This window comes from Oncorhynchus mykiss, chromosome 1, assembly GCF_013265735.2.
Source record: "Oncorhynchus mykiss isolate Arlee chromosome 1, USDA_OmykA_1.1, whole genome shotgun sequence".
Taxonomy (NCBI): domain Eukaryota; kingdom Metazoa; phylum Chordata; class Actinopteri; order Salmoniformes; family Salmonidae; genus Oncorhynchus; species Oncorhynchus mykiss.
Window position 1 is genome coordinate 36,322,884 of NC_048565.1, and position 283,492 is coordinate 36,606,375.

Sequence of the window (283,492 nt, forward strand, 5' to 3'; positions counted from 1 at the left end):
GTGTGGTGTGTTTACCTCATGAAGTGTGTCAATCTGGCACACCCTGAATGTCACCAAACTGACCTAGTACGGGTTCACAACTTTTAAACAACCTTCATACGCCCTGCTAACAACAAACATTCCCTTAAGGGTCTCATTAGGTCATTTACTAACATTTTCAAAGGAATGTTCCTGTGAAGTGCAAGGAATATTTCCATGAGACCATTACCTTAATGTCAAACAGAACTTACCCACAAAGTGGATGCCATGTAATCAGAACGTACGATATTAATGTTCTAGACAAGTTCCATAAGAAATTTGCAAGAACACTTGTGTCTAGTTTTCTGTGGAATAGGAGAATGTTCTATGAATGTCCCACCAAACATACACAGACCATGGCTGACATGTTCTTAGAACATAATGTATTGATGTTCAAAACACGTTTTATGAGAACGTAGCAAGAACATTCCAGTTTTCTGAGGGTTAGCATGCTAGCAGATACCCATAGACTTCCAGTCATTGCGCTAACGCTAGTTAGCATTGGCTCGTAAAACTACCTCTAACTTCCTTCATACAGGACACAGAGACTTAAAAATGATACCCACGAGCTCTTCTGACTCTGGGGAAGTAGATAAAACCTCAAAGTATCCCCTTAACCACTGATCCATTCATAGCTATTTGTCTGCTGGCAATGTTAGGGACACGCACACACACAGTACATTTAACATAGTGTTTTCAACTTACATATTTGACATACACGATTACATTGTGCATGCTTAGGAAAGTATTATTATTTTGCATGTACTCACTTGGGATTTAAACTCTCAACCTTTTTGGTTGACGGTACTCTGATCTTCCTGTTACGCCACCATGTCCGGTATCAGATCATCTGATTACTCTCATCATTGATTTTATTTACTTATTTCAACAATATAAGGGCTTTCTGTTTTAATGATACTCCAGAATCAATACGATCAATAACATTTATTTTTTTGTGTACTATTAACAAACTCAATTCACCTTATTGCTTACACCTATCAAGTTCTTTGAGATCTACACAAGTGCATATGGAAGAAGGTTTACGGTTTCTTCTGGACAGGGCCTAACCATACTGGCCCAATAAGAACATGCTCTAGGTATATCCCTTATTGGGACAGTGGTTAGGGCGTTCGTCGTTGATGCTGGTGGCCTGGGTTAGAGACCTGCTAGAGGAGTCACCCTACTCTCACATTCTTAGCAATATACTGGATGTTGAATGAAATAAAATCGTATTTGTCACATCCCACGAATACAACAAGCAAGAAAAAAGTAAGAAAATTGTGATAAATAAAACAAGGAAATAGTACTAAAATAACAAGGAGTACCGGTACCAAGTCCATGTGCAAGGGTGCAAGGTGTAATTAAGGTAATATGTACATGTTTGTAGGGGTAAAACTGACTAGTCAATCAGGATAGATAATAAACGGAGTAGCAGCAGCGTATGTGAAAGTGTGTGTTGTTGTGTCACTGTACATGCAGTATGTGTGGGTAGAGTCCAGTGAGTGTGCATAGAGTCAGTGTTTAAGAAAGGGGGTCAATGAAAATAGTCCGGGTAGCCATTTGATTAACTGTTCAGCTGCCTTTTGGTTCCAGACTTGGCGTTCCGGTACCGCTTGCCATGCGGAAGCATAGAGAACAGTCTATGACTAGGGTAGCTGGAGTCTTTGACAATTTTTAGGGTCTTCCTCTGACACCGCCTGGTTTAGAGGTCCTGGGTGGCAGGGAGCTTAGCTCCAGTGATGTGCTGGGCTGTAGCCTCTTTACGGTCGAATGCCAAACAGTTGCCATACCAAGCGGTGATGCAGCCATATCAATGGTGCAGCTGTAGGACCTTTTGAGGATCTGAGGGTCGATGCTAAATCTTTTCAGTCTCCTGAGGGGGCAGAGGCATTGTTGTGCCTTCTTCATGACTGTGTTGGTGTGTTTGGACCATGATAGGTCCTTAGTGATGTGGACACCAAAGAAAATGAAGCTCTCGATCCGCCCCGTCGGTGTGGATGGGGGCGTGCTCGGCCTCCGTTTCTGGTAGTCCAGGACCAGCTCCTTTGTCTTGACGACGTTGAGGGAGAGGTTGTTGTCCTTGCACCACACTGTCATTTCTCTAACCTCATCCCAATAGGCTCTCATCGTCGTTGGTGATCAGGCCTACGACTGTCATGTCATCAGCAAACTTAATGGTGGTGTTGAAGTCGTGTGCTGCTACGCAGTCGTGGGTGAACTGGGAGTACAGGACTGGACTAAGTACTCCCCCCTGAGGGACCCCCTTGTTTCTTGTAGGCTAGGCTATAGGTCATACAGGCCTATCCGATGCATTTCTTGTTGTCCTTTTATAAACACATTTCATGCCATTCTACTACACTTTATATGAATGGAGACATTAGCATAATATTTTTTAATACTACCAAAATTACAGGGTAGCCTACTCTGCTGACACTGACAAACAAGTCAATAAAAACTATGTTGTCAGATCCATGTAATTGGCCTACGAAAAGGGGAGACAAAAATACAATATCTAACCTGGAGGAGGAAATTATTGTCCAAAAACAAACAAAAGTGTCACTGACCCAATGATAAAGTTAAAGTTCTCAGCTCGTGCCAATAAGATAGGCCACTGTTTGCTAAATAAAGTTGATATTTTGGATAACTAAAAGAGGGATTGGAGTCTTTTCATTGTCGTCTCTTTACAGCAATAGCCATTTGCTTTCCAAACGTTTTTTCCGCAACTGTATTTTTAAATATTGCGAAATGTCTGACTGGGTCTATCTGCAATCACAACTAAACAATCATCTATTTGATATTTGCAGAGCATGCTGCCCAAATTGCGGGCCCTTCCGACTGTAGGCTATGTGATTTAAAACAATCCAGTTGTTTTTTAAAGAAAAAGCTAATGATCCTCTGTTGGCCAAATTATGCTTTCTGGTGTAGGAGCCTACTTTGAATGGTTTTATTTATTTCTGTATAGATATGAGTAATCTAATTAAGCTATATAATTGTGGAAATTCAAATAAATTTACTTTAGGGAAATCTTAACTTCCTCTAGCCTGATGGACACGCCACCTATGCCTTTTTAACGTGGCATAAACACAAACAGTCGTGACGTTTTCATCTGAATGTCAAACAATCACTTAACAAAGGTGGTCCTGTAGGTCATCAACACACATTCGTACACTCACAAAATAATTCCAACATCCAAACCCCAACAGTGGTCCCGCATCTATTACAAACACCCATTGACTGGAAATGTACTGACATAAGCGTCAACCTTGTCTCTTCTCTTTTTCCCATTGAATGGGAAAATGTGTTGACATAAGCATCAATTGGTTGGCACTCATATTTTCCCATTGACGCGATGTATTGACAAACGCGCCATCAACCTTGGGAAACTCATGTTTTACCATTGAATGCAATGTCTTAACATTAGCATCAATTGGTTTACACTTATCTTTTCCCATTGACTGCGATGTATTGACATAAGCGTCAAATGGTTGCAGCCCATCTTTTCCCACTGGCACCACAAAGCCTGTTGGGAGCATGGCCAATTGACATAAGCTTCAATTTGTTGATGCAACACTTGCAAAATGTGACAGAATGACCTTTTCCTGTGATATCATGTTGCAGCCCAGCCAGCCTCCAGCATATGATCCTTTTCAACATCAGGGTTGCAATGTCGGCATTATAAATATATAATAAATTCAGATTTATTGTAAATCCTAAGGAAAAGTCTCTAAGATTTCCCATTAATTTCACATGGGGTCATTGGTTGGACAGGGTAAAACAGATTTATATAGACTTTTTGCCTGCAGTGCCTCCATGCCATTGTGTTGTCCGTGATAACACAGGACCACATTACACACAGTGGCATTTGTTTACAGTAAACCCTTATGGCAATGATGGTCACAGAAAGCGGCAGATCACATTAAGTATTTAGGCCCACAACCAACATTTTATTTTGCAAACTTTAATTGAAATTCCATTGAAACTTCCATTGAACAACCCCCAGAAATGGAAATGGTTCACTGAACTGCCATCTATTAAAAACAAAGAAGGTTGCAACACAGACAATGATGAAGAAAGAGCCAGTAGTCTTTACTTTCAGGGTGAGGGTTCAGGAAGTCTTTGCTCCAACCTTAATGAGATGACTCAGGTGCTCCAGGGTCGTTTCCGTGGTAACTGGATGCAGAGGGTGTGTCTACTCTGCGGAGCATGAGGAAGGGCGGTAGAGGGAGGGTCGTCCCTAGTTACCACAGCCACAAAGTCAGAAGGCCCGCCTACTTGACCAATCAGATGAGAGTGAGGATGATGCGTGTGCCGGCTTACGTTTGGTGGTAAACGACCAATCAGATGAGGGAGTGTGATGATGCGTATGCCGACTGGCATGCAGGGGCAGACGAGACATGCATTTATTTTATCTAGTGATCCATCAATGATTTGAGTATTTATTAAATATAGTTAAATCAACTGTTCTAAATGCAAAGTGGTAATCGGATGTCTTATTCAAACTCAACTTATAAGCTTATCATGATGTTTGCCCTTACTCATGGTTACTTGCCTTAACCCAAAATAGGTTTACTCCAATATCTGCATTGTTTTTAAAATAGCATGAAGACAAACAAATTGACAGTGTATAAAAGTACAATGTATTTATATAAAAGTGTATAAATAATGTATTCACAATAAATATTTATATAGATTTTATTTAATCGACTCTTTCTGTATGCCCCTGGTGGCATAACATGATATAATGTGTAATTATTAATGTTTTCTCATAGAAAAACATAGTAGAAGCTTAGAAGTCTGGGTCAGGGACAAGGGCAAAATCGTGTAATTGAGGTATAAAATGCCTCTGAAAAGTAGCTAAAATACTTGACAGAGGTGTTTAAAAAGTATGGGGTGATTCCAGTGTGAACTTAACATACATGTCATGACTTCCGCCGAGGTCGGTCCCTCTCCTTGTTCGGGTGGCGTTCGGCGGTCGACGTCACCGGTCTTCTAGCCATCGCCAATCCACATTTCATTTTCCATTTGTTTTGTCTTGTTTTCCCGCACACCTGGTTTCATTCCCTCATTACTCGTGTTGCATATAACCCTCTGTTTCCCCCCATGTCTGTGTGTGGAATTGTGATATGTTAATGAATGTGTACTCCAGGCTGGTTTGCATTCCCTCATTACTCGTGTTGCATATAACCCTCTGTTTCCCCCCATGTCTGTGTGTGGAATTGTGATATGTAAATGTATGTGTACTCCAGGCTGGTTTGCGCCGGGTTATTGTAACCTGTGTGTGTTTAGTTTTCTGAGTGCCGTGTTTTGTTCGCCTCAATAAAGGGCTCCATTTGCTACCTATTTCTGCTCTCCTGCGCCTGACTTCCCTGCAGTCAGTTACACACTACTTTACAATACAAATATTTTTATTTTTGTTGTTTTTTTATAAAATCCCCAAAATTGACCCGAGGACACGAAAGTGCCCGTAGTTGCAGAATCATTATTTATACACTTTGATATATATATATATATACATTGTACTTTTATACACAGTTACATGATATGATTACAGTTTGATTTACACATAAAAATGGTACTCATCATTAAATACTCTTGCAATAAGTGCCATGGGATCTTTAGTGACCACAGAGTAAGGACACGCATTTAAAGCCCCTTCTTCAATTTTATTGAGGAAAATCCCAGTGTATGGTATACATTACAGTGACTTGTCTTTGAACTTACTGCCTTCATGTTCATTTCAGCAACACATTTCTCTTTAGATTTTGTTTGTGTCTTTCCCCTGGTGGCATTCATACGTCTTTGTGCCCACAACTTGAAACAGAACATTGGATGGGAGACTTTTACTCTCCCAACTGAGTTTTTTTTTTTTGCATCTGTTGAAGGTCAAGAATATGATACATTACTATTAGAATTAAAGGCTTGGGAAACTAACAACGTTGCTCTATCAAATAGAATAACTCCTCTGTGCTTGGAATGGAATCCCATATGTTGGCTAGCTAGCAAGCTCATTTTAGATAATAGTATCATAAGTTAGCTAGCAGTTTTCTAAAAAGGAAATGACAACTTACCCTTTTGCCCAAAACCTTTTGTCTTTTCAAACTAACCACGTTTCCATCCACAGTTTTTATGTGAGTAAATCATACCGTATAAAACAGCTGCGTTGGAAACAGGAAGATCCGGTACAATTTAATACATGCTGACAGATACAGTTGAAGTCGGACTATAGTTGGGGTGGCAGGGTTGCCTAGTGGTTAGAGCATTGGACTAGTAATTGAAAGATTGCAAGTTCAAATCCACGAGCTGACAATGTACAAATCTGTCATTCTGCCCCTGAACAGGCAGTTAAACCATTGTTCCTAGGCCGTCATTGTTAAGATTAAGATTTTGTTCTTAACAGGCCGTCATTGTTAAGATTAAGATTAAGATTTTGTTCTTAACTGACTTGCCCAGTTAAATAAAGGTAAAATAAAAAAATACAAGTTTACATACACCTAGGTTGGAGTCATTAAAATTTGTTTTTCAACCACTCCATAAATTTCTTGTTAACAAACTATAGTTTTGGCAAGTCGGTTAGGACATCTAATTCTTCCAACAATTGTTTACAGACAGATTATTTAACTTATAATTCACTGTATCACAATTCCAGTGGGTCAGAAGTTTATATACACTAAGTTGACTGTGTCTTTAAACAGCATGGAAAATTCCAGAAAATAACGTCATGGCTTCAGAAGCTTCTGATAGGCTAATTGACATAATTTGAGTCAATTGGAGATGTACCTGTAGATGTATTTCAAGGCCTACCTTCAAACTCAGTGCCTCCTTGCTTGACATGATGGGAAAATCTAAATAAATCAGCCAAGACCTCAGAAAAAAATGTAGACCTAGCTATTTCCAGCTATTTCCAAACGCCTGAAGGTACCACGTTCATCTGTACAAACAATAGTACGCAAGTATAAACACCATGGGACCACGCAGCCGTCATACCACTCAGGAAGGAGACGCGTTCTGTTTCCTAGAAATGAACTTATTTTGGTGCGAAAAGTGCAAATCAATCCCAGAACAACAGCAAAGGACCTTGTGAAGATGCTGGAGGAAACAGATACAAAAGTATCTATATCAACAAAACCTGAAAGGCCGCTCAGCAAGGAAGAAGCCACTGCTCCAAAACCGCCATAAAAAAGCCAGACTGCGGTTTGCAACTGCACATGCGGGCAAAGATAGTACTTTTTGGAGAAATGTCCTCTGGTCTTATGAAACAAAAATAGAACTGTTTGGCCATAATGACCATCATTATGTTTGGAGGAAAAAGGGGGAGGCTTGCAAGCTGAAGAACACCATCCCAACCGTGAAGCACGAGGGTGGCAGCATCATGTTGTGGGGGTGCTTTGCTGCAGGGGGGACTGGTACACTTCACAAAATAGATGGCATCATGAGGCAGAACAATTATGTGGATATATTGAAGCAACATCTCAAGACATCAGTCACGAAGTTAAAGCGTGGTCGCAAATGGGTCTTCCAAATGGACAATGACCCCAAGCATACTTCCAAAGTTGTGGAAAATGGCTTTAAGACAATTAAGTCAAGGTATTGGAGTGGCCATCACAAATCATTGACCTCATCCTATAGAAAGTTTGTGGGCAGAACTGAAAAAGTGTGTGCGAGCAAGGAGGCCTACCAACCTGACTCAGTTACACCAGCTCTGTCAGGAGGAATGGGCCAAAATTCATCCAACTTATTGTGGGAAGCTTGTGGAAGGCTGCCCAAAATGTTTGACCCAAGTTAAACAATTTAAGGGCAATGCTACCAAATACTAATTGAGTGTATGTAAACTTCTGACCCACTGGGAATGTGATGAAAGAAATAAAAGCTGAAATAAATAATTCTCTCTACTATTATTCTGACATTTCACGTTCTAAAAATAGTGGTGATCGTAACTGACCTAAGACAGGGAACTTTTACTGGGATTAAATGTCAGGAATTGTGAAAAACTGAGTTTAAATGCATTTGACTAAGGTTTATGTAAACTTCCGACTTCAACTGTAATTCCTTCATTCGACATGGTGGGATCTTTTTTTGTCTGTAAAATTAATCCAAATTGGAGTCACGCGATGATAAGGTGTGTGGTCCTCCCACTACGACAACCATGCAGTTTATTAGGCTACAGATGAAATAACTTATGATGAACTTCACAGCTTGGTGAAAATGCACAGTGATCTTGATGCTCTTTTCCAATAATGAGGGTCTGATTGTGGTGACTTGACTGAAATTTGACAAATAAAAGTATTCTCGCTCTTATCCATAATAATCTCATCATGTTAACTACCTATATCTGCCAGTTGTTTGCTAGAGCGTACGTGCCAAGACCAGAGTACGCAAATTTGCTCTTTAACGCAACAGTTGTTGTGAGAAAACTATCGATGGATTTGAAAATGCAATGGAAACACATTGAACTTGAAGATTTTTATTCGGTACATGAAAAAAGTACATTTTGTGTGCACACACTGATTTATATCCACAAAAAGTCAGTTGGTGGAAACACCACTGGTTGGAAAATGCAATATGCAGAATTTAGAATATTCACATGAAAATCTATCGCTGTGTCACGACTTCTGCCGATGTCGGTCCCTCTCCTTGTTCGGGCGGCATTCAGCGGTCGACTTCGCCGGCTTTCTAGCCACCGCCGATCCACTTTTCATTTTCCATTTGTTCTGTCTGCATTTTCACACCTGGTTTCACTCAACTAATTACTTGTTTATTATTTAACCCTCTGTTCCCCATGTGGTATTTTGTGAGTGATTGTTTATTTGTATTTTCGGTCTGTCATGGAGTGCATGTATTTGTTACTTTGTATTTTTGACATTTTGAGTAAAAGTACGTTGATTACTCATATCTGCTGACTGGCACCTGACTGTCTACACCAGCTACAGTGCCTTGCGAAAGTATTCGGCCCCCTTGAACTTTGCGACCTTTTGCCACATTTCAGGCTTCAAACATAAAGATATAAAACTGTATTTTTTTGTGAAGAATCAACAACAAGTGGGACACAATCATGAAGTGGAACGACATTTATTGGATATTTCAAACTTTTTTAACAAATCAAAAACTGAAAAATTGGGCGTGCAAAATTATTCAGCCCCTTTACTTTCAGTGCAGCAAACTCTCTCCAGAAGTTCAGTGAGGATCTCTGAATGATCCAATGTTGACCTAAATGACTATTGATGATAAATACAATCCACCTGTGTGTAATCAAGTCTCCGTATAAATGCACCTGCACTGTGATAGTCTCAGAGGTCCGTTAAAAGCGCAGAGAGGGGGCCTCCCGGGTGGCGCAGTGGCTAAGGGCGCTGTACAGCAGAGTCCCTGGGTTCGCGCCCAGGCTCTGTCGTAACCGGCCGTGACCGGGAGGTCCGTGGGGCGACGCACAATTGGCCTAGCGTCGCCCGGGTTAGGGAGGGCTTGGTCGGTAGGGGTGTCCTTGTCTCATCGCGCACCAGCGACTCCTGTGGCGGGCTGGGCGCAGTGTGCGCTAGCCAAGGTGGCCAGGTGCACGGTATTTCCTCCGGCGCATTGGTGCGGCTGGCTTCCGGGTTGGATGCGTGCTGTGTTAAGAAGCAGTGCGGCTTGGTTGGGTTGTGTATCGGACGAGGCATGACTTTCAACCTTCGTCTCTCCCGAGCCCGTACGGGAGTTGTAGCGATGAGACAAGATAGTAGCTACTACAAACAATTGGATACCACGAAAAAGGGGTAAAAAATGTTTTAAATTTTTTACAAAAAAAGCGCAGAGAGCATCATGAAGAACAAGGAACACACCAGGCAGGTCCGAGATACTGTTGTGAAGAAGTTTAAAGCCGGATTTGGATACAAAAAGATTTCCCAAGCTTTAAACATCCCAAAGAGCACTGTGCAAGCGATAATATTGAAATGGAAGGAGTATCAGACCACTGTAAATCTACCAAGACCTGGCCGTCCCTCTAAACTTTCAGCTCATACGAGGAGAAGACTGATGCAGCCAAGAGGCCCATGATCACTCTGGATGAACTGCAGAGATCTACAGCTGAGGTGGGAGACTCTGTCCATAGGACAACAATCAGTCGTATATTGCACAAATCTGGCCTTTATAGAAGAGTGGCAAGAAGAAAGCCATTTCTTAAAGATATCCATAAAAAGTGTTGTTTAAAGTTTGCCACAAGCCACCTGGGAGACATGTGGAAGAAGGTGCTCTGGTCAGATGAAACCAAAATTGAACTTTTTGGCAACAATGCAAAACGTTATGTTTGGCGTAAAAGCAACACAGCTGAACACACCATCCCCACTGTCAAACATGGTGGTGGCAGCATCATGGTTTGGGCCTGCTTTTCTTCAGCAGGGACAGGGAAGATGGTTAAAATTGATGGGAAGATGGATGGAGCCAAATACAGGAACATTCTGGAAGAAAACCTGATGGAGTCTGCAAAAGACCTGAGACTGGGACGGAGATTTGTCTTCCAACAAGACAATGATCCAAAACATAAAGCAAAATCTACAATGGAATGGTTCAAAAATAAACATATCCAGGTGTTAGAATGGCCAAGTCAAAGTCCAGACCTGAATCCAATCGAGAATCTGTGGAAAGAACTGAAAACTGCTGTTCACAAATGCTCTCCATCCAACCTCACTGAGCTCGAGCTGTTTTGCAAGGAGGAATGGGAAAAAATGTCAGTCTCTCGATGTGCAAAACTGATAGAGACATACCCCAAGCGACTTACAGCTGTAATCGCAGCAAAAGGTGGCGCTACAAAGTATTAACTTAAGGGGGCTGAATAATTTTGCACGCCCAATTTTTCAGTTTTTGATTTGTTAAAAAAGTTTGAAATATCCAATAAATGTCGTTCCACTTCATGATTGTGTCCCACTTGTTGTTGATTCTTCACAAAAAAATACAGTTTTATATCTTTATGTTTGAAGCCTGAAATGTGGCAAAAGGTCGCAAAGTTCAAAGGGGCCGAATACTTTCGCAAGGCACTGTATACAGTAACTTTGATTGGACTGATCATGTCAACATCATACTTTCAAAATCTTAGCTAGCAGTCATCATCATGAACAAGTCGACAATCTACTGGCAAATCCTTTTTAATATTTTTCATATGAAGTGAAATGAAGAAGTGAAAATATAGATAAAATGTATGGATGCTCATTGGCCATTGGACATAAACAACACACAATGAGTTGGAAATCGCAAATTCACAATGAGTGGCTTGGAAGGAATCAGTGACAGTAGCTGTGTGGTCCCAAATCTGGGATTAAGGGGCTCATGTCCAAGTTTAAAATGATAAACATTCAACATTGGCCATGCTGTCAATGAAGCATGATTTGTGCTGCCCTCAAAACAACTGTTAACTCGAAACTGCGAAAACTTGACATCAGTGAGTTTACAACTGGGAATTCCGAAAAAAACGAGCTCTGACTGGGGAATATGTTTTGAGATGTCATCCAACTCCGAATTGTAAATCGGGAAGTGAGGCATCTTTCTAGAGCTACGATCTGAAGAACAGAGAAATGTAATCATAAAATGTTGTAAGAGCTTTCATTGTCTGCTTATGTGCCCCCTTTATTTATTCTACGGTTCTGACTTGGTGTACAGGGAGAACTCTGTAAGAACAGACCACGTACTGAATTCTGTTGCTGTACATTTCAAAAGTGCTAAACAAATAGTTATTAACTGTGTCCGCCCTAGCTCGCTCGTTAATGTCTTCATCCAAATTAGTGTGAATGACTTTTGCTTCCCTCCAGGCCTGAGAGCACACGATTTCTAGTAGGTTTAATTGAAGATGTGGTAAATAGGAGTGGCAAGTGCTAAACAAATAGTTATTAACTGTGTCCGTCCTAGCTCGCTCGTTAATGTCTTCATCCAAATTAGTGTGAATGACTTTTGCTTCCCTCCAGGCCTGAGAGCACACGATTTCTAGTAGGTTTAATTGAAGATGTGGTAAATAGGAGTGGCAAGTGCTAAACAAATAGTTATTAACTGTGTCCGTCCTAGCTCGCTCGTTAATGTCTTCATCCAAATTACGGATTGCCTCTTATCCACTTGTCATCGCCTTCTACCATAGTTTGTACATCTCAATTGTCATCAATTGTCATTAGAAACACCTTTGTTTAAGCAAGTAAGCCATATCAGCTATGTTTTTTTAAGTCAGTAAATGAGGCTGAATGAACTGTTTCGCTGCCAGACAAGGCTCTGCTGATTGCCAGGTGTAGCAGTGTTAGGATGTTGGGACAGATTTATGTAGGCCCTAACAGTTTGGGGGCACAGTTTGTCACCGTTATAGTGCAATTAATTACTGTAGTGACTTTTCTGGCATGCATCCCACTTTTTTGTTTTGCCCCATCAAGATTTACATGCTAAAATCGCCACTGTGCTCAGTATCTGCATGTGCAAACTACAAGCAAGCACAGGCTGCTGGGGTAACAGTTCATCGGTTACCTTACTATGAAGTCGAGCAGAGATAAATAAATGTAGTTTGCCAGCTAGTTATCTAAACCAAACTCTGTCTAGCTAGCTTTCATAATAAGCTGGCTAGACATTCCAAAGCAAATCAATGTAATTAGCTAGCTGCTAAATGGCAATGTGATTTGTAGCTTTGCACGCTAAAGTTAGCTTCATTACAATAGCAACAGCCTACCAAATGTGATCAATATAATGCCAAATGTATTCACAAATGTAAATCACCTTTCCAAAAATGTAAATCACTTTCCACAAATGTAAATCAGCAATCCACAAATGTAAATCACTTTCCACTAATGTAAAACGCTATCCACAAATGCAATTCACTATCCACAAACAAACACCTTTTGATTTGTATTTGTAAATCAATATATTGCATTAGAATTTTGTTATAACTGCAGATATGCAGGGGGCCTTAAAATGACTCCTATAAAGACAAAGTTCTCCAGCGTAGAAAAAAAGTTCCCATAAACATTGATCCCATTGATGCTTTTGACCCGGATCAGGACGCAGTGAAAGCGGGTGAGTGCAACCGGTGTGAAATGGCTAGCTAGTTATGATTGTGATTGTTGTGTGCAGAGGGTTCCAGGTTCAAGCCCAGGATGAGGCGAGGAGAAGGACGGAAGCAATACTGTTACAAAGTCCCTGTGGGGGAATTATTTCTTCCAAACAATCAAACTTTATTATTTAATTAGTGCAGTAACGGAGCTGGTCAGTAATCACCCCTGGAGGTGATCACTGAGAACTCAACCAGCTGGTTTGAGCCACAGCATTTTATAGCAAAGTCCATCCTCCTTCATTCTACATGACACACAACAGATGTATGGAATGGGTCACAAGGTTAAGATTTGTATGAAAGATACTTATAATTCACAGCAGACAGTATCTGCTGTAAAAACGTGAGAACTCATTGTGTAAAGACCAGTGTCTGGCCACGCAACTCCATACTGGAGCAGTAACAGCATTATAAAATAATCTTGTAATTTCCACCATATCCCATATCCTACACCTTCCCTCTATCTTTTGCATGCATCTCCTGGGAAAATGGTTAGAGGCCTCAGGAATATTTATGTCTCGTCTGTGCATCATGAGGCAGCGGATGGATTATAATAATTGACAATGTATGACGTATCCTTCAGATTGAGTGATGCTGTCACACTGGCCAGCTAATTCAACTATTTGGGTGATGAACGGGGTGTACACCGCAATAGTGTTGCAAATATAGAGTAATCTAGGGCTAGGGTTTCGATGTACTTACGTTGGACATACTATGGTTACACACATGGTTAACATATTATGGTTACTATTCTATAATTTCTGCAGCCTTGAAAGGCAGGCATCAACATGGCTGAACGAGAGGCTTCCAGCGATTTATAGAAATCCCTTTCTATGGGTACAAACCTTTTTTTCTATTAATATAAATCACTTTATACATGTGAGAACTTTTTTCTACTCATGAGAACTTAATATTTTTCTTGTCGTCAAATCCCTGCCAAAAGTCAGGTGACCTAAGCACAGGTTTGCCATTTGCCATGTGTGCGCATATCCCTCCTATGTGCAAATCTTTATGGCAGTCATTTCTCTTAAGGCCCTTGGAAATTACCTGCATACTGTATCTGCAGTTTTAAAACAATTCTAATTCAATATATCGATTTACAAATCTAAATCAAAAGGTGTTTGTTTGTGTATAGTGAATTGCATTTGTAGATAGCGATTTACATTTGGGGAAAGCAATTGGTGATTTACATTTGTGAACACATTTTGCATGATATTGATCCCATACTACCGGTCTGTATTTAACCGTTAGCTAGTAAAGTCTAACATGACTGGCCTAAGTGTTTTATTGATAGAGTCTGATTCTATTAACATCTGCAGCGGCATCTACATCAAGCTCAGCACCAGGAACTAGTGTCAACTTTGTTAAATCTTCTGTTAAATCTTCCCATGACAAGTAAATAAACATACTGGAGCTAGGCATAAACACGATCTGTGTCTTGAGGTCATAGTTGGTGTAAGTAGGTCACAACTTTTACTGCAATTTCCTTTGTATTATGGAGGCTTGAAGTCTAAATTGGAGAAAAGCAGAGTTAGTAAGGAGGGGATGGTGTGGGTGACCGACTGCTGTCTATTGGGGGTAGGTACTGTGTGTATGAAGGTTATTATGCATGATCAATTTACACAAAAGGGAGGGGTGGATATAGTGCCTTGTTTGAGTGTGTATTGATCTGGACAAAGTAGTAATATGTTGGCTAATCCCTGACTAGTGTATGTCCTACAGACTAATTCTGCTGCTGCTGCTGATGATGATTCGTCACACCTTTAGTAGTACAGATCCTGTAGACCCATAGGAGGAAAACTTTCAGCCAGGAACAAGCTCAAGCACAACATCATCTGACTCGGAAGAGGAAAAGACTGCACAGGGCCGGCAAGAGCCAAAGTATAAAGTCTATTAGCCCAAGGTCATGGAGCTCATGAAGTTCTGACAGACCAGCTGACATTTTCCAACGCAAGATGAAGTTCACCAGCTGAAGAACATTCAGGTCCCTGCCAGGAGCATTCAGCCAACATATCATCCATATTTATACTGATGTTGTAATATAGAGTGCCTAGTATGCTCACAACTGCATTGTGGTATAAACACAACTGTGTTGGTGTGTGTGGACCATGATCATTCTTTAGTGATGTGTGGATGGGGGCATGCTCGGCCCTCTGTTTCCTGTAGTCCACGATCATCTCCTTTGTCTTGCTAACGTTGTTGTCCTGGCACCACACTGCCAGGTCTCTGACACCATGGTGTCATCTGCAATCTTAATGATGATATTTGAAGTTGAGCGTGGCCACAAAGTCGTGGGTGAACAGGGAGTACAGGAGGGAACTAAGCACGCACCCCCGAGGGGAACTGTGTTGAGGGTCAGCGTGTTGGATGTGTTGTTGCCTACCCTAATCACCTGGGGACGGACTGTCCGGAAGTCCAGGATCCAGTTACAGAGGTTTTTAATCACAGGGTCATTAGCATAGTGATGAGCTTGGTGGGCACTATGAGCTTGGTGGGCACTGACCATGACAGTTTACGATCCAGGGTTACTCCAAGCAGTTTAGTCTCCTCAACTTGCTACATTTCCAGATTATTCATTACAAGATTTAGTTGAGGTTTAGTGAGTGATTTGACCCAAATACAATGCTTTAAGTTTTTTAAATATTTAGGACTAACTTATTCCTTGCCACCCATTCTGAAACTAAATTCAGCTCTTTGTTAAGTGTCATTTCAGTTGCCGTAAGTAGCAAACGTGTATAGTGTTGAGTCTTCTGCTTACATAGACACACTGGCGTTACTCAAAGCCAGTGGCATGTCGTTAGTAATGCTTGAAAAAGTAAGGGGCCTAGACAGCTGCCCTGGGGAATTCTTGATTCTACCTGGATTTTGTTGGAGAGACTTCCATTAAAGAACACCTTCTGTGTTCTATTAGACAGGTAACTCTTTATCCATAATATAGCAGGGGGTGTAAAGCCAAAACACATACATTTTTCCAGCAACAGACTACAGATACTGTCAAAAGACACAATGAAGTCTAACAAAACAGCCCCCACAATCTTTTTATCATCAATTACTCTCAGCCAATCATCAGTCATTTGTGTAAGTACTGTGCTTGTTGAATGTCCTTCCCTAGCGTGTTGAAAGTATGTTGTCAATTTGTTTACTGTAAAATAGCATTTTATCTGGTCAAACATAATTTTTTCTCAATGTTTGAAACAAGTTGGTCAGCTATTTGAGCCAGTTGAGCGGGCTTTACTATTCTTAGATAGTGGAATGACTTTTGCTTCCCTCCAGGCCTGAGAGCACACGATTTCTAGTAGGTTTAATTGAAGATGTGGTAAATAGGAGTGGCAATATTGTCCACTATTATCCTCAGTAATTTTCCTTCCATGTTGTCAGACCCCGGCGGATTGTCATTGTTGATCAACAATAATAATTTTTTCACCTCTTCCACACATACTTTCTGGAATTCAAAATCACAATGCTTGTCTTTCATTATTTGGTCAGATATACTTGGATGTGTAATGTCAGCGTTTGTTGCTGGCATGTAATGCCTAAGTTTGCTAATCTTGCCACTGAAAAAATTATTAAAGTAGTTGGCAATGTCAGTTGGTTTTGTGATGAATGAGCCATCTGATTCAATGAGTGATGGAGCAGAGTTGTCTTATTTGCCCAAAATTTCATTTAATGTGATCCAAAGACAATAACATTTTTCAATTCCTCACGGACCAACAAATATTCTTCACATCAACAACATATGAATCACTACAAAACTTATTGTATGACCTCTTATACACTATATTAGGCCCAGCATTTGGAACTTTGGTTTTCCTAGATATGGCTACTATATTGTGATCACTACATCCGATAGATTTGGATACTGCTTTCAAACAAATTTCTGCAGCATTAATAATGATATGAACAATACATGTTGATGATGTCATTCCTGTACAGTTTGTAACTACCCTGGTAGGTTGATTGATAACCTGAACCAGGTTGCAGGCACTGGCTACAGTTTTGAAGCTTTCTCTTGAGTTGGCAGCCTGATGAAAGCCAGTCAATATTTAAATCACCCAGAAAGAATCACTCTGTTGATATGATATACATTATCAAGCATGTTATCCAGATACTGACTGTTAGCACTTGGTGGTCTATAGCAGCTTCACACCAGAATGGGCTTTAGGTGAGGCATGTGAACCTGTAGCCATATTACTTCAACAGTATTTAACATCAGATCCTCTCTAAGCTTTATAGGAATGTGGTTCTGAATATAGACCGCAACACCTCCACCACTGGCATTTCTGTCGTTTCTGTAAATGTTATAACCTTGTATCTACCACTGTATCATCAAAGGTTTTATCTAAGTGAGTTTGAGATAGTTTTAAAATATGAATGTCATCTGTTGCTAGCAAATGATTGATTTCATGAACCTTGTTTCTTAAGCTAAATATGTTAATGTAGGCTATTTTTAAAACTTTTCTGGAATGCTTGATTATTTTTCTTGCTTTACTGGGAAGCTTAGCAGAGGTAGACTTACTCAGGTTATTTTTATTCGTGCAGGGTGAGCTGCATAAAGTAGACTTCCTACTAGGGCACACCACCTCAGTGCTAACAGTATTACTCTGGTTCATAGTCATACGATTACTGCATACAATAGCTGTAGGACCAGCAGAGGCATTCCGGGCAGTAAGAGGGACATAAATTTGGTTATTTACATTGAAGACACTTGCCAGGTTGTCAGCGCATGCACTGAGTACACATCAAATTGTATTAGTCACATGCTCCGAATACAACAGTTACAGTGAAATGCTTACTTACAAGTTCCTAATCAACAATGCAGTTTAAAAAATACGAATAAGAATAAGAAACTCTCTACTCTCTGTAGTGCCTTGAGGTTGAGCAGTTTCCATACCAGGCAGTGATGCAACCAGTGAGACCATGCTCTCTATTTGTGCAGCTGTAGAACCTTTTGAGGATCTGAGGACCCATGCCAAATCTTTTCAGTCTCCTGAGGGGGAATATATTTTGTTGTGCCATCTTCACAACTGTCTTGGTGTGCTTGGACCATGTTAGTTTGTTGGTGATGTGAACACCAAGGAACTTGAAGCTCTCAACCTGCTCCACTACAGTTCTGTTGATGAGAATGGGGGCATGCTCGGTCCCCCTTTTCCTGTAGTCCATAATCATCTCCTTTGTCTTGATCACGTTGAGGAAGTGATTGTTGTCCTGGCACCACACTGCCAGGTCTCTGACCTCCTCTCTATAGGCTGCTTCATCGTTGTCTGTGATCAGGCTTATCCCTGTTGTGTCAACGGCAAACTTAATGATGGTGTTGGAGTCGTACCTGACCGTGCAGTCATAAGTGAACAGGGGACTGTGTTGAGGTTCAGCGTGGTGGATGGGTTGTTACCTACCCTTACCACGTGGGGGACAGCCCATCAGGAAGTCCAGGATCCAGTTGCAGAGGGAGGTGTTTAGTCCCAGGGTCCTTAGCTTAGTGATGAGCTTTCGGGGCGGAGTGTGGAGTGCAATAGAGATTGCATCATCTGTGGATATGTTAGGGTGGTATGCAAATTGGAGTGGGATAATGGTGTTGATATGAGCCAGGACCAGCATTTCAAAGCACTTAATGGCTACAGATGTGAGTGCTACGGGTCGGTAGTCATTTAGGCAGGTTACCTTAGTGTTCTTGGGCACAGGGACTATGGTGGTCTTCTTAAAACATGTTGGTATTACAGACTCGGACAGGGAGAGGTTGAAAATGTCAATGAAGACATTTGCCAGTTGGTCAGCGCATGCTCGCAGTACACATCCTGATAATCCGTCTGACCCTGCAGTCTTGTGAATGTTGACCTGTTAATTAAAGGTCTTACTCACATCGGCTGCAGAGAGTGTGATCACACAGTCATCCGGAACAACTGGTGCTCTCATGCATGTTCAGTGTTATTTGCCTCAAAGCAAGCGTAGAAGTAGGTTAGCTCATCTGGCAGGCTCGTGTCACTGGGCAGCTCTCGGCTGTGCTTCCCTTTGTAGCCTAATGATTTGCAAGCCCTGCCACATTTTACGAGCGTCGGAGCCGGATCTGGTACGATTCGATCTTAGTCCTGTATTGACACTTTGCATGTTTAATGGTTCGGAGGGCATAGCGGGATTTCTTATATGCTTCCAGGTTAGAGTCCCACTCCTTGAAATCAGCAGCTCTAGCCTTTAGCTCAGTGCGGATGTTGCCTGTAATGGCTTCTGGTTGGGGTATGTACGTACAGTCACTGTGGGGACAACATCATAGATGCACTTATTGATGAAGCCAATGATTGATGTGGTGTACTCAATGTCATAGGAAGAATCACGGAACATATTCAAGTTTGTGCTAGCAAAAGAGTCCTGTAGCTTAGCATCTGCTTCATCTGACCACTTTTTTATTGACCGAGTCACTGGTGCTTTCATACATGAAGGGAACATTTTGACATTTGCCATATGGTCGGTGAGAAAGTCCATATTGCAATTGTACGGTCCCTTACTAGACGTATGGTCCCTTACGTTTCTAAAATTTGCGTACGGCGGCGGGCCGTGCACGGGGCCGGATCTTCCGGGAAGTCATCGAACGAAGTCTCTCGGACATTCGGTTTCCGTTTTATAAAATTAACACATTTTGGTCATTTTTCCGCTGTCCCGGTAAATCCCACCAGAGGGCGAATGGAATCATATTCCAAATGTACAAAACATCACCAATCACGACGTGGCCTTTTCTCCTAAACGGAAAAGACTTTGAAGACAAAACTTGGTGAGCATAGGTTTGGCATAATGGGCAGTTGGCCCCGAACAAGATGGTGTCGAGGCCTCAACGCTTTTTGAGTTATGGACATTTTTCTGGGATTAAAGGTCAAAAACGAAAATAGAGCACTAATTTGACCGCTTCACGTCAAAGTAAATGAACCTACGGCGTCAGGAAAAAAAGAAGAAGCCATTTATCTATCATAATTTAAGAGAAATCGTACAATGTACAATTGGTGATGTTCAAAAAAAGGTGTTTTTTCCCCAAAAAAGTTACAGATCCAGTTGCAGTGTGTTCAGACAAATATTTTTTTAAGTGGGTTTCGGAGCTCTGCGAGATTTCTGTGATTTTCTGAAATAACACACACTTATTCAACCCTCCGTAAATAGTCAGTTCTTAACATAAAGATTTAAAAACTCAAAATTCTATAAGTGCCTACACCAATGAGGATATGTGTTCACGTTCAGCTTCCTGTGTCAACCGGAAGTGCCTAAAAATGATGTCATAGGTGCTGTTTCGAAGGGTTAAAAAGGTCTGATCTTTTCAAAACTTCATATGTGTGATTAGGAAACCCTCGAACTGTAAATCAGTCATTTCTCCCAACAGATGTCAAAGCTCTCTCTCTCTCTCTCACACACACACACACACACACACACACACACACACACACACACACACACACACACACACACACACACACACACACACACACACAGCAAGGATGGAGTGACAAAGTGCGGTGCTTAAAGACACTCAGAGCCTGCAATGGCATTATCATATCATCATCATCTCTAGGCTGTTCCGAGTTCAACGAGATGCCTCGCTAGACCGTAGCTTGCTCGGTCTGAGCTCAGCGACCATGAAAAAAGTAGGCCCATAATGAAGCCTGCCCTAAATTGCAGGTGCTTTGGGTGACCTCGGGAGAACAGTTAGGGTTAGAAGCACAATTCGACCTCAGGAACATTCCTGAGGTCCTCCCGATCTATGCAAGCCTAACCTGACCATGTGGCATTAACCCTTTAACAGTTAAAAGAAGGTGTTTACACCCTAAAAGTGTTTTTCCATACCCAACAAGCAGTTTATGATAAATAGTGCATTCAACCCTGTGTAAATCAGTCAGTTCTTAACATAAAGACTTAAAACTCAGGATTTTGTAAAAGCATACCCCAATCAGGATATGTGTTTACTTATAGCTTCCTGTGCAAACCGGAAGTGCCTAAAAAGGGTGTCATAGGGGCTGTTTCGAAGGGTTAAAAACTTCATATGTGTGATTAGGCAACCCCCACAACTGTAAATCAGTCATGTCTCCCATAAAATTTCCAAGAAAAACTCACACACACACAGCTAGGACGGAGGGACACAGACAGAGCATGCAATAGTTACCTTTGTTTGAACTAAAAAAGAACCGTCAGACCTAGAGTTCTGAAACTTTAGATGCCTGTTCTAGAGCTCAGGTCGATAGCGCGTGGTGAGTTATGTGGCTCTAGAAGGTTCTCGGACCGAGAAACAGCCTTGTACATTTGCAATAACTTCAATTCATTTGGACCATTATGAAAATGACGACATTTAGAAAAGTCCCAGAGTCGCAAGACTAGGTGCATTGAAACCATCTCGGCCCATAGAGACGGACCCCAATGTTTCTGTCCGATAGCTCATTCAAGGACCCCGTAGCAAGGCATGGAAAAAGTGGATTTTCAGCACCAATTAAGGTCATTGCTCGGGCACCGAATTACCTATCGAGCTGAAACTAGGGATTCGGGGTCGCCTCACATAGGTCTACACATAATGTCAGAACTGGACCCGCAGCTAGAACGTAACTATGTGTTTTATGTTTTTATTATGTTTTAAACTGAAGACGCTGTGAATTATGGGCCTGCTCTGAAATATGTGATAGTTGGCTTCGAGTTGGAAAAAGTGGGTTTGGTGTCAGATGGTATCAGTTTGGTGTCAGAATGACATCTAATTGACTGATGGACACTGACTTGCTAGTTGACTTTTGTACATTTGCAATATGTTTAAACAGTGAGGGACCATCACCAAAATGACATTCTGAAATCAACACTAAAAATGGCTTCACCATAGTCTCCAGACCGTGCCAAGTTCAACGAGACGCCCCGCTTGACCGTAGCTGGCTCTGAGTGCAGCAACCGCGAAAAAAAGCAGGCCCAAAATGAAGCCTGGCCATAAATTTCAGGTGCTTTTGGGGGACAGCGGCAGAACCGTTAGGTTCAGAAGGAAAATTCAACCACGGGAATGTTCCTAAGGTCCTCCCGATCTGTGCAAGCCTAACCTTGACCGTGTAGCATTAACCCTTAATAGTTAAAAGAAGGTGTTTACATCAAACAGGTTTCACTGACTTCTCTCCCCATATGAATACATTGCCTGCAACCCTAAATTCAACCTGAAGCCTATGTGGGTTATGAATGCCTTATGAACCTGTCTTCGATAACAATCCATCAGGGCACTATGAGATCTACCTGTGTTGATTCTAAGCTTCCTAGAGCAACCGGAATTGTTTAAATTCACCCAAAAGGTGTTTGATGTACATAACCTGCAATTGTGAAAATCACTGCATTCAACCCTGTGTAGATCAGTCAATTCTTAACATAAAAACTTAAAACTCAGGATTCTGTAAGAGCCTACCCCAAGGAGGATATGTGTTCACGTTCCTGTGCCAACCGGAAGTGCCTTAAAATGGTGTCATAGGTGCTGTTTCGGAGGGTTAAAAAGGTCATATCTTTTCAGAACTTCATACGTATGGTTAGGCAATCATCATGAACTGTAAATCAGTCATTTCTCCCAACAGACGTCAAAGAAAAGCTCTCACACACACATACATACACACAGCAAGGATGGAGTGACAAAGTGCAGTGCTTAAAGACACACAGAGCCTGCAATGGCATTACCATAATCTCTAGGCTGTGCCGAGTTCAACGAGATACCCCGCTTGACCGTAGCTCGCTCGGTCTGAGTGCAGCGACCTTTAAAAAAAGAAGACCCAAAATTAAGCCTGGACCTAAATTTCAAGTGCTTTTGGGAGACAGAGAGTGAACCGTTAAGGTTAGAAGCACAATTTGACCTCAGGAACATTCCTGAGGTCCTCCCGATCTGTGCAAGCCCAACCTTGACCGTGTGGCATTAAGGGGGTGATAAGTTTTTGAAAATTTTTTCAACATTTTACTCTTGGGTCTTGACTTGTGTTACATTTGCAATATGTAAAATTACAGTGGAGTGCACTCGCATTCTAGCGCACTCGCCATCTATTGGATTTTTGCAGTGTTACACTTGGCATTTGCCATATGGCATTTGCAATCAACTTTGAATGAAACATCAACATTGTACATCGTGTATATGTTTCGTACGGTGCCAATATGTTCCCATTCATTGTTGTCCATTTCAGGGGGGTGTTCCCTTACTGCTTTAATATTTGCTTGTAAGCAGGAATCAGGAGGATAGAATTATGGTCAGATTTGCAAAATGGAGGGCGAGGGAGAGCTTTGTACGCATCTTTGTGTGTGGAGTAAAGGTGGTCCAGAGTTTCCCTGCATTTAAGTCCATGGCTTTAATGCAGGAGCGCCACGTCTGGATGAGCGTTTTCCTGTTTGCTTCTGGCAGAAGACAGCTCATTGAGTGCGGTCTTAGTGCCTACCACATTGGTTTGTGGTGGTAAATAGACAGCTACCAAAATTATAGATGAAAACTCTCTTGGTAAATGCTGTGGTCTACAGCTTATCATGAGGTATTCTAACTCAGGTGAGCAGAACCTTGAGACTTCCTTCATATTAGAGATCACACGCCAGCTGTTGAGCTGCCCTGATTCCGCTGTTCTGTCCTGCTGATTGTATAGAAAACCAGCTTGATTTAAATTTACCATGTCCTTGTTCAGCAATGACTTGGAGAAACAGGATATTACAGTTCTTTAGATCACGTTGATCGGATAGTTTCGAACGGAACTCATAGAGTTTATTCTCCAGTGATTGCACATTCACCAATAGAATGGAGGGTAGAGGCAATTTATCCACTCTGACATAGTCTCGCCAGACATCCTTCAAGCTGTCTCCTCCTTCTTCGATTGTGAAGTGACTATGACCACAAATATCCTATTTAATTTGTAGTCAATTTTGACACTATAATAAATGTTTCCGACTGATATCAATACCACATTGGCCACTTTCTAGCATTTTAAGAGCAGTCACTCTTTAAAACCGTACTGGATTTAGTGTCAAATAGCGCCAACGTGACCAAACAGCCATCATAAACAAGGCCAAAGAGAACTCATTCTAACTTGCATTTGATTTTCTTCTCTAAACTCAACCATGCATTACAAAACCCTCTCACACACACACACACACACACACACACACACACACACACACACACACACACACACACACACACACACACACACACACACACACACACACACACACACACACACACACACACACACACACACACACACACACCATCCAACTCCTCTCCCAATGCAGGCTCCCTAGCAACCGGTTGCTATTAGATACTGCTGGGCCTGTCACCATGGCAGCAGATTCTCCCTCATTCTCTCTGCAGTGTTACAACACACACACCACACCATTTAGCTGTGTTGTGCTGTGGAGGGTGTGTCATAAGTCCTTGAGGACTTCCCCAGTCCAGCACACCTGTTGTGGACAGAATTCCAATGCAAAGAAAGAGCGAGAGGAACAGGGAGGTAAAGAGGGAGAAAGAGCCATAAGGATTCAAAAGTATCACATGGTATCATACTCATTGTATTGTATTGTATTGTATCATATTCATTCACATGAGATGCACTTTCTTGAGGCTGCTGCTGATGTACAGTTTGCTTACACTGAAATTAATTACTAGAGAGGCAGAAGTGTTTGTCTGTCTGTGTGTGTTTGCTTTAGTGCTTTACTCTGATATATGAATCATTCCCTGGATTTGACACTGCAACATGCTTCACCTCAGCCCTAACTAAGGGTCATCGTAATGGAGCATATGATTTACAACCATGACTCAGTGCGAGTAGACCACACACACACAGAGAGAGGAAATGAGAAGAGAATAAAGGAAAGATGGAGGAGAGGAGAGGTGAATAGAGGGAAGACACTGGAGAAAAATTCAAGAGAGAACAGAGGAAGCAGTGCTTGTTTTCTCTCAAATAAAAGCAATGCTCTCTGATTGTTGCTATGACGACCTCTCCTCTTGATTCCTTTTCATGCTGCTCCCTCTCATCCCTCATCCCCACTGCTTTTCAGCCTGCAGGGTGAATACGTGTGTGTGTGTGTGTGTGTGTGTGTGTGTCTCGGTGACATACTTTTCTGAATCTCTGTCACTCAGCTCCCATTATCCCCTTCTCTCTGCACAACAGGAATCCTTCCATCCCTCCATTCTTCCATCCGTCATCCATCCATCCATCCATCCATATATCCTCTCTCACTGATGTTCATATTCTGTGTTGTTATGTGATTAGGAAAGGTAAAAAAAGGTCAACACTAAACATGACATTCCATCATGACTTCCATTACGGTTAGATGGGTTAGGTTAATAATGAAGATATATTTATATATCTTTATTTATAGATTTGCTGATCGATCACACAATAAACACACACACATTCAAGCCTGAGATTGAGCAGAAAAGCCTTGTGTTGAGCTGTGTAGGTTAGGTGACTTGTCAGTGTTTGTTGGGAGAGAACGGAAACTTTTGTGCAATCCTTTTGTTTCTTCCCCTCAATTGTCACTAATGGCACAGGAATGTCTGAGGGCATAAACACACAAACACAAAGATATATAGTCATTCTCTTTTACACACAGAGAGAAGGAACAGGAGGGGGGAGAGGTGCAACTGCTGGAGAGAGAGAAAGAGAAGATAGAATCTTCTGCTTTACTGCACACACACACGCGGGAAAACTCAGTGCACTGAAGCTCATATAGTTCATTCTCTATGTGGCCAGCAGCTACGCTCCAATACACCACTTTTTAAAAGCAAACCAGTGCGCTATTCCAAAAGCTAGGAGTACCTCTTAAAATAGTATCACCCCCCCCCCCCCCCCCCCCCACCACAACTGTATCTATTTATTTAGGCTGATAGCTACTTTATTGAGGAAAAATGTCGCTTAGCAATTTTAAGATTAACGCACTAACTGTAATTTCCTCTGGATAAGAGCATCTACTAAATGACTCAAATGTAAAGCTCACTGAGCCTGCAATTATGAGGCATTGGAGAGTAGAGAGGGACAGAATCTCCTATTAATTCATATTTAGAGAGAGAGAGAGAGAGAGAGAGAGAGAGAGAGAGAGAGAGAGAGAGAGAGCACATACACACACACACTGTTAAAGATACAGAGGGGTTGGGGAGAGCAGAGGTAGTAGGCAGATTCATCCTGTAGAGATCTCTCCACAGCCTCAAAGAGAAAAGCAGGGATATTTTAAAAAGAGAGAAATACAGAGAAGGAGATACAGATGTTTTAAGGAGAGAGAGAGATCGAAATAATGACTATTTATGGTAGAGCTTGCCCTGAACACATAGAAAAAAAGCTGACAGAACATTCCCAGATAAAAACAACACAGTAAAAAGATCGAGGAGAGGTAAAGAGGCACAGAAGGAGAGAGAGGAAAGATCGAGAGATGCATGCAGTCAATGATACTCCTCTGATGGTAAGGACTATTTCTCTGTGAGCTGCAAATGTTTGGACATAATTGCTTGAGTTTGTTTGCTAGGACATGTCTGGGTTAGACACAGACAGACACACAGAGCAGTAGAGTGAGAAGAGTGGCATCTGTGGTGTGTCACAGTGTTGTCAGCTCATACGTGTGCTGAGACTCTGGCGTGTGTGTGTTTGCTTGTGTTTTTATGTTTGTGGTGTGTGTGTGTTTGCTTGTGTGTTTGCTTGTTTGTTTGTGTGTGTGTGTGTGTGTGTGTGTGTGTTTGTGTGTGTGTGTGCGTGCATGCGTGTTTGCTTGGCAGCAGGGGGATACATCTCTATTTGTATTGATCAGCACCCTCGCTTTTCCTCACTGCCTTCCTTTCCCTCACTGCCTTCCTTTCCCTCACTGCCTTCCTTTCCCAGACTCCCTTCCTTTCCCAGACTCCCTTCCTTTCCCTCACTGCCTTCCTTTCCCTCACTGCCTTCCTTTCCCTCACTGCCTTCCTTTCCCTCACTGCCTTCCTTTCCCTCTATCCCCCGTCATTCCCTTTTCTTCGCTCTCACTCTTTTCTCTCCCATTCCTCCATGTCTTTCAATCTCTGTCAGTACGTATAGCTAGTTCAGCTACATCCCTCCTTCTGCAGTCTCAGCTACAGCAAGACAACCTCCTCTCCTTTCTATTCCCTTTTCCCCTTCTGATATTCCCCCCTCCTTTCCTCTTCTCCCCTTTTATCTCCAGTGTGTGCGTGTGTTATTTCAAACTTCCTCTGTTGTCATTACTGGTGACCACTGCCACTAGGTGATACTGGTGGTCATCAGTACACACACACACACACACACACACACACACACACACACACACACACATACACACACTTTAATTAATTGAATACACGATGAGAGTAAAGAAGAGGGAGATCAAAACTACATCAAATTAAATTGAATCCATTACTTAGCAGGGATGCAGATGAAAAGAGGAAGTAAATTGTTGATGGAGAGTTGAAAACACAGGAGGTATTCTCGCAGCCTAAACCTGACCTTGACCCATTATCTCCCCTGTCTCTCTCTCTCACAGGTAATCTCCTGAGTGTGTACAGAGCCATGCCCAATTCACATGTCGCCACAATGTGACAGCAACTGTCTGACCACAGAGACCGCCACCTAGACAATCCACAACACTATACATTCCTACAGCACTGTAACCTGACAACAGTAGATTCCTACAGCGCTGTAACGTTGTAACAACACTGAGTCAATCACCATTGAATTGCCGCTGCTGAATCAACGTCTCTGAATCAACTCCTATAGATCGACTCCTCTGAATCAACTCATCTCTGCTGTGAGGATGCTGAGGGTGTCAATGGTCCTACTGAAGAGGCAGCTGATCCTGTGGGTGTGGGTTTCCAGTGCTCTAGTAGTCTATTCCCTGCCATGGCGGGTCTCCTGTCCGACAGGGTGTGTGTGTCAGATGAAGCCCTGGTTCTCCCCCCAGTCAGTGTCCTGCGAGGCTTCTACTGTGGACTGTAACAACCTGTTCCTAACCCAACTCCCCTCTCCTCTGCCCCCAGACACACACACCCTCCGTCTGCAGAGTAACCTGCTGTCTGCCCTGGAGATACCACTCTTACACACACTCCCCAACCTCACCGAGTTGGACCTGTCTCAGAACCGCTTCAGCTGTGTTAGAACCCTAACCTTAACCCAGCCCCAGGCTGCCTCCCTGCCCTCCCTACTCTCCTTGCACCTGGAGGAGAACCAGCTCTGGTTCCTGCCCCCTGCCTCCTTTTCCTCCCTGCCCGCCCTACAGGAGCTTTTCCTCAGCCACAACCGGCTGTTCTACCTGGCTCCTGGAGCATTCTCCGGCCTGGGCTTACTGCTGCGCCTGCACCTCAACAACAACCACCTGACCTCAATTGAGCCCCGCTGGTTCACTGCCCTGCCCCGCCTCCAGGTGCTGATGCTGGGGGGAAACCCAGTGGAGGTCCTCCCTGACCGGGGCTTCCAGGACCTGGGGTCTCTACACAGCCTGGTGCTGGGGGGCATGGGGCTGAAGGGGCTGACTGAGAGGGCCCTAGAGGGGCTGGACAGTCTGGAGAGCCTGTCCTTCTATGACAACCTCCTCACCACCGTCCCCACACAGGCTCTGAGGAGGATCCCGGGCCTCAAGTTCCTGGACCTGAACAAGAACCCTCTGAGTGTGGTTCAGACAGGGGACTTCAGGGACCTGGTCCACCTGACAGAGCTGGGTCTGAACAACATGGAGGAGCTGGTGGCCATCGAGAGGGCAGCCATGGAGAACCTGCCTGAGCTCACCAAGCTGGAGATCACCAACAACCCCCGGCTGTCCTACATCCACCCCCAGGCCTTCCTTCGGCTGGGCCGGCTAGAAAGTCTGATGCTCAACTCCAACGCTCTGAGCGCTCTGCACCAACACACTGTCCTGTCTCTGCCCAGCCTGAGGGAGGTCAGCCTGTACTCCAACCCCCTCCGCTGTGACTGCCTGTTCCGTTGGGTGGCTAAGGAGCAACCTCACACAGATACACAGATGCCGCAGGCTGTGAGGTTTATCCAGCCTCAGGCCACGTTGTGTTCTGAGCCTCCAGAGCTGAGGGCTCGTAGTGTGAGGGAAGTGTCAATCACCGAGATGTCAGCCTCCTGCCTACCCCTCATCCCCCCTGGTATCCTTCCTCACTACATGGGGGTGAGAGAGGGGGAGAGGCTGACTCTGCACTGTCGCGCACTGGCAGAGCCTCAGCCCACAATCTATTGGGTCACACCTTCTGGAATGAGACTAGGACCATCCGACCACACCCACAGCACCAAGCTTGCATCCAGCCAGACGTCCTCTTACCATTCCCCCTCACCCAGCCGAGCATCTGGAAATGCCTCAGTCCTCACCCCTTCCTCTCCCTCCTCCACTGCCTACCGCTTACTGCCAGAGGGGACATTGGAGATTGTCATGGTGACGGCCCGGGAGGCGGGTCTGTACACCTGTGTGGCTGAGAATACACTGGGGGCCGACACTCACAGTGTGACTGTTGGGGTGCAGGGGCAAGGGAGGGGGGGTTTGAGGCGCCGGATGTTGGAGGGGAGAGGATAGGAGTTGAAGGAGAGGGTTTTGAGGGAGGTCAGGGCAAGGGTTAAGACAGCAAGCATGATCAGAAGTACACACACAAATAAAGCCTAGCTATATAAATAATGGATGATATAACAACACACACACTTACTTGCAGTCCAACGTTTCCAAAGATAACGGCTACCGCTCTTGGCGGCGGTACCATTGTAGGTGGTTGTGAAGCCCGATCCGGGAACCACATGTCCTGCCGCAGTTGGGACATGTTGGTTCTGAATCTGGAGCTGCTTGCGGGAATGGTTTGGGAGCAATGGGGCCTGTAAATAGAACATATGACAGGGCAGTGGTGTACAATCAGATATGTATTTATATTACAGTATATATGCATACACATTGACATTGTTTGTGTTTGTATAAAGAGGACAATCAAACTGCAGTACTGTTTCCTATCCCCAGAACCTATCCACCTAACCCTAACCCAGCGATTGAACTTCAGGAGAGGACTCTCACCCTCTTTACTTACACTAGGGCGCAGGCATTTTCTAAACAGTGTCATTTTATGGTAGCCTATCCTTGCTTTCTTTTAGGTTTTGTAAATCAAAGTGCTTAATGTGAGTAGCCCTTTCTCACTCGGTCCTTTCCCTTGGCTTTCTATCACATTACTTTATTCTTCTATCCAACTGCCTGCACATACCTGCCTGTACATACCTGCCTGTACATACCTGCCTGTACATACCATGAACTAGTTTTCCTACCCGGTATACCACTTCTCTTTCAAAGATGATTTAGATGTATTAAATTCTATTTTGAGCTATTATTAAAACATTTTGGACTGATATGCTGATGGTTTGTTTTCCTGACTATTAGCCAATTCCCTTATCGCTGGAGGCATGTGCGGAGGCAGACGAGTGCAATACATGATTCACTCTCCAAAACGGTAAGTGGACTACATTGAATTGACAACAATCTTTCTATCCATCTTCCTACGACAACTTAAATTCATATTCAATTACATGTATAACCTATACATTTCTACTGGCCATGGTTTGTATTAGCAATATGTTCGGGGTAATTAAATACAATCTCAGATCATAACACCCTACATAATTAGTATGCTGTGCAGAAGAGCCATAGTGTATTTGCTGAAAAAGAGCACAAATACAACTGAAAGGCTCAGAAGTGTATTACTTCTCATTGAACACAGACACAACTTAACAGAGTCGATTGAAGGAAGTCGGGTGTTAGCATCTCAACTGGTCTTCACAGACGAGTCTCAGGAACAGCTTGCCTTTATCTCTTTATTCCTCACAAACAGAGCGCCTTTTACAGAAACGAGGAACTTTGCTCTTACTCAAGGCATTGATTAATTATTTTCTGAACAGTCTCGGCCCTCTGGCGGAGTAGCGGTGAGCTTGCTGGGCAAAACTACAAAGTAAATGCTATGGCTGTGACGGCTAGTGGGTCAAGCCACACGCGGGTTGAAGTTCTGTCGGGAGATATCCTCGACTGCTCTGAGGTTCCATGGAACAGGTGTCTCTGCAGGACTGTGCCAGGGTCCACCTGCATGTGTTGCTTCTGCCAAGGGAACACACACAACACACTGTCAGAGATTTACTCACACACAGAAAATATGTGCATTTTGAATGTATTTGAAGTGCTCAATGTTAGTGGGGGCAAGTCTTAAGAGACCACCAAAATGGCATAGCAGTCAGACGTCTTTTGTCCTCGTCTTGTCGTGTCCCGTATATATACAGCGGGGCAAAAAAGTATTTAGTCAGCCACCAATTGTGCGAGTTCTCCCACTTAAAAAGATGAGAGAGGCCTGTAATTTTCATCATAGGTACACTTCAACTATGACAGACAAAATGAGAAAAAAAATCCAGAAAATCACATTGTAGGATTTTTTATGAATTTATTTGCAAATTATGGTGGAAAATAAGTATTTGGTCAATAACAAAAGTTTATCTCAATACTTTAATACATACCCTTTGTTGGCAATGACAGAGGTCAAACGTTTTCTGTAAGTCTTCACAAGGTTTTCACACACTGTTGCTGGTATTTTGGCCCATTCCTGCATGCAGATCTCCTCTATAGCAGTGATGTTTTGGGAATGTTGATGGGCAACACGGACTTTCAACTCCCTCCAAAGATTTTCTATGGGGTTGAGATCTGGAGACTGGCTAGGCCACTCCAGGACCTTAAAATGCTTCTTACGAAGCCACTCCACTCCTTCTGGAGCAAACATCAATTATTCCGGAGCTAGCCAGCTGAAGAGTTCCATCAGTCACTCCTGGGCTACAATCACCTATCCGGACCCGTTTTACTGCCAACGCGGAGCCCCACCGGGCCTTCACAACTGGACTACCGACGTTATCTACCCGAGAGAGTTATCCGGCTGGCTCCTCCGTCGCGACGTTACCTGAACGCCCATCTGCGGCCCGCTAATCGTTAGCTGTCTTATCAGCTGCTATCTGACTGATAGCAGCTTTTATATATATATATAAAATTATATATATATAAAATTATATATATATATATATATATATATATATATATATATATATATATATATATATATATATATATATATATATATATATATATATATATATATATATATATATATATATATATGATTTTTTTTTCTTTCTTGGGCCTCTATAACTATATCTATTATTTTTTTGCGAATTGGATTGTTCACCTCTACCACACGGAACCCCACTAATTCTACCGACGGAAACGCACAAGGTGGCTAAAAACAGACCTCCATCCTATGCTAGCTTGCTACCGATGGCCCGGCTAGCTGTCTGAATCGCCGTGACCCCAACCAATCTCACCACTCACTGGACCCTTTTGATCACTCGACTAAGCATGCCTCTCCTTATTCTGGTTAGTGTTTATTGGCTTATTTCACTGTAGAGACTCTAGTCCTGCCACTATACCTTATCCAACCTATTAGTTCCACCACCCACACATGCGATGACATCTCCTGGTTTCAATTATGTTTCTAGAGACAATATCTCTCTTATCATCACTCAATACCTAGGTTTACCTCCACTGTATTCACATACTACCTTACCTTTGTCTGTACATTATACCTTGACGCTATTTTATCGCCTCCAGAAACCTCCTTTTACTCTCTGTTCCAGACGTTCTAGACGACCAATTCTCATTGCTTTTAGCCGTACCCTTATCCTACTCCTCCTCTTTTCCTCTGGTGATGTAGAGGCGAATCCAGGCCCTGCAGTGCCTAGCTCCACTCCTATTCCCCAGGCGCTCTCTTTTGATGACTTCTGTAACTGTAATAGCCTTGGTTTCATGCATGTTAACATTAGAAGCCTCCTCCCTAAGTTTGTTTTATTCACTTCTTTAGCACACTCTGCCAACCCGGATGTTATAGCTGTGTCTGAATCCTGGTTTAGGAAGACCACCAAAAATTCTGACATTTTCATCCCAAACTACAATATTTTCAGACAAGATAGAACTGCCTAAGGGGGCGGTGTTGCAATCTACTGCAAAGATCCAAAGCCTCCAGAGTTCTGTCTTACTATCCAGGTCTGTACCCAAACAATTTGAACTTCTACTTTTAAAAATCCACCTCTCTAAAAACAAGTCTCTCTCTGTTGCCGCCTGCTATAGACCACCCTCTGCCCCCAGCTGTGCTCTGGACACCATATGTGAACTGATTGCCCCCCATCTATCTTCAGAGCTCGTGCTGCTAGGCGACCTAAACTGGAACATGCTTAACACCCCAGCCATCCTACAATCTAAGCTTGATGCCCTCAATCTCACACAAATTATCAATGAACCTACCAGGTACCTCCACAAAGCCGTAAACATGGGCACCCTCATAGATATCATCCTAACCAACTTGCCCTCTAAATACACCTCTGCTGTCGTCAACCAAGATCTCAGCGATCACTGCCTCATTGTCTGCATCCGTAATGGGTCAGCGGTCAAATGACCTCCACTCATCACTGTCAAACGCTCCCGAAAACACTTCAGCGAGCAGGCCTTTCTATTCGACCTGGCTGGGGTATCCTGGAAGGATATTGATCTCATCCCGTCAGTAGAGGATGCCTGGTTATTTTTCTTAAATGCCTTCCTAACCATCTTAAATAAGCATGCCCCATTCAAGAAATTTAGAACCAGGAACAGATATAGCCCTTGGTTCTCCCCAGACCTGACTGCCCTTAACCAACACAAAAACATCTTATGGCGTTCTGCATTAGCATCGAATAGCCCCCATGATATGCAGCTTTTCAGGGAAGCTAGAAACCATTATACACAGGCAGTTAGAAAAGCCAAGGCTAGCTTTTTCAAGCAGAAATTTGCTTCCTGCAACACTAACTCAAAAAAGTTCTGGGACACTGTAAAGTCCATGGAGAATAAGAACACCTCCACCCATCTGCCCACTGCACTGAAGATAGGAAACACTGTCACCACTGATAAATCCACTATAATTGAGAATTTCAATAAGCATTTTTCTACGGCTGGCCATGCTTTCCACCTGGCTACGCCTACCCCGGTCAACAGCACTGCACCCTCCACAGCAAATCGCCCAAGCCTTCCCCATTTCTCCTTCTCCCAAATTCAGTCAGCTGATGTTCTGAAAGAGCTGCGAAATCTGGAACCCTACAAATCAGCAGGGCTAGGCAATCTGGACCCTTTCTTTCTAAAATTATCTGCCGAAATTGTTGCCACCCCTATTACTAGCCTGTTCAACCTCTCTTTCGTGTCGTCTGAGATTCCCAAAGATTGGAAAGCAGCTGCGGTCATCCCCCTCTTCAAAGGGGGGGGGGGACACTCTTGACCCAAACTGCTACAGACCTATATCTATCCTACCCTGCCTTTCTAAGGTCTTCGAAAGCCAAGTCAACAAACAGATGACCAACCATTTCGAATCTCACCATACCCTCTCTGCTATGCAATCTGGTTTCAGAGCTGGTCATGGGTGCACCTCAGCCACGCTCAATGTCCTAAACGATATCTTAACCGCCATCGATAAGAAACATTACTGTGAAGCCGTATTAATTGATCTGGCCAAGGCTTTCGACTCTGTCAATCATCCCATCCTCATCGGCAGACTCGACAGCCTTTGTTTCTCAAATGATTGCCTCATCTGGTTCACCAACAACTTTACTGTGTTAACAACCCTCCAGGCAAGCTTCAATGCCATACAGCTCTCCTTCCGTGGCCTCCAATTGCTCTTAAATACAAATAAAACTAAATGCAACCGATCGCTGCCTGCATCTGCACGCCTGTCCAACATCACTACTCTGGACGGCTCTGACTTAGAATACGTGGACAACTACAAATACCTAGGTGTCTGGTTAGACTGTAAACTCTCCTTCCAGACCCATATCAAACATCTCCAATCCAAAGTTAAATCTAGAATTGGCTTCCTGTTTCACAACAAAGCATCCTTCACTCATGCTGCCAAACATACCCTTGTAAAACTGACCATCCTACCAATCCTCGACTTTGGCGATGTCATTTACAAAATAGCCTCCAATACCATACTCAACAAATTGGATGCAGTCTATCACAGTGCCATCCGTTTTGTCACCAAAGCCCCATATACAGTACTACCCACCATTGCGACCTGTACGCTCTCGTTGGCTGGCCCTCGCTTCATACTCGTCGCCAAACCCACTGGCTCCATGTCATCTACAAGACCCTGCTAGTTAAAGTCCCCCCTTATCTCAGCTCGCTGGTCACCATAGCATCTCCCACCTGTAGCACACGCTCCAGCAGGTATATCTCTCTGGTCACCCCCAAAACCAATTCTTTCTTTGTCCTCTCCTTCCAGTTCTCTGCTGCCAATGACTGGAACAAAAATCTCTGAAACTGGAAACACTTATCTCCCTCACTAGCTTTAAGCACCAGCTGTCAGAGCAGCTCACAGATTACTGCACCTGTACATAGCCCACCTATAATTTAGCCCAAACAACTACGTCTTTCCCTACTGTATTTATTTCATTTTATTTATTTATTTTGCTCCTTTGCACCTCATTATTTTTATTTCTACTTTGCACATTCTTCCACTGCAAATCTACCATTCCAGTGTTTTACTTGCTATATTGTATTTACTTTGCCACCATGGCCTTTTTTTTGCCTTTACCTCCCTTATCTCACCTCATTTGCTCACATCGTATATAGACTTGTTTCTACTGTATTATTGACTGTATGTTTGTTTTACTCCATGTGTAACTCTGTGTCGTTGTATCTGTCGAACTGCTTTGCTTTATCTTGGCCAGGTCGCAATTGTAAATGAGAACTTGTTCTCAACTTGCCTACCTGGTTAAATAAAGGTGAAATAAAAATAAATAAATAAAATGACATTCTATTCTTGTCCCACTGGAAGGTGTTCTCGACCTGCTGCAGGCTGATGAACAGGGCATGGCTCTCTGGCATGGTTCTGTAGAACTGGTCATGGATCGTCCTGTAAACCAGTGTCCCAGGGGGAACCTTCAGCATGCAGAATGTATTCCCTTGGCTCAGGCTCCACTGGGGGGTAGTGGAGGCTGAACACACCCACATCTGGGGGTGTCCTAGGAGATCACCTTCATCATTAATTATTGTCCTTATTAGTAATACTGGATATAATACATTTTCACATTGTGAGGTCATTAAAGTAAAAGACAGTATGAACAACATCCACAGTGAAATGTGATATTAACTAATGTAAACATTACATCAACAATGTTTTTTAACAGAACAATTCCATATCACAAACGTAGTAGTGTATTTTGAATTGGTTTGATTTGGTGAATGCCCTTGTGTATAACCATATCCACGATTCTGTGGAAGATAACCTGTGACTGTGTGCATGCTGCCTGAGGTGTGGTCTTGGGGTGTGTTGTAAGTAGGTAGCGGGTCTGTGCCTGACCCTGTGCGTGGAGCCTGTGGTGTAGTTCCACGGGGTCATGATGAAGAAGTACATCAACAGCCAGTTTCTGCAGCCAGAAGCTGTCCACACCCCATCTATAGTTGGCCTCAATCTGATCAGTGCCCTCCTGGATGGTACAAGGAAGTGTGATGAAGTGTTAAGCGATTTTTGTAATCAATATTGACTAATTATGTATACATTTCAATCAGGACTGACTAATCAGAATACTATTATGTTACTGTAGAGATGTATGAATTTTATTTTAATCCTAGTACTGAATATAATGTGTGTAAATATAATCAATAATTAGAACAATGACTGTCTGTTCCTTGGTAGAAATGAATGAACTTATCGTCAGACTGGCTAGAATGCTTATCTACACAGGAAGACCTTGGCTCATACGGGCAACTTCTACCTACTTCAAAGGAAGACATGTCCCAGCAATCCTGGAACAGCCACCTCTCCAACTCTCATTTGCATCATCTCTGATTTTAAAGTACTCAGCAGGTCAAAGCGGCATGGTGGAGATCTGTCTAGCACTATCACTCATCTGGGGCCATCAGGGGAAGGAGGACAGGTAAGCTATCTGCGGACTGAGGACTCACTCAGAAAACATTCTCTAGTCAAACAAATAAAACATTTGAGATGGCCAGTAACCTTCTATACACCAGCCTAGTTCATTTGTGTCAGAAGTGAAAACTGAATGAGGTGCGATAACTTTCAAATCAAATTTGTCACATGCGTGGCCCTTGTGGGATTCCCAGTAGAAACGACAGTGGGTTGCGATGTAGTTGAGCCTGCTGACTGCTGTCCACAGTGGAATTATCCATCTTCATTGTTTTAAAGTTCAATAAGATTTTTTCCTCAAGGATCCTAGAAAAAAAGAGAACATGCACACAGTGCCTCAGCCAAATAATGGTCTATCTACATTCAGATTCAATCATTGCCATTTGCCACACAACCACAGGGTGGTGCTGTGTGCTTTAGGTCCTTATTTTTGTTTTAGAAAAGTCAGATCAGGACAAGACTAATCATTTACCCTGACTTCTTGGACAGAACAGAGCCTCAGATATTCATTTTAGAAACTGTTATTTGTCCTGTAAGATTTACATGGTAAAACAATGTTGATAGCGCACAGGGCTCCGGGCCAGAAGGTTGTGGGTTCGCAGACCACGGTGAACAACAGTAGGGGTGGCAAGATCTCCTTTATAGTGAAAGCATTATATCAGTGATCGTATTTGTAGGTCCGAGAAAACATGGCCTTTTCTTAACATTTTTACATAATTGCACATATTAGCAGAATATTTTTTAATACAACACAAATTACCGAAATTACAAGCAAAGAATGGACAGAAATATAAACGTATATGTATTCATCATGTCATATTTCTCCAATGCCAAATCAGTGTGTCTTGTTGATTGCAACAAAACGGTTCTTGTTTGCAAATAATTCAATAAGAGATGTCATTAGGAATCTGAGCGCGGTACTTTCAAAAGTTAAACCAACCATTCCACCCCAGACAGAGTATGATGCAGAAAAATGTAAGCTACTTTTCTAACCCAATGACAGGTCACACGTGTTTCCCTAAAAGCTGTCTGGGTTTAAACATATTCTATTGTACAGAAAGTCAACAGCTTAATCAATTGATAGTGACAGAATTAGATTACTTCCCAAGCTAAGTCAATTGTTTGTCTCCTAGGCTATATAAGGTTTTAGCTCAGCCTCTGAATGTCAAAGAAACAAAACAATGCTATTCCCATATGCATCCGAGTCATGTTTTTCCTGGGTATGTTGGCTTGATTCTAGCATAAAGCATCGCTGACCATATGCTGTTCACTTATTAAAATCGGATCTCTTTATTTTCTTAAAAATCTTAAGCAACCAAGGTGTATGTATGCCTGTGCTTTTTTTGTTTGTTGCCATTTTCTTTAATAAAAAGTAGGCCTGTTGCATTCCCTTAACTCAAGTCTTGGTTTTAACTTAACAGCCTTTCACTGACACGGAGGTAGACTAATTAAAGTGTATGGTGGGTGGAGGAACTGACCTACAAATCTATGGATATAGCAGCCCATAGCCTAATTTCGCCTGTCAAACAGGTAGGCCTACTTCTTATTTCTTAAATAGGGAGAAATAGGCTCCAACACAAAGCCTTCTTGTTGTTAGTAAAGCCTAATTAAAATGATGAAGTTAAAATTAATTATGCCTACTCGAATTTGCCTACTTTCAGCACCATGAGCTGTCCATTTCCAATTCATTGTGCTGCAGCTGCTTTCAAGTTTCAGCACCAATGTAGTCCCAATACCCATAAAACCTAGCGGTCAAACAGGGAAATGGTTCCAATTGTTTTTCCACCATATATATTTTTTTCCATAGGGGATTGTAGAAACGCTTAAAATAAGGGCTGTGTTTTGTGTAGGCTTACCCTGGCATGACATTTTGATAACCATGTAAATCTCTCTCGGACACAGTGACTTTTATCAATATATTCGGTCCTATTTACTCTCCGATTCGAAAATGCTAATTAGCATTAAAGTAGATATCATGCACAACTACAAATCCCTGCAAGCTTCTTTATGCACATTATCTCTAGCTGACACCTTTGCTAACAGGTATTGTGTCAATTTAAAAATTGCACAAGACAGTTCACAGAATTATTAACTTAAAGATATTTTGCCAATTCCTTCATTACTACATTTAGCTAACATTAGTTAATTCAGAGATTCTTACAACTCGCTCAAGCCTCTCCCATTTCTCCTTCACCCAAATCCAGATAGCTGATGTTCTGAAAGAGCTGCAAAATCTGGACCCATACAAATCAGCCGGGCTAGACAATCTGGACCCTCTCTTTCTAAAAATTATCTGCCGAAATTGTTGCAACCCCTATCACTAGCCTGTTTCTGTGTATTTGTAAACAACTGCTGGTGCACGAAATCTAAGGAAGTCTCTAGATTTTTCTCGCCTGAAGTAGAGTATATTGTGATAAATTGCAGGCCACACTACTTGCCTAGAGAGTTCTCAGCTATACTTTTCGTGGCTGTTTATTTACCACCACAAACAGATATTGGCACTAAGACCGCACTCAGTCAGCTGTATAAGGAAATAAACAAACAGGAAACCACTCACCCAGAGGCGGCGCTCCTAGTGGCCAGAGACTTTAATGCAGGAAACTTTTCTCAGCCCACTGGTCACCATAGCAGCACCCACCCGTAGCACGCGCTCCAGCAGGTATATCTCACTGGTCAGCCCCAAAGCCATTTCTTCCTTTGGCTGCCTTTCCTTCCAGTTCTCTGCTGCCAATGACTGGAACAAACTGCAAAAATCACTGAAGCTGGAGACTCATGTATTCCTCACTAGCTTTAAGCACCAGCTGTCAGAGCAGCTCACAGATCACTGCACCTGTACATAGCTCATCTGTAAATAGCCCATTCAACCACCTCATCCCCATACTGTATTTATTTATTTATCTTGCTCCTTTGCACCCCGGTATCTGTACTTGCACATTCATATCTATCTATATATATATATATATATATATATCTGTATAAATATATAGCTTTAATTAGGGAGGTAGGCAATAAATAGGCCATGGTGGCGAAGTAATTACAATATAGCAATTAAACACTGGAATGGTAGATGTGCAGAATATATATACAGTGCCTTGCGAAAGTATTTGGCCCCCTTGAACTTTGCGACCTTTTGCCACATTTCAGGCTTCAAACATAAAGATATAAAACTGTATTTTTTTGTGAAGAATCAACAACAAGTGGGACACAATCATGAAGTGGAACGACATTTATTGGATATTTCAACAAAAAAAAAAAAAAAAAAAACTGAAAAATTGGGCGTGCAAAATTATTCAGCCCCCTTAAGTTAATACTTTGTAGCGCCACCTTTTGGTGCGATTACAGCTGTAAGTCGCTTTGGGTGTCTCTATCAGTTTTGCACATCGAGAACCTGAATTTTTTTCCCATTCCTCCTTGCAAAACAGCTCGAGCTCAGTGAGGTTGGATGGAGAGCATTTGTGAACAGCAGTTTTCAGTTCTTTCCACAGATTCTCGATTGGATTCAGGTCTGGACTTTGACTTGGCCATTCTAACACCTGGATATGTTTATTTTTGAACCATTCCATTGTAGATTTTGCTTTATGTTTTGGATGATTGTCTTGTTGGAAGACAAATCTCCGTCCCAGTCTCAGGTCTTTTGCAGACTCCATCAGGTTCTTCCAGAATGGTCCTGTATTTGGCTCCATCCATCTTCCCATCAATTTTAACCATCTTCCCTGTCCCTGCTGAAGAAAAGCAGGCCCAAACCATGATGCTGCCACCACCATGTTTGACAGTGGGGATGGTGTGTTCAGGGTGATGAGATGTGTTGCTTTTACGCCAAACATAACGTTTTGCATTGTTGCCAAAAAGTTCAATTTTGGTTTCATCTGACCAGAGCACCTTCTTCCACATGTTTGGTGTGTCTCCCAGGTGGCTTGTGGCAAACTTTAAACAACACTTTTTATGGATATCTTTAAGAAATGGCTTTCTTCTTGCCACTCTTCCATAAAGGCCAGATTTGTGCAATATAAGACTGATTGTTGTCCTATGGACAGAGTCTCCCACCTCAGCTGTAGATCTCTGCAGTTCATCCAGAGTGATCATGGGCCTCTTGGCTGCATCTCTGATCAGTCTTCTCCTTGTATGAGCTGAAAGTTTAGAGGGACGGCCAGGTCTTGGTAGATTTGCAGTGGTCTGATACTCCTTCCATTTCAATATTATCGCTTGCACAGTGCTCCTTGGGATGTTTAAAGCTTGGGAAATCTTTTTGTATCCAAATCCGGCTTTAAACTTCTTCACAACAGTATCTCGGACCTGCCTGGTGTGTTCCTTGTTCTTCATGATGCTCTCTGCACTTTTAACGGACCTCTGAGACTATCAAAGTGCAGGTGCATTTATACGGAGACTTGATTACACACAGGTGGATTGTATTTATCATCATTAGTCATTTAGGTCAACATTGGATCATTCAGAGATCCTCACTGAACTTCTGGAGAGAGTTTGCTGCACTGAAAGTAAAGGGGCTGAATAATTTTGCACGTCCAATTTTTCAGTTTTTGATTTGTTAAAAAAGTTTGAAATATCCAATAAATGTCGTTCCACTTCATGATTTTGTCCCACTTGTTGTTGATTCTTCCCAAAAAAAATACAGTTTTATATCTTTATGTTTGAAGCCTGAAATGTGGCAAAAGGTCACAAAGTTCAAGGGGGCCGAATACTTTCGCAAGGCACTGTACATTTCTAAAATCATGTTTTCACTTTGTCATTATGAGGTTTTGTGTGTAGATGGATAAGAATGTGTGTAGATGGAGAAAAATAACATTTCATCCATTTTGAATTCAGGCTGTAACAACAAAGTGGAATATGTCAAGGGATATTAATATTTTCTTAAAGACACTGTATTTGAGATGGAGCACTGTTAACTTCAATTGCTTACCTTTCACTCAAAATTGGAGAACCAGTTATTTGCAAAACTGGAATATACTATAATAATGTTCAATAAAACATGGTGGCACATTTCACTTTTAGGTCAAGAGTTCAAGACTATCTTGTGGAATTATGTTTACTTTGTTGTCTTTTAATTTTGGTCAGAATGAACATTTAATAAAGTCTTTATTTGTAAAACTATGCTGAACAAAATAGAAATATACATTTTCTTTGTGAGTCTTGGTAAAAAGGCCCTCTGTGTGTGAGGAAGAAAGAGAAAGTGAAACTGTTTCTGAGCTTTGTCGATAAAGACCAGTTGAGATGCGAACAGCTCAGTTCCTGCCATCAACTCGTGTCTGGGCTCCTAATATAAGTAATAAACTTTGCCTGAGTTTACACAGGCAGCCCAATTCAAATCTTTTGTCAATTATTTGCATATCCGATACCCATCTGCTCTTTTACCTAATGGGTAAACAGAAAAAAACACATGGAACCTGATCTTTGACTTCCGATTTATAAACACCTCCATATGTGGATCTGAATCTGGTAGCAAACCTGATCCTCCATTTGACCTTAACGTGGATGCTCAGATCAGATAGATTTGCTCTGAAGTGTTTTTTTTCCCTTCTTTTCCACGAGCATTACATATGTGTACTACTTTAAATCCTATCGGCATAGGCAAGGTGAGATGGTATAAAATACAGTATATACAGTTGAAGTCGGAAGTTTACATACACCTTAGCCAAATAACTCAGTTTTTCACAATTCCTGACATTTAATCCAAGTACAAATTCCCTGTCTTAGGTCAGTTAGGATCACCCCTTTATTTTAAGAATGTGAAATATCAGAATAATATTAGAGAGAATGATTTATTTCAGCTTTTATTTCTTTCATCACATACTCAGTGGGTCAGAAGTTGACACACACTCAATTAGTATTTGATAGTATTGCCTTTAAATTGTTTAACTTGGGTAAAACGTTTCGGGTAGCTTTCCACAAGCTTCCAACAATAAGTTGGGTGAATTTTGGTCCATTCCTCCTGACACAGCTGGTGTAACTGAGTCAGGTTTGTAGGCCTCCTTGCTTGCACACGCTTTTTCAGTTCTGCCCACATATCTTCTGTAGGATTGAGGTCAGGGTTTTGTGATGGCCACTCCAATACCTTGACTCTTTGGTCCTTAAGCCATTTTGCCACAACTTTGGAAGTATGCTTGGGGTCATTGTCCATTTGGAAGACCCATTTGCGACCAAGCTTTAACTTCCTGACTGATGTCTTGAGATGTTGCTTCAATATATCCACATAGTTGTTCTGCCTCATGATGCCATCTATTTTGTGAAATGCACCAGTCCCTCCTGTAGCAAAGCACTACCACAACATGATGCTGCCACCCCCGTACTTCACGGTTGGGATGGTGTTCTTCGGCTTGCAAGCGTCCCCCTTTTTCCTCCAAACCTAACAATGGTCATTATGGTAAAAGGTTCTATTTTTGTTTCATCATTCCAGAGGACATTTCTCTAAAAAGTACAATCTTTGTCCCCATGTACAGTTGAAAACCGTAGTCTGGCTTCTTTATGGGGATTTGGAGCAGTGGCATCTTCCTTGCTGAGCGGCCTTTCCGGTTATGTCGATATAGGACTTGTTTTACTGTGGATATAGATACTTTTGTACCCGTTTCCTCCAGCATCTTCACAAGGTCCTTTGCTGATGTTCTGGGATTGATTTGCCTATCAGAAGCTTCTAAAGCCATGACATCATTTTCTCAATTTTTCCAAGCTGTTTAAAGGCACTGTCAACTTTGTGTATGTAAACTTCTGACCCACTGAAATTGTGATACAGTGAAGTATAATTTAAATAACATGTCTGTGAACAATTGCTGGAAACATTACACATAGTAGATTCTTAACCGACTTGCCAAAACTATAGTTAACAAGAAATTTGTGGAGTGGTTGAAAAACTAGTTATAATGACTCCAACCGAAGTGTATGTAAACTTCAGAGGGCTTCCGAGGGCAGTTGAGAGCCTTGCAGTAGCCATACCAGGCTGTGATACAGTCCAACAGAATGCTCTCGATTATGCATCTGTAAAAGTTTCAGGGTTTTGGGTGACAAGCAACATTTCTACAGCCTCCTGAGGTTGAAGAGGGGCTGTTGCGCCTTCTTCACCACACCGTCTGTGGATGGACCATTTCAGTTTGTCTGTGATGTGTATGCCGAGGAACTTAAAACATTCCACCTTCTCCACTGCTGTCCCTTTGATAGGGGGGTGCTCCCTCTGCTGTTTCCTGAAGTCCACCATCATCTCCTTCGTTTTGTTGATGTTGAGTGAGAGGTTGTTTTCCTGACACCACACTCCGAGTGCACTCACCTCCTCTCTGTAGGCTGTCTTGTCATTGTTGGTGATCACGCACACTACTGAGCACACACCCTTGTTGGGCCCCCATGTTGAGGGTCAACGAAGTGGAGATGTTGTTTCATTCCTTCACCACCTGGGGGCAGCCCGTCAGAAAGTCCAGGACCCAATTGCACAGGGAAGGGTTGAGACCCAGGGCCTCCAGCTTGATGATGAGCTTGGAGGGTACTATGGTGTTGAATGCTGAGCTGTAGTCAATGAACAGCATTCTTACATAGGTAATCCTCTTGTCCAGATGGGATAGGGCAGTGTGCAGTGTGATGGTTATTGCATCGTCTGTGGACCTGTTGGGAGGTATGCAAACTGAAGTGGATCTAGGGTGGCCGGTAAGGTGGAGGTGATATGATTCTTGACTAGTCTCTCAAAGCAATTCATGATGACAGAAGTGAGTGCTATGGTGCGATAGTCATTTAGTACAGTTATCTTTGTCTTCTTTAGTACAGGAACAATGGCGGCCATCTTGAAGCATGTGAGGACAGCAGAATGAGATAGGGAGGGATTGAATATGTTCGTAAACACACCAGCCAGCTGGTCTGCGCATTCTCTGAGGACGCAGAAGGCGTTTAAATGTTTTACTCACGTCGGCCACGGAGGAGGAGAGGGAGGGGCGCAGTTCTTGTTAGTGGGCCGTGACGGTGGCACTGTATTATCCTCAAAGCGGGCAAAGAAGGTGTTTAGTTTGTCTGGAAGTGTGACGTTGGTGTGCGTGACGTGCCTGGTTTTCTTTTTGTAGTCCGTGATTTCCTGTGGATCCTACCATAAACGTCTCATGTCTAAGCCATTGAATTGACTCCACTTTGTCCCTGTACCGGGATTTCACTTGTTTGATTGCCTTGCGGAGGGAATAACTACACTGTTTATATTCAGCCACATTCCCAGACCTCTTTCCATGGTTAAATGCGGTAGTTCAAGCTTTTAGTTTTGTGTGACCGGAACATATCCGACCGGATCATATCCCAGTCCACGTGATCAAAAGCGTGGATTCCGATTGGTCAGACCAGCGTTGAATGGTTCTAGTCACTGGTACATCCTGTTTAAGTTTCTGCCTATAAGACGGTAGGAGCAAGATGGTGTCGTGGTTGGATTTGCCGAAGGGAGGTTGGGGGAGGGCTTTGTATGCATCGCGGAAGTTAGTTGCAGTGATTGAGTGTATTACCAACACAAGTACTGCAATCAATAAGCTGATAGAATTTTGGTAGCCTTATTCTCATATTTGCTTTGTTAAAATTCAATAAATTCAATAAATGCAGCCTCAGGATATATGGTTTCCAGTTTACATAGAAATTTGTTGAGGGCCGTCGTGGTGTCTGCGTGAGGGGGAATGTACACAGCTGTAGCGATAACTGACGAGAATTCTCCTGGGAGGTAATAAGACAGGCATTTGTTTGTAAGGCATTCTAAGTCGGGTGAGCAGAAGGACTTGAGTTCCTGTATGCTGTTATGATTACACCTTGAGTCATTAATCATGAAGCATACACCCCACCCTTCCTCTTCCCAGAGAGGTGTTTATCTCTGTTGACGTGATGCATGGAGAAGCCTGATGGCTGAACCGATTCAGACAACATATCCCGAGAAAGCCATGTTTCCATGAAACAGAGAACATTACAATCTCTGATGTCTCTCTGAAAGGCAACCCTTTCTCGAATTTCATCTACCTTGTTGTCAAGACTGGATATTGGCGAGTAGTATACTCGGGAGCGGTGGGAGATGTGCACGTCTACGGAGCCTGACCAGGAGGCCGCTCCGTCTGCCCCTTCTGTGGCGCCGTTGTTTTGGGTCGGCTTCTGGGATAAGATCCATTGTCCTGGGTGGTGGTCCAACAGAGGATCCACTTCTGGAAAGTCGTATTCCTGGTCGTAATGTTGGTAAGTTGACTTTGCTCTTATATCCAATAACTCTTCCCGGCTGTAAGTAATGAGACAAGATTTCCTGGGGGTAACAATGTAAGAAATAATACATAAAATACTGCATAGTTTCCTAAGGACTCAGAGGCTGCATCAGTGTGGTCATGTTCCCCTGCTCATCGACTGTGTCATCGACTGACAGATTTCTAGCACATATTTATTTATCCTTTATTTAATAGGCAAGTCAGTTAAGAACAAATTCTTATTTACAATGACGGCCTACCCCGGCCAAACCCTAACCCGGACAACGCTGGGCCAATTGTGCGCCGTCTTATGGGACTCCCAATCACAGCCGGTTGTGATACAGCCTGGTTTCAAACCAGGGTCTGTAGTGACACCTCTAGCACTGAGGTGCAGTGCATTAGACCGCTGTGCAACTCCGGAGCCCTATATAGTTAGCTAATACATAAAATACCTATCCAGGCGTTGTAAGATCTGTCAGGAGTCAGCAATGCCTGGAACACGCCCTGTGACAGACTAAAATATAAATTTAAATATGGGTCACATGTAAAATTTTGTGTGGACAACCAGAGGGGGAAAAAAATCTGATTTGGGTCCTTAGGGTAGCAGTGTAAACACAGCCTTGGTTATTATTTTAACTGAAAAACACAATTATGATCATCACATTCCATCTGAAAGAGCTTTTGTGCCCTCTTGTGGAGAAATAAAAGCCACAATTTCACTCACTGGAAAGGGTGTAGGCTAGACTAGAATTTGGGTCACCGGGGATAAATTACATCACCTTTATCCAGATTAGGAGAGATTTTGTGACAGTGTATTGCATTTTACTTATTCTTAACTCTGTAACCTGTGCTATCAATTCAGTTTGTTACTGTGATTTGCACACTTAAATCACGTGGATAAATAGTTCCTTGTTTTTGCACTAAAAACAAATGTGGTGTTCATAGTATTTACATGAATATTTTATCCTGGAGAGAGGGAAGGGCTGAGGGGGAGATGAGAGATGGTAGCTAAAATAACTACGGTCAGTCAGGTGAGTGAGTTTATCTTGACATCTTTATTCCTGCCCTGCTGTACATTTGCTATTTTATTAGAGTAAATACATCTTAAATAGTTCAAACAGTTGATATTTTCACAATCAAACTTCCAAACCCACGTCCTCTCTCGCTTGTTCAAACTACAGTTTTACAGGGAGAAGCAAGCCCTTTCTGCGATTTCAGTACTTGGGCAAACCCCCCCAATGTCCATGTTTTTGTCCCCAAAACTCTCCCCTCCTTTCAGACATGATTACCAGTGGCCTGCTGGTCTTGTATTCCTCTTGACGACAACTGATGTCCAGTTTGTAAGAATTTACCTTTAGATGTGTGTCCATCACTGCCTGTCAGTCAGTGTACAATATGGTACAGACAGACAAGGGAAGGGAAATGGTAGAAAATAATTAACTGGCATATTACTTACTGGTAACTATAGTTCAGACAACTGTACAGTACATGTCTTCTATCACCAGAGGTCCACCTGATACACAAGTTACATAGCATGTCTGATTTGTTTAACGTTACCCAGTAGATCACTATGTGGACAAAGATTTAAGATTGGTTATTTCTTTTTCAAAGTACAGAACAGATTTACTTTATACGGTTATGGAGTGCCATATATTAATAGAACAATATTTTCTGTTAAAAATGCATCTTTTTTCACAGTTTGATCAGTTTGACCCCCCCCCCCCCCCCCCACACACACATTTTTGGGGGGGAGAATCAACCTATACAAAGGTCAACATCATCCCCGTCTTGGAATCCCTCAGAGCTCCAGAATATAATATGTGGTCCACACAATGCAGTGGAGAGGTTATATCCAGACAGAGCCAGAATAAGTGTAGTGGCTGTCGTCTGAGGTTACGGTACCAAGCCTGTGCGCAGTATCTTCATCCTTCGACCACAGCCCACCTCCATGACAGTTTGTCCATTCCCTGGATCCAAGGGGTCATATGAAGGGTAGCAAACCAGGAAAGGTGACAGGATCTGGGGGAGTCTTGCCTGACTGCAGGGCCCTCTCATGGTAGAGGGTGCAGGTTAAAAAGCCCTTATATGCCAACAGGTGTTATTGTGTTCAAGCAAGATAGGGGGTAACTCAGCAGTGTTTGTTGGAGGGGGGGAGCTCCTGGAAAACCACATACAAGAGCACGTACTGTACGTATACTAAGGAACACCACTCACATGTATGATAGCAGCAAAATGTCAGAGTGAAATTAAGCATTTCTAGAAACAAAATAAAATGATTATTTTCCAACATTTAGGTCTGTCTTCTATACAAGAGGTCAAGGGGTGTTGACTTGGCTTTGACAGAAGTCTAATGAGGCATCACAATGTTCTACTGGGTCACTGTGGCTGAACTGTGGGGATAAGTACCTTCAAAAACAAGAGGAAATCGAAATAAAGTGGCCCTTTTACAGTAAAAAAACCCCAGAACACTTAATGAATTAAGATTGGAGTCATTTAACATACTTAGTTTGGACTAAAACACAAACAATCTAACTATTCAGACAGGGCATGCAGTACAAAACCACATCTGGTTGGAGTGTTTCAGAGTTTGTTTGTGCTCCTTCTTTCCCTCCAGACATGAGGAAAACATTCTCCAATCGCCAGAAGTCATTCACAACAACAGTTATCCACAGAGGAAAGAAGACACAGACCACCACAGAAACACTTGCATCTGACAAACTTACTGCTCTAACATGTACAAGGCATGAAGTACTAGCTAACAAATAAGGCAAGTTAAACAGGACCAAGCAGTGTTCATTTGTATTGTCAGCCCTATGCTGATGTTAGTGTTGTAGAGAGCACAAAAGCTAGTAGTCCTACCTACGCCTTTCAATATTGAGAAATATTACGAGAACCCCTGAAATGAAGAATGTTTTCCGCTGACTTTTCTTTCAATAGAAGTTGGCTCAGACATGACTATCTTAAATCAAATGATCTTCTCGGGGAACCAAATATCTTTCTGAGGCGGTAATAGTGTGAGAATGAGAGAGAAGGTTACTGTGGCCAAGCAACCAGTTTTATCCCGCATATAGCAGTAATTTAAGGCAGGTCTTGTGCATTACAATCTGTGAAATTGAAATTCTGTCATTCTATCTTATGTTCCAGGATCAAAAGGTGAGTAATTCCTATTTCCTGAGCCTTAATAAAAACACAGGGAAGACTGATACCTGCTATCTACAACTGGCAAACTATACTAAACACCATGAAGTCATTTAAGCAAAGGAACTTGAAAGAAATTAATGCCACCGGTAATCAAGCTCAAAGCATATTTTGTTCAACTTCCTTGAAAAGCTGTGCAAGAATCTTTCACTGCATAACCATTCCATGATAAATAAATGGCACTGCATGGACCAAGCATCGACTTTAGTCTCCCCAGCCTCCAACCACAATTCAGCCCAACCTTGAAGGCAACAGAAAGTAAAACATCACTCATGTATCACTCACTTCTCCACCCAAGACAGGTCTTAAAATGGCAACCTCCCATCACACAAAATAAACATCCCGACTTACTTTACAGCGCTGAGCATGACCACCTTCAATCACAACAAAAATCACATAGCAAAAACAATGTGTTTAAGAAGAAAAGAAAGCTAGGTTCGACGGCTGGACTAACCGTAAAAAAAGGCATCATTCCTATGTGGTGTGTCTTGTATCATGCTCTGTCCCCTACTTGTATCCATAATAATAAGGTTTCTGCAGAGCCCCTCTAGAGTGGAACAGGAAGGCTGGGGGAGGTTAATTAGGCATGGGGATATAGGCAACTACTGTCCACTCTTTTCACGGGGTCAAATGTAAAATCTGTGTTTTGAGGTGTGAGGAGGTGTTGGGGGGACTCACCAGGGGTTGGTGACCACCCCCCCCCCCCCCCTTTAAGACCAGTGTTGAGACTGTTAAACAATAACTTTGCAGGAACTCATTGGAGATGCTCGGCATGATCACACTGGAGAAAAATAGTCATTAGTGGTGTTGCTCTGGCAGACATGGACTCAAAAAGAGGGGACAGAAAGCCTAGTCTAGACGAGACTAGCATGGCACAGCCTGGCAGGGGCAAGGTACTCCTCTCCCAAACGTCTATGGTACACAGATAGCTTGGTGATACATCTGCTTGCTCTGCCTTTCTTTGACCGTCCTCTTTAGTTTAAAAGTTTGTTGTTGTTTCAGCTTCCACCGTCAGTCTTCAAGTCCATGTTGCCACTATGCGCCATAGGTCCACTCCTCACCGCGAATTGGTGAGCTGTGGGAGAGAAGGATAAATTATTAAGACATTGTGTAAGGACTCAGTGTCTCTGCTGTGAATAAATGAATCAAATGTATTTTAAGTAATTTTAACAAATTGGCAGTTGTCACAAAGTACCATAGAGACACCCAGCCTAAAACCCCAATGAGCAAGCAATGCAGAAGCATAATGGTTGTGAAAAACCTAGAAAGGCAGGAACCTAGAAAGAAACCTAGAGAGGAACCAGGCTCTGAGAGGGGCCAGTCCTCTTCTGGCTGTGCCAGATAAACTGTTGTTGATTATTCTTGAGATCAGATATGGGCAGTATTTAAATTACTTTTGAGTATTTTGTATTACACTGGGCTGAACTACACTACAATGATTTTGTAACCAGATGCATTCGAGAGCTATAATTTATACATATATTTTATTATTACAGTGGTTCACAATTTTGTGTGCCCCCATTCACCCTTCATTCGTATAATAAGTCTGATTGCACTATGGTGTGATCAAAGTGTCTGCTAAATTAATTAAATATAAATGTAAAAACAAACAACTGAAAAGCATGCTGAGTATTATTCTAATGAGCTCCGCCCCAAAACAAGGCCAAATAATAATACAGTGTGCTTTGCAGTTAATTTTGGTATGTTCATTTTCACATACACATTTAGGTTATTTACCAGAAATTCTTAACCACAGTGATAAACAATAACAACTGACCTAGAATATGTGGACAGCTACAAATACCTAGGTGTCTGGTTAGACTGTAAACTCTCCTTCCAGACTCACATCTCCAATCCTAAATTAAATCTAGAATCGGCTTCCTATTTCGCAACTAAGCCTCCTTCACTCATGCCGCTAAACATACCCTCGTAAAACTGACTATCATACCAATCCTTGACTTCAGAGATGTCATTTACAAAATAGACCCCAACACTCTACTCAGCAAATTGGATGCAGTCTATCATAGTGCCATCCGTTTTTTCACCAAAACCCCATTTACCACCCACCACTGCGACCTGTATGTTCTCGTTGGCTGGCCCTCACTACATATCCATCGCCAAACCCACTGGCTCCAGGTCATCTATAAATCTTTGCTAGGTAAAGCTCAGCCACATCTCAGCTCACTGGTCACCATAGCAACATCCGCCCGTAGCACGCGCTCCAGCAGGTACATTGCACTGGTCATCCCCAAAGCAAACACTTCCTTTGGTCGCCTTTCCTTCCAGTTCTCTAATGCTAATGACTGAAACAAATTGCAAAAATCTCTGAAGCTGGAGTCTTATATCTCCCTCTCTAACTTTAAGCATCAGCTGTCTGAGCAGTTTACAGATCACTGTACTTGTACACAGCCAATCTGTAAATAGCACACCCGGCTACCTCATCGCCATATTATTACTTACCCTCTTGCTCCTTTGCACCCCAGTATCACTACTTGCACACCCCAGTATCACTACTTGCACACCATCATCTACACATCGATCACTCCAGTATTAATGCTAAATTGTAATTATTTTTTGCCTCTATGGCCTATTTATTGCCTACCTCCCTACTCTTCTACATTTGCACACACAGTACATAGATCTTCTCTGTTATTGACTGTACGTTTGTTTATGTGTAACTCTGTTGTTTTTGTCGCACTGCTTTACTTTTATCTTGGCCAGGTCGCAGTTGTAAATGAGAACTTGTTCTCAACTGGCCTACGTGGTTAAATAAAGGTGAAATAAAAATAAATATCAGTCATAGCAAGTAAAACATTTCTGTAACCGTTACTGAGAATGTTGTAGCTGTACGGGCCGGCTACTTGCAAATGTATTTTAGTATTTTAAAATGCATGCATTTTAAATCAGATACAGAATCAAATTATAATACTTGTATTTTGTAATGTAACTGTATTTTGTCATTTGTGCCCATCCCTGCTTGCGATAAAGTTGTTAATGGGCTGAGTCTATGACCGACCTCCATCAAGACACCACACAGCGGCAGCTCATGCAGTCCTGCCCGCTCTCGTCAGGAGGGTTGAGCTTCCTCAGCTTGTGTTGCCTGATCTCTCTGACTAGTGTGTAGAAGGCATCCTCTACCCCCTGCAAACACACATACACCTTCAAAACTACAATCTGCAAAGTGGGCATTACACATTACCAATCTTGTAAACATGGCCATCTACAACATTACTTTTCTCTATATTTGTTTGAGCTGTTATTTAACACTGAAAACAAAAATTAATGAAAACAAATTAAATCTCAAAAACTTGAGCTTTTCAAAGTCGGATCGGTATCACCATGGAAACGGCAATCACATCGGATGCAACCAATAGAAAATTTGCAATGGTCGAAACGAGACAATGTGTGTGGAAGTGTACCTGTCGTGTCTTGGCCGAGGTCTCAATGTAGGGAATTCCATAGCTGCGGGCCAGTTCCTGGGCTTGCCGCGTGTCCACGGTACACGCCGGGAGGTCACATTTATTACCCACCAGCACCATCGGTACGTCGTCAGAGTCCTTCACACGCTTGATCTGTTCCCTACAGGAGGACAGAAAGACACTGGTCAGTTCCTTACTAATTGGTTTCTCTTTTAACCTTCGTTTACAGGAATTAGGACAGTACTCCACATTACATAAACCATATACCAGAAGAACTACCAGTAGAATTACTGGTGTAATGTCAATACCTTGTAGTAGAGTGGTATGCACTTGCAGCCATGGAGAACCTCATCACAGTGACTGTAAACATTTTACGTACATTTTTTTTTGTCATTTAGCAGACGCTCTTATACAGAGCGACTTACAGGAGGAATTAGGGTGCCTTTCTCAAGGGCACGTTGATAGATTTTTTACCTAGGATTCGAACGAGTGACCGTTCGGTTACTGGCTTAACGCTCAATCGCTAGGCTACCTGCCGCCCTCTAGGCAAACACTATGCGACTGGCAAAGTATTTCCACAACTAATGCATGATGTAAAGTTGCCATAATCAATTCCCAATGAAGGAGCTCAGTGTTCGTGGGTCATTTCACCCTTCTGTATAGGATCCTACCTCCCTCTCCTTCCCTCCATAAACATCACCAGTCAGACAAACAAGGGGCTCTATGACCCAGAGGAGCAGGCCTTGCTGTGCAGCACTGGAGGGAGGTGGACAGCAGGCAGGTGGGCAGCAAACAGCATGACCTCATCTCTCCAGCAGCCATCTAGCTAGCAGGCCAGGGGAGTGTGAGCGTATGAGGGGAGTGGGTCAGATCTATCCACCTCTCTGTGTCCGTAACTCAGCACAGTCACAGGCAGGACAGCTAACACCAGGTGGAGGAGTTGTGGTGGCATTCCAGGCTGTCTTTATCCACGGTCGTGCTGTGAAAATAAAGACAACCTGGGATGCGCATGCTCAATGTCTATGGAGATGGACGGGAAAGGCAGGGAACATGAGCTCACCACTAAAACAGCCAGTCAGATGATTGTGTGACCGTGTGAGGAGACCGAGGGTAATGGGTCAGATCTATATAATTACCCCTTGATTTACCTTCATCACCTAGCAGTACACACAATAGCCAATGCAAACCCACCAACACCGATCTATGGTCCGTTTGGTGTGATTTGTAGATCAGTGACTGCATAGCGCTTTGGCCTTGTCGATTCCCTATATAGTGCAGGCCAAATGGTGGGCAACAGGCACGCTTTACCAATCCCATAGCTGGCAGCCTGGCATTAGAGCTGGAGTTAACACAGAGACACTGAACGAACTGCACCCTCCCTCTGTCTATCACATGAACAATACATCTTTAAATAACTTGACCAGTGTAACTCCGTAGTCATCCTCCATTCTGGCCTGGGATCTGGGATGGGGAGTATTATTACAGCATTGAGTGTCCGTCCATCTTTAGACAGTGATGTGGTGTTAACTGACAGCTTTGGCACCTGGCACACCAGGTTGTCAGGAGTAAAACAGGGGGAGACAAATGTGCTGTTAGCAGCGGCGACCCGTCATTCAGGGCAGGTGGGGTTTTGGGTTGCCTGTTTTGCATGTTATTTTGGCGTTAATACATGTCACATATCAGATTACAAATAATGTGTGTAAAAAAAAAAGTTAAAGCCACATACACAAGAAAGCAAAAAATAAAACATGTTTGTAAGGCAGCTCTAAAATGCAGGTGTTTCAGCCTCTCAGTGCTTTCTGTGGTGGTGGGGCATCCAGCGGAAAATACGGAGCGTAGGGGGTTGGTAATGTTCTCTAGTTGTGCCGTGAGTGGCTCAGTGTTCTGTCACTCATGGGGACACTACGTCACTGCCAAATCTAAGGGTAGCGTTCAAATTCAAGCGCCATGGGTGCTGCCATAGAGTTACATTAGAAGTTCCCATCGGAGAAGGTTCGAGGTCACTGGCCGCAGATAAAATGACGTCAAATCATTTTATTTGAACAGTAGCTTTGATTGGACTTATGTCAACATCATACTTTCAAAATCTTAGCTAGTGGTCATCGTCATGAATCAAGTCGACAGTCTACTGGCAAATCCTTTTAAATCCTTGTCATATGAAGTGAAATAACAAAGAGAAATTCTAGATAAAACGTTCCCGGTGCTCATCGCCATAAACATTACACAACAAGTTGTAAATCGCAAATTCGACAATGAATTGTTTGGAAGTCATCAGTAGCTAACTGCAAGCATTGCAAAGCAATCACTAGCCTGCTATTCAGTGGAGTGGGTGTGTGGTCCCAATTCTGAGTTTGAGGGTCTCTTTTCCAAGCTTAAAATTATAAAAACAACTGTCAATCCAGCATGATTTCTCCCGCACTCAAAACAACTGGAAAATTTGGAACTGAGAAATCTGACTGAAATGAGTTCAAGACAACTGAGAACTTGGGAAGAAACAAGCTCCGACTAGGAAACGAAGTTTTGAATGGTCATCCAACACTAAATTGTAAGTTGGGAACTGGGGTTTCTTTCTAGATCACCGACTTCAACATTATTCAACCGATGAATATCGAATGTACATACATGTATTGGTTTGAATTAATCTTAGATACCCTTTAAGTTTCCAGATTGTATATGAGGTTTCAGTGTGTATTATTTAGTCATTAAGGGTGGATTGTTAATGAGATTTATATGTTCATATGAATGATTAGAATATTCCACCCTGAAACTCATATGGCAGGCGAAAACCTGAGAACAATCCAACCAGGAAGTGGGAAATCTGAGGTTTGTAGTTTTTCAAAGCTTGGCCTACCGAATACAGTGTCTATGGGGTCAAGTTGCACATCCTAAGGCTTCCACTAGATGTCAACCGTCTTTAGAAACTTGTTTCAGGCTTCTGCTATAAAGGAGGGGGGAATGGGAGCAGAATGAGTCAGGTGTCTGGCAGAGTGTCTCGGGCTCGTGACGTGCGGTCCCGACAGAGTTAGCTCTTGCTCCAGTGCTTTTCTACAGACATTGGAATTCTCCGGTTGGAGCATTATTGAAGTTTTATGTTAAAAACATCCTGAAGATTGATTCCATACATCGTTTGACATGTTTCTACAACCTGTAACTGAACTTTGACTTTTGTCTGGACGTAGTGCTCGTGCCTCATGAAGATGGATTACTGGGCTGAACACGCTAACAACAAGTGGCTAATTGGACAAATGATGGACTTTATGGAACAAATCAGTCATTTATTGTTGAACTGGGATTCCTGGGAGTGCATTCTGATGAAGATCATCAAAGGTAAGTGAATATTTATAATGTTATTTCTAACTTCTGTTGACTCCAACATGGCAGATATTTTGGGCTGGATTGGGCTCTGAGCGCCGTACTCAGATTGTTTTTTGGAAATCTGACACAGCGGTTGCATCAAGGAGAAGTCTATCTTTAATTGTGTGAATAACACTTGTATCAATGTTTATTATGAGTATTTCTGGGATTTGATGTGGCTATCTGCAAAATCACCAGATGTTTTGGAATCAAAACATTATTGCACGTAAAGCACCAATGTAAACTGAGATTTTTGGATATGAATATGCACATTATCGAAGAAAACATACATGTATTGTGTAACATGATGTCCTAGGAGTGTCATCTGATGAAGATCAAAGGTTAGTGATTCATTTTATCTATATTTCTGCTTTTTGTGACTCCTATCTTTGGCTGGAAAAATGGCTGTGTGTTTTTGTGACTTGGCTCTGACCTAACATAATCATATGTTGTGCTTTCGCTGTAAAGCCTTTTTGAAATCGGACACGATGGGTAGATTAACAAGAATTATCTTTCATTTGCTGTATTGGACTTGTTAATGTGTGAAAGTTACATATTTAAAAAAAATATTTTTGAATGTCGTGCGCTGCCTTTTCAGTGAAATGTTGTTGAGGGGTTCCGCTAGCGGAACGCCTGCGCTAGAAAGGTTAACAAACTATTGTTTTGGCAAGTCGGTTAGGACATCTACTTTATGCATGACACAAGTAATATTTCCAACAATTGTTTACAGAGATTATTTCACTTATAATTCCAGTGGATCAGAAGTTCACATACACTAAGTTGACTGTGCATTTAAACAGCTTGGAAAATTCCAGAAAATTATGTCATGGCTTTAGAAACTTCTGATTGACTCAAATGATGTCAATTAGCCTATTGGATGTGGATGTATTTCAAGGCCTACCTTCAAACTCAGTGCCTCTTCGCTTGACATCATGGGAAAATCAAAAGAAATCTGCCAAGTCCTCAGAAAAAAATTGTAGACCTCCACAAGTCTGGTTCATCCTTGGGAGCAATTTCCAAATGCCTGAAGGTTTTTATTTTATTTTACCTTTATTTAACTAGGCAAGTCAGTTAAGAACAAATTCTTATTTTCAATGACGGCCTAGGAACAGTTGGTTAACTGCCAGTTCAGGGGCAGAATGACAGATTTGTACCTTGTCAGCTTGGGGGATTGAACTTGCAACCTTCCGGTTCTTAGTCCAACGCTCTAACCACTAGGCTACGCTGCCGCGTGAGTCAGGATCGATCTAAGGTACCACGTTCATCTGTACAAACAATAGTACGCAAGTATAAACACCATAGGACCACGCAGCCGTCATACCGCTCAGGAAGGAGACGCGTTTTTTGTGCAAAAAAGTGCAAATCAATCCCCAGAAAAACAGCAAAGGACCTTGTGAAGATGCTGGAGGAAACAGGTACAAACGTATCTATATCCACAGTAAAACGAGTCCTATATTGACATAACCTGAAAGGCCACTCAGCAAGAAGCCACTGTTCCAAAACCGCCATAAAAAAAAGCCAGACTACGGTTTGCAACTGCACATGGGGACAAAGATCGTCATTTTTGGAGAAATGTCCTCTGGTCTGATGAAACAAAAATAGAACCGTTTGGCCATAATGACCATTGTTATGTTTGGAGGGAAAAGGGGGAGGCTTGCAAGCCGAAGAACACAATCCCAACCATGAATTACGGGGGTGGCAGCATCATGTTGTGGGGGTGCTTTGCTGCAGTAGGGACTGGTGCACTTCACAAAATAGATGGCAACATGAGGCAGGAAAATTATGTGGATATATTGAAGCAACATCTCAAGACATCAGTCAGGAAGTTAAAGCTTGGTCGCAAATAGGTCTTCCAAATGGTCAATGACCCCAAGCATACTTCCAAAGTTGTGGCAAAATGGCTTAAGGACCAAAGAGTCAAGGTATTGGAGTGGCCATCACAAAGCCTTGACCTCAACCCTACAGAAGATATGTGGGCAGAACTGAAAAAGCATGTGTGAGCAAGGAGGCCTACAAACCTGAATACGTTTTACCAGCTCTGTTCATGAGGAATTGGCCAAAATCCACCCAATTTATTGTGGGAAGCTTGTGGAAGGCTACCCAAAAGGTGGTCAGTCCAGTTGAATTGTTCAGCAGTCTGTTGGCTTGTAGATAGAAAATGTCTGAGCCTGTTGGTATCAGACCTCATGCTCTGATATCGTCTGCCCCACGGTAAGATAACAGCTCGTGGCTGGGGGGTATGTGGGGTCCTTGGTAAGATAACAGCTCGTGGCTGGGGGGTATGTGGGGTCCTTGATAAGATAACAACTCGTGGCTGGGGGGTATGTGGGGTCCTTGATAAGATAACAGCTCGTGGCTGGGGGGTATGTGGGGTCCTTGATAAGATAACAGCTCGTGGCTGGGGGGTATGTGGGGTCCTTGATAATGCTGCACGCCTTCCTCGGGCACCGTTTCAAGTAGATGTCCTGGATGGGTGGGAGCCCAGTCCCAGTGATGTACTGACCCGTCTTCATCACCTGCTGGATGGTCGTGGACGGAGCAATTCCCGTACCAGGCTATGATGCAACCAGTGGTTGGTGCAGTGATAGTATTAGGGGAGGACCTGGTATTACTGTACTCCTAATATAAAAAAATAGCATGAATGATGAAAAAAGCTACCGCAACTTGCATTTGCTGCAACACTTAAGATTGGAAAAAAAACATGAAAAGGAGCTTCATGTGAAATCGAGTCTCAAGTGGAATTGTCACATTTGTCAATTAAAATTGTCATAGTTCGCATTTTTCAAGGGCATCTCATCTCGCTATCGTCATAGTTTTAGTCAGGAAAAAGGTTGTTGAGGAAATTAACACTGATCTCTCTGGTCCAATTGAGTCAGGATCGATTTAATTGACAGCGTGCTGTAATCCCCTTAGTCACAGGCTAAGCTTTTTTTATAGCTTTGTATAACCCTTTGTCCTGACACACACACACACACCTGTACTGGTGGATGTCCTCGAAGGACTTGGTGTTGTTGATGGCGAAGACACAGAGGAAGCCCTCCCCTGTCCTCATGTACTGGTCCCTCATGGCGCTGTACTCCTCCTGACCTGCAGTGTCCAGGATGTCCAGCAGACACGTCTCCCCGTCAATCACCACCTGCTTCCTGTATGAGTCCTAAAACAAGGGGAGGGACATCCTCCAGTTACACTGCTACAGACAGGCTGCCTACGTATTCTTTAACCAAGTGTGCACAGGAGCAATTAGGGTTAAGTGCCTTGCTCAAGGGCACAGACAGATGTTTTATCTAGTTGGCTCGGTGATTTGAACCAGCGACCGTTTGGTTACTGGCCCAACGCTCTTATTAACTGCTAGGCTACCTGCCACCTTGTTAGGTTTCAGATGGCTGTAATCTGGAGAGCCGCACACTCTAGGAGCTCAGATGCAATAATTTAATAACCAACGTTGACACACAACCTGTTTTCATCATGGTATAAAGACAAACACTGCAGGTCACACGTTTATATAGTGTCACAGGACACACACACAGGTATCTGTAATCATGGCCGGTTGTGGACTGATATCATTGGTTAATTCTCAGATATAAAAATAACATAAAAAAACACATGAATGGATACCATACGATCATAGATACAATTTGGCTACATAGGAAACACAAACAATAACAATAGCAAAATTCCAATAATCACAACATGGGCTTCAGATCACACTTCAAGTCTACGTTGAGACCGAGAGGAGCAAGGGTCTTTAAATTAAAGATCCAGGCAGCCTCTCGTTTTAACAATAAATTGTTGAGATCACACCCTCTCCTAGGGAGGGTGACATGTTCGATCCCGCTATAACGTAGGGACAAAATCGAGTGGTTCACTTCTAAAAAAAAAAAAAAGTGGGCCGCAACTTGGTAAGTTGAGTTCCTGCACCTAATTGATCTCTGAGCCCCGCGAGAATACCGATACTGTCATCAGATCTTAGAATGTTTGAACGATTCCTTTAATTTGTTCAAAGCACTTTGAATAGTGGGTAGTTAGAATGCAAGAATACTTATTTTTGCGAGACCGTCATTGAAAGAGATCATGTCTCGATTTGTTTGAATTTTCTCAATTGCGGTATTAATCTGACCATTTTTGTACCCCCTCTCCTTAAATTTTCTTTGCGTCTCAGCCCTATTTCTGTCGAAATCTGATTGGGTTTTGCAAATTCTTTGCAAATAAATTCCATTATTGACTAAATGAACATACTAGAAAATATGCGTGTTCAATATAATAACTAACAATTTACACACGTATTTCGAATATGCCTGAAGCATGAGCCTGGGACCTAGTTTTTCTCACACACACACACGTGTACTGGTTGATATATACACTAAACCCCTATGCTGTGTGACTGGCCAGGGAAGAGGTAGTGGTATCAAAAGGGCAGAGTAGCAGGGCAGATGCTTAGCGTCCCAACACACAGACACAAACATGTGGTGCAGGGCCTTTGTGTGCTAGTGCATAGGGGACAGGAATGCACACACACAAAAAAGACATTGTCTGGCCAGAGGCAGGCGTGGTGAGAACGAGAGAGAGAGAAAGGGGGAGAGAGAGAGGGTAGTGGAGAAATCAGACAGACTCTCTCTCTCCCTCTCTTATAGTGAACGGAGGGGAATGACATTAGGAGTAGCGGTGTAGTGTAAAACAAAATAAAAACTATTGGAGAATTGAATTGATAGTGAGTGGCATATTTGTTCATGAGTTTTTTTTGTAGTGAACAGCAGGGATGGGACAATACCAGTAATGCAATACCTGTTAGTGTCATGGCAAGGAAACAAAACACAAAGTGGTTTTAGGAAAACATCCCTAATGTTGGAAACAACATGTTGTCATCCAGAGTCACGTTTATTTATTTTCCAAGCTATCACACACTATTTTACATACAGCAGGTTTTAAAAATACCAAAGAGTAGTCTGCTTTGTGTTTTAATTTAAAAAAAAATTTTTTTTAAATACTGCGATACTGGTATCGTCACAGCCATAGTGAACAGTGGTCTCTCCAACGAGCCAGTGGACTCACACTAGGTTACTCTATCCGTTCACTGTAGACCAGGGGAGGGGCCACATCCGCATGACATCACCCACAGTGATCAGCTGCAGATGTGGACAGAAGCTCTGGACACATACCTCTATGGTGGGGTCGTATTCATCCACAAAGTGGTTCTGGATAAGCTGGATGGTGAGTGCACTCTTCCCCACACCTCCTGCCCCCACCACCACCAACTTGTACTCCGTCATCCTCACTGCTCCCCACACACACACACACACACTTCTGCGAGAGAGAGGGAGAGCGTGAGAGGAGAGAAAGAAATAGCAGAGCAGCAGAAAAACAGGGAGTGAAGAGAAAGGTTAATTCATTTTATGATGTGTTATTCTTCAAATGTACAGTATACATTTGGGGTACTGTATATTCATTGGCAGTATTCTGAGTCTGACATTCGCTTCACTGAACCCCTACCGTGCAACTGAGTTTACCACCAGGTGAGGTGTGTGTGTGTGTGTGTGTGTAGGGGGGCTGAGACCCCCATAGGGGAATGTGAAAAATGTGCTGAAGGTACTCAATGTTTCCATCCACTCCCGCTCACCATGAGGGGGAGGGAGAGAGCGGAGGGGGTTTGACACTGGCAGAGTGCTCCTCATTGATGCCTAGTATTGCCTACCTCACAATCTGAAGCCTTTTGTTGTTTTTTTATACAGCGTAAAGGTGCTGTTTCTCTGAAAGCCTGTGTGTAGCCCATGCAGCTGTTGAATATACAGTACATGGTGACACTGCAGCATTGATGGGCAGTGGAAAGGAGAGGACAGGAAAGGGGAGGCCCTGCAGTCAGAAGGTTTTAGGACTACCATGTGGGTCCAGTTAACAGCCACAGCCATTACAGACGGCTGCCCTGCCCATAAATCATTGGCTCTCACTAAACAACTTGAGTTGTATTCCTTAGTGCAAAACGAAAGCAAGCGCTTCTTATTGGTCAGGAATGTCCTTTTTTTGTCCTGTCTGCTTCCATATGGCTAATCGTAAATACGACCAGGCCTCATTCTCTTCCAGAACACATCCTTTCCTATTGCCATCTCACTTTATCTCTAGCCTGACGACTCACACTAAATTCTTCCGCTGCTCTGTCGTTCACTAGATACTTTAGTGAAGTCGTGTGTGGTGATGAGGGGCATTGTACAAAACGTCAGCGATTGAATCGTCTCTAACCAATCAGATTATCAAAGCTAATGACAAATTTTGAAACCGGCACTTTACGCACGTGTTCTGGCTCTACCAATCGGTTTCTGGACCAATCAGACGGCCTGGAATGTGTTCACATTCGATGAAAGATTGGGGAGGTACGTCCATGGGCGTGGCGTAGCGTTTGCAAGGAGCAAGGAGTCTGGGTAGCCAGGCAACTTCATCTCATCACTGATCTGACATGACTGGCGAGAGAGACTCAAAACAACAGGCTGTGGCAGGTAGGCGAGCGGTTAAGAGCGTTCGGCCGGTAGTCAACTTAACCCTAATGGCTCCGTCCTGTGTGTCGCTGTGGATAAAAGCGTCTGCAAAATGTAAAAATGTCTGTCTTTAGAAATGCATCCTTTTGACAGGTGAGAGCTATAAAAAAGGTGGAAATCGACCATATCCAATCCATTCACCCATCAGTGATCATGAAGGAGAGGCGGCAAGGAAAGGGAGCCATAAGAGTATTGTCCAACACACAGTGAACTGTCAGGTAGAAGAGTAAACTGCCTGTACATATCCAGTCTCTCACTGCAACAGATGGCGGAATGGAGTGTGTGAGAGGGATTCAGAGATTACCCACAGCATCAAAAGATATGAATGTAGCCTAGATGACACTGGTGATGGTTTTGATCCATGTGTCACTACACACTGGCCCCACTAGCTCCAATCAGTGTGTCACATGGAACTATATAACACAATGTCAGACTAGTGGCTTACTTATAGGACATCAGTGCCGTAAAACAAAGACCGCTAACAGAAATCTATCAACTTGTAATTGTCCCATAAGATCTCAGCACATGCATCCCATGCCAGCCTTAGTAGACCGAGCCAACCAGTAAAGCTCTGATCTGACAGGGTCAAACCCAATAGGCCAGTGAACTGGGTGGCAGTGTAGCGTGGCTAAAACAGCCACACTGTTAAATTGTTGCCCCCTCCCAAAAAAAAGAATAAACAAATTTTCTTAAAATAACATTTAAAAAAATATATCCCACACACACACACAACCAGTCAAAAGTTTGGACACACTTACTCATAAAAGAGTTTCTTTATTTTTACTATTTTCTACATTGTAGAATAATAGTGAACACATCAAAGCTATGAAATAACACATATGGGATCATGTAGTATGTGAAGTTGGTCTAGAGAATGCCAAGAGTGTGAAAAGCTGTCATCAAGGCAAAGGGTGGCTACTTTGAAGAATCTCAAATATATTCAGATTTGTTTAACACTTTTGTGGTTACTACATGATTCCATGAGTTATTTCATAGTTGATGTCTTCACTATTATTATACAATGCAGAACGCAGCAAAAATAAAGAAAAACCCTTGAATGAGAATGTGTCCAAACTTTTGACTAGTACTGAGATATGATATATAATTATATACACTCAGCAAAAAAAAGAAACGGCCCTTTTTCAGGACCCTGTCTTTCAAAGAGAATTCGTAAAAATCAAAATAACTTCACAGATCTTAATTGTGAAGGGGTTAAACAGTGTTTCCTATGCTTGTTCAATGAACCATAAACAATTAATGAACATGCACCTGTGGAACGGTCATTAAGACACTAACAGCTTACAGACGGTAGGCAACTAAGGTCACAGTTATGAAAACTTAGGACACTGAAGAGGCCTTTCTTCTGACTCTGAAAAACACCAAAAGGAAGTTGCCCAGGGTCCCTGCGCTAACGTGCCTTAGGCATGCTGCAAGGAGGCATGAGGACTGCAGATGTGGCCAGGGCAATAAATTGCAATGTCCGTACTGTGAGACAGCACTACAGGGAGACATGACGGATGATCATCCTCGCAGTGGCAGACCACGTGTAACAGCTGCACAGGATCGATACATCCGAATATCACACCTGCAGGACAGGTACAGGATGGCAACAACAACTGCCCGAGTTACACCAGGAACACACAAACCCTCCATCAGTGCTCAGTCTGTTCTCAATAGGCTGAGAGAGGCTGGACTGAGGGCTTGTAGGCCTGTTGTAAGGCAGGTCCTCACCAGACATCACCGGCAACATCACCTACGGGCACAAACCCACTGTCGCTGGAACAGACAAGACTGGCAAAAAGTGCTCTTCTCTGACGAGTCGCTGTTATGTCTCACCAGCGGTGATGGTCGGATACGCATTTATCGTTGAAGGAATGAGCGTTACACTGAGGCCTGTACTCTGGAGCTGGATCGATTTGGAGGTGGAGGGTCCGTCATGGTCTGGGGCGCTGTGTCGCAGCATCATCGGACTGAGCATGTTGTCTTTGCAGGCAATCTCAACTTTGTGCGTTACAGGGAAGACATCCTCCTCTCTCATGTGGTACTCTTCCTGCAGGCTCATCCTGACATGACCCTCCAGCATGACAATGCCACCAGCCATACTGCTCGTTCTGTGCGTGATTTCCTGCAAGACAGGAATGTCAATGTCAGTGGCTAGCGAAGAGCCCGGATCTCAATCCCATTGAGCACCTCTGGGACCTGTTGGATCGGAGGGTGAGGGTTAGGGCCATCCCCACCCAGAAATGTCCGGGAACTTGCAGGTGCCTTGGTGGAAGAGTGGGGTAACATCTCACAGCAAGAACTGGCAAATCTGGTGCAGTCCATGAGGAGGAGACGCACTATAGTACTTAATGCAGCTGGTGGCCACACCAGATACTGACTGTTACTTTTGACCCCTCCTTTGTTCAGGGACACATTATTCCATTTCTGTTTGTCACATGTCTGGAACTTGTTCAGTTTATGTCTCAGTTGTTGAATCTTATGTTCATACAAATATTAACACGTTAAGTTTGCTGAAAATAAACGCAGTTGACAGTGAAAGGATGTTTATTTTTTTGTTTATATAATGATGACAATAATAATAATAATAATAATAATACAAAAAAAACATTGGGATGTAAAAAGTTCAGTGTAAACTTAAATGACTAAAATCAGATAAAGTGTTTAAGATAATGGAGCTATATATATATATATTTTTTTTTTTAAAATAAGATCATCATTGAGAACTAACAATCACCAAAATAAAAACTAGACAGTTAGGGAGAATCGAAAATTCAAAACATGTCATGGCATAAGGCCCCCATTGATTTTGTTAGAATTTTTTACTCACTTGGCATAACATGGCATAAGCCATAGCAAAATGTGTAGAATCATATTTTGCAACATTTTCTGGTTGTAACCAGGACCTCAGCTAACCACAAGATAATTTCACTGATGCTTCTTGGCAACCGCAGAACCCCTCCCTTGGTTACACAAATGCAGAGTAATGTAAGAGAGGACATAGATCAGTGATATAGCATCATCAGAGCTGTTGTCAGATCTGTGAAGAGACTGGGGAAAACGTATAAACATTTCACTGCAAGTCAGGTGTGTGTGTGTGTGTGTGTGTGATATATACATATCTCTCAAAAGGGCAATGAGCAGATGAGCACAGACAAGACCGAACACACTGGTGGAATCAGTTCCAGTACGACACCCAATCCTCTGGCCAGCCAGCCAACCATCGAGAGGCGAAAGAAACGCACACCTATTTAGGCGAGGTGCTGGCTAGCGGAATAGAATACTTAAAAAAATAAAAGGAGAGCTGCACACTCTAGGAGCTCAGATGCAAAAATATTTTTGTCCAACAGTTTCAACAGACAAGCTGTCTTCATCAGGGTATAATGAGCCAGCCAACCCCTCCTACTTCCCACCACTGCGACCTAGTGTATGGATCTGCCCCACCTTTATCTTCTACTGTACGCACACAGACCACGTACAAACAAACAAACCCTGGATCTTCTACCCCACATATGCATACTCCTGTAGTAAGTACACTACACTCACCACAACCTTCTTGACCAACCAGCCACTGTACATCCTCACTGCACTCAGAAATATCTTTATTACGCAACAGCCCCATCCTACACTAACCTCCTGTCCTGACCTGTGTGTGCGTGGGCACGTGTCTGTGTGTGTCTGCCCCACCCTACCTCTACAGTTTGAGCTCCATGAAGCCCTGTTACTCCTCATGTGCTCATAAAACTGTACACACACACAGCAGCTGCAGTGTTCCTAGAGGAGAGGAGTAACGAGTGACATCAACCTGGACTCTGGACAGTTTGTTGAGAGCAGGATACACGACAAAATCCCCCAAAACAACCCATTTGCAAGGTTAATGCAGTGGCGGGGAGTCAAAGGCAACAGACACACACCAAGTAACTCCTATATTTGTCTCTGGGTGTATTAATAGATCATGTAACTCCGCTTCTCTGAGCCCCTATGTGTTTGTGTGTGTGTGTGTGTGTGTTGTTCAGACCAGGGTGACTTGTTGATGAGCAGACTGTTGGATCATGGCAGGCTTCTTTCTGACAGAGCAACTGCCCTCTGCTCTGCTTCAAAACAGCTTCTCCTGCACGGCAGCGCCAACAGGCTCTATATCAGACTGCCACAGGGTTTCATGGAAACAGGTAGCTCTCCAGATCGGCTAGACCATCACCAATGTCAACACTCACAGGCTTGTGAAAACAACTTGATGGCTATAATTCTCTCTCACACACACACAGCTATAATTCGCTAACGCAACAGGAAGGGAATTACCACGACCTCAATCGTGTGGGCAAACATTTAGCTTCCTTCTTTCCATACTGTAAATAAAGTCAGTAAAAAACACACGGAACATCCACGTAAGTGCATACATGCACACTATTCTTGTCTATGCACACACAACGCACTAACATAGCCAGATACTGGGCATTTAACTGGTTATTACAGCAGAGGTGGAGGACATGTTTTGAGGCGTCTCTTGGCTGAGCCTGGCCTGGGCGACCGTAGTGTTATCTCCTGAAGCAGGAGGCTGTAACAGAATACAAATCAGTGATTCATTCTATTGTGATAGAGGTCTGGTCCAGAGAGAGAAGCTGCTGCTTTCATCCATCCCTCTGAATCAATAGGGAAGATGGCTTCTTGCATACAGGCCATTGTTGCCTTTTCAACATGGAGATTTATAGCGGCAGATCTATCTTACTGGGCTGTCAATCCTGACAGGCAGGTGGACACAACTACAGGAATGACAGGATAGGATGACATCACAGGAGAGGAGAGGCACAACCAATCAACAGGATGGACTGGGCAGGTAGGTCAAATCAGGGAGACGGTGGAAAATGAGTGACAATTATTCTCCTCACCTTCCCTCACCCGACTCCTAACCATTCCACTCCCTTGGTGCTCCCCCCTCACCTGTTCCCCTTCCATTGTAATAAAATAAAACATTTTATTGAAGTAAATGTGAATAAATTATGGTTAATAAGTGATAAGCAGTAATGGGCAGTCGCTACCATCATGGGAATTGTAATTGTTTTATTCTGTGTTACAGCATTCAACCCACATAATGCATTTCATGTCTAAAACAATTAATTGAAACAGAAATCGAAAAGTGATTATCTTTTACCGAAACCGACCTCAATAAGCACGAATTGCTCAGCACTAATAGTACCTTGTTTCTACACCGTATAAGGGATTGATCATGGATCGTTAAATTCTCATTATAATGGGAATAACAGTTTAACTCTGTAATGTGACATATGTAGTCATATCATGACATCACTTTGAGGCGTGCCCACATTGGGAAGAGCCAATAGCGGCAGTCTAGGCAGATTTGAATTGTATTGTGGATGTTGGTAAGAGGAGCTGTCTATTACACACTTCTATGGGTGAGGGGAGACAAAGCCGTGCCATTCAATGACAATCTAGGCCACAGGTGTCAGTCATTCCATGTAGGGCCGAGTGTCTGCGGGTTTTTCCTCCTCCCTTGTACTTAATTGATGAATTAAGGTCACTAATTAGTAAGGAACTCCACACCTGGTTGTCTAAGGCTTGAAAGGGGGAAAAAAATGGAAAAACCTGCAGGCACTAGGCCCTCCATGGAATAATTGTGACATACCTGATCTAGGCCATGTCAGAGATTAATAATCCAAATATAAATAGGGAGATGATGATTTTTTATTTTTTTTGCAGCCCTGTCTGCAGACTCCAGTACCACTTGTTGTCTGTAGGGATCTGTGCTCTTCTGTGGTGTTTGTCTAGGTACTACTGAGGGAGGACACTACCACGAGGGAGGACACTACCACACGGGATGCCCCCCACCCCCACACACAGTTCCCTGTGCCAACACTACCCTCGCTCTCTCGTTCCTCTGACTGTATGGTAATTAGTGCCACAACACATTGGGTCTCTCTACCAGTCTTAATTAGCCCCTAAAGCACACACATACTCCCAACACTACAGTACCCCAATGCTACAGTTCACAGACCGCAAATATAGTCACACACACACACAGTCCAACCCGATCACTACAGTAAACACATACAGTCTGGTATGGGCACAGTGCTGGTGATCTATATACAGTGTGGAGAACAAGTATTTGATAACCTGCAAAATCAGCAGTGTTTCCTACTTACAAAGCATGTAGAGGTCTGCCATTTTTATCATAGGTACACTTCAACTGTGAGAGATGGAATCTAAAACAAAATTCATTGTATGATTTTTAAGTAATTCATTTGCATTTTATTGCATGACATAAGTATTTGATACATCAGAAAAGCAGAACTTAATATTTGGTACAGAAACCTTTGTTTGCAATTACAGAGATCATACGTTTCCTGTAGTTCTTGACCAGGTTTCCACACACAGCAGCAGGGATTTTGGCCCACTCCTCCATACAGACCTTCTCCAGATCCTTCAGGTTTCGGGGCTGTTGCTGGGCAATACGGACTTTCAGCTCCCTCCAAAGATTTTCTATTGGGTTCAGGTCTGGAGACTGGCTAGGCCACTCCAGGACCTTGAGATGCTTCTTACGGAGCCACTCCTTAGTTGCCCTGGCTGTGTGTTTCGGGTCGTTGTCATGCTGGAAGACCCAGCCACGACCCATCTTCAATGCTCTTACTGAGGGAAGGAGGTTGTTGGCCAAGATCTCGCGATACATGGCCCCATCCATCCTCCCCTCAATATGGTGCAGTCGTCCTGTCCCCTTTGCAGAAAAGCATCCCCAAAGAATGATGTTTCCACCTCCATGCTTCACGGTTGGGATGGTGTTCTCGGGGCTGTACTAATCCTTCTTCCTACAAACAGGGCCAGTGGAGTTCAGACCAAAAAGCTCTATTTTCTGTCATCAGACCACATGACCGTCTCCCATTCCTCCTCTGGATCATCCAGATGGTAATTGGCAAACTTCAGATGGGCCTGGACATGCACTGGCACCATGACTGACCCACCGCCAAACCGGTCATGCTGGAGGATGTTGCAGGCAGCAGAACATTCTCCACTGCGTCTCCAGACTCTGTCACATGTGCTCAGTGTGAACCTTCTTTCATCTGTGAAGAGCACATGGCGCCAGTGGTGAATTTGCCAATCTTGGTGTTCTCTGGCAAATGCCAAACGTCCTGCACGGTGTTGGGCTGTAAGCACAACCCCCACCTGTGGATGTCGGGCCCTCATAGAGTCACATGCACATTTGTGGCCCGCTGGAGGTCATTTTGCAGGGCTCTGGCAGTGCTCCTCCTTGCACAAAGGCAGAGGTAGCGGTCCTGCTGCTGGTTTGTTGCCCTCCTACGGCCTCCTCCACGTCTCCTGATGTACTGGCCTGTCTCCTGGTATGGATGGAGGCGCCCATGCGCCCATGCTCTGGACACTACGCTGACAGACACAGCAAACCTTCTTGCCACAGCTCGCATTGATGCACCATCCTGGATGAGCTGCACTACCTGAGCCACTTGTGTGGGTTGTAGACTCCGTCTCATGCTACCACTAGAGTGAACGCACCGCCAGCATTCAAATGTGACCAAAACATCAGCCAGGAAGCATAGGAACTGAGAAGTGGTCTGTGGTCACCACCTGCAGAACCACTCCTTTATTGGGGGTGTCTTGCTAATTGCCTATAATTTCCTCCTGTTGTCTATTCCATTTGCACAACAGCATGTGACATTTATGATCAATCAGTGTTGCTTCCTAAGTGTACAGTTTGATTTCACAGAAGTGTGATTGACTTGGAGTTACATTGTGTTGTTTAAGTGTTCCCTTTATTTTTTTGAGCAGTGTATATAAAGATCACCAGCATATATATATATATATATATATATATATATATATATATATATATATATATATATATATATATATATATATATATTTATTTATTTAGAAGCTTCCAAAAGCATTTGCGTTGGACCTTGCATCAGCACCTACATTAAATTCCACACAGCTCCAGAGGTCCAAAATGGAGGAGCAAACATCATGTACGCACTTTCCAGTGGGGACAGATAATATAGTCTACATACTCTGTCTTCGGCCACATCCCTGTCTGATGGCCTACTCCACTAAATCTCTGCATGGCTGTGCCCTTTTGCTCAAGGAGAGGTACATGTGTAGGGTTATATATAGCCCACGGCCATCTTGAGCTGGGAGACATTAACAGTTTGTTTTGAAACCCTAGAGCTTTGCCTAGACCATGAGGGTAATCTTACATGACAGTTTATTGAGGGCGCAGGCTGGGAGCTGGGAGTCATCGACCTGAACCAGTCAGAGACTTACCTTACTGGTATGCACTGCACCCCACGAGTTGGACCTACATGTTGGACCTAGGAGGTAGCACTGCCTTAGCAACACATTGGGTTTATATACAGTGGGGTCTGAAATTATTGATACCGTCAATAAAGATTATTGCTAATTTCTGTATAAAACAAATAAAAATACTGAGCTATATTGTATGCTCCAAACATTTTGGGGGGAAATTATTTTAAGGTAGGTCAAAATTGACACTCTTAAAGAATGTTATAGAGTATTCAAAAATGTAGTATTTGTCTCAATGTTCCTTGCAAGTCATGTGACTCTGTAGAGTCACATCGAGCTCGTCTCTCTACAAACTTGTTGGATGCATTTGCAGTTCTTTTTGGTTGTGTTTCAGATTGTGTGCCCAATAGGAATGAATGGTAAATAAGAATAGAATACTGTAGGTTTCTAAACACTTCTACATTAATGTGGACGCTACCATAATTATGGATAATCCTGAATGAATTGAGAGTAATGAAAGTTAGAGGGTCAAAGATCATATCCCCAAGAAATGCTAACCTCTCCTGTTATTGGTAATGGTGAGGTTAGGGAGGGCGTTTACTTGTTAAACAAAATCTCTTTCTCTGAGCAATTGTATTAGTATAAATTAAATAATGTAATTTCCCTTTTTAGCATAAAATATAGCTCAGTATTTTAATTAGTTATTTTTATACAGTTATTATTGCTCATCTTCATCAAGGTTGTCGATAATTTCAGACCCCACCGCATAGTAGAGGTCGACCGATTAATCGGAATGGCCGATTAATTAGGGCCGATTTCAAGTTTTCATTGCAATCGGAAATCAGTATTTTTGGACACCGATTTGGCAGATTTTTTTTTTTACACCTGTATTTAATCTTTATTTAACTAGGCAAGTCAGTTAAGAACACATTCTTATTTTCAATGACGGCCTAGGAACAGTGGGTTAACTGCCTTGTTCAGGGGCAGAACAACAGATTTTTACCTTGTCAGCTCAGGGATTCAATCTTGCAACCTTACAGTTAACTAATCCAACGCTCTAACCACCTGCCTCTCATTGCACTCCACAAGGAGCCTACCTGTTACACGAATGCAATAAGCCAAGGTAAGTTGCTAGCTAGCATTAAACTTATCTTATAAAAACAAAATCAATCAATCAATCAATCATAATCACTAGTTAACTCCACATGGTTGATTATATTACTAGTTTATCTAGCGTGTCCTGCGTTGCATATAATCGATGCGGTACGTATCGTTGCTCTAATGTGTACCTAACCATAAACATCAATGCCTTTCTTAAAATCAATACACAGAAGTATATATTTTTAACCTGCATATTTAGCTAAAAGAAATCCAGGATAGCAGGCAATATTAACCAGGTGAAATTATGTCACTTCTCTTGCATTCATTGCACGCAGAGTCAGTGTATATGCAACAGTTTGGGTCGCCTAATTTGCCAGAATTGTACATAATTATGACCTAACATTGAAGGTTGTGCAAAGTAACAGCAATATTTAGACTTATGGATGCCACCCGTTAGATAAAATATGGAATGGTTCCGTATTTCACTGAAAGAATAAGCGTCTGGTTTGCGAGATGATAGATGATTCGACAATATTAATGACCTACGGCTCTTATTTTTGTGTGTTATCATGTTATAACTAAGTCTATGATTTGATAGAGCAGTCTGACTGAGTGATGGTAGGCACCAATAAAGTACCTATAAGAGCATCCAATAGTCAAAGGTATATGAAATACAAATGGTATAGAGAGAAATAGTCCTATAATTCCTATAATAACTACAACCTAAAACTTCTTACCTGGGTATATTGAAGACGCATGTTAAAAGGAACCATGTTGTAATTGTCGTTATTACAAATAAATCAAAATTAAAACATTTTTTATTTTTAAACGGATGATTAATTAATTGGTATCGGCTTTTTTTGGTCCTCCAATAATCCTTTGAAAAGTCATAATCGGTCGACCTCTACTGCATAGACAGTACGGGTGGGCAGAAAATAAATTGTATTCAGCATTGATTTGATACTAGAAGGCTACTCTTTGCCACTCAATCGAGTTTCTGATGAGAGGGAGACTACCTTTCATCCTGAAAACAAAGAATTGTCCTGCTGTCGGTCCCACCCATCCTATGTCGAGGATAAAGAACTTAAGAGCGGACTTCTGCGTCTACACATGCAGCCCCCTCTCTCAACTAAAGCACTTAAATTGGTTAAAGGATCCATATTGGCAGAGCCAAAAGCCCACTGCAGGGATAATAGATTTTTAATGGAGAGATGATGGTAAGGGGAACCTCTCTAGGGACGGATCACAATCGAACACAGCGACCACCATGGAGCCAACCCCCCCCCCCCCCCCCCCTCCCCTCCCACCACCACCTCACACACACACACACACAAATGACTTCATCTCTGTAAATGGCATCTTTAGTGGGGCACTGGAGGAGACTTGGCTGCAATGCTACAACACAATGTAACCAAGCCTTGACACAATTTAGCTTAAGAAAATCCATCCATTTACAAAGGGAGATATAACTAGCCAGGCCTTTCAGGGTTCTACACTAACTTTTTCCACTGGTGATTGTCGCACAATTTAAAAACAAATACATGGCCTGTGTGCCATAAATGTGCATGCATTCCATATATAACCAGTGTCCTTACATTGATTTACTGTAACAGCAAAGTAAAGACTTTAAAATCTGCAATAAATAAATATTGCACTTTATTTTAAGTGCCTTGTGTTTTTTTCTGCAAAATCGATACCACAGCAAAAAAAGAAAAGTGGCAAGGTCTGATGTTTCAGGTTTTGACTCTCAAAAATCACACTTATTATTATAGAAAAGTCCACAACAATGCTTAAACCACATCAGGGCACCATTTGAGGTCTAGGAAAAATGACATTAAGATTTTTTTGTGTAGTTAACCTTTAATTCAGGTGTGCACCAGCCAGACAGCTGTGTTTGGCTAGTGGTGTGTCTTTAGCCACATGTGGAGTTTTCAAAGCAAATGGCCACTGGATTGATGCAAATAACCATGAATATGCAAGGTTGGCATAGGCTACTTTGTAGTTACCTTTTAATTGACTGCAAAAAAACAAAAATGGTTATGCTTCACTAGCGATGCTAACGGCCACACAAGTGGTAGACTACTGGGTTCATACAGACATCGGCAAGTCAAATTCAAGGACTGTTAAGGACTTTTTCCAAGCACTTAAATTGTAATTTTCGAGGACTTACCATGATATATTTTATTGTTGTAGTAACGCCATTTTGTGGGGAAAATCTCATAATGATTGGCTGCACCCCTACCCAGTGATGTGAAATCAATATATTAAGGCCTAATACATTTCAATTGAGTGATTTATTGCTATAAACTCAGTAAAAATATTTTACATTTTTGCATGTTATGTTTATATTTTTGTTCAGTACAGGCAGCACGCTCCCGACACAAACACACTAATGAAGCCTGTTCACATGTGGTATCTAGTCAGTCTCGCCATTTGGGATGTTAAAGAGTTATTGAGGGGTTACTGTGTCACGTTTTAAAATGAGAAAGCGACCAATTATTATTTTTTGAACACTATGGAAACCAAGTTCAAGCCAACATTCAATGATTTTACAGCAACATGCGCAGCAGACTAGCACAACGCCATTCAATTGAAATGGTGGTTAACAAACAAAAGCCCCTACCTCATAAAAACTGATCAGAAATTAAATCAAGAAATAATTATATTGGAGTAGTAGAACTTCTAAATCGGCTACCATAACATCCATGAATTTTCAAGGACTAAAGAGCCTAGAGGAAATGTCTGATTTTCAAGTTAGGCTTCCATGATGGTTGAACATTTACAATGGGCAATTCAGTCAAGACTTGTATTTTTTAAACCTGGTTTGCATACCCATTCTTGCCATAGCATTTACTGGTAGATATAACTTGGATCATATTCCCTACCCCTACCACTGTCTGTCTTCACGCCACACAACAACCAGCTGTTTGAGAGCTGCACGCACTCTCTGCCCGACAGATTATCTATAGGCTGTGTGATTAAAAAAAGTTTTTTTTTTTTTTAAATCGACAAAAACGAACAGCGTCGGAAATCCATCCGTTTTTAAAAAGAAATTAGTTATTTAGCCTAGATTATTGATCCCTGACAAACAGGGAGGGGCATACCAGTGCAGTTGTTGCCTTTTCAGAATGTTGGTTCATTGTGAAACAAAAACTAACATGACCAGGCACATTTTCACTGGCACCGTTGCATAGGGCTGGGAGATATGGCCTAAAAATGTTCTCAATTTTTAAAAACGTATTAGGTGATTCACAGTGCATTCCAAAAGGTATTCTGACCACTTGACCTTTTCCACATTTTGTTATGTAACAGCCTTGTTCTAAAATTGATTAATACACACAATACCCTATAATGACAAAGCAAAAACAGTTTCTTAACTGTCTTGAGATCCTCTCAAGCTCTGTCAGATTGAATGGGGAGCATATCTGCATAGCTCTTTTCTGGTCTCTCCAGAGATGTTCGATCGGGTTCAAGTCCGGGCCACTCAAGGACATTCAGAGACTTGTCACGAAGCCACTCCTACATTGTCTTGTCTGTGTTCTTTGTGTCGTTGTCCTTTTGGAAGGTGAACCTTAACCCCAGTATGAGGTCCTGAGAGCTCTGGACCCAGTTTTCATCAAGGATATCTGCACTTTGCTCTGTTCATCTTTCCCGCGATCCTGACTAGTCTCCCAGTCCCTGCTGCTGAAAAACATCCCTACAGCCTGATGCTGCCACCACCATGTTTCACCATAGGGATGGTGCCAGATTTCCTCCAGATGTGATACGTGGAATTCAGGCCAAGTAGTTAAATCTTGATTTCATCCTTTACGTGCCTTTTGGCAAACTCCAAGTGGGCTGTCATGTGCCTTAAATAGAGGTTGACCGATTAATCGTAATGGCCGATTAATTAGGGTCAATTTCAAGATTTCATAACAATCGGAAATATGCATTTTTGGACACCGATTGTGGCAGATTTTTTTTTTATATATATATATATATATATATATATATATATATATTTATATATTTATATATATATTTAACTAGGCAAGTCAGTTTAAGAACAAATTCTTATTCTCAATGACTGCCTAGGAACAGTGGGTTAACTGCCTTGTTCAGGGGCAGAACGACAGATTTTTACCTTGTCAGCTCAGGTTTTCAATCTTGCAATCTTCCAGGTTACTAATCACCTGCCTTACATTGCACTCCACGAGGAGCCTGCGTTGCTAGTTAGCATTAAACGTATCCTATAAAAAACAAGTTAATCTAGCGTGTCCTGCTTTGCATATAATCGCTGCGGTGCGCAGTCGCGAAAAAGCCCTTTGTTGCTCCAATGTGTACCTAACCATAAACATCCGTACCTTTCTTTAAAATCAATACAAAAGTATATATTTTTAAACCTGCATATTTAGTTAATATTGCCTGCTAAAATGAATTTCTTTAAAATAGGGAAATTGTGTTACTTTTCTTGCGTTTCGTTCAAGCAGTCAGGGTATATGCAGCAGTTTGTGCCGCCTGGCTCGTTGCAAACTGTGTGAAGACCATTTCTTCCTAACAAAGACAGTATTTATTTGCCAGAACTGTACATAATTATGACATAACATTGAAGGTTGTACAATGTAACAGCAATATATAGACTTGGGGATGCCACCCGTTAGATAAGATACGGAACGGTTCCGTATTTCACTGAAGAATAAACGTTTTGTTTTCGAAATAACAGTTTCCGGATTTGACTATATTAATGGCCTAAGGCTCGTATTTCTGTGTGTTATGTTATAATTAAGTCTATGATTTGATAGAGCAGTCTGAGCGGCGGTAGGGAGCAGCAGGCTCGTAAGCATTCATTCAAACAGCACTTTCCTCCGTTTGCCAGCAGTACTTCGTAATGCTTCAAGCATTGCGCTGTTTATGACTTCAAGCCCATCAACTCCCGAGATTAGGCTGGTGTAACCGATGTGAAATGGCTCACTAGATAGCGGGGTGTGCGCTAATAGCGTTTCAATCGGTGATGTCCCTCGCTCTGAGACCTTGAAGTAGCTGTTTCCCTTGCTCTGCAAGAGCCACGGCTTTTGTTTCGAGGAGAGGGACGGAAGCTATACGGTTACACTGGCATTACTAAAGTGCCTATAAGAACATCCAATAGTCAAAGGTATATGAAATACAAATGGTATAGAGAGAAATAATCCTATAATTCCTAGAATAACTACAACCTAAAACTTCTTACCTGGGAATATTGAAGACTCATGTTAAAAGGAACCACCAGCTTTCATATGTTCTCATGTTCTGAGCAAGGAACTTAAACGTTAGCTTTTTTTACATGGCACATATTGCACTTTTAGTTTCTTCTGCAACACTGTGTTTTTGCACTATTTAACCAAATTGAACATGTTTCATTATTTATTTGAGGCTAGATTGATTTTATTGATGTATTATATTAAGTTAAAATAAGTGTTAATTCAGTATTATTGTAATCATTATTACAAATAAAACATTTTTAAAAAATTATAATTTAAAATCGGCCGATTAAGTCGGTATCGGCTTTTTTGGTCCTCCAATAATCGGTATCGGCGTTGAAAAATCATTATCGGTCGACCTCTAGCCTTAAACTGAATAGTGGCTTCCATCTGTCCACATAAAAGGCTTGATTGGTGGAGTGCTGCAGAGATGGGAGAACCTTCCAGAAGGACGACCATCTCCACAGAGGAACTGGAGCACTGTCAGAGTGACCATCAGGTTCTTGGTCACCTCCCTGACCAAGGCCCTTCTCCCGCAATTGCTCAGTTTGGCCGGGCAGCCAGCTCTAGGAAGAGCCTTGTCGGTTCCAAACTTCTTCCTTTTAAGAATGATGGAAGCCACTGTTATTAGGGACCTTCAATGCTGCAGATTTTGCTCTGACATGCACTGTCAACTGTGGGACCTTACATAGACAGGTGTGTGCCAGCCAAATCGTGTCCAATGAATTGACCAATCAAGTTGTAGAAACATCAAGGATGATCAATGGAAACAGGATGCACCTGAGCTCAATTTCAAGTCTCATAGCAAAGGGTCTGAATACTTATGTAAATAAGGTGGCTGTTTTTTTATTTGTAATAAATTAGCAAACATTTCTAAAAACCTGTTTTTGTTTTGTCATTGTGGGGTATTGTGTGTAGATTTTCCTCATCAATTTTAGAACACGGAACCCAAACCAGTTGCGCGCGTGCAACATCGTACATAAATGTATTCTGTCCCCCCCACACCAAATGCGATCACAACACCCAGGTTAAAATATCAAAACAAACTCAGAACCAATTATATTAATTTGGGGACAGGTCGAAAAGCATTAAACATTTATGGCAATTTAGCTAGCTAGCTTGCACTTGCTAGCTAATTTGTAATATTTAGCTAGCTTGCTGTTCCTAGCTAATTTGTCCTGGGATATAAACATTGAGTTGTTATTTTACCTGAAATGCACAAGGTCCTCTACTCAGACAATTAATCTACACATAAAACGGTCAACCGGATCGTTTATAGTCATCTCTTCTCCTTCCAGGCCCTTTCTTCTCTGGACTTTATATTGTGATTGGTAACTTTAATAAATTAGGTGCATTAACGCCACTGACCTCATTAGTCTTTCAGTCACCCACGTGGGTATAACCAATGAGGAGATACCCATGTGCTATCTGCTTCTATAAACCAATGAGGAGATGGGAGAGGCAGAACTTGCAGCGCGATCTGCATCGCAAATAGAACTGACTTATATTTTAGCCCTTGGCAACGCAGATGCTCATTGGCGCGCACGAGCAGTGTGGGTGCAATAATTGAATAATATAGATTTCTACATTTATTTTGCAATGCTCATGCCTGTTGTAGTCGGGGTATAAGGTTGTAACGTAACAAAATGTGGAAATAGTCAAGGGATCTGAATACTTTAAGAATGCACTGTATACCTTGATTTTTACAAATGTATTCCAAAATAAGAGTTGTACAATTGAAAGGTCAAATACACCAGATGTTAAACAGTCAGCAACAATCTAATGAATTCAGGGCTTGTGAACTTATATCTAGGCTGAATATAAGCCTTCCACAAACTTAAGACCCACTAATAATTTATTTTGCAATTATCACTTATCTGGCTTTCAAGTCTATGAGAATATGATTTTAAAAAACTAACAAATCGAACTAGAACCGAACCACGCATAATGCACATTCACTAATAATGACAAACTTTTTGTAGCGAGTATCGGCTTACAGAAAATTAACACGTCTCATCAACAATCAAGCTTACTTGCTAGTGATTAGCCAGCTAATCTTTAGCCAACTTGGATCTATTTGCTAGCTAACAGTATCGAACCCTATCTTTAGGGATGGATAATGGATCAGTCAGTCAACTAATCAAGATCCTTGGAGTCAAGAAAGCTGGGGGGGGGGCGGTTAATAAGTGAGAGTGCAGTGCCCTCTCCCCAATAAAACACTGTGTGTAGAAGAGAATAGAAGTGAGGGCCCAAGCCTCAAAATAGACAGCCTCTTAGCAAAATATGACCTTTTTCCTCACTGGGTCCTCCTTTCAGGTTGTTAACCAGGGATCATCTCACACACAAACACGAGACAGGACCATCAGTGGACAGAGTCGCTCTCTATTCAGCTCTATGACAATATTTCAATCCATTAGTCAACAATCCCTAACACAAAGCAACATGCCCAAGCATTAGAGGGGCCTTGTCCCTCAGGTAGCTTCGGCTACCCCTCATCAAGTGCAACAAACCACCTCAATGCCCGTTATGTGAATGGAACCTTTTCTAAATCTGACTGTGTCCATATCAATGGTTTATCTAGCTTGAGTGTAAATGAGCAGAGAACTTCCATTGGCATCATTGCTTTTTGTATTAACCTGTTACTCATGGGGTATTGACGTCATGCTTCTTGAATCATTCTTTATCAGACCACTGATTTGTCATCCACTCATTTTAGTGTACTGTACTACTAAGCACCGTATTACTAAGCACCGCTAGGCTAATGTATTACTAAGCACCGCTAGGCTAATGTATTACTAAGCACCTAGGCTACTGTATTACTAAGCACCGCTAGGCTACTGTATTACTAAGCACCGCTAGGCTACTGTATTACTAAGCACCGCTAGGCTACTGTATTACTAAGCACCGCTAGGCTACTGTATTACTAATAAGCATCGACATCATAAACAAAAATAGGAAGTTATCATCAAAACACCCGATGACTGACAATGTGTGAATCTGACCTGCAATGAATGGCATGTATGATTATACAGTGTGAAAATATATAATCCATAATGGTCTCTACAGACATCACTCAATGTGCCTGCGAGTGCATTTTGGAGCAGCGTGCACTTCTGCATTCCACCCAGAGAGGAAGTCTGCCTTGTGTAGTGTATATCTACTAGTGGGCTTGGGATGTCTGAGTAGCTCACCAAGCAAGAGGGTCCAAGGCACTCTGACAGTAGCTAGTGATGACATTTGAACTTCCGGATCCGGTGTTATGTGCCTTTTGTTTACAAACACTAGCTAGTATGGTGTTCTATTTTGTACTTTTTACCTATTCCCCCCCAATTTCATGATATCCAATTGGTAGTTACAGTCTTGTCCCATAGCTGCAACTCCTGTACGGACTCAGAGAGGTGAAGGTAGAGAGCCATGCATCCACCGAAACACGACCCGCCAAGCTGCACTAGTTCTTGACACACTTCTCGCAAAACCCAGGAGCCAGCCGCATCAATGTGTCAGAGGAAAAACCATACAGCTGGCACCCTGAAGTCAGCGTGCATGCGCTTAGCGGCCACAAGGAGTTGTCGCTAGAGCGCGATGGGACAAGGACAAACTAGCCAAACAATCCCCTAACCCGGACGACGCTGGGCCAATTGTGCGCTGCCTCATGGGTCTTCTGGTCGCGGCCGGCTGCGACACAGCTTAGGATCGAACCCGGATGCAGTGCCTTAGACCACTCCGCCAGTCAGGAGGCCCAGACACTTAAGGATTTAACAAGTTACAGAGGCAAACATGTCTCTCTACAAATTGGAAGACCTTGAACGGCTCTTAATACTCAGGAGGAGAAATAAAAACAAAAATAAGCAAGAAAATGGTATGTTCGTCCAGTGAACACTACAAGAAGGGATGAGCTTGTCCATCCATAGCTAAGTGCTGCAGAATGGCTGGCTCTGACCCTTCGGTTTTTAGCGAGTGGCAGCATACAAAGTATCGCAGCAAGTTATAAACTAAAATATCAACATTTTGTGACAATCACAGAAGTGTGCCAGGCTATCTGGTATATCCTGAAGGAGGATTTTGTTGCTCATCCCTCCATGGAAAAATGGGGCAAAATCGGCTGAGTTTTGGGATCGTTGGAATTATTAGTTGTGTGCAGGAGCTGTCGACGGAAAACTCAGGCAACGAGTACCACAACTACAAGAGCTTTATCTCAATGGTACCGATTGCAGTTTACGATGAAAGTACTGCTTCATCGTGATCGACATGGGTGTATATGGTTAGGAGGGAGACGTGGGAATCTTCACGCGAAGCAAGGTCGGCTCCCAACTCATTGCAGCTACCAAGGCCGATGTGCATACCGGGGACCAAAACACAGAGTACATATGTCTAAGTGTGGGAAGAGGCATTCCCACAGAGTAAACCTGATGTGACCATATCCATGTAGGTATGCTAAATGCATATGACTAATTATATATGGTGTGAAAATTATACCAATATAGAACTTGTAATTATATGCCTCATAAAAGTGATCTGGCATCCCAATAAGAGGATTGGGGCCTATGTCCAAAGCATAGGCCACACAGTTGTTACAGTACACAATAGTATTGAACGGGAACATGAAGGCTAGCGGAAACACTTATTTTATTCAAAAAGGTTCTGCTGGCCTTGATGTGCGCAATAACCTAAAGGACTACTTCCTCATACCAGCTGGTTGAGTGTATTTCCAAGATGCTGCCATCACATGTGGCACACTACAATAAATTTTCAAAATGTTGGTGTGGTACGGAAAAACATGGGAGCACATATGTTCTCTTCCTCTGGGTGATGTCTGTTTCTAGGTCATGTTGTGAGCGACACACTTAGCTTCGCCGTTCGGATTTTGGCCTTTATCTTATTCACACATTAATAGTCACAATAAAGAGTACAATAATGAAAGTCACTTCATCCTCGTGTCATTTAAGTTTGTCATATTCTTTTAAGGCTCGACCCACAAGACATTTACATGGCCATGTACAACCTTGTGTTATGTGTAGTGACCTTTCAACATTTTAATGAGAACTTTCCTACTATGGTAAATAGGTGAGAATGACTGTCCAGCAGTATACAATAAGGACAGACCCACAAGACATTAACCTCATCTACTTCACATAGCTCATGTGCAAAGCAGTACAAGTTTACTGAGTGACTAATTAAGAAAACAGAATTGTTTTCTGTCACAAGTGCCAATAACCAGACAAAGAAAGACATTATAGAGCAAAAGGTCTGACATTTATTTATTTTTTTCCCCAGGTGACGATCACAAGAGGACATAATGTCAGTGTCCTAAGGATCCTCCGCTGTCATCCACATCCAGCCACTGGAGCTGGGTGGAGTTTGATGGAGTGCCAGGGAAGAGAGCAAGGGTGCACCTGGGTGGAGCATTAGGCGTTAGTGAGAGGGTCCGGGGACGTGATGAACTAGGCCGGGGAGATGATGAATCAATGGGCGATGAATCACCTGTAGATGGGCCCTACTCCTGTCTACAATGAAATCCCTCTCACAGCGCCTATAAGCAGCAATCTCCATTGGCCCATTTTGAGTTAAAATGCTCACACAACATAACTGATTTCATAAACATCTCAATCTAACTAGCACACACAGTGTCTGTTTTCAGATGTTTGAACTGGCCCTGCTAATCATTATGATAACAAAAACAGGCACAGGATATTTCCAACTTACACTTTCTCCCATCCAGAAACGAGATGATTTCACATGTTCTAACTAGGTCTGCTAAACATAAGATCAAAACATACACTGTTCAAAAGTACTCAGCTGCATGACAAGAGTACATACCATATCTGGCATATGTCTGACGATGTTTCACGCAAACACGAAGCCACACTCCTTGTCTTCTTCACCTTTTTCTAATTGCGTACATACCGGTCCCAAATCATTCTCCATTTTTCTTTGATATCAGTATCCGTGTTCCAATTTGTGATATCTCCCTCCAGTGGTTATCTTTTACGTTCTTGTCCAAAAACAACTGCACTGAAGGATTGTAGAGGTTATCGTATCATCTCACCTCCTTGCAGATGCTCCTTAAAACTGGACAGGCATACTTGCATGTAGCAAATGTTGAAATAAAAGCACAAAAAAATGATGCTTGCAAGTAGAACAATAAGTAGAATAGCAGTTGCAGCGAAGTAGCAGCACTTCCATCTCTTCTGTGTTTATATCTGTTGGGATGTGATTTAGATACAGGGCGGGACTTCCACTGCAAACCTCACTCAATACTGCCCCTCAAGTCGTTGCAAGGAATGATATGGCGCTTCTCAATTTCCAGTTAGCAAAAAACTGTGTCAAATGCCGTAGCGTATTACAAGGAGCTGCCGCTTTTGTGACAAAAAACGACATTACAGCACTGCGCTACGCTCCGTAGCTTCCATCTCTGTAGTGTGGATTTACCTTAAATCTCTTGGTCAACCCAACATGGATGATGTCATACCCCACTGAGTGGCAGTGAGAGGGTCGTCATTAGTTACTACTGCCAAAGTCATAAACCCAGCCCACTTGGGTTGACTTTAAACATAACCTCAACCACACAGCTTACTTTATGCCTTACCTTAAATTAAGACCAAGCTGTTTTTAGGAATTTCTACTATACAGCCAATTAATGACTTTGTGGCTGTGCTATCTAGTGGAAACCCGGTGAGAGTTGCTACACTTTGGCAGGCATAAATAGGGAGTAGCAATGTTGTTGAATGAGTGTTATATTTAGCCTTGTGTGGGCTATATATAGACTACACACAATACCATGCTTCTCTTTTGTTTCAACGTCAGGCTACTCAAAAATATTGTTCCGCATGTACTCAATGCCTAAACTTTGAATATAAGCTAGGCAACATAGATAAACTTCAGACATTTTTGTCTGGTAGGACTGATAGTAAAAAATAAAAAAGGGCCAATCATGATATCAGTGATCTTCAGGTTGAAAAAATAAATAATCAGAGCTCTAGAAAGAAGCCAGAGTTCCTGATTTGGAATTCCGGGTTGGTTGCAGGCCCCCCAGTGACCGGTCTGGTGCGTGGAGTCACAAGCGCTGCTGGTCGGCTACTGCATAGCAACCAATGCCAAAAGCCCTGGTCTGCCCAAGAAAGTCTTTGTAAATTACGATCACCAGAAAGCCCCCCAAAAATGTTGGATGTCTGTTTTCGGATCTAAAATTTGTTTGTGATGAAGTTCGATTCCCACAGTGAATTATTTTAAAGTTTGTTACAAATCAATATATTTAATTAAATAGTGATCCATTCTGACTACTACATTTGTCATCATACTGGACCACATGTTGACAGACAACCCACAGGCTGGCATGCTATGAGGAGACGCCATTTAACTCTCAGGCAGGATGAAAACGACTACGTCGACCATGATCCTTTGCAAGTTACGGCCACTTTCACCATAACCCTTAGCAATTTTTGGGTGCCATTCAGCAATATGGCTCACTTCAAATACTTTCGTATTCATGCCCGCCTGGAGATTTCCATAGGAATACGTGGATGATGTCAGCGTTATCCCTATCTACTGGTTTTACGGTGCTTTCAAGACAATTGGGAACTCTGAAAAAAACAAGGTTAAATCATGAGATCTGATATTTTCAAGCCAGAATGTCGGAGCTCTAGAAAGATGCCATAGTTTCCGACTTGGAATTTCGAGATGGATGACTGCATAAAATGATTTTTCAGTCGTAGATCGTTATATATATATATATATATATATATATATATATATATTTTTTTTTTTTAAAGAGTTCACAGTTGTCTTATATACACTCACAGAAGTCTAAGATTTCCGAGTTCCCAGTTGTTTTGAACGCTGCAATAATGTCTATAGTTTTTCCGAGTCGGAGCTAGTTTTTTTCCTGAGTTCCCAGTTGTCTTGAACGCGGCATAACCTACTGTCTCTAGCCTAGAAATCAGTTATTCCTGGACCATGACCAAGCACGTCGGAATGGAATCGCGTTCTTAATCAAACGCCTAGTAATGGAATGCAACTTCCGCAGTGCTCCAATTCGGTTTTCACTGTGACTGGGCGTCACCCGCGTCCGTGTGGTCTACAAACTACAGACGCAGGGCGGCTGTGGAGCCCTCATTGACTGGCCATAACATTTTAAAAAATGGCAACAGTTTAACACTTTAATTTCTTGACAATGAAAATGTGCTTCCATGGTTTAGTTTACATATCGGCATTAAATGATCCTCCCCTGTCCGTGAAGTTTAGGCGGCGAGCCGGGATTTAGCCAACGAACTAAATATAGCCTATATTTGAGAAAATAGTAGTAAACAAATTATATAGCAATATGTTGAGTCAATGATCACGGAAACATCAGCTTGTTTGGTAAAACGTTAGGCTACACTTCCCAATGTTGTGCTTGCCAACGAGACAGCCTGATGCAGGCGTGAATGATGTCGTAAAAACACAAAATGTAAAGGTGCGCCGCAGTGTTCGGCGGTGTGAACGAGCTCGAACAGTTGTAGCACATTTTGGTCCCCTGTATGGGTTCCCCGGTCAATGCACAAACAACGTTGAGCGACACATTTCAAGAATCATACATTTGTGTAAGAGGTGAAAAATGTGCACGGAATACTTACAATAAGCAGAGCTCTACCCTAATTATCAAGAGGGCGAGGTGGTCTACTGGAAACAATGTATTATTACTCAGTAGCTTCTGAGCGTTCCAAGCGTTGAAGTCCAGATGGTGTTTCCTCAACGAATGTCTCAATAGTTTCGACAACAGAAATGTATGTTATTCCAGACACTGCAATTTTAATTGAAATTTATCAAAGTATTCGTTCAGTGTTGTATGCGAGGTTAGCTCACGGCGAACAATGTGCTTCGAATAGGGAGAGAAGACTGTTAGAGTCCACGCCCAGCCCTGTATGAACCGCCCCGGCGAGAACAGTTCAGTTGCCTGTTTTGACCATCGTTAGTTAGCACATTGGGCGGTTTCCGTATAACTGCAAAATATAAAGGGGCAGTGTGGGCATACAGAATTACAACTACAAATTCCGTAGTAGACAATCTTAACGTGATTTATGCATTTCACATTTTCGAACCATAGCCCAGTCAGATAAAGTAAACCTGGGAGCTTTAGTATTACATGTTTAATATTCATATGTGGCTGAACATGTAGACTAGAATGTGTGGTAGCTTATCATCGTAGTGTTGTTATCGATCATGCAATAAAAAAAAAACACTTTAGACTACATATCCCAAGGGGCAAAGCCCCCTTTTATAACCGTATCCAGGAAGTAATTTGCCGTTGTCAAGCAAACTTGTGCGTGTCTTTGCAAATGCTCTCTGAAGAATGTGCACTTCACACGTTTACGAATGTAGCTAGCTATCTAAGGTAAGAGAAAATACGACATTGGGTATTGGTGGATAACCAAAATGAAAAGTTATTTGTGATTCCATTTAGACTTTTAAATTAATTTGTTATCTGCAGCCAATCAACACGTCAACACATTTGTATGATATTGAGATGTTAGCCAGCTTCTTTTCATACTCAAGCCAGCAGAGCCAACCCCTAAGTGTGAGGTATCAGCTAGCTGACTAACAAGGCTAACTAACCAAATAGCCAGATAAGCGACTTCTTCTGACAATATACCTCAGATAGAATGTCTTGTTTAGGAATTTATGAAACAAGTATGTAGAAGTGGCGCTAGCTAGCAATGTCAACTTTTATATGCTTTGTTTTTAGTATCTTAGATATATTCTTACATGGTTTCAAGTGCAGTTACAGTAGCCACATCACACTCATTTACACATACCAGCCATCTCACACACACATAAATATGTTGACGCTTTCACTAACATATTATTATTATTATTCACCTTTATTTAATTGCTTCCAGGTGTCCGTGAGTGATGATTTGTTCCCAGGACTCTGTACCTTTGGCGCGGCCAGGCACAGAGATGGTACTGGTGACTTAGCTGAGTGGGTCTGGTCAGATGAACCCAACCCCTGCTGCTTACAAGGACTCTGACATGCTGGTGGAGCTCTTACCTCTCTACAGAAAAGCTGGTGAGGCTCTTATTGGGAACGGATGTGTGGCCCTTTATGGGATATGGAAGCATGGTTCTTCACTACATTTAGGGCATTAAAACAATTATATAATTGTAGTTTGCACAAAACCTATACATTCCTATATTCGTATGCTTTTAAAGGACAAGCATGTGACTCCACAAATTAGCTAATGTTCTTAAACCATTAACATGCTCCATGACCTTGATTGCTGAGTGGACATATGGGGGGGATATTCATAAAAGTGTCACAAGCATCAGAGGTTGATGAATGGCACACTGGACGCTCAGGATGTAGGCCTAAGCACAGCATTAGAGAACATAAACGACACACACCCTCTGTCTATGTACGTAGAAGTCTTCATATTTAATACCCTGATATCAACATTAAGGCTAACATCAATAAGATAACATTTTTTTGTAATCTCTCCTTGCAGTGTCTGTTTTTAAAAAACATTTTTTTATCAAAATGATAAAGCAAACTCATTGCCCTTTCCGTCAGTGTCACTGTTGAAATTATTTGGTGGGCTAGTTTATAAATGAGGCTGTGGTGTGGTTGCCTGGTGCGAAACGCTATTAGCCTCTTCAGTGAAATTGGTCTCTGGAAAGGAGGAGACAGCTGGGTGCAACTAGTGAAATCTGGCCATTAAGCTTTTGGGGAGATTTGGATTTATCTCTGATGTCTGTGCTTCCTTGTGAGTATGCTAAGCCAAAAGGCATGTAGTGCAAACACTCCCATCTATAATCATCTGTGGTGTGCAGTCAAAAATGAGATTTTCTTTTATATGTATTTGGTCATTCCATGGTCACATCCCCATGCGGCAAATTAGTTAATAGAACAATAAGAAATAGTTCCAAACCTCTCTGCCTATACAAGCTAGTTTTCTGTTTTTCCCTCCCCACTCAGACACTCTTAGCAAAATTCTTGCTTGAGAAAATTTAAAACAATCACGGTAAGGTACTTAGTTATTATTTGATATTGAGATATAACCATCTGCATTGGACCTTTAACCTAGAACCTGACTGCCTCCTCCAGTAACAGACAGACAGACAATAGTCACAGTCACTTGGATCTCTTTATTACTTTTTCATGAGTCAAATTTTGAACGTTTTCATTGCCTGTTTGATGCCAAAAGCAAGAGTAATTACCGTAAAGTGCTTTTTTAATGAAGCAGCCAGTTGAGGACTTGTGAGGCATCTGTTTCTCAAACTAGACACTCCAATGTACTTGTCCTCTTGCTCAGTTGTGCACCAGGGCCTCCCACTCCTTTTTCTATTCTGGTTAGAGCCAGTTTGTGCTGTTCCGTGAAGGGAGTAGTGCACAGCGTTGTACGAGATCTTCAGTTTCTTGGCAATTTCTCGCATGGAATAGCCTTAATTTCTCAGAACAAAAATAGACTGAGGAGTTTCAGAAGAAAGTGCTTTGTTTCTAGCCATTTTGAGCCTGTAATCGAACCCACAAATGCTGATGCTCCAGATACTCAACTAGTCTAAAGAAGGACAGTTTTATTGATCCTTTAATCAGAACAACAGTTTTCAGCTGTGCTAACATAATTGCAAAAGGGTCTTCTAACGATCAATTAGCCTTTTAAAATGATAAACTTGGAATAGCTAACACAACGTGCCATTGGAACACAGGAGTGATGGTTGCTGATAATGGGCCTCTGTACGCCTATTTAGATATTCCCTTAAAAATCAGCCATTTCCAGTTAAAATAGTCATTTACAACATTAACAATGTCTACACAGTATTTCTGATCAATTTGATGTTATTTTAATGGACAAAAAATGTGCTTTTCTTTAAAAAACAAGGACATTTCTAAGTGACCCAACACTTTTGAACGGTAGTGTGTGTGTGTGTGTGTGTGTGTGTATATACAGTGGGGAGAATAAGTATTTGATAACCTGCAAAATCGGCAGTGTGTCCTACTTACAAAGCATGTAGATGTCTGTCATTTTTATCATAGGTACACTTCAACTGTGAGAGACAGAATCTAAAACAAAAATCCAGAAAATCACATTGTATGATTTTTAAGTAATTAATTTGCATTTTATTGCATGACATAAGTATTTGATCACCTACCAACCAGTAAGAATGCCAGCTCTCACAGACCTGTTAGTTTTTCTTTAAGAAGCCCTCCTGTTCTCCACTCATTACCTGTATTATCTGCACCTGCTTGAACTCGTTACCTGTATAAAAGACACCTGTCCACACACTCAATCAAACAGACTCCAACCTCTCCACAATGGCCAAGACCAGAGAGCTGTGTAAGGACATCAGGGATACAATTGTAGACCTACACAAGGCTGGGATGGGCTTCAGGACAATAGGCAGGCAGCTTGGTGAGAAGGCAACAACTGTTGGCGCAATTATTAGAAAATGGAAGAAGTTCAAGATGACGGTCTGGGGCTCCATGCAAGATCTCACCTCGTGGGGCATCAATGATCATGAGGAAGGTGAGGGATCAGCTCAGAACTACATGGCAGGACCTGGTCAATGACCTGAAGAGGGCTGGGACCACAGTCTCAAAGAAAACCATTAGTAACACACTACGCCGTCATGGATTAAAATCCTGCAGCGCACGCAATGTCCCCCTGCTCAAGCCAGCGCATGTCCAGGCCCATCTGAAGTTTGCCAATGACCATCTGGATGATCCAGAGGAGGAATGAGAGAAGGTCATGTGGTCTGATGAGACAAAAATAGAGCTTTTTGGTCTAAACTCCACTCGCCGTGTTTGGAGGAAGAAGAAGGATGAGTACAACCCCAAGAACACCATCCCAACCGTGAAGCATGGAGGTGGAAACATTCTTTGGGGATGCTTTTCTGCAAAGGGGACAGGACGACTGCACCGTATTGAGGGGAGGATGGATGGGGCCATGTATCGCGAGATCTTGGCCAACAACCTCCTTCCCTCAGTAAGAGCATTGAAGATGGGTCGTGGCTGGGTCTTCCAGCATGACAACGACTCGAAACACACAGCCAGGGCAACTAAGGAGTGGCTCCGTAAGAAGCATCTCAAGGTCCAGGAGTGGCCTAGCCAGTCTCCAGACCTGAACCCAATAGAAAATCTTTGGAGGGAGCTGAAAGTCCATATTGCCCAGCAACAGCCCCGAAACCTGAAGGATCTGGAGAAGGTCTGTATGGAGGAGTGGGCCAAAATCCCTGCTGCTGTGTGTGCAAACCTGGTCAAGAACTACAGGAAACGTATGATCTCTGTAATTGCAAACAAAGGTTTCTGTACCAAATATTAAGTTCTGCTTTTCTGATGTATCAAATACTTATGTCATGCAATAAAATGCAAATGAATTACTTAAAAATCATACAATGTGATTTTCTGGATTTTTGTTTTAGATTCTGTCTCTCACAGTTGAAGTGTACCTATGATAAAAAATTACAGACCTCTACATGCTTTGTAAGTAGGAAAACCTGCAAAATTGGCAGTGTAACAAATACTTGTTCTCCCCACTGTGTGTATGTGTGTGTGTATATATATATATAACTATATATATATATAACGTGTAAATATTTGTATGAACATAACAACTGAAACAAAAACTGAACAAGTTCCAGACATGTGACTAATATAAATGGAATAATGTGTCCCTGAACAAAGGAGGGGTCAAAAGTAACAGTCAGTATCTGGTGTGGCCACCAGCTGCATTAGGTACTGCAGTGCATCTCCTCCTCATGGACTGCACCAGATTTGCCAGTTCTTGCTGTGAGATGTTATCCCACTCTTCCACCAAGGCACCTGCAAGTTCCCGGACATTTCTGGGGGGAATGGCTCTAGCCCTTACCCTCCGAGCCAACAGGTCCCAGAGGTGCTCATTGGGATTGAGATCCAGGCTCTTCGCTGGCCATGGCAGAACACTGACATTCCTGTCTTGCAGGAAATCACGCACAGAACGAGCAGTATGTCTGGTGGCATTGTCATGTGGAGGGTCATGTCAGGATGAGTCTGCAGGAAGGGTACCGCATGAGGGAGGAGGATTTCTTCCCTGTAACGCACAACGTTGAGATTGCCTGCAATGACAAAAAACTCAGTCCGATGATGCTGTGACACAGCGCCCCAGACCATGACGGACCCTGCACCTCCAAACCGCTCCCGCTCCAGAGTACAGGCCTTGGTGTAACGCTCATTCCTTCAACGATAAACGCGAATCCGACCATCACCCCTGGTGGGACAAAACCGCTACTCGTCAGTGAAGAGCACTTTTTGCCAGTCCTGTATGGTCCAGCGATGGTGGGTTTGTGCCCATAGGCGACGTTGTTGCCGGTGAGGACCTGCCTTACAACAGGCCTACAAGCCCTCAGTCCAGCCTCTCTCAGCCTATTGCGGACAGTCTGAGCACTGATGGAGGGATTGTGCGTTCTTGGTGTAACTCGGGCAGCTGTTGCCATCCTGTACCTGTCCCACAGGTGTGATGTTGGGATGTACCGATCCTGTGCAGCTGTTGTTACACGTGGTCTGCCACTGCGAAGACGATCAGCTGTCCTCCCTGTCCCCCTGTAGCGTTGCAATTCATTGCCATGGCCACATCTGCAGTCCTCGTGCCGCCTTGCAGCATGCCTAAGGCACGTTCACGGAGATGAGCATGGACCTTGGTCATCTTTCTTTTGTTGTTTTTCAGAGTCAGTAGAAAGGCCTGTATGACAGCTTTATAGGGATGATTAATCTTACGCAGCGGGCTTGTCTATCATGTAGAGAAGTGTCCTCAGAGCCCAGGTATACAGTAGCTTATTGTTGCGTCTCCCTTATGACCTACACTAACTACAGCTGAATGAGAGGGAAACAGAAAGTACAACACTCTGACACACACACAGTACAGAGACGGAGGAGATTTAGGTATCAGCACTGGGGAGGACCAACACATCTGATTCAGCAGCCAAACCATATTCAGACCACTTCTATTCCTCCTATCGAGATACTTGACTGAACAAACCACTTCAGCATCTCTGACCGGACCTAATACACTCAGCAAAAAAAGAAAGTACGCATGGAATTGTGTATTCACAACCCTTGAAGTTTTCCACATTTTGTTACGTTACAGCCTTATTCTAAAATTGATTCAATTGTTTTTTTTCTCTCATCAATCCCTTTATAATAAAGATCTGTGGCTATATATTTGGCTATATATAAAACCTGCTCCAGAGTGGTCAGGACCTCAGAATTTGGCGAATGTTCACATTCCAACCGGACAACAACCCTAAGCACACAGCCAAGACAATGCATGAGTGGCTTCGGGACAAGTCTCTGAATGTCTTTGAGTGGCCCAGCCAGAGCCCGGATTTGAACCCGATTGAACATCTCTGGAGAGACCTGAAAATAGCTTTGCAGTGACGCTCCCCATCCAACCTGACAGAGCTTGAGAGGATTTGCAGAGTAGAATGGGAGAAACTCCCCAAATACAGGTGTGCCAAGCATCATACCCAACAAGACTCGAGGCTGTAATCGCCGCGAAAGGTGCTTCAAGAAAGTCCTGACTAAAGGGTCTTAATAATTATGTAAATGTGATATTTCTGTTTTTTATTTTTATGGTACAATAACATATTTAAAATAATCCATCTACCTTGAGGATCTGTTTGGACAATTTGCACATTCGGGTCAAAATTATTGATATCATCACTGCTTTTTTAGTTTCTTTGCCAATAGGAGAAGTATATTCTGCCCCTCCAGTCCATTTTCCATACAACTACATCTAAAATTGTTGAATGAATTTTCTGTAAACAATAGATATAATATTCCTTCTCTTTTAGCCAGGTAAATACTGATAGTCTTTTATTATCGGTCAAGCCATTATAATTATATATGGCTATACTTACTTCACCATTTACCACAATGAGATACAAGTTTCAATACTATTTATCATAATATATGTTTGTAAACTTGCCATGAAATAGTGCCATAATGATTGAATGTCCAAATAGCTGTACCACTGTCCAAATAGCTGCACTACTACTGAGTAAACCTCCAATTGTTCTCCACTATTCCACCATATAATTTTTTAAATTTAAATTATTATTATTTTTTAAGAGAGGTCAGAGTTAGCCTGACTTGTAAAATAGGCTAAGGAACAGAAGTTCGGTTTTGGAGAAACGTCATCAGTGCGTGCTCTGCAAGCAATGCAGTGGATGAAGGCGCGGCAAGAGCATGGTGAACGGATAGATGTGATAATGGACAGCGAGGAAGAAGGAGAAGAGCCAGGTGTAGTGGGAAGAAGCGTGTTGAGGAAGAATGGCGTCAGACATGATAAGGAGGAATCTGGGCCAATAGGAGTGACATTTTGGGAGAAAGTGAGCCCCTGCCTATTGGCAGATCCATTTGTGGTTTCAGGGTGGGTGAGAAAGGAGTTGTGGGCAGTTGAATCAGTGAAGTAACCTGTAGCGGACTTGTGATACTGTATGTTTTTGTGTTTTTTCTGATCAGAGGGAGCAGGCGCTACCACTTTGTTTCTGGTGCAATGGTCATGTTTCAGCAGTGTGTAGAAGGGAGATTCTAAGATGTGGGATGTGTGCAGTAGTGCATGGGACAGAGTATTGTGTAATTTCGGTGGATAAAGTTGTATGTGTCAACTGTAGGGGTGCCCTTGTTGCTGGGGATCTGAAGTGTCCTGGGCGACAGAGGCAGGTTGAAGTGGCCAGAGTCAGAGTAGTGCAGAGGGTGTCGTATGCTGAGGCAGTGAAGGAAGTGGAGGGGGATGAGTCAAGGGTGAGGGATCCTGAGAGGATCCCAGTGAGTAGTAGATTTGTGCCAGCACGGAGGGATAGGGTAACGAGTGAGTTATGCTTCAGTAAGGTTGGCTTCTTAGTGTTCATACTGTAGCAATGGTTATCAACTGTACCCCAGAAATGGAATGTAACTCACAGCAAATAGATGTTGTGGTGGCAGCTGCAGAGAAGGGTATACGAGATTTGACTTCAGAAGAGTTACAGGGTGTGTTGAGGGGTGGTGGCCCGTCCTCCCAGGCCATCAAAGTAGTGGAATAGTGTAGGTGGCATCTGCAGAGAGGTACCTGGGTGTATGAGTTAATGGGGTGCTGATTTTTATTTATATGAAATAGTGGTATATAGGTATAGGGTTAGTTGGTGGTGCAAGTTTTTCCTTTTAGGAACAGGAATAATGAAGATAATTTAATGTTGGTAGGTCGTGACTGGGTTCACATTTTAGTACAGTAGGGGGCGGTGTATGTACCTTTAAGTTGGATTTGATCCGCCAACCCAATCCCAAAGAAGAAGGTGTGGTTCCGGAGTTAATTAAGCAATAAATATCTATCATGCTAGGGTTATGTATGAAAATGCTGGGCAGGCCATTATGTTGGCTACCATGGCTTTGCCCCCCATATGATGACAATGCACCCATCCACAGGGCTCGAGTGGTTTTGAATGGTTTGATGAGCATGAAAACGATGTAAACAATATGCCATGTCCTTTTCAGTCACCAGATCTCAACCCAATTGAACACTTATGGGAGTTTCTGGAGTGGTGCCTGAGACAGTGTTTTTCCGCCACCATCAACAAAACACCAAATGATGGAATTTCTCATGGAAGAATGGTGTCGCATCCCTCCAATAGAGTTCCAGACACCTGTAGAATCTATGCCAAGGTACATTGAATCTCTTCTGGCTTGTAGTGGCCCAACACCCTGTTAAGACACTTTATGTTGCCATTTCCTTTATTTTGGCAGTTACTTGTAACATACAGTGAGCTCCAAAAGTATTGGGACAGTGACATATTTTGTTGGATGCATTTGCTGTTTGTTTTGGATGTGGTTCAGATTATTTTGTTCCCAATATAAATTAATGGTAAAAAATGTATTGTGTCATTTTGGAGTCACTTTTATTGTAAATAAGAATAGAATATGTTTCTAAACACTTCTATATTAATGTGGATGCAACCACGATTTCAGTGCTGGAGTACATAGCCAAAACAACAATTTTTTTATTTTTGCAGTATTTGCAATTATAGGGGACTGTGTACTGTATATTCTACTGTATATGACGTGTATGTGAACAGTACTGTATGTGAATCCTTGTTTTAATCAAACATGAAGTGGGCATTATGCAATACCAACTGTATGTGTGAAATGTACAGTGTTGACAGACTCACACATGATGTGTTCATATTATGTGTATTGACTCATAGTATAGATAAATTAAGACAATCACAATCTACACAGACATGGTTTACTGTTAGACAGATAAAAGCCAGACAAAAAAACATACCGTGGCTGTGTGATGCATACACCCAGGGGTTGGAACCGGTTCAGGGAACTGCACAGAAAATTTGAGGAAAAAATATGTTTTTAAAGGAACAGAATCAGAACCGGGAACGAAAGTGATCTATTCCGGAACAGAAACATTATTTTAAAATAATGGGAATCGGTTAATGGGAATCGGTTACTAACGATATTTTATGTTCCGGGAATTTTTTCCTATCCCACTAAAAATTGCAACATAAGCCCTATGCAAAGCCCTCACTGTCACTCAGAAACGTATTCCAGTGTCTGCCTGCCAGCTGAAAATCTTTGCGTGTGTGTGTGTGTAGGCTACCTTCCCGTCCCCTCCGAAACATAGGCTACTGTAGCCTACTGACGTTACAACCGTGATTCAGAAATTAGGGAGAGAGATTTAATTAGAGCATTTGATATTGTATTTATTAACTACAAAAAGACGCTAAGACGTGTTTTTATTTTAATTCTGGTGCCGCTCTGCACACACAAGCTTGTTAGCTAGCTATCTAGCTAGCTTCTCTGGTCTAACATTAAGCCAACTCACTGAAGTTCAAAGTCATTCAAAGTTCCTTCATAGAAGCTGCTCCTCCATAGGTATAATTCTGTGAGCCTAATTCAGATAATGCATAACAGCAAGAATTTCCAGCGCTTCAAGTCAAGCCTCCTCCTCCTCCTCCACCTCCACCCTCGCTTTCCCGCTCCATAGCAAGCTGCTCTATCCGATTAGCTATGTAATTTAATGTCGAGCAAAAAAAATGTTGATTTCAGAAGTTTATAAAGGAACCATTACTTTTTTGGGGGTTCGAACTGGTTCAGAACTTTATTTTGCTGGTCGGAACAGTAGAAACGAAAAAATAATGGTTCTGTTCAGAATGAAACAATGGCAATAATTTAGGTTCCAACCCCATGCACAAAACAGAACATGCCAAATTCACACTTAGGTTTGTACTGTACCATACATAGCTCTCTCACTGAGCACAACTCCCTCCTGCTCTTCTCACTGCTTTAACAGATAAGGACAGAAAGAACCGCACCATCATGCTCACCTATGTCCTTAAGAAAAGCTCAATTGCTCAACTTGTGCGGACATGACGGAAGTTTGTCTGCGCAGGGGTGAATCACTAGCAGCAGACTCTGTCTCTCTCTCCGTTAATGAATGGAGATTATAGGTCTGTTAAGGCGTGGCTGGGAGGGAGCCAGCCAGTTGTTTAAGACCCAATCGAATCAAGTCATCGGCCCTCTGTGACGTGTGAGGAACGTCTCTCTCTCTTTATCTTATCATCTTGCAGGTGCCTACTTGCCCAAGCTGGTGCAGCTGAAAATTAACAACAGTATGATAACGTCAGTGGGGTAAGCGGAAAGTCCCACTCTATAGTGCTCTGTCTCTGTCTCTCTGTCTATTGTAGTTATGTGTTGGAATTGTCTGTTAAATAAAATAAAGCATTTTCTGCTCTGAGTATTACAAACACTACTACTAGCAGCAGCTAACAGTATAAAGGCAGGTAGCCCTAGATGCTCCATTCCTATGATAGGGGACAAAGCAGGAGACCCACTGTGTGTGGGTTTCCCATCCTCCCACAAAGAGAGCTGTAATTGGAACCAGAGCTAGTGTTGTCCCATGGGGATCTCTGTGACGCTTCACCCTGGCCTGGCTGTCTGCATCAGGAAAGGCCCAGAAGCAGAAGGCTCTGGAGGCCCGCAATGTGGTTAAGAGCTAGGCTTTGAAGACCGAGACCACTGGGTCCGGCTGGTAGGCTATGGGATAGGAACATACACAGTACAGGTGCAGTGGCTTTATTTCCACTAAGGCAGGCCGTAGGGAGCTGTAACACTAGGGCGAGGGGGAACAGCAAATCTGACTGAGGGCCTTTGTCTGTGGAGAAAGAGGATGCACCCGGCCTGTAAATCGCACAGCAGACAGACAGACAGACTGTGGCCTGTTTGCCATATCAATTATTGCTTTAGCCAGAACCTCTGTCATTCGCATGTATAACAGCACAAAGCACACAGATTTGGCAACCAGGCAAGGCTGACAAGGTGCTGCTGGAAAAAGCCTGTCGTTGGAGGATGAAGATGAAGCCATTGTGCATCTGTGTAAGTGTTATACAGGAAGCAGAGGATGCGAGAGGAGCAGAGGAGAGAAATATCTGTGTTATATGGCCTGGATGTTCTGTAGAGGGAGCGAGGGATAAGAGAGGAGAGGGAAGGTAGAGTGATACAGGATCAAGGTATATAAGAGAGGAAAGGAGCAGAGGGGAGATAGAGAACTGTGTGACCCACCCTGTGAGGAACAGCCAAGGGCCGGCCGGACGTGAACAGCCTCGATAGCATTTCCTGCTCTGGGCTGCAGAGGCTGATGAGGAGAGAGTGTTTGTTAGGGAGGGTGGTGGTCAGGGACAATTGAATACTGCGCCTGCTGTCAGGAGAGAAAGTAGGGAGTGTAGAGAAAGTAGGGAGTGTGCTGTTGGGGCTAAGGTTGAGGGGACCAGCTTTTAAAAATATACTGAAGTTGGGGACAGACCAGAAGTCATAGATAAACAAGGCTTCCAAAGGGTTTCCCATGGACCTGGGATTGGATGCAGGGGCTGGGTAAGTGTGCAGAGAGTAGGGATAGAAAGTCCAGCGGGGTTGTGGAGAATGCAGTATGCTGACTGGGTCCTGGAGGCCTGTCGGGAGACTGTAAGGAGTGTGCTAAGGTCCAGGGGTACTCATAACAGAGGCTGGTGAGAGAGGAGTGTGCAAGGGAGGGAGGCTGTGATGGGGCTACATTCACCGACAGGATTTCTTGCACCGCCTCGGCTGTGAAATCACGAAGTTCCCAAAAATTTTCAGCAGCTTTCAAAATGATTCCAATTTTCGTATACTTTTTATCCGCTTGTGCTGTACAGTTTATGACCATTACAATAAATAATACAAAGTCCACCTTTTTACCATGTAGCATTTCACTGTCCATTGGTTAATGAGAAACCTTCACCGGTCTTGGTGGCTCTACTACAATTGCTTCTTCCCCGCTACTCGTTCCTTCTAATTTTCTCACCGCCTCCAGATAAGAGACATGCCGGACACTCCTTACCCTTGCCACCTCATTCTCCTCCACCCTAACAGGGCACTCCAAGAATTCAAGCGCATGTTCACCTCCACAGTTGTAGCATTCCCCTTCATATGGCATACAATACTCTTCCCTTCTGCACACACTTGACACATGACCAAATATTTTAGATTTATGACACTGAAGGGGCTTGTGCACAAAAGCTCTTACAGGGTATCTCATGAATCCTAACTTTATATGAGAAGGGAGAGACTCTTCATCAAAGAACAGTAGCATGGATGAAGTGAACTTCTTTTCTCCGTCCATCGTACAGGTCAATCAACGTGCACCAACCACTCCTTCGATGTCTTCAGTAATATCCTCTACCTTTATTTATTGCGTCACCCCAGAAATAACCCCCTTGATAGGCTCCCTGCTACGAAAACCCACGCAGGAAACATTCCACTCCGATATCTTTTTTTGAGTCTTAACACTCGTGTGTCTGCGGAGCAGAAGACACAACAAATCTAAATATGACCACTTCTTGTGACTCTCACCGACTCCACACTTTCTTCCAACACATTCCAGATTTTCCTGGATATGTTAAACGGATTTCTCAAGTAGCATTGATCCAAAACCCTGACACTGACCAAAAACAAGTCTATTGGTTCCCTATTTTCCAACATAGCTTTACTTCTCGTTTCCCTTCTTCTTCGCCACTGTCACCCACTCATTCTCACTCCGTACTATTAGCTGCACTCGACTCTCTAGCAGTTTCAAACAAAACCTCAGTTTCTGCAATCATCCTTCCGTAATCCTAGCTACCTGAACTATTTCCCTGTTTGTCCGCTAGGTTTTATGGGTGTTATGACTCATGCAGTGGTACTCTATTCGTCCTCATGGCTGCGCTTTACTACCACAGGTAAAATCTTGAAGATTTGCCCATTATTTCGTTGTAGTAAGGACCCAAATAAACAAAGTGAGTGGGAGAACCTATTAAAGTAAGTAAATGTTTAAAAAACTTTTTTTTTTTTTACAGTCCTAGTAGTAGGCCACTTTGTAGGCTAACTCAACTGAGCTGCTAGCTAATGTTACACATTGTTTAGCTACGTGAATTAAATGTCATCAGCTAGCTAACGTTCTATTAGCTAGCGAACTTGATGTAATTATTGTAAATGAAAACAGTCTCCAAATGCTTTTGTAGAAAGCAGTCATGAAATGAAGAGGGTGAAATTGCAGCTCCAACTGTCAGAAAAAAGGAGAGTGTAGGCTACTGGATAGCGCAGGTAACTTTGTGGGAGAACATTATGAAAACATTCTCCAGTTCCAGACCCGAGAGAGAAAAACCTTGAGGACAGAGAGATAATAGCGACATAATATTCAGTGCGGTCTAATTTGAGTATAAATTAAGCCTGTTTTTTGTGATGTTTTCTGTCCTCAGATAAAGAAAGCCTGTGTTTGCAATTGAAGAGAGGGGTCCCAATGAATGTTCAAAAAAACTAATGGTGCATTTCCATACATGATTTACACCAGTGTTTTACCCATAAGGCTCAGACTTTTCGGTTTCCATCTACGCAGGCCAGCACCCTTGTGCCACTGGGCCATGTCTCTGGTGGACCTGCTCTCACTTGGGGCCAAAGCCAAGCCACTGGTACTTTGCAGTTTAATTTACATAACAAAGGCTAATTGTGAACTAACACCTTCTCACAAACCAACTGTGTATACCAGCTGTATTTTTGTATACAAAATGTTGATAACATAGGTAGGCCTACCTATATGCCATGGGTTATATGTGTAGGCCTACTTATGTTAGCACAGGTTGTATACAAATATACAGTTAAACATCACACACAATGTATAAACCTATTACAATTGGGGCAGGCGAACCCTGCTGGAGGTCTGCTGGGTGTGCCAAGATTCTGTTTCAGCCCAGCAATAACACACCTGATTCAACTTATCAAACCCAAGGAGTTGACAATCAAGTGTGCTATTTCTGGGCTGTAACAGAAATTTGGTCACCCAGTAGAACAGGGATCAGTGGAGCAAGGTTGTGCTATCGCTGGTATGGTGTTTTTTCTTTTGTTCACCTGAAATTATGCTTTAGTAATAATATTCTACTCCTCAATGATCTATTGTTGTTTTCACTAAGATGTCTAATCTTAACATACGAGTTATCTTATGTATACATTTTATAGTGATGAAGGGTTGATTCTTTCAAGGGAAGTGTTTTAACTTGTTTTAATTGTTAAACTATTTTATTCAAATGAACTAGTGTCAATGTTGATTAATCGCATATCACAACCTGCAATAAAGAGGGGAAGGGCTTCTGTCTCTGTGTCTTTTTCCGTGTTGTATTCTCAAATGAACATTTCCTTTTTGTCTAGTAGTTGAACAAATTATTTTCAGATGGTCATACCAAGAATCATTTAGCTATTTGATTTTGAATTGTAAGACCCCTTGAAGTATCAAAAAATGTATTTAAAAAATATTTGTTGAAAACAATGTTTGGACCTTACTGCTGTTAGCCCATACAAGTGCATTGAATAACAGATTCACTACATGGAACAACAAAAGGATGTTTGTTATGAAGTGTCTGTCCTATATCTGAGAGATATAAGAAAGATCAGGAAATATATACATACAGTGCCTTGCGAAAGTATTCGGCCCCCTTGAACTTTGCGACCTTTTGCCACATTTCAGGCTTCAAACATAAAGATATAAAACTGTATTTTTTTGTGAAGAATCAACAACAAGTGGGACACAATCATGAAGTGGAACGACATTTATTGGATATTTCAAACTTTTTTAACAAATCAAAAACAGAAAAATTGGGCGTGCAAAATTATTCAGCCCCTTTACTTTCAGTGCAGAAAACTCTCTCCAGTAGTTCAGTGAGGATCTCTGAATGATCCAATGTTGACCTAAATGACTAATGATGATAAATACAATCCACCTGTGTGTAATCAAGTCTCCGTATAAATGCACCTGCACTGTGATAGTCTCAGAGGTCCGTTAAAAGCGCAGAGAGCATCATGAAGAACAAGGAACACACCAGGCAGGTCCGAGATACTGTTGTGAAGAAGTTTAAAGCCGGATTTGGATACAAAAAGATTTCCCAAGCTTTAAACATCCCAAGGAGCACTGTGCAAGCGATAATATTGAAATGGAAGGAGTATCAGACCACTGCAAATCTACCAAGACCTGGCCGTCCCTCTAAACTTTCAGCTCATACAAGGAGAAGACTGATCAGAGATGCAGCCAAGAGGCCCATGATCACTCTGGATGAACTGCAGAGATCTACAGCTGAGGTGGGAGACTCTGTCCATAGGACAACAATCAGTCTTATATTGCACAAATCTGGCCTTTATGGAAGAGTGGCAAGAAGAAAGCCATTTCTTAAAGATATCCATAAAAAGTGTTGTTTAAAGTTTGCCACAAGCCACCTGGGAGACACACCAAGCATGTGGAAGAAGGTGCTCTGGTCAGATGAAACCAAAATTGAACTTTTTGGCAACAATGCAAAACGTTATGTTTGGCGTAAAAGCAACACAGCTGAACACACCATCCCCACTGTCAAACATGGTGGTGGCAGCATCATGGTTTGGGCCTGCTTTTCTTCAGCAGGGACAGGGAAGATGGTTAAAATTGATGGGAAGATGGATGGAGCCAAATACAGGACCATTCTGGAAGAAAACCTGATGGAGTCTGCAAAAGACCTGAGACTGGGACGGAGATTTGTCTTCCAACAAGACAATGATCCAAAACATAAAGCAAAATCTACAATGGAATGGTTCAAAAATAAACATATCCAGGTGTTAGAATGGCCAAGTCAAAGTCCAGACCTGAATCCAATCGAGAATCTGTGGAAAGAACTGAAAACTGCTGTTCACAAATGCTCTCCATCCAACCTCACTGAGCTCGAGCTGTTTTGCAAGGAGGAATGGGAAAAAAATTCAGTCTCTCGATGTGCAAAACTGATAGAGACATACCCCAAGCGACTTACAGCTGTAATCGCAGCAAAAGGTGGCGCTACAAAGTATTAACTTAAGGGGGCTGAATAATTTTACACGCCCAATTTTTCAGTTTTTGATTTGTTAAAAAAGTTTGAAATATCCAATAAATGTCGTTCCACTTCATGATTGTGTCCCACTTGTTGTTGATTCTTCACAAAAAAAATACAGTTTTATATCTTTATGTTTGAAGCCTGAAATGTGGCAAAAGGTCGCAAAGTTCAAGGGGGCCGAATACTTTCGCAAGGCACTGTATATATTTTTTTACATGTATTTAGCCACTTATTTTTGGCACTAAACAGTCTAAGCCCCGTCGAAGCTGGGGAGGGGGTTCTACTAAGCTATTTAGAATAGCAAGATAATTTGATTTAGAATTTTAAGACCCCTTGAAGTATCAAAAATAATTATATACAGGACCAGTCAGAAGTTTGGACACACCTACTCATTCCAGGTTTTTTATTTTTTTATTTTTACAATTTTTTACTATTTTCTACATTGTAGAATAATAGTGAACACATCAAAACTAAGAAATAACACATGGAATCATGTAGTAACCAAAAAAGTGTTAAACAAATCAAAATATATTTTATATTTGCGATTCTTCAAAGTAGCCACCCTTTGCCTTGATGACAGCTTTGCACACTCTTGGCAATTCTTGTAACATAACAAAATGCGTAGCAAGGGAAGGGGTCTGAATACTTTCCAAATGCACTGTAGGTAGATGCCGTGGATTGAGACGCATCCAATGCAAAAAACAACAACATATCTCTAGCTTAAACTGATGCATTTTTATGGGGATATTTTTATTATGCTAATTATATTCCTGTGGGTGAGTGGACATCGACCTTAGGGGGTTTTAAGTGTCGACATATAACATTGGTTAGTGCAAATCCAACCTTTAAAATGTAGGTACAGTATGAAAATAATATTAATCAATAGTCAATAATTTCCTTTTTTTATTAACATTTTGTTGGCTTTATAATCATGATAAATTGAACTATACTGAACAAAAATATGAACGCAATATGCAACAATTTCAAAGGTTTTACTGAGTTACAGTTCATATAAGGAAATCAGTCAATTCAAATAAATTCATTAGGCCCTAATTTATGGATTTCACATGAATGGGAATATAGATATGCATCTATTGGCCACAGATACCTTTAAAAAAAAGGTAGGCGCGTGGATCAGAAATCCAGTCAATATCTGGTGTGACCAACATTTGCCTCATGCAGCTTAACACATCTCCTTCGCATAGAGTTGATCAGGCTGTTGATTGTGGCCTGTGGAATGTTGTTCCACTCCTCTTCAATGGCTGTGTGAGGCTGTGTGAAGTTTCTGGATATTGGTGGGAACTGGAACATGCCGTCATACATGTCGATCCAGAGCATCCCAAACATGCTCAATGGGTGACATTTCTGGTGAGTATGCAGGCCATTTTCAGCCTCCATGAATTGTGTACAGATCCTTGTATTATCATGCTGAAACATGAGGTGCTGGCGGCGGATAAATGGCACGACAATGCGCCTCAGGATGTCGTCACGGTATTTCTGAGTTCAAATTGGCATCGATAAGATGCAATTGTGTTTGTTGTCCGTAGCTTATGCCTGCCCATACCATAACCCCACCACCACCATGGGGCACTCTGTTCACACCGTTGACATCAGCAAATCGCTCGCCCCAAAAGACACCATACACATGGTCTGCGGTTGTAAGGTCGGTTGGACGTACTGCCAAATTCCCTAAAACGATGTTGAAGATGGCTTATGGTAGAGAAATTAACATAAAATTCTCTGGCAACAGCTCTGGTGGACATTCCTGCAGTCAGCATGCCAATTGCACGCTCCATCACAACTTGAGAAATCTGGCATTGTGTTGTGTGACAAAACTGCACATTTTAGAGTGGCCTTTTATTGTCCCCATTACAAAGGTGCACTTGTGTAATGATCATACTGTTTAATCAGCTTCTTGATATGCCACACTTGTCAGGTGGATGGTTTTTCTTGGCAAAGGAGAAATGCTTGGGATGTAAACAAATGTGTGCACACAGGTTCCTTGACTAACCTGTACCCCCACACATTTACTCGGTACCAGGCCCCCTGTATTCTACTGTGTTACTTGTTATCTTTACTTTATTTCATTTTGGAAATATTTTCTTAATTCTATTTCTTGAACTGCGCTGTTGGTTAGTAGGGTTGTGGCTACCAGTACAGCTCCATCTAGTTGTCACGTTGGGGATAACAGTTGTGGACAACTAGCATTTTAGCTAAGCCTAACCCAAAACCTTTTCCTAACCTTAACTTCATTCTCCTAACCAGCTACGTAATGTCACTTCTGTTCGTAGCTGGGTTAGGCTTAGCTAAAATGCTACAGTTGTCAACAAACCATCAATCTCGACAAACCATCAGTATCATCACAGGGGCTCCAGGGGATGAGCTTCAAAACATGATTCATATAGGCTATCTAAATACCTTTAAATCAATCTATTACCCTGGTGCTCGTTTTAAAAGTTGGGTACACCAGTGCTACTAGTACCAATGAACAAAGCCCTGCCGGTAGCCTTTTTCCCTCCTGATGTTCTGTTGTGACAATTCCACCCTTGCCTCTGGATCATGGCTGTGTAGGGACCTGGGAACCACGCTGTCTCACCTTCAGGTGCTGTGGATATCTCACTGCAGCCTGGCAGACCTGGATGGTGTCCCCTCCTCCTCTCTCAAGGTAGAGTTTGTAGTGGAAAACCTTTGCAGTGTACCATCATGAACTACAGTCCACAAGACCTGTTACTCCACCTGGCTTCTATCCACCTCATTTACCTGTGAAAACCTCACAGTTCAACAAAGGTTGACGTTTTATGTATTTGACTATGTAAATGTTGAGTTCCACTAAACCTGAGCCTGTGTTGGTATGTCCTCTCCCTACGCTAGGAGCTGTATGTGGCCTACAACAGAGTGTCGGACCTGAGTCAGTTGAGCATGCTGGAGAATCTACAGCTGTTGGACCTGGAAGGGAATGATGTGAATGACCTGGTGCAGGTGCAGTACCTGGGCCGGCGCTCCCAACTCTGCACGCTCACCCTAGAGGGAAACCCTGTCTGTATGCACCCCCACCCTAATGCCACACAGGTATTTGCGCACACTCCAACACTCCTAACCCTCACCACAACCACAATCATGTGTATTATTGTATATATTACTGAATCTGGATTTTAGATACTCCAAGATGCGTGTGTGTGTGTGTGTGTGTGTGTGTGTGTGTGTGTGTGTGTGTGTGCGTCCAGGCATGGGGGTTGTGAGTGTTTGAGTCTGGTAATGAAATTATCCAGAATGACTGTGCTACCATGGCTTTGCATGCTGGGCTCAGGCTGTGAGTCATACTCTCCACAATGTCCCCCATATGGGCCCAGATGATAATGTCCGCATCAGGCAGAACAGGGTGGGACTGGAGAGCAGGGGACAGGGAATTGGTGTTCAGAGCAAAACAGGCTTTGCTTGTGTAAGTAGGGATGGTACAAGCTGTGGTGATAGTTAGTATAAACGTTGCTCAACTAGGCAGGGTGGAAAATATACTCTCTTTAGCACAGGTGTTGATATGGGAATGAGCCCATATTAAAGTGGTATATTAAGGTTTCGCTATAACGACGTAATGCAGTGTTGAAGTGGTATGAATGGATGAGTGAATGTGTTTATTTTTGACCCACCCAACCAGCAGCAGGAATTAGGAAACTGGGGCAGTGAGGGAGGGAACGCTGTCCTGAATATGCATTAGGCTTGGTCCAAGCTCTGAGAGAGGGGTCCTTGGGTTTGCTTTTTTTTCTACTTTTCTAGACTCTATACCCTTGGTGGAGCACAGAAAGTGCAGCTCTCTCTCTTTCTTCTCTCTCCTCCCCCTCGGTCTCGCCTCTCTCTTGTCTCTTTCCCTCTCTCTCCCCTCTCTCTCTGTTGGTTGGTGAAGGGTGAGAGTACTCCGCTCTAATTTAATCTCTTAGCAGCAGCATAGTGCTTTTACTGGTCTCTCTCCCTCCTCGCTCTCCGCAGTGCTGTCTCCCAGTGCTGATAAAGGACCAGAACACTGTACAAAGTGCAGATTATTGCCATTATTAGCACTCAGAACCATTTTCTTTGTCTCCTCCTTTGAACAGAAGTTACACTCATTGTGGCTTAAAGCTCTTCTAACAGGGCTATGTTCTTTTACAGTATGTTATTCTGTTGTTAAGTGGTGTGTTTGGCGTTGAAAGGATAACTTTGAAAGGTTGGACATTCCTTGGCCTTAATCGACCATTAAAATCACAACTAAAGCACAACATTGGACCCTTTATGAAGTCACCTATCATATTTGTATCACCTAACATACTGAATCGACTGTGTAGTTCAGAGGTAGGCAACTCTGCTTCTCCAGGGCTGCACTGGATGCATTTATTCAAGCCCTGTTTTAACACACCTAGCCTAATTCAACCTGTCATCTGCTTATATGGACCTCAATTAGTTGAATGAGGTGTAAGTGCTGGGCTGGAATAAAAGCCTGCACATACTGCAGCCCTCCAGGACTAGATTTTCCCCACCCTCCATGTAGTACCCTTTGACTGAGCTGGTCTTCTGCAACTGAAAGTAGTTGGAGTGGATCTGTTAGCGTTTCTTTTTTTATGTGCGGGATCTCTTCCTTCAAGGTACCCTCTCATGTTTCTTCATCCTGCCTTCTCCTTTCCCTAGTTCGAGGAGGAAAAGGGGAACTGCTACCGGTTGGCGGTAAGGGAGCTGGTCCCACAGCTGCATTACCTAGACTACATGTGTGCAGAGGAGAAGGCAGGGCCTGGCTGCACCAACTCCATGGGGGAAGACTGGGCCCTGCTCAGAGAGTCCATCAAAGACGGCAGCTGCGTAGCGATGGCACAGGGTGTGTGTGTGTGTGTGTGTGTGTCTTTTTGCTTCCATAAGGCCATTAATACTACTCTGTATTGTACTCTTCTATATGTTCCCTCTTCCCTGTCTGGCCATAGAGGAGAGAGCAGCCAGTGTGAGTGCCTACTCCAGACCCAGCTCTGGCCAGCGCCTAGCTAACAGCCTCTTCAGTTCCCATCCCTCCAGTCGACCGGTCAGTGCCAGGCCCCTCTCAGCAGTTGACTCCAGACCCCTTTCTAGGTCGTGACCCTTATCAGGGGCTGGATCCAGAGCCTTCTCTCCTTCCGGGTCCAGATCCGGTTCTGCTGATGCAGGTCCAGCCTCTGTGGACCCAGACGCTAGCGTTCTGACGCACGGTGGAATACTGTATTGGTGTCCTTAGCACTGAAAGCCCTACCATCTCCACATACAAGGCCCCACTTTTAGTAACTGAATATGGCCCATATAGTGAACCAGGCTTATTGTTTTGTATCCTTCTTGTGTGTTATTCAACAGTTTCTAATGTATTTGACTTTATTTTCCAAACGTAGCATCCAAATGTATAATTAGTCAACACTGCCACCACGAGGACATGTTGTAACAGTGTCTGAAGATTCATCATCATGTCGTTTTAAATCAGCGATCATTGATTTTCTGACCCTAGAAATCAGGCATACTATGCCTTTATCCAGTTTCATAATTTCCCATGTTGTGACAATCCCATCCCTGATTAGCTATCCTCCACAGTAATTCATTGTTTTTTGTTTCTCTCCAGGTGCAGGGAAGATCTTGTTCTGTGGGAACCCTGTCCAGGCCCTCAGAGCCAGGCGACAGAAGATGAGGGTATGTTGACCCATCAGTGGGGAGAAACTGTAGATACTGAGTTCTTACTCATCTCTGGCACATTGACCACCACAGCAGAGATTTGACAGTTTTCCAGTGCCAATGGAAGGTGGCCCAGAGTGAAGGTGGAATAGTTATGTGTTGTGACAGACCATTATGGCTGGGTGACGTTTCCCCCCCCCCCCCCGTCTCTCTAATGTGATGTCAGGATGAACAGAAGGAGATAATTATCTGAGAGAGGAGGGGAGGGTGATGGAGCGATGCAGCTGTGGCCCAGGTGACATGACAGATGGAGCTCCCTGCCAACGTCCGACGATCTGTCATCTCTACACACTCTGTCACTTTCTCTCTCTGTTCTTCACTGTATTTCTTTCTCTGCCTCCATCCATATTCTATATCTTCATCCCTCTCACCATTCCTGTCCCTCTATCCCTCCCTCTGATTCCCTCTCTCTATTCCCCTTACCCTCCTATCTCCAACCTCATCCATCTCTCTCTCTCTCCCTATGCAGGTGCCACCCCCACCTCTGTGTAAAGCTCTGTCTTTAACTTCATAATGTCTCCCTGCCTCTCTCTCCTTACCTTTGTATGCAGACTGCGGCCCCCTCACCTGTGTCCACTCCGAGCGCCCCACCCCCATGTTTTGGAGCACACATATGACCTTTCGGAGCAGGACAGACACCAGCGCAGCGACGAGGGAACAGCATAACATGTACTGACCACTTAGTCCTGTGTCAGTCAGCCAGCCACTCTGAACTGACTTTTCACTCTTTTCTATGACTGTGTTCCAGATGTCTATTAGCCATGTCGAGGGATGGCCTCAGATACTGACCATCCTCCACAGTGATGAAGAGAAGGATGATGAAGGAAGTCTCAGCATTTTCAGTGGCGAGGAGGTGGGTGGAAAAAGAGATGGGTCGAGTCACTGGGCAAACACTGGCTCGCCAGACTTACCTTTCCAGTCCCCCTCTTCAGGTGAGTCTCTCTCACCTCTGGTTTACAAGGCCATCAAACATGTCAAACCTATTCAGTATATAAAATAAAAAACCAAGAAACCTAAATATAAATCCAAGGAATTGTAACACAGAATAACTTGAAATCACACTACCACAATGCAACATCAAATGTTCTCTAGTAAACTATGTTTCATTTACAGATGTGTTTCAGATAAAAGCCAAATCCCTTGAGGTGGCCTGTATCTCCCTATCCTCTGAATCCACTCTGATGCCCTCTCCCCCTCAAAACGCCACATCAGACCGTGGTGGCTGGAGGGTGTCAGAGCTGCGAGCGCGCAGACTGAGGCTTAGTGGTGGGGTGGCTGAGGCCAGGGCTGGGACTGCTGTAAAGCCTACTGACGACCACACAGAGCTAGGGCCAATTAGAGGAGACCCAGGCTTGAGAACCAAGGGCTCCAGGAGTCTGTGAGGCCCAAAGTCCCTCTGCTTCCCTAGGATACTCACCACCTGCCACACAGGCCAGCCTCCATCTCCCTAGTCCAAGGGCTCAGGTCACCGACAGGCGGAGCTTCTGTGCAGTCCTGCAACGGGCATCAACCAATCACCTCATGCAGATCACCAGAGAGGATGACCATCATGTTTAGGGAAGAGGACTCTGGGGGCTGGATTACATCCAACAATCACCTGAAGAGTGGAACATGGGATCCAAGTGTGAACTTCCTATCTCAATGTTTTGACTCCCTCTGCTGGACAGTTAGAGAATAATTTGCATCCCTCTTTTCTTTCCCAGCTCAGAATTGTACAGTACTGACACTGATATCACAGTGCCTTTACTGAGGACAACAGCCCTGGTAGGGGGAGGCACAGTCCCAAAATTCCATTTTTGTTTTATCAAGGCAACGGTCTGCTTATGGACCATGTGGACTCCTCCGAGCAGTCGGATAGGCTGTTTGGAGTGTTCATCCGACTGGATTAAAAAAAGTAATAATAATGTCCCCCCAACTTCTAAAACCAAAGTTGTGCCCCTGATCATAGCAAAAGTAATGAAGACATCACATGGAGGTTTCTAAATGAAATAGTGTATGTGCATATAATCAGACTGTGTCAGAGTGCTTTAGGCTAGTACTAACACTACTGGAGCTTTTTCAGAATATTTGGGAAAATTTAGTTGGCCAGTGTTCCTGCTTAGAGAAATACCCCTGAGCTGCTGGATCAGGACCAGTGCTATTGTGAAGCTTACAATGGAAAGGTCAGGACCAGAGAGGAAAACTGATCCTAAATCCGTTTCTAAGGGTTCAATGTAATTTAATTGCTGTTGGTTTTGACTAGAGAAACTCTGTGACACCTTCCTCTTCATGTGGTGTCCCATGTCGACAACAGGTGAACAATTTTAACCAAGCTGACATATTTGAGCAAGCCCAATCCTGTTCCGGGAGACCGGGAATCCACACACATACACACTCACACCGCAAACTGAGGGCCTTGTTTCCAGTCCACATGTCTGTCAGTTCTGCTTCACTGCTGTCTCAGGCAACAAGACACAAATAAAGGAGCAATAGAATAACAAAACATTGTCTGTCATCACAACCACAGACTACTGTTAGATTACTTACTACCATTGAAGACTTGTGTGGGATTAATGGATACACAGAAACACAGAAAATACCATACGAAGGTGCATGTTTCAACCATGAGACTGTCCTTACATAACAAGAAGAAGCTGTAGGTTTGACTTGCCTGAATAACCTGATGCATTTTGCTGCCTCCTGTCTGAGCCCATCTGTGCAGCCGTTTCCCAACATGCACCGGTGCTTTCACCAGCCATGTCTCACATGATCTGTATAGCTGGCACCCTGTTGGGCCTTCTCAACTGCAATGCCTACTTACTGCTCATTTCATTTAATTCTCTGAGGTTAACACTCTTGGCAAAGGGCAATCATCCACACTGCCTGCTAGTGATGAGAGAGAAAGAGTGAGGGAGAGAGAGAGAAAGCGTGAGAGAGAGAGAGTGAGTGAGAGAGAAAGAGCGAGAGAGAGAGAGAGAGAGAGATCTATGCAGCAGACAGCTGGAGAGGGAGGCTCAGTCAGCGGTCCAGGTAGTAGGCTCATTTAACATGTTTATAATTTGACTGTGGAAAGACAGACTCCCAGCTGGTGGTGACTGACTGGAATCTGGACTGTAGAGAGCTTGGCCCTGCTCACCAGTCATTAGTCTGTAACCAACCAGGTGCACTGTAAATGTAGCCTGCAGGTTGTATATCTACTCTCCCACCATTACGCCACACACTGAAGTCTACCAGCGTTATCATTAAACGAGAAAATACCTTCACCACTATACAAGGCTGCTATTTGTAACCAGCTCACCACTACATGAAGATGACAGACCACATAGTAAAGGGCCTGGTAACATACTGTCAGGGTGTGGGTACATTGGTTGGACCCTTCTGCCCCTGGGTTACTGTGAATGGAACACTATCAACCTTGTTGTTGGGAGATGATTGACACTGTTGGTATGACAGCAGGTGGAAGGAAGATGCTTTTTCTCTGATATCAAATTAAAAAGACAATTATACCACCACACCACTCCTCCCCAAATCTGCCTCTTGATTCCCAAGAGATATCTTTCAACAGAACATTGATGCTCTTTAGAGGGTGGAGGAAGAGTGTTTAGGCTCAAGTCAAATTTTAAAAAGTAAACAGTACTAATTATAATGTCAGCCCGTTTACCAGACATCTGAAACGCAAACAAGAAGCCAAGTGGATGGATGTTTATCGTATCATAATTTTTTTTTAGATTCTTTCTTAGAAGTAAACGATCTTATAGGAGTCTCTGAGAGGAGATGGGGACACCTCATTCCTAGCTTCAGTGGACATGTGGCATGCAAATATAAACCGGCGTTCTTACACTGAAAACAACATACCTATAGTGACGGCCCACACATAGAATAACTGAACACAGAATTCTGAATAACAGAATATCTATGGGCCCATACAAGTTTGGTACTAGGGGGTAACTAGCCCCCCCCTAAGAACAATGTATAATTGCTGACACAAAAAAGCAACGTTTGGACAAAAAAATGTTATGTGGATGAAGGTCATGTTTAGGCAAATAAACTATAAAGGGAAATAAATTACTATAGTTTACACTTTTTTAGTTATTTTATGAAATGTTGTTCTTAGAAAAAAATTAAGTACCGGGGTAACTGCCCCCCCACCAACACTCATCCAACATATTACATTTTTCTTTCTGAACAAGTGGATTATTTATCTTAAGGCTTTCCTACTTGTACTGTATATTTAAAATATATATATAGTGGGGCAAAAAAGTATTTAGTCAGCCACCAATTGTGCAAGTTCTCCCACTTAAAAATATGAGAGAGGCCTGTAATTTTCATCATAGGTACACTTCAACTATGACAGACAAAATTATTTTTAAAAATCCAGAAAATCACATTGTAGGATTTTTTATGAATTTATTTGCAAATTATGGTGGAAAATAAGTATTTGGTCAATAACAAAAGTTTATCTCAATACTTTGTTATATAACCTTTGTTGGCAATGACAGAGGTCAAACGTTTTCTGTAAGTCTTCACAAGGTTTTCAGACACTTTTGCTGGTATTTTGGCCCATTCCTCCATGCAGATCTCCTCTAGAGCAGTGATGTTTTGGGGCTGTTGTTGGGCAACACGGACTTTCAACTCCCTCCAAATATTTTCTATGGGGTTGAGATCTGGAGACTGGCTGGCTAGGCCACTCCAGGACCTTGAAATGATTCTTACGAAGCCACTCCTTCGTTGCCCGGGCGGTGTGTTTGGGATCATTGTCATGCTGAAAGACCCAGCCACGTTTCATCTTCAATGGCCTTGCTGATGGAAGAAGGTTTTCACTAAAAATCTCACGATACATGGCCCCATTCATTCTTTCCTTTACACGGATCAGTCGTCCTGGTCCCTTTGCAGAAAAACAGCCCCAAAGCATGATGTTTCCACCCCCATGCTTCACAGTAGGTATGGTGTTCTTTGGATGCAACTCAGCATTCTTTGTCCTCCAAACACGAAGAGTTGAGTTTTTACCAAAAAGTTATATTTTGGTTTCATCTGACCATATGACATTCTCCCAATTTTCTTCTGGATCATCCAAATGCTCTCTAGCAAACTTCAGACGGGCGTGGACATGTACTGGCTTAAGCAGGGGGACACGTCTGGCACTGCAGGATTTGAGTCCCTGGCGGCGTAGTGTGTTACTGATGGTAGGCTTTGTTACTTTGGTCCCAGCTCTCTGCAGGTCATTCACTAGGTCCCCCCGTGTGGTTCTGGGATTTTTGCTCACCGTTCTTGTGATCGAGGGAGATTATCAGTGGTCTTGTACATCTTCCATTTCCTAATAATTGCTACCACAGTTGATTTCTTCAAACCAAGCTGCTTACCTATTGCAGATTCAGTCTTCCCAGCCTGGTGCAGGTCTACAATTTTGTTTCTGGTGTCCTTTGACAGCTCTTTGGTCTTGGCCATAGTGGAGTTTGGAGTGGGACTGTTTGAGGTTGTGGATGGGTGTCTTTTATACTGATAACAAGTTCAAACAGGTGCCATTAATACAGGTAACGAGTGGAGGAGAGAGGAGCCTCTTAAAGAAGAAGTTACAGGTCTGTGAGAGCCAGAAATCTTGCTTGTTTGTGGGTGACCAAATACTTATTTTCCACCATAATTTGCAAATAAATTCAGTAGAAATCCTACAATGTGATTTTCTGGATTTTTTTTCTCATTTTGTCTGTCATAGTTGAAGTGTACCTATGATGAAAATTACAGGCCTCTCATCTTTTTAAGTAGGAGAACTTGCACAATTGTTGGCTGAATAAATACTTTTTTGCCCCACTGTATATATCTAACTTTTTTGGAATATATCTACAACTTACCGGAAAATCACTTTGTCTCAAAGTTGTGATGACACAGACAGCATATTTTGTTGAGCAAGAGCAGTGGCAGCCAGGGAAAGTGTTGAGAAAATAATTTGGTGATATCTTGGTCTTAATGTGACTACACAGTTAACCCAGGGGGCTAGTTACCCCCTAGTACCCTGCTTTGACTAATGTAAACAGTGTCAGCACAACATACATACTAGCTATAAAAATAAGGACTCAGAAATAATTGGGTTTGGATGTGATTTACGATCTTGTCAAGTAGGTTTCAGTTAAAATCACAATCCGACAACCTCAATCATAAGAGGCAGAAGAAGAAGTGATATAACTACAGTAGATGAGTTACAATATAAGTTAACAAGGCACAAAATCGCAGTCTGAGCCTGATGCCAAGCAAGAAACGTGTAATTATATAACAGACATGCATTCTCTGACAAAGGCACCTTGACAAGTGTGAGCAATTAATAAGAAACCTATTCGAGGAAACTGCCTGCCTTGTTCTGTTACTTTAGGTGGAGGCATGTTAGTTTTCCATTCTCGAAATGATAACAAAGCTCAACTGGGTCCCAGTGTTGGAACAGCTTATGGGTTCAGACATGTATAGTATGGAACAGAATCCTGCCCACAGCAGTGTTCATTTTGGCACTATTTTTTTGTCATTTAAATAATGATTATGTCTAGTTATTGTCAAAATGACAAAAACAATGGGCCATTTTAGTCAACTAAATGCCCTTAGATTTTAGTCACATTACACATGTTGTATTGCCTCATGAACTTACAGTAAACATAAATCACTGACTTATGTGCAGAAACATCCTACTCTCTTCCCAACAGCAGACAAACATACATACATGTACAGTTGAAGTCGGAAGTTTACATACACTTAGGTTGGTGTCATTAAAACTAGTTTTTCGACCACTCCACAAATTTCTTCTTAACAAACTATAGTTTTGGCAAGTCGGTTAGGATATCTACTTTGTGCATGACACAAGTAATTTTTACAACAATTGTTTACAGACAGATTACGTCACTTATTCACAATTCTAGTGGGTCAGAAGTTTACATACACGAAATTGTGCATTTAAACAGCTTGGACAATTCCAGAAAATGTCATGGCTTTAGAAGCTTCTGATAGGCTAATTGACATCATTTGAGTCAATTGGAGGTGTACCTGTGGATGTATTTCAAGGCCTACCTTCCAACTCAGTGCCTCTTTGCTTGACATCTTGGGAAAATCAAAAGAAATCAGCAAACACCTGAAGGTACCACGTTCATCTGTACAAACAATAGTACGCAAGTATAAACACCATGGGACCACGCAGCCGTCATACCGCTCAGGAAGTATACATGTTCTGTCTCCTAGAGATGAATGTACTTTGGTGCGAAAAGTGGAAATCAATCCCAGAACAACAGCAAAGGACCTTGTGAAGATGCTGGAGGAAACAGGTACAAAAGTATCTATATCCACAGTCCTATATCGACATAACCTGAAATGCCACTCAGCAATGAAGATGCCACTGCTCCAAAACCGCAATAATAAAGCCAGACTAAGGTTTGCAACTGCACATGGGGACAAATATCATACTTTTTGGAGAAATGTCCTCTGGTCTGATGAAACAAAAATGGATCTGTTTGGCTATAATGACCATCATGTTTGGATGAAAAAGGGGTGGCAGCATCATGTTGTGGGGGTGCTTCGCTGCAGGTGGGACTGGTGCACTTTACGAAATATATGGCATCATGAGGCAGGAAAATGATGTGGATATATTGAAGCAACATCAAGACATCAGTTAGGAAGTTAAAGCTTGATCGCAAATGGGTCTTCCAAATGGACAATGACCCCAAGCATACTTCCAATGTTGTGGCAAAATAGCTTAAGGACAACAAAGTCAAGGTATTGGAGTGGCCATCACAAAGCCCTGACCTCAATCCTATAGAAAATGTGTGGGCAGAACTAAAAAGGCATGTGCGAGCAAGGAGGCCTACAAACCTGACTCAGTTAGACCAGCTCTGTCAAGAGGAATGGGCCAAAATTCACCCAACTTATTGTGGGAAGTCTGGAAGGCTACCTGAAAAGTTTGACCCAAGTTAAACAATTTAAAGGCAATACTACCAAATACTAATGAAGTGTATGTAAACTTCTGACCCACTGGAAATGTGATGAAAGAAATAAAAGCTGAAATAAATCACTACTATTATTCTGACATTTCACATTCTTAATAAAGACTGGGAATTCTTACTAGGATTAAATGTCAGGAATTGTGAAAAACTGAGTTTAAATGTATTTGGCTAAGGTGTATGTAAACTTCCGACTTCAACTGTACATGAGAATATACACCATGTACAAAACATTAAGAAGACGTTCCTAATATTGCGTTGCACCCCCGCCCAAACTTTTGCCCTCAGAACAGCCTCTTTCCATCGGGGCATGGACTCTACAAGCTGTCAAAAGCGTTCCACAGGGATGCTGGCACATGTTGACTCCAATGCTTCCCACAGTGTCAAGTTGGCTGGATGTCCTTTGGGTGGTGCACCATTCTTGATACACATGGGAAACTGCTGAGGATGAAAAACACAGCAGGGTTGCAGTTCTTGACACACGAAAACTGGTGCGCCAAGCACCTACTACCATAACCTGTTAAAAGGCACTTAAATCCTTTGTCTTGCACATTCACCCTCTGAATGGCACATGCACAATCCATGTCTCAATTGTCTCAAGGCTTAAAAATCCTAGTTTAACCAGTCTCCTCCCCTTCATCTACACTGATTGAAGTGGATTTAACAAGTGACATCAATAAGGGATCATAGCTTTCACCTGTATTCACCTGGTCAGTTTATGCCATGGAAAGAGCAAGTGTTTAGCAATGGCTTTTTTTCTGGCCACTTTTCCGTAAAGCCCAGCTCTGTGGAGTGTACAGCTTAAAGTGGTCAATGGACATATACTCCAATCTCCCCTGTGGCGCTTTGCAGCTCCTTTAGGGTTATCTTTGGCCTCTTTGTTGCCTCTGGTCTGTGCGATTTGGTGGGCTGCCCTTTCTTGGCAGGTTTGTTGTAGTGCCATATTCTTTCTATTTTTTAATTATGGATTGAAATGGTGTTCTGTGGGATGTTCAAAGTTTCTGATTTTTTTTTTATAACCCAACCCTGATCTGTACTTCTCCACAACTTTGTTCCTGCCCTGTTTGGAGAGCACCTTGGTCTTCATGGTGCCACATGCTTAGTGGTGTTGTAAACTCTGGGGCCTTTCAAAACAGGTGCTGAGATCATGTGACACTTAGATTGCACACAGGTGGACTTTATTTAACTAATTATGTGACTTCTGAAGGTAATTGGTTGAACCATGATCTTATTTTGGGGCTTCATAGCAAATGCATATGCACGCACCACTTTTCCATTTTTTTGAATTTCTTTAAACAAGTAATTTTTTTTCATTTCACTTCATCAATTTGGACTATTTTGTGTATGTTCATTACATGAAGTCCAAATAAAATCAATTTAAATTACATGTTGTAATGCAACAAAATAGGAAAACTCCAATGGGGATGAATAATTTTGCACGGCACTTTATAACAATTATCCGGCCATGTAAATTCCTAATTCAATCTACATAGATATTGCACATTACATACAAAACAAAAACACACACACACAAGCACAGAGGAAGAGAGAGCGAAAGTAGCATGCTCGACTCCTGGTCTAAATCTGTAAATCTATATCCCTGGGTCAGGATTAACCCAAAATAAAAATATTTACCCAGTCAGATATAGTGTAGTGGCAAGAGGGATTTGGTCAACTGTTGCCATCCATTTTCCTTTCTGTGCCACCAAATGCTTGCATATAGGCTACTGGTATTGCTACCAAAACGTTTTCGAACGTTGCAGATAGAAATTGCGTGAATAGAGCCGACGCTATTCCTTATTACATTATACATTGCATATTTCTATATTAACGTTCCAAAACGTTGCGTCCTCCTGAACGCGCCCCAGGTTGTTTGCTATAGCTAGCTAATAAGGTAACATGATTGAACAAAGTGTATGCTAAACAAATGGTTAACGGTCCGGTCCGCAAGTAGCGTGGTTTTAGGAAGGTCGTTTTAGAAAGGTATGCGTTATGCTTTCTGAATGTAAAATGCAGCCCACCAAAGCAGGATAGAAATAAAAAAAAGTAGTGTCGGTGTCATGGGTCTTATTTTTTGAACAGTAATAGCTAGAATCAAGCTGTTTTTTTCTGAGGAAAAGTGGGAGACTTGGTTATTATGTTGGCTACAGAACCTGGCTATGAAATGCAGTGGGGAAAGTGCGAGGGTTGAGCGAGACTATAAATTCCAAAACGTTTCTATACTCAAGGGAGGTAAAAACTGCTATTATTTTTATTTTTGTGAAGCAGCTTGTGTTTTTCTTCACCAGACAAATGGTAGGCTAACTAACTAGACTGCTGGTTGTGACTGGTTAGCTACCGGGAAGCAAGAGAGGCACCTGCTTGATGTGTAAAATCGGAGGCAGAGCGGAGTCTGTCTGGCCACCCACATGAATGCGCCCTCTCAGCTCACCAGCTGATGTAGGCTAGGCTGTGTACTGCTGAACAGGTCTGTTACTTTTCTAACTGAATATAAACATTTTAACAATGTAATTTAACCAATTGAAGTTCGGAAATATGGGGAAAATGCAGACTGGTTTAAGCTTGGGAAGGACAATTATTTCACAGACATCATGTAGCCCAATATTGGGACTACTGTTTATCTCTCACTTGCCAGCTACTCCTTGACATCCCGCTAAGGTGCAACCTTTGGTATGCTGATGGAAGGCTACTCAGAGTCAGAGTCTGCGCTACAGCAAAGCCTAATCTAAGCAGACATGCCTGTGCTCATGATGATTCTTACAGGCAACGTGACTTTATAAAAGGAATTTGCTCATGGTGCACGCCGCTTAAATGACATGTAACACATTTGGACCAATACCGTCGGACATGAAACAACGATTCAAATGTAATGACAGCACATAGGATTTTGCACCCTTTGCAGGAGCCTTTTCATTTTCAACACCAGTGGTGCAACTAGTGCTTTTTAACAGCACTGAATCAAAACAGTGGAGAGCGGGAGTGAAGCAAGTGGTCCAAACCACTCCTTTTCCGAGGATGGGGCGAGGTGGTGCAACACTTATCTATTTTAATACAGACAAGCTCAAGACATAAAACATGTGAAAATTACAAATTAGCCAATAGATCCCGATAATTTTCTGGTAAAAAGTGGTGTTTCAAAAACATTACATCCATATTTTGTTATGCGGAGTGGAACCCAAGAGAGACTGGGATGAAGTAACCAAGGTATTTATTGACACGGGAGAGATGGAGTGCAGGTCAAGGGAAGCTTGGGCGGGTTGCTGGAAACCAGGTGCGGAGGCTGAGGCTGGAGCGAAAGGGGTTGAGACAGGGTAAGCAGGTCTAGAGGGGAATTCAAGGGAGTAGTAGAGTGGGGAATCCAGGACAGAGTAGCAGGATGATGAGACTTGGGACTGGAGACAGGGACAAGAGTCAGAGCGGGCAGAACTGTAGCGGAGGGGAAAACCACATCAGGCAAGGAAAACAGGCACGACAGGATCTGAATAGCAACAAACGTCTAGAAACGTAGACTGACTGAGCAGAGATTATGACCTGGCAGTGTGGAAGTGGCAGGGCTGAGTATTTGTAGAGGTCTTGATTATGGAACAGGTTGCAGCGGGTGGGATCTGCTCTGTCTCCGGTACACCCGTCTCTGCCCACACAATCACACAGAGAGAGAGGGAGAGAATACTGGGGGAGTGGCGGCAGGTCAAGGAGACACAGGATGAGCAGTAGAGGGCATTGTAGTAGCAGATGTGACATATTTTGAAAGTGTCGGTACAGCTGCTCCGTTTGAGCCATTGCTCAGGTGCCTATGCAAGCGAGGAAGGTGTTTTAAATTGCATTCTCTGAGCCACCATCACTGGTCCATGTAAGCCTATCTCATCTGTTCCTCTGCCCTAATCTTTGCTGTAACAATCTAAGTGTTTGCTTTCCCTATGCATTAAAAACTGAGTTCAAGAACATGTTCATTGATGTAGCCATCAAGCCAATGCACGTGTAGCTTAGCTTAGTGCTGCTAGAGCTGCTGGCTAGGGTTTAATATTTGCAAATGAATAGCAATTGCAATAGATGCCTGCCAGATACCATTTAGCTTTGAACATTTATATGACAAAAAGTTTAGGCTATTTATTACAAGTTGCTACAATTTGATTTCATAGAAGCATTATAAAACTTTCAGTTTCTCATTGTGAAATAACTAAAGTAAAGTAACCTACATAGAACTGATTTGTTGTCAAAAATGGTGTCACGTTAGTTGTTGTTAGCACCATAGCCAATATTAAGTGATAATGCCTGAGTGTTTGGAATATATGTTGGCACTGTTGTTAGGCCCGATATGAAGTTGAGGTATAGGTAGGTATCATACAGGTATCATATAGTATATATGGTTAGCTCAACCTCTGTAAGTGTGGGCCTACATGGAATCTGATTATGTTGGGGATGTGAAGTGTTTTTCCAAGGCCGTTGTTTACTGTTGCTATGAGCGATGAGACCATTGGTTTCTTGGCATAGACAGGAAAATAGAAATAGAAATGGGCAGAAGAAGGAGTGAACCTGTTGCTCGGAGAAGTTAGTGGAATGCTGTTAAAGGAAGGGGAGCGGATATGAGAACTATCTGTTGTTTTTTAGTTCAATATAAATATGCCAACTTTATGATATTAAAATGCACTTAAAGTAAAAACTTCCAAATCTAGCATCTATTTCTTACTTTCAAGAAAAGGAAATAAACGGCATACGCCAGCCTGGACACGAGTCGTCATCATCATCAACAACTTTTTTCATTCTCCGGACACTACCCCTTTAAGATGTCAATCAGACTGTTGTTCACACACTGGCCTGGGGTGTCACCTCTTCCGCCGAAGTCGGTCCCTCTCCTTGTTCGGGCAGAGTTCGGCGATCGACGTCACCGGTCTTCTAGCCATCGCTGATCCACTTTTCAATTTCCATTTGTTTTGACTTGCACACCTGGTTTCAATCCCCCAATTACTTGTTAATTTTTTAACCCTCTGTTCCCCCATGTTTGTTTGTTTGAGTGACTGTTTCTTGTATTGCGGTCCGTTATTGTGGCCTTGGATTTATTTGACGTGTATTGTGATTATTGTTGAGTAAAATTGCGTACATTACTCATATCTGCTGTCCTGCGCCAGCTACACACAGACGCATTACATGGGGACTGATGTCAAGTAGAAAGTAGCTGACAGGGACCGTCGGGAGTTGATTTAACGGGACCATGCACTCCATGGCAAAACAACTTGTAAAAAATAACCCTGAAATAAGAGATGAAGTAGTTTGACCCCCGAATTGCTATAATCCGCTAAGAGACAAAATTGGTAAAACACCTGCACAAAAAAACACCTGTTAGCCAGCTACAGTAATGTTATCTAAGTAAGCCACAGCTTCATTTTGTGAGCCATGCTAGACAGCTTAATTGTGTGTGTGTATTTGTTTTCAGTTTCTGATTGCCTCCTCCAATAACCATAATGTATCAATTTTTCTCCCATTGAAATATTTGCACAAGTATGTAAATATCAGGTTGATATTTTGATGTGTCAATGGGATCAATTCCTTCACTATGGTTAAACAGTTGTACAAGATCTGACCAATAGTGTGCAACTGCAACCCGCCATTCAGGGAGTTCCTGCATGTGGGCATTTATGCGCATCCCATTGGTTCCTGCATGATCGCCCGCCTACTGTGTACCCAAGAAACCGTGCCCGACAGGCGGTAGCGAAGGACACTGTCTAGTTGCAGGCCTGGGCAATTCCAGTCCTCGGGGGCCTGATTGGTGTCACACTTTTCCCCATCCCTAGCAAACACAGCTGATTTACACAAATTGCATTTTTAACTGAAGATCATGATTAGTTGATTATTGGAGTTAGGTGTGTTTGCTGGGGCAGGGGAAAAAGTGTGACACCAATCAGGCCCCCGAGGACTGGAGTTGCCCAGGCCTGTTTGTCCCCGCCTCCCACTGGCACAGCAGGCAGGAGGCTGGGGCGATACAGTGTGCAGAGCAAGGCTTCACTAGATTCCACGCCCACTTTACTTCTCTTATTTCCCTTTTTGTTAGCCACGGCAATCCATTCCTTCTCTCATCTCCACTTGACGAGCCATCAGTTTCAAACAAAACATCCGCCTCCGCCATCTTCTCCATCCTTCTGGCTGCTCCTAGCTGTACTGGTACCTGCCGCTCCTCCTCTCTGACGAGGTTAAAAGGTAAGGGTGATATATTTATGCCAGCCTGTGAGACCAGCTTTAAACTGTGAAGAATGTTACCTTCATTTAGCGCAATAAAATTATGATTTAATGTGACATCCATTACATATACGGGTTTGTGCTTGTCTGAAAGATAAAGACTTAGATGAATGTGAACTATTTATCAGTGCATCATAGCTGTGGGAAGTAGGGGTGCTGAAGATGCTGCAGCTCCCCCTGAAAAATCTGAATTGCAAAAAAATATTAATAGCAAATTTTACACAGTACAAGTCAAAAGTTTAAACACAGCTACTCATTCCAAGGTTTTTCTTGATTTTGACTATTTTCTACATTGTAGAATAATAGTGAAGATATCAACACTATGAAATAACACATGGAATCATGTAGTAACCAAAAAAACTGTTAAACAAATCAAAATATATTCTTCAAAGTAGCCACTCTTTGCCTTGATATCTTTGCACACGCTTGGCATTCTCTCAACCAGCTTCATGAGGTAGTCACCTGGAATGCATTTCAATTACCAGATGTGCCTTGTTAAAAGTTAATTTTTAGAATTTCTTTCCTTAATGCGTTTGAGCCAATCAGCTGTGTTGTGACAAGTTAGGGTTGGTATACAGAAAATAGCCCTATTTGGTAAAAGACCATTGTCTATATTATGACAACAACAGTTCAAATAAGTGAAGAGAAACGACAGTCCATCATTACTTTAAGACATCAAGATTTGGAAAATGTCAAGAACTTCAAGTACTTCAAGTACTGTCGCAAAAAGCAACAAGCGCTATGATGAAACTGGCTCTCATGAGGACCGCAACATGAAAGGAAGACCCAGAGTTACCTTTAGAGAATAAGTTCATTAGAGTTGCCAGCCTCAGAAATCGGTAATTAACTGCAGTGGCATCCCGTCATTCAGGGCAGGTGGGGCAGAGCCTGTTTTGAGCCCCACATTATTTCCCCCCAAAATAAACAAATAAAAATGTGTATATATATATATATATATATATATATATGATTTTATTTTGGGGGTGGCCTGTTTCGCATGTTATTGTGGCATTAATATGTGTCACATATCAGTTTGCAAACAATGTAAAATATATATATATATTATTGCGTTAATAAAGCCGCGTACAAACAGTCCACTCCAAAATGCAGGTGTTTCAGCCTAGCTCAGTGCTTTCTGTGGTGGTGGGGCAGGCCAGCAGAAAATAGGAGCATTGCACTGTGATTGGCTCAGCATTGCACCGTGATTGACTTCGTGTTCTGTCACTCATGGGGACACTGTCACTGCCTTTAGTAAGTTTAGGCATCAACAATGTGAGGCCTTTGGGCGCTGCCATAGCGTTACATTGGAAGTGCTTTTTCCAAGAAGGCTCTATGTCATTGGCCACAGAAATGACATCAAATCACGTTATATGTACAGTAGCTTTGATTGGACTGATCATGTCAACATCATACTTTCACAATCTTAGCTAGCAGTCATCATCATGAATCAAGTCTACTGGCAGATCATTCTTAATCCTTGTCATATCAAGAGAAATAAAGAAGAAAAAGTATGGATAAAAATGTATCGGTGCTCATCGGCCGTTGGACATAAACATTACACAACAAGTTGGAAATCGCAAATTCAACAATGAGTTGTTTGGAAGGAATCGTTGACAGTGGCTAACTGCAAGCTTTGCAACTGGGAAGTCGGGAATAATACGTCTTTGAACGGTCATTCAACTCGGAACTGTAAATCCAGAATCTTTCTCTTTGATGACAAAATTTGCCCATGGAGGACCGCCGCGCCACTTTCCTGTTCAAGCACATCACAACAAGTCCAGAAATGTCTTATGCTGCTTCATAAATGATATAGGATGCCAGAGAGATATTTATACTGTAGCTAAGAAAGTCATTCTAAGTGTATGTTGTGTAGTAGGCTTTTAGTAGCCCATGTGCCTCACCCTAATCATTTTGTCTATTTCATTTAATTTTGCTTAACATTATTGTTCTGACTCGGTGGTGCTGCAGCCTGTAACCTGTTTTTGAGAAATGTCATCATTTAATATTGTAAGAGGTTTCATTGTCTGCTTATATGCCCCCTTTATCCTATGGTAAAATACTGTAAGAGCATCCCATGTTGTGCATTCTGTCGCTGTACATTTCAAAAGTACTGAACAAATAGTTATATTAACTACGTCCATCTTACCGTACGTAGCTCACTCATTAATCTCTTAATCGAAATTACAGAATGCCTCTTATCCGCTCATTGTTCCCTTATGCCATAGTTTGTACATTTCAATTGTCAGTAGAAACCACATTTGTTTAAGCAAGTCAGCCATATCAGCTATGGTTTTTAAAAAGACAGTAAATGAGTCTGAATTAATTGTTTCGCTGCCAGACAAGGCTCCACTGATAGCCAGGTGTAGCTGTAGTAAGATGTAGGCCCTAACAGTTTGTGGGCACCACTTGTCGCTGCTATAGTGCAATTAATGTATTGTTTAGTGTTGTGTAGTGTCTTTGCTGGCATGCATCTTACTTTTTTTTTGTTGAGTTTGCCCCACTAAGATTTACATGCTAATATTGACACTAATTGACATTAATTGCACCTCAGATTGCAGCCCAAATAAATGCTTCACAGAGTTCAAGTAACAGACACATCTCAACATCAACTGTTCAGAGGAGACTGCGTGAATCAGGATTTCATGGTCGAATTTCTGCAAAGAAACCCCTACTAAAGGACACCAATAATAAGAAGAGACCTGCTTGGGCCAAGAAACACGAGCAATGGACATTAAACCGGTGGAAATCTGTCCGTCCCAAATTTGAGACTTTTGGTTCCAACCGCTGTGTCTTTGTGAGATGCAGAGTAGGTGAACGGATGTATTCTCCATGTGTGGTTCCCACCGTGAAGCATGGAGGTGGAGGTGTGCTGTTGTGGGGGTGCTTTGCTGTTGGTGATTTATTTAGAATTGTGTTAGCCATGCTTAACCAGGTTTGTGCTTGGGATTATCATTTGTTTTTCAAGAGGACAATGACCCAGCACACACCTCCAAGCTGTGTTAGGTGTTATTTGATCTAGAAGGAGAGTGATGGAGTGCTGCATCAGATGACCTGGCCTCCACAATCATCCGACCTCAACCCAATTGAGATGGTTTGGGATGAGTTGGACCGCAGAGTGAAGGAAAAGCATCCAACAAGTGCTCAGCATTTGTGGGAACTCCTTCAAGACGGTTGGAAAAGCAATCCAGGTGACTACCTCATGAAGCTGGTTGAGAGAATGCTAAGAGTGTGCAAAGCTGTCATCAAGGCAAAGTGTGGCTACTTTGAAGAATCTCAAATATAAAATATATTTGTATTTGTTTTACACTTTCTTGGTTACTACATGATTCCATATGTGTTATTTAATACTTTTGATGTCTTCGCAATTATTCTACAATACAGAAAATGGGGAAAATAAGTAAAAGCTGTTGAATGAGAAGGTGTGTCCAAACTTTTGACTGGTATTCTACATAATCACAAGAGGAGTGCACTTAGCCTTTACTAGTATTAGCGGGCTGATATAGACATCTGTAGAGTCTGTAGAGGGGTAACATTTTTTGCAGCGTCTCTGCTTTGGAAAAAAAAGGTTGTTGTATAATTAAGCAATAAGGCCCGAGGAGAGGTTGTATACGCAACGCGGAGTGCCTGGACAAAGCTCTAAGCCGTGGCGTGTTGACCATATATCACAAACCCCCGAAGTGCCTTGTTTCTATTATAAACTGGTTACCAACGTAATAAGAGCAGTACAAATAAATGTTTTGTAATACCCATGGTATATGGTCTGAAATACCATGGCTGTCAGCCAATCAGCATTCGTGGCTCGAACCACCCAGTTTATAATGAAGAACAGTATCTTGCAGGATTCAATAGATGGATTTGTAAGAGTTGTTGCCCTGTCCCTTTCTCTGATATTGCCATTCTAATGGATGTTGCAAAGGTATGGGCAAAGACACAAAAGATCATATCAAATGAACACATTTCTTGATCAAATAATATGGAAAACAACCACTTTTTGTGCAGTATTAATTTGCCATCCTTACAAACCACTTAATGTAAATGTATATGAATGTATTGTACTTAGGCTAGTCATCTAGGTTTATACCTGTAGACTTTCCATCACCATGAAGAAAAACAATGTACAATACAGCAATTGAGTACGTTGAGACATCAATTGGTTTGTGATGATGTGGTGATGTGGCTCAGTTTGTATCATGGCACTTGCAATGTTAGGGTTGTGGCTTCAATTCCCACGAGGGACCAATATGAAAAAGTATGAAAATGTGTGCACTCTCTACTGTAAGTTGCTCTGGATAAGAGTGTCTACTAAAATGGAAAAGGAATTAATAGACCATTTCAGCTTTCACATAGAAATAAGTTGCATTTGCAAAGTATTTCAAGAAAGAGGCAAAAATACAGTATGTCAAACAACTATTTCTATATTCCACAAGTATTATCAGATTAACTGTTTTGTACAGATAGTTATCAGACTCAAGTTACTAATTCTGGTAAACACATATACATTTAGTTAATTTTTTTTCACAAAACTAGTGCACTGGGCCTTTACTAATCCTGTATTAGCAGACTGATATAGACCCACAGCTGTGTAGTGCTTGATGTTGCTGCTTTTTCCTATGAAATAAATAATCTGCCATAGCAGTGTGAGAGTGCCAGCTGTTATAGTGTTCTGTGGGAAAACAGCAGTCCTTATAGTTGTGTGTCTACGGCCACATACGGTCTACGGTGTGGTACGGCCAAGAGCAGTCAAATCAAATCAAAGTTTATTTGTCACGTGCGCTGAATACAACAGGTACACAACAACACCTTACAGTGAAATGCTTACTTACAGGCTCTTACCAATAGTACAATAAAGGTATTAGGTGAACAATAGGTAAGTAAAGAAATAAAACAACAGTAAAAAGACAGGCTATATACAGTAGCTAGGCTATAAAAGTGAGGCTACATACAGACACCGGTTAGTCAGGCTGATTGAGGTATTATGTACATGTAGATATGATTAAAGTGACTTCCTTCTATTAAGGCAAGTCGTCCAGGTCCTGAGGCAGCGCTGTTAGTCAACTGTTTGGACTAATGATTAAACCCCAGATCAGCTAGATGCAGGCAAGAATGTGCAAGGTGGTATTGAATGTGTCACTGTCTGTCACCTTGATTACTCAAATTTGTCTATAGACCTGTGCACCTACATTATAAACTATCATTTGTAGGTTGTAGCAACCTGATGATGGGTATAGGGCAACTTCGAGTATCATGTAGTAGCCTAAACCTATCGATAGGTGAATGGAATATGAATGACAGTCATCCAATATGGTGTAATAGACATAAGGCCACCAAAAACCGTCCTCCCTAATCTTAAACGGCAAAGACCGCCGTTGTTGCTGTGGAATGCCATTCAAGTATATCAGCATGAACTTAGTTAGCGCTATGTTTGTATCTTAGTCTTTTTGTTAGTAAATATCCCATCCCCCTATGTTTGTATCTTATTATTTTTGTTAGTAAATATCCCATCCCTCTATGTTTGTATCTTAGTCTTTTTGTTAGTAAATATCCCATCCCCCTATGTTTGTATCTTAGTGTTTTGTTAGTAAATATCCCATCCCCCTATGTTTATATCTTAGTGTTTTGTTAGTAAATATCCCATCCCCCTATGTTTGTATCTTAGTCTTTTTGTTAGTAAATATCCCATCCCCCTATGTTTGTATCTTAGTGTTTTGTTAGTAAATATCCCATCCCCCTATGTTTGTATCTTAGTGTTTTGTTAGTAAATATCCCACCCCCCTATGTTTATATCTTATTATTTTTGTTAGTAAATATCCCATCCCCCTATGTTTATATCTTATTATTTTTGTTAGTAAATATCCCATCCCCTTGATCTGTAGACTAGTCCTTTCATTCTGCTCCTCCTCATCTCCTAATGGTGGAAGTAACAGTTTACTTCTGCAATCTAAAAACTGCAGTGCAAAATAAGCCACATTTGCATCTTTCTATTTCTTTGGGAGCTGCACTTCAGTGAAACGCAAAAACATAATTTGGTATGTTCATGGTGTATTTTCCCATGATATGAATACATTCCCTCCCCCAGTGTCTATTGGGTCTTATCATATTGCTGTAATGAAACAAAAGATGTGTATCTAATTGTAGGTCTGCCCCCTCCTTGCCCTCCTCCTCCCTGAAATCCCCCCACACTGAATCATCTGTCCAGCTGCTTTTCCATTGGAAAACAAAAAGGCTTGTGTACCAGCTGGAGATAGCACTTTACACACATCACCCACACACACACACACATCACTCATCCTTACACACTGTTAGCTGTGGGGTAGACAGAGTGCATTCCGTTCATGGGCATGACCCCAAGTAAACTACGTACTCCCACAGCAGTCCACTCTGTGGAAAGATCCATAGAGGTACTCCCTGTTCCCGTCACCCCAATTAGGCTACTCACTGGGTGAATCTCAATATACACTCTTCCTCTGTCCCAGTCAGAGCAGTTTGAAGTGCTAGTGTACTTAATCCTGCCTGTACTCTTGCAACAGCCTAATCAGAGCTGTGACTCACATGTCTCCTCTGATTGAAAGGCCCATAAAAACATAACTTAGGCTACTTCTGGTTCCTCCTGTCAGCTCCAGGTTATCTCTACAGTCAGTCAGTCACTATTATACTGGAACACAGTATTTACAGAACATGCTGCTCAAACACAATGTCTCATTGTTCAGTCTCTGATTATGGGGATCTATGATTTTGAAATGACTGTCATACTAGGATGTTATAAAGCTACTTTTATTAAGCTTATAATAGGCTATATCCATTCGAAGAGCATGCCAGATCCATAGCTATTAGGCTACCCTCTATTACTATTAGGCTACTGTGCAATAGGTCATTCATTGTTCATTTTGGGGATAAATCTCATTTTCAAATATGCTAGATGATGTCTACCTGCTGCTGTATGTAGCCTAAATATCCGTGCTAAACTGAGATCTATGGTACAGCTGTTACTAAAAGCCTAATTCAACAGCCATTACAGGGCTATCACAGAGCAGTTCACTTCCAGTCAAAACTCTCCATTACCCACTTCAAATAAATCAATCCTAGCCATTTAGACCTGTCTGTTCTCCCTGTGGTGTGTACCCCCCTTTTGGAGAGAGCATTTTACTTCTGAAGTAGGGTCATTTAGTGAAACAGATCACGTGCTCAAATATTGCTGAAAAGGTGAGGGACGTGTGAGTGCAAATATACAGCTATCTTTTCTGTTTAGCCCGTGTACATGTATTTCACTCTCCCTCGTCCCTACACGTTAGCTGTTGTTGGGAAATCAGGGCTATTCTGCACTGCTCTTTTACAGCACTTCAGAAGCCAGTCACATTCTTATCAAACCACACGGTACACCAGCCACCTGTGACAGTGTTATCATCAGCAGACCAGTTGACAACACCAGAATGGTGTCAACAACAGATAATAAAGTGGAATATCAGCTGTTTCCGAACGTAGGACCAACTGAAGCTGTAGCACTTCTCGTCAGGCTCACACAGTGGTGTTGAGTGGTGGAGAGCGCATTGATCCTCTCAGCCATGGGAAATACAGGGAGGATATGGGACTATCCTTAACCACTGATACAGGGTCAGATATTTTCCCATCCTCCTAATAGTTAGGCCTAAGGTTTGGATTGGGGGAATGGGGTATGCTGGCCTGTGGTTAATGGCAATTTCTGCATCAAGCACAGTGAGGCTGTGGGGGTGTTAGCAGGTTAAAGGGCGTAATGGCGGGCAGGGAGTTAAAGTTTGAGCTGGACTAGAATCTGTTCCCCCCCCTTGAGCAGGGAGGGGGAGGAAAATGGGGACAGGCCTTGGTCTGGTGGCCTCTTCAGTGTCTGGCCCCCTTTTGACTTCCATTCAATCCCCCTTTCTTTCTCTCTGTTTCTGTCTGTTTTTCGATTATTCTCTCTCTTTGTCTCTCTCTCTTCCTCTGTCTTTTTCATAAAATCTTCCCTGTCTCTTTTCTTATTTTCGCTCTCTCTCTCTCTCGCACTCTCTATCTCTGTGTTTTTTGTGTTAAGGGAACTGCAGTCATGTGACTTTTTTGTCTCAACACAATCACCAGTGTTTGTCATTGGTCGATTTCTTTGAAAGAGCATTGGTCTCCAGGGCGACAGAGAATGGCGGCACCACTTTACTTTTCTCTCCTGCTCCCACCCCTCCCCTCCACATCACGCTGAGTGTGTGGGGGGCTCTTATTCACTCCACTGGATCAGGTAGCAGTGTAACACTCTCTCACAGTGACAGGGCTGTTTCTCTCTCTTGCTCCTCTTTCACACCACCACAGAGACCCAGACAAACGGTTGGAGTCTACTAAACAAAGTGAGTAGTTGTTGGCTTTTTGTCCCCTGTTTTGCAAGTTTGCTCTGTGTCTTTTTCTGTTGGCTGTCTTTGTCAAACTGTTGCTTTCAAGAGTGTTTTAATTCATGTGAAGTAATAGACGTTGATGTCATTCTAAGGCAGATTGTAACAAAAAAAACGAATGATAAAATCAGTCTGCAATTGAACTTTTTGTTTGCTTATGTGGCATTCACATTGTCTTCTGGCAACTGATGAAAAATGCTCTTACCAGTAGCTTATCTATTAAAGACATTACCATGGTAACGGCAAGAGCAGAGCAATCACTTGAGTGTCTAAAGGTGAATGCAGGTCTAACATTGGCACAAATGTCTTGTCTTCATACCAGGTGAGGGTACATTTTTCAAAGCTCTCATGTAGGCTATTTACATTCTGAACATCTTTAAGGAGTCATAGAGTCATGTTGTTATTATTGCATGCTGACTAATAATCAATGAGTATGATTCATTTTCTGGCTAGATTGATGGTGGATTTCCTTTCCATGGGAAATTAAAATTGACAGGTAATTTTGGTGTAAAGCTGCATTAGCCCTAAACATGGACCTTACAGTTAGTTGTCTTAATTTCAGTGAAAGTCTATGGAAAAAAATTGTATTTAAACTGATGGCGTGACATCTGTGGTCTCAAGATTTGTGTTCTTAAAATCATTGGGTCGTATTGGTCGTGCAGTAGAATAAGCTGCGATCTTGAGACTGCAGCTGTGAGCTGTCTGTGTTCCTTTGGCCTTGTCTCGACACAATCTTTGGGCTGTGTCTGTGAATTAGGCCACTTTCTCACATTTTTGCATGGCAACCGCCTTCAAGTGTTGTCCTCTTTTGGCTGTGTTTGGTATCCGTGACAACGCCAGAAGCAGAGCTCTCGGCCACTCCCACAGGTGCACTCTTGTCTTGTCTGTCTAATGGCCAGAGGATCTACTGTTACACACACACACACACACACACACACACACACACACACACACACACACACACACACACACACACTGCTCGATTGACCTGGCTGTCCTGTGATACTTGACCTGTGCAGACCAGTCAGTTATCAGTTCCTACACAATAGAGCGGACATACCAGGTTCATTTCAGCATCTTTTTAGTCAAGGGAGACCAGTCGGGGGAGAGGTTATACTCAGAGCTGGGTTGCTGATATTAGAGACTGTATTGCTTGTCTGTGTCTTGTATGGGAAGGCTAATGTACGGGAGGCAGACTGGCTGGATCTAGACAGGGAGGCTAATGTACGGGAGGCAGACTGACTGGATCTAGACAGGGAGGCTAATGTACGGGAGGCAGACTGGCTGGATCTAGACAGGAAGGCTAATGTACGGGAAGCAGACTGGCTGGATCTAGTCAGGGAGGCTAATGTACGGGAGGCAGACTGGCTGGATCTAGACAGGAAGGCTAATGTACGGGAAGCAGACTGGCTGGATCTAGTCAGGAAGGCTAATGTACGGGAAGCAGACTGGCTGGATCTAGTCAGGGAGGCTAATGTACGGGAGGCAGACTGGCTGGATCTAGACAGGGAGGCTAATGTACGGGAGGCAGACTGGCTGGATCTAGTCAGGGAGGCTAATGTACGGGAGGCAGACTGGCTGGATCTAGTCAGGGAGGCTAATGTACGGGAGGCAGACTGGCTGGATCTAGACAGGGAGGCTAATGTACGGGAGGCAGACTGGCTGGATCTAGACAGGGAGGCTAATGTACGGGAGGCAGACTGGCTGGATCTAGACAGGGAGGCTAATGTACCGGAGGCAGATTGGCTGGATCTAGACAGGGAGGCTAATGTACGGGAGGCAGACTGGCTGGATCTAGACAGGGAGGCTAATGTACCGGAGGCAGACTGGCTGGATCTAGACAGGGAGGCTAATGTACCGGAGGCAGACTGGCTGGATCTAGACAGGGAGGCTAATGTACGGGAGGCAGACTGGCTGGATCTAGACAGGGAGGCTAATGTACGGGATGCAGACTGGCTGGATCTAGACAGGGAGGCTAATGTACCGGAGGCAGATTGGCTGGATCTAGACAGGGAGGCTAATGTACCGGAGGCAGACTGGCTGGATCTAGACAGGGAGGCTAATGTACCGGAGGCAGACTGGCTGGATCTAGACAGGGAGGCTAATGTACCGGAGGCAGACTGGCTGGATCTAGACAGGGAGGCTAATGTACGGGAAGCAGACTGGCTGGATCTAGACAGGGAGGCTAATGTACCGGAGGCAGACTGGCTGGATCTAGACAGGGAGGCTAATGTACGGGAGGCAGACTGGCTGGATCTAGACAGGCAGGCTAATGTACGGGAAGCAGACTGGCTGGACAGTTTGGGAAACAGCTGTTCTGTGACGAGTGAATAATTGTTTATCTACACAAGATTTTAAGTGTGTTTGTTTGTGTGTGTGTGCGCCCCCATGAGTGTGACTGTGTGTGGGCTCACAGGAAGCTGTGGTGGAGTGTGTCATGGCTTTATCTATCCGTAGACATTAATACTTGACTAAGAAGAAACGGGGACTTGGGCCGCGTTGTTGCTCCCGGCAGCATGGTGCTTTGTATGATGTCACCCCTGGTGGTGTTAGGCAAAGCAGTGTTTCTCTAGATTCTTTAGGCTACTAGATTATGTTTATGCCAGGTTCTGATGAGCCCTTTTACACTACCACTCTCTAGAATATGAGACGTACGGCATATTGTGAGGATGATATCTATAAAATAAATGTGCAGTAGAACAATACAAGTCCATTATGTGAGTGGAGACAGTGTCATGTTCCCCAGGCTGGCGGTTGTGTGCAGGGGGAAGGGGAGGGTGAGGGTGGGACGTACACTGACTCAACCAGCCACCCCACTGCACACACAGCAAGATGAATCATTTGATCCACAGAAGAGAAAGAGAAGTGGAGTGAAAGCCATTGAGACGTATTGTTCTAACAATAGATAGCCCTTTCCCCAAACATCAGAGAGAGAGACAGAGAATGGCACAGACAGACAGATGGACGGACAGGGAGACGGACGGACAGACGGATGGACAGACAGACAGACAGACGGACAGGGGGAGAGGGGGAGACAGACAGACAGGGGGAGAGGGAGACAGGGAAAACAGGGGGAGACAGGGAGACAGGGGGAGAGGGAGAACCAGACAGAGACAGGGCGTCAGTGCCTGCATTAGGGGACCTCACACACTCTCTGTTAGGCTTACTCTGTGTTTTTGTTCACCCCTGACCTCTGACCTCTAATCACCTGACTGGTCCATTTGCCCTAACCGGGAGTTCATGCCCTTCCACTACCAAAGCACATGAACCCCCACATGAGGATCTGTCTTTTTCAGTCATCTATTTCCTGTGTTTGAGGGTTACAAAATCCACTTGTCACTTAAATCTGGCTGGATTGATTGCTTTCATTTTACTCCTGCGACCCTTTCATACTCTTGCTTGTGTTGTTTTTTCTACTGAAATGAGTGTAATGACCTGTCAAACACACCCCGTTAGTGGCCGAAATGGGCTGAATGGAATACATTATCTTTCCGTTGCATCTATAAGAATGCTAAAGCTTGGTCAAGGATTTAATGCATTGTCTTGACACTTAGATGAAAAGAAAGGTTCCCTTTTATTTTGAAAAAATAATAATTCAATACAGTTGAAATGTTTACAAATTAGAAAAATTAAAACTTGGATTATAGTGATATTATGTCTGGTCTCGCAAACCATGTAAAGTATGTATATATAGGTGTAATCTAGAGCCAAGCCTGTTGATTTTTAATCTGAGGGCATCCTGCTATTGACACACGTTGAATTTTGCAACAACAACCGCAATTAATGAAGCAGTCTAGACAGCTAGGTCTAGACAGCTCAGGTGAGTGCAGTAGGTCTAGACAGCTCAGGTGAGTGCAGTAGGTCTAGACAGAGCAGGTGAGTGCAGTAGGTCTAGACAGAGCAGGTGTGTGCAGTAGGTCTAGACAGAGCAGGTGTGTGCAGTAGGTCTAGACAGAGCAGTTGAGTGCAGTAGGTCTAGACAGAGCAGGTGAGTGCAGTTATGTCTAGACAGAGCAGGTGAGTGCAGTTACAGTGCCTTGCGAAAGTATTCAGCCCCCTTGAACTTTGACCTTTTGCCACATTTCAGGCTTCAAACATAAAGATATAAAACTGTCTTTTTTTGTGAAGAATCAACAACAAGTGGGACACAATCATGAAGTGGAACGACATTTATTGGATATTTCAAACTTTTTTAACAAATCAAAAACTGAAAAATTGGGCGTGCAAAATTATTCAGCCCCCTTAAGTTAATACTTTGTAGCGCCACCTTTTGCTGCGATTACAGCTGTAGCTGTAGCAGTCGCTTGGGGTATGTCTCTATCAGTTTTGCACATCGAGAGACTGACATTTTTTCCCATTCCTCCTTGCAAAACAGCTCGAGCTCAGTGAGGTTGGATGGAGAGCATTTGTGAACAGCAGTTTTCAGTTCTTTCCACAGATTCTCGATTGGATTCAGGTCTGGACTTTGACTTGGCCATTCTAACACCTGGATATGTTTATTTTTGAACCATTCCATTGTAGATTTTGCTTTATGTTTTGGATCATTGTCTTGTTGGAAGACAAATCTCCATCCCAGTCTCAGGTCTTTTGCAGACTCCATCAGGTTTTCTTCCAGAATGGTCCTGTATTTGGCTCCATCCATCTTCCCATCAATTTTAACCATCTTCCCTGTCCCTGCTGAAGAAAAGCAGGCCCAAACCATGATGCTGCCACCACCATGTTTGACAGTGGGGATGGTGTGTTCAGCTGTGTGGCTTTTACGCCAAACATAACGTTTTGAATTGTTGCCAAAAAGTTCAATTTTGGTTTCATCTGACCAGAGCACCTTCTTCCACATGTTTGGTGTGTCTCCCAGGTGGCTTGTGGCAAACTTTAAACGACACTTTTTATGGATATCTTTAAGAAATGGCTTTCTTCTTGCCACTCTTCCATAAAGGCCAGATTTGTGCAATATACGACTGATTGTTGTCCTATGGACAGCGTCTCCCACCTCAGCTGTAGATCTCTGCAGTTCATCCAGAGTGATCATGGGCCTCTTGGCTGCATCTCTGATCAATCTTCTCCTTGTATGAGCTGAAAGTTTAGAGGGACGGCCAGGTCTTGGTAGATTTGCAGTGGTCTGATACTCCTTCCATTTCAATATTATCGCTTGCACAGTGCTCCTTGGGATGTTTAAAGCTTGGGAAATCTTTTTGTATCCAAATCCGACTTTAAACTTCTTCACAACAGTATCTCGGACCTGCCTGGTGTGTTCCTTGTTCTTCATGATGCTCTCTGCGCTTTTGACGGACCTCTGAGACTATCACAGTGCAGGTGCATTTATACGGAGACTTGATTACACACAGGTGGATTGTATTTATCCTCATTAGTCTTTTAGGTCAACATTGGATCATTCAGAGATCCTCACTGAACTTCTGGAGAGAGTTTGCTGCACTGAAAGTAAAGGGGCTGAATAATTTTGCACGCCCAATTTTTCAGTTTTTGATTTGTTAAAAAAGTTTGAAATATCCAATAAATGTCGTTCCACTTCATGATTGTGTCCCACTTGTTGTTGATTCTTCACAAAAAAATACAGTTTTATATCTTTATGTTTGAAGCCTGAAATGTGGCAAAAGGTCGCAAAGTTCAAGGGGGCTGAATACTTTCGCAAGGCACTGTAACTGCACTCACCTGCTCTGTCTAGACATAACTGCACTCACCTGCTCTGTCTAGACCTACTGCACTCAACTGCTCTGTCTAGACCTACTGCACTCACCTGCTCTGTCTAGACCTACTGCACTCACCTGCCCTGCTCTGGCAAAAGGTCGCAAAGTTCAAGGGGGCCGAATACTTTCGCAAGGCACTGTATGTCTAGACAGAACAGGTGAGTGCAGTACGTCTAGACAGAGCAGGTGAGTGCAGTAGGTCTAGACAGAGCAGGTGAGTGCAGTAGGTACAGCCCTGTTCCACCCCTATATATTAATTAAGTAATATATGCAAATATACCCAGTATATTTATGCAAATGAGGCATATATAATTTTCTTTATTTTAACACAAAATATAAAACAATTGTGTGTGTGTGTGTGTGTGTGTGTGTGTGTGTGTGTGTTTATTTGATCATCTGTCTGTCCATCTCTGTCTGTTTATCCATCTTTCTCTTTCTCTCTCTCCCTCACTTAGTTGTCACTTGCTTGTCCCTCACTTGCTTGTCTTTCCGTTTCTCCCTCTGTCTGGCCTGGCGGTTTGTTATCCCACTCACCCCCACCACCAGAACTCCCACAATGCAGAGGAGCTGAGGGTTGGGGCTTGGGGTCAGTGTGTGATTTGAGCGTACTGTTGACTTAAACCCTGACTGGCTTTTGTGTTCCACACTGAGGTGCTCCATGCATGACTGAGCGAGAGAGCCCTTCCCTGCACTGGCTGTGGGATGACACCAAACTGGTCTAGACTGGATGACAGCAGAGGAAGAGATACAGGCTACCAGGTTCGCTTCTCTCTTTCCTATTGTTAACCTGATATATGAACCGTTTTAATGCAAAGACAAGACAATGGCCTGTTGTAGTAGTACAGATGAAATGAGGTGGGATTATTATTAGGGATGCACGATATCGGTGAACATATCGGAATCGTACGATATTATCTAAAAATGCCAACATCGGTATCGACCCGATGTCTAGTTTAACAGCGATGTTAAAAACCGATGTCAAAGCTAACGTGCATACCTATATAACATAATAACGCCACGTAAAATTTTGCGCTACACGTGCAACACAGTATTCCTAACCTAGCCCACACAATGTCTGCTGTGTGGATCGAGCAGTCATTTAAAGAGTAAGAACATTTCAGCGAGACAACTCAAAGGCGAGATCATGGAATTCATTGCCCTTGAAAATCAACCATTCTCTGTCGTGGGTGATGTTGGCATTCGCCAACTGGTCGAGCACCAGTACACACTACCAAGTGCGCTGTTTTTCAGATGTTGCACTACCGGAGTTACACAGTAATAGCGTCACTGCTATTAGCTTCACGACATACTTACTATGGAACGCAGTATGGGTCATTGCATGTCAAAAAAGATACAGTAGCACTGTCTAAGCTGTACAAAAAAGTCTGCAAACACCGGCAACAAACGATATGTTTACAATACCGCGTTGGTAATAAAGCATTATTTGTTCGACCGCAACTTCTGGGGTAGCTGGCTTTAGCTTGGTACCTAGCTAGCACCAATACAACCAGCCTGAAAACAATGACCAGTAGAAACTGCAGTTGCTTTCATTATACTTAGCAATGATTTAGGAATCCTTGTGAGTAAGTATTAGCTAGGTTGCCACTTGATGTTCGCCTATTGAAATTGAACTTCAGTTCATGAAAATAAATAACTAGCCAGCTACTTAACCCTGTTGCCCAAAGCGAACGTTATACGCAGCAAGCTAGCTACATCTGGCTAGTGAGACTCAACCGAATCGGGATATGTGTTGTGAAGCTAGCCACAATTCCAGGTCGCAATTGTAAATGAGAACTTGTTCTCAACTTGCCTACCTGGTTAAATAAAGGTGAAATAAAAAAAAAAAAAAAAAAAATAAGGATTAGGCACAATAGTGGAATTTGCGGTTTGCCTTCAAAGTAAAAGTACGTCATTGACAGTGATGCAAATGAATACAAATATTATAATTATTTTATTTTGAAGGCTAACCACAAGGTCCACTATTGTGGCTAATCCTTATTGTGGCTAGCTTCACAAAGATGGGTCCGACCACCATTAATCAAATAAGAACTGTCTTATAAATTAGGGTTATTTTAGATGATGACACCTAGCTATATAGTTAGCTAACTAACTATAGCTACTGAAACAGATTCATGTTATTTGACCCAAATGGAGTTCCATAGAAATCCTGGTTGAGAATAAAATGACTGAACAAATGAACAACAAAACAGCACAGCAAGTAAGTGAAATAAATATGTTTAGATGATGTTTTACTGGTAATGGGGACATACTCTTGAAGTCGGAAGTTTACATACACTTAGGTTGGAGTCATTAAAAAATGTTTTTCAACCACTCCACAAATTTCTTGTTAACAAACTGTAGTTTTGGCAAGTCTGTTAGGACACCTACTTTTTAAATTACATTTTTTAAGATTTGAATTTTACCCCTTTTTCTCCCCAATTTCGTGGTATCCAATGGTTAGTAGCTACTATCGTGTCTCATCGCTACAACTCCCGTACGGGCTCGGGAGAGACAAAGTTTGAAAGTCATGCGTCCTCCGATACACAACTCAACCAAGCCGCACTGCTTCTTAACACAGCGCGCATCCAACTTGGAAGCCAGCCGCACCAATGTGTCAGAGGAAACACCGTGCTCCTGGCAACCTTGGTTAGCGTGCACTGCGACCGCCTCGCCACAGGAGTCGCTGGTGCGCGATGAGACAAGGATATCCCTACCGGCCAAACCCTCCCTAACCCGGACGACGCTAGGCCAATTGTGCGTCGCCCCACGGACTAGGACACCTACTTGGTGCATGACACAAGTAATTTTTCCAACAATTGTTTACAGACACATTATGTCACTTATAATTCACTGTATCACAATTCCAGTGGGTCAGAAGTTTACATACACTAAGTTGACTGTGCCTTTAAACAGCTTGGAAAATTCTAGAAAATTATGTCATGGCTTTAGAAGCTTCTGATAGGCTAACTGACAGCATTTGAGTCAACTGGATGTGTACCTGTAAATGTATTTCAAGGCCTACCTTCAAACTCAGTGCCTCTTTGCTTGACATCATGGGAAAATCAAATGCCCCCAGAAAAAAATTGTAGACCTCCACAAGTCTGGTTCATCCTTGGGAGCAAAACGGCTGAAGGAACCACGTTCATCTGTACAAACAATAGTACTCAAGTATAAACACCATGGGACCACGCAGCCGTCATACCGCTTAGGAAGGAGACGCGTTCTGTCTCCTAGAGATTAACATACTTTGCTGCAAAAAGTGTAAATCAATCCCAGAACAACAGCAAAGGACCTTGTGAAGATGCTGGAGGAGACAGGTACAAAAGTATCTATATCCACAGTAAAACGATTCCTATATTGACATAACCTGAAATGCCGCTCAGCAAGGAAGAAGCTACTGCTCCAAAACCGCCATAATAAAGCCAGACTAAGGTTTGCAACTGGACATGGGGACAAAGATCACACTTTTTGGAGAAATGTCCTCTGGTCTGTTGAAACAAAAATAGAGCAGTTTGGCCATAATGATCTATATGTTTGGAGGAAAAAGTGGGAGGCTTACAAGCCAAAGAACACCATCCCAACCGTGAAGCACTGGGGTGGCAGCATCATGTGGTGGGGGTGCTTTGCTGCAGGAGGGACTGGTGCACTTCACAAAATAGATGGCATCATGAGGACGGAAAATTATGTGGATATATTGAAGCAACATCTCATGACATCAGTCAGGAAGTTAAAGCTTGGTAGCAAATGGGTCTTCAAATGGACATTGACCCCAAGCATACTTCCAAAGTTGTGGCAAAAAAAGTCAAGGTATTGGAGTGGCCATCACAAAGCCCTGACCTCTGTCAGGAGGAATGGGCCAAAATTCATCCATTGTGGGAAGCTTGTGGAAGGCTACCCGAAACGTTTGACCCAAATTAAAAAATTTAAAGGCAATGCTACCAAATACTAATTTAGTGTATGTGAACTTCTGACCCACTGGGAATGTGATGAAAGAAATAAAAACTGAAATAAATTGTTCTCTCTACTATTATTCTGACATTTCACATTCTTAAAATAAAGTGGTGATCCTAACTGACCTAAGACTGGGAATTTTTACTAGGATTAAATGTCAGGAATTGTGAAGAACTGAGTTTAAATGTACTTGGCTAAGGTGCATATAAACTTCCGACTTCAACTGTACGTAAATGCCAACAAAATAACAGTTTGGTTAGTGTGGTGTGTGTATATGTGTGTGTTTGTGTGTGTGTGTGTAACCTTTTTTTAACTAGGCAAGTCAGTTAAGAACAAATTCTTATTTACAATGATGGCCCGGACGACGCTGGGCCAATTGTGTGCCGCCCTATAGGACTCCCAATCATGGCCATATGTGATACAGCCGGAATTCGAACCAACAACTGTTGTGACACCTCTTGCACTGAGATGCAGTGCCTTAGACCACTGCGTCCATCTGTGTGTGTTAACTGTTTAACTGTACTAGAATGCTTAAAAGGCCACTAAAATTTTAAATATCGGTTATCAGTATCGGTATCGTTTTTTTACAAGGAAAATATTGGATATCGGTATCAGCCAAAAATGTCATATCGATGCATCACTAATTATTACGATTTCCTAATGAGATCATAAAGATGGACTTACATTATTCCCTGATTGAGCCAGGTTTCAGGGCATTGAGCCAGGTTTCAGGGCATTGAGCCAGGTTACAGGGCATTGAGCCAGGTTTCAAGGCATTGAGCCAGGTTTCAGGTCATTGAGGCAGATTTCAGGTCATTGAGCCAGGTTTCATGGCATTGAGCCAGGTTTCAGGGCATTGAGCCAGGTTTAAGGGCATTGAGCCAGGTTTAAGGGCATTGAGCCAGGTTTCAAGGCATTGAGCCAGGTTTCAACGCATTGAGCCAGGTTTCAAGGCATTGAGCCAGATTTCAGGTAATTGAGCCAGGTTTCAAGGCATTGAGCCAGGTTTCAAGGCATTGAGCCAGTTTTCAGGGCATTGAGCCAGGTTTCAGGGCATTGAGCCAGGTTTCAGGGCATTGAGCCAGGTTTCAGGGCATTGAGCCAGGTTTTCTGCCTATATTTAAGAGTAAACCATGCAAAGACTTAAGAGAAAGCCATCCAGTCCATCTTAATGATACACTGAGCAGAGCTACAATGCAGCAGCTATAGTTTGACCCTGACCATAATGATAGCTCTGCTAGGAAGGAAAAACAAAACATTACTATTACCTTGGTCTTACTTACCCTGAACATGTCTATGTCAACAAAAGTTCAAAACTCAGAGTGTGTCATTGCAATCCTGGGATGGCTTCAATTGGACAAACAATGAAGCAAACATTGAAAAAAAGGAAAAACAATATCAATGTTCTTATTGGACTGTTGTCCCTTTTTAGGTAAACATTTTTTCTCATGTTTGTTCCTATTGAACATGACCCTGTCTGATTCTACTTCTTGTTTGTTTTAAAGATCTGTCCCACTGGGCACAGACGTCCGTTCAACGTCCAGTTTTGATTTACATTTGTTTGAGTTGTCAACTAACGTGAATTCACAGTGAAATCAACAAACATTTTCACCATGTTATTGGATTTTGGTTAAAAAGTGGGTGAAAAAAGACGACATGCCCTGACGTTGATGACTTTTTGCAAATCCAATTCATTTTCCACCGTTGATTTTTGGGGGTTGGAATGACGTGGAAACAAGGATGATTTAACCAGTTTTTGCCCAGTGCAGTGTCTATCTGTCCTGTTCCCACTTGCTGAATGAGGTTTTCTGGGAAACGGGGGAACAAGAGAGGGAGGTCTAATCTCTGAAGAGGGGGAGGGGAGTCAGTTGAGCATTAGACAATGCTATTCAAGACTGATGCAGAACAGCCAACAAAAAAACCTCAGCCCACTACCCTCCGCAGAACCTAATTGAGAGAGTCGCAGGAAAGACCGGTCTATTTATCATTCTCAAATCAAACAAATGTTATTGGTTGCGTACACATATTTAGCAGATGTTATCGAGGGTATAGCTAAATGCTTGTGTTCCTAGCTCCAACAGTGCAGTAATACCTAACAATACAGAACAATGCACGCAATCCAGACGATACAAATAAAGGAATTAAGAAATATAGAAATATTAGAACGAGCAATGTACAATGTATGATTAGAAAATGTGTGCACAGCAGTACTTATATAGAATGAGCCGTGTCTAGAATACAGTATATACAATACATATGAAGTGGGTAAAACAGTATGTAAACATTATAAAAGTGACCAGTGTTCAATAACTATGTACATAGGGCAGCATTGTCTAAGGTGCAGGGTCGAGTACCGGGTAGTTGCCGGCTAGTAACAGTGGCTAAAGTTTAGGGCAGGGTACTGGGCAGAGGCCGGCTAAAATACTTGAAAGTACTACTTAAGTCGTTTTTGGGGGTATCTGTACTTTACTTTTACTTTACTACATTCCTAAAGAAAATTATGTACTTTTTACTCCATACATTTTTCATGACTTGAAAAAGTACATTTTTAATGTTTGTCAGGTCAGGAAAATGGTCTAATTCACACACTTATCAAGAAAACATCCCTGGTCATCCCTATTGCCTCTGATCTGGTGGACTCACTAAACACATGCTTTGTTTGTAAATTATGTCTAAGTGTTGGACTGTGCCCCTTGTTATCCGTCAATAAAATATAAAAACGGTGCTGTCTGGTTTTAGAATTGTTTTACTATTTTACTTTTGATACTTAAGTATATTTTAGGAATTCCATTTACTTTTTATACTTAATTATATTTAAAACCAAATACTTTTCAACTTTTACTAAAGTAGGATTTTACTGGGTGACTCACTTTTACTTGAGGCATTTTCTATTACGGTATCTTCACTTTTACTCAAGTATGACAATTGGGTACTTTTTCTACCACTGGCTAGTGGTGACTATTTAAGAGTCTGATGGCCTGTAGATAGAAGCTGTTTTTCAGTCTCGGTCCCAGCTTTGATGCACCTGTACAGTCTCTGCCTTCTTGATGGTTGCTGGGTGAACAGGCGGTGGCTCGGGTGGCTGAAGTCCTTGATGATTTTCTTGGTGTTCCTGTGACACTGGGTACTGTAGATGTCTTGGAGGGCAGGCAGTGTGGTCCTGGTGATGAGTTGTGCTGACCACACCATCCTCTGGACGGTGAAGTTGCCGTACCAGGCGGTGATACAGCCCGACAGGATGCTCTCAATGGTGCATCTGTAGAAGTTTGTGAGGGTTTTAGAGGCCAAGCCAAATTTCTTCAGACTCCTGACTTTGAAGAAGCACTGTTGTGCCTTCTTTACCACACTTTGTCTGTGTGGATAGACCATTTCAAGTTGTCAGTGATGTGCAAGCCGAGGAACGTGAAGTTTTTCACCCTCTCCGCTGCAGCCCCGTCGATGTGGATGGGGCGTGCTCTCTCTGCTGTCTCCTGAAGTCCACAATCAGCTCCTTCACAGAACCCAGTTGCACAGGGCTGGGTTCAGACCCAGGGCCCCAAGCTTATTGATGAGCTTGGAGGGCAATAAGGTGTTGACGGCTGAGCTGTAGTCGATGAACAGCATTCTTACATAGGTTATCCTCTTGTCCAGATGGGATTGGGCAGTGTGCAGTGGGATGGCAACTCCGTCATCCTTGGATCTGTTGGGATGGTATAGAAATTGTAGTGGGTCTAGGATGTCGGGTAAGGTGGAGGTGATATGATCCTTAAAACTTATTTTGGATCATTGGGACGCTAGCGACAACATCCGGTGAAATTGCAGAGCGTGAAATATATATTTTTTTAAAGTAATAATATTAAACATTCATAAAAATACAAGTGTTGTACAACATTCTTTAGCTTAGAATCTTGGTAATCGAACCGCTTTGTCCGATTTACAATGGGCTTTATGGCGAAAGCATAGCGTTTGATCGTCTGAGGACAGCGTCTCAGCCACTTCCTGCATTAACATGAATTCATAACCTGCACAGGTGTCACAAAAATCAAAAATAGTGATAAAATAAATCACTTACCTCTGAAGATCTTCATCTTTTTGCAATCCAAAGGGTCCCAGTTACACAATGAATGGTCGTTTTGTTCGATAAAGTCTTTTATATCCCCAAAAAGTCAGTTTAGTTGACGCGCTTCGTTCAATAATCCGCTGGTTTCTCCTCATTCAAAATGCATACAAAATTAATCCCAAATGTTACAAATAGTCTTCGTCCAAACAAGTCAAACAACGTTCCTAATCAATCCTCAGGCACCCTAATATGCAAATAAACAATAAAATTGAAGACGGAAAATAGTATGTCCATTCCCGGAGATAAATAACCAAGTGCGCGCCCTCACCGGAGCGCGCCACAAACATTTTCCAACCAAGCAGAGGCATAACGAAAGTCAGAAATAGCGATGAAATAAATCACTTACCTTTTTGAAGATTTTCATCTTTTTGCAATCCAAAGGGTCCCAGTTATACAATGAATGGTAGTTTTGTTCAATAACGTCCTTCTTATATCCCAAAAATGTCAGTTTATTTGGCGCGTTTGATTCAGAAATAGACCTGTTCCAACTCGCCCAACATGCCTACAAAGGAATCTAAAAAGTTGTAGACTTCGTCCAAACAATTCAAACAACATTTCTAATCCAACCTCAGGTACCCTAATATGTAAATAATCTATACAATTTAAGACAGAATAAACTGTGTTCAATACCGGAGAAAAGGATAGAGGAGCGCGCACTCATTCACACACTCAATAGACTAGAGTCCTTCTGAGGGATACTTCGAAAGAATACGAATACTTCTTCATTTTTCAAAAAACAAGCATGAAACAATTTCTAAAGACTGTTGACATCTAGTGGAAGCCATGGGAACTGCAATCTGGGTCCTAATTATTAGACCTTTCCATAGAAAAGCATTGAAAAGTCCTCCCCCTAGCCTTATAAAGTTAACTAGCCTCTCAATGCACTTCATGATGACAGAAGTGAGTGCTACGGGGCGATAGTCATTTAGTTCAGTTACTTTTGCTTTCTTGGGTACAGGAACAATGATGACATATTGAAGCAAGTGGGGACCACAGACTGGGATAGGGAGAGATTGAATAAGTCCGTAAACACCTCAGCCAGCTGGTCTGTACATGCTCTGAGGACGTGGCTAGGGATGCGTCTGGCGATCCCGGTTGTGGATTTAGGAATGCTCTTTAAGTCTTTTGTGTGCTGGGACTGAACAGTGAGAGGGAGGAAATGTATCTGTATTGGGTTTGAATGTGAAGATGAAGATTTTTTAGACATCTGTTCTTGCTTTCTTTTTGCTGGATGCAAACTGGAGGGATGGAGAAGGGGGGTGGGGTGTTGAATGTCATAGAAAAGTAGGGGTGGTTGAGGGGGAGGGATGGGGTGATGGAAAAGGGAGGTATAGAGGGAGACGGCACCCTCAGGAATGCCTGGAAGGTGACAGTGAACTCTCCAAGCCTTCAGACGGTTCATTACATCACAGGGCCCACAACTAACCCAACTTGCCCTGTCCAGTTGGCTCTGTTTGACTTTTGTGATTTCCCAAGTTGGCCCTAATCGTTAGGAAAAAGACTGACTTCTTGAAATTGTCCCTTTAAAAAGTTACTTCCCTCTGACACCTTCTGCTTTTCTCACCCGGCCACTATCAGCTGAACCTCTAGGGTACTCTCCCTTTACTGTAGAAGTGGCCTACTGTGTGTTTGTGTGAGAAAGAATTACAGGCATGATCTGTTGTGCATCTCAGCTCTTAAATGTGTCAAAAGCTTGTGTCTCAGATGTGTCTCAGATGTGAGCAAACTCTGATAGTTCTGGCTGAAGTAAAAAGCTCGGCCTAGCCTCGTCTAAATGGTATTACGTTTGGGACACGGGCTATTGAAAGAAAAACATAGACCAATCCTTTTGCATTTTAGTGTCAATGTGTCTGTGTTTGTGAATGTGTTTAGCTAAAGATGGTTATGAATCATATCAGGTTAGTCTGTAAATTAATCTAATGCTCAGTCTGTCTGTTGATTTCAACACAACAAAATCTAATTGGTCTGGCATGGTTCCAAACCCAGCCTAAGTAGCTTAGCAGAACAAGACACGCACACACACACGGTCTCTAAGGTGCAGGGTTGAGTACTGGGTGGTAGCCTGCTAGTAACAGTGACTAAAGTTCAGGGCAGGGTACTGGCCGAAGACCAGCTACTGGTGACTATTTGACAGTCTAATGGCCTGGAGATAGAAGTTGTTTTTCAGTCTCCCGGTTTACCTCTATTTTTTCTGCCTACAAGATGGTAGAGGGGTGAACAGGCCATGGCTCAGGTGTCTGAGGTCCTTGATGATCTTCTTGGTCTTCCTGTAACACCGGGTGCTGTACAATAGATGTCCTGGAGGGCAGGACCTATGTGTGTGTTCCCAACCCAAATGGTCAGGTTTGCCCTGCACTCCCTGGGAGAGGCTCCCTCACTGTTTAAACACACACTCACCTTTACACACACACACACACACCTGGACATGGGACTGTGACCTCATTCCAGGAAGAGAACATCACCTGAGAGACTCATTTACATAGTCAGCTGTTCATGTGACCAGAGGCCAGAGGGAGGAAGTCTACTTCCTCAGGTAGTATGTACACAAACACACACAAATAAATACACACGCATACACTATGCAGTGTACGGTGTGAATATTAAGACAGTTCAATAAAGCAAATTAAATTCTGAGTGTGTTATTAAGAGTGAAAGAGAAAGGCAGAGAGAGAGAGAGACTCCTCTACTAACCACTACCTGGAGAGGGGGAGGGGCCTGCCCTGTCAGCAGAGTGTCAGGAGAGAGAGAGAGAGCGAGAGAGCGAGAGAGCGAGAGAGCGAGAGAGAGAGAGAGCGCGAGAGAGAGGCTTAGCAGTCTCAGATCTTTGCTGTGGTGAGAACATCCAGGAGAGCTGCATTCCTGAAGCAGCCAGCGAACGAGTGAGGGAGACAGATAGATAGAAACCGGAAAGGCAGAGGAAAGATAGAAACAGAGGAGTACCGACAGATAGATTGGTTTAATCTCCAGCCACCTCATCTGACTCTGACCCCTGCTGGACTTTACCTCCCCTGAAACACTCACTCACTCACTCCCTCCCTCTTTTGTTGGGACTACACTTCCTGATCCCACTCTCCAGAGCTCAGAGGAGCGAGTGGAATCTACCTGAGAGAGGAAAAGCTAGAACGAGAGCGAGAGTTGAGAAGGAAGACATTTCCACACCTGGTGAGTGTGACACATTTTGTTCTGGGAAAGAGCATGTGTGTTTCTCTGCGTGAGTGTGTGTGTTTGTATGAGGGAGTTTATGTGTTTTGAATGTTCCTCAGTAGTTTGTGAGGAAGTTTGTTTTTAAATTCTAAGTGCATCATATTGTGTTTGAGTAAAAGCTTACCCAGAAGTGCAAGTTTGGGTAGAAAACCAAAAGATTTGACTCATGATGAAAATAATAGTGTGGTCATCCTCACAATTCAAGCCAGTCCTCCATGAAAGTAATTCAGTTTGTCTTTCTTTTCACTTGATTTGTGTCCTGGAAATGGACCTTTGTGTGTGGTTTATTCCCTTAAAAACATGTCTAGAGTAGTTACTGCTAGAACAAGGAAAACATTAGGCTATTTCAATTCTAATGGTTTCAATGTTATAGTCTCTAGTGGTCTTCGATGGTAAAAGACCCAAAAGCATAAGACTGCCATGCAATTACATTCTTTTATTTTATTTATTAGCCCATTTCTCCATCAAGGTTTTGGGCTTGTAGGTCTTCAGAGAGCTGTCACTAGTTGGATTAATACATATGCCATTTAGCAGTCGCGTTTATAAAAGTGACTCTTACAGTCATGCCAAAATAAATATTTCATATGGGTGGACCCGGTAATTGAATCCACAACCCTGATGGCACAAACGCCATGCTCTACCAACAGAGCCACACTGGACCATACAGGACTTTTCAGGGAAAGTTTGGTTGAAACATTAGGTTGCTAAAAGACGGACAAACTGAATTACTTTCATGGAGGACTGGTATGAATTGTGAGGATGACCGCACAATTTATTTTCATCATGAGCCAAATCTGTTGTTTTTCTAACCAAAGTTGCAAAGGAAATGTTGTGCCTCTGAACAAGTCAGTTAACCCACTGTTCCTAGGCCGTCATTGTAAATATGAATTTGTTCTTAACTGACTTGCCTAGTTAAATAAAGGTTGAAAAAAATCACCAGATTGACAAGGAATACATTGCATAGTAGGGAGAAGCAATACTCCAAGCTGCAGCTTCAAACTACTTGTCAAACATAGAGAATTGATACTGTATGTTGGATTGGCGTGGTGTGTGTGTGTGTGTGTGTGTGTGTGTGTGTGTGTGTGTGTGTCTATACGTGTGTGTGTGAGAAGGCATGATAAAGCCATGGGTGTCTCTTCAACAGCCTGCACAGATTAAAGATCGATTTATGGAGGACTACACATGCTAAAACAACTCATTATCCTAGCCTATGTGTGTGTGGGTTTAGAGATGGCATCTTATTATGTGTCTGTAGTTGTTGTCTTGTCCTGTGGATCGATGAGGGAGCCAGAGAGAAAAAGAGGTGATTTTATTTCCTGGCTTACCCTGAGACAAGCATATCGCTACATCCGCAATAACATCTGCTATATATGTGTATGCGACTAACAAAATGGATTTGATTTGAGTAAACAGCCATACTTCATGTGTTATCTGTGTGTGCATGTGTGTTTAAACTACCAACGGGACATTAAAAACTGTAATATCTTACAGGCTGACTACACCGCTCGCATGGCGTGCGCGAGCAATGCAAAATAAATGTAGAAATCAATATTATTCAATTATTGCACCCACACTGCTTGCACGCGCCAACAGAAGTCAGTTCTATTTGTGACGCAGATCGCGCTGCAAGTCCTGCCTCTTCCATCTCATTGGTTTATAGAAGCAGGTACCCATGTGCCATCTCCTCATTGGTTATACCCACGTGGATGACTGAAAGACGAACGAGGTCAGTGGCAGTAATGCACCTAATTTATGAAAGTTGCCAATTGCAATTGAAGAAAAAGCCTGGAGGGAGGAGAGATGACTAGAAATTATTCAGTTGACCGTTTTATATGTGGATTAATTGGCGGAGTAGACAACCTTGTGCATTTCAGGTAAAATAACAACTCAATGTTTAAATCCCAGGACAAATTAGCTAGCAACAGCAAGCTAGCTAAATAGGACAAATTAGCTAGCAAGTGCAATATCAAGTGCAAGCTAGCTAAATTGCCATAAATGTTTAATGCTTTTCGACCTGTCCCCAAATTAATATAATTGGTTCAGAGTTTTTTAAAAATATTTTAACCTGCGTGTCGTGATCGCGTTTGGTGTTGGGGGACAAAATAAATGTATAAACAAAGGCTCAAGCGCGCAGCCGGTTTGGGTTCTGTGTTATGTTTCACTGAGTCGTGGCTGAACGACGACATGAAGACTATACAGCTGGCGGGTTTTACACTGTATTGGCAGGATAGAACAGCAACCTCTGGTAAGACAAGGGGTGGCGATGTATATTTGTAAACAACAGCTGGTGCACGATATCTGTCTCAAGGTTTTGCTCGCCTAAGGTAGAGTTTCTCATGATAAGCTGTAGACCACACTATCAACCAAGAGAATTGTCATCTGTATTTTTTGTAGCTGTCTACATACCACCACAGACTGATGTTGGCACTAAGATCGCACTTAATGAGCTGTATATCGCCATAAGCAAACAGGAAACGCTCATCCAGAAGCGGTGCTCGTAGTGGCCGAGGACTTTAATGCAGGGAAACTTAAATACATTTTACCAAATCTCTACCAGCATGTTAAATGTACAACCATCTCTGGATGGCATTGAGAAGTACACAACATCTGTCACTGGCTTCATTGATAAATGACGTCGTCCCCACAGTGATCGTACGTACATACCCCAAGCGGAAGCCATGGATTACAGGCAACATCCGCACTGAGCTAAAGGGTAGAGCTGCCGCTTTCAAGGAGCGGGACTCTAACCGGAAAGCTTATAAGAAATCCCGCTATGCCCTCCGACGAACCAGCAAACAAGCAAAGCGTCAATACAGGACTAAGATCGAATCGTACTACACCGGCTCCGATGCTCGTCGGATGTGGCAGGGCTTGCAAACTATTACAGACTACAAACGGAAGCACAGGCGAGAGCTGCCCAGTGACACGAGCCTACCAGATGAGCTAAATTACTTTTATGCTCGCTTCGAGGCAAGTAACACTGAAACGTGCATGAGACCATCAGCTGTTCCCGACGACTGTGTGATCACGCTCTCCGCAGCCGATGTGGGTAAGACCTTTAAACAGGTCAACATTCACAAGACCACAGGGCCAGACGGATTTACCAGGATGTGTACTGCGAGCATGCGCTGACCAACTGGCAGGTGTCTTCACTGATATTTTCAACCTCTCCCTGTCTGAGTCTGTAATAACAACATGTTTCAAGCAGACCCTGTGCCCAAGAACACTACGGGTAACCTGCCTAACTGACTACCGACCCGTAGCACTCATGTCTGTAGCCATGAAGTGCTTTGAATGGCTGGTCATGGCTCACATCAACACCATTTTCCCAGAAACCCTAGACCCACTCCAATTTGTATACCCCCCTAACAGATCCCCAGATGATGCAATCTCTATTGCACTCCACAGTGCCCTTTCCCACCTGGACAAGGAACACTTATGTGAGAATGCTATTCATTGTTCAACACCACAGTACCCTCAAATCTCATCACTAAGCTAAGGACCCTGGGACTAAACACCTCCCTCTACAACTGGATCCTGGACTTCCTGAGGGGCCGTGCCCAGGTAATAAGGGTAGGTAACAACATATCCGCCACGCTGATCCTCGACACGGGGGCCCCTCAGGGGTGCGTGTTCAGTCCCTTCCTGTGCTTCCTGTTCACTCATGACTGCATGGCCAGGCACGACTCCAACCCCATCATTAAGTTTGTTGATGACACAACAGTGGCAGGCCTGATCACTGTCAACGGAGAGACAGCCTATAGGGTGTTGGTCAGAGACCTGGCCGTGTTGTGCCATGACAACAACCTCTCCCTCAATGTGCTCAACGTGATCAAGACAAAGGAGATGATTGTGGACTACAGGAAAATGAGGACCGACCACGCCCCCATTCTCATCGACGGGGCTGTAGTGGAGCAGGTTGAGAGCTTCAAGTTCTTAAGTGGGAGAACTTGCACAATTGGTGGCTGACTAAATACTTTTTTTGCCCCACTGTACCTTTTTTTTACTCAATTTTTATAAAAATTTCTTAAAGCATTGTTGGTTCATTAAGGGCTTGTAAATAAGCATTTCACTGTAAGGTGAAATGCTACACCTGTTGCATTCTGGGCATGTGACAAATAAAATTGTATTGGATTTGTTTGTGTATGTTGGTTTCTCAGTGTGTTTAGTGTGTGACTGTGCCAGTATGCGAGTCTGTCAGTGTGTGTGTCTGTTTGTCAGTGTGTGTGAGATGGTGTCAGTGGTAATAGATGGTTGTGGAGGGAGGGAGGGAAGTGATTGTGTTTAAACACAGGAGCCTCACATTTATTATCCTTTTAAAATTGGCTATGTGTGTGTCTGTGTGTGTTTGTGGTGTGTGTGTTTTCTAAAATGAAGCACATCATCCAGCTCTCTCCTCAGTCAGTGACATCACCTCTAAGTTCCCCTCTTATCTTAGCCTGGTTGTTTAGTTCTCGTCTGTGCACGCACGCATGCACACACACACACACACACACACACACACACACACACACACACACACACACACACACACACACACACACACACACACAGGATTAAACCTGCACTATGGTTAATTTCCCACAACATTGGGCTGGGTGTGTTTTGAATGGAGAGAATGGAGCATCCTCTGAGGGATGGCTGTGATGTTATTTTTAATGGCCTTTTATTACGTCAGTATACATCAATGGAGAAGCATGACCCCTTTTCTCTGCCTCTGTTATGAATTGTGTGTGTGTGTGTGTCTAGCTGTAAAGTAATGCAATCTTGGTGAGTGCAGTCAGTTTCCTCTAACTCATGATGATGGTGTACATAGTGACTGTCCTCAAGCTTGTGAAGTGGTTTTGCCTGTCACGACGAGACCTAGGCTACCTACTGAAAGTGGACTCAACTCAAGGCAACAGTATAGGAATGTTTGCGTGATGGAAAGTATTGCTTGTTTCTTATGTGTTTTAGCGAGTGAGTGAGTTGTGCTTGGCTCAGGAAGGAGAGCGCAATGCGGTGAGAAAAGATTGATCCAGTGTTGCTCTCCTCACGTGCACTCTACTCACTCACTCACTCACACACACACACACACACACACACACACACACACACACACACACACACACAATATCTATTCTCTTCTTTCTCTTATGCTCAATGAACAATTTGACTTTGATATGTTACCTCATCAGTCCTTTCAATAAGCCATGTTTACATTGCTTTGTAAACGTGGCCCTAACTGCGTAGCAGGAACCAATAGCATTCAGTCTGTTTGTGTTTCTGGAGTGAAATGTTTGATACCAATTGCTGCAAGTTTGCATTCAGTCATCCAGTTAGAGAGAAGTTCTAATGGAAAGTTCCGGACAGTTAGGCTGTGGTCATTTAGTCCGGCAGTGAAAGAGCAAGAACTTGGTGCCCCAGTAGCAACAGTCTCGCTCACTGTCAGACTACAACCTGATAACACACACAACTCAGGATTTGTTGCTACTGACAACAGTCTACCTGGGTGACGGTGGTGTGCTTTTCCACTGCACTCTCAGCGTCACCGCTGGCCCTGTCTGTTTCTTACTGCTTCACCTCTTTCACCCTGACCTGAAGACAAGTGTGTGTGTGTGTGTGTGTGTGTGTGTGTGTGTGTTTGTTTTTCTGTCAGTGTCCTTGGCAGCGTTGCCAAGCTTCCGGACACCTGTGGATGTAGAGACCACGGGCTGTGTGTGTGTGCACGCACTGCAAAACATGAAATCTAAGCAAGCCTAAATATCTTATATTGAGTGATAATTCACTTATAATTTGCTTGGAAAGAAAACAAATACTAAGTGATCTAATATTATTGGCAAATCATTTTGCTTATTTTAACCTAAAAATGTCTCAAAGATATTTGTCCTTAATATTTTAAAATCAGATAGATTCAGATTTGCCAATGACGTTAGATAATTTATCTTGGTAAGAAAAAAATATTTTAAGTGAATTATCACTCAATATAAAATATTTAGGCTTGCTTAGATTTCCCTTTTTGCAGTGTGTGGTGCGTCTCGTGAGATTTATCTTGACGCAGCTTTGTCTCTTCAGCACTGTCTTGCTACCGTGGCAACGCAAACATCCCACAATCCCCTGGGAGAGTCTTGTGATGCCAGGCGGAGACATGGCGATGGGGTGTTGTGTTTGAGGAGCACACACACACAGACAGACAGACAGAGGCCTGAGAGAGGGGTTTAGGTGCCAAGCATAAGGCAAGCTGTGAAGGTACTAAATCTATGATTTTAAGAGTATATAAAGAATACAAAATGATTTGTATTATTATTAACCCATCCACCCCCCCTGTTTGGAGGACACATCTTTTTTATTATTATTTTTTATTTTACATATACATTTTACATACACATTTTATATACAGCAATCACATAACAATAATACATTACTGAACATAAGCTCCTTAGTCCCACCCCTCAGCCACTCTCATCACATCCCATCTATCACCGTAGACCATCCTCATTTGGTTTCCATGTGCCATATATTTTTAAATTGTGCTGTCATGTTTTACATACATTTTGAACCTTTCTAATAGTATAGTATCAACAGGTTTTGAGCCAAAGATGAAAACCTTTCCTACAAGTATTATTCTATAATTTATTGACTGACTGTGGCTTTCCAAATTGCCCAACACTGCTATTTGTAAGGTTCATTTTAAGTGAAACTTGCCTCTAAGTAGAGTTGAAGACGTTGCCTTATTTATTTTAGATTTTTTTGAGCCTTTATGTAAACATGGAGTCACCATTAAGACAAAATTTAATTTATTGATGGTCCCAGACTAGCCCCAGACATAGGCCATCCAATGTCAAACCACCAGCCGGCTGAAGCTAATTGGCGAAAGCAATTAGCTAGCACTAGCTAGCCTAGGCAACTTCAAGACATAAGACCTGGTTAACTGTTTAGGTTATCTAGAAGGGTGAGTGTAACTGGGTCGTTCCACGAAAAGGGTGCCTTTGATATTTTCAGTCTCTTATATTAAATGAAACACCCTTTAATATAGACCACATGGAGAATTCAATTTTATGACTAAAGGCTTGCTAAAGTGCCAAAATTGAGCATTTTGACATGTCCCTCCATCAACCCTGTGTCACTTCAATGAAGAGTTCAACCCACTTAACCATTTCTCCAAGTTTTCACCATCATAGTAAAGTCCTAGTTATTTTTGTTGCTTTTTAAAATAATTTCTGAAGATTATTATTTAAGTCATGTGTTTAGTGATTCATTTCCATCTGTCCATCATTTTAAGGTCAAACCCTGTAACATGAACTTAACTCTCATTTTAATATGGTGAAACTATTCCATTTGAAATAAAACAAATTCAGAATAAACATTGAACATCTAATAGATCATAGTGTAAAAGCAGGTGAGCTGGTCCTACTCTTTTTGGTGTAAAACTGAGCGGATCGAGTCTGTTACCTGTAGATAGAAATGCTAGAACTGTTTTAGCATTTTCATTGTGTTTGTGACGCTTGCATTCAATTGCCACTCCCTGTTGCACAGAACAAGCTTCCATTCCCCCTGTCACGAGGGAATTTAAGGCTGATTTAAGAAGAAATCATCAACCCTGTTACGGTCAACCCTGTTACGGTCAACCCCGTTTCTTTATTTGGCATTACTATAGTAATATTTTGATTTAACCTCGAGATGGGAAAAGTAGTTTTTTATGAAGTTGAACATGTGCTCTTTATGTCAATGTTAAAATTAGGTGAAATCAAAGGTTTTTTGGATCAAGTTACACTTCTCAAAAGGCACCAAATTGGTGAAATGATCTAACTGTGTACTGTTTTGGCAAAGTGAATGTACAAATACTTACCACGTGCGAACACACACACAAGAGACGACCACATTAAAACACCCCCCACCCCACTCCCAAGACAACTCTCGTTTGGCTTCAGTCATGGCCGCTGCATTTCTTAATGACCAAGCTGAAAAAAAGAGGCCAAATCAGAAAGTTCAGCCCCCCTTTAAACCGGGATCTATTATCTGTGAACATCATAGAATTAGGTCAAAGTTTTCTCCATGAACAGGTAACACATCTAAAAATCCGCGGATGGTGTTTCTCTTAAACAAACAAAAAATATAGTCAGTGTGACCTGCTACTGCTGACTATCAGGCAGTGGGGCAGGCTGTTGCTGAGTGAGTGGTGGGAGGGCTGGAGGTGTGTGTGTTGACAGAGCACTGCATCATACAGCTTAGTCCACTATTGGCTGAGTCACGTGAGTGAGAGGAGACAGCACACGTGCACATCATGACAACTTTTTACCAGTTGTAGGTAGGTTATTTAACACAAGTGGAAATTTTAAATGGAAGTTATGGAACAGAAGTTATGGAATTCCATCGCAAGCTTCTGTTATGGGGAAAAGCCCTCAATTAAACTAACATTAAATGTGGAGAATTATACATTTGCATCTTTTGGCCATCAAGTAGACTATTCATTTATACAGTACCAGTCAAAAGTTTGGACACGCCTACTCATTCAAGGGTTTTTCTTCATTTTTACTATTTTCTACATTGTATACTAATAGTGAAGACATCAAAATTATGAAATAACACATTTGGAATCATGTAGTGACCTAAAAAGTGTTTAACAAATTGTTTACTAAGAATGTAAACAATACATTCTTCAAAGTAGCCACCCTTTGCCTGTCTTGATGACAGCTTTGCACTCTCTTGGCATTCTCTCAATCAACAGTCTTGAAGGAGTTCCCACATATGCTGAGCACTTGTTGGCTGCTTTTCCTTCGCTCTGCAGTCCATCTCATCCCAAACCATCTCAATAGGGTAGAGTTCGGGTGATTGTGGAGACCAGGTCATCTGATGCAGCACTCCATCACTCTCCTTCTTGGTCAAATAGTCCTTACACAACCTGGAGGTGTGTTTTAGGTCATTGCCCTGTTGAAAAACAAATGATAGTCCCACTAAGCGCAAACCAGATGGGATGGCGCATCACTACAGAATGCTGTGGTAACCATACTGGTTAACTGTGCCTTGAATTTTAAATAAATCACTGACAGTGTCACCAGCAAAGCACTATCACACCTCCTCCTTAATGCTTCACGGTGAGAACCACACATTAACTCATTTAATCATAGCAGTCAAATGAGTTAAATCGACAGTCATTGATGGAAAATGATCTGGCGAGTTTAATAAGGGCAAATTATTTTCTCTCTTGCGACATATTAAAATGAGTTTATTATGTCATAGTTCGTATACAAATTTTGTTTCTAATATCATTACAGATTACCTCGATATTCCTTCTTAATTGACTCGATAACGTTATGGGAAAAGGTTTATTGTTTAAATGTGGCAACTCCTCTCTTGCTGTGGAAAACAAATGTTGAGCTAGTTTTCAGGCCTTTTGGGTGGGTTTTGAGTGGTCATTGGGCTGGAAAGGTTAAATAGACCTGGAAACCCTGGACAGATGTAATGGCGAGAATCTGTCAAGGATCACATAGAATTATGTGATTACAAACAGCAGTAGTTCCTGGTTTGGTGTTTTTCGTTATTGATTATTTGGACATATCAGGATTTGGTGAAGGCAGTGCTTAAAATGGTGCAGTGATTTTCGTTTGACGGGATTGAGGCTAACCACTAGGCTACCCTGGGGCGGCAGGGTAGCCTAGTGGTTAGAGAAGTTCAAACCCCCGAGCTGACAAGTTACAAATCTGTCGTTCTGCCCTAAACAGGCAGTTAACCCACTGTTCCTAGGCCGTCATTGAAAATAAGAATTTGTTCTTAACTGATTTGCCTAGTTAAATAAAGGTAAAGTAAATTAAATAAAAATAAGCGGTTTCCACTAGATTCCACAGACACAAAGTCAAAATTGTCTAGATCTCCAGCCTGCTCTGTTAACTGTGGACTGGTTGTACCACCATAGACACTTTAGCTTTGACATATTGAAAAGTGCCTGAGCTGTGTGTGTGGAAATTAACTTTGTAAATGTATCCCAGGCATACACAAAGAAAAGCTTAACCCCTCCCCCATGCCTCCCTCCTGGTTCACAGGGGTAGAGATATCTTCCCCAGAATAAATCAATCTCAACAGCCTGGCCAGTGTCAACTATGGATCCCTGACTGTGTGTGTGTGTAAACCAAACTGCAGTTTTATCTCAGTGTGTGCACATGCGCGTGTGTGTGTGTCTGTGTGTGTTAAGAGGGGTGAAAGTGAGGTTTCTGGGGCTGGGACAGAGCGAGCAGATGTACAATCCTGTTCCATTAAAGTGTCTGGGATACGAAGAGTTAAACCATAAATCTACATCCTCCTCTCCATCCATTCACCCCGCCACTTGGAGAGCGATAATCGTTACTCGTCCCCCAGTTTAATGAGAGAGAGAGATTTGTGGCTGACACCTCCGCACCACTCTATAAATCTGTCCTAATGAGCGGCCTTAGCCCTTCTTAGCCCTACATCCACCTATAGATCCCCACGGCATGACCCACACTCATGTCAATAATACCTTCATAGCATCCATAAACATCCACGTACTCGGCTCCCCTCTCACTAAACCCCTTCTGCCCCTAAACCCATACCTTACTCCCCCCGCGACCTTACCTCTGTCCTTTCACAATCCTGTTTCAAGTACAGACCTCACCTGAAGGTCCACTCACACCACACCACACCACACCACACCACACCACACCACACACACATTCCTGTGTTGTTTGCTCCTATCCCACTCTCCCATGGCCATTATTAGATGTGTGTGTTAGGTTTGCATATCCCTGAACTTAACCATGGGAGCCACATGTTAATCTATAACACCTGTTTATTACCTAATCTGTGTATTACTTTGATAAATGTTTCACTAGTGTTTAGGAGATGAAATGAAGGAGAAGAAATGGATCCGTAGGAAACTAAGACGTGTTTAGTGTCATGGGATTGAGCTTGCTGTTGGTTGACTACAATATCCATTGCATGACCCCAGGTTAGGAACTTTGAAAAATATTTCCCTCGTGTTAGGGAGAAGAAATGGAACTAGGTCCTCATAGAAACTAAGCTGAGTTCAGTTGAATTGAAACCCGTGTTGAGTTGCTGTTGGGCAAACCGGACCAAATCTGTAACAATCATAGACGTCTCTGTTTCATAAGTTTGGACATCAGAGTAGAGCACAGTAGAGTTCAGTACAATACAGTAGTACAGTAAAGTATAGGTCAGTACAGTAGAGTACAGTACAGTAAATTATACTCTACTCTAGTGTGCTTTACTATACTGTACTAAACCGTACTCTACTCTACAGTACTGTATTGTACTAAACTTTTCTCTTTCTTTTATTTTCTTGTACTGTACTGTACTGTGGTGTCCAAACTTGGGAAACAGATGTCTGTGATTGGTTCAGATTTGGACTGACCTAATTTCAACTACTTTTCAACGTCCTTGGATGTCTAAAGGCGGTCGGTGCTCAGTGGATGGGAGGACTGGTTACAGTAAATGGAAAGTGAGGGGGTTCATGAGTAGGTGTCAGCAAGGTGACATTAACTGGAGAGAGAAGGGAGGGGTTGTCCAGACTGGTTTCATACAATTGCTTTGACCACAACATGATAGAAAGAGAAAGAAAACAGTTATGAGCTGACAGTGTGCCAGTGGAAGGGAGGACAGAAGCATGTGACCCAACTGTGGTTAGTGTCTGACTATTAAGAATTCCTATTGTAGCCAATTCAGTTCCGATTTGGTAACAGAACGGCACGTTTTAATCACTTAATAAATCATAAACCAAATCGCTATCAGCAAAAACACTATAACATAATTGGTAGGTCTACCTTGACTTGTTACTTCTGTGAACTTTCATTATCCTCCCTCCTCATGAGAGAGAAATTAGAAAATATCTTAAAGAAAGACAAGACACTTGGTAATATTTCTTAAACTTACAGATGGTAAATCATTTCCGCAAAACTAAATATAAATGTTGATATTATTTGGCACGGTCTTTTGATGTATTTCTAGTATCTTTTAGGACTTTTTCTGGTAGATGTTGTCGAAGACCCCTTTTCTGTCTGTTCTACCAGAAATGAAAGCCTTTGCTTATTCTTAATATTTAGGATGGAAAATGGTTGAAAAATGTATATATTCCTTAATTTCACAAACATCTACTCTTATCTATCATTTGACACCAAAATGTCTATTCTCCTATGAACTTCACATGCTAGCGCTCATGGGGCTTTTTACACGGAAATGCCCTATTGTTAACATTGCATGGCCCCAGCCAGGTTGGGTGACTTGGGAGGGAACCTAACTGGGTGGAATGCAGAACAGAGCTCATCTGTTATAACATTCATCTAGCTGACAACTCCATGTTTTGGAGTCATATATTATTACCGTCTGTCCATCCCTGTTAAAGTATACACACCTGCATTAGTCTGGACTGGATCTCAAAAGTCTCTCCATTTGTTGTTTGGTTTTAGGCTATAGACAACTTTTAACTTCGTGTTTTGAATTTAACATTGTAACACTTTAAATGGGTATCATTTGGAACATTTTGGAGCATACTGCTGGAACATTAAATCCCCAAAAGGAAAAGAAAAAATTGATTTAATTATTGATGTTAGCAAACATGGGAAGAGCCTTAAATTACTAATGAGACCAGCCCATTGGTACTGGTGGCCCAGACAGACAGACAGACAGACAGACAGACAGACAGACAGACAGACAGACAGACAGACAGACAGACAGACAGACAGACAGACAGACAGACAGACAGACAGACAGACAGACAGACAGACAGACAGACAGACAGACAGACAGACAGACAGACAGACAGACAGACAGACAGACAGACAGACAGACAGACAGACAGACAGACAGACAGACAGACAGACAGACAGACAGACAGACAGACAGACAGACAGACAGACAGACAGACAGACAGACAGACAGACAGACAGACAGACAGACAGACAGACAGACAGACAGACAGACAGACAGACAGACAGACAGACAGACAGACAGACAGACAGACAGACAGACAGACAGACAGACAGACAGACAGACAGACAGACAGACAGACAGACAGACAGACAGACAGACAGACAGACAGACAGACAGACAGACAGACAGACAGACAGACAGACAGACAGACAGACAGACAGACAGACAGACAGACAGACAGACAGACAGACAGACAGACAGACAGACAGACAGACAGACAGACAGACAGACAGACAGACAGACAGACAGACAGACAGACAGACAGACAGACAGACAGACAGACAGACAGACAGACAGACAGACAGACAGACAGACAGACAGACAGACAGACAGACAGACAGACAGACAAGGGCTTACAAATAGAGCTGTCATTAGTGCAATTTAAGGATACCATTTTTATCCTTAAGGTAGGAATAAAGAACTCTCTGTTCTTGATTTAAGTCCTAGATTTTGGGCACAAATCTAGCATCAACATGATATGATCTAGGCCAGCGATCATCAAATAGATTCAGCAGCGAGACAATTTTTTTCTTGAATGGATGTCACAGGACTGGAACATAATTACAAATAATTTGTAGACTGCAAATTGACATGTAAGCAGCCCAAACATATATAATATCTGACTAAAACATAATCATTTCAAACCTTGCTTACAGTGCCTTGCGAAAGTATTCGGCCCCCTTGAACTTTGCGACCTTTTGCCACATTTCAGGCTTCAAACATAAAGATATAAAACTGTATTTTTTTGTGAAGAATCAACAACAAGTGGGACACAATCATGAAGTGGAACGACATTTATTGGATATTTCAAACTTTTTTAACAAATCAAAAACTGAAAAATTGGGCGTGCAAAATTATTCAGCCCCCTTAAGTTAATACTTTGTAGCGCCACCTTTTGCTGCGATTACAGCTGTAAGTCGCTTGGGGTATGTCTCTATCAGTTTTGCACATCGAGAGACTGACATTTTTTCCCATTCCTCCTTGCAAAACAGCTCGAGCTCAGTGAGGTTGGATGGAGAGCATTTGTGAACAGCAGTTTTCAGTTCTTTCCACAGATTCTCGATTGGATTCAGGTCTGGACTTTGACTTGGCCATTCTAACACCTGGATATGTTTATTTTTGAACCATTCCATTGTAGATTTTGCTTTATGTTTTGGATCATTGTCTTGTTGGAAGACAAATCTCCGTCCCAGTCTCAGGTCTTTTGCAGACTCCATCAGGTTTTCTTCCAGAATGGTCCTGTATTTGGCTCCATCCATCTTCCCATCAATTTTAACCATCTTCCCTGTCCCTGCTGAAGAAAAGCAGGCCCAAACTATGATGCTGCCACCACCATGTTTGACAGTGGGGATGGTGTGTTCAGCTGTGTTGCTTTTACGCCAAACATAACGTTTTGCATTGTTGCCAAAAAGTTCAATTTTGGTTTCATCTGACCAGAGCACCTTCTTCCACATGTTTGGTGTGTCTCCCAGGTGGCTTGTGGCAAACTTTAACCGACACTTTTTATGGCCTCTTGGCTGCATCTCTGATCAGTCTTCTCCTTGTATGAGCTGAAAGTTTAGAGGGACGGCCAGGTCTTGGTAGATTTGCAGTGGTCTGATACTCCTTCCATTTCAATATTATCGCTTGCACAGTGCTCCTTGGGATGTTTAAAGCTTGGGAAATCTTTTTGTATCCAAATCCGGTTTTAAACTTCTTCACAACAGTATCTCGGACCTGCCTGGTGTGTTCCTTGTTCTTCATGATGCTCTCTGCACTTTTAACGGACCTCTGAGACTATCAAAGTGCAGGTGCATTTATACGGAGACTTGATTACACACAGGTGGATTGTATTTATCATCATTAGTCATTTAGGTCAACATTGGATCATTCAGAGATCCTCACTGAACTTCTGGAGAGAGTTTGCTGCACTGAAAGTAAAAGGGGCTGAATAATTTTGCACGCCCAATTTTTCAGTTTTTGATTTGTTAAAAAAGTTTGAAATATCCAATAAATGTCGTTCCACTTCATGATTGTGTCCCACTTGTTGTTGATTCTTCACAAAAAAAAATACAGTTTTATATCTTTATGTTTGAAGCCTGAAATGTGGCAAAAGGTCGCAAAGTTCAAGGGGGCCGAATACTTTCGCAAGGCACTGTACATTTGTATATGATCACATATATTATGCGTGGGAATCACTTGGACCTGATTTGCGGGTGTTTTTACAGTCTTTTATGTCAAGAATAGTTTTTGCTCAGAAAACTTTGGGGGCCAGTTGGGAAACTCTGATAGACTAATTTCCTTCTCATCTCTGTCTGACATTCTTTCTCTACTCTCTTATTCCTTTTTTAAGTTATTCAAATTCAGCCACTTCAGAATGTGTTTTATCGCTTGTGTGTGTGTGTGTGTGTGTGTGATCTCCCTTCCAGGCCTGCGGTTGTGCTGAGTCAGGTAGAGAGTGTATAATTACACATATAGGTGCCCATCAGCAGTCTATGGCTGTAGCCTTGCTAACAATAAGGCCTCCTGTACTCTGTAGACCCCAATAGCCACACCAGTCACTCCTCACTTTCTCAGTTTCTCATATCAGTGGAGGGGCTGTATAGGGCTGAGGCACGATAAGTAGCATTCTATTTTTCATCTTCATTTATTTATTTAAAAACATTGCCTGCTGTATACTTTACAGTAGTGAATACAGTGTTTATCCAGTTAGGTCAGTTGTGGATGAGGTAGGTCTGAGGAAATATGAGTAAGCCTCTATTGTTGTCTTTATTAGCCACTAAAACTGGGCCTGCTACATAGTTCAGCTCTTCCCAAACTTGATTTCCTGCTGATGTCTGTCAAACTCCCACCTAAAACAGAGTTTTACCGCCCCACCAATTAAACAGAAGCAGATGGGTCGTTCCACCTCAAAAAGCACAAGAAAGTGGATTTCGACACCCACCATCTCAGATTGTTCTGAAATCGTTTTTTTTTTGTAGTTAGTAGCAGATACGGTTAGCATTATAGAAATATAATTTGATCACTGAGAAATTAAGATACTTGATCTCACCCAAATTGGACATTTTAATTTATAGTATTTAGATAATATTCAGTAAATATAGCACCAACATCTGGATTGGACCAAACTTCTTCCTGCCATTGAATAAGACATGAGGAATCCAAAAGAAATGGTCAAAAGACACAACGGACCCCCCCCACACCCCATGCCAATCCCAGCCCAACAACCACTATACAGTATCAGCTCTCTATGTTTTACAAGTATTACAAGCTGTAGCTTGGAGTATTACTTCTCCATACTATGTCATGTATTCCCTGTGATGTTTTTTTCCGTTGTTCAGAGAAATTTATAATTGAAGTCACTTACATTATTTACCATAAAGTAGCATCACTATATGCTGCTGTTCATGCTATACTGCCACACAGTTTTATCAATTTTTCTGGTCTCTTGTGTTTATTAAATAGATCACACCATTCCCTTTGCAACTTTGTGCAGAACACCAATAGATTTGGCTCATTATGAAAATAAATTGTGTTGTCATCGTCATATTTCAAGCTAGTCCTCCATGAAACAAATTCAGTTTGTCCTAATAGCAACCTAATGCTTAAACCCAACTAGCATTGAATAGTCCAATAAGTGGCCGATCTATGAGAAGGCTACCCTATGCAATTCTCATATGAACACTTTTCCTAAAAGCCCCAAACTTTGATGGAGAAATTAGCTAAGGACTAAAAAGTAGTTACAATCCGAATAAAATTATTAATTGCATGGCAGTCTTATGTTTTTCAATAAAATTATTTTTAAAAAGCTCCTTGTATTGTGATTAGTGATATTTACCATTAAACACAATGCAACCCAATACCGTTACAATAGCAAAACACTATACAGTGTGTGTTTGGGTTTTTTACCATTAAACACAACACAACCCAATACCGTTACAATAGCAAAACACTATACAGTGTGTGTTTGGGTTTTTTACCATTAAACACAACACAACCCAATACTGTTACAATAGCAAAACACTATACAGTGTGTGTTTGGGGGTTTGACCATTAAACACAACACAACCCAATACCGTTACAATAGCAAAACACTATACAGTGTGTGTTTGGGTTTTTTACCATTAAACACAACACAACCCAATACCGTTACAATAGCAAAACACTATACAGTGTGTGTTTGGGGGTTTGACCATTAAACACAACACAACCCAATACCGTTACAATAGCAAAACACTATACAGTGTGTGTTTGGGGGTTTTACCATTAAACACAACACAACCCAATACCGTTACAATAGCAAAACACTATACAGTGTGTGTTTGGGGGTTTGACCATTTGAAGACCCTTAAAGACCATAACATTGAAAACATTAGAACTGCTGTAGCCTAATTGTTTGGTTGTTCACCAGGAATAGTCTAGCAGTGACTAACCCAGGCCTTTTTTGAAGGGAATAAACCGCACACAAAGGATCCGTTTCCTGGACACAAATCAAATTGTATTAGTCACATGTGCCGAATACAACAGGTGTGAACAACAGTGAAATATTTACTTACGAGCCTCTAACCAACAATGCAGTTTAAAATAATAATAATAATACGGATAAGAATAAGAAATAAAAGTAACAAGTAATTAAAGAGCAGCAGTAAAATAACAATAGTGAGACTATATACAGGGGGGTACCGGTACAGAGTCAATGTGTGGGGGCACCGGTTATCTGAGGTAATATGTACATGTAGGTAGAGTTATTAAATTAACTATGCATAGATGATAATAACAGAGAGTAGCAGCGGTGTAAAGGGGGGGGGGGGGGGGGGTAGTGTGGGTAGTGATTTGATTAGATGTTATGGCTTGGGGGTAGAAGCTGTTTAGCAGCCTCTTGGACCGAGACTTGGCTCTCCGGTGCCACTTGCCATAGGGCAGCAGAGGGAAAAGTCTATGACTAGGGTGGCTGGAGTCTTTGACAATTTTTAGGGCCTTCCTCTGACACTGCCTGGTATAGAGGTCCTGGATGGCAGGAAGCTTGGCCCCAGTGATGTACTAGGCCATTCGCACTACCCTCTGTAGTGCTTTGCGGTTGGAGGCCGAGCTGTTGCCATACCAGGCAGTGATGCAACCAGTCAGGATGCTCTCGATGGATCTTTTGATCCAAATCAAATGTATTTATATAGTCCTTCTTACACCAGCTGATATCTCAAAGTGCTGTACAGAAACCCAGCCTAAAACCCCAAACAGCAAGCAATGCAGGTGTAGAAGCACTGTGGCTAGGAAAAACTCCCTAGAAAGGCCAAAACCTAGGAAGAAACCTAGTAAGGAACCAGGCTATGAGGGGTGGCCAGTCCTCTTCTGGCTGTGCCGGGTGGAGAGTATAACAGAACATGGCCAAGATGTTCAAATGTTCATAAATGACCAGCATGGTAAAATAATAATAATCACAGGGGGTGCAACAGGTCAGCACATCAGGAGTAAATGTCAGTTGGCTTTTCATAGCCGATCTGAGGACCCATTTCAAATATTTTCAGTCTCCTGAGGGGGAATAGGTTTAGTCGTGCCCTCTTCACGACTGTCATGGTGTGCTTGGTCCATGTTAGTTTGTTGATGTGGACAGCAAGGAACTTGAAGCTCTCATCCTGCTCCACTGCAGCCCCGTTGATGAGAATGAGGGCGTGCTCGGCCCTCTTTTTCCTGTAGTCCACAATCATCTCCTTTGTCTTAATCACGTTGAGGGAGAGGTTGTTGTCCTTGCACAACACGGCCAGGTCTCTGACCTCCTCCCTATAGGCGGTCTCATCATCATCGGTGATCAGACCTACCATTGTTGTGTCATCAGCAAACTTAATGATGGTGTTGGAGTCATGCCTGGCCGTGCAGTCATGAGTGATTAGGGAGTACAGGAGGGGACTGAGCACACACCACTGAGGGGCCCCTGGGTTGAGGATCAGCGTGGCGGATATGTTGTTACCTACCCTTACCACCTGGAATGGCCAGTCAGGAAGTCCAAGATCCAATTTCAGAGGGAGGTACTTAGTCCCAGGGTCCTTAGCTTATTGATGAGCTTTGAGGGCACGCTGAGCTGTAGTAAATTAATAGTATTCTCACATAGGTGTTCCTTTTGTCCGGGTGGGAAAGGACAGTGTGGAGTGCAATAGCGATTGCATCATCTGTGAATCTGTTGGGGTGGTATGCAAATTGAAGTGGGATAATGGTGTTGATATGAGCCAGGACCAGCATTTCAAAGCACTTCATGGTTGCAGACGTAAGTGCTATGGGTCGGTAGACATTTAGGCAGGCTTAAAACATGTTGGTATTACAGACTCAGACAGGGAGAGGTTGAAAATGTCAGTGAAGACACTTGCCAGTTGGTCAGCGCATGCTCGCAGTACACGTCCTGGTAATCCGTCTGGCCCTGTGGCCTTGTGAATGTTGACCTGTTTAAAGGTCTCACATCGACTGCGGAGAGCGTGATCACACGGTCGTAAGGAACTCCTGGTGCCCTCATGCATGTTTTAGTGTTATTTGCCCCGACGCGAGCATAGAAGTAGTTTAGTTCATCTGGTAGGCTCGTGTCACTGGGCAGCTCTCGCCTGTGCTTCCCTTTGTAGTCTGTAATGGTTTGCAAGCCCTGCCACATCCGACGAGTGTCAGAGCCGGTGTAGTACAATTCGATCTTAGTCCTGTATTGACGCTTTGCCTGTTTGATGGTTTGTCGGAGGGCATAGCGGGATTTCTTATAAGCTTCCGGGTTACAGTCCCGCTCCTTGAAAGCAGCAGCTCTAGCCTTTCGCTCAGTGCGGATGTTGCCTGTAATCCATGGCTTCTGGTTGGGGTATGTACGTACGGTCACCGTGGGGACGACATCATCGATGCACTTATTGATGAAGCCCATGACTGATGTGGTGTACTCCTCAATGCCATTGGGGGAATCCTGGAACATATTCCAGTCTGTGCTAACAAAACAGTCCTGTAGCTTAGCATCTGCTTCATCTGACCACTTTTTTATTGATCTAGTCACTGGTGCTTCCTACTTAAATTTTTGCTTTTAAGCAGGAGTCAGGAGGATAGAATTATGGTCAGATTTGCCAAATGGAGGGCGAAGAGAGCATTGTATGCATCTCTGTATGTGGGGACAAGGTGGTCCAGAGTTTTTTCCCCCCCCCCCTCTGGTTGCACATTTAACATGCTGGTGGGAAATTAGGTAAAACAGATTTAAGTTTCCCTGCATTAAAGTCACCAGCCAGTAGAAGCGACGCCTCTGGATGACAGTTTTCCTGTTTGTTTATGGCTGTATACAGCTCATTGCGTGCAGTCTTAGTGCCAACATCGGTTTGTGGTGGCAAATAGACAGCTACGAAGAATATAGATGTAAACTCTCTAGGTAGATAGTGTGGTCTTCCTTTTATCATGAGATACTCTACCTCAGATGAGCAAAACATTGAGACTTCCTTAGATATCGTGCACCAGCTGTTGTTTACAAAAATACATAGTCCGCCTCCCCTTGTCTTACCAGACGCCGCTGTTCTATCCTGCCGATACATCGTATAACCAGCCAGCTGTTTGTTGACAGTTTTGCCGTTCAGCCACAACCCTTTGAAGCATAACATATTATAATTTTGAATGTCCCGTTGGTAGTTTAATCTTCCGCCTAGGTCAATGATTTATTCTCAAAAGATTGCACGTTTGCTAGCAGAATGGAAGGAAGTGGGGGTTTATTTGATCGCCTACGAATTCTCAGAAGGCAGCCCACCCTCTGGCCCCTTTTGCTCTGCCTCCTCTTCACGCAAATCACGGGGATCTGGGCCTGTTCCCGAGAAAGCAATATATTGTTCGCGTCGGGCTCATCAGACTCGTTAAAGGAAAACAATTATTCTGCCAGTCCGTGGTGAGTGATCGCAGTCCTGAGGTCATAAGAGACGGTAGCGGCAACATTATGTACAAAGTAAATAAAAAAATACGTTACAAACAATGTAAAGATATGAACAAAAACACAATCGGTTGGGGACACATAAAACGGAATCTAGTGGCCACCTGCTACTTTATCAGTACTGTTTGGTAAATAATGCAAGTGACAGAGATATTTCTCTGAACAGGGGAATAAAACATTACTAGATTCACAGGAAATACATAGAAATACATATTACATAGTATGGAGAAGTGATATGTAACGACTGAAAAGGAATCAGCTGTGACCCACCAGTTGTCCCTGACCCACCATTTGGAAAACACTGGTCTAGTGAACATAGAGGGGTAAACTGTTGAGTTAGTTAAATCAGCCAAAACAGTGAATTTAGTCAGGCCAGTGAGTGGATGAGGTAGGGGTGAGTCATTAGTGTGAGCAAAACCTATATTCTTCTCTTGGTATGATTAAACCACACCATAACCTCTGATTGGGCATGACTATATAAACCGTTTTGCCCAGATGTGTGCTTTTTCTGTGGTTTAGAGTAGGAACCTGTCATCAAGTCACTGTCCCACTGACTGACTCTGACTGGTGATGACGGGAAGTCAACTCCTTTGTCAGTATTGCCATGCTTGGTAGCTAGTTGATGATCTTTGGGATTTCACCCAGACTGTGGTTTTCACATTGTGCTGTTCGGCTGCAGGACTGACACTCTGAATGTCTTGTGTGTCTGTCTCTGTCGGTCTGTCCGTTAGCCTTATTGTTGTTGGTGTTTATACTGTATGTTGCTACTGTTGGTTTATATGTATCCAACTGGGTGGTTACTCTGCATCTTTTAAACTGAGTGAGATGTTGCTCAACAATGCCTGGCTGGCATATGCCTTGTCATTTCACAGAGCCGTAGAGACACAGGTGTCCACATTATTAACTTACCACTAAAACGCTGTTGACAGGCTTTGAGAACACAGATTTATTATTTTAAAAAAATGTATTATTGCAGCAAATAATCCCACAAACCTGGAGGACATAAGGCTTCAGCAAGCCAATCAGTATAATGAGTTGATATTGATGTCTGTAGCAGTGAAGTGTTCTTCTATATGAGTGGCTGAAACCACTTATTACCACAGTTTATGATGCCTCCTTCTAAGTCATTAGCATCTGAATAGTGCTACCACAGACAGACAGAGGGGATATTTTCAAAGAGGTTCTGCCGATCAGTCACATGTGCTTGGGATTTGTTCAGAGAAATATTTGCCAAATGAATGTGCTGTGAAATGCATTATTCATGAGTTGTTTGTGCGATCCATTCGCTGGAAAACCAGGCAACTGCTCAGTCTAATTAGCAAGCTGTGTCCAACCTGGACTCAGGGGTAGATGTAACATATTAAATGTAAATCCGGGACATGCCAATTAGTATATGATACATTTGGTATGGTGTGTATTCATTTTGGATGTCTGTCATCCATTTGGTATGATATGTTACGTATTACAATTTATATGATATGTCACGAAGTGCGACTCGTACAATATGTTACAAATGTGCAAAGCATATGATATGTTACCAATTCCAAGTTGTTGTGAATAACTTTAGCTAGGTGGCTAACGCCAATGTTAGCTAGGTGGGTAACATTAGCTAGACTAGGGGTTAGGATTAGGGTTAGGGTTAAAGTTAAGTTTAGGATTTGGTTACAGGGTTACGGTTAAGGTGAGGGGAATGGTTAGCTAACATGCTAATTAGTTGCAAAGTAGCTAAAAAGTAGTAAGTAGTTGCAAAATTGCTAATTACCCAAAATTATAAAGTTGTCCGTGATGAGATTTGAATATGTAACCTTTGGGTTGCTAGACGTTTGCGTTATACCTCCACCCATCAACCTGACCGACTAAGCAACTTACTTTAGTTATTTACTCAAGTAACCTTCTGTCTTGTGTAACCATACCAAACGTAACATACAGTATCATGCTAATTTGAGTGTCCCGAATGTACTTTTACTATGTTACGTCTAGTCTATGAGACCAGGCTGTCTAGAGAGGCCAGAGCAGCCTGGCCACCTCTGTGTAAGAGAAAAAACGTGATACACACAGCTATACAGACTGTGAATCAGGAGAAAAATCCTGCCTCTACCTCCACACACAGGGACCTTTCATGCTTTTTTTGCTTTGCTAAGACCTCCTAATAAACTAAACCTTTCGTTGAGGTTTTGTTGTTGTTTTAACCTCTTTATTACATTGTCACAGACCGTAAAGGTTCATCCGCTCGAGTCTGAGGTGTGGTCCTGTTTGAAAAGTTCTCCAGGAATTAAAGTCCTTTTTAGGCCAGCATGTGGAGGCTTGAGTTCACAGATCTTATTTCCTCCAGGGCCTGTGACCACTCCCTGTTCTCTACTGCAGTCAGTCAGTCAGTCAGTCAGTCAGTCAGTCAGTCAGTGAGTGCAGCTCTGTAGGAGGACAAAGCTACTGCTAATCACTTCTGCATGTGAACACATATGCATAGACATGGCCTACTGCAGCAGGCAGTTTTGTGTGCTTTTTATGTCTGTGTTTAGAGTGTCAGAATGTGACAGCATCTTGTCTTTCTCCTCCTCAGACATCCAAGGAAGTTAGAAACTGCTAGGCTGCTTGCTCTGGACTGTTGCAACAAAAAAAAGGTACAAGAAGACTGCACACTCAGATCTACGGTACGCTCCCATGTGATTCATTGAAACAACATTTTGTAATGTTTCTCGACTCTTGAGTCTTTTATTGGTTTTGCTGAGCCTGTGCCTTGACCTTTAGCACCTGCTCCAAACCACTGGACGTGTGTGTCACCTTTTCTTCTATACATGCTCTGTAGTGGAGACATCCGGTTATGTTGTCAGAACCCTGCTGGATGCAGATGACGATGATTTGACCTAATTGGCTGTTTTATTAGTCTTATCTGTCTCACTTGTGGAGCTGCTCTGAACGATGGAGGGACAGAAGAAGAATAGAGGGAATGAATGTTGGAGGACAAAAAAGTTTAATCAACAGTTTTATTATAGCGTTATCGCTGTCCCACCTGGGGCAGAATGGTCATAAAACAGACGGCCTGACAAGACGGACAGAACCAACAAAGCCGGGAATGAGTGTCAAGCCGAACAAACAAAGTGAGCGTGAGGACGACATAAATATGTGGAACCCATTGGGGGTTGGGGCGGCAGGGTAGCCTAGTGGTTAGAGCGTTGGACTAGTAACCGGAAGGTTGTGAGTTCAAACCCCCGAGCTGACAAGGTCGTTCTGCCCCTGAACAGGCAGTTAACCCACTGTTCCCAGGCCGTCATTGAAAATAAGAATTTGTTCTTAACTGACTTGCCTGGTTAAATAAAGGTAAAATAAAAAAAAATAAAAAAAATTGTGACAGACTATGTTGTTGTACATTACCGATAGGAGCAGCAATCAGTGTCTCTGGGGTGCAAAGCAAGAGGAACCCAGAGGAATATATTGTGACCATTGTAACAATGAGTCTCTCCCAAGTGCAGATGGGACCAGGGTGGTTGGTGCCAGCTGTTTACTGTCTCTGTCTCTGCCCGGAGGTGAGAGTGGCACAGCAGGCAGAGCCGTGCCCGTCGCAAGGGCACGGCTCTGCCCACTGTCCAGACCGCCAGAATGACACTCATTATCACACTGTTTACTTCAGGGAGCTGGGGTTGATACTTACACTGGTACTGGCTGTTGATGTGTCAAGGACTGTGTGTGTGTTTGCCTGTGAGTGAGGATATTAGGGAGAACAGAGAATTGGGTTTTAATTTTTTGTGTTTGTGTTTGTGTTTGTGTTTCATAGAGAAAGAGAACGCATTTGAAACTCTGTGTGTGTGTGTGCGTGCGTCATCTTTGAGGGTGTGTGTGCTGTACACTGGCCTTTGTTCCTCATTGTTCTACTCTCTTCCATGTGACTACTCAGTGACAAGGGATACTCTCTCTCTCTCTCTCTCTCTCAGTGATTGTACAATAATAGTTTTGGGCCTTGGTGTCAACAGTGCTTTCTCTCTGAGGGGCGGGGATAGATTTGAATTAGCATGTAGCACAGTTAGTGTGGGCACACATCCACCCATACCGCTCCTTGCTTTTCACTGCCTAAGGGGAAGGCGTTGGATCGGATTCATATCCTAAAGCACATGCAGAATGTTTTCCCATATCCTTTATTATAAGGTGTGTCTGACGTACAGCAAGTAGGTGTGTCTTTGTGAATGTGTGTGTGCGTGTTCCCCTCTATGAACAGCTGTGGAGTACCTATGGAGGCCTCTTCATGCTCTGCTTGTCTTGGGTCCTGTGCTGTATACAGCCAACACTGTAACTCATACAGATACAAACAGTCTTTTACACACAGACGGAAAGATATATGCTGCCTGTGTGTCGGTGTGGGCTTTGATGCTGGTCACTTGAGGAAAACCTGTACAGAGTCTTTTGTGCTCTGTCGAATGTAGATGTGTGTTCCTGTCCCCCTGAGAGCTGACCCTAGTAGCTTGGCTGACATTAAACTATGCAAATGTCACCAAAGAATGACCATCACCTCTACTGTACGGTGGAAACCTAGAATTGGTTGGCATGGACCACTGTGTGCTTGCTTGTGTGAATCTGTGTGCGTTTGCGTCAGCAGTCACGCTACCAGCAAAAAGATTGTAATCAGATTATAGATACTTTTGAAACACTGCGTACTTGTGTGAATCTGTGTGCGTTTGCGTGAGCGTGCATGTGTGTGTGAATCTTTGTTTGTGTGTGTTTAGAGTGATCTATCAAGCGAGTTAGTAGCCACAGGAATGTGTCTATGGTAACCATGGTTAGAGGTTATCAGGACAAGGAGCTCTCTCTTCTGAGGAGCAACACCTCATTATTCAGCCTATTCAATCCTAGAACAAGCTGTGGCAAGAGTCTTAGCCTTCAGAGCACCAGACTGTGTGTCAGTGTTTGTTTCTTCCACTGGAATAATGATGAGTGTGTAGCAAGCAGCCATGTTGGAGGCTTCATGATGATGATGATGATGAGAGGCATGAAAAGAGAAGGGAAGTGAGAGAAGGGAAGGGCACATGTCTGTAATCACTGTTCTGTCTCTCTGGGTGGATCTGGACTGAACTAGGAGATAATGAGCATGAGCAGAGCAGCATTGAGCAACTCAGGGTGGGTTGAGGGGATGGGGTCGGGGCGGGGGATATTTCTGGGCTGCTTTTTTGTCTGTTCTCTGAGACTTTTGGGTGTGGAGGGCCTGGGTGGATATTTGTTTTTTTGAAAACCTGGAAAGTGGTGGTGGATGTGTTTCTGAACATGTGTCAGTGGTCTGTGTGGATCCTCCACAACCACATAGATTAGTGTTAGTCAGGCCTTGAAATGCCGCTGTAAGGATGTGGTGAAGTCGACCTGAAGACAGTTGGGGTTGGAGAAGCTGTCAGAGGCTGCTGGACGTCTCGTTGACATACTTACATTATCCCAGGATAGATGTGCACCATTTATTTATTTTTCTCCAGAAAGGTAGGGGTCATGAATAATGACGAGTGAGCAAGTTACAGAGGGTCATATCCCCTGTTTTTTGGTAATTTCGAGAGAGTAGCATCTCTTGGGGGTATGAACTCACTCATCATTATTCACAATTCATTCAGGATTATCCATAATCATGGTAGCATCCACATTAATGTAGTAGTGTTAAGAAACATATTCTATTCTAATATACAATAAAAGTGACTCCAAAATGAGCGTAACGTAACAGACCGGGAGTCAGAAAGCAGGTGCAGAAGGTGAAGTGAATAATGGACTGATGACATGAGAAGAGTACTGAATGTGGGAGAAAACAATAACACCTAAGGACTGATGACATGAGAAGAGTACTGAATGTGGGAGAAAACAATAACACCTAAGGACTGATGACATGAGAAGAGTACTGAATGTGGGAGAAAACAATAACACCTAAGGACTGATGACAACTGAGGGCTAAATAAAAGGGGAGTAATCAGGGTAGTGATGAAGTTCAGGTGTACCTAATGATGGGACACAACATTGGGAGTCCAGGAGGGATCTGACGGCATAGGCAGGGCTTCCCTCAACATTCAGGGGAGGTGGAGGAGTGTCGTGGGGGACAGCATCAGCCAGGGGACCAGGAACCATCGGCCTGAGGAGGGAAACATGAAAATAAGGTCAGATCCGGTAGTTAGTGGGGAGCTGTAATCGGTATGTTAACTCAATGACCCTCCGGAGGACATTGAAATGCCCCACAAACTCAGCTTCCGACAGGGCAAGCGGAGCGGGAGGTTCCTGGTGCAGAGTCAGACGCGATCACCAGGATGGAACACGGGAGCCTCACTACGGTGGTGGTCCGCCTGGTCCTTCTGTCGGTTGACGGCACATTGGAGCCTCTCATGGGAGGCGTTCCAAACCTCATCTGCACGCCGGAACCACACATCCACCGCATGGGCTTCAATCTGGCTCGGTGTCCACGGGGCCAGGGCCGGCTGGTACCCCAGGACGCACTGGTAGGGAGACAGCTCGGTGGAGGAGTGACAAAGTGAGTTCTGAGGCCCACTCCCCCTGCCGGTCCAGGCAGTGACTCCTAAGGAACCTCCCCAGGTCCTGGTTGGTCCTCTCCACCTGTCCATGGGACAGAGGCCAGTATCCGAATGTGAGACTGACCATGACCCCCAGCTTCTCAGTGAAGGCTCTCCCACAGTGAGAGTGAGTGGTGCTGTGATGTGCGTTATTGTGCCGGATCCCAATGGTCGCATATCCGTGGCTTGGGACAGGAAAAGGAGAGGAGAGCGGGTATGAGGTTAAGTTCAGGGAGGAGGCGAGGGCCTGGTCGATGATGTTCCCAGCGGCACCGGAGTCCACTAGAGCTGTAGAGAGAACACTTGAGGCACAGGTGTGCGTATATGATGGGTTGCCAGGACTGGTGGTTAGTAAACCTAGAGACGTCGAGCGCTGGAGAGGTGGAGCAGGAGTAGACGTGACAATGACACAATACATTATTAACCATTCATTTATATTGAGCACAAAATTATCTGAAACACAACCAGAAAGAAGTGCAAATGCATCCAACAAGTTTGTAGATTCACAAGCTTGATGTTATCATAGCATGCTAGAAATATGGGAATATCCCTTCCACTGGTCTCCTGCTACTGTCATCCCTTCCACTGGTCACCTGCTACTGTCATCCCTTCCACTGGTCTCCTGCTACTGTCATACCTTCCACTGGTCACCTGCTACTGTCATCCCTTCCACTGGTCACCTGCTACTGTCCTCCCTTCCACTGGTCACCTGCTACTGTCCTCCCTTCCACTGGTCACCTGCTACTGTCCTCCCTTCCACTGGTCACCTGCTACTGTCCTCCCTTCCACTGGTCTCCTGCTACTGTCATCCCTTACACTGGTCTCCTGCTACTGTCCTCCCTTCCACTGGTCTCCTGCTACTGTCATCCCTTCCACTGGTCTCCTGCTACTGTCCTCCCTTCCACTGGTCTCCTGCTACTGTCATCCCTTCCACTGGTCTCCTGCTACTGTCCTCTCTTCCACTGGTCACCTGCTACTGTCATCCCTTCCACTGGTCACCTGCTACTGTCCTCCCTTCCACTGGTCACCTGCTACTGTCCTCCCTTCCACTGACATGTTGTTATGTTGAGCCCATAATGTTTTTTTTCTTTCTCTTTCTGTTGTCTAGTGGTCAAGGCAAGACTGTGACAACAGTCTTGACAGCCCCTCCCTCTCCCCCTTTCTCTCTCTCCTCTCTCAATATTGTGTCACTTCTCCCAGCTCTTACTGACACCTCCCATGACACCTACTCTTTTTTTCTATTCAATGTATCAAGCACCGACTGACAGTGGACGTCCTTGGATGTTGAAAGTAGTTGAAATTTGGTCAGTCTGCCCTGGCCAGACAAAATCTGAACCAATTACAGACGTCTATGTTTCACAAGTTTGGACAGCACATCACATTAGAGTACAGTGGAGAAAAAAAATGTAGCTAATTCCTAGAAAATGGTTCAAAAACACATATGCCTTATTTCTCTCAGCTTCCATTTGACACCAAATTGTATGTTCTCCTATAAACTTCACATGATAGTGCTCATGGGGCTTTTTACATGGTAATGCCCCATAGATACCAGCGTTGTTCCTGTGACAAACAAACAGTGAGAATAGCCAGGCAGTAATGTGGTTGGTTTATTTCCTGTTGCTGTGCTTGATCACATTTCACTGTCTAGGAGGTGTGTTTTTGTTGTAGGACAGCTTGTCATGGCACACTCTACTCCTAAGCTGTCACAGGGTGTCATAGGCAGCGTGGGAACCTGTCACACCCCCAACACACTAGGGCTCGTTTGGATAATAAGACTTGGTCAGGTGAGGTGCTATATGAGATTGAACTAATGTATAGGGGTCAGGGGACAGATACCTCTGTTAATCCAAAGCGTTACCCTCTTCTTATCTAATATGTCCTCACCTTATCTCACCACCTGATGTTACAACCATCTGAAAACACTAGATAAATTAAAGGAAATCTTTGGAGGCCTATATCAACTTTTACACTTGCTTCCATCTATCGTCCAGTTCGGCAGATTCAATACAAGTGACAAGGAAAGGAAGCCATTTTGTAGAATTCAGGTGTCGTGTTTGTTCCAGTTTCCTACCTGAGTGTGTTGAGCGGTGTCTCTCTCAGGCCATTGTGATGGGTTGGTGTCGGATGCCATGTTTGATTTACTGGGTTACTGAGTATATTTTTAGAGTCCTAGTCTTCTCACAGACAAAGGAGAGTTTGTTCCAGCGTCTCTCTCTCTCCCTCTCTCTCACACAGGCCTGTAAGGTAGCATTCCACTGCTCTCGGCCTGACCGATACCAGAGGAAGGAAAGAGGGCTGTTATTGAAGGAGATAAGCAATGCGATAGAGATTGATGACTCATTTTATCTCATCTCGATTAGAGTGAACACACTTTGGTCTGTGTGTGAGTTTTTTATGTGCACATAGTTATTGCAGCACAGTGAAAAAAATATTTTGGCCAGTCGTGACAATTCCACCATAGTGCTAGAATGCTCTTTTGGTGAGGTTGATACGCAGATGAACCCTTCCTCCCTCCCTGACTTGCATTCTAAATGAAAACAAGCCTGTGTGAGTAACCGGAAGATAGATAAAAATGTGGCAATGTTGAGTTTTGACTCCTTTGTGTGGTGGTGTTGTGAATAGTTCTGTGTCCTGTTGCCAAATGAGCTCCCCTGATGATACCCAGCTCGTCCAGTGTTTGGCCTGTAAATACCACATCATAAATACCACATCATAAATACCACATCATAAATACCACATCATAAATACCACATCATAAATACCACATCATAAATACCACATCATAAATACCACATCATAAATACCACATCATAAATACCACATCATAAATACCCCATCATAAATACCACATCATGAGTAATGTTGGGGGTAGTTTGGTCACAGGGAGGGGAGCTAGTAATGGTATATAAACCGTAATAATGACGTTGGTTAAGAAAGCTGGAATTCTTGTGCTCGTCAGATGAAGTCAGTGCATTCCTGCTGGGCAGCTCCCGTATAGGTGGCGCCTGGACCACAGTCAACATTCAAAATGGGGAGGAGATAATAGAGGATTTGGGTTAAAACACCTCAGCGAGAGGAGGGGGAGGAGCTAGGCTAGGGGGAGGAGCTCGAACACTAGCTGTGCTGTGTGCCAGTTACACAGCAAGTGGGTCATATGATCTATTACTCATGTTGACAGAACCTTTCTAAGGATCACGCTGCCATATTGGTGTCTTTGGCCTTACTGAGTTATCATGTGCCAAATGAGACACTTTTATAGGCCTAGCCTACTACTACTGTCATATAAATAAAAAATAAGGTCTCTGTGTGTGCTTTATTGACTTTGAGTCAGGCTACGCATGTTATTGCCTTGTTATTAGTGGAGAGCAGATCAAGCATAGTCATAAATCGGCACACAGGGAAGTGGTAAGTGCTGTTCCTGTTCGTCACTGTGAAATACACTCAGGCTTAAGGTAAATCTCATCCTGTGTTAGGCTGCACTGCTCTTCCCAGAGACAGTCTCTGAAGTTCCAGGTCTGCCAGGTCTGTCAGGTCTGCCAGGTCAGCTCCTGGTGGGAGGCATCAAAGTGGAACACACACACACACACACAGTGGCTACAGTGCATTCTGCCTGTCCACTCCCTTTGGCAATAAGCTGTCTTAACGTCTTTGAAGGAGGGAAGTGGAGAATTTAATTGGGTTACATATCTGTGTTGACGCTCTCGGGTCCGTGAGGTACCATCGGAGCTCTAACTAACCAACAGGAAACTTCAGGAACGCAATACTCGGCTCTGATCAGCTCCCCAGGAGCAGTGGGCTGGAAATATAAACCTCATTCACTGCTGGTAGACTCAGTCACACATACAGGGCCTGACGTCAAAACGGCTCTGTTACGTATAGAGCCTGCAGGAGAGATGCTAAACCCATAGCCTCAATAATCAACAGATGGAGAAGGAAATGGGCCACTTGTATGTGACACATGCCTACAGGGTGTGTTAAAGTTAGCAACAATATTATGCTGCTGTGTCTTGAGGGATGACTCCCCCCCCCCCCCCCCCCCCCCCCTTTGGCTAGATAACGTTGTGGAAGTTCGACATGTTCCGTGTATCATGTATAATATTTTGGTTCGGTTGGTTGTGAGGGTGTTGTTTAATCTTATCCATGTTTCTCTTCCTTGCAGAGAGGAGTCAGTAGTACCATGCAATGCTGAACTGAGCCAATCCGAGCCAAGCCAAGCGGATCTGAACAGAAGTCCTTGTCACATCTCATAGCGTGGTGTCTCAGATGGAGCTGAAGGTGTGGGTGGATGGAGTGGTGCGCGTGGTCTGTGGCCTATCAGAGGAGACTTCCTGCCAGGATGTGGTCATCGCACTGGCTCAGGCCATTGGTCAGTGTCTTAGTCTCTCTTCCTCTCTAGGGTGCAAGTTCTGTCCCTCGACATCCTTAAGGCCCCTACCCCATAGTCCCTTAACTAGATCTGAAAAGATTGGATAGGATTCAGCAATATGGTGAAAATCCCACTGATCATAGGGCAAGGTGGAACTCCTGTATTACCATATGTCTTCCACCTATCCCATCCTTTCTGACCTCAAAGAAGTGCCAAGGGGGAAAGGGGCTAGGGGTTGACTTGGTATGGAGCAAGCTTCTGTCACCACACCCTCAGGCTGTACTGAAGCCGCATACTGCAGTGCCAAAAACTAAACTCCATATTTAGCAGTTTCCTTTCCTCTGTGCGTGAGCGGCTGCCAGGTCATTAGGGAGAGCTTGTCCTCATTTCAGAGTCCTCATGGAGATTTCAGTTTGTTTGAACATGTTTATATGTTGTATAAGACTTATACAACAGTCTTCTACTCATATTTTTCATTGCTAAGAGAAGTGAGTGAGAGAGAGTTGAGTGAAGGACTGCAGACCTAGAGTTTAGAGTCTTGTATAGCCATTAGCCATAGCCCAGAGCTAGAGAGAGGGCAACTAGCAGTTAACTGTATATATTATGGAACTTTGGGTGTCAACATGATGCCCACTTACTGTGTATTTGTGTGGTGATGTCTGGTATGTGTGGTGATTTGTGGCTCTCTGTCTCTCCCTCTCTCTCCCGATCTCTTTCCCGCTCTCTTCCTGCCACAGGTCAGACAGGTCGCTATGTGCTAATCCAGAGACTGAGGGACTCAGAGAGGCAACTGTTAGCTAATGAGAAGCCCCTGGAGTCCCTGGCCAAGCTGGGCCAGCACAGCAACGATGTCCAGTTCTTCCTGCGCCGCACTGGCCCCAGTAGCAGTGATGGACCAGGGTCTGGTTCTGGTACCAGCCAGGACCGGGTCACCCCTCTTCCCCTGCCCAAACACCCCGACCCAGAGCCCATCAAACACAACCAGCCCAAGAAGTCCCTCACCTTCAACCTGGGACCCTCCACCTCCCCCAGAACCAAAGCCAAGCAGCTCATCAGAAAGTCTCCCCGCGACTCCCCCGAACAGAGGACCTCACCCAGCCCCATCCCTCCCCACCATGCTCCCTCACACTCCCCTTCTCCCTCCCCCCACTCTCCCTCTCCCTCCCCTCCAGTGGGCCCGTCCAAAGAGGAGGTTTTCCGGCAGGTTCTACAGCAGCAGGAGAGGCTGAGGGCCATTGAGGCCCAGCTGGAAACCATGGAGAGAGACTCTCGGTCCTGGAACAGGGCCTCCCCGGCCCCCTCCCCTGTCCCAGAGGCTCGTCTCCCGGAGGAGATGGAAGCTCTGGAGCAGGCAGCCAGGAGGAACCAGGCCGAGTTGGCCCACGAGACGTTCTGGGAGGAAGAGCTGCAGGCAGAGGTGGAGAGAGAGAGGGGGATGAGGAGGAGGCTGGGGGAGCTCCATTCCAAGATGGACGACTGCGGCAGGCGACTCCACGACTTCTCATCTCGCTCCGCCCAGCTTGAGCAGCAGATCCAACGGGAGAGCCTAGGGGGCGCCGCCCAGCCTGGGAGGGCCAATCAGGCAGGGGGTGAGGAGTCCCTAGGGGCGATGAGGGCGGAGCTACAGAGCCAGGGGAGGCACAGCGAGGAGCTGGAGGGGGCGTTATCAGAGACGGACAAGGCTCTGGGGAAGGCCGAAACACTGCTGCAGGTAAGGAGAGAGGGCAGGTCCCTAGAGAGAGGTGTGTAGCTTGCTCTCTCCTTCACCCACACACCTACCTAGTACCCACAAGAAGCTCAATGGGTGTAGCTCAGTGGTACCCAAATGGGGGGTCAATGGTGTGGGACAAACTGATTCAAGCCTGGGAAACCAAGTGAGCCAATCAATGACATCAATCAATTAATGGTGGGCTGCAGTGATCTTTTACGTTGTGATCTGGTAGATCACAAGAACATTTGAAAAACTTTATCAAAAATGTTTGGGAACCACTGGTGTAGGAACCCTCGCTCCCCCTCTTGCCAGCACACTGCAGCAAACACACACGTATACACTTATCAGTGCAATGACACTCAACAACAAGTAAATATGATCTCTGACTCCAATGGTGATGGGGAAATCTACAGTATATTTATTGGGAAAAAAACTTTCTCAAAATTAAACAATGTTTTGTACTTAAATCCAACTTGTATCTAATTGGAAGAATGTTTGCTATGAATTGTAATGTGACCCCTGTTGGGTGTCTGACTGAACTTGCTTGACTGGTATGATTGGCTGTGACAGCCTAGTTCTCATCTGGACCGATTGGATATACTCTCCCATATACGAATCTGAACTCTCATTCGTATGACATTGACAGTGCCTCTAATTCCTTATATCCTTGTATCTTAAACTGAGAAAATGATCAAAACAGAATAAAGATCATTATTCAATTATAGTGGTGTAAAGCACTTAAGTAAAAATAGTTTAAAGTTGTTTTTGGGGGTATCTGTACTTTACTTGACTATTTATATTTTTGAAAACTTTTACTTTTACTTCACTACATCCCTAAAGAAAATAATGTACTTTTTACTCCATACATTTTCTCATTACATTTTGAATGCTTAGCAGGACAGAACATGGTCCAATTCACACACTTATCCAGAGAACATCCCTGGTCATCCCTTCTGCCTCTGATCTTGCAGACTCATCAAACACAAATGCTTCATTTGTAAATTATGTCTGAGTGTTGGAGTGTGCTATCTGTAAATTATGTCTGAGTGTTGGAGTGTGCTATCTGTAAATTATGTCTGAGTGTTGGAGTGTGCTATCTGTAAATTATGTCTGAGTGTTGGAGTGTGCTATCTGTAAATTATGTCTGAGTGTTGGAGTGTGCTATCTGTAAATTATGTCTGAGTGTTGGAGTGTGCTATCTGTAAATTATGTCTGAGTGTTGGAGTGTGCTATCTGTAAATTATGTCTGAGTGTTGGAGTGTGCTATCTGTAAATTATGTCTGAGTGTTGGAGTGTGCTATCTGTAAATTATGTCTGAGTGTTGGAGTGTGCTATCTGTAAATTATGTCTGAGTGTTGGAGTGTGCTATCTGTAAATTATGTCTGAGTGTTGGAGTGTGCTATCTGTAAATTATGTCTGAGTGTTGGAGTGTGCTATCTGTAAATTATGTCTGAGTGTTGGAGTGTGCTATCTGTAAATTTGGCTATCCGTCAATTTTAAAAACAAGAAAATTGTGCTGTCTGGGTTGCTTAATATAAGGAATTTTCAATTCATACTTTTAAATTGACTTTTGATACTTAAGTATATTTAAAACCAAATGCTTTTAGACTTTTACTCAAGTAGTATCCTACTGGGGAACTTTCCCTTTTATTTGAGTCATTTTCTATTAAGGTATCTTTACTTTTACTCAAGTATGCCGATTGCATTTTCTTGGCTTGACTTGGACACAAGCAGGTCTGGTTGCTTACAGTTGGAGGCGGTAATGTTGTTCAGAGCCGGACTGGTATATCGGTTCACTGATATTGTCGGCCGGTATCGGCCTTTTAATGTTATATCGGTATCGGCTGATAACTCCACAATAACTGATATTCAAATATAGGATGGAAAAAAAAGGGAATTTCATGCTTATCTGAACACTTGTGGACATTCTTATGTGTCATAATTGTCACAAAGTCTGTAGCATAGTTAGTGGACAATTGCTCTTTTGGATGGCAATTATTTTAATTTCCCAGCTGTGAAACAGTGTACCGGCAGATATATCAGTATCGGAAGGTTTTGCCCCCCAAAAAAATCAGAAACGGTGTCGGACCCCAAAAAACAGATTGGTGAGGCTCTAATGTTGTTGTTGTGGTGAGGCTGTGCCTGGTGAATAATGGCCTTACCCAGTTGGAGGGAAACACAAGCCTCATCATAATTCACATGAAACCTGATACTCGAACAGAGCCACTTTGTGGATCAGGGCTACTGTTCAGGTCAGATACATCCAGAATTATACATTCTGTTTCAGTAATAAGAACAGCTTTTGACAAGGTAGAAGAATGGTTTTGGAAGGTTTATCCAAGAAAACAAACAGAAGGCTACACTGATTGTGCAAATAACCCTCCCCCCTCTCTTATTTTATTATGTAGCTAATGATATTCTAATGTATTTCATGTGGGTTGAGTGCATTTGCTACATCCCACATTAAGAAAGGGCCATAGGCGCTCTTAGACTATTACAACCCATCTGGGGATCCATAAGTAATGGCTGTGCTACATTAGAAGGCCAGTCGATCATCTAAGTGGGAGTGTGACTTGGTCTACATCGTCATGATGACTGACTCATTTAGTCAGTCACAACATTTCTTATCCAGAGCAACTGGGATTAAGTGCCTTGCTTAAGGGCACATCAACAGATTTTTCACCTAGTTGGCTTGGGGATTCGAACCAAGACATTTTCTGTTACTGGCCCAACGCTCTTAACCACTCCGCTACCTGGCCCTATATAAATGGTCCTCCAAGGAGGAAGGACCCACTCTGCTACCTGGCCCTATATAAATGGTCGTCCAAGGAGGAAGGACCCACTTGCTGCCTGGTACACTGCAAACACACCTGCAACCCCAGTACATGTGACTATAAACACTCTGAATCTGAATGGAGATGAGCCGGCAGGTGTCAATTGTTTCCCACAACTAATCCATTCCGGCAGGGTGTAGAGCACATCTCTCTCTATCTCCCCCCTTTCTCTCTCTCCACTGTTCCAAAAGCGACTTTATAGTTGACGTTGGCAAGACAAGTGGCTTCTCTCTTCTTTTTCACCCAGTTCAATTCAAAGTTCAATTCAAATTGATGGGCATCTATACACTTAAACATACTTTGCTGATTGCAACAAGCTTATGAACTGTATGTTCATGAATGTTACACCTTTGCAGGCAGCAGTGGCGAGCTGGAGTTTTATGCAGCTAGTGGCTGTTTGTTAATGATGACAAGCCACCCTGGGGTGGCAGCGTAGCCTAGTGGTTAGAGCGTTGAACTAGTAACCGAAAGGTTGCAAGTTCAAATCCCTGAGCTGACAAGGAACAAATCTGTCATTCTGCCCCTGAACAGGCTGTTAACCCACCGTTCCTAGGCTCTCATTGAAAATAAGAATTTGTTCGTAACTGACTTGCCTAGTTAAATAAATCTGACATCTGAGATGAATGCTGTGGCTGTTGCTGCCCTCTGGTGGTGAGAATAGGAGAACAGCATTTGAAAGAACAGCGCCAGTTAGTCTGCCTTTGTTCCTATGATTGCAAATTACATTTCATGTCTCTGCCAGTTTTGTGATTGATTTATATTCCAACTAAGCTTTTCAGAAATACATTATCTGAAATACCTCACCGCTTCTTTAATTATCTGTATCTAAATACAAACATGACTGAAACTGTCCTATGTACATTTCAGAGGACAGTTTCAGCGTGGCGCCGTGGGGCCAGTAAATTAAATGTTGCTGGTTTGAATCCTTGAGCCGGCAAGTTGGAAAAATATGTTGTTCTGCCCTTGAGCAAGGCAGTTAACCCCCAACAGCTGCTCCCTGGGTGCTGTTGATTTAAGGCTGCCCCCTGCACATCTCTGATTCAGAGGGGTTGGGTTAAATGTGGAAGACGCATTTTGTTTGAGTGCATTCAATTGTGTCACTGTCTAGGTATCCTCTTTCCCTTGAGAGAAATGAGGAGAGAGATTTGCTCATTAAAGCCCATTCTCAACTTTTGACCTATACAACACCTATGCCTATAGGATCATTAAGTGTGTCCGTGTAGGGGTTAGGGGTCTATTTGGGATTAGGTGTGACTGTTCTGGCCCCCTCTCTGTGTCCCTCCTTAGGAGAAGCAGGAGGAGTTGGAGGAGCTGAACAAGGAGTTGAGGCAGTGTAACCTGCAGCAGTTCATCCAGCAGGCGGGCGTCCTGCCGACACACACACACTCACGCACAGACCTCAGCGACCAGCTGGAACTAGCTCACCTGCTACAGGAAGGATATAGGAATGGAGGTACGGATCCACACACACACATACAAACACAAACATACACACTCACTCAGATGATTGCTCACCTTAAACCTCTATCTTTCTCTCCACCAGGCCTGAGCTTGCTCCCCTCAGAGTCGCCTCCCCGCCCCACAGCCAAGCAGTTCCTGGGACACCCCCGCAACCTGCAGAACCCGCTGGTGTCCAGCCTCAACCCTGAGGGTGTGTATGTGTGACACTCTACCTGCCACTACCCCGCCCTGTCTCACTCCGCTCTGCCCCCCTGCCTCGGCTTGATTTTTTGGGCCATGCCTGGCGGCCACACCCCTCTTTTCTGTTACTAAGGGTGGAGGTCCCTGCATGGAGCCCCCAACCCACTCCCTGCCCCTGAAGGTTTCCCTTAACGACCTTCTTCTGTCCTCTGACTGCCCCTTTACGCCTCTAATGCTATCTGATTCCCTGATCATTCTGGTTATCTGTTAAATTGGTCCGTCTACAATCATGGTATTCAACTCTGCTTTGCTAACATCTTACTCAGTTGCACATCTCCCCTCCCTCTTCTCTTTCTGTTTCGTCCCAACCGCTCTCTCTTTCCCTTACTTCTGTCTCTCTCTCTCTCGATCACCATTCTCTCTAGCTGTGTCTGTCTGTCTGTCTGTCTGTCTGTCTGTCTGTCTGTCTGTCTGTCTGTCTGTCTGTCTGTCTGTCTGTCTGTCTCTCTCTGTCTCTCTCTGTCTCTCTCTGTCTCTCTCTCTCTCTGTCTCTCTCTCTGTCTCTCTCTCTGTCTCTCTCTCTGTCTCTCTCTCTGTCTCTCTCTCTGTCTCTCTCTCTGTCTCTCTCTCTGTCTCTCTCTCTGTCTCTCTCTCTCTCTCTCTCTCTCTCTCTGTCTCTGTCTCTGTCTCTGTCTCTGTCTCTGTGTGTGTGTTGTGCATGTTGTGGACTACCAGTAGCTCTGCCTCCTGCTGCTCCCTCCACTCCAGCTGTGCTGTAACATCCAGACCGGTGGTGCAGCTGTGAGTGCTTCATGATTCCCCACAGTATGTCGCTGTGTCCCCTGCCCCAGTCAGTCCAGCGATGCAGGGTGTCTCTCCACCCTCAGAACAACAGGCTTATTCTCTACGGACAGCTGTGTTTCAACACAACCACACTGTTACACTGTCACCACTCTATTTCTGTATAAAAGAGTGAGCCTAATTTAAATACATTCAAATACACATTTTTGCTGCTTTACAATTGATAAAAGAGGCTCAACGACTGACCAATCGGGCTGTAGTGTAAAATATATATTTTTGATTATTGTGTCAGAGAGGCCTTTATGTTTCTGTTTGGGAGATTACTTCCACAATGTCTTGTATGTTGGTGACCTTTGACTTCCAGAGAGAGAGAGAGAGCCTGACCTCAGAACTCTGTAAGGTGTATTGCACAGTCCATTCTCTCCCGTGTGAGGTCATGGGCCCTGTATGAATACTTTAAACATGCATCCTTCCTTCCTCCCTTCCGTGACGTAATCTCTGATCCAACTTGATTGGATAGTGTAAAGTAAGCGTCTCCATGATATTTCAGATGAGTGATTACTTCTAAGGACAGAGAATGGAACAATGCATTTCAGAAGTACTGAAACAGGGCCATGGCCCTGTATGTGGGATGTTGGGTTTCCTCCTAACTGGTTGGAATGGGTTTCCACGGTGTGTGTGTGTGTGTGTGTGTGTGCGCGCTCTCCCTCCTCCCTCCAGGTTGCTGAGGTATTTGGACTGTTTCTCTGGCTTTATTGGGGAAATAGATGTAGCATGCTTGAGGTAGAAGTTGCCCCTCATCACAGATCTAGGATCAGTTGTCCCTATGACCCAATCCATTAGGTGGCTAAATAACTCAGAATCAGACTCTGAATCAATGGTTAGGGCCAACTTCTACCCACTACCAGGGCATGCTTTACTGTCTCTATCTAGCAAGCTCTCCTTCCGCCTTAAAAAGAAAATTGGTTTCGAGAAAAGTGTTTTCCTAACCAAACCAAATGAATGGAGACATCATCCCCACTTATTTTTGTGTGTCTTGCAGTCGTGACATCCAGAGAATCGTCATGGAGATAAAACAAGGGACAGCAGGGCCAAGGAGTTGTTCGCTGTTCAGTTAAAGGGATAGTTCACCCAAATTATAAAATTACAGGAAACAGTGCCAGGAACACTAATCCAAAGCATGGATTGTTGTCATGCATTGTCTATACTGCTTACAGGGTATGGAAACCAATATGTAATTTTGTGATTTGGGTGAACTATCCCTTTAATGTCACCACCACATATTCTATTTAACCCCTGTTTGTCTTTATAACTACTGTCTGTCATTATTATTATCCAGATTACCACATATGCTACAGTGGATGCTGCTGAGGGGAGGATGGCTCCTAATAATGGCTGTAATGGAGTCAATGGAATGGTATCAAACACATGTGGTTGATACCATTCCATTTACATTGTTCCAGACATTATTATGAGCCGTCCTCCCCTCAGCAGCCTCCACTGACATACTATATACATACTGTATATACTACATAAATATATTTACAGCATTTGGCTACTGTATACCATATGAAGTACGATACATAGTACCTATGTATGAAATGTAAAATAATTTAGGAAACCTTTTACCTAGAGAATTATTACTTTTTCTGTGTATTTAAATATAATAAAAGATGAGGCATTATGTTTTAGATAATCTGGCTGTTGGTGGTGTGTTTTGAATGAATGAAAACGTTCAATCCTCTGAAAGACATCTTTGAAGAATTGAAGAAACCACATCATATTTGCAGATGTACTTGCATATACAGGCCTGGTTTAGTGACACAATAGGATATAGCAAGGATTGGCCGTTGTTGGGAATGTCCAACTCTAAATATTTCACATGCTAGTGCATAAAGCTGACTCAAAACTCAAGTCGCTCTTTCTACGAGGCACATTTGTTTAATGCATTCTACATTTACTGTAGGTATTCCTAGATTAATAATGGCTGCTATAAGGAGCTGTTTTGAATGGTTACTGCAAGTCTTCCAATGCACTGTGAGTGACAGAAAGCACAATATATTAATTACACACAGGTGGCTCACACAGTCTGTCACAAAAATGTCTCTCTTGGTGTGGGAGTGAAGTAGTGCTCACATCCTGGCACCTGCAGCTATGGGGAGGGGGGGGGGGGGGTGATTATAATACAGTAGACATAGAGTATGTGTGACCTAGCAATGATTGCTATGGACATGACTATGCTATGTTGACATGTCCACTCACAAAATGGCTGAACATACACATTTAATGAACGCTCATTCTCTATTTAAGTGCTTCCTCATACCATATACTCGCCATTTCCCAGGCTCCAGTCTAGACCTCTCATCTCAACCACAGTGACTTGCTTCGGTAATTGAACATGGAAAATAAAAAGGAACTTACTCACAAAGCAAACATGACACGAGTGCATAACTAGGAACAAGTACAATCTACTTTTAACAGACTATGCAAATGATCAAAAATGCAAATGAAATCTATCCAACCCTTTATGATAAGCAGCCCTGGTCCTGAAAGTGTATTTCGCAGACTAGATGGCATTGAAAGTAAAATGTCTATTCACAGTTTTCTGCTCTGTAATGTAGATTGTTAGAGATTTCACCACTACAGTAAGTGATATCATAAACAGTGATCAAACCCACATCTCTCTGGACCCACCGTCAGATGACTCAGTCCCACCGTTCTCCCTCTCTCTGTGTTTACCTGTGTAAACACGGTGGCTGTCTGATGGAATGATTGACATGAACCACCACTGTCCTGAAACAAACTCTGCTTAGCTGCTCCACAGCTCTGTAAATATTTGTCCTTGCTACCACTTGTTAGGAATCCCAAGAAAAGCACATAAAAAGATTCCTCATCTCTTTACATACTGTATGTGCACCCATATATTTAGACCTTTTTTCCACCCTTCAGTAGTTGTCTCATGACTTTGTCAATGTCAGGCATTTCTCTACATGCCTGTTGTAACCCTTACCTCTGTGGGTTGGGGGAGTAGCTGAGGCACACACAGTACCAGTCAAAAGTCTGGACACACACTCTTTCCAGGATTTTTCTTTATTTGTGCTATTTTCTACATTGTAGAATAATAGTGAAGACATCAAAACTGAAATAACACATGGAATCATGTAGTAACCAAAAAAGTGTTAAACAAATCAAAATATGTTATATTTGAGATTCTTCAAAGTAGCCACCCTTTGCCTTGATGACAGCTTTGTACACTCTTGGCATTATCTCAACCAGCTTCAGGAGGTAGTCACATGGAATGCATTTCAATTACCAGGTGTGCCTTGTTAAAAGTTAACATGTGGAATGTCTTTCCTTCTTAATACATTTGAGCCAATCAGTTGTGTTGTGACAAGGTGGGGTTGGTATACAGAAGATAACCCTATTTGGTAAAAGACCAAGTCCATATTATGGCAAGAACAGCTGAAATAAGCAAAGAGAAACGACAGTCCATCATTACTTTAAGACATGAAGGTCAGTCAATCAGGAAAATTTCAAGAACTTTGAAAGTTTCTTCAAGTGCAGTTGCAAAAAGCATGATGTAACTGTCTCTCATGAGGACCACCACAGGAAAGGAAGACCCAAAGAAACCTCTGCTGCAGAGGATATGTTCATTAGAGTTACCAGCTTCAGAAATTGCAGCCCAAATAAATGCTTCACAGAGTTCAATTAACAGGCACATCTCAGCATCAATTGTTCAGAGTAGACTGCATGAATTAGGCCTTCATGGTCAAATTGCTGCAAAGAAACCACTACTAAATAACACCAATAATAAGAAGAGACTTGCTTGGGCCAAGAAACACAAGCAATGGACATTAGACCGGTGGAAATCTGTCCTTTGTTCTGACGAGTCCAAATTTGAAATTTTTGAACGGATGATCTCCACATGTGTGGTTCCCACCGTGAAGCATGGAGGAGGAGGTGTGATGTTGTGGGGGTGCTTTGCTGGTGACACTGTCTGTAAAAAATAAATAAATTCAAGGCACACTTAACCAGTAAGTGTGCCACTATTTGACCAAGAAGGAGAGTGATGGAGTGCTGCATCAGATGACCTGGCCTCCACAATCACCTGACCTCAACCCAATTGAGATGGTTTGGGATGAGTTGGACCGCAGAGTGAAGGAAAAGCAGCCAACAAGTGCTCAGCATATGTAGGAACTTCTTCAAGACTGTTGGAAAGTTATTCCAGGTGGAGCTGGTTGAGAGAATGCAAAGTGTGCAAAGCTGTCATCAAGGCAAAGGGTGGCTACTTTGAAGAAACTAAAATATATTATTATTGGTTCAACACTTTTTTGGTTACCACATGATTCCATATGTGTTATTTCATAGTTTTGATGTCTTCACTATTATTCTACAATGTAGAAAATAGTAAAAATAAAGAAAAACCCTTGAATGAGTAGGTGTGTCCAAACTTTTGACTGGTAGTGTATGTTTGTCAGAGCTACTTGAAAGGGCAAAACAGTTTTGATATTAAGATGAATTATGTGGAATTGGATTATGGTGATAAGATCAGGACATGTCTGGCTTGGCTGGGGATAGATAAGCCCCAAATCCCTACAATTCCCATAGTCTAGAGAGACAGGGAGACAGAGAGGGGGGTGAGAGAAGTGGGAAAAGAAAGGAGAGAGAGAGGGACAGTTCTCTGATCTGGTATGACTTCACTAAACCGCACCTGGGAAAGGGAGGCTCACACACACACAGACACACACTGAGCTGTTGCAGGGTCACATTGACATGAGTATGCACTGGAAGTGAAACACTAAACGCTAATGTTGTGTGATAGTCTCATGGGAAGATAAGAGAGAGATGTGGGAAAAAAACAAATACCAAAACACAGACTGAGTAAAATGGATGTTTTCCTATTAGGGATTATCACACAGGAAGGCCTTCCAGTTCAGGAGCAGTTTAAACACATCCAGTTAGTCTCTAATCTTTGGAAACATCCCCTTTGTGGCCTGTACAGACAGAACAGTCACAAGGGCACTACCACTCTCACACACAACCTCACCCACTCAAAATCTAACCCGGAGGAAAGCAATCTGAAACAGTAGAACATTAACAGATTATGATGTGTTGGCAGGGTGCTAACCTAATGAGGGCATTATGTTTGCTCACAGATACAGTACCACTCATCATGGATCCTCTCTCACCTAATCTGTTTAGGATGTTTCAGCAAGAGGCCGGTGAAACTTTTGCCTTTTAAATATAGAAACGTTATAAAGAATGACCTTAACCAGACAGATCAATATGTATCTAGACAGGACGTGGGTTGGAAATCATGGCATGGCATTGAATGTTGTTATCACTAGAAAGAAAGGGGGCCCTGCCAAAAACAGACTTACTTCTTTAGATCTGAAAGGGTTGGATAGGTATAAGCCCTATGATGGTAGTTCCACTTTTGCCATACTGCTTATACCTATCCAATAATTTCAAATGTACAGTACACGTGTGCCTGGGTCTAAGAGGTAGGGGGCTAGAGGCTGTTTGTAGCCGGTCCTGAATGTTCTAGATATAGCCCTGCTGCCTGCATGACTGCCTGTTGATGGGGTGGTGCTGTGAGCGTTTGCACGTTCACATCATGCTGAGTAAGCCACTGTTAATGAGTCTGACTTACATCACTTACATATCTACAGTATCTACTGGGAGTCATCCAGGAGGCAATAAACTCAATACTGAAACAACACACAGGCGTTTAATTGTACAGTAAGAAGGAAATAAATATACTTGAGGCCACATGATTTCAATAGAAAGTTTACTTTTTTTCCCCCCATGGGGACACATTGTCAAGCTAATTGTTTTGGAACTGACTATACATAGTTATATACATTGATACAAGTATCTATGCTAATGAACAAAATACACATAAAAGTCAACTAAGGCAATGCCAAAGAAAAGCTCACCACCAGTAGAGTCCCAGTAGATGGCATGAAAGGTCTACAGGACGGCAGGTCCATAGTAAGCTAATGACAAAGGCCTCTGACTGAGAGTCTGTCCAGAGATTGTGTCCTGAGATATAATACAGTACTCAGAAAGGGTAGTAAAACCTAATAGGTGTCAGATAGCACTAGATGTACAGCTTGCGGATGGATATACGTTACATGTAGAGAAAGTCTGTCTGGACAGGGCAGTTCCCACGACGGCAGGAGGGGCAGGGAAGTCTCCCTAAAACCAGGTTAGCCGCTGTCACACGCACAGTGGAATTGGGATAGGCGCAATGTACGTTAGTCAGTGGCTTACCTGATTTCAGATTTATAAGATATCCTACTAAACGCTGACATGAGTGGCTGGGGAGGGGGGTAATAACACAATAATAGCATAGTAGTAATAATAATAGCCTTATCATACATCTTATTTGACATCAACATGGCATGCAGATGTAAACTTAATTGTGGCCTTAGGAATTTGGCAAAGCAGTTGCCTACATAGTGTGAATCCAAATGCTGAAAATAACTTTGGGATTTAAAACTATATGGCAATCTCAGTTAGTTTGGCAGGCTATTCTTTGGCATTTTCATCTGAATTCTCGATACATTTCGGTTGTAAAATATTTAGCATGGTTCTCTTTTAATCTTATCAGTCAAAATTACAAATATGGTCAACACTAGTGATTAATTCTACAGCACAGGCCTATAACACATCATACACCCTGTGAAACATTGTATCAAGCTATTTCAAAAACATTTGGAAAATATTCTCATTTTGAACAGAATACAAACATTTCACCAGATAAAAATATACAATATAGCCTACTCACCAATCTCCCAAGTTTTATTTTTGAACAGGTCATAATGCATGCAAACACTGTAACTGTTTTCTGAAAAAGAAGGTACAATATTTCATTAAAGTTAAGTGCATTTAAAGAATAGCAGTGTGGCCTAGACAAACGCAGAAGTTCAGTCCACTTGCGCTACTCCAACCATGCCATCTCCCCTGCATCTGCAACCTGAACTGCATATGCAAATCATACAGATACTGGCGTCTCGTAAAGCCAGTGGGCAGTCATATTCCTACTGTACAGGCCGTCCAATAGACAACCATCGAATTACAGCTCCAAGGGGTGTGCTTAACACCACCAATGGGTTTGGTGGATTTCCTGAGTTATAGTTGGGTTGCGGCGCGTTCATTTCTGCACGTCTTACATTAGGAATGAACCATTTCCACGACATACATGTCCTGCAATCGGCAACATTAATCAGAAAGGATTTCACGACTAGATTCCCCCAGTGAAAAAATCGGGCGAACTGTGATGCAACATTGGTCACTTGAGTCAAGGGAGGTGTATTTAACCAGTTTTGAGAAAGAGCGCTCTACCCGTTCTACTACTGAAAGTGGTTGAACTCTGTTCGCTTGTGATCGGTGTTGCCATGAGGAGAGTGTGGTTGTGCACGTACCAAGGATGCTGCTGCATTACAGTAGTGGAAGCCAGAACGAGAGAGCGCAAATGGCACAGACTGTATGATCTATTCTAGACTAATGTGGTAATGCAATCATGAAGTATTCAAGGCGCGTTACGGAGCATCTTAAATTATTTAGATGCCCTGCAAGACGCAAAGTGCCATGTCAGATACAATTGCCCGACACTCAATACCATTATTTAATACACGTTTTAAACAGATTGATACTCACATTTTTCTGATATATTATGTTACCGTTTTATTAGTACTTCACTCCCCTGTTGACAATTCTCTTCATAATCATAATAATTTTACACATATTTCTAGCTTGAATATTTCCACATTTCCTCTAACTACTGTACTGTCTGGTCCGACCAGATCACAGTGGTCTGGTCAGTGGGGTAGTGAGAGGCAACTCAGGCGGGTTCATCTGAATACATTTAATTCACACAATTTTCTCTTAATCGTGACACTATTTGCATTATTCATTCAACCATATAATTGTCCCCATCAAATATAAAAAACCTGCTGTAGCAGGTAGCCTAGTTTGCCTTGAACGACTGTGGGCTATGAGTAAAACTGTTCAAAATTTGAACTTTTGACCGCGACGGATTGGCTAGTGTCAAACAATCATTTTTTTCCGCCTCGGTGTATATAAAAACATATTTAAACAGTGCTCTGTGTGTCTGAAGCCTTATTGATACTGGCGCGCGGGTTCAATAACATTACCAAGTGACCTGTTTGAAGTCGAAGCCAAAGCTATCAACATCAAAGGAACATAATATTGTCTGGTCGAAAATGCCAGACCATACAATTTACTTGATTGGATACAATCGGATACAGGGACAAATTATTACACGATACAAAGCAACAATTAAGCAGGAATGTCTTACGCTTTAGCCTATTATGTAACAGGCCCGTCCAGGTAATACGTCATTTTTACTTCAACCAGCAGAGAGCGGCAGAGCCACATAGTATATAGGCAACCGGAATGCCCATTATTATGATCAGTCCGGCTACACACAGCCTACAGTAAGTACAGTTGTACGATTGGATGACTTTGCATGGGTAACCGAAAATTAGCTAGCCTAATAGGCAGCATAATGGTTAGCATAGGTAGTGGCATAGCGCAGTTTCTCAGGGCCCCGGAAGGTACGAACAAGACGCCCCCCCCCCCCACCCAACTAAACATTTTTTAATAAAGCATTTTTTTCTATGCGGCAGAGAGCAAAAAAATGGCAGTTTTATAGCTAATCTCCTGCTATTCTACACATTTTGCCATGATGTTGTGAGAAAAAAAATCAGTTTAAAGCTAATTTCCTGTCATTCAAAAAATACATGGTTTATGACATTCCCTTGAAAAAAAATGGCAGTTTTATAGCTAATCTCCTGCTATTCCACACATTTTGCCATGAGGTTGTGAGAAAAAAAATCAGTTTAAAGCTAATTTCCTGTCATTCAAAAAATAAATGGTTTATGACATTCCCTTGCGGTGGCTGCAGGGGTGTGTGCTATGTCAGTGAGCTTAGTCACTGCAGTTTGAAATTGTCAAAAGACTGGGGAAAAACCTAGGGGTGAATCCTAAATCTAATTGGCCTGATCTACTTCCTAATCTTCTTCATCTAGGCTTGGAAGAAAGGGACATCTGTATAAAATAGTTTCAACCAAACCTGCGTTATCTGACGAAGATGCTTTCACCTATCCAACCTAGATTAGTCTGCCACTCTACAAGTCTGTGTGATGAGTGTTTATCAGAGGAAAAGGTGGAGCATGTGTTGACATTTTGTGAACTGTGTGATAGGGAGAGATGATGTGAAAGGGTTAGGGGTTTGGGTGGTGTAGTGAGGGGAGGAAAGGGGAGGGAAGTGTTGTCTAGGGCTCTATTTCACTTCCTTAGAGGAACAGAAATAATGAAGATAATTTAATGTAGGTAGGCTGTGATTGGCCTCACACTCCAGTACAGTAGGTGGTGGTGTATGCGATCCACCAGCCCAATCCCAAAGAAGAAGAAGAGTGCGTTCGGCCATTTCCGTCACTCCAGCCAGCGATGTCACTCAAGAAAAATCGTGGACTGAGAAATTACGCCAAACATGTCACTCACAACTGTTTAGGGTAGGTGTAAACACACTTTGCATGTTCGAAGTATTTTTTATTTTTTTATTTAACTAGGCAAGTCAGTTAAGAACTAAATCTTATTTACAATGACGGCCTAGGAACAGTGGGTTAATTGACTTGTTCAGCTATAGAACAACACATTTTTATCTTGTCAGTTAGGGGATTCGATCAAAGCAACCTTCATGTTACTGGCCCACGCTCTAACCACTAGGCTACCTGCCGCCCCAGTATGCCTAAATAATGAGAAATTGTTAATGTACCAACATTATAGCATAAGAATGTCACATGCACCGAAGATAACGAGCTTGCAAGTTATATTTAGACTCAAGCTAATAATGGTAACGTTAGCTAGCAGGCTAACGTTAGCAGGTTATTCTCCAAAACAATGCGGATATCTAGCTAACATGCATTGCTCGCTAGTGTTGCATAGCTAGCTAAGAATATTCCATAAATTGCACGTTTTATTTGCAATAAGGTAAGTAGTTAGGTAACGAAGCGTATTTAAGTTTACCTAGTAACAACAGGCAACTCTTTTAGCCAGCATGTATGCACAGCAGCGCACCACCACAGTCGCGCAGCGTGTTTGTTGTTGAGGAAACTGAAGCAGCAACAGTTGTTAGCTAGTTAAGCTAAACAGTTACTATAATCTTGAAAACGAGAACTTGGTATACATTTTTACCTCGTTTGTCAGTCTGCTTGTTATTTATGGCTGGCAGACTTTAACCTTTGTGTTAAATCTCTTATCAATGGACTAACTAGCTGTCCACTTCAAGTAGCACTTGACTTGTGACATGCTAGCTGATTTTCATATACCTCCTTCACATACCGCTATTTAATGAAGTGCTAATCTGATATTTCTACAAGCGTCCTTGTTTGTAGCAGGTGTCAATACTGAGTACACAGGAAAGCTTTGTTTGCGGGTGGACCAGGTGAAGAGCTGTGGCACTCATTTAAATGTCATGTATTTTCCAGCTACTGACAATTCATAAGTCTCACTTAAGCAGAGCCTTTGGGATTTAGCAAGATATTGGTGCTGGAGGCTCTCTGATGTTCAGCCATGGACGAAGAGGACAGCCAGGATGAGCTGATCAACCGGAATGCTACCCACGGAAAAGGGAAAAGGCCAGCATTGTGGGCAATCTCAGGTATGGGCTCGTTTCCCCACATTTTATGAATAGCCTAATGAGTGAATCTTAGTACTATTGGAAAGAATATGAGAGCTAACTTTGTAAGGCTGTACATCCACTTTTCTTTATCAACATCCAGATGAAGACTCAGATGATGGTGGGGAGGAATCTGAGGAGGGAGCTTCTGACAGTGGTGAGGAAGAACACCTCGATGGAGAAGAAGATGAGGAGGATGATAGTGATGGTGAGAGGTTATGGAGTAGGCCACTGTATTCATAGGAAAGAATCGGTAATGGTTCATGATACACTTTTAGTATCTTTTTATAAACCTACCACTTGAGTTTCATAACCTCTGATCATACAACATACTTGTTTCTCAGATGATGAAGAGGAGGATGCTGTGAAGGAGGTGGAGGGTGCAGTGGGGGGAGTGTCTGCTGACTTGGCAGGCCTGAGCTCAGATGAGGACACAGAGAAATGTCCCATCTGCCTCAATTCTTTCCACAGCCAGCCTGTGGCCACACCAGAGAGCTGCAAACACTACTTCTGCCTCGACTGCATCCTTGAGTGGTCCAAGGTAGGTGGGTGACATCAGAGGGGGCAAGAAGACGGGTCAAGGGGTCAAAGCCTTTTACCAACTTCAGTCTTCGTACAGACTCAAAATTATGATATTGTTGTAAGAACTAGAAGACATTAACCTGTCAAATTGATGACTATGGACAAGAGTCACCACATCTCAGCTTTAACTTTCAAACCTATAAACTAAGGTTTTGTTAAGTCAGACAATCATGATATGTTAAAGTGTGTCCAAATGTTGTGCTTCCAAGCGTGTTTTTGTTCTTCCCTCAGAATGCAAACTCCTGTCCTGTGGATAGAATAGTCTTCAATAACATCTACCTGAGAAAATGTTATGGTGGGAAAGTGCAGAAAATGGTGAGTTAAAGTTCAGACTTTCTGTAGTTGAATATAAGTCTTATATTTGCCTTTGACAATGATTTCATGTTGTGAATGTGTTGGGGTGGGGATGTCTTTGAGCTACTACAGATGGCATGTGCATTTCTCATGAAGGGTATTTGATTTATTTTGTGGCAAAGAACATTATGGTCCAAACATTGTGTATCCAAATATGGATCCTGCATGGGAGCTGCAGACAGTCACCTTCCTCTCATTGCTCTATGTGCGTGTGGTGATGGTTGAGTGCAGATCACAGTGCAGAAGCCAGTGAAGGAGGGCCAGGAGGAGGTGATAGACCTGGAGCTGGAACAGACCAGCTGTGAGGTGTGTGGGGGGAGCGACCGTGAAGACCGACTGCTGCTCTGTGACGGCTGTGATGCAGGGTGAGACACAAGCTACACACACCACCTGATCTTTCTTGGATTTTTCATGATGAATTCCTGATTGTATGACATCGGCAAATCAGAATACATCCATCTGGTCATTAAAATGAACCCTTTTGCCCCTGTTTTTTTTAGGATCTGATCATGTCCATGTTAACCCCTAATCTCTAACCCATCATGTCTGTGCTCCATGGGAAGGTACCACATGGAGTGCCTGACCCCCCCGCTAGACGCTGTCCCTGTGGAGGAATGGTTCTGCCCAGAGTGTCAAGCCAACAACCGCCATTCAAGTAATCAGTACTATTGAGTCATTACGTCTTCCTCTGAGGAAAAAAAGTTGACAATACTCTTTGTATAAAGCCTGAGAACAGGTATTGTGCAGTACAGGTCAGTCCTTTTACCAAGATCCCAGAGCTCATCAATGTTCCTGCTCCTCAGGGGGTTCAGAGGAACTGAGCGACGTGGAGAGTCTGAGCAGCGCCCGTCCCACAACCAGTCGCTCCCGCCCCCGCACAACGGGCCCCACCCGGGCCATCGCCCGCACCCAGCAAAGCGAGAGGGTCCGCGCCAGTGTCAACCGCCACCGCATCACCCAGGCACGCACTGCACAGGTTTGGCATGAGGCGTGTTGCTTCCTACTGGCTTCTTTGTTCTCCCTCACTCCGCTACTCACCACTAGTGTCAGCATCCCGTACTCTGTAGTACTGATATGCAGTATTGATATGAACGCTGTAAGCAAATATTGTTTATTGAGCAGCATGATAATGTACATACAGAATGAAAAATGATGTTTTCCCTCATGGGTTGAAATGTGTATGGTGGGTATTTCTATGTAGTATTGTATTACATAACATTTGATGAATGACGACTGTTATTTTGTCTCGTTTGAATGCGCTACTTGCACCAAGTAACATTTGACATGCAGGAATAGAATAGAGAGTCAGAGAGAGAGGTGGCTCTTCATAGTGACGCTGCAGGCTGCCTCTCATCAGACTGCTGTGAAGTTCATGTCAAGTAAAGCCTGTCTATAGACAAAATAGACAACCGAGAATCAGTAGAGTGATGCATTATACCTTTGGTCTCAGATTGCCCCCAGTTTTCTGATGCCACAGTCCACCTGGCTGGATGACACTATCAACGCAGTAGTGGCAGGACTCAACACAGCCGTGTACATACGGGACCTCACACCCCGTGCTCCATCCAGCCGACGACGCAGGACAGGTGAACACACGCACTCTCTCACACACACACATACACATACACAGCCTATCTGGGTTGTTAAAATAGATGCATTTGCTCTGTGCCCACAGTGAAGCGCAGGAAAGGCAGTAGTAAGAGGTCATCGGGTGAGAAGGGCAAAGCTGCAGGCACTGGGGGGAAGAGGAGGAAACGGAGAGTGAGGAGGTCCAAGTCCAGAAGGAAAATGGTGAGACTTTACATTTTTAACATGTATAGCAGGAAAAGTATAGTACCTAAAACAGATTGATAGGAGTGCTCATGTTCAGTCTGGCTGTGTGTATTTGCGTGTGTGTTTCTAGGTGGTGAAGAAGGAGCCTACATCTCGTGGTCGTATAGCCCATAACCTGGGGATAGGGAAGCCCAAATGGGGCTCATCCCTTCCCTCTGTGTACCGGCCTACAGAAACCACTCTGGGCAGTATGAGAGCTGACATAGGAGCTGCTTCGCTCTCTGTCTATGGAGACCCCTTTGACTTGGACCCCTTCACTGACAGGCACAACTCACAACCATAAGATAACATAGTACTTTATTCAACCAGGAAGTGGAAATCCCCAGCTAATGTCAGAACAACACTGAACATATATACAACAATAATTTTTAACAAAACCATGAATTAAAAAAGAAAAAGAAACTCGGAAAATAACAAGCAATTGTGGAATGCACTCAAACCCTGTTCTTGAATGTTGATTGGTTGTTGATCCCACCCCAGGAATGAAGAGGAGGAAGAGCATGCCTCGGCCATGACATCACTGCTGGAGGCTAAGAGGCATGGCTTATCTCGCTCTGCCCTCCGCTCGCACCAGCCTGTGGCCCGACCAATCACTGCTGGCCTCTCCAGGTACCCCTTCTCATCTCCTCCCATGTTATGTTGTCACATTATGTTGTTACGTCCTTCAATATGGTACATGTGTGACCTGTGGTTGCCATGGTGTTGTAGGCGGGGCCCAAGCCTGCCCCAGGTGGCGGCGTTGGCCCCAGTGCCTGACCTTCTGGGCAGCATCCTATCAGGACAGAGCATGCTGCTGATGGACAGCTCAGACGTGGTCATCAACAGAGACGGATCCCTCAAGGCTACCAAACCAGGTGGGCTGCTAGGGTTTCTTCCTTTCTTCAGTTCAATCCCTTGTCCTTTCTCTTTTTTTCTGCTATTTTTTTGTTTTCCGTATCTAATACCTGGCTATTCAAGAACTAGTGAACATCTTATTTAGGGCTGACCTCATTTAGTTGACTGGTCGATTGTTTGGTCAATAGGTTGTTGGTCGACCAAGATTTCTTTAGTCGAGCAGTCGCACTCTGATTCGTACCTGTCTCAATGGACTAATCCATTGCGGAGGCCACGTGGATGGTATAGTCCATCACTCTAAGACATGACACTGAAATTCAATATGGTTATATTATGTAAAAAGAATGGTGCAACACTAATAAATGTAATATTATTTTATGGATATGGTCGCTGTCCACAGTACTGAAACATCATCTTCAGCGTGCCGTAGAACTGGCGCCTTTCCCTATGTTGCTCTGTGCATAACAGCAAAATGAACCAGCATATTGGGATTGAGAACAATGCGGGGGAGGCAGCAGCAGCAGAGACGAGGAAACAGCCCTTGTCTTAAACCCTATTCAGACAGGATTAGTTTTACTGGGGCTGGTCGGGTAATGTAATTATGTGCACAAGCACAACACCACATCTGTCATTTTAGTCCTGTCTGAATCTGCCATGTCAGTAATTTGTATATGGCAGGAGAGTAACAATTCCAGCCAGAATAATCTACATCTAGTTTGACAGGTGTTGCTCACGGTTTGAGCAAGAAAACAATAACTGATTCGATAAATTGAACGAAGTGCTGCGCATAGCATGTGTATATATATATGAAGGGCCTACATGCATCAACTTTCACAGTGATTGCTTTTGTTCATATGTTTTGTGCATATGAATAGCATATTGCCAAATGCACCAGTAAAAAATATTACACCTATTCAATGTAACCCTTGCTGTTAATAGATCTTAAAGCAGCATACAACTGACCTAAACGTGACCTAAAAGTTCACCTTCGCATCCATAGCCTTAAAATGCATCTCAAGTGCAAGTGCACTGTTTAGCTCACGTCTGAAGGCTGTGGGGCATTTAGGACGTCTACTGCAGATCGCTAAAATATCCTACGATCACACTTCCTCAATTAAAATATTATGGCAACACTATACCAAAGATGGTTTGGTATGGTTTAGGAACTTAGGAGCCAAGCTGGAGTTATCAGTGTAACCTGTTATCGTCTCGACTTGTTGAAATATCTTCACGTCTAGAAAAACACCTCCAGGCTTCCGTCATAACTGTCATTTTATTGGAAAAAGTAATTACATGGGGCAGTTTAGAAAGAACAAATCCCATCCGAATCGTCCTCTGGAATAATGGATATTCTGGGGTAATAATTACATAACCAACGTTCTCTATTAATACTAGTCCCATTGCGAATAGGGCTTAGCCTGATTGTCTAAGCAAATTGAGGAGAGGGCAAACCAACTTAATTAGGTCTATAATCAATAATCTAACAGTTAAATGTGCCTGGCTTTATTAATCATCCATATATACACTACATGACCAAAGGTATGTTGACACCTGCTCATTCCAAAATCATGGGCATTAATATGGAGTTGGTCCCCCTTTGCTGCTATAACAGCCTCCACTCTTCTGGGAGGGCTTTCCACTAGATGTTGGAACATTGCTGCAGGGACTTGCTTCCATTCAGCCACGAGCATTAGTGAGGTCGGGCACTGATGTTCGGCAATTAGGCCTGGCTAGCAGTAGGTATTCCAATTCATCCCAAAGGTGTTCGATGGGGTTTAGGTCAGGGCTCTGTGCAGGCCACTCAAGTTCTTCCACACCGATCTCACAAACCCTTTCTGTATGAGCCTTACTTTGTGCACGGTAACATTGTCATGCTGAAACAGAAAAAGGGCCTTCCCCAAAAGTTCCAACAAAGTTGGAAGTATAGAATTGTTGAGTGTGTCATTGTAGCGTAGCGTTAAGATTTCCCTTCACTGGAACTAAGGGGCCTAACCCGAACCATGAAAAACAGCCCCAGACCATTATTCCTCCTATACCAAACTTTACAGTTATGACTATGCATTGGGGCAGGTAGCGTTCTCTTAGCATCCGCCAAACCCAGATTCGTCCGTTGGACTGCCAGACGGTGAAGCATTCATCACTCCAAAGAACGCGTTTCCACTGCTCCAGATCTTAGGCTGGTGTGCGGCTGCTCGGCCATGGAAACCCATTTCATGAACCTCCAGACGAACAGTTATTGTGATGACGTTGCATCCAGAGGCATTTTGGAACTCTGTAGTGAGTGTTGCAACCGAGGACAGACGATTTTTAGGTGCTTCAGCACTCGTGGTCCCGTTCTGCGAGATTGTGTGGCCTACCACTTCGTTGCTGAGGTTTAAAAAAATAAAACATTTTAGTGGGTGGATCAACTTTAATATTGCGGATAGATTGTTGCTTCCATCAATGTAATTGTCTGCATCATTTCCAATCCCCCATATTTTTTTGTATGTATACAGTTGAAGACGGAAGTTTACATACACCTTAGCCAAATACATTTAAACTCAGTTTTTCAATTCCTGACATTTAATCCATTAAGAATTCCCTGTCTTAGGTCAGTTAGGATCACCACTTTATTTAAAAAATGTGAAATGTCAGAATAATAGAAGAGTGATTTATTTCAGCTTTTATTCCTTTCATCACATTCCCAGTGGGTCAGAAGTTTACATACACTCAATTAGTATTTGGTAGCATTGCCATCAAATTGTTTAACTTGGGTCAAATGTTTCGGGTAGCCTTCCACAAGCCTCCCACAATAAGTTTTGGCCCATTCCTCCTGACAGAGCTGATGTAACTGAGTCAGGCTTGTAGGCCTCCTTGCTCACACACAGCTTTTCAGTTCTGCCCACAAGTTTTCTATAGGATTGAGGTCAGGGCTTTGTGATGGCCACTCCAATACCTTGACTTTGTTGTCCTTAAACCATTTTTCCACAACTTTGGAAGTATGCTTGAGGTCATTGTCCATTTGGAAGACCCGTTTGCGACCAAGCTTTAACTTCCTGACTGATGTCATGAGATGTTGCTTCAATATATCCACATAATTTTTCTGCCTCATGATGCCATCTTTGTGAAGTGCACCAGTCCCTCCTGCAGCAAAGCACCCCCACAACATGATGCTGCCACCCCCATGCTTCACGGTTGGGATGGTGTTCTTTGGCTTGCAAGCCTCACCTTTTTTCCTCCTAACATAACAATGGTCATTATGGCCAAACAGTTCTATGTTTGTTTCATCAGACCAGAGGACATTTCTCCAAAAAGTACTATCTTTGTCCCCATGTGCAGTTTCAAACCGTAGTCTGTTTTTTTTATGGTGGATTTGGAGCAGTGGCTTCTGCCTTGCTGAGCGGCCTTTCAGGTTATGTCGATATATATGACTCGTTTTACTGTGGATATAGATACTTTTGTACCTGTTTCCTCCAGCATCTTCACAACGTCCTTTGCTGCTGTTCTGGGATTGATTTGCACTTTTCGCACCAAAATACGTTAATCTCTAGGAAACAGAACGCGTCTCCTTCCTGAGCGGTATGATGGCTGCGTGGTCCTGTGGTGTTTAAACTTGCGTACTATTGTTTGTACAGATGAACGTGGTACCTTCAGGCATTTGGAAATTGCTCCCAAAGATGAACCAGACTTGTGTTCTACAAAAAAAATTCTGATGTCTTGGCTGATTTCTTTTGATTTTCACATGATGTCAAGCAAAGAGGCACTGAGTTTGAAGGTAGGCCTTGAAATACATCCACAGGTACACCTTCAATTGATTCAAATGTTGTCAATTAGCCTATCAGAAGCTTCTAAAGCCATGACATCATTTTCTGGAATTTTCCAAGCTGTTTAAAGGCACAGTCAACTTAGTGTATGTGAACTTCTGACCCACTGGAATTGTGATTAAGTGAAATAATCTGTCCGTAAACAATTGTTGGAAAAAGTACTTGTCATGCACAAAGTAGATGTCCTAACCGACTTGCCAAAACTATAGTTTGTTAACAAGAAATTTGTGGAGTGATTTAAAACTCATTTTTCAACGACTCCGACCTAAGAGTATGTAAACTTCCGACTTCAACTGTAGGTAACAGAACTTTTCAGTTAGAAACTAAAATGCTGTGGTGCTTTTTCGCTGCAGTAGGGAGGAGATGGAGACAACGTGCGCCAGTCACACAGGCACACTGTCACTTTTTTTTAACCACGTGACCATTGGGTTCTTTCTTGAGTAATTTGTGTGTCTTAATTATTTAATCAAACCGTGTGCTTAAAGCATCAGACAAGCTCAGTGCATATATAGTTGGTTTTATTCAAACACATGGGGGGTGGGGTCTGTCTATTTATGGAAAAATAAGTTTAAACATTTCGACAGGAACAGGACAACACTCGTCGACCAATATTTTTTTTATAGTTGGGGACAGCCCTAGTTTTATTGCTTGTCTATCATTCATTATTGCTTGTCTATTATTGTCTATCATTCATGTTGGATTCTGTGTTAAACAGCAGAATAAGGGTTAGTAAATGGATGTCTTGTGTTTGTATTGTAGTGGGTGGTGTGTCATCTTCGTCCAGGCTGGGCAGCAGTAGGAGCAGCAGCTCTGGTGAATCAGTAGCCCAGAACCACTCAGGGATGTCCCCTAACCCAGAAGCAGTCAGCTCCCTCTCTCTTCCCACTAACGGAGACCTGGGGGTGGGACCCTCCTGTAGCCCCCTGAACAGGCCCTCCCTCAGCTCCCCAGGGCCCTGCTCGTCCCCTCTCACCCCCCCATCCCCTTGCCCGGCCAGCCACAGCCAGACTTCCCCGCCTCCCAGACCCAGCCCAAGTCTTGGACAGAGCCACTGGGGGGCCACTGGTGTACAACTTCCCCATAGGACCCAGAGGGAAGCCACCTCTACCACCACTCCTACCCCAGACTCTCGGTCTAGAGGGAGGGAGACCGTGCCACCACAGCCCCAGGCTAAGAAGGCTGCCCCTAAACCAGTATGGGAAGCACCAGTATCGGTGCTTCCCAGGATACCAAAGATAAAACGGGAGAGTGGTGGGCTAACGAATGGCAGTGTCAGTAGGGGGGGTAGTAGTAGCCGTGCTAATGGTAATGGCTTCCCTGAGGCCTGTGTGAACAGCCTGGGTGGGAACAGGGGTAGGCAGCCAAGGGTGGATCAGCAGCAGCAGGGCAGGACAGAGGGCCAGACACAGAGACAGAGACCAGAGCAAGCAGGCTCTTCGTCTGCCTTCTCCAGCTCCTTTTCCTCTTCCTCTGATTCCCCAGCCAACCCGGCATTGGCATCCACAGTGTGCTTCCGGATCAATGCCAGTGGGAATGCGTGGCACGCCCGACAGCTTAACAACGCCTCAGCAATGTTTGCCACCGGCAACAGTCAAGAACCACTGTCCACGGAAGAAGAGGCGGTGAAGAGGAGAAGAGAGGAGCGCAGCAGCAAACAGAGGCCCCTGGCCACCTCACACACACAGGTCAAAGAGGAGGAGGGGGATATATACGACCCCTTCCACCCAACAGGCTCAGACTCCAACGCCTCAGAAAGTGAAGGAGAGAGCCATGCTGGGGGGAAACTATCCATGGCGCACAAGGAATGTACCATCTACCAGGTGAAAGCTGAGGCACTGGAAAATAGGGTGTCACTGGAGAGGGATGAGGGCTCAGGAGAAGTTCTGGATGTGAAGAGCGAGGCAGACACGGCAAAGCCTGGTCACGGCCCACACAACGCACCCAGGTCTGGGATGACTGGCACCAGCACACCCCTGTCCCAGAGCCATGTCCCTGGGAAGAAGGAGAGGAAAGAACAAGGGGGCAAGAATCGAGAGCCCCAGAGCCAGAAGACTGATCATTTCTCATCCAGCTCAGCTTCCAGCCACCACAGCAACAAGATGGTGAAGACCGAGATCAAGTCAGAGCCCCAGGACAGCCCCCCCAAGTCCCTGTCCAGGTCTAAATCAAACTCCAGGCCCTCAGGCCATGGGAGGAAAACATCCAAAGGTGGGGAGTCTTCCACGGAACGGGGGTCCACCTCAAACAGCCCGGAGGCAGGCAGGAGAAGAGGAGACAAGGCCCCGGAGCAGCAAGGGAGGAAGAGGGGAGACAAGGAGGGTAAGAGAGGAGAAGAGGGGGGTGAGAGAAGGTCCAGGCGTTCAGAATCGAGGGAGAGGAGACTGCTTTGTTCTCCATCAGACAGCTCCACTTCTGAGACCTCTGAGAGGTCTCGCAAGAAGAAGAGACGGTCATGCTCGCTCTCCAAAGACAGGAGGCGCTCCAGGTACTAATGTAATTCTGTGATAATGTAAATTCTGTGTGCAGTGATTTTGTGGGCTTTTAATAATAATATAATAAATTATGAAATGTATTCTAGTATATACTGTTATTATAATAACTCATATTATTATTTTGATTTAGGTCGAGGTCAGGGTCCGGCTCCAGCAGCAGAGAGCGGTCCCAGAGTAGGAAGCAGAAGATGGGGAGCAGGGAGAGGAACGACAGCAGAGGAAGTGAGAGAGAGAAGGGTCGGCCATCAAATGCCAAGAAGCGAGGTCACTCGCAGTCTCGCTCGCGGTCCAGGTCCAGGGAGAGGAGGAAAGACCACTCACGATCACAACCATCATCCTCTGGGTCAAAAAACAGGTTTGAGGTGCGGTCAAAAGACAAGAAGAGGCCGAGGTCCAGGTCGCGGTCCAGAGAGAGGAGAAAAGAAGAGGGGTCGTCACAGGGAACACACAGACCAGGGTCTTTCTCAACCACCTCCTCCAAAGAGCTAGAAGAACAGAAAGAAAAGATAAAAGAGAAAGTGCTTACTCTGAAAGAGGAGAGAGAGGCTGAAGAAGACAGAAAAGAGCGAGAGATCAAACAAGAGATGCCTTCTTCTTCAGGACTCAAACCTCACTCTGTCCTCTCTGTCTGCCAGGTGAAAAAGGAGAGTGACGGCAATGAATTTAGAACAGAGAAGCACGCCTCTCTCTCAGCAAAACTGCTCAAGGAGTCGAAGCTGCTCAAAGAAATCAAAAAAGAGATACTGCCTGCCTTTGATATGTTTGAAGAATCACTGGATAGTAAACCAATCAAGGAAGAAAAACCTCTGTCAATGTTCAGCGAGTTCAAGGACTTGCAAGAGCACAAGGAGATCAAAAAGGAAAAACCTCCCCCCTCCATAAATGAGGTGTGCGCCCTCCCCACCTCAGACATAACCGAACAAAAAGACCAGGTATTAAAGGAAACCAAGACTGAGCCCATCTGGCCTGAGCTGCCTCAACAACTGACCTCCATCATCACTGTTCCCCCCACAGGCCAACCCAGCCCCAGCTTCTCAACACTCCGCACCAACCCTGTCCCTGCTCCTTCTCAGGCTGCAGTGACTACAGCCGGCCAGCAGGTGGCCCCATCCCTGCCTCTAGTACCAAAGGCCCTCACAGAGACCCCTCCATCTGTCCAAACCATCCCAGTGAAGGAAGAAGTAGAGGAGCATTCCGACTATGAACTTGATGACATGGACGTGGACATGATGCTGGACAGTCTGGACTATGTGAAGAGTGAGAAAGCAGAGCCAGGAGGAGAGAAAGGGGAGGCTGAGGTTAAAGAGGCGAAGGAGGGCGAAGAGGTGAAGACAGTCACGCCAGGTGTTAAAGCCAAACCCTCGGCGAAGAGAGTCACCTGGAACCTACAGGAACCAGATGGACCACAGCCAGAGAAGACTGGTAGTAGTGAGTATTATTGTACATTTTCAAATATTCTACCTTTTCTATTATTGTTGTTGCGTTGTTGAGAGGTGAACCTCCATGTAAGCATGTCATTGTACTGTGTACACCAAGTGTTCCTGTGCATATGACAAAGAAACGTAATTAATTTTGTATACAATTTTAGCCTACCACAATCTGGATTGACCCAATCAGAGCCCTTTAATGTTTTTCTAGTCAGCTGTTTGACTCCGGTTCAGAAACTACCTCTAATTAACATAACACAGAGAGGGTCATAGGGTGTGTGTTTTCTCTGTCTCAGAGCTGGCCCTCTACAAACTGAAGCTCAAACAGGAGGGAGCTCGCAGACCTGCCTCCTCCGCCCAGGCTTCCAATCAGGTATGGCTCAGCCACCTCGTCACACCTCTTCCTTACTTCTCAGAAACATAGATGCATTCGTGCCTACTCACCTAGATAACTATTTTGTGCTTCAGGCCTGTACTGCTGTATGCTGCCTTTCTTTCCTGCTAATATCTGCACTGAACAAAAATATAAACGCAACATGTAAAGTGTTGGTTTCATGAGCGGAACTAAAAATCCCAGAAATGTCGTACTCACAAAAAGCTTATTCCTCTCAAATGTTGTGCACAAATTTGTTTACATCCCTGTTTTGTGAGCATTTATCTTTTGCCAAGATAATCCATCCAAGGTGTGGCATATCATAGCTGATTAAACTGATTAAACAGCATGATCATTACACAGGTGCACCTTGTGCTGGGGGCAATAAAAGGCCACTTTAAATGTGCTATTTTGTCACACAGTTTTGCCACAGATGTCTCGAATTCTGATTGGCTGGGCCTGGCTCCCCAGTGTGTGGGCCTGGCTGCCAAGTGGGTGGGCCCATGGCTGCACCCCAGCTCAGTCATGTGAAATGTATTTATTTGAATTGACTGATTTCCTTATTTGAACTGTAACTCAGTAAACTCTTTGAAATTGTTGCACGTTGCGTTTATATTTTTGTTCAGTGTAGATATGATCAATGTTTTCCCTCTTCTTTTTTTTTGACACTGAGAAAATTTCAGGTCTACTGAGTTCAAATTCTGTGCAACTTCCAGCGCGTGTTTACTGTGAACACTGAGGCTGTACCCGCTTTAATTTTGTTTTTATACTGGTCAAGTAGGCTACTGTGGCTTTTTGATGATAATGTATGTCTACCAGAGTGGCCTACCATCAAAAACAATGGACAAAATGCATCCCATTTTAACATGGAAATAGCTGTTCTATCATTCAGCCTACAATGTAGGCCTACATTCCATGAGACTTTAGAAAAAAACATGCATGGCTGGACACTAACCTATTTATCCACTTGTCCTTCAGACAAGGAGGTGACTGAAAATGTTGTTGTTTGATGCAGAAAACCACTTTACAAAATAAAATGTATTATTATTTCCATACCATTATTACAGAGAATCAGACACATTATGCTACCCTCTGCCTATTGGCTATTTGGCTGTCTCAAAATACAACGGCCCTTTAAGACCAAAAAAAAGCTCTTTACTTAACTCGCTTTTCAAAGAAGTCTAGAAATGTACACGTTTTGTGTTCTTGTAGTCAGCAATATATAACTGGGCTAATAACTCACTAACTGACAAAGGATATTAACAAAATGTGCATACATGGCTGCATGCAGCTCTTACTTTGATCTCAAAACGAACGCATCTACTCAAGACTACAGCTGTAAAAACAGTCCAGTACAATGTAAATGGCACAGCTCAATATGTGGCAATGGCCTAGTTGCATATAGGCCTACTGCAGCTCTGCTTGGTAATGCCGCAGCACTGGTCTGTGTAGACTGTAGAGAATAGGCTGCGCAATATAAACCTACTCCGAAGCGTTCTGCGAACAGCAACATCTCTTGCATATATCGTTTTGTTTCGATATGTTGCAAGGAAAGTGGCTAATATTACGTTGAGTTGATCACAATTTCAACAGTAAAGGGAAACTATAAAGTTGAGTGAAGTTCAGTATCGTGCTTCTCTCCGTGTCTAGGGTCTAGTTTAGAGGGAACTTTGGTTATGATCAATCAGTATGGAATTCACTATGAAATGGCACCTAGTCACAGCATCATACTGCCGGCTGGTCATATCAATAATATAAAGTAGACATACTGTTGATCTTTACAGATATCTGTGATTTAGTGCTCCAAAACATTCAGCACAAAATGTTTCTGTAATTAACATGCATCTCTCCTGACAGGCCACAGGGTGGCAGTCTGTTTTTTCTTTTACTCGGAGAGCAGTTGTTGTGGCTGTCAGCGTAAAGCCATTGCCGATCACATGGGTCTTTTGAGAGCTCATGTGACTGAAACTGAAACTGATAAAGCAGCGTTTCACAGTGAAATGAAAGTAGAAGCCTTACTTGGGAAATAGAAACTTTAGAACGGAGGAATGTTACACGTCAGAGGCTTTTATGTGCTGGGAATAACAGCACAATAACATTTTTCCTGCTACGTCTCGATGAGACAATAGATGTTTGAGATTTATGCCAATGTTTATTTTATTATCAAATAAATGTTTTTTTTGTCACATACACATGGTTAGCAGATGTTAATGTGAGTGTAGCGAAATGCTTGTAATTTAGTTTAGTTAGGTAATATTGCTGTTGTGACTTAAGAACATGAAATACAATAGTTAAAATAAAAATGTTAATATTGTACTGTAATTTACCAACACCTAAAATCTTTGTAATTCTTATGTGAACATTTAACTTGCACACACATCTCAAATTGGGATTCACCCATAGTCAGTTAACCTTCCCACCCATAGGAGGCCGCCTTGGGTAATACATCACTCACTGACCCCAAGGTTCAGAGCACCAAGAGGGCCAGTGTGTCTCTAGTGCTCCCCAGTGCACTTTCCAGCTCCAACAGCCTACCACAAGTTGGGCTCTCCAAACCTGTGCAGGGGGAACCCAATGAAGCCCTAGGAGAGGATGATGCTTCCAGAAACGATAATGTGAGTCTGAGAGAAAGACCATGATGGTCTTCAAATGTATCAATGCACACTTCGGTGATATCTATGTGTATACAGTGGATTCAGAAAGTATTCACACCCATTTACCTTTTCCACATTTTGTTATGTTACAGCCTTATTCTAAAATTGATTGAAATGTCCATTGTTTTTTGCTTTGTCATTATGGGGTATTGTGTGTAGATTGATGAAGGAAAAAACAATTTAATCCATTTTAGAATAAGGCTGTAACGTAACAATATTTGGAAAAAGTCAAGGGGTCTGAATACTTTCTGAATGCACTATATATATATGTCCTTATATGCTTCTTGACAACAAATGACCAGTCCCCTTCATAGTGTAGTAGTGTATGTTGACTAATCACCGATGTCTATCCTCAGTACATAAAGAAGCTTCACATGCAGGAGAGAGCCATAAAGGAGGTGAAACTGGCAATCAAACCCTTCTACCAGAAGAAAGACATCACGAAGGACGAGTACAAGGAAATCGTACGCAAGGCTGTCCAGAAGGTAGACCTGATAATTGGATCAAATTGTGTCATGTGGTATGCAATTCCGAATTAAAATGAATTTTTACGGGAACTGGAGAACATGCACATAATAATGAAACCAAAGATGTTTATCATGGGAGTAAATCTTTAGATCCGGTGTCTTTCATTGGTTGATGTAGGGGCTTGTCTCAACCTGTGCAATATGAGACTTTAGATTTACAAGAATCAACTGAGTCTTCCACTAATTCTTGCAGTACATGACGAACGACAGCCTGTGGCTGTGTTTCAAACTCATAAAAGACACACCGTCATCCACTTACCCTCGCCTTATGCGATGATTGTACATCTACTAAGTCAGCCAAAACTTAAAACCTCAATGTCAATATGGAGAAGTCAACATACAAGTGTAAGTAAAAAGGTTAGAAATTGTGCTACTAATGCACATGACGGCACAAACACGTCTAGTAAAAATAATTATGTTTTTGTTTTGGAAATTGTAGAAATAAAACATTTTTCTTCAGCAGTTCCAGCTAGGCAGGCTAACATTAGTTAGCTAATTCATTTGCTAGCTATCATACAGTAGGCGTATATTAATAATTCAATAGTTAATATAAGTAGACATGCAATCATAATTGACTGTAGCGCATATAAAGCACCCACAAGCTACCGGTGGCTGAAAACACAATCATCAAGGGATGAACAAGTGACGAATTTCCGGGCAAGGGTGGTCCTTTTAAAAATCATTCCTTCCTCCCTCGTCCCTTGTCCTGCAAGTGTAAACACGTCAGATGTCATGATACGTCATCAGAAGTGTCCACTTAATTTGAGGGCTGAGAGGATAGGGTGTGTATTTTAAGTGTTTGGAATGCAGCCCTTGTTTCACAGTGGATTAAAAATAAAATAATTTGACTGTTTGTAAATTGCTTCTCTAATTTGTATATCATTTGTTTTCCCATTGTGATTCCAGGTCTGCCACAGTAAGAGTGGAGAGATCAACCCAGTGAAAGTGGCCAACCTGGTCAAAGCCTATGTGGACAAATACAAACATGACAGGAAACACAGGAAAGGAGAGGAGGAGGCAGAAACTGATAGAACAAACGATCCAGAGACCCCATGAAATCATCCACAGGCACTCAGCCATATTCAGCCATTTTCACTAATTTAATCATTTCTGTTATCTTATGTCACAGGATTTTAGGGGACTCAAGCAAGGACTTAGAGAAAGAGTGGCTCCAAATTTGATTTGTCTTTCATAGTTTTTAGGTGCGATAAAGTTATGTTCTGTCCATGGTAATTCACAGTTTCACAAAATCATGGTAGAGGCGTTTCGTTGAAAGAAGATGTGCAAGTAACTTTTACTGCACCCAATGTTGTCTGGCACTTTGATTACCACTGACTGCCAAACATCTGTTTTGAATTGAATTTGTTTCCAGGTTCACCCGGGGCCAGACCATGTAGATCTACTTTGTTGGTCTACTCTGTATGAGGCTAACACAGAGATTCTGTCTTAAAGAGACAGCTCTCAGTCAGATCGCCTTTCAGTCAAGAGAGGCTAAGGGATAATGTGAAGCAGCTATTTCTACTGGCAAAATGTCTGAATAGAAGCAGTGGTGGCTTTTATTTTGTATATTTTGGGCAGTAGAGGGGTATTTTTAAAAACGCCACAATGCAGAAAAATACCAGTAGGCAATTTTTTTTGAAAAGGAGAAACAATTATTTTAGATTTGGTGTAAATATTGATTTTGAATGATCATTATGTACGCCCTGCCAGTTGTTAGCTGCCTACCGGGAATTCACAAATGTATATTGTTCATGGTTCTGGATGAAGTTTGTTGTTTTCGTGAATGTCTCTGTGCTATGGAACTGTGGATCCGATGGAGTGCTGGTTGACCATACAGTATGTGGCTCTGCACATAGTGGCTGTCCTCTTCAGTGGTGCTCAGATTGTCAACGCTCCTCTGGTCTCTATTGGCATAATACTAACTTGAGATGAGGGCACACAACTCAGACTTCCTCAAAAAATCTTCCATTGATAATCAATGCATGTTTGTTGAGAAAGTTTGAGTTGTGAATTTTCTTAAGTTTGGACTCGGCCCAAACTTAATCCTACCTTTTCATCAGGTTTTGATTAAGACAGGAAACCAGGTGAGGTGACTGCAATCATCAGCTTTAATTGATCAATTGACCAGTCATTTGCCAATGATTAGTGAAAACCAGCAGACACTGGAGTTTATATAAGTTTTGTGAATACTGCACCTTCACCTGTTTTCTCTTAGTTTAATGTTTTGTCTAGAATCAATTGGCTAGTTCTGTTGTATATTTGTAGCAGACTAACAAGTCATAAGACAAAGCATACCATGCCTGTCTTGCAACCTAATCAATGTTTTTCCCATTTCTTCACACATTCACACTTGGTTATGAACTCAACTAGTTGCTCACATTTCTTCTGAAAGACTAATTCCAAAAGCTTATTTTCCAGTTTGAATAATGTGCAATAACCCTTATTCTTGACACTGGTCGGCCAGAGTTTGTTCTTTGTCACAAACAAACTAGATTTGTTTTAGTCCTTGCAAATATTGCCATACTTGTAGTTGCGAACTTGGAAATTGTTAATCAAGTAATAGTCCATAATCCTAGTCAAGGCCAGGATGTTTTTGATAACGACATGACCTGACAAACACTCTTAACAAGGGGCCAAAGGATTTCCTAGTCAGGTGTCATAGGTGGGAGAAACCCCTGGCCCTAGTCATACGGTATTCAATTCATGCCATCCGTAATCACTGTTTCTCATTGGTTGGAAGTGGTTCACTTCCTTCCTGCTAATGAATACTTACAACTGTACCTGAAAACGGTTGGCCTTCTCTACTTATTTTCAAAGACTCCTCTAGATCTCTTCTAAAAGTTTATTTGTAGAAAAGTGCGTTAAAGAATATCCCCCCATCTTTTCAATTTTGGCGTTGGCATGTTCCCATTCTGTGTGTAGTAGAATGGATGTGTGTGGACCTGCCTTGGACTGGGCACCTGTCTTGTCCTACACCTATATTCACATTTCAAATCGATCCCTAGATTATATCTGCTTGGCACTTCTGTAGACCTAAAAGGATTGGATTGGTGTATCAGAGGGCCAGATGGAGTTGCTACCAAATTGTGTATACTGTACCTGCAGTATCTGATCCTTTCAGATCTACTTGAAGTGCCTAGGGGTTGATTGGAATTGAGCTTACGTACTTTGTTTTTGAGAGGAGTGGGGAAAGGAGGTGCTTGAGTTAAATGTATTTGGTTTTTTCTCCTTCATTACTTGATCTCCTAGGGCAAGTGCTTCAGAGGGAACACAAAATGATAAGTAAAATAAAATACATTTTTGTCCCAATTTACTTTTTTTGTGGTGTTCATGTTTTACTAACATGCCAAATTTAAGGGTGGGCTGAAGATATATTTTGTGACTGAATGGGCAACATTTTGGAAAAGGAACCCACTAACATAATAGCATAATATTTAACAGGATATTACTAATCTTTACAGAAGTAGTTAATCTCAAACTGTGATGAAATGATTATATAAGGCTGGGGGTTATATTAATTTAAGTTAAAGTCCCGTCAAATGTTAAAGCTAGAATCCTCAGTTGCTACATTCATTTTTGGACTTAAATGTATATATACCCATTGATTCTTGAATATAACTTAAATGCCTCATGAGCTTAGTTCAACTGTTGTACCCCATCAGAACCCAATATAAGCAAACACTGTATAGCCTCATGGTTAAAACTATAATTTTGATATGGTCAGTCCAAGCAGCCAACTGTACATTCTAGCTTTAAAGCAGCCATTACACTTCTCCATAGGAATTCATTTTAAAACCTGAATTGACTGGAATTTTCACCTACTCTGCTGTAGGTTTCTCTGAGTAATGGTTTGCTCTGAGCCAGTGGAGAGGGTTCTCTCCCCCTCTGGCTGCTCTGTGCTATACTTACTGCCTTGACTGTCGGACTGGGCCTGGAGGTCCCACTCGACTGTACAATCTGGGACAATCTGTAATAAAATTTTATTTTTCACCATTGAAATCCCAGGGTATTATGCATCTCAAATCATTTAAAAACACTAGTCAGTGTTTATTCAAGGCTAAAGTCAACCCGAAGCATGACAACTTTATAAAACTGACGAGTATGAAAATCATTCCTAGATGAAAGCAATTGGTTTGTTTTCTGCATGTTTTTTTAAGCCAAAAGGAACCCACTTGACTTGCATCACGTTTGCAACAGCACTGGTGAACATGATACCGTTTGTGTTAGACAAAGTAACCACTCGGAGCCTCAGGACTACCTGGCTGTCCCCAAGCCACCCTGTCATATACAGTTCTGCCTGCTACTATGGAACTGGTGTCACTGGACATGTTACTTTGTCCGGGACTTGCTCTCGACCTCAACACTTGGTAATGGATTTATATTTAATACAAATACTTACTATGGTGTTAAACAGCTGCACCCTATATAACCGCTGGTTATTTGACCCAGTTGGTCTTTAAACATTTTAAGAAGTCTTGATGATCTAGCTTTATGGCCATGTAGCCTGAAAATCTCCTGATAGCAGAGGCAGAAGAGGTTTGGCCACCACTCGGAGCCTAGTTCCTCTAAGTTTCTGCCTTTTTGGAGAGTTTTTCCTAGCCACCGTGCTTCTGCATTGCTTGCCCTTTGGGGTTTTAGGCTGGGTAGCCCTTTGACAACTGCTAAAGTAAAAATTACTTAAATATATATTTGATTGATAGCGAGGAGGGATGACATACAGTACTAAAGTAAACATTTCATAATTCACTGGGTAAAATCATGTAAACCAAAGTAAGGAAACAAGGCAAAGTTTATTGATCTTGTTTTGCAATACTATACAAAGTGCTTTTCAATGCCAGGGTGAAGTTTGCTCACTTTCAGTACAATAAAACAGATTTTTCAATACAAAAGAGAACAGACTGAAGGGTTGAGCGACCTAGACAGGTTTAAAGTGTGGCCCATAGGGACACAAGGGAATTCAGTAGAAGAGAAAATACCACTAAATGATACATGAACACATTACGAACACACAGCGATTTGATGTATATTTAAATATATATACACACATCGTCAAGAGAAGGACAGCCTATACTACTGCATGACACAAATCATAGATCAGAATAATCTAACACAGGGCTCTCCAACCCTGTTCCTGGAGAGCTACCATCCTGTAGGTTTTCGCTCCAACCCCAGTTGTAACTAACCTGAGTCGGCTTATCAACCAGCTAATTATTCAAGTCTGGTGTGTTAGATTAGGGTTGAGTGAAAACCTATAGGACTGTAGCTCTCCAGGAACAATGTTGGAGAGCCCTGTTCTAACACCAACATTTGTTTGACTTTCAAAGATCTACATGTTTGAGTCGTACACAATTGCATTACATATCCACTTGCTAAGTATTTCTTTCCTTTTGGAAGATTCAATTAAGTGATACAGTAGTGAGGTACCAGTTCTAGATAAGGGCTGGTGATGTGGTACAATTGGTGGTCTAGAAGTACTGCCCCATGGCGTGCTGTGGGCCGTCGGGCCAGGTGGCATTGATGAGCTCCATCAGGCTGTTGTGGTGGGAGATCTGCAGGCTGATGTTGTCATTCTGGAGGGACGACGCCCCCTCCTCCTGGGCCACCTCGTGGAAGTAACGACAGATCAGGGGAACCACCTGGAAGAGAAGGGGAATAGGGGAGAGAGAATGAGAAACAAGAGAAGCCATTTCAGAAATGGGATATGCAGCACACTATATAGGTTTGTTCTAGGGCAGGGCTCTCCAACCCGGTTCCTGGAGAGCGACCCTTCTGGGGTTGGTGTGAACCTACAGTTGTAACTAAGCGGATTCAGCTTTTCAACCAGCTAATTATTCAAATCAGGTGTGCAAGATTAGGGTTGGAGCAAAAACCTACAGGATGGTAGCTCTCCAGGAACAGAGTTGGAGAGCCATGTCTGGTTATGTTAGTATTCTGCCTGTTGTCTTACTGATTTAAAGCTCATAAAAAGGGTTACCTTGACAATGATGAGTTTCTTCTCCAGGGGTTTTCCGTCAGGGAACTTCTCACCAAAGCACATGTGGATGGTATAGTCAGGAGAGCCTCGTCTGTTCTCCTTAAATGCTATCAGCTCTGAAAAATGTTGATGGTTGACAAAGCGCTGACAGACAGTCTTAGAGAAATGTGTATATAAACTGCAAAAAGTCCCTTTTCAGGACCGGTCTTTCAAAGAATTCGTAAAAATCCAAATAACTTCAGATCTTCATTGTAAAGGGTTTAAACACCATTTCCCATGCTTGTTCAATGAACCATAAACAATGAACATGCACCTGTGGAACGGTCGTTAAGACACTAACAGCTTACAGATAGTAGCCAATTAAGTCAGTTATGAAAATTTAGGACACTGAAGAGGCCTTCCTACAGACTGAAAAACACTGGCCATGAGATTCGGGCTCTTCGCTGGCCATAGCAGAACACTGCCATTCCTGTCTTGCAGGAAATCACACAGAACGATCAGTATGGCTGGTGGCATTGTCATATTTCAGGAAGGGTACCACACGAAGGAAGAGGATGTCTTCCCTGTAACACACAGCATTGAGATTGCCTACAATGACAAGCTCAGTCCGATGCTGTGACGCCACCCCAGACCCTGACGGACCCTCAGGCCTCGGTGTTATGCTCATTCCTTTGACGATAAACGCGAATCCGACCATCACCCCTGGTGAGACAAAACCGTGACTCATCATTGAAGAGCACTTTTTGACAGTCCTGTCTGGTCCAGCGACAGTGGGTTTGTGCCCGTAGGGGACGTTGCCGGAGGACCTGCCTTACAACAGGCCTACAAGCCCTCAGTCCAGTCTCTCTCAGCCTATTGCAGACAGTCTGAGCACTAATGGAGGGATTGAGCGTTCCTGGTGTAACTCAGGCAGTTGTTGACATCCTGTATTTGTCCCGCAGGTGTGATGTTCCGATGTACCGATCCTGTGCAGGTCTTGTTACACGTAGTCTGCCACTGAGAACGATCAGCTGTCCGTCCTGTCTCTCTGTAGTGCTGTCTTAGGCATCTCACAGTACGGACATTGCAATTTATTGCCCTGGCCACATCTGCAGTCCTCATTCCTCTTTGCAGCATGCCTCAGGCATGTTCACACAGATGAGCAGGGACCCTGGGCATCTTTCTTTTGGTGTATTTCAGTCAGTAGAAAGGCACCTTCAGTGTCCTAAGTTTCCATAACTGTGACCTTAATTGCCTACCGTCTGTAAGCCGTTAGTGTCTTAACGACCGTTCCACAGGTACATGTTCATTAATTGTTTATGGTTCATTGAACAAGCATGGGAAACAAGTTTTTTAAACCCTTTACAATGAAGATCGGTGAATTTATTTGGATTTTTTTAAGTTATCTTTGAAAGACAGGGTCCTGAAAAAGGGACGCTTCTTTTTTTGTTGAGTGTGTTTATATATATAAAAAAAAGTGTCGGACAGTGAGCCATATTTACCATTTTCGTACTGCTGGAAGCTCAACAGTTGTACCATTTCATTTTGAGGCATCTTCCTGGGTTCAGGGTGTGCCTCTCTGGGGTCGCTAGTACTGGAGAACACGTGGCACTTGTCCTGCCGGTAACCATAGATACCAGTGTTTTGTACCTCGAGGAGAAGACCCCTTTGGACGCTTCCTAGGATGCAGTTGGTGTATTCAATCTGGTATAATTGAGGCACAAAGAAGTTAGTCTTGGAATAAAATAAACTTTCGCTCGTCTCCAGTGCGTCTTGTTGCTATGTATATTGCTAGGGAATGAACCAGGCAGTTTCATATAAAGACTAGTGATGCACCGATTACATTTTTGGCCGATAGCGATATTTTCCCTTGCCAAAAAACATGATAGCAATATAACAACTTCCGGTGAAACTGGAGTGCAGGTAATTCAAATAAATCACACAAATTATGGATATTCAACATTTTGGTACATAAGTGACATATCAGCTGAAAGCTTAAATTCTTGTTAATCTAACTACCCTGTCCGATTTACAGTAGCTATCACAGTGAAAACATGGCATGCGATTGTTTGAGGATGGCGCCTCACATCAAAATATTTTTACACCGGCACAGGTTGTCATCCAAAGGGTCCCAGCTATAACATGTAGTGTCGTTTTGTTATAAAAAAAATATTTTATCTATCCCAAAAAGTCTTTAGTTGGCACCATCGATATGAGTAATCCACTCGTTCAATTTGCAGAGAAAGGAATCCGAAAATCTACCCCTAAACTTTGTTTCAACAAGTCAAAATACGTTTCTATTTACTCCTCAGATACCCTAAAATGTAATCAAACTTGTTGACCAATCAGGACTGCACGTCACAATTTAAACGAGTTCATATTTTTTTTAACGTAGTTATTACACTATCACTCGTATTTCATATGTCACAACGATTATTTTGCTACGCTACTGGTAAAGTTGTCTCGTGCCATTTTTATATTTGAGAATTAACCAATGATATTAGGCCACTCTTGGCCATGTTTAGACACCTGTGTCTTTTGACACTATATAAACGAGTCATCCCGCAGTGTGTGTGATTATACCCTGATGAAGACCGCTTGGCTGTTGAAACGTTGGATATTACATTTTTGCATCTGAGCTCCTAAAGTGCCGCTCTCCTTTATTTTCAAGTTTCCTACCCTGCTAGCCAGCACCTCGCCTAAATAGGTGTGCGTTTCTTTTTCTTCTAGAAAATTGTCTTGTGCACCTACAGTGCTGGTCATTTAAAAAAAAAAATAGCTTGCTCATGGATGCAAACAATGTTCTTCCCCAAAAACATACCAAAATAACAATCTGTTTCAGTAGGTAGCTAGCTAACTATATAGCTAAGTGTCATCTAAAATAACCCTAATTTATAGTTCGTATTTGATTAATGGTGGCCGGACGCATCTACGTGAAGCTAGCCACAATAAATGAGCCATCTTTAAAAATAAAAATCGAAAGGGGCATGCTTATTTAACTAAGAACAGATATAGCCCTTGGTTCACTCCAGACCGGACTGCCCTTGACCAGCACAAAAACACCCTGTGGCGTACTGCACTAGCTTCGAATAGTCCCTGCGATATGCAACTTTTCAGGGAAGTCAGGAACCAATACATAGTCAGTTTGAAAAAACTAGCCTTTGCTTTCCTAAACAGAATTTGGCATCCTGCAGCACTAATTCCCAAACGTTTTGGGACACTAAAGTCCATGGAGAATAAGAGTACCTCCTCCCAGCTGCCCACTGCACTGAGACTAGGAAACACTCACCACTGAAATCCATGATAATTTCAATAAGCATGTCTCTACAGCCGGCCATGCTTTCCACCTGGCTACTCCAACCCCGGCCAACAGCTCTGCACACCCCACAGCAACTTGCCCAAGTCCCCCCCCCCCCACACTTCTTCACCCAAATCCAGACAGCTGATGTTCTGAAAGAGCTGCAAAATCTGGATCCATACAAATCAGCTTGGCTAGACAACCTGGACCCTCTTCCTAAAATTATCCGCCGCCATTGTTGCAACCCCTATTACTAGTCTGTTCAACCTGAGATTCCTAAAGATCGGAAAGCGGCCGTGGTCATCCCCCTCTTCAAACGGGGAAGACACTCGACCCAAACTGTTACAGACCAATAGCCATGCCGTGCCTTTCTAAAATCTTCGAAAGACAAATTATCAAACAGCTCACCGACCATTTCAAATCCCACAGTACCTTCTCCGCTATGCAATCTGGTTTTCAAGCCGTCTTCATCGACCTGGCCAAGGCTTGACTGTCAATCACCGCATTCTTATCAGCAGACTCAACAGCCTTGGTTTCTCTAATGACTGTCTCACCTGGTTCACCAACTACTTCTCAGACAGAGTTCAGTGTGTCAAATCGGAGGACATGTTGTCCAGACCTCTGGCAGTCTGAGGGTGCCACAGGTCTCTCAAAACGAAATGCACGCGCTTCAACCGATCGCATCACTACTCTGGACGGTTCTGACTTGTTGACGGTTCTGAATATGTTGACAACTATAAATACCTAGGTGTCTGGCGAGACTATAAACTCTCCTTAGACTCATTAAGCATCTCCAATCCAAAATTAAATCTAGTCAGCTTATTATTTCACAACAAAGCCTCCTTCACTCATTCTGCCTAACAGACCCTTGTAAAACTGACTATCCTACCGATCCTTGACTTTGGCGACGTCATTTAGAAAATAGCAGTCTATCACAGTGCCATCCGTTGTCACCAAAGCCCCATATACATATACCACTGCGACCTGTATGCTCTCGTTGGCTGGCCCTCACTACATATTTGTTGCCAAACCCACTGGCTACAGGTCATCTAAAAGTCTTTGCTCGGTAAAGCTCCACCTTCTCACTGGTCACCATTGCAACACCCACCCGTAGCATACACTCCGGCAGGTATATATACTGGTCATCCCCAAAGCAAACACCTCCTTTCCTTCCAGTTCTCTGCTGCCAATGACTGGAAAGAATAGCAAAGATCACTGAAGTTGGAGACATCTCCCTCACTGAAGTTTAAGCGTCAACTGTCAGAGCAGCTTACCAATCGCTGCAGCTGTACACAGCCCAGCGAACCACCTACCTCATATTTGTTTTTCTGCACACCAGTATTTCTACTTGCACATCCTTATCTGCACATATCACTCCAGTTTATATTGCGCAATTGTAATTACTTCACCACTGGCCTATATTGGCCTATTTATTGCCTTACCTCATTTGCACACACTGTATACAGATTTTTCTATTGTGTTCGACTGTACATTTGTAACTGTTGTTTTTGTCACACTGTATTGCTTGATCTTGGCCAGGTCGCAGTTGTAAATATAAACTTGTTCTCAACTGGCCTACCTGGTTAAATAAAAAAAAAAGTGGACTTTTCCATTACATTTATTTTGAAGGCTAGGTCATTGACAGAGATGCAAATGAATACAAATTGTAGAATTATGCCATAATTAAATAGATCATGCTAAACGAAGTTGGTATGTTGTTAATTTGACAAATCTGTTGAAATCACACTGGATGTATTATACTTTAGAATTGCATTGGGGGCATACTTATTTCACTGTACAGCCTTACCTATGGATTGTGGATCAATGACATGGGGTATCGGTCTACCCAGTGATACCCAGAGAACATTAGCATCGTAGCTCTTATTGCGGGACTCTGAAACTGAATTGAGACACATTTGTCAACCTGTGTGTATTGAACAATATTCCAGAGGAAGAACAATACTGAATCAAATCAAAGTTTGTCACGTGCGCTAAATACAACAGGTGTAGACCTTAATGAAATGCTTACTTACAGGCTCTAACCAAGTGCGAAAAAGGTATGCGTGTGTGGGTAAGTAAAGAAATAAAACAGTAAAAAGACATTTGAAAATAAGAGTAGCAAGGCTATATACAGACACCGGTTAGTCAGGCAGTATGTACATGTAGTTATGGTTAAAGTGACTATGCATATATGATGAACAGAGAGTACTAGTAGTGTAAAGAGAGGGGTTGGCGGGTGGTGGGACAATGCAGATGGTTAGCCAATGTGCGGGAGCACTGGTTGGTCGGGCCAATTGAGGTAGTGTGTACTGCGCGGATGTTTTGGTGTCTGATTACTCAATTCCCAACGTCGTCCTCAGAGTTGACTGTTACCCCATTTCATTGATCCCCAATCCTTAGGTAAAGCTGTACAGTGGAATATGAATGTCAATGCACACCATAGGCTGACTGGGGAGGTGATTTCACAGTCACGCGATAAGAGCTACAATGCTAATATTTGCATTAAAGCTTCAAAGTTGAGTTCTGTGGGTGCCACAGAGTAGACTGATGCCCCATTTTATTGCTTCACATTCCATCCTTGTTAAATGTAACATTATCTAGTCAAAATATGGCATGATTCCACCAATTGTAACCTTCTGCATCACTTTCAACTAGGTACTTTTATTTTGAAGGCATACTGCAAATTCCACTATTGTGCCTAATCCCTATTGTGGCTCGCTTCACAACACGGTCAGGTCGAGCGTCACTAGCCAGATGAAGCTAGCTGGCTGCTTATAACGTTAGCTTTGTGCAAAGGGGTTAAGTAGCTGGCTAGCCATTTATTTTCATGAACTGTAGTTCAATAGGTAAATTGTTACTCACAAGGATTCCTAAATCATTTCTAAGAATAGAAACTGCAGTCATTTTCACTACTGGTCATATTGGTGTTAGCTAGGTACCAAGCTAAAGCTAGCTAGCCCAGAAGTTGCAGTCAAACAAATAATGCGGTATTGTAAATACAGTTACTGGCCGGTGTTTGCAGACTTTTGTACAGCTTTGACAGGGCTACTGATACTTGGCTTACACGTGCAAATTCAACACACACAACATTCTATAATAGAATAATATTATTTGACGTGTCAAATGAAAAGCTTATTCAACGCGTCAAATAGTGTTATTTGACGTGCATCTTTTTGTACACAAAGACTCAAACTGTGTTCCATAGCATGTCGTGAAGCTATTACTGTGGAACTCCGGTAGGGCAACATCTGAACATTAGCACACTTGGTAACATTAGTGTGTACCGGTTCTCAGCCAGTCGCGAAAGCCAACATCATCCACGACAGAGCGGGTGATTGTCAAGGGCAATGAAGCCATTATGTTGGCGTTAATGGATTTTGCCTTTGAGTTGTCTCACTGAAATGTTCTTACTCTTTTAAATGTCTGCCTGACTTGTTAACTCCTCAAACCACACAGCAGACATTGTGGGCTAGGTTAGGAATGCGGTGTTGCATGTTTAGCGCAAAATTGTACGTGGCGTCATAGGTATGCGCGTCAGCTTTGACGTCGGTTTTTCACGTCGCCGTTAAACTAGACATCGGGTCCATACCGATGTTGGCATTTTTAGCTAATAGCGTCCGATTCCGATATGTTCACCGATATAGCGTACAGCCCTAATAAAGACATATTGGAAAACCACAGGCATGTACACAGAACCACAGATAGTAGTGCAGGTGAATGGTAGCAGCATCAGGTGGGCTTCTGTACTGCACCTGTTTGTGGTCTGGCAACCCGTCAGTGCTGGGGAAGCAGAGGGGCTGGGTGTTTGGCTCGAGAGCATTACACTGGTAGTGGAGCTGAACCCTGGGGCCTGACACCTGGGTCTTTCGCATCTCGCTCCCCCTATAGGAGATGGTGATCTCCAAATCCCAGAGGGATGAGTGGGCGGCAGGCAGGTTGAGCAGGGCATCCGGATTTACTGTTGGGAGATCGGAAAGGTCATCAAATAAGTTACATTGTACTGCATGAGTGAAATGCACTTTATTTTCTAGTACAGAAAATACATGGTAAAATGATATTTACACAACAAGTTGGATGTATGGATTTCCTTGACTTGTGGCTGTATGGCCCTGGCATACCTTGGTAGTATGGCTGCTGTACTAGGACTGGTGGCACTGGGTGGTGTGTGTGTACCGGTATAGAATTCTCTTGAGAAGAAAGGAAGAGTTGTCTTATGTCATTAGAAAGCTTTTTCCAGAATTTTGTATTTAAAATATTTGTCATTAACAACCCATTGTAAGGAGTTACTTTCTACAGGTGGGGAGGTGCTGTACCTGTGTGTTGGTTCAGGTCTAGGGGGTTCAAGGTTAGGTTGCTAAAGTTCAGTATATCATGCTGTTGTGGAGGGGGATAAAAATACATTCACAGATTTAACATAAGTTTGTCTTTAAAAAAAAAGAAGACTAGAATCATGGTTTCTATCAGGGCTGGGTTAAATATCCAGCTCCTGGTTCAATATAGATGTACTGTTACTATACCTCCATGCCTGGGGGTGTGTTTTCTGTAGGGATGAGAGCACAGTCAAGGCCATAGTTCTCCAGAGTGATTTCTTCTATGTGCGGGCTCTCATAGTTATCTGTTTAAAAAAAAATATATATATATATATATAAAGCCATTAAAACAATTGGGGCAAGAGGAGACTCAAGTTGTCTACCTGAGCTAATGTATAGGCTTTAGTTCAGCAGGCTAACAGTCTTGTGGCATTTAAGTTACACAAGCCATAGTGATCTTACACTCATTGATGACCAGGTAGACTTTATGGGGGTCGTTTGAGTCCTTGGAGTGGTCTTCCACCATCTTGAAACGCCTGCACAAGCTGTTCAGTGCAGAGCGGAAGTTGGTCTTCCACTTTGCCTTGTCAGTGGGATGCTCATTGATTTTCCCACTGACCACTGCCCATGCCTGTAACCAGATAATTGAACTGTCATCATAACAAGTTACTTATTAGATTATTATACATACAAAATGTAATGATTCATGCGCTGCAGTTCACAATCAAACCACAGCCTCTATTGCCTTGACTTTCTGCATAGCTCTGGCCACCTTCCACAATATATTCCTTACCCTGAATATTTTACGGTCGTCCTCGGAGCAATCCTTCCTAGAATTGTGTTTCCACGGGACTCTGAACTTATTGTTGTCAATAAAGAACAAACCAGTGTATTGCTCGGTCCGCACCTGTTCTATCAGCCAGTCAGCGAACTGAGGTTTGCAGCTGAAACATGCAGGGAAAAAGCAAATAGCCTACATACTTATAAAAAAAAGGGGTAGTATATCGGCAACATTGGTGAGTGAGCACGTCTTTATTCCAGAGAGAGACTACTATTGCACTACCTCGCAACAATCAATGCAATATGTTTTTTTTTTTTTTTTACAGTAGTCTAAAAGCACAGTACATTCACTAAGCATAGCCGAGCTCTTGGAAATATCAATCGAACTCTATTCTACATTTATCAATTTAACTACTATAGTCCGCAGATTACAAGAAAATGATCTCTGTTTACCTGACGTACAGATATGAAAAATGTTACTTACCTTTGCATCTTTAATGCTTAGACGCGTCGGCTGTTTGACTGTGGACGTGTACTACTGTGGACGTGTACTACTATGTAAGTGTTCTAGTTGTTTTCAGTTCAATGCCGGGCAGAAACGTTTTATAGGCGTCGTGATGTCATATAGTTGGACTTCCCCATTGAACAGAGATGACGAGATTAATGTATTATGTATTCTCACAGTTGGTTGTGTACATTAACCCATTGCACCATGGGTATCCAACTCATTGATTAAGTGTAACAAATTGTGTTGAGAATTGAGAAACGTCGGTCTGAAAGTGAAAATTATGCTGCGACGATAGATCGCACATTCTTGATTGCATCATCTTCTTGTTCAGTCAACAAATTGTAACGAAACAAGCAAAATTGGCAATTTTTCTGCAATCAAACTGTGTCAGGGTCATTAATATACAACACATAATGGTCTGTATCATAACCAGTGGCGACCCGTCATTCAGGGCAGATGGGGCTCTGAGACCCACATTTTTTGCACAAAAAAATAAAATAAATATTATTTTTTTGTGGGGCTTGCATGTTATTTTGGCATTAATACGTGTCTCATATCAGTTTGCAAACAATGTAATATATATATATATATATATATATATATATATATATATATATATATATATATATATAAAATTGAGTTAATAAAGCTGCATACAACCAGGGTCTCATTTTTGTTTTCTTGGGTAAGGCAGCTCCAAAATGTAGGTGTTTCAGCCTAGCTCAGTGCTTTCTGTGGTGGTGGGGCGGGCCAGGCCAGCAGAAAATAGGAGCATTGCACCGTGATTGGCTCAGAAATCTGCCACTCATGGGGACCTTGCGCAATCGCCTAGCTTCAGTCCTTTAGTAATGGTTGACATCTAAAGTTTCAGCCCTTTGGGTCCTACCATAGAGTTATAATTCAAGTGCCCTTTCAAGAAGGCTCAAGATCATTGGTCACAGAAATGATGTCAAATCACATTATATGTACAGTAGTTTGATTGGACTGATCATGTCAACATCTTACTTTCACAATCTTAGCTAGCAGTCATCATCGTGAATTAAGTCTAATGGCAATTTTTTTTTAAATCCTTGTCATATGAAGAGAAGAGAAAATATAGATAAAACGTATCGGTGCTCATCTGCCTTTGGACATAAACATTACACAACAAGTTGGAAATCGCAAATTCAACAATGAGTTGTTTGGAAGGAATCGTTGACAGTGGCTAACCGCAAGCTTTGCAACTGGGATGTCAGACTAGGAAAATACGTTTTGAACTATCACCCAACTCGGAATTGTAAATATATTTCCGCCGCGCACAACAAGGTGAGTCCAAAAATGTCTTATATGCTGCTGCATTAATGATGTAATATGCCATGGAGATATGGTCAGCCATATCAGCTATGCTTTTTAAAAAGGCAGTAAATGAGGCTGAATTAATTGTTTCGCTGCCAGACAAGACTCCGCTGATAGCCAGGTGTAGTAGTGGTAAGGATTCACTCCATTGTGCTGGAAATAAGCTCTGCTGTTAGGACAGCTATATGTAGGCCCTAAATGTTTGTGGCACCGCTTGTCATCGTTATAGTGCAATTAATGTACTGTTTAGTGTTGTGTTGTGTAGCGGCTTCGCTGGCATGCATCAAAACACATTTGAGGGGGGAGTTTGCCCCACCAAGATTTTATTGCTAAAATCACCACTGATCATAACAAACATTTAGGATGTCAATCTGACTCTTATACAGAGAGATCAGCATTTATTTATATTTTGACAGCAGGTTGATAGCCTGTAGAGCACTGCGCAGAAGTTAAAATTGTCATACAGCACCTTGTTCTGGAGTATTTGTTTTAGGTATTAAATAGATATTAATTTATTTGGGATTGGGTCTTGGAAAGCAGGTAATGGTAATGCATCATAATCATCAGTAAGACTGGATTAACGCGGGACTGAATGACCCATCATGCATTTTACTCCCATCCTTCTGTATCAATCAAAAGTATTTATAAGGCCCTTTTTACATCAGCAGATGTTACAAAGTGCTATACAGAAACCCAGCCTAAAACCCCAAACAGCATGCAATGCAGATGTAGAAACATGGTGGCTAGGAAAAACTCCCTAGAAAGGTAGGAACCTAGGAAGAAACATAGAGAGGAACCCGGCTCTGAGGGGTGGCCAGTCCTCTTCTGGCTGTGCCAGGTGGAAATTATAAGAGTACATGGCCATTTAATGCCAGATTGTTCTTCAAGATGTTCAAACATTCATAGATGACCAGTTGGGTCAAATAATAATCAGTGGTTGTAGAGGTTGCAACAGATCAGTACCGCAGGAGCAAATGTCAGTTGGCTTTTCATAGCTGAGAATCAAGAGGTCAAGAGGTCAAGAGCAGGTGCGGTAGAGAGAGAGAGTCAAAAAGAAAAGAAGAATTTCTTTTTAAAGAATTCTAATTGCAGGAAGTGTGTCTCATGTTATCGCCAGCAGTGGAAATTCACAAACAAAAAAACATTTTATCCCTATGCCAACTGTGGTCCATATATGGTAAATTCTGAAGGTCCTTTCATTGCATTCACATTGAACAATACCTCCTGGGATATCATCAGGATTTCAAGCATACAGAGGAAGACAAAGGCCCCTAGAACCCTGCAACTAGAAAAGTTTTAATCAGAAACTGAGTGCTTGCATCAGCAATCCACATATGTTGTAGGCCTAATGACTTTAAATCATATAATCGTTCTAATTTTATATCAAAGTTGATACAGTGCAGATATATTTAGTTATAAGTAAAGATACATTTCACTACAGCCCTTTGAGTTCGATTCAAACATGACCTAATACATTCATTCTACAAGGCACCCTTCTACTTCAGCCATGTTGCCACTTGCCTGGACAGTAGTAGTGGATTGGGTTGCAGTCCAGGGTTTGTGGGCTAACTATAACCCACAACATCTGCTATGAGTGATGTGCTCTTGGTCGAAAGAGGATCCAGGGTGGCTCACCACAGATTGTTACTTATGAAACTTCACTGTAAATACAAGATTACGCATTGTTCCTATTTATAACCCCACATTTGTGACAGTGAGCTGAGTGAAAGGGGGTGGATACGCCCTCTTGACGGGAGAACCTCTAATATTGTCTCTCAGCTGGGCCTAGAATAACAGTTCCTTTTTCCAACCATTCTCTTTTAATACAACCACACTGACAAATAATAGGGGGAACACCAGGATGTATAATAATCATATTTCCTCCTTATCCTAGATCAGTGTCCTCCCACCCACACATCATGAGTAGGAAGCAATGGTAGGCTGCCACACAGTGATGAAAAAGCAAAAGTCATATCACTGTTTATTACTATTTCAGTCTCTATCACTACAACCACTGTGGCAGTCTAGTACTCTCTCTATTTGTCTCAAGCAAGCCTCTATTTAGCATAGTCTGACCTATCTTCACTGCCTCAGTGAGCCTAATCACGGCATCACACTCTGGTTTACCTGTGGTAAATGGACTAAATGTAGTCTTATTATACCTATACAATACATGCTCCACCATGTCTGTCTCAAGAATGAGGAAGCGAAATTCACTCTACCTGAACACTTCCCTTTTGCCTCTCATTGAAATGGTTGTTGTGCCCTAATCGGTGGTTTGTCTTTTTGTAGGAGCAGGCCCCTGTGGCCAGGTGTAGGCCCCTGGACCGGCACCAGGGAAGGATGTAGCTCCCTCATTCAGACGCTGAAGTGCAGTTTTCACATCCCTATTCACACACACATGCACGCATGCGGCCACACACACACACACACACTGTTGGTGTGTTGCACAGGCCTTTGGTGGAGAATGGAGAAGTGTGGGTAGAGATTTACTCAAGTGTGTGTCGAGGTCTAAGGATTAATTCAGAAATGTTTAGGAAAATCTCTTGAAAAAAATCTAGTTGAAATCCTCTTCTTACTTTAATTTGTGATTAGCACTTGTCATACTAGGAAGTGCATGAAAATGCGTCATACCATTAAGACAGTTTAGACACTGAATTGTGGCCAAACTTTCTTACCAGTTTCTTACCAGTATACCTGGTAATTATTCAGCATTTTGCAGCACAGAGAGGAGAGCATGTATTGTTGAGCAGACAATTAAGAGAGAGTTCTGTATCAAAGATCCCCGAGAAACCTGTATTTTAGGGAGTTTTGAGGGGGAAATCCAAACTGCTTCTCTTTGGAGATTGAGACCATCAGAAACAACCATTTCTCTCTATTTTTCTCTCTGTGTCTCCCTCCACACAATTCTGTCTCTGTATACCTTCCTCTCTCTATATCAGTCTGTCTCTGATTTTCTGTCTGTCTGTCTCTCCCTGTCTCAATCCTCTCTCAATTGTCTGCAATTATCAACACTATCTAAATAGACTGGTATGTTTAATATCTACTGTAACTCTGTACCCCAGAGTATAGTCAGGTCTGATACTGTATACTGTACGTATAGGCTGGTTTCTTCACTATGAGTGCTTGTAAAAGGATCATAAAGAGATGTACTGTACACACCCACGTGTCCCTGTATTGGCATAATACTGATTTTTTGGGACTTCCTGTGGGTGTGTCACACGGGACTAGGTGTGTGTGCAGGAATCAGATGCAGAGAGAGAGAGTAATGGAGTAAAGTGCTTTACTATTGCACACCAAACTGATAAGCCCAATTAAATACAGGGCGCAGGACACTATACCAGACAACCCAAAACCACAGGGTGTCCAGTATAGAAAACAAAATACACCACGACCTAATATGTACACACGTAACAAAAGACAATCCCGCACAAAACAAGGGCGGGTCAAACTACTACATATAGGGAAGCTAATTAAACCAAAATACACACAGGTGAAACTAATAAGACAAAACCAACAGACAAACGGAAAAGGGATCGGTAGCGGCTGTAGGATGGTGACGACGACCGCCAAGCACCACCCGAACAGGCAGGGGAGCCAACTTCGGCGGAAGTCGTGACAAGGTGTTTATTTCTAATCTGTGTGAAGGTGGGTATTGCATTACCAGTTGAAACTAGTTTTATCCCCAGGTCCAGGTTTGACCAGCTCCTGACCTGCCAATGACAATAGACCAACACAACTAACTGTCAGGTATATTTGACATTGTTTATATACAGTACCAGTCAAAAGTTTGAGCACACCTACTCATTCAAGGGTTTTTCTTTATTTGTACTATTTTCTACATTGTAGAATAATAGTGAATACATCAAAACTATGAATTAACACATATGGAATCATGTAGTAACCCCAAAAATATTTTATATTTGAGATGCTTCAAAGTAGCCACCCTTTGCCTTGATGACAGCTTTGCACATTCTCTCAACCAGCTTCACAAGGCAGTCACCTGGAATGCATTTCAATTAACAGGTGTGCCTTTATGGAATTTCTTTCCTTCTTAATGCGTTTGAGCCAATCATTTGTGTTGTGACAAGTTAGGGTTGTTATACAGAAGATAGCCCTATATGGTAAAAGACCAAGTCCATATTATGACAAGAACAGCTCAAATAAGCCAATAGAAATGACAGTCCGTAATTACTTTAAGACATGAAGGTCAGTCAATGCAAAACATTTAAAGCACTTTGAAAGTTTCTTAAAGTGCAGTCGCAAAAACCATCAAGAGCTATGATGAAAACAGGCTCTCATGATGACCACCACAGGAAAGAAAGACCCAAAGTTACCTCTGCTGCAGAGGATAAGTTCATTACAGTTAACTGCACCTCAGATTGCAGCCCAAATAAATGCTTCTTAGAGTTCAAGTATCAGACACATCTCAACATCAACTGTTCAGAGGAGACTGCGTGAATCAGGCCTTCGTGGTTTAATTTTTGCAAAGAAACCACTACTAAAGGACATCAATAAGAAGAAGGGACTTGCTTGGGCCAAGAAACACGAGCAATGGAAATTAGACCGTGGAAATCTGTCCTTTGGTCTGATGAGTCCAAGTTTTAGATTTTTGGTTCCAACCGCCATGTCTTTGTGAGACGCAGAGTAGGTGAATGGATTATCTCTGCATTTGTGGTTCCCACTGTGAAGCATGGAGGAGGAGATGTGATGGTGTGGGGGTGCTTTGCTGGTGACACTGTCTGTAATTTATTTAGAATTCAAGGCACACTTAACCAGTATGGCTACCACAGAATTCTGCAGTAATGAGCCATCCCATCTGGTTTGCGCTAAGTGGGACTATCATTTGTTTTTCAATAGGACAATGACCTAAAACACACCTCCAGGCTGTGTAAGGGCTATTTGACCAAGAAGGAGAGTGGAGTGCTGCATCAGATAACCTGGACTCCACAATCACCTGACCTCAACCCAATTGAGATGGTTTGGGATGAGTTGGACCGCAGAGTGAAGGAAAAGCAGTCAAGTCCTTCAAGACTGTTGGAAAATTATTCCTCATGAAGCTGGTTGAGAGAATGCCAAGAGTGGGCAAAGATGTCATCAAGGCAAAGGGTGCCTACTTTGAATAACCTTTTTTGGTTACTACTTGCTTCCATAAGTGTTATTTCATAGTTTTGATGTCTTCACTATTATTCTACAATGTAGAACATAGTACAGATAAAGAAAAACCCTGGAATGAGTAGGTGTTCCAAACTTTTGACTGGTGCTGTATACATTGCGTTTACAAAACATTAAGAACATTTGTTCTTTCCATGACAGACTGACTAGGTGAATCAAGGTGAAATGTATGATCCCTTATTGATGTCACTTGTTAAATCCTCTTCAATCCATGTAGATGAAGTGGAGGAGACAGGTTAAATAATATGCCTTGAAACAATTGAGACATGGATTGTGTGTGCGCCATTCAGAGTGTAAATGGGCAAGACAAAATATTTAAGTGCCTTTGAATAGGGTATGGTATTAGGTGCCAGGCACACCTGTTTGTATCAAGAACTGCAACGCTGCTGAGTTTTTCATGCTCAACAGTTTCCCGTATGTATCAAGAATGGCCCATCATGCAAAGGACATCCTGCCAACTTGACACAACTGTGAATTTAGGCTGTTCTCAATATTAGGTAGGTGTTCTTAATGTTTTGTAAACTCAGTATAACCAGTGAAGGCTGCTGAGGGGAGAATGGCTCATAATGTCCTGAACGGAGCAAATGGAATGGCATCAAACACCTGGAAACCATGTGTTTTATGTATTTGAAACCATTCCACTAATTCCGCTCCAGTCATTACCACGAGCCCATCCTCCCCAATTAAGGTGCTACCAACCTTCTCTGGTGTAGACCTACTGCACATTAAGAAACAAATAGGCCTACTTCATGAAGCTGATGAAAACACCTCATCACTATTCCCTATTGCCACATTTAAATCAACCCTTTAGTAGTCTATTGTGTTCTTGTTGGTGCATAATTTTAACTCGGAGACAAAATAATAATCAATTGCATAATAGTAATGTGGCCTATTGAAATACGGTTCCTTTGAAAAGCCATAGCACCAATCTTGAAGCTTATGCACTGCTGCTCTCTACTGGCCGATAGCGATATGGAAAGATACGATTGTACGGCTGGATGTCTTATTTTCATCGCCAGAGGTCACTACGTGTTTATTTTTAACGCGACTTGACAAGATATTCGAGATGTCTCGTTGAATGTAATATTAGTTTACAATACACGACGAGAGCCGGAGAAGAGCATTGATTTCAATTTGAGACCATTTGTTGAAAATCGCTCAGTTCACTAACGTTTTTGTAAGAGCGGAAAGAATGTTACGAGTTATCATACAACATTTTGAAATTCTATAAACAATGGAATAAGGAATAATCAAAAAGCCTATTGTCCTTTTTACACATTATGTGGAGGATTAGGTTTGTGCAGCCATTTGACCATAAATAATGTAAGGACTGTTGTTGCAACGTGCTGTCCAGTCGAATGTGGTGCTGAAAACGACAATCCAACATTGACCAAGGGGAAAATCGCCTCAAACGAAAACAAAGTTCAGGGTGGTACCTAAAGTTGTATATTTATTAATACGTCCAATGTGCGTAATAACTGCCTCGTTGAATAGGCCTAGTTATAACATATGTGTAGACTAAATAGCCAAATCCATATTGGCGAATATACGTTTTACGAATGACAATTGAGGCTTGCATTTGAGTGTTGGAATGGCACAGAATCCAACCGATCGTCAGCTGCCGATATTGCCAGGCAGTAGATGCTTGAATCTCTATGCAGACAATGTGCACCTGTAGCGCACTCGTTGTGCGGTCATTGGGCACGGCAGACATACCCACAACTCATATTACCTTAAATGAATCGTGTTTCTATGCAAGGTCTATAATTCTACACAGAGACACGCTTGCCTTTTTATTTTCCTCTTAATGGCTGTAGCCTGGATACCGGAGAGAGCGTCCTTGGTATTTGGGATTTTAAAGAGCGAGAGGAGAAGGATGGAAGGGGAGAGACTGATAATTTGAAGACGTGCCAGGGGTACATTGTCAAATTCAAAAGGCATTTAAAGCACCAAACCATTCACTTTTTTCATTCTCTCCTATTTTTTTCTTTCTCTCTGTCTTGCTTTCCTTTTGCCCGGTTGCAGGCCGTTTGAATCCACCACTGGGCTTTCAAGTTGGAGACATTGGAATGTAAATGAGCCCAGCGCGTGCTCCTGGCGCAGTGAAAGCTCGGGATTGTTTATTGAGCTCCTGGAGCCACGCGCCTGGCTCGCGGAGTAGGCTAGCAGAAGAATCACACAGCGGGGCGGGGCCTCGCGGGGAAGCGTGCATCTCCAAAGGGGTGGGGTGTGGGGCGCGTGTTGAAAAGAGGAGTGCTGCCAAAGTTTGGGTCAGATCGGCTCGTGGAGTAAGCAAGCGCGGTCAAGAAAGACTTGGACACCAAAAAGCCACAGCGCTTCAGCTATAGCCACACGGTCCCCACGCGAAGGACACGAGAGCAGTGCACTGTCAACCTCTGTCTATATTTTCTTCTTCTCTGTCAGTGAGGGTGCGCTGTTGCAAATCCCATCTGTCAGTAGGTCTGTCTCACCACCGACCAAGATGGAGACTACCACCATCACCACCACGCAACTGGCGCAGAACGCATGCCCATTTGTACTGACGGAGAGACGCACCACTATCACCCTGCACGCTCCAGCCCAGGAGTGCGCACTCCCCAATGACACCACTGCAGCCGGCTACCAAAGCAAGACCACCGTGCTGAAAAGACAGCGCTCCAGCTCCCCGGAGCTCCTGCGCTGCAAGCGGCGGCTCAGCTTTAACGGACTCGGGTACTCCATCCCTCAGCAACTCCCTGTTGCCGTGGCTCGGCGAAACGAGCGCGAGAGGAACCGAGTCAAGCAGGTCAACATGGGCTTTCAGACGCTGCGTCAGCACGTGCCCAACGGGGCAGCCAACAAGAAGATGAGCAAAGTGGAGACGCTGCGGTCCGCCGTGGAGTATATTCGAGCTCTGCAGCAGCTACTAGACGAGCATGATGCTGTGTCAGCCGCCTTCCAGTGCGGGGTGCCTTCCCCTACCATCTCCAACAGCTACTCCGCCGAGCCAGAGTCACCCCACTCCACCTGTTCCTCCGACGAGGGGAGCTATGAGCCCCTGAGCTCTGAGGAGCAGGAGCTGCTGGACTTTACCACCTGGTTCGACAGATACTGAGACACCGGTAGCCTAATTGTCGTTACCATCCCACAGCACCTGTGTATAGGCAGGGCACCTGTGTATAGACAGGGGTTTCTTCTAACAGAAGTGACTCGAAGTTGAAAATAATGTCAAGTTATTCGATTCACTCTGCAAGGCGAGGCACCCGTGAACACTCTCTTGGCACCAACTTGCTCTCTCTCTCCCCTCACCAGGCAGCGTTTGCAGGTGGAAAGCAATAAGAAAGAGGAAAGTAAAGCAGAGTTACCGTTGCTATGCTACAAGAGAGGAGGGAGTACAACGAACGGCCCTTTGGTTCCCCTCGGAACAACAGGGGCAGATACTGTGTGCGCTCACGCATGGACAAAGCGTCGAATGACTGCAGGGTGATGCTTGGAATTATTTATTTATTGATGACTTTGAATAAGTGCATTAATAAATGAAACAGCAGCGGTGCAGTCCGCACAGTAGCCAAGAAGAGGTACACGGTTGTGGCTCAAGGACTTTGCTGTTGACACCAGTTTCAGATAAGGGCAAGACTCCTTCAACTGACTGCATCTGATGGGGAGATTGTATCGAAGATGACCCGCGACCTGAAATGAACTTTGTGGGTGTACATTGTCTGAAATTGAAATTCTTATTTTTAAATATAAAGACGTATTTTTTGTTAATTGAGATAAATGCAAATGTTCTGCAACCCCGAACACTGCCACTTTGCTGACAGTGAGAGCTCACGAGATGTGATAAGTATGACTGGACAACTGGACAATTGAATTGGCACATATGTCTGTGTCATGCGATTGGTCACAATATATTAGACATCCTCCCGTTAAAGATTGAAGGGTTTTACGTGGGATGGAGACCTTTATCAATGTATGCACTTGCTCTCAGTTTTTCCTAGCCTCCTAAAGTGTACATATGCGATTTTAAACATATATATTTTGTGTAAACAGTTTTTTTTCTATGAATAAAGATATCTCTATTTATATTAAATTATATGATGTTGTTGCATTATTATGTGGACACAGTTTTGAATTTATTTTCTCAGCCTTGTCAAATAGTAGGTAGAGGCCTGACAGGCATACTCACAAATAATAGGCTATATGATTTGGTTCTTATGTAGACACTTGAATCATATTTACAAATATATCTGATGGTCTTCACTGAGCAAACAGAGACTTCTTCCAAGGTTCTATTCAAAGGCCAAGTCTGACCATTTACCAAGCTGTTTTGGCACACAAGGGAGAACTGCGCAGCTGTGTGAACACTCAATAACCATTTAAAGACGTGCACCATGCCTTGCGCGTGGTCTGTATAAAGAACGGGGAGATTAATATTAGGTTTCATGCACTGCATTGTTTCTTTTTCATTCGCTTTCTCTCCTCTCAATAACACGGAGGGCCTGGAGCGGAGGGTGGGAGGGAAGGCGATATAGAATATATATACTATATCGCCTCAGTATATATATAGATATAGATGGAGGGAGAGGTATATACTATTTACTTTCTTCAAAGGGGTAGTCACTTTCTTCAGTGGAAGGTAGGGTAGGCGGGCGTGCGGGCGATAGAGAGAGAGAGAGAGAGATGGAGGGAGGGAGAGGTATTCACTTTCTTCAAAGGGCTAGGCCCCATAGTTACTTTGAAATATGGCTCAGCGAAAGTCAGGAAGACAATGCAGCGGGTCAAAAATTATTATTGGCCGATTGAGAACAGTCTAAATAAAACCTTGGTTTGTAGACTACTTTTATCCCCGACTGTGTTTTTCAGGGCGCACACAACCCAATCAAAAAGCCCATCTCCTGCGAAATGGAGAGCACAACACCCCATTGTGCGCACTATTGTGTCTGCCTTTGCGACTCATTATGCGTAATATGAGGGAGCCTCCATTGTAAATAAACATCGATGCCAGAATCTACGAGGCAGAAAGAGAAATAACTCGTTTAATTTCACCGGGTGTAGGCTACTTTATCTCTCTTTGGAATCATAATAAAACCCAACTGTAAGAGCTGGGATCGAGGCTGATATAATATGCAAGGCCAATATGTTTTGCATCATTTGGGTTGAATTCTAAAACATGCTGAGGATTTACAAAACGGATACCAACATTTTGATAAGCAATGGAATGAGTCTACACTCTTAGAATAACAGCATCTGGATGCTTCATACATGGCACCCCTTAAGGCTCTATATGGAACTGAACCCCATATAGAACCCTATATGCAACCCAAGGGTTCTATATGGAAACAATTTTGAAGAAAAACCCCTGGGCCTCTGTTCAAAGAACCCTACAAAGGGGTTCTACACTGAACGAAAATATAAATGCAACATAAATGCAACAATCTTAAAGGTTTTACTGAGTTACAGTTCAGTCAAATGTTTCGGGTAGCCTTCCACAAGCTTCCCACAATAAGTTGGGTGAATTTTGGCCCATTCCTCCTGACAGAGCTGGTGCAACTGAATCAGATTTGTAGGCCTCCTTGCTCACACACGCTTTTTCAGTTCTGCCCACAAAATTTCTATGGGATTGAGGTCATGGCTTTGTGATGGCCACTCCAATACTTTGACTTTGTTGTCCTTAAGCCATATTGCCAAAACTTTGGAAGTATGCTTGGGGTCATTGTCCATATGGAAGACCCATTTGCGACCAAGCTTTAACTTCCTGACTGATGTCTTGAGATGTTGCTTCACTATATCCACATAATTGTCCTGCCTCATGATGCCATCTATATTGTGAAGTGCACCAGTCCCTCCTGCAGCAAAGCACCCCCACAACATGATGCTGTCACCCCCTATTTTTGTTTCATCAGACCAGAGGACATTTCTCCAAAAAGTACGATCTTTGTCCCCATGTGCAGTTGCAAACCATAGTCTGGCTTTTTTATGGCGGTTTTGGAGCAGTGGCTTCTTCCTTGCTGAGTGGCCTTTCAGGTTATGTTGATATAGGACTCGTTTCGGCTTGTCACCAAAAAGACTCAAACTTTTACAGATGCACAATCGAGAGCATCGTGTCTGGCTGTATCACCGCCTGGTACGGAAACTGCTCCGCCCATAACCATAAGGCTCTCCAGAGGGTAGTGAGGTCTGCACAACGTATCATCGGGGGCAAACTACATGCCCTCCAGGACACCTACACCACCCGATGTCACAGGAAGGCCAAAAAGATCATCAAGGACAACAACAACCCGAGCCACTGCCTGTTCACCACGCTATCATCCAGAAGGCAAGGTCAGTACAGGTGCATCAAAGCGGGGACAGAGAGACTGAAAAATAGCTTCTATCTCAAGGCCATCAGACTGTTAAACAGTCATCACTAACATTGAGTGGATGCTGCCAACATACTGACTCAACTCTAGCAACTTTAATAATGGAAAAATTGGTGTAATACAGTGCCTTGCGAAAGTATTCGGCCCCCTTGAACTTTGCGAACTTTTGCCACATTTCAGGCTTCAAACATAAAGATATAAAACTGTATTTTTTTGTGAAGAATCAACAACAAGTGGGACACAATCATGAAGTGGAACGACATTTATTGGATATTTCAAACTTTTTTAACAAATCAAAAACTGAAAAATTGGGCGTGCAAAATTATTCAGCCCCCTTAAGTTAATACTTTGTAGCGCCACCTTTTGCTGCGATTACAGCTGTAAGTCGCTTGGGGTATGTCCCTATCAGTTTTGCACATCGAGAGACAGACATTTTTTCCCATTCCTCCTTGCAAAACAGCTCGAGCTCAGTGAGGTTGGATGGAGAGCATTTGTGAACAGCAGTTTTCAGATCTTTCCACAGATTCTCGATTGGATTCAGGTCTGGACTTTGACTTGGCCATTCTAACACCTGGATATGTTTATTTTTGAACCATTCCATTGTAGATTTTGCTTTATGTTTTGGATCATTGTCTTGTTGGAAGACAAATCTCCGTCCCAGTCTCAGGTCTTTTGCAGACTCCATCAGGTTTTCTTCCAGAATGGTCCTGTATTTGGCTCCATCCATCTTCCCATCAATTTTAACCATCTTCCCTGTCCCTGCTGAAGAAAAGCAGGCCCAAACCATGATGCTGCCACCACCATGTTTGACAGTGGGGATGGTGTGTTCAGCTGTGTTGCTTTTACGCCAAACATAACGTTTTGCATTGTTGCCAAAAAGTTCAATTTTGGTTTCATCTGACCAGAGCACCTTCTTCCACATGTTTGGTGTGTCTCCCAGGTGGCTTGTGGCAAACTTTAAACGACACTTTTTATGGATATCTTTAAGAAATTGCTTTCTTCTTGCCACTCTTCCATAAAGGCCAGATTTGTGCAATATACGATTGTTGTCCTATGGACAGAGTCTCCCACCTCAGCTGTAGATCTCTGCAGTTCATCCAGAGTGATCATGGGCCTCTTGGCTGCATCTCTGATCAGTCTTCTCCTTGTATGAGCTGAAAGTTTAGAGGGACGGCCAGGTCTTGGTAGATTTGCAGTGGTCTGATACTTCTTCCATTTCAATATTATCGCTTGCACAGTGCTCCTTGGGATGTTTAAAGCGTGGGAAATATTTTTGTATCCAAATCCGGCTTTAAACTTCTTCACAACAGTATCTCGGACCTGCCTGGTGTGTTCCTTGTTCTTCATGATGCTCTCTGCGCTTTTAACGGACCTCTGAGACTATCACAGTGCAGGTGCATTTATACGGAGACTTGATTACACACAAGTGGATTGTATTTATCATCATTAGTCATTTAGGTCAACATTGGATCATTCAGAGATCCTCACTGAACTTCTGGAGAGAGTTTGCTGCACTGAAAGTAAAGGGGCTGAATAATTTTGCACGCCCAATTTTTCAGTTTTTGATTTGTTAAAAAAGTTTGAAATATCCAATAAATGTTGTTCCACTTCATGATTGTGTCCCACTTGTTGTTGATTCTTCACAAAAAAATACAGTTTTATATCTTTATGTTTGAAGCCTGAAATGTGGCAAAAGGTCGCAAAGTTCAAGGGGGCCGAATACTTTCGCAAGGCACTGTAAATGTATCACTTGCCACTTTATATAATATTTACTTACATACCTTACATTACTCATCTCATATGTATATACTGTACTCTATACCATCTACTGCATCTTGACATCTTGATGTAATAAATGTATCACTAGCCACTTTAAACAATGCCACGTTATATAATGTTTACATACCCTACATTACTCATCTCAAATGTATATACTGTACTCTATACCATCTACTGCATCTTGCCTATGCCGTTCGGCCATCTTGACTATGCCGTTCGGTAGATGTCAAGCAAAGAGGCACTGAGTTTGAAGGTTGACCTTGAAATACATTCACAGGTACACCTCCAATTGACTCAAGTGATGTCAATTAGCCTATCAGAAGATTCTAAAGCAATGACATCATTTTCTGTAATTTTCCAAGCTGTTTAAAGGCACAGTCAACTTAGTGTATGTAAACTTCTGACCCACTGGAATTGTGATACAGTGAATTATAAGTGAAATAATCTGTCTGCAAATAATTGTTGGAAAAAGTACTTGTGTCATGCACAAAGTAGATGTCCTAAGCGACTTGGCAAAACTATAGTTTGTTAACAAGAAATGTGTGGAGTGGTTAAAAATTAGTCTTAATGACTCCAACCTAAGTGTATGTAAACTTCTGACTTCAACTGTATATCTCACATACTCCAGTATCCCTGCACATTGTACATTTTACCCTGTATACTCCTCTCTTTTTTCTTTTTTCTTATTTCTTGTGTTTTCTTTATTATACAGTATACAGTGTATTCGGAAAGAATTCAGACCCCTTGACTTTCTCCACATTTTGTTACATTACAGCCTCATTCTAAATTGGATTAACTAAATCAATTTCCTCATCAATCTACACGCAAAACCCCATAGTGACAAAGCGCAAAAACAGATTATTTTGAAATATTTGCAAATGTAAAAAAAAATCAACATAAAAATGATTATTATTTACATAGGTATTCAGACCCTTTGCTATGAGACTCAAAATTGAGTTCAGATGCATCCTGTTTCCATTGATCATCCTTGAGATGTTTCTGCAACATGATTGGATTCCACCTGTGGTAAATTCAATTGATTGGACATGATTTGGAAAGGCACACACCTGTCTATATCAGGTCCAACAGTTGACAGTGCATGTCAGAGCAAAAACCAAGCCATGAAGTCGAAGGAACTGTTCGTAGAGCTTCGAGGCAGGATTGTGTCGAGGAACAGATCTAGGGAGGTGACCAAGAACCTGATGGTCACTCTGACAGAAGTCCATTTCCTCTGTGGAGACGGGAGAACATTCCAGAAGGACAATCATCTCTGCAGCACTCCACCAATCAGGCTGTTATGGTAGAGTGGCCAGACGGAAGCCACTCCTCAGTGAATCGCACATGACAGCCTGCTTGGAATTTGCCAAAGGGCACCTAAAGGACTTTCAGACTATGAGAAACAAGATTCTCTGGTCTGATGATACCAAGATTGAACTCTTTGTCATGAATGCCAAGCGTCATGTCTGGAGGAAACCTGGCACCATCCCTACGGGGATGGCAACATCATACTGTGAGGATGTTTTTCAGCGGCAGGGACTGGCAAACTAGTCAGTATCGAGGGAAAGATGAACGGAGCAAAGTACAGAGAGATACTTGATGAATACCTGCTCCAGAGCGCTCAGGAATTTCAGACTGGGCGAAGGTTCACCTTCCATGAAGTCATTTATCAACCCTAAGCACACAGCCAAGACAACGCAGGAGTGGATTCGGGACAAGTCTCTGAATGTCTTTGAGTGGCCCAACCAGAGTCTGGACTTGAACCCAATCGAACATCTCTGGAGAGACCTGAAAATAGCTGTCCGGCTACACCCCCCCCCCCCCCCCCATCCAATCTGACAGAGCTTGAGAGTATCTACAGAGAAGAATGGGAGAAACTCTCATAAATACAGGTGTGCCAAGCTTGTAACGTCATACCCAAGAAGACTTGAGGCTGTAATCACTGGCAAAGGTGCTTCAACAAAGTACTGAGTAAAGGGTCTGAATACTTATTTAAATGTGATATTTCAGTTTTAATACATTTGCAAACATTTCTTAAAACCTGTTTTTGCTTTGTCATTATGTGGTATTGTTTATTTTAAATCCATTTTTGAATAAGGCTGTAAAGTAACAAAATGTGGAGAAAGTCAAGGGGTCTGAATATGCACTGTATATGCTTAACTTGTAAGCTGCAATAATAAATATCAAAATAGTATAAATAATAAAAAATAATACATTTATACTATTTTGATAGTGGTTACTGCAGTTGTGTAGCATTTGCAAATTAAGCATTTCTCTGTGCTTGTACATGTGATAATAAAACTTGAACACACACACACACACACACACACACACACACACACACACACTTGATGTGCTATGTTTAATGTATATTCTTGTCAAACGACACGCAATAACAAATATAATTTCCTTGAGTAGGTCTAATTTCCTTATAAGACAGCCATGATATTTACTCGAAGGCCATGAAAGGGGAGAGAAAAATATAGAGATTTATTCATGTTATTTGAACGGTGGGGTGATTTTCACCCTCACAGTAACCACATTTCCATCCACAGATTTTATGTTATTAAAGTCATGTAACATTTTCTTTTACAACAGCTATGATGGAAACAGGAAGTTGCGGTACAATTTTATAAGTGCTGACAAATAAGCAAGAAGCAGGGAGCAAGATGGCGGATCACCTCAAGATAAAAACGCAATATTCAATATCGGTAAGTTAGACTAATTATTAGCACTTCACAAATTGATGGGTAATAACCTTCAATCTGGATAACAAAACAAAACAAATCATAAGGCTAGAAAAATATATTGACTAAAAGTACAAAAACAAGCAACTCCCAAACATAATGGAGAGTAAAAAAGGAGAACCAATCCCGAAAAGAAACGTGACTCTTCAATGGACACAGACGATTTAAGCTTTTCACCACCGGGAATGGTAAGGGTGGACACCGAGCTGTTAAAATCAATAAATGACAAACTGGGCGTACTCAAATTAGTCAGTAAGGATATAAAGGAGTTGAAGGCAAGCCTCGAGATGAGCTGCGACATTGGAAAAATAAACAAACAAGCTAAAAGATATAGTCAATAAGATTGAAACCGAAGTTAATGAACTTAAAAAGGAAAACATCTTTCTGAGAGAAGCCTTACTTGACATACAGACTAGATCCATGAGAGAGAATCTGGTACTTACAGGTATCCAAGAGAAAGAAGGAGAAGTTCCTGAATCTGTAGTTAGAGAGTTCCTCCTTAAGCCGCTTCAGATCCCACGCGACGCTGTCGAACAAAATCCAACAGAGAGGACGGAGATATGAGAACCCAATCGTTGCCAAATGTGCTTTCTTTAAAGATAAAACAATGATTAAAACCCTGGGTAAAAGACTTGTTGACACGAACGTAGGCATGAATGATCAGTTCCTGAAGGAAATTGCAGAACGGCACAAAGTTCTGTACCCAATCCTCAAGGAGAATATATTAAAGGGAAGTGTGTGGCTCTCGTAGTCGATAAACTATACATTGACAACCAAATGTTCCGAGACACAAAGACTACTCCATAACTATTCTGAAAATAACAAAGTTCTCCTACAGGAGTCGAATCATGGAACACCCAATGCTAGCCATGGTAGGGATTGTAATAAAAAAATATATAGAAAAGCAATAAGATACAACAATTGTTAAAGAAATATACTACTACTACACCATACCATTCTAGACAGGGAATGTTGGAAACTCATTTGTATTAGATGATCCGTTTATAGTATTTCATAATCTGATAAAACAGCATTTAGAAGAAAGGATAATTAGCAAAATAATACATCTTCAAATATAAAAAACTGGAACACAGAAGTACTCAATCAACGTGGTTGAGATACAACACAGCAAACAGAGGACAGAGAAGGCACAGTATGTGGTTATGTGCAGATGTATTGTGATGGAAAGTGGGGTGTGTGTTTTTGTGTTCGGAAAAGTGTGTAGTTAAGTGAGTGAAAAAGCTCAGGGGTTGCAAATCCCAGAGCCCCTGTGTTTGTGAGCAGGGGTTGTGAGAGAGAGCTCCAATTTTGTGCAGATATGGGATATACATTTTAAAATTAATTATGAATGTAGTTTATTTATTTACTGTCCTATCATGATGGAACGGTCCCCAATCCTATACCTTAGACACCTACCTGAGTTTCCCATACACTAAGGTGAAGTCCTTATCTGTTTTATGGGCCTACTGTAAGTAGCCTGTACGCAGCCAAATCAGAAAGATGAATGTGGTCAGAGACCTTCTAAAGCAGTACAGCCCTCTCAAGTTCCTGAGCCTGCCTGGCAGGGTTGGTCCTACAAAGCCAAAGCCCCCTGCTGGGAGAGCATAATATACAAGGAAATTCTCAAAGCTGCTAATGAGAACCTTGACAACCTTTTACCTAGCCGGTGGGGATTCCGGTGGGGTGCCCCCACCCAGACAGTAGCAGTGCTGGCAAAACTAGCTGCAGTAACCCATGGGGAGGGGGTCACACTCAGACATTCAGAGAGGGGGCATATTATTGTGACCCTGGTGGCACAAAATCATCAATGGTCTGACTGCACAGAGATGCTTGGGAATATGGTCACAACGGGGGACCAGCGTGTGTGTGTTTCAGGGGAAGGGTGGTGTTTCTGATCTCCATCACCTAGGACTTGACATTGGTTCATCAAATTTCCCCATTTTTGTCAATAGTTGCTCAATATTGCATGCCTTCTCATACAGCTGCAACTGTATATGCATTTGTAAATAAAGTCCTTTTTTGAGTTGGGCTCTGGAATGGAACAACTGTTGAGCATCTGTGTATATGGTTGTTTGTGGGAGAAAGGGGTTGAGTGTGTATGAATGTTTATGTGTGTGTGTATGTATCCCACAAGTGTTGCTAGGGAGTGAAGATAGTTAGGGACAATATAGGATGAATCACAATTGTTTGCTAAAATAATAATTGCTTGCCAAAATGTCACTTTTGTAATGGCAATCCTGGTAAGAGGTAACAATCCTTTGCATGACCTTCCTATATTATTACAAATATGAATAGTTAATTATGGATATTAAGAAAAACAGAAATTGTTATTTATATATACATAATGCAAATCGAGGTGAGAGTGAGTTCTGTGGGTGGCACTGTGAGCTCTTTTCAAAGGGTGGGTCCCGATCTCTCGGGGGTCCTGGAATCTGGGGGGACAGTGATGGTCTGCCGGTCACTGGGATGACAAGCCAACTTGGGTTGGGGAGGGGTTTTAGCGGGTGGAATAGTTGGGATCAATTGGAGGTTTACTTAGGAGCAATGCAAATATCATGGTATAGCCACAGTTGAAGTCGGAAGTTTACATACACTTAGGTTGGAGTCGTTAAAACTTTTTTTTTTTTTTTCAACCACTCCACAAATTTCTTGTTAACAAACTATTGTTTTGGCAAGTCGGTTAGGACATCTACTTTGTGCATGACAAGTTATTTTTCCAACAATTGCTTACAGACAGATTATTTTGCTTATAATTCATTGTATGACAATTCCAGTGGGTCAGAAGTTTACATACACTAAGATGATTGTGCCTTTAAACAGCTTGGAAATTCCAGAAAATTATGTCATGGCTTTAGAAGCTTCTGATAGGCTAATTTACATATTTTAAGTCAATTGAAGTTGTACCTGTGGATATGTTGTTTCAAGGCCGACCTTCAAACTCTTTCTGCTTGACATCATGGGAAAATCAAAAGAAATCATCCAAGGCCTCAGACAAAAAATTGTAGACCTCCACAAGTCTGGTTCATCCTTGGGAGCAATTTCCAAATGCCTGAAGGTACCAGGTTCATCTGTACAAACAATAGTACGCAACTATAAACACCATGGGACCACGCAGCCGTCATACCGCTCAGGAAGGAGACGCGTTCTGTCTCCTAGAGATGAACATACTGTGGTGTGAAAAGTGATCCCAGAACAAAATCAATCCCAGAACAACAGCAAAGGACCTTGTGAAGATGCTGGAGGAAACAGGTACAAACGTATCTATATCCACAGTAAAAACGAGTCCTATATCGACAACCTGAAAGGCCACTCAGCAAGGAAGAAGTCACTGCTCCAAAACCGCCATAAAAAAATCCAGACTATGGTTTGCAACTGCACATGGGAACAAAGATCATACTTTTTGGAGAAATGTCCTCTGGTCCGATGAAACAAAAATAGAACTGTTTGGCCATAATGACCATCGTTAGGAAAAAGCGTGAGGCTTGCAAGCCGAAGAACACCATCCCAACCGTGAAGCACAGGGGTGGCAGCATCCTGTTGTGGGGGTGCTTTGCTGAAGGAGGGACTGGTGCACTTCACAAAATAGATGGCATCATGATGCGGGAAAATTATGTGGATATATTGAAGCAACATCTCAAGACATCAGTCAGGAAGTTAAAACTTGGTCGCAAATGGGTCTTCCAAATGGACAATGACCACAAGTATACTTCCAATGTTGTCGAAAAATGGCCAATGGACAACAAAGTCAAGGTATTGGAGTTGTCACGATCGTCGTAATGAGCGGACCAAGGCGCAGCATGATTGAAGTTCCACATCTTTATTACAGTGAAACTTTAAACAAAAACAATAAACCAATAACGAAACGTGAAACTAGTGGTGCACATGCACAAACACAAAACAATATCCCACAAACACAGGTGGGACAAATGGCTGATTCATGTTTTCTTTTAAATACACAATTTGAATCCCTCCACAGCCTCATAGAGGATCTAGATATTTTTTCTAACCTCTCTGGATTAAAACCAAGTTATGATAAGTGTTATTACGTATTGGTTCACTAAAAAAATACAGCTTTTAAATTACCGTGTAGTTTACCAATAAAATGGTCTGGCCTGGGATGTGGACATATTGGGTATACATATCCCGAAAGAAAGAAATAATCTCACTCCAATACATTTTAATATAATAGAATATTAAGAAAATAGATAAGATCTTGCTGCCATGGACAGGAAAATACCTGTCTATTTGTGGAAAAGTCACCCTCTTTAGTCATATCACAGTTTACCTATGTGCTTATGGTTTTGCCTACACCTAGCGACCTGTTTTTAAATTACAGCTGAAGTCGGAAGTTTACATACACCTTAGCCAAATACATTTAAACTCAGTTTTTCACAATTCCTGACATTTAATCCTAGTAAAAATTCCCTGTCTTAGGTCAGTTAGGATCACCACTTTATTTTAAGAATGTAAATTGTTTAACTTGGGTCAAACATTTCGGGTAGCCTTCTATAAGCTTCCCACAATAAGTTGGGTGAATTTTCTGCCCATTCCTCCTGACAGAGACTACTCCATAACTATTCTGAAAATAACAAAGTTCTCCTACAGGAGTCGAATCATGGAACACCCAATGCTAGCCATGGTAGGGATTGTAATAAAAAAATATATAGAAAAGCAATAAGATACAACAATTGTTAAAGAAATATACTACTACTACACCATACCATTCTAGACAGGGAATGTTGGAAACTCATTTGTATTAGATGATCCGTTTATAGTATTTCATAATCTGATAAAACAGCATTTAGAAGAAAGGATAATTAGCAAAATAATACATCTTCAAATATAACAAACTGGAACACAGAAGTACTCAATCAACGTGGTTGAGATACAACACAGCAAACAGAGGACAGAGAAGGCACAGTATGTGGTTATGTGCAGATGTATTGTGATGGAAAGTGGGGTGTGTGTTTTTGTGTTCGGAAAAGTGTGTAGTTAAGTGAGTGAAAAAGCTCAGGGGTTGCAAATCCCAGAGCCCCTGTGTTTGTGAGCAGGGGTTGTGAGAGAGAGCTCCAATTTTGTGCAGATATGGGATATACATTTTAAAATTAATTATGAATGTAGTTTATTTATTTACTGTCCTATCATGATGGAACGGTCCCCAATCCTATACCTTAGACACCTACCTGAGTTTCCCATACACTAAGGTGAAGTCCTTATCTGTTTTATGGGCCTACTGTAAGTAGCCTGTACGCAGCCAAATCAGAAAGATGAATGTGGTCAGAGACCTTCTAAAGCAGTACAGCCCTCTCAAGTTCCTGAGCCTGCCTGGCAGGGTTGGTCCTACAAAGCCAAAGCCCCCTGCTGGGAGAGCATAATATACAAGGAAATTCTCAAAGCTGCTAATGAGAACCTTGACAACCTTTTACCTAGCCGGTGGGGATTCCGGTGGGGTGCCCCCACCCAGACAGTAGCAGTGCTGGCAAAACTAGCTGCAGTAACCCATGGGGAGGGGGTCACACTCAGACATTCAGAGAGGGGGCATATTATTGTGACCCTGGTGGCACAAAATCATCAATGGTCTGACTGCACAGAGATGCTTGGGAATATGGTCACAACGGGGGACCAGCGTGTGTGTGTTTCAGGGGAAGGGTGGTGTTTCTGATCTCCATCACCTAGGACTTGACATTGGTTCATCAAATTTCCCCATTTTTGTCAATAGTTGCTCAATATTGCATGCCTTCTCATACAGCTGCAACTGTATATGCATTTGTAAATAAAGTCCTTTTTTGAGTTGGGCTCTGGAATGGAACAACTGTTGAGCATCTGTGTATATGGTTGTTTGTGGGAGAAAGGGGTTGAGTGTGTATGAATGTTTATGTGTGTGTGTATGTATCCCACAAGTGTTGCTAGGGAGTGAAGATAGTTAGGGACAATATAGGATGAATCACAATTGTTTGCTAAAATAATAATTGCTTGCCAAAATGTCACTTTTGTAATGGCAATCCTGGTAAGAGGTAACAATCCTTTGCATGACCTTCCTATATTATTACAAATATGAATAGTTAATTATGGATATTAAGAAAAACAGAAATTGTTATTTATATATACATAATGCAAATCGAGGTGAGAGTGAGTTCTGTGGGTGGCACTGTGAGCTCTTTTCAAAGGGTGGGTCCCGATCTCTCGGGGGTCCTGGAATCTGGGGGGACAGTGATGGTCTGCCGGTCACTGGGATGACAAGCCAACTTGGGTTGGGGAGGGGTTTTAGCGGGTGGAATAGTTGGGATCAATTGGAGGTTTACTTAGGAGCAATGCAAATATCATGGTATAGCCACAGTTGAAGTCGGAAGTTTACATACACTTAGGTTGGAGTCGTTAAAACTTTTTTTTTTTTTTTCAACCACTCCACAAATTTCTTGTTAACAAACTATTGTTTTGGCAAGTCGGTTAGGACATCTACTTTGTGCATGACAAGTTATTTTTCCAACAATTGCTTACAGACAGATTATTTTGCTTATAATTCATTGTATGACAATTCCAGTGGGTCAGAAGTTTACATACACTAAGATGATTGTGCCTTTAAACAGCTTGGAAATTCCAGAAAATTATGTCATGGCTTTAGAAGCTTCTGATAGGCTAATTTACATATTTTAAGTCAATTGAAGTTGTACCTGTGGATATGTTGTTTCAAGGCCGACCTTCAAACTCTTTCTGCTTGACATCATGGGAAAATCAAAAGAAATCATCCAAGGCCTCAGACAAAAAATTGTAGACCTCCACAAGTCTGGTTCATCCTTGGGAGCAATTTCCAAATGCCTGAAGGTACCAGGTTCATCTGTACAAACAATAGTACGCAACTATAAACACCATGGGACCACGCAGCCGTCATACCGCTCAGGAAGGAGACGCGTTCTGTCTCCTAGAGATGAACATACTGTGGTGTGAAAAGTGATCCCAGAACAAAATCAATCCCAGAACAACAGCAAAGGACCTTGTGAAGATGCTGGAGGAAACAGGTACAAACGTATCTATATCCACAGTAAAAACGAGTCCTATATCGACAACCTGAAAGGCCACTCAGCAAGGAAGAAGTCACTGCTCCAAAACCGCCATAAAAAAATCCAGACTATGGTTTGCAACTGCACATGGGAACAAAGATCATACTTTTTGGAGAAATGTCCTCTGGTCCGATGAAACAAAAATAGAACTGTTTGGCCATAATGACCATCGTTAGGAAAAAGCGTGAGGCTTGCAAGCCGAAGAACACCATCCCAACCGTGAAGCACAGGGGTGGCAGCATCCTGTTGTGGGGGTGCTTTGCTGAAGGAGGGACTGGTGCACTTCACAAAATAGATGGCATCATGATGCGGGAAAATTATGTGGATATATTGAAGCAACATCTCAAGACATCAGTCAGGAAGTTAAAACTTGGTCGCAAATGGGTCTTCCAAATGGACAATGACCACAAGTATACTTCCAATGTTGTCGAAAAATGGCCAATGGACAACAAAGTCAAGGTATTGGAGTTGTCACGATCGTCGTAATGAGCGGACCAAGGCGCAGCATGATTGAAGTTCCACATCTTTATTACAGTGAAACTTTAAACAAAAACAATAAACCAATAACGAAACGTGAAACTAGTGGTGCACATGCACAAACACAAAACAATATCCCACAAACACAGGTGGGACAAATGGCTTCCTAAATATGATCTCCGATTTGAGACAACGATTACCAGCTGCCTCTAATTGGGAACCATACAAAACACCAACATAGAAATATTTAGCTAGAACACCCCCATAGTCACACCCTGACCTACTACACCATAGAGAACCAAGGGCTCTCTATGGTCAGGGCGTGACAGCGGGCACCGGCGCAGAGGAAGACTCCTGCCCTGGAGCGGGACTGGACACCGTACCTGGACTGGGCTCCGGCGCAGAGGAAGGCTCCGGCCTTGGAGCTGGACTGGACACCGTGCCTGGACTGGGCTCCGGCGCAGAGGAAGGCTCCGGCCTTGGAGCTGGACTGGACACCGTGCCTGGACTGGGCACTGGCGCAGAGGAAGGCTCTGGCTTTGGAAGTACCAGGCTGGGGAGACGCACTACAGGGAGAGGTCTGGTGCATGGAGCCGGCACAGGTGGCACCGGACCGGTGACACGCACTTCAGGGCGAGTGCGGGGAGCTGGCACAGGACGTACCGGCCTGGGGAGATGCACTGGAGGCCTGGTGTGTGGAGTCGGCACAGGTGGCACAGGACTGGTGACACACACTTCAGGAAGGGTGCGGAGAGCTGCCCCCCCCCAAAAAAAAATCTTGAGGTTTCTGTGGCCGCGGTCCCCGGCGCTGTCGCTGTCCTTCCACCTTCCTTGGTGCCTCCTTCCAAGGAAGGGTCTCACAACCTCCCATAATTTCTTCCCAGGTCCAAAACTCCTTTACCTCCGGCACACGCTGCTTGGTCCTTGCTTGGTGGGATATTCTGTCACAATAAATTGTCGTAATGAGCGGACCAAGGCGCAGCGCGATTAAAGTTCCACATCTTTATTACGGTGAAACTTTAAACAAAAACAATAACGAAACGTGAAAGTAGTGGTGCACATGCACAAACACAAAACAATATGCCACGAACACAAGTGCAACAATTACCAGCTACCTCTAATTGGGAACCATACAAAACACCAACATAGAAATATTGAACACCCCCTAGTCACACCCTGACCTACTACACTATAGAGAACCAATGTTCAGGGAGTGACAGGAGTGGCCATCACAAAGCCCTGACCTCACACCTATAGAAAATATGTGGGCAGAACTGATAAAGCTTGTGCGAGCAAGGAGGCCTACAAACCTGACTCAGTTACACCAGCTCTGTCAGGAGGAATGGGCCAAAATCCACCCAACTTATTGTGGGAAGCTTGTGGAAGGCTACCCAAAACATTTGACCCAAGTTAAACAATTTAAAGGCAATGGTACCAAATACTAATTGAGTGTATGTAAACTTCTGACCCACTGGGAATATGATGAAAAAAATTAATCTGAAATAAATAATTTTCTCTCCTATTATTCTGATATTTCACATTCTTAAAATAAAGTGGTCATCCTAACTGACCCAAGACAGGGAATTTTTTACTGGGATTAAATGTCAGGAAATGTGAAAAACTGAGTTTAAATGTATTTGGCTAAGGTGTATGTAAACTTCCGACTTCAACTGTACATGGACACTCAATCACCATGGTACTTTTTAATGGTGAGTTTACAAACATATATTATGATAAATAGATTTGGAACTTGCATTTCATTATGGTAAATGGTGAAACAAGTATAGCCAGTTATAATTTTAATAGCTTAGAAAATAATAAGGAAAGACGATCAGTATTTACCTGGCTAAAAGATAAGGAATATAATACTGTATCTATTGTTTACAAGAAATTCATTCAAGAATTTTAGATGAAGTTGTGTGGAAAAAGGACTGGGGAGGCTAAATATATTTATCCCGTGGCCAAAGAAATTCAAAAGGGGTGATGATATTAATTAACAGAAATTTTGATACGAATTTGCAAATTGTTCAATCTTGTTTTCATCAGACCAGATAATCTTGTTTCTCATGGTCAACTGTGGGACCTTATCTAGAAAGGTGTGTGACTTTCCAAATCATGTCCAATCAGTTGAATTTACCACAGGTGGACTCCAATCAAGTTGTTGAAACATCTCAAGGATGATCAATGGAAACAAGATGCACCTGAGCTCAATTTCGAGTCTCATAACAAAGGGTCTGAATACTTGTAACGGCCGTTGGTGGAAGAAGAGGAGGACCAAAGTGCAGTGTGGTAGATGGATTATTTTGAATATGTTATTGTACCATAAACAGATATGGATCATTAATCTATACGGTCCAAATAATGATGATCCAAGCTTCTTTGAAGATATATATAGTAATTTATCAACCAAACAAGCAATAGAAGACAATTTTATCATGGTGGGATATTTTAATATGGTTTTAAATACCCCTATGACCATAAAGGAAATCACTCTACAAACTATCATCCTCATGCACTTAAAGAAATCATCATTTTCATGGATATATTGTAATTAGTGGATATATGGCGGCTCAATCAAACTAGTTGTCTTGATTACTTTCTTATATCATTCTAGGTAGGGATTATGTTCACAAATCTGATTGACCTTTAGCCATGTCTTCATGCATTTTGTGAAAGTGTGATATGTGGTGCAGTTATGTGTGTCTGATGGCAGTGTATTCCAGACATGGGAAGCTCTCACAGAGAAAGCAGATTGACTCAAGGTGCTTTTCCTTAAGGGAACTTTACAGTCACCTCTCATGGCAGACCTTGTGGATCTGCTGCCATATGTTTGGGTTTTCTGTTTAACAAAGTACTGAGTGGAGGGGGAGCCAGGCCATTTAGGATCTTGAATACAAGACATGCGTCGGTGTATTGCTCAAGATTTACCCAACTCAGGAGCTCATGCTTTCTGAGGATGTAACAGTGATGATGGCTATTGGGCTTCCTATCAAGTACCTTGAGAGCTTGTTTGTAGAGAGACTGAACGGGTTTTAATGTTGAACAGCAAGCTTGGGCCCAACTAGTCAAGCAGTATGTTAAGTGGGGGAGTATCATAGATTTGAAGTACAGTTTTTCTACCTGTGTAGTCAAACAATTTTGTGTAAATCGGAAATTAGCTAGGTTGAATTTGGTTATTTGAATGAGCTTTTTCCACCTGCTTTTTAAAAGAGAGGTTGGAATCAAGTATGATGCCAAGGTACTTAAAATCAGATACCACCTGGAGCTTATCCCCTGACACATAGACATCTGTCTCAGTAGCACCTGTTGCCCTCTCTGTGAAGAACATGCAGACAGTTTTTTTCACATTGAGATGCACACACAACTCACTGAGACACTTTGTAACCTGGGCCATTACAGTAGTGAGTTCTTGTGCAGCTTGTTGTTTGCTCGTTGCATACACATATATCACTGCATCATCTGCATACATTTGAACTTCAGACCCAGTACAGACACAAGGCAGATCATTAATGTACAGGCTGAACAGGAGGGGCCCCAGTATTGACCCTTGGGGCATGCCCACATCATAGCTAAAAGTAGGCGACAGCTCATTGCTCTCTCTGACACACTGAGTTCTGCCTTCAAGGTATAATTTCATCCATCTCAAGGCATTGGGGGAAAAGTTTCGATATACTCAGAGGACCATTAGTAGCATGTTTTACCCACTCCTATATAAAGGATAGATTATCGGACACTCAACAAGAAGGTCTGATTTCATTATTAGTAAATCAGGATCCAAGTGGTAAATATAAAGATCCAGTCCATTTAAACACTTCAGTGTTGTGATGCAAAGATTCTAGCAAAATGCTTAGCGCATAGAACTAAAAAGGTATTTTTGGATATTATTCATCCTAATCAGACAGGTTTTTACAAGGATGATACATTGGAGATAATATAAGACAAGTACTGGAAACAATAGAACGCAATGAAAGATCTGGGAAATCAGGCCTGGTTTTCATAGCTGACTTTGAAAAGGCATTTGATAAAGTACGACTGGAGTTTATATATTTCAATTTTGGAGAATGTGTAGTAACCATAGGTGTAAAACAGTAAATAATGGCTACATCTCAGAAAGTTTTAAACTGTCAAGAGGAGTAAAACAAGGTTGTCCACTATCGGCATGTCTATTTATTATTGTCATTGAAATGTTAGCTGTTGAAATCAGACCAACATTAAATATTAAGGGATGAGAAATCCAGGGTTTAAAAACAAAGGTGTCATTGTACACTGATGATTCATGTTTTCTTTTAAATACACAATTTGAATCCCTCCACAGCCTCATAGAGGATCTAGATATTTTTTCTAACCTCTCTGGATTAAAACCAAGTTATGATAAGTGTTATTACGTATTGGTTCACTAAAAAAATACAGCTTTTAAATTACCGTGTAGTTTACCAATAAAATGGTCTGGCGGGGATGTGGACATATTGGGTATACATATCCCGAAAGAAAGAAATAATCTCACTCCAATACATTTTAATATAATAGAATATTAAGAAAATAGATAAGATCTTGCTGCCATGGACAGGAAAATACCTGTCTATTTGTGGAAAAGTCACCCTCTTTAGTCATATCACAGTTTACCTATGTGCTTATGGTTTTGCCTACACCTAGCGACCTGTTTTTAAATTACAGCTGAAGTCGGAAGTTTACATACACCTTAGCCAAATACATTTAAACTCAGTTTTTCACAATTCCTGACATTTAATCCTAGTAAAAATTCCCTGTCTTAGGTCAGTTAGGATCACCACTTTATTTTAAGAATGTAAATTGTTTAACTTGGGTCAAACATTTCGGGTAGCCTTCTATAAGCTTCCCACAATAAGTTGGGTGAATTTTCTGCCCATTCCTCCTGACAGAGCTGGTGTAACTGAGTCAGGTTTGTAGGCCTCCTTGCTCGCACACGCTTTTTCAGTTATGCCCACATATTTTCTATGGGATTGAGGTCAGGGCGTTGTGATGGCCACTCCAATACCTTGACTTTGTTGTCCTTAAGCCATTTTGCCACAACATTGGAAGTATGCTTGGGGTCATTGTCCATTTGGAAGACCCATTTACGACCAAGCTTTAACTTCCTGACTGATGTCTTGAGATGTTGCTTCAATATGTCCACATCATTTTCCTGCCTCATGATACCATCTATTTTGTGAATTGCATCATTCCCTCCTGCAGCAAATCACCCCCACAACATGATGCTGCCTCCCCCGTTCTTCACGGTTGGGATGGTGTTCTTCGGCTTGCAAGCTTCTCCCTTTTTTCCTCCAAACAGTTCTATTTTTGTTTCATCAGACCAGAGGACATTTCTCCAAAAAGTACGATCTTTGTGCAGTTGCAGTTGCAAACCGTAGTCTGGCTTTTTTATAGCGGTTTTGGAGTAGTGGTTTCTTCCTTGCTGAGTGGCCTTTCAGGTTATGTTGATATAGGACTCGTTTTACTGTGGAAATAGATTATTTTGTACCTGTTTCCTCCAGCATCTTCACAAGGTCCTTTGCTGTTGTTCTGGGATTGATTTGCACTTTTCACACAACAGTGCATTAATCTCTAGGAGACAGAACGGGTCTCCTTCCTGAGAGGTATGACGGCTGCGTGGTCCCATGGTGTTTATAGTTGCGATTTATTGTTTGTACAGATGAACGTGGTACCTTCGGGCTTTTGGAAATTGCACCTAAGGATGAACCAGACTTGTGGAGGTCTACAATTGTTTTTCTGAGGTCTTGGATTTATTTTGGTTTTCCCATGATGTCAAGCAAAGAGGCACTAAGTTTGAAGGTAGGCTTTGAAATACATCCACAGGTACACCTCCAATTAACTCAAATGATGTCAATTAGCCTATCAGAAGCTTCTAAAGCCATGACATCATTTTATGGAATTTTCCAAACTGTTTAAAGGCACAGTCAACTTGTGGTATGTGAACTTCTGACTCACTGGAATTGTAATACAGTGAATTATAAGTGAAATAATCTGTCTGTAAACAATTGTTGGATACATTGCTTGTGTCATGCACAAAGTAGATGCACTAACTGACTTGCCAAAACTATAGTTTGTTAAAACCTCTTGAGTGTAGGGGGCAGTATTTTGATGTTTGGATGAAACACGTACCCAAATGAAACTGCCTATTTCTCAGTCCCAGAATGTAGAATATGCATATAATTGTCAGACTAGGTGTCACGTTCTGACCTCTATTTCTGTTGTTTTGTATTTATTTAGTATGGTCAGGGCGTGAGTTGGGTGGGCAGTCTATGTTTGTTTTTCTATGTTTTGGGGCATTTCTATGTTTTCGGCCTAGTATGGTTCTCAATCAGAGGCAGGTGTCATTAGTTGTCTCTGATTGAGAATCATACTTAGGTAGCCTGGGTTTCACTGTGTGTTTGTGGGTGATTGTTCCTGTCACTGTGTTTGGTGTCACAGGATAGGACTGTTTTGCGTTTTCACATTTCTTGTTTTTGTTAGTTTGTTCATGTGTAGCGATTTATTAAAACATGAATAACCACCACGCTGCGCTTTGGTCCGCTTCTCTTCCTCCTACAGACGAACGCCCTTACAGAATCACCCACCTACCAAGGACCAAGCGGCGTGGTAAACAGAGGCTGCAGCAACAGCAGCAGCAGGAGAAGCGACTGGTGCAGCAGGAGCAACAGCAGCAGCAGCAAAGGCAGCAGCAGGAGGAGCAACAGCAGCAGCAGGAGAAGCGACTGGTGCAGCAGGAGCAACAGCAGCAGCAGCAAAGGCAGCAGCAGGAGGAGCAACAGCAGCAGCAGGAGAAGCGACTGGTGCAGCAGGAGCAACAGCAGCAGCAGCAAAGGCAGCAGCAGGAGGAGCAACAGCAGCAGCAGCAGAAGCAGCAGTGGGAGAGGCTGCACTACTTGGAGAGATGGACTTGGGAGGAGATTCTAGACGGGAAAGGACCCTGGGCAGAGCCAGGAGAATATTGCCGCCCCAAGGCCGAGCTGGAGGCAGCAAAAGCAGAGAGGCGGCATTATGAGGAACTAGCACGGCAGAGCGGATGGAAGCCCGAGAGTCACCCCCAAAAATTTCTTGGGGGGGGGCACAGGGGGAGTGTGGCAGAGTCAGGAGTCAGACCTGAGCCAACTCCCCCCGTTTATCGTGAGGAGCCAAGGAGGAGCTCAGAACCAGAGCTGGTGTTGGAGGTGAGCGAAGCAGAGACTGTGAAGGAGTTAATGGGGAAATTGGAGGAGAGTGATATGAGGGACTTGCTGGTTTGGTGCATGAGGCACGACATTCGCCCGACGGAGCGTGTCAGGGATTTAATGGCACCGGGGTCAGCTCTCCATACTCATCCTGAGGTGCGTGCGAGGGGTCTGGTGAAGACTGTGCCAGCCTCACGCACCAGGCCTCCTGTGCATCTCCCTAGCCTTGCACGTCCTGTGCCATCTCAGCACTACAGTGCTCCTAGCAGTGCTAACTGTGGCGGGCGTGGTGCTGGTCAGGCACCGTGTTATGCAGTTGTGCGCACGGTGTCCCCAGTACGCGTGCTTAGCCCAGTGCGCTACATCCCAGCTCCCCACATCTGCCGGGCTAGGGTGAAGATCCAGCCAGGGCGGTTGGTGCCAGCCCTGCCCTCAAGATCTCCAGTACGCCTTCACGGTCCGGTCTATCCGTCACCACCTCCACGCACCAGCCCTCCGGTGGCAGCTCCCCGTACCAGGCTGTCTCTCCGGCCCATCCTTGCAGGGGCTCTCTCCTCTCCAGCGCTGCCGGAGCCTCCCACCTGTCCGGCGCCGCTGCCGGAGCCTCCCGCCTGTCCGGCGCCGCTGCCGGAGCCTCCCGCCTGTCCGGCGCCTCTGCCGGAGCCTCCCGCCTGTCCGGCGCCTCTGCCGGAGCCTCCCGCCTGTCCGGCGCCGCTGCCGGAGCCTCCCGCCTGTCCGGCGCCGCTGCCGGAGCCTCCCGCCTGTCTGGCGCCGCTGCCGGAGTCTCCCGCCTCTCCGGCGCTACCAGGGCCTTCCTTTTCTACAGCGTTGCCGGAGCTTCCCGTCTGCCCAGCGCCAGCTGAGCTTCCCGTCTGCCCAGCACCAGCTGAGCCTCCCGTCTGCCCAGCGCCGCCAACGCCGCCCGTCTGCCCAGCGCCGCCAACGCCGCCCGTCTGCCCAGTGCCGCCCGTCAGCCAGGTGCCGCCCGTCAGCCAGGGGCCGCCAGTGCCGCCCGTCAGCCAGGGGCCGCCAGTGCCGCCAGTCAGCCAGGGGCCGCCAGTGCCGCCAGTCAGCCAGGGGCCGCCAGTGCCGCCAGTCAGCCAGGGGCCGCCAGTGCCGCCAGTCAGCCAGGGGCCGCCAGTGCCGCCAGTCAGCCAGGGGCCGCCAGTGCCGCCAGTCAGCCAGGGGCCGCCAGTGCCGCCAGTCAGCCAGGGGCCGCCAGTGCCGCCAGTCAGCCAGGGGCCGCCAGTGCCGCCAGTCAGCCAGGGGCCGCCAGTGCCGCCAGTAAGCCAGGGGCCGCCAGTAAGCCAGGGGCCGCCAGTGCCGCCAGTCAGCCAGGGGCCGCAAGTAAGCCAGGGGCCGCCAGTGCCGTCAGTCAGCCAGGGGCCGCCCGAGCAGCTGCCCCTCTGTCCAGAGCAGCTGTCGCCCCTCTGTTCTGAGCTGCTATCGCCCCTCTGTCCCGAGCTGCTATCGCCCCTCTGTCCCGAGCAGCTGCCCCTCTGTCCCGAGCAGCTGCCGCCCCTCTGTCCCGAGCTGCTATCGCCCCTCTGTCCCGAACTGCTATCGCCCCTCTGTCCCGAGCTGCTATCGCCCCTCTGTCCCGAGCAGCTGTCCCTCTGTCCCGAGCAGCTGCTTCACCTCTGTCCCGAGCTGCCCCTCTGTCCCGAGCAGCCCCTCTGTGAAGTGGGGTCATTGAGAGGGGTGGTCATGGTGAGTAAGCCAGGGAGGCGGACAATAAGGCGGACTAAGACAATGGTGAAGTGGGGTCCGCGTCCTGTGCCAGAGCCGCCACCGCGGACAGACGCCCACCCAGACCCTCCCCTATAGGTCAAGGTTTTGCGGCCGGAGTCCGCACCTTTGGGGGGGGGGTACTGTCACGTTCTGACCTCTATTTCTGTTGTTTTGTATTTATTTAGTATGGTCAGGGCGTGAGTTGGGTGGGCAGTCTATGTTTGTTTTTCTATGTTTTGGGGCATTTCTATGTTTTCGGCCTAGTATGGTTCTCAATCAGAGGCAGGTGTCATTAGTTGTCTCTGATTGAGAATCATACTTAGGTAGCCTGGGTTTCACTGTGTGTTTGTGGGTGATTGTTCCTGTCACTGTGTTTGGTGTCACAGGATAGGACTGTTTTGCGTTTTCACATTTCTTGTTTTTGTTAGTTTGTTCATGTGTAGCGATTTATTAAAACATGAATAACCACCACGCTGCGCTTTGGTCCGCTTCTCTTCCTCCTACAGACGAACGCCCTTACACTAGGATAGAAAACACTCGAAAGTTTCCAAAACTGTCAAAATATTGTCTGTGAGTATAACAGAACTGATATTGCAGGTGAAAACCTGAGGAAATCCAGCCAGGAAGTGCCTAAGAGAAATGAATCTCCCTGTTCCATTGCATGCCTATCCTCCATTTAAAGGGATATCAACCAGATTACTTTACCTATGGCTTCCACATGGTGTGAACAGTCTTTAGACATAGTTTCAGGCTTTTATTTTGAAAATGAGCGAGAAAGATCACATCGCGTCATTGTATGGCTGGGTGCCAGCAACGTTTTGCATGTGCCAACAGAGTGAAGCAGACATTTTCTCTCTCTCTCCTTTTGAAGAAGCTACAGTCCAGTTGAAATATTATCGATTATATATTGTAAAAACAACCTAAGGATTGATTATAAAAAACGTTTGACACGTTTCTACGAACTTTACGGATACTATTTAGAATTTTCGTCTGCCCCGTCGTGACCGCTCGAGCCTGTGGATTTCTGAACATAGTGCGCCAACCAAATGAAAGTATTTTGGATATAAAAATTATCTTCATGGGACCAAAGGAACATTTATTGTGTAACTGGGAGTCTTGTGAGTGCAAACATCCGAAGATCATCAAAGGTAAGCAATTCATTTTATTGCTTTTCTGACTTTCGTGACCAATCTACTTTGCTGCTAGCTGTTTGTAATGTTTTGTCTGCTGAGAGAGATGTCCTTACATAAACGCTTAGTATGCTTTCGCCAAAAAGCTTTTTTGAAATCTGACATGCCAGGTGGATTAACAACAAGCTAAGCTGTGTTTTGCTATATTGTACTTGTGATTTCATGAAAATTCAATATTTTTAGTAATTTAATTTGAATTTGGCGCTCTGCAATTCAGCGGATGTTGACAAAAATGATCCCCTAACCGGATGGGTGCATCAAGAAGTTTAACAAGAAATTTGTGGAGTGGTTGAAAAACGAGTTTTAATAACTCCAACCTAAGTTTATGTAAACTTCCGACTTCAACTGTATATATTTAAATAGATGTATTTACACAAAAAAATACTTGTGGGATTGGAAATGATACAGACAATTACATTGATGGAAGCTACAATCTCTCCACAATGTTAAATCTGTCATAATTTGTGCGTTCGACATGGTGGGATCTTTTTTATCAGTAAAATGAATAATGCAAAAAATGGCTGTGGAAACGCCTTTATGCACAAATATTGATTTAATAGCCAATATATCGAAGTAAACTTGGAGTCACTCTCAATGATATGGAGTGTGGTCCTCAAACTACAACTCAGGAACCCATGCAGTTAGGCTATAAGTATAAGTTATAATCAACTTCACAGGCTGGCGACAGTGCACAGTGATGAATTTGATGCTCCTTCCAATAAATATTGAGGGTCTAATTTTTGTTAAATGATCGACACTTGACTGCCATTGGACAAATAAAAAAAATCTTGCTCAAATCCATAATATTCCCATCCTGTAGCCGAGACTAGATTACCCACACAGAGTACCCACACTGTATTTAAGCACTACTGCGGTGTAGTTAGCTTTATATGAAATATTCTGACTTTGCTCGTCAATACCTCTTCAAGGGAAAGTGCAATAATTTAGTCAATTATATATTCTGAATAATTTGATGATAGTGAAGAAGTTACACGCTTTGTTATTGCAATTATGTGTGTATTTTTGCTTTTAGGCAAAATAATTACTTAAAACTTTAATAGCTTCCACCCCCATATCACTTGAATGAATACAACCAAGTGTTATTGGTTCAGGTACTTTGTCTGTCCAGTTTATGGCAACTACATTTGTATTTTTGACTTGGGCTATTTTAAACACCTTTTATTTCACTATATGTAAAAAAAGATATACTTGGATAAAACTTCATTAGCTTCAACCCCATATGACTTTCATGAATACAACCACCTGCTATTGGTTCAGGGACGTTGTCTGTCCAATCTATAGAAATTACCTTGGCATTGTTTGACTTTGGTTAATTTCTATAAATTTAAATGTATACATTTACATAAAAAAATACTTCCTTAAAACTTAAAAAGCATCCACCCCATAGGACTTTCATGAAAACAATCAACTGCTATTGGTTTTTAGGGACCTTGACTTTACAATCTATCGCAATTAATTTGGTGTTTTTTTGAGTTTGGCGATTTTCTACTAATTTAATTTCATTATATGTCAAAAATACTTGAGAAATATTTCAATAGCACCCACCCGATTTGACTTCCATGAATATAACCAACTGTTGGTTCAGGAACCGCTTCCCTTCAATCCAGGATCCTAACTCAAGCCCAGTTTGTCTGGTCTGCATCAGCCCATGTAGCCACATCCCTTAACATGTGAAACCCAGTTCCAGAACCACCATTGACTAGCTGTCCTCTAGAACCTTCCCTCATGGCCAGTGCCTACAGATGCTATCCGACCTCTGTCAGAACCTTTAGCTGCCAGTGGGCCAGAACCATCTGAGGCTAGCAGACCTCAGCCAAGACCCTTTTCCAGTGGCCAGAGAGCCCGTTTCCCCCTTCTTTTTTGGTGACTATTCAACTATGCAGCCCTCCTCCAGAACCACCATCAGATGCATTCCAGTGTTTGTGGAAGTTTTTGTTATTTGCAACTTTTCCTTTTGTTTTCCCTTTGATGGGTTATACTGGAAGTAAGTTGTGTTCCTTTTACATTGCACCTTTCATTTAAGTGCGCTATGATTGTGTCACGACTCCTACCGAAGGTGGCCCCTCTTCCTGTTCGGGTGGCGCTCTGCGGTCGTCGTCACCGGCCTACTAGCTGCCACCGATCCCTTTTCCCTTTTCTGTTGTGTTTGTCTGATTAGTACACCTGTTTTTTGTTTTGTTTAGTTGGGCTATTTAAGCCGGTAGGTCCGCCTGCTCTTTGTGCGGGCTTATTTTCGTTTCCCACTGTGTATTATGTGTAGTAGTGCTGATTGTTTTAGATTTTCCCTCCGGACTGGTGTGGTCCTGGTTTTGGGCGATTATTTATGTGCGCCCAGTGTCTTGGAGAGTACATTTTTCCTGGTGCGTATTAAAGCGCTACTCTGTATCTTCTTCCTCCTGCATCTGACTCCTCACCCACTACGCCCAGTGTCTTGGAGAGTACATTTTCCCCGGTGCGTATTAAAGCGCTACTCTGTATCTTCTGCCTCCTGCATCTGCCTCCGCACCCACTACGCCCAGTGCGTTACAGATTGTTGGAATGTTTCTTGGATTGTTTGTTCAATTGTTTGTTGGATTGTTTTATATAAATTGTTTGCCCGAGTTAATTGATATTACCATGTGCTCTCCACCTTAATCAATTACCTAAACATGTTTGTATACATACGGTTTCCTTTACTTAGATTCCTTTGACCCATAATCGTTTTCATATATTAACATGTTATACTGACCTTTTAGTTTCAGTCATTGATTACATTTGGATGTATATGCCTTTGAATATTTTAGGGGATTGTTCCTTTGCTCTATTGTATATTGAACAAAACTATAAACACAACATGCAACAATTTCAAATATTTTGCTGAGTTACAGTTCATACAAGGAATTCAGTCAATTAAAATAAATGGTTAGGCCCTAATCTATGTATATCACATGAATGGGAACACAGATATGCATCTCTTGGTTATAGATACCTTAAAAACATAGTTAGGGGCATGGATCAGAAAACCAGTCAGCATCTGGTGTCACCACCATTTGCTTCATGCAGCGCAACACATCTTCCTCACATGGAGTTGATCAGGCTGTTGATTGCAGCCTGTGGAATGTTGTTCCACTCCTCTTTAATGGCTGTGCGAAGTTGCTGGATATGGGCGACAACTGGAACACGCTGTCGTAGACGTCGATCCAGAGCATCCCAAACAAGCTCAATGGGCAGTGGTGTAAAGTACTTAAGTACTTCAGTACTTCAGGAGTTTTTTGGGGTATCTATACTATACTTGATTATTTCCATTTTTGACAACTTTTACCTTTACTCCACTACATTCCTAAAGAAAAGAATGTACTTTTTACACCATACATTTTCACTGACACCCAAAGTACTAGCTACATTTTAAATGCTTAGCAGGACATGAAAATGGTCTAATTCACGCCCTTATCAACAGAACATCCCTGGTCATCTCTACTGCCTCTGATCTGGCAGACTCAAATCAAATGCTTTGTTTGTAAATGATGAATGAAGAATTGAAGTATTGAAGTGGGCCACTGGCTATCCGTAAATGAAAAAGCAAGACAATTGTGCTGTCTGTCTGGTTTGCTTAATATAAAGAATTATAAATTATTTATACTTTTACTATTGATACTTAAGTATATTTTAGCGATTACATTTACTTTTGATACTTAAGTACATTTAAAACAAAAACCTGTAGACTTTTACGCAAGTATTATTTTACTTTTACTTGAGTCATTTTCTTTTAAAGTATCTTTTATTTTACTCAAGTACGACAATTCAGTACTTTTTCCATCACTGTCAACAGGGGACATGTCTGGTGAGTACGCAGGCCATGGAAGAACTGGGACACTTTCAGCTTCCTGGAATTATGTACAGATCATTGCGACATGGGACCGTGCATGTTCATGCTGAAACATGAGGGGATGGCGGCAGATGAATGGCACAACAATGGGCCTCAGGATCTCATGACAGTATCTCTGTGCATTCAAATTGCCATTGATAAAATGCTATTGTGTTCATTGTCCGTAGCTTATACCTGCCCATACCATAACCCCACCGCCACCATGGGGCACTATGTTGACAGCGTTGACATCAGCAAACCGCTCGCCCACACAATGCCATACACGCTGTCTGCCATCTGCCCGGTTGAAACCAGGATCAATCTGTGAAGAGCACACTTCTCCAGCATGCCAGTGGCCATCAAAGGTGAGCATTTGCCCAGTGAAGTCAGTTACGATGCCAAATTGCAGTCAGGTCAAGACCCTGTTGAGGACGACGAGCAGGCAGATCAGCTTCCCTGAGACAGTTTCTGACAGTGTGTGCAGAAATTCTTCGGTTGTGCAAACCACAATTTCATCATATGTCCAGGGGCTGATCTCAGATGATCCTGCAGGTGAAGAAGCCGGATGTGGCGGTCCTGGGCTGGAATGGTTACATTTGGTCTCTGGTTGTGAGGCCGGTTGGACGTACTGTCAAATTTTAGAAAACAATGTTTTAGGCGGCTTATGGTAGAGAAATGAACATTAAATTCTCTGGCATTAGCACTGTTGGATTTTCCTGCTGTCAGCACGCCAATTGCATTCTCCCTCAAAACTGGAGACATCAGTGGCACTGTGCTGTGTGACAAAACTGCACATTTTAGACTGTCCTTTTATTGTCCCCAGCACAATATGCACCTGTGTAATGATCATGTTGTTAAATCGGCTTCCCACCTATCAGGTGGATGGACTATTTTGACAAAGGATAAATGCTCACTAACAGGAATGCACAAAATGTTTGAGAAATAAGCTTTTTGAGCCTATGGAACATTTCTGGGATCTTTTATTTCAGCTCATGAATCATGGGACCAGCACTTTACATATTGCATTTATATTTTTGTCCAGTGTTTTTTACTGCAGGTAACAACGCTCTAAAATCTCTATAAAGAAACTGAATCTAAGGGAAAATGGACAAAGGCATCTTTGTTCAGACTGACTGTCCATATAAGGCAGCATCTGTAAATGGAAAACACTGTTCAACTGACGACCGAAGTCAGCCTGCAGGCACACGGCCTGCCACAAAGAGTCACTAGAGCACAATGAGCACAAAGCCCCCCCTGACAAACCCTCCCCCAACCCGGGCAACGCTGGGCCAATTGTGCACCGCCCTATGGGACTCCTGGTCAAGGTCGGTTGTGACACAGCCTGGGATGGAACTCAGGTCTGTAGTTTTGCATCAAGCACTGCAATGCAGTGGCATAGACCGCTGCGCCACTCGGGAGGCCCTAAAACTATAATATTTTTCTGTGGAGTATTTGCTTTTCAGTACTTTCAGTTAACCCCTATGAGTATGGCATTTTTCTATAACATGTACAACCCAACAATTGGAAAATTTTACTTAAGATAGTAATAACGTGACAGTGATTTCATAATGTCATTACACATCCACGCCACCAGGTGTTGCAGCAGTTAATGAGTACCTTGGGTATCATTGAGTATTAGGACCAGACGCACCCCAAATACACTGTTCAACTGCAATTGACTGTTCCTACTATGGTCACCATTTTACAATAAAGCAACGTGTATGAATAGAGCTCCCTTGCTTCCTCACATACATAATAGCCTACTTCTCTGTGGGTTATCACAATGGACCAAATAGCTATTTGATTTGAGATTTTAGTACACCTGGGGGTATCTGAAATAAATGTTTATAAGGCTATTTAATGAAACGGTTGAGTTTGGCCTTACTGCCTTTATCTCAATAAACACACTGAATAACACACAAATACATGGCAAATGAGGTTACCCAAATTTGAACCTGAAAGACTTGAAGTGTATGAAATATATCTCAAAGGTATTGGGAACTCATTGACGTCAGGGGAGATCCTAAGGCCACACAGTACTATTCTGCTCATTTGGGCCCAGTGCGACCTTTCCTTCTGATGAGTCCTGTGCGGTCTGTGGGAGTCGTAGAGTTAAACAGGTGAAACAAGCGTGTTCATGGGAGTCTGAACTTTTCACAACAACTGGCACACTAACTATTAAGTGAATTGAGAGAATCCAATGCAAGTACCCCAATGTTTTTTAGCTCGGTGGTTCCTAACTTGTGGTCGGGACACCATGTGGGGTCCCCTGAAATGACGAAAATAATGTATCTTTTCAAAACCAATCATGAACTTGGTTCTATCAACATTCTACTGTAATTATTAAGACATATTTATTGATCATATGAATTTCCTGGTGAAATAAGCAAATACAATATACTTTCCTTTCCATAATTTCTTTGGGACTCTTCATTGATGACCTCACTCACAAAATGAATTGGCTATAATTTAGTTGGAAGGAAAATAGTTTTTGCCAACTAATCCTCAAAAGTGGCAATCCAGACTGTGGCTTTTGAAGATGTAAAGTCCCCTGTTTAGGTGACCTGTGTGGTTTTGGTTTGGCATATAAATCGATCTGTGGACACCATAGATCAAAATGCCTTGTATTGAGTGATAGACCTGGTTCCCATGGACACAGTAGTATATTGTCTGAGCCTGTGTGAAGTAGGATGTGACATCTGAAACCATTTGAAGCTGGGATGTCCCTCCTACCATTTCATTTGTTCTTCCGACTGTCCATCAACTCCTGGTTGAACCCTACTTCACAGCCACTGATAAAGAAAATACGCAAAATACAGTACGTATTTTACAGTTGTAAGGAAGTTGAAATCTTATAGTTAGCCATTTTATAATTTGATTATACTATATTTACAGAGCATATAAGACATTTCAAGTCTTATTCATACAGTTTTGTTGAATAGGAAATGCACCATATAAAATATTTAATATTTTTACGTTCATCATATTTATTCTGTGCACTACAGCTTGTGTCCTCAAAAGTTACTACATGTCACGCCCTGACCTTAGTATTCTTTGTTTTCTTTATTATTTTGGTTAGGTTAGGGTGTGACGAGGGTGATATATGTGTTTTTTACCTGTCTAGTGTTTTTGTATGTTTATGGGGTTGTATCTGGACTAGGTGTTTTTATGTCTATGGTTGCCTAGATTGGTTCTCAATCAGAGGCAGCTGTTTATCGTTGTCTCTGATTGGGGACCATATTTAGGTAGCCATATTCCTTGGATATTTCCTGGGTTATTGTCTATGTATAGTTGCCTGTGTTAGCACTAGTGTTTATAGCTTCACGGTCGTTTTTATTGTGCTGTTAGTTTGTTTAAGTATTCTTTGTTTATGGGCCTCCCGGGTGGCACAGTGGTTAAGGGCGCTGTACTACAGCGCCAGCTGCGCCACCAGAGACTCTGGGTTCGTGCCCAGGCTCTGTCGTAACCGGCTGTGACCGGGAGGTCTGTGGGGCGATGCACAATTGGCCTAGCGTCGTCTGGGTTAGGGAGGGTTTGGCCGGTAGGGAAATCCTTGTCTCATCGCGCACCAGTGACTCCTGTGGCGGGCAGTGCGCGCTAACCAAGGTTGCACGGTGTTTCCTCACGACACATTGGTGCGGCTGGCTGTGTTAAGAAGTAGTGTGGCTTGGTTGGGTTGTGTATCGGAGGATGCATGACTTTCAACCTTCGCCTCTCCCGAGCCTGTACGGGAGTTGTAGCAATGAGACAAGATAGCAGCTACTAAACAATTGGATACCACGAAAAAGGGGTAAACATTTTATTTTTAAAATAAAACAAGCATTCTCATCTCATCATCTCATCACTTGGTCTCCTCGTTACCACGAACGTGCCACTACACCTCAGCAACGTATAACTTATTTGACCAGAAAGGTGAGATTCTAACCTTTCTTGGAATATGCAGCATTACTAATTATTGTTTATGGCCCTCTTATGATACATTATGTCACGACTTCCGCCGAAGTCGGTCCCTCTCTTTGTTCGGGCAGCGGTCGACGTCACCGTCCTTCTAGCCGTCGCTGATCCATTTTTCGCTTTCCATTTGTTTTGTCTTTGTTTTACACACCTGGTTTCAATTCCCCAATTACATGTTCATTATTTAACCCTCTGTTTTCCCCATGTTTTTTGTGTTTGTTTATTGTAAGTTCGGTCTGATGTTTGTGGGCTTGGTGTTACTACTTGTATTTTGAGTAAAGTTCATTGTGTTACTCATCTCTGCTGTCCTGCGCCTGACTCCACTGCACCAGCTACACCCAGGTCCTTACACATTATTACTTAACGGAATTACGTAGATTACATTACATATGGAAATGTGTATTTCAGTTAAGTATTACCATATAATTATAATACAAACTAATATAATTTAATTCCACCATTAATGGAGAAAATTAAAGTACACCACAATAAGAAAGTTCTTTATCATTTGAAATTTAGCAATAACAATAGTTATTCTAATATGTTTATGACATTTGTATTATACAAGGAACGAACGTAATAGACCTACAACCATTCAATGTTACTTGTTAGAAAAATATGCAGAAATTATACAAAAAGTAGTAACACTGTAGGCTATTTTTCAGTCATTTTCTTTCAATTATGCATTTGAACATAACAAGCTTTACATGCTTTTTATGTAGCTGGGATAATTCTGTTTCACAGATCAAAGGTTGCGTTTACACAAGATCAAGAGTTGGACTTGCATAATCTAAGCAGCGCCACAACCAAGAAGTAGAACACCATGGACAGAGGCAATTCAGGAGTTAATTAATTTTACCTAACCACAATGAAGAACACTGACCCATTGCGACTTCCAGCCCTGTGTGTGTGTAACTATCATTGTGGGTACCAGAAGTCCTCACAAGTATAGTAAAACAAGGGAAATTCAGACATTTTGCCGGTCCCCACAAGGAAAAGTGTGTGTGTATACACTATACGAACAAAAGTATGTGGACACCTGCTCGTCGAACATCTCATTCCAAAATCATGGGCTTTAATATGGGCTCTGTGCAGACCAGTCAAGTTCTTCCACACTGATCTCAACAAACCATTTCTGTACGGACCTTGCTTTGTGTATGGGAACATTGTCATGCTGAAACAGAAAAGGGCCTTCCCCAAACTGTTGCCACAAAGTTGGAAGTACAAAATCATCTAGAATGTCATTGTATGATGTAGCGTTAAGATTTCCCTTCATTGAAACTAAGGGGCCTAGCCCAAACCATGAAAAACAGCCCCAGACCATTATCCTCCTCCACCAAACTTTAGTTAGCACTATACATTGGGGCAGGTAGCGTTCTCCTGGCATCCGCCAAACCCAGATTTGTCCGTTGGACTGCCAGATGGTGAAGCGTGATTCATCACTCCAGAGAACGCGATTCCACTGTTCCAGAGTCCAATGGCGGCGAGCATTACACCCCTCCAGCCGATGCTTGGCATTGCACGTGGTGAACTTAGGCTTGTGTGCATCTGCTCGGGCCAAGGAAACCCATTTCATGAAGCTCCCAACGAACAATTTTTGTGCTGATTTGGCTTCCAGAGGCAGTTTGTAACTTAGTAGTGAGTGTTGAAACCAAGGATAGGCAATTTTTATGGGCTATGAGCTTCAACACTTGGCAGTCCCATTCTGTGAGCTTGTGTGGCCTTCCACTTTGCTGCTGAGCCGTTGTTGCTCCTAGACGTTTCCACTTCACAATAACGAACTTACAGTTGACCTGGGCAGCTCTAACGGGCAGAAATTTGACAAACTGACTTGTTGGGAAGGTGGCATCCTATGATGGTGTCACTTTGAAAGTCACTGAGCTCTTCAGTAAGGCCATTCTACTGCCAAAATGTATCCATGGAGATTGCATGGCTGTGTGCTCGATTTTATACACCTGTCAGCAATGGGTGTGGCTGAAATAGCCAAATCCACTAATTTGAAGGGGTGTCCACATACTTTTGTATATAGAGTGTATATATTGAGTGTATATATATAATCATTGTAGTTTTTTATAGAAAGCAGTTAAACACAGCAAATGTATATTATGAAATGTGCAATTTATTTTCAACGGGTCAAAGGAAAAAACTAAAGGTCTCAGAAACCTCAAAATTACTCAGAAAGTACTCAGAAATACAAAATAAAATATAGAAATTCACATAAATACTCAGTAGGTTAGACTAGCTTGTTGGTGTGGTGGGGCTTTACATATTAGTGCGTTGGTAAGAACACATGGACATTTAGAATAGTTTAAAGGTATATTACACAGTTTAATTGAGGTGAGGTAGTACAGCCTAGGAGAGATTCAATCAAAACAAAGGAGGATGGCGTATAGAGTCAAGCAATGGAAAATAAATCAGTGTCACATATAAACAGGTAATAAGTGAATGGCTTACTAGTGAATAAGACCAATAACAAAGCATATGGGATACAAATGTAAATAAGGAATGTTGACAATAAACAAAGCACTGATGGTGACATAAAGCAAGGAACAAAACATACTTTTAAACACAAACAAGGTAGAGGGAACACACACCAAACTGCCATTGTTCGGGTTTACCAACTAAGGACAAACAAGTATGAAGAAGTAATTACCGTAGATTGTACAGACCAGGTCCCTGAACCAATAACAGATGGTTGAATTCATAGAAGTCGTATGGGGTGGATTCTTATTTTACTTAATTTATGTTTTATTTAACCTTTATTTAACCAGGCAAGTCAGTTAAGAACAAATTCTTAATTACAATGACGGCCTACCAAAAGGCAACAGGCCTCCTGTGGGGACGGGGCCTGGGTACTAAAATAAAATAAAAAGAAATATAGGACAAAAAACACTTCACGACAAGAGAGACAACACCACACTACATAAAGAGAGACAACACCACACTACATAAAGAGAGACAACACCACACTACATAAAGAGAGACAACACCACACTACATAAAGAGAGACAACACCACACTACATAAAGAGAGACAACACCACACTACATAAAGAGAGACAACACCACACTACATAAAGAGAGACAACACCACACTACATAAAGAGAGACAACCCCACACTACATAAAGAGAGACACCACACTACATAAAGAGAGACAACCCCACACTACATAAAGAGAGACAACACCACACTACATAAAGAGAGACAACACCACACTACATAAAGAGAGACAACCCCACACTACATAAAGAGAGACAACACCACACTACATAAAGAGAGACAACACCACACTACATAAAGAGAGACAACACCACACTACATAAAGAGAGACAACACCACACTACATAAAGAGAGACAACCCCACACTACATAAAGAGAGACAACACCACACTACATAAAGAGAGACAACACCACACTACATAAAGAGAGACAACACCACACTACATAAAGAGAGACAACACCACACTACATAAAGAGAGACAACCCCACACTACATAAAGAGAGACAACACCACACTACATAAAGAGAGACAACACCACACTACATAAAGAGAGACAACACCACACTACATAAAGAGAGACAACACCACACTACATAAAGAGAGACAACACCACACTACATAAAGAGAGACCTAAAGACAACAACATAGCAAGGCAGCAACACATGACAGCACAGCGTGGTGGCAACACAATGTGACAACAACATGGTAGCAACACAACATGGTACAAACATTATTGGGCACAGACAACAGCACAAAGGGCAAGAAGGTAGAGACAACAATACATCACGCGAAGCAGCCACAACTGTCAGTAAGAGTCTCCATGATTGAGTCTTTGAATGAAGAGATTGAGATAAAACGTATGAAGCTTTAAAGTCAAGTATTTTTAAAGTAATGTCGTTTTAAATTATTTCAAAACAGTAAAAGCTAAAAAATATAAAAGTAATTGCTGTAGATTGTAAAGACGAGATCCCTGAAGCAATAGAAGTTGGTTGTATTCATGAAAGCTATTAAAGTTTTAAGAAAGTGTTATGAAATCACATTCATTTAAAATAGCCGAAGTCCTAAAATACAATTCACAGTCATACATTGTACAGACGAGGTCCATGAACCAATAACAGTTGGTTGAATCCAGGCAAGTGTTATGGGGTGAAAGCTTTTGATGTTATAAGCAAGTCTTTTTTGACAGTACCAGTCAAAAGTTTGGACACACCTACTCATTCCAGGGTTTTTCTTTATTTTGACTATTTTCTACATTGTAGAATAATAGCGAAGACATCAAAACTATGAAATAACACATGGAATCATGTAGAAACCAAACAAAGGTTTAAACAAATCTAAATATATTTTATATTTGAGATACTTCAAAGTAGCCACGCTTTGGCTTGATGACAGCTTTGCAAACTCTTGGCATTCTCTCAACCAGCTTCATGCGGCAGTCACCTGGAATGCATTTAAATTAACAGGTGTCTCTTGTTATTAAAAGTTAATTGGTGGAATTTATTTAATTTATGAGCCAATTAGTTGTGTTGTGACAAGGTGGGGTTGGTATACAGAAGATAGCCCTATTTGGTAAAAGACTAAGTCTATATTATGGCAAGAACAGCTGAAATAAGCAAAGAGACTCGACAGTCCATCATTACTTTAAGACATGAAAGTCAGTCAATCTGGAAAATTTCAAGAACTTTGAAAGTTTCTTCAAATGCAGTCGCAAAAACCATCAAGGGCAATGATGAAAACTGGCTCTCATGAAGACCACCACAGGAAAGGAAGACTCAGAGTTACCTCTGCTGCAGAGGATAAGTTCAATACAGTTACCAGCCTCAACAATTGCAGCCCAAATAAATGCTTAACAGAGTTCAAGTAACAGACATCTCAACATCAACTGTTCAGAGGAAACTGCATGAATCAGGCCTTCATGGTCAAAATGCTGCAAAATAAACCTTACTTAAGGACACCAATAATAAGAAAAGACTTGCTTGGGCCAAGAAACATGAGCAATGGACATTAAACCAGTGGAAATCTGTCCTTTGGTCTGATGAGTCCAAATTTGAGATTTCTGGTTCCAACCGCCAAGTCCTTGTGAGACACAGAGTAGGTGAACGGATGATCTCTGCATGTGTGGTTCCCACCGTGAAACATTGAGGAGGAGGTGTGATGGTGTGGGGGTGCTTTTCTTGTGAGACTGTCAGTGATTTATTTAGAATTCATGGCACACTTAACCAGCATGACTACCACAGCATTTTGCAGCGATACGCCATCCCATCTGGTTTGCACTTAGTGGGACTATCATTTATTTTTCGACAGGACAATGACCCAACACACCCCAGGCTGTGTAAGGGCTATTTGACCGAGAAGGAGAGTGATGGAGGGCTGCATCAGATGGAGGGCTGCATCAATAACAGTTGGTTTTATTCGTGAAAATCATGTGGGGTGGACAATTTGGAAGTTTTAAGCAACTATTGTTTGACATATAATGAAGTAAAATTCATTTAAAATAGCCAAAGTCGGAAAATAGAAAATAAATTGCTGTTAATTGTACAGACGAGGTCTATGACCAGTTGGTTGTATACATAAAAGTAATTTTGGGGGGATGCTATTTAAGTTATAAGGAAGTCTTTTTAATTTAAAGGTCATTTAATTAATTGAAAACAGCCAAATGTAAAAAACGAAATAAAATAAAAATTTGTCTGCAGTCTAAACTGTTGGGTAGAGTGTGTCAGATTAGGGACACTTGCCAAACTAGGCATGCACCAGAGTTTCTGTGTCCAAACTATCGATAAGAGTTGAAAATGAGATTGAAACTCATTTCTTTTTCTTTTTCGGTGAGCCTACATGAAAACTTCAGCGAAAAAAGTTAATTTTGTGTGCACTCGGTCCTCACGCACTGATTTTTATCTGCAAGTCAGTTTGGTGGAAACACACCACTGGTGGGAAAATGCGCATATTTTCCTTATGCCGATTTTACAATATTTGCATGAAAATTTGCATGAATATTTGCATGGAAACCTAGCCAGGGAAGAGAATATTCCTTTTGGAGTAATCGAATACTGACTAATCAATCAGGAAGAACCCATTCACGCAAGAGCACTCCATGGGCAAACCTTTGAAGTATTCCTCAAACATTTCCATTCCCGGCGGCACATTTACCATAAACATAATATCAGGCTAAATTGGCCCATACAACAACCCTGAGACACTGGTGGTGGAGGTTAATCTGCTGCCCTCAATAAGAAGAGATCAGCCCGCCCTCTCCTCTGCTCTCTTCTCCTCTCATCTCCTTACAAACACTGCTTGGCTAGCCTAAATGGGAACACTAATCACCAAAAGAGGCGGTAGAGAAAGTAGGGTGTATTGTTCAACTTGTCCAACAGTCGTGTTGTTCTTTAAACTTTTTTTGTTTTGGCCCTGCCGCCGCTGGCAATAACGGTATATTCATAGCTGTAGCTTACCGTGTTGCAAACACATTTGTATTTCGCAATATATAAAAAAAACTGAAAGAGCTTTGCCTGTAGCCTACCTTTATTGAGTGAGATGGCTAAAAAAAAAAAATAAAAAAAAAAAGTGCTTTAAAAGTTCAGCTTAAATTTAGTTTTGCAGTCATTGTAGCCTATCAGTCAAATAGTTTGTCTTTATGGCACATTTCTTTTCTCATTTTGTCTGTCATAGTTGAAGTGTACCTATGATGAAAATTACAGGCCACTCTCATCTTTTTAAGTGGGAGAACTTGAACAATTGGTGGCTGACTAAATACTTTTTTTGCCCCACTGTATATTAATAAATTGAAACATGTCACTTATGAGTTGTGTAAATTATTTACAAGTATTTTCCTTGTAGTGAAATTAATGTATTTCAGTATCACCCAATACTCATAGCCCTTTCCTCCAGTCAAATGACCAAATTGCCCTCTAGTGGGTGGATTGTTAGTCATATTTTTCACAATTCCATAATTATTAAACGTTTTATTTTTAACTGCTGAACAGCCTGTGTTTCTTTGTCAAATGGTTTTGTTATATTTCAGTCTTCTGTGATGTACATAAAGTGTAATATTGGGATGCAAACTCAAAATGGAATACATTTCAACTCTATATCTGACGTGGTATGTCTTCTTTTTCTGAAGCCCATAACTGTCACATCTGCTCCTGCCACGCCCTCTAGTGCTCACCCAGTGCTCTCTCCCTCTCCCTCTGTGTGTGTGTGTGTGTGTGTGAGATTGTGGGCTGGAGTCAGATCAGATCCCCACCAGCTGCAATCTGTTCCATAATCAAGACCTCTACAAATTCTCAGTCCTGCCACTTCCACACTGCCAGATTGTAATCTCTGCTCATTCTGCCCACTCTGACTCTGGTCCATGTCTCCAGTCTGTCTTCTTATCAGTCCTGCTACTCTGTCTTGGATTCCCCACTCTACGCTCACTTGGACTCCCCCCTAGACCTGATTACCCTGTCCCACCACATCTCGCTCCAGCCTCAGCCGCCGCACTTGGTTTCCGGCAACCCACCTGAGCTTTCCTGTGGCCTGCACTCAATCTTCCCAGTGTTTCAAAAAATACCTTTGGTTACCTCATTCCAGTATCCTCGTCTGAGTCTGCTTTTGGGTTCACCTGTTCGGCTCCTCGTGAAAATAACCATGTGTGCGCGGTATATACTTTTGTTTCAAAGTAGATTTGTTTAGGACTACCAAGAAACACTATGTGTGACCCTGATTTAGCCCAGCAGTACATTTTTTTATAAAATAACATTTTATTTGGCACATGCGCCACCTTAAAGTGAAATGCTTACTTTACAAGCCCTTAACAAACAATGCAGTTTAAAAAGAAATACCTGTTAAGTCAAAAAAAGATGAATAAAAAATAATTAAAGAGCAGCAGTAAAATAACAGTAGACGATGGCAGAAAAATGATGTTCAAAATAAGTACAAATAAAGCAAAGAAACACAATAACACAATTGGTTAGGAGACTGTAAAACGGCAACAATCTATTCCGGCGCCGTAGTAGTTTAAATGGCACCTGTTAAATGAAGCCTATGATAAGTGGAGTGAGTATCTGCATAGCATCAGGTCTAGCTGTAAGAGGTCAATGCAGGGATCGGATAAGTGTCAGAGAGCAAGAGCCTCCATCCAATCACGTCCCAGCTTTCCACCTGTGTGCAGTTGAGAGGCGTGTTGAGGTCTACAGGTAAGCCCTTAGTAGTAATAAGTCAGCCACTGTGCTTGTAAAATGGTGAAAGTGGACTTTGTCTTGGCAAGATGGACTTTCCTCGGACAGCAGACTAACCTGCCTGTGTTTGGTCTTTTAAGCAATGTTTGATTGCCGATACTCTAAAAACGTGCACAATGAGACAAGTGGTGGTGGAAGTAGCTTCTTTGACCTCTAGATTAGATGGTGAGGACTAGGGTCATTACTGCCTGACACTACTTCTTATAATTATATCATTTTGGATCTTGTTAACCATGTAACATGTGCCTATTCTTTGTCCGTTCTCTCCTTTTCAAAATAATGTTTACAAAAATTGTGTTTTCAAAAACGTTAGTTGATAAGAAAGTTAGACCATGAGAATAATGTGCACACCTCTCTGATAGCCCCCAAAGTACCATCCCACCATTGTAGCGATTTTAGCCAACAGCAACATGCAACGCCCCTTGCAAGTCTCAAACCCTGGTCTCCAAGCCCGAAGGGAAACCTGCTAACCACTGCTCCAGTAGGTGGTAACAGGCGTACTTAGACAAGGTTCATTAAAGTATTCTGCATTAAAGATGAATTTGAAGAGAGAAATAGAGATAGTGTGAGACACATACAGAACTAAATAAAGAGACAGAGTGGAGAGAAAGATACTGTAGATGGAGAGATGGTGCACAACCTTGGGCAGTGCTTACAGTGGTGTTAATTTTTAAGCAGGCATAGAGACATACACCACATAAAAGGAAAACAGGCGTTGGATGAATTTGCAGTTGGGTCATCTGTAACGTGTGGATGGCATTGCAACACATGCTCCGTGTCTAGCCTGCTCTGTACAAACAGGGCTGGAAGAGAAGGCAGAGAGAGAGGGACATGGCTGGACAAGTGAGCAGGTGCCAATGGAAGAGTAATGAGTGTAAAGAGGCTGTTGTGAAGGTCAAAACCATCAGGAGAATTTCCTCACTTGACTAGGACAAACTTGGTGACCCGACTGGGCCAAAAAATAAATTATATAACTACATTTGAATCAAATTCATTAATTTAATTTAAATTGCTTATAAAAGTTGTTGGGGCCAAACTGGATAGACAATTAATGGATGGATAATTAATAAAACAATATTTGTTGGTTTATTATTTAATAGTTCATTTTTAAAAGGTCAAACTTGAGGAAAGTGTGGACACTTCCTTCCCTGCTAGCCTGGATTTGGAACGATTATGGCCACAGTGTGATGAAGGTACATCGGATTCAGTGGTCCACTCACCCAATGCACTGAGCCACATTGTTCCTGTGTTTCTTAGGAATGGCTACCTGGCTCTTCCACACAAAACACACAATGGCTTTCTCCATGCCAAATGGAGCCCATCAGATTTCATTTTCTCTTTTCTCCCTCATGCAAGTTCATGTCAGAAGGCCATTCCGCCGTGTTAGAAACCCTCGTTCCCCCCGCAGCAAAAGTCTTCAATAGGCATCCTCCCATTGCACCACCCCGCCAAGTCGCCTCATTCCCCGACAATAAAGTCAGTCATTGGACTCATTGTTTTTCTTTATTTATAAAAAAGGAATCTTTCTCTTTTCGAATAAGATGGAGGAAAGGAAAGGGGAAAAAACAAGTTTGAATGCTCGCAGCCCAACACTCTTAACTGACACTTCAGTGTGTGGCTGAATAGGGCCTAAACTTCAGACGACCCAGAGGAGGAGGAGGCACCCAACCACAGCCCTGAGGGGATGGGGGGGGGGGGGGGTGCTGTTGGGGGGGATGTTTGAGGTGGGGGGGGGGGGGGGGGGGGGGGGGGGGGCATCATTTGCATGGCCCATTGTGCTGCACAAGTTTGGGGGCTTTTTTTCAGCGAGGGCCCTTTTGGACATTTACTTCTACTCTGGATGGCTGTGGCGGGCTGTGAATAGTCTCTGCTCCCGGCCGACACAAAGGCGCTTTTGTGCTACGGCCGCACCATATTCATCATGTAATGCCTGTAAGACAAATCTGATTGGACGTCTCTGTCACTTTGATGTGGGTCCAGAGTGCGAGTGGGACTGAGATTGCTAACTTCACTCTCTATTGCCTATTCTCCAGCATTGATACGGGAGTGGGGGGTGAGGAGGGGTGGGGGTTTGCAGTAGGGAGGGAGAGAGAGGGAGGGAGAGCGGGAGGGGGGGATGGTCTTCATTATTTGCAGGAGCAAATTCATAATAAATTCCCCCATCCCACAAAACCGGGTCGAGATGATTGACACCACTTTGCGCCAGGCCAAACAAAAGCCCTGATTTAAGCAGAATACCAAATGAATGGGGTGAGCGTGGACTCAATTCAAAAATTGTAATCTCTCCCTTTCCTTCCTCCCCACAACCATTTCTCCTCTCCCCCTCTCAACCTCTCTCCCCCTTTCTCCCACTCACTCACGTATCCTCTTTTTTTCAACGCTCTGCTCTTCTGTGCTTTTGTCTGAGGCATTCTCAGTTTACAGGGTAATTCTACTCCAGCCAAACTGATAATTGTGCGTCTGGGTTCAACTGGCTACTGCTGGACTCCTGGGATACACAGCTGATGTCTGCCCGCTACCTAATGACTGGAAGGATCCTCAGAAGCCCTGCTCACTTTAGTAGAGGGAAGAGATATGGGGCTGGGGCAGAGGATGAGGCAGAGGTAAGGGCTATGGATAGGGGGCTGCAGAAACACCTGCCCCTGCCTCTGTCTCTGCTCCAGCCCCACATTCATTCCCAGACCACCCTCTTTACTGTTACACATTCTTTCCCTCTCCCCTGGTTAACAGGAGCTGGGAGTTACTGTTGGTCTTCTCTTGACAGCTTTAACGTTGTCCTTGACCCATATAGACCTGTCTGCCAGCCCATCAGGAATTGATACATCAACCACGCGCCCCTGGCCTGACCTCCCCTAACGTGAGTGTACTCTCATTAACTGTCTCTCCTAGTTTACTGTTTTCTGGGGCATGTGTGGGCTCGCTCAATGTATGGAGTGGTGCGTGTAGTGGTGTGTGTGTGTATGGGAAAACCATCCTACCTCCACCCTCTACTGTTCTTATCCATGTGTTTGTAAGGCTGTGTTTATGTCTGTTTGATTATACAATATCTTATGATGGTGTTGTTGGGTTTCTGTGTGCTTCCCCAATCCTGCTCCCCCACAACCTGTTGCCTGCTAAGGAGGTGGTACAAACACACACACGAACACACACACACACACACAGGAATACCATCCTACCTCAACCCTCTATTGTTCTTATCCACGTGTTTGTGCGGCTGTGTTTATGTCTGTTTGACTACACAATACAGTGCCTTGCGAAAGTATTCGGCCCCCTTGAACTTTGCAACCTTTTGCCACATTTCAGGCTTCAAACATAAAGATATAAAACTGTATTTTTTTGTGAAGAATCAACAACAAGTGGGACACAATCATGAAGTGGAACAACATTTATTGGATATTTCAAACTTTTTTAACAAATCAAAAACTGAAAAATTGGGCGTGCAAAATTATTCAGCCCCCTTAAGTTAATACTTTGTAGCGCCACCTTTTGCTGCGATTACAGCTGTAAGTCGCTTGGGGTATGTCTCTATCAGTTTTGCACATCGAGAGACTGACATTTTTTCCCATTCCTCCTTGCAAAACAGCTCGAGCTCAGTGAGGTTGGATGGAGAGCATTTGTGAACAGCAGTTTTCAGTTCTTTCTCGATTGGATTCAGGTCTTGACTTTGACTTGGCCATTCTAACACCTGGATATGTTTATTTTTGAACCATTCCATTGTAGATTTTGCTTTATGTTTTGGATCATTGTCTTGTTGGAAGACAAATCTCCGTCCCAGTCTCAGGTCTTTTGCAGACTCCATCAGGTTTTCTTCCAGAATGGTCCTGTATTTGGCTCCATCCATCTTCCCATCAATTTTAACCATCTTCCCTGTCCCTGCTGAAGAAAAGCAGGCCCAAACCATGATGCTGCCACCACCATGTTTGACAGTGGGGATGGTGTGTTCAGGGTGATGAGCTGTGTTGCTTTTACGCCAAACATAACGTTTTGCATTGTTGCCAAAAAGTTCATTTTGGTTTCATCTGACCAGAGCACCTTCTTCCACATGTTTGGTGAGTCTCCCAGGTGGCTTGAAATGGAAGAAATGGAAGAAATGTCTTTCTTCTTGCCACTCTTCCATAAAGGCCAGATTTGTGCAATATACGACTGATTGTTGTCCTATGGACAGAGTCTCCCACCTCAGCTGTAGATCTCTGCAGTTCATCCAGAGTGATCATGGGCCTCTTGGCTGCATCTCTGATCAGTCTTCTCCTTGTATGAGCTGAAAGTTTAGAGGGACGGCCAGGTCTTGGTAGATTTGCAGTGGTCTGATACTAATTTTGCACGCCCAATTTTTCAGTTTTTGATTTGTTAAAAAAGTTTGAAATATCCAATAAATGTCGTTCCACTTCATGATTGTGTCCCACTTGTTGTTGATTCTTCACAAGAAAATACTGTTTTATATCTTTATGTTTGAAGCCTGAAATGTGGCAAAAGGTCGCAAAGTTCAAGGGGGCCGAATACTTTCGCAAGGCACTGTATATTGTGATAGTGTTGTTGTGTTTCTCCCCCACATCCTGTTTTCTCTTTCAACCTGTATCTCTGTTGAACATGTCAATGCAGTCACCATCAGGACTCTCTCTCTCTTTCTCCTCCCCCCCTCTCCTCTCGTCATCTCAATTCAATTTCACTTCAATTTAAGGGCTTTATTGGCATGGGAAACATATCGTAACAATGAGAGACAGGAAGCAAGTTCAGGGAGTGAATACATTTAAATGAACAAAACAAGAAACACAAACAGCATACTGGCATGAAAAAGCAACAATGACGACTGTGGAAGAAACCAAAGGGAGTGACATATAAAGGGCAGGTAATCAAGGAGGTGATGGAGTCCAGGTGAGAGTCATTATGCGTGTACTACTGGTGACAGGTATGTGCCCTGACAAGCATCTTGGTGACCTAGAGGCCGGAGAGGGAGCACACGTGACACATACAGTACCGTTAAAAAGTTTGCGATCACTTAGAAATGTCCTTTTTTTTTACAATGTAGACATTTTTTATTTTACCTTTATTCAGCTAGGAAAGTCAGTTAAGAACAAATTCTTATTTTCAATGACGGCCTAGGAACAGTGGGTTAACTGCCTGTTCAGGGGCAGAACGACAGATTTGTACCTTGTCAGCTCGGGGATTTGAACTTGCAAACTTGTTAATGTTGTAAATTACTATTGTAGCTGGAAACGGTGGATTTTTTTATGCAATATCTACATAGGCGTACAGAGGCCCATTATCAGCAACCATCACTCCTGTGTTCCAATGGCACGCTGTGTTAGGTATAATTTTAAAAGGCTAATTGATCATTGGAAAACCCTTTAGCAATTATGTTAGCACAGCTGAAAACTGTTGTCCTGATTAAAGAAGCAATAAAACGGGCCTTCTTTAGACTAGTTGAGTATCTGGAGCATCAGCATTTGTGG

General features: G+C 42.8%; 7 protein-coding genes across 20 annotated transcripts; 5 read left to right on the plus strand and 2 right to left on the minus strand.

Moving 5' to 3' along the window:
- The first annotated feature begins 26,170 nt into the window (after positions 1-26,170).
- lrrn2 (leucine rich repeat neuronal 2) lies at positions 26,171-30,368 on the plus strand. The gene is made up of 2 exons (XM_021600344.2): positions 26,171-26,467; positions 27,533-30,368. Exon 2 carries the CDS (start codon positions 27,803-27,805, stop codon positions 29,555-29,557), a length of 1,755 nt encoding a protein of 584 aa, XP_021456019.1. The 5' UTR covers positions 26,171-26,467; positions 27,533-27,802; the 3' UTR covers positions 29,558-30,368.
- A 16,839-nt stretch (positions 30,369-47,207) lies between these two features.
- LOC110522187 (GTPase HRas) lies at positions 47,208-86,181 on the minus strand. Of its 2 annotated transcripts, none has more exons than XM_036976888.1 (6): positions 85,861-86,181; positions 61,299-61,443; positions 59,118-59,296; positions 52,789-52,948; positions 52,386-52,510; positions 47,208-50,444 (listed from the first exon to the last, which is right to left on the minus strand). In XM_036976888.1, exons 2-5 carry the CDS (start codon positions 61,407-61,409, stop codon positions 52,391-52,393), a joined length of 570 nt encoding a protein of 189 aa, XP_036832783.1. In that variant the 5' UTR covers positions 61,410-61,443; positions 85,861-86,181; the 3' UTR covers positions 47,208-50,444; positions 52,386-52,390. The 2 variants fall into 2 exon arrangements, with proteins under 2 accessions (XP_036832783.1, XP_036832791.1); XM_036976896.1 differs by lacking the exon at positions 85,861-86,181 and adding an exon at positions 64,503-64,608.
- Positions 86,182-86,505: 324 nt separating this feature from the next.
- On the plus strand, positions 86,506-110,801 carry LOC110522188. Its single transcript, XM_021600372.2, has 8 exons — positions 86,506-86,618; positions 87,124-87,293; positions 105,185-105,278; positions 105,485-105,682; positions 107,267-107,450; positions 108,210-108,277; positions 109,068-109,251; positions 109,433-110,801. The coding sequence occupies exons 4-8, from the start codon at positions 105,533-105,535 to the stop codon at positions 109,699-109,701; spliced, it is 855 nt and encodes a 284-aa protein (XP_021456047.1). The 5' UTR covers positions 86,506-86,618; positions 87,124-87,293; positions 105,185-105,278; positions 105,485-105,532; the 3' UTR covers positions 109,702-110,801.
- A 7,752-nt stretch (positions 110,802-118,553) lies between these two features.
- Positions 118,554-188,248, plus strand: rassf7a (Ras association domain family member 7a). 11 transcript variants are annotated; one of them, XM_036976913.1, is made up of 10 exons: positions 118,555-118,732; positions 122,312-122,457; positions 137,240-137,347; positions 147,715-147,800; positions 171,239-171,329; positions 179,359-179,565; positions 180,303-181,276; positions 185,398-185,563; positions 185,654-185,761; positions 187,595-188,248. In XM_036976913.1, the coding sequence occupies exons 6-10, from the start codon at positions 179,463-179,465 to the stop codon at positions 187,624-187,626; spliced, it is 1,383 nt and encodes a 460-aa protein (XP_036832808.1). In that variant the 5' UTR covers positions 118,555-118,732; positions 122,312-122,457; positions 137,240-137,347; positions 147,715-147,800; positions 171,239-171,329; positions 179,359-179,462; the 3' UTR covers positions 187,627-188,248. The 11 variants fall into 11 exon arrangements, with proteins under 11 accessions (XP_036832848.1, XP_036832808.1, XP_036832797.1 ...); XM_036976902.1 differs by lacking the exons at positions 118,555-118,732; positions 122,312-122,457 and adding an exon at positions 130,631-130,841; XM_036976927.1 differs by lacking the exons at positions 118,555-118,732; positions 122,312-122,457 and adding an exon at positions 130,631-130,841 and having other exon boundaries at positions 171,239-171,299.
- A 7,714-nt stretch (positions 188,249-195,962) lies between these two features.
- phrf1 (PHD and ring finger domains 1) lies at positions 195,963-215,455 on the plus strand. 3 transcript variants are annotated; one of them, XM_036976964.1, is made up of 19 exons: positions 195,963-196,097; positions 197,073-197,245; positions 197,367-197,473; positions 197,607-197,804; positions 198,077-198,160; positions 198,431-198,564; positions 198,763-198,854; positions 199,003-199,175; positions 199,650-199,785; positions 199,875-199,990; positions 200,103-200,296; positions 200,513-200,641; positions 200,741-200,886; positions 205,429-207,154; positions 207,292-208,589; positions 208,885-208,961; positions 211,427-211,576; positions 211,972-212,100; positions 213,049-215,455. In XM_036976964.1, the coding sequence occupies exons 2-19, from the start codon at positions 197,158-197,160 to the stop codon at positions 213,196-213,198; spliced, it is 5,127 nt and encodes a 1,708-aa protein (XP_036832859.1). In that variant the 5' UTR covers positions 195,963-196,097; positions 197,073-197,157; the 3' UTR covers positions 213,199-215,455. The 3 variants fall into 3 exon arrangements, with proteins under 3 accessions (XP_036832859.1, XP_036832856.1, XP_021456146.2); XM_036976961.1 differs by having other exon boundaries at positions 199,003-199,160; positions 211,388-211,576; XM_021600471.2 differs by having other exon boundaries at positions 197,367-197,471; positions 197,608-197,804; positions 211,388-211,576.
- A 1,458-nt stretch (positions 215,456-216,913) lies between these two features.
- On the minus strand, positions 216,914-227,119 carry LOC100750228 (interferon regulatory factor 7). Its single transcript, XM_021600499.2, has 10 exons — positions 226,968-227,119; positions 226,497-226,647; positions 226,166-226,334; positions 225,911-226,008; positions 225,707-225,767; positions 225,512-225,580; positions 225,146-225,351; positions 219,598-219,799; positions 218,117-218,232; positions 216,914-217,778 (listed from the first exon to the last, which is right to left on the minus strand). The coding sequence occupies exons 1-10, from the start codon at positions 226,973-226,975 to the stop codon at positions 217,608-217,610; spliced, it is 1,251 nt and encodes a 416-aa protein (XP_021456174.2). The 5' UTR covers positions 226,976-227,119; the 3' UTR covers positions 216,914-217,607.
- Positions 227,120-231,863: 4,744 nt separating this feature from the next.
- Positions 231,864-237,571, plus strand: LOC110522265 (achaete-scute homolog 1b-like). Its single transcript, XM_021600523.2, has 2 exons — positions 231,864-231,974; positions 235,527-237,571. Exon 2 carries the CDS (start codon positions 235,984-235,986, stop codon positions 236,593-236,595), a length of 612 nt encoding a protein of 203 aa, XP_021456198.1. The 5' UTR covers positions 231,864-231,974; positions 235,527-235,983; the 3' UTR covers positions 236,596-237,571.
- Positions 237,572-283,492: the final 45,921 nt, after the last annotated feature.

Bases quoted from the DNA above. Each gene is read 5' to 3' on its own strand.
- lrrn2 (XM_021600344.2), top strand. From the start codon at position 27,803: ATGCTGAGGGTGTCAATGGTCCTACTGAAGAGGCAGCTGATCCTGTGG.
- LOC110522187 (XM_036976888.1), bottom strand. From the start codon at position 61,409: ATGACGGAGTACAAGTTGGTGGTGGTGGGGGCAGGAGGTGTGGGGAAG. The intron at 59,297-61,298 runs GTATGTGTCCAG...CCCTTGTTTTAG, and splicing joins AATACGACCCCACCATAGAG to GACTCATACAGGAAGCAGGT. The intron at 52,949-59,117 runs GTGTGTGTGTGT...GTCCTCCTGTAG, and splicing joins GAGGACATCCACCAGTACAG to GGAACAGATCAAGCGTGTGA.
- LOC110522188 (XM_021600372.2), top strand. From the start codon at position 105,533: ATGCTGGAGAATCTACAGCTGTTGGACCTGGAAGGGAATGATGTGAAT. The intron at 105,683-107,266 runs GTATTTGCGCAC...TCCTTTCCCTAG, and splicing joins CCCACCCTAATGCCACACAG to TTCGAGGAGGAAAAGGGGAA. The intron at 107,451-108,209 runs GTGTGTGTGTGT...GTTTCTCTCCAG, and splicing joins CTGCGTAGCGATGGCACAGG to GTGCAGGGAAGATCTTGTTC.
- rassf7a (XM_036976953.1), top strand. From the start codon at position 179,463: ATGGAGCTGAAGGTGTGGGTGGATGGAGTGGTGCGCGTGGTCTGTGGC. The intron at 179,566-180,302 runs GTCAGTGTCTTA...TTCCTGCCACAG, and splicing joins CGCACTGGCTCAGGCCATTG to GTCAGACAGGTCGCTATGTG. The intron at 185,762-187,594 runs GTGTGTATGTGT...TGTGTCTTGCAG, and splicing joins GTCCAGCCTCAACCCTGAGG to TCGTGACATCCAGAGAATCG.
- phrf1 (XM_021600471.2), top strand. From the start codon at position 197,158: ATGGACGAAGAGGACAGCCAGGATGAGCTGATCAACCGGAATGCTACC. The intron at 200,297-200,512 runs GCACAACTCACA...ATCCCACCCCAG, and splicing joins TTGGACCCCTTCACTGACAG to GAATGAAGAGGAGGAAGAGC. The intron at 211,577-211,971 runs GTGAGTCTGAGA...GTCTATCCTCAG, and splicing joins ATGCTTCCAGAAACGATAAT to TACATAAAGAAGCTTCACAT.
- LOC100750228 (XM_021600499.2), bottom strand. The intron at 225,581-225,706 runs GTACAGCACCTC...TTTCTTCTCAAG, and splicing joins AGACCTGAACCAACACACAG to AGAATTCTATACCGGTACAC. The intron at 219,800-225,145 runs GTGCAGTACAGA...CAATTATACCAG, and splicing joins GGTTGCCAGACCACAAACAG to ATTGAATACACCAACTGCAT.
- LOC110522265 (XM_021600523.2), top strand. From the start codon at position 235,984: ATGGAGACTACCACCATCACCACCACGCAACTGGCGCAGAACGCATGC.